The sequence below is a fragment of the Gasterosteus aculeatus genome, chromosome 10, assembly GCF_964276395.1.
Source record: "Gasterosteus aculeatus chromosome 10, fGasAcu3.hap1.1, whole genome shotgun sequence".
NCBI lineage: Eukaryota > Metazoa > Chordata > Actinopteri > Perciformes > Gasterosteidae > Gasterosteus > Gasterosteus aculeatus.
The window spans coordinates 16,190,206-16,473,706 of record NC_135697.1 but is presented as its reverse complement, the minus strand read 5'-3'; the positions used below and the strand labels follow the sequence as shown (position 1 = coordinate 16,473,706).

Here is a 283,501-nt window from a genome sequence, read left to right as displayed (position 1 = left end):
TTTCTCGCCTGCAAACTCGGATCATCAAGTAGGATGGAAAACTCAGCCCGGACCTTTTGCAACCTCACGTCTCGCCCGAAGCGTTGCTGACGGTGCGTTTTGCCAGCGCATATGTGAGTGAGTTATTCCTCCTCCGGATTCTATTAGCGGGTCTTAACTTAGAAAAAGGTCAGGCTTAATTTCCACAGGGAGCGATAATTACACGGGATTCCAGCTTCTCCTGTGGCCTCCTCCCCACAACCCACCGCCTCAACGGGGGTTAGCTTCACGCCGCGCTAATCAGCGCCGCTTCGAGTCAATCCGAGTCGTCTCTCTCGCCACAGTCGCATTGTTGCAGGAGCGATGGCGAGGATGATTGGAACCGCGACGGCGCGATGATCGGCCGATGATTGAGAGCCCGGCGTTTGCATTCGGCAGCTCGCCGCTCAAAGACGCCTTCGCAAACCTCGATCACCGGGGGGCCGCGCGTCAGGCCGCTGGGACGGTCTCGCCGTTTGCATACCAAACACGTCCAGGGGACGGAGGGAAGAGTTGAGGCAGTTCGGGGAGCTCGCTGTGTAACTCAACTCTCTTCGCTCATCCACAGGGAAATTAACTGTGGCGAAGCAGCATCACATGTATTTACCGGGGTAATCCTGTCCAAATCTGCGGAGGGACATACGGGATCGAATGGCGGCGTGCGCTGTCTGTTCCAACGCGTACGATCAGGGAAACGGCGAAGCAATGTGAAGGAGATACAGTGCGGCGCCACTCTGAGCTAAATGCTAAATGCTAACGCGCCACGGCGATTCTACCGCGACCGCAGTCTCGGTTTAGCTGAGCGGAAAAACCCCTCGCAGCGTCCAAGAGGCAATGATGTGCGAATCCTTTTTTCATTAGTTTAGTTCTCCTTCTTTTTCTCAGCCCCACATTCATTCCTGTGCGACCGGGCTGATTAATTTCACAGGAAACACGATCAACTCATGTGACGGCAAAACATCGACCCACCTCTGCAAGTTATTCCATCAAAAATGATTAATAAATGAAAAATGTGAAGTGAATGAAAAAAATACCAAATGGATTTATCATGAAAGTCTATTAATAATATTACAGTGTACATGTGTTTCTTTATTGCACTTTTTTTTTTATTGATCACAAATAACAGCGCTAAATGCTAACGTCTGCATGCGCGAAGGCCGTCAATGGCAATGAACGCTGAATGTTAGCTGGCACAATGTTTACTATGTTAGTAAGTATGTTATTTAGCAAAAAAAACCCACAAAGCACAGCCGAGGCTGATTGGAGCGAGCGAATGAAAACTTTTGAACCAATGAATAGTCCTCAAGAGAGCAGTCAGGGATTCGCTGCATCCAGTTGGATTTATTTCCTGGAAACCACGACTATGTGGGTCAAAATATCTGCACAAGCAATAGTTTAACAAACTGCATCGTGATCCATCCAATAGTTGTTAGAGACATTTCACCAAAGAAGGAGTCGTAAGAGGAAAATGGCCAAACGTATTAAAATTTCATCCTCAGGGGACCCCGAATGAGGTCCAACAATTCAGGAGTTATTGTTGCATTCTGGTCCAAAAAGTAATTTGCCTCAAAATGTCCTGGAAACTTTGATGATCCAACGCGATAAAAGCATTGCTTTGGGCCAGCAGCGCAGATGGACGTGCAAACAATGGGCCAATCCCAGCCCCCCTCCCCTCCCCGGCGCCGAGTCGACGCGGGAAATCCCCCCTTCCTCCTCCCGCCTCTCTGCCGGCGGGCGCCATTGAACGGAATCGGGAAAAAATGCTAACGTTTAGCCGCCGGCCGCCTGCTGCAGAGCAAGGATCTGAAGGGTGTGTTTCCATTGTGCAGTAAAGACACTGATGGAGCGGAATCGAGAAGAGAGACTTGTGGGGAGATTATCTCATCTTACCACCGATGGACTGATGCTGATTCCGACCCACACGTGGCGAGGGAAGGATTAGCTTGGGCTCTCGGAACAATTCTCCAGAGAAAAGCTCTTGAAAGAAGGTATTATACTAAACATCCAGCAACATGCTCTTTGTAAGAGTCTTACCGGCGCTTTCCTCCTCGCGTCCCTCGCTCTCTGCCAGTTCCCCGCGGAGGCGCTTAACAGGAATGCGTGAAGGACATTTCCTAATTGGCATTCCGAGGCACGGAAGCAAAGCAGAGGTGAGGAAGCCAGAGAGTCCGCGTGAGACAGACGCTGGAGGGAGGTGTGTGGGGGGGGGGGGGGGGGGGACGCCGGCGAGGCCTTATCGCGACTGTCTCCTCCGCGGCCGCGTGGTTAATGGTGAATGATTTCCTCGCCGTCTAAACGCTTGTTGCAACATCGCTGTCAGCGGCGCGGCGAGTTGCAGCCTCGTGGGCGTAATGGCGTTGTGGCGTTGGCTCCAGATAGAGGATCTGTGGAGATGAGAACTGGTTTAACAGTGACACTCCCCAACATGCCGACACCCACCAGCCTCCCTGCATCCAGAAATGTGATAATTACTGATGTACGAAGAGTGTTTTCCTCAACTTGACCAGTAATTCCAAGCAAAGAAAATGTTACACATACAATACAGAGTAACAGAGTAATGTGGTTGAACTGACCTCTACTTTGTTTTTTGATGATCAAGAGTTCACATGGGACATTTCTGTCTATGTGTTCATGTGTTTGCTGTTCTGAACTGTTTTAAGTGGGCGTGTGACATGTGATGTCACTTCTTCCCCGACCAATCAGAATGTGCAAATCAAATTGTCGCGACAGCTCTGGCTTTAGTTTCTTGTGTCGGAAGGCCGCTGTCAATCAAATCTAATGGGGACACACAGTCCTGATGAAGAGTAAAGGCTTTCGTGTCTTCAGGGAACTACTTCTTGTTAAACTTTCAATTTGGATTGTGACTCATGAAGTCGTGAATATTTAATATGAAGAGAAGAAAAATATTTTAAGTTTTAAGGGGCATTGAAATTCTTATTACACGTTTGTTAATTTAATAATATAATATATTATATCATAAAACCATTTTACTGAATACTATTTTTTTTTACTCATAATGGAATATTTTAAGTAAATTCCTATGCCTGTGTTGAAATATAGGACCTGAATATTGCTCCATCCTTATACACTCGATTTCCACTGCAAATAACTGAGATAAAGGTACCAGTACTGTCGGGGGAGAATTTGTTGAGGTGCATATTGTGAGAGTCTCAAGAACTCGTATGTGACCTTTCTTGGGAAACTCGTGACCTGACCTAGTCTACGATGAAATCCATATGTGGCTTGGACAGACCATATCATGTTCTTCTATTTGCCGTTCTCCTCTGTTATCCTGTCTGTCAAAATGATTGACTTGGTCCACTAAGAGAGGGTCGCGGAGGTTCCCGAAACAACATCTGGTTACCATTCCTCGAACCTTCAGAGCTGTATAAAAGCTCCTGGTTCCCCCCAGAAACTTGGTCAGATCTTCCTGCTCCTTTTGGGAGAAGGAACTTTCTGCCCCTTTTCAGCTGAATTGTAGTCATTTGACTTCTGTCTGTGCTTACGGCTTGTGCTGATGATCTCTGTATTCTTTATCATTTTTCTATATTCTAGTTAGTAATAAATACTTAATCACAAAGCGAGCTCAAGATACTTTTGATTTCTCACATGGGCTAAATCCACAAATTTCCACCACAAGTACCAGTGTGTGTCAACGAGCAGTGCTGGCGTGAATCTCATCTGCCTGGATTAGGCAGGTTATGGGCCGTGATTGGCAAAGTAAAAAGAACAAAGGGAAGAAGAGGCGAGAAAAGAAGACGCAATAAAGCTACAAATGAGGCGGACGAGCTTCGTTAGGCGGGTTAAGCGTCATTGCGGTTTTAATATCGCATGGAAAAGGTGTGATACCTCTCATTTTCTTTCTCTCAGTTGGTTTATTGAGCTGCCATATATAGACCAAACCTTCTGGTTAAATACGTTTCCCTGCATTTCCTCGCATGTGGACAGAGACTCTTTAACTGGCTGGAAGCGGGACGTTACATCTCAAGTTTCATCGCGAGCCGATTGGCCGCAGCGATTGTCCAGATGTCTGCAGGTGATCACCGTGCAGTCCATCGACTTCTGAGTGACGCCCTTGCATAAGAACTACTCCCAGATAATGAATAACACAGGGCAGCGAGGACAAAGAATAAGTCACGAAAGCCGCACTGTAGCTTCGGTCCGTCCCCATGCAGGAACAACAACTGGCGCGCGCACGCGGCAACATGAAAGGTAAACAAAACATTCATTATTATGCAAGGTTATATTTCAATGTCCCTCTCTGCGGCATCCCAAGTTGAATATTATCATGAGGAATAATAATGCAAAAAAAGGGGGGTTGGAGTGCCAGGGTGAAAATGTGACACACCCTCTCTGTTACACAACAACAAGGGCGCACACCAACAACACACACACACACACACAGAACGATCCTTAAAGGAAATATAACCGTAACCCTCTCCACCCGAGAAAAAAATGAATGAATCTCAGGGTTCTTGGTGCAGAGTCACCTTGAGCCTAGTGTGTGTGTGCGTGCGTGTGTGTGTGTGTGTGTGTGTGTGTGTGTGTGTGTGTGTGTGTGTGTGTGTGTGTGTCTGTGACCAGACACTTGAGACAAATGGCATCAAGTGGGACCTTGAAGAGAACCCTGTTGGACACCTTTTGGTGCTGAAGGGGGGGGGGTGGAAACTCCTCCACCTCCCCGGCGGCTCTCTGCGTCTTTAACGAGGAGCATAAAAAAATAACGAGGCGTTTTAACCTTGAGGCCAAATCAGAGAAGTGAACACTGTGAGTACGCCGAGCTGATCAAGGTGATTTTTTTATTTCTTAACCCCCCCCACCCTCCTCCCTCCTTTTATTACTGGGAAATGTTTCTGCAGTTAAAAAGACACCAGTTCTTTTAACAGAGGACGCAGGTCGGCGTTCCCTGTCTCAGGTGTCTCTGGTTTCGATGGTGATGGCCGGTAGCCGGCATGCAGGAACGTTACAATTAGCGCGCTACGTATCGAGCTCGCCGCTGACCCCGTGTCGGCTGCCTGCAGCGCCATCATTAAGCCCGGCAGCTTGTCCTGCATTGTTCTCCATTTTTGTTCCCCCCTCAACCTCTCTCCCTCTCTCCCTCTCTCTCTCTCTCCCGGCCTTGTCTCTGCGTTCTTGTTTTCATTCCTCTCAAGTTAATGATCAGCATACCGGCACACAGAGAGAGTCACGCCGAGCAGCCGAACAGCCTCCGCCTGTCCTTTCAAGACGAATGACGAGCGGCGTAAACAGAAATATGTAGTTCAATTTCCCAGATTCTCTCAGGGATCCACATTTAACATCTGAACTTGATACGGAATATTTCATCAGGCCGAGCGGTTTAATTATTAATAACAAAGAATTGATTATGGCTTCTGGCTCCCTCGAGTTAATCTCGGCGCTGATGTGATTAGAAAATAAAAGCGGTTTGCGGGGAGCTGAGAATTTGACAGATCGACAGTGAGCTGTAAGATTAAGCTTTGAGTGAAGGAAGAGAATAAACCCTAGCGGGCATCTTCAAATCTTTCTTTAACAACTTCAAAACAAAAGCAGCTGAATGCATGAAGCTTCTGTTGTATGTGCATTCGGAGCGGATTGTTTGTGCGATGTTTGTCGAGGCCGATGCGCGTGCTTTTTCATCCTTTTCTCACTTTGTTCAGCGCTGCTCTGCGTCTGCATCTGACTCACAAAAGCACTTTTAGCGTCTGCATTGTAGGGTGAACACAAGAAGTGGACGTTGTCATAGTGACGTCGTTTATTTGTGTTGTCATCTTTGGAATTTGGCAGTCGCAATGTTGTTGGTTTTTTAAACCGTGAACAAAAGTTTCCATGTTTGGAATATGGAGGAGTACGATGGCGAGCAGCCAGCTGTCAATCACAGTAAGCCCCGCCCCAAAGCATACCCTGCTTTACGGTCTATATGGCTCTGAATTGACCATAATTCACTAAATCGGCAACATGCCTTTTTGCAGTTGACTATATCAGAGGTACTGAGGGAATGAATCCAATGAGAAGTAGAGTCCTCAATGAGAGTAGTCGCCCCCCGATGGCCGGCAGAGGGGACGCTCGCGTTGTCTATTCGTCCTTCGGCCTCCTCCGAGACAAGTAAATAAGATTAAAAAAAGATTTAAAAAAAGATGAAAGCCAAAATCAAAGTCCACCAGCTCCCGGGCCCCTGGCAAACACATGCATATTCATGAAGCAGCACACACACACTCACACACACACCGGCTGTAGGCCGGACATGTCCATCGCCACCGTCTCAGGAGTCACACTGATGTGTTTTAAGTGGAGCTTGTGAGGGTTTTTGGACCTTTCAGCTTGCACAACAACACGCGTCTCAGAGGATGAGCGCGCGGATGATTCCCTCTGAAGCTCCGTTATTAAACATTTTCTAATGATTTTCTTTTTCGCTTCAAGTCGGTGTCAAACGTGTTTTGAATTAGATCCAACAGGAATCAGGCCTCTGCAACGAGCGACGTGTCTCCAAGCGTTCCTCTGAACTGGGGGGTAATTTGGAGGCTCAGACACGAACAGAAAGTAGTCTGAGTCAACAGAACGTTACGGGTTGGTTGTTTTTTGCAGATACATCAAATACTTCTTCAAGACTTTTATTTCTGTGTGTCACAATAACTAATAATTACATTTAGAAGAAAAACGAGAAGAAATTGAAGAAATTGTCAAGTAACAAGTCACCCCAATTTTCTAGTTTTTGTTGAACTAGTTAGTGAAGTAAAACACTTGCAGCCTTTAACTAAACGTTTGTAGTTGCACTTGTGTGCAACTCCTCACTAAAAACAAACGGTTTGGAATATTTAGACCCAACTTGTCAGTCACTGCTTTACACACAATATTTGAAAAATACAGACCAGAATATACGTAAAACTAGCATTCGATTCACTTGGCAAAACATTTCTGTCTATTCAAAAGTACCTAATAATCATGTTACGTCATGCAGTATTTTCACCCACGTTTATACGTAAAGCACCAGAGACAAACTGGGAGTCAGATGATGCGGTGAAGGACGCCCGAGACAGAGACAGAGACAGAGGCAGAGACAGAGGCAGAGACAGAGACAGAGACAGAGGCAGAGACAGAGACAGAGACAGAGACAGAGACAGAGACAGAGGCAGAGACAGAGACAGAGATGTAGCTCAGCGCTGAAAGTGATGAGGCGGCCATCTTGGAGCGAGTCCAAAGCCTCTTTTTTCTTCATCCAGTTAAGGCGTCTGTCCTCCGTATTTCTATTTTGCTTTGTTGGTCACACACACACACACCTCGGCGTGTGAGAGGTGCCCACAGCGCCTCTCAAGCGGCTCGGAGTCGCGTCCTCCAGGCTTTCCGTTGTGCGCGAGGCGAGAAGTGGCTTCGTGCTCGCGGATTTAGCGTCCCTCATTTCCCAGAGAGCAAAGAGGCCATTCATGTCCTCCCTGCAATGGTGAGGGATAAGCTGCTGCTGGAGACTAGTAATAGGCTTTTCACACCACAACGTTCGCAGGGCTGAGGGTGACTGTGTGTGTCTGTTGGGGGGGGGGGGGCATGCATTCATTTTGTTGTGGATGCTCAGTGAATAACGTCTGGCTAATTAACCAGCTTGCACTTGCAATTTTAGCCTTGAGCGTTGATGAAGGGCATGATGGCCGCCTGTGAATAGTGGGATATCTTATTTTAAAAAATCCGTGTGACTCGAGATGAATGACGTTGCCCCCCCCCCCCCTCCCCCTCCCCCCAATCCGCCACAGCCTCAATCTTCCATTCCGGAGATCCCGGTCTCATCACCTGAATCCCTTTCTGCTTGTGTAATTGCATCTCTTCTGCCATCCACCCAGCTGCCATTGCTCGTGTGTGCTGCTCCCCACCCCCTCCCTCCCGCTCACATAACACCACCACCTCCGAGTGCGCCCCCTCCACCCCCCCAAATCCCCGCCGCCCAAGCCCCCGAAACCCTCCTCCGTGAGATTACATTGCAAAATCCGAAACCCTGCAAACAGAGACCTCCCCTCTTGCAATCTCCCCCTTCAATTTCTGCAACAATCCCCCCCCCCCACCTCTTTTTCAGTTTTAGGTGCACACACAAAAACTACTATCGCTGTAATGAAACTGCCCCACCCCCCCCCCCAGAATTGTTCCACTCCTGTTGCCGTCTTTCTCCCCCTTCCTTACGCATGCACCCTCAGCCCCTCCACCCGCACCCCCCACCCATCGCTTTTACCCCCCCCTTAATTTCCCTCCTTCGTTCCCGCCCAGATCTTCATTTCCTCCACCTGTCACCTCCAACCTGAACCCGTCGCTTTAACTACTTCTCCATCCCAATTACCAGGTAACCCCCCCCCTGCTGCAACCAGGCCCACATCCCTGACCTGAAACCCCCCCCCACCCCTTTCAGCCCCCCCCCCTTCCATCTCCCTACATCATTTTTATTAAGCTGCGCCTCGTGGCGGCTCAGGGAGCCTGATGCTTGACAGTTTGTTAACGTGCATCCAAAGGAGACTAATTCAGTCTGGCATTTCAAAAGGGTATTATTTTGTATTTCCCTTCATGTCGGGTCCACACAATCACCCCTGCCCACCCCCCCCCCCCCCCCTCCCCTCTCCTCCCCGGGGTGTCTTGCAAGGGAATAAGAAGCCCTTGATGATAATATGAGGAAGAGCGATGTTGGTTTTGCAACTTGGGCAATCGGAGTGGGCGCGGAGAGCGTCGGCGCCGCTCTTCAGGCAGAGATCAGTCGGACTCGAGGATGTCTTCTCTCCTCCTCCAGAGGCCGCGGTTGGAATATGAAAGACCGCAAGGACAAAAGCCGGGAATTAGATGCGAGGCGCCGGCGCGTTCGCGCGCACCTTGCGATTTTTATTAAAAAAAAAGCTTCATCATCACTCTTTTAATTTCGCGGCAGCATTGGATGCATCCGCAGTTCCTTCTTCTTGCTCTGTGATTAGACACGGAACTTGTCGGGAAGTCGGTGTTGGCTGAAGAAAAGCAACAACTAAAAACCCCTCTCTTCTTAGCGTTATTAAGCCTCATGATTCACACGGCCGCCTCGGTTTTCATCATCCTTCCGCGTCTCCAACATCCACCGAGGTCTCTTCATCATTGTTTCATCTTTGGTCGACGCCGCGGTTGAAGTGGCGCTTCAGAAGCCTCGTGGATAATATGTGTGCTGAACTAATTAGCGGCAGCCATGCTGCGAGGATACACAGGGGCTCTGATGGAGAGAGAAAGACATGGCACAAAACTCCTCGGCGAAGGGGAGGCAGGCTCGGCGCTCCGCTTTTTGAAATCGGGATCTGAGCGGCGCTTGAACTACAGAAAGCGCCTCGCTGTTAACTCTCTCCCGCCGTCGCTTTAAAATGAAACAAACAAACAAACCGCTGTGTTCTCGCGTCATCCTATTTGGATCCTGGGAACACGGCGCGAGGAAAAGGCTCCCAAACTTTTAATGACTGCTGCCGCGCTGGCCGGGGGGGGTGGTGCCGTCTCCCAGCTCGCTCTCTGCCTCCGTCGGTGAGCCGCCATCGCGCTGTTGCAGCTCACATGCGATGCCGCGGCTTCCTGAGAGGTCACGGGCTTTTAAGGGACGCAAGCGGAGCAGCTACAGTGGCACCGAAGGCTGTGAGGTGTTTTTATTTCATCTGGATTTTATGTCGCTACTGTGAAGCCTTGTGTGACACAGGACTCAAACCTCGGGCCTCGATGGTTGGTCCCCTGGTTGGTTCCCTCCACGTCGTCCGACCTAATTGGGACAACTGGGACTCTTGTTATTTATCAGCTGTTGTTTCCACCTCCACCTGCTCCCGGCGCTGTTTGCATTCGCCTTATGGCTTTCCGTTTGAATGAGGGCCAGAGGACCTCCTGGCTTGTTTTTCAGGTGCGTTCGTTAGCATCTACGAGTCATGTGGTTTTCGTTGTTGATATGAAAATGAAGTCATTTCATTACCATAACGTGATGCATCACACACATTAGTGACTCGGATCCTCTGAATCTCAACTGAGGGGGGGGGTGTTTCCCTGAGCTTTTCCCTCTCAGCGTTTGTAGACGGATGCATTTACCACCACACAGCAGCAGGTACATTACCTAGCGCCCTCATTAGTGGCATTAATAAGTAATTCAGCTCTCTAACTTCCATCTCCCCTTTTCTCCTTGTTATATTGCTGCCTTTGAATCTCCATCTTTTTCCGGGCCCGCTAATTGCTTTCCTTCCTGCACAATTCCCCCCCCCGCAGCCGGGCGACGTCGCCGGACACATTGTCACTGGTGGACCCGTCTGACGCGCGGCCGGTTTGGAAGTTAAATGGGGAGGCTAAATGACGCTTCGTGGCCCGGGTGATGATTCGGATGATAATGACCGCCGTGATAAAGGACGCTTCTCCGGGCTAATAGCATTTGATTTCCCCGCAGGCCGGCGAGGGAAAAAAAGAGAAAGGAGGTATCAGGGTTGCTCATCCAGTGAGAATGACCTTTAATTTCACAACAAGGCCCCGCAGATAGCGGACGCATCTCTCTCTCTCTCTCTCTTCATATCCTCATTAGATTGCAGAGCTGCGAGCAGAAGCAAAACTTTACTTGGCTGCAAGATGGAAAAAGTTAACAAGGTCAAACCGCCGTCACTGCGGGAGCAAGTGTGTACATTTTGGAGGATGTCTGTCTGACAAACGTGTTGTGTCGATCATCCCGAGTGAGGACGGTATATCTGAACAATCTGAACAAAAGAATCATCTGAGCAATTCGCAAACCAAAAGCGCCCACTCGGCTGTCCTCAGATCATGGAACGATCCCACGTGGAGCTCATCGAAGCCGTGCACACGCCTGCTCGCCTCGGAGAAGGTGTGCGGTTGATCCTCGCCCTCTGAGAGCCGCGTCGGGGCGACTTTAACCGCCGGCGACGTGCCAGTCGGCGTGTCGTTCATGTGGGTTTTGGTTTTTTTGCTTTTCTCTGCAGCAGAGAACGAGGGCACGCCGCTTTGTCCCCCCCCCCCGTCTCCCCCGCTCTCCTCTCCCCTCTTGACAAAACCCAATAACCCGCCCTGTGTTCCAACAATAGGCTTCAGATAAGCGAACTGCAAGCGAGAACAGTGATGCTCGAGTGCCACGGAGGGGTATCCGCTTCTGTCGAGCCGGCGGTCCGGAGGACGGGCCTTAAAAAACATTCGCGGCGAGCCTTTGTGTGAACGCGGCCAATTCGATGGCAGTGAAAAAATACTCTTTTTTTTTTTTTTTTATCTGCTTCCCACAGCTTCCCCCCCCGGTGACCCTCGCCGCAGCGGAGGAACAGCGAAAATACGCACTGATAAGAGAGGCCCGCGAGGGGAGAGTGAATTTTAATCACTTAAGAACATGTGTTGTGGCGATACTGTCGTGTTCCCCCGGCCGAGGTAGTTAGTGTAACAGCACCGCGGTGGAAGGGCTCCGCGGGGAAGCCCGTATAAACATGACACTGTTGTTTATGCATGAGCTCCTCCTGGTAGGGAAGTGAATAGCCGACGCTCCGGTTTCCACGACGCCGCCGGCTCTGACAGATACGCTTGGACAAACGCTTTTTCCCGCCTCGGATGTTGCTGTCGTTTTCCTGATTGTGTTGGTTGTGTTGTGCTGTCCGCCGCCGTGTCTCCAACAACAGGGATCTCCCTTTATTAATCGGCGGGGAGGCCAGTCAGTCGTCTCTCTCTGCCTCTCTTTGTTTCCAGTGCATGCAAACGAAAGCATCCGGCGGCAGCGAGCTCCTCCGTCCGTTCGATGGAGGCGGCGGCTTCTCGGCCCCCTAAACGGGGCAACGCTGACAGAAGAAAATCGACGGCGGGGGGCAGCTTTCGACGCGCTACTCAGCTCCTGCCGAAAGGCCCGTCAGTCACCGCGAGAGACGGGAAGCAGATAGAAACCGGGACGGCGGAGACGATTGACGGACGAGCCCGTCGGGTGATCTGACACTGCCTGATTGGACCGTTCGCCCTCTGCCCCCCCCGCTCGTGTCCCGCCGCTCGATATCAGCGCGGATCCACCTCATCGCTTGAAAATGCCGTAATCAGGATCTATTTGTCCCTCCATTAGGGGGAAACTCTCGGGGGGCACGGCGGGAAAAAACAGAGACTGGATAATGAGAGCAGACCCTTAAAAAGCTCGAGACTCCTTACGCGATAAATTATACAGGACATACAAGACACACTTAAATTCTGCTGGGCTGCCCGCTCGTCCCAGCCATTACACTACAGGCCTGTAATGCACGCTTAATGGGAGGACTGGGAATATCTTGAGAGGCAAGAAGTTACTTTGAAAGTTTGGTGCACTTTGCGAAAGCATGTGGCTGGAAATACGGCGAGAAAGGGGTCACCGACCTTATTCATCGCCCGGAATACAGGGCGGGACGTCGATGGAGCACCTTTTTCTCACGTTGTTCTCACACCGTGGGACAAATTAAGAAAAATGAGCATCTGGTGTCAAATAGTATCGGGGGCTTTATTGCTAAACGCACCAATTTGCGGGTGGAACACCACAGGGCGCACCTCACTGTGCCTGAGTCCAATTCAATATCTCATTACTTTTGGTGTGAATAGGTTGAGCGGAGGCGACGGTCGGTGCGTCTCGACGAAACGCCAGAGTACATACGGCGAAAGGCCAGCGCTTCTTTCTGATATTAACTATTGATTGGGAGAGAGATTGATCTAAACAGTCTTAAAAGAGCACTGAGAGAGAACCAGTCGAGCCGATAGTGTAGAAGAAAAAAAGAGACGGAAAAAAAAGCACCAGCAGAGACGAAAAAAGCCAGAGATACCTGTGTGTGTGTGTGTGTGTGTCTGTGTGTGTGTGTGTGCGAGTGCGAGTGCGCCGAGGGCTAAAAATATGTGAATTAAAGGCTGAGAACAAAGCGAGAAATGGAAGGAGATAGTGAGCCATGCAGAGAAGCGCTCCAGACTCCAGGAGGTGACACTAATTGGGGTGTTGGCAGCGTAAACTTGAGAGGGATCCTCATCTTTCTGTTTTGAGGATTGAGGAAAACGCTCACGCGGTTGTGGCAGATGTCAGAAACGCGCTTGTTTCAGTGTCAAGTCTTCGCCGCTCTGGTGTCGGAGACAGAAGCTGTTTCGCTGTTAACAAGAAGCGCGCGGTGGAAGAAGTAGAGGCCGGGGGGAGAGGCAGCAAGAGTTAGGGGGTAATTTGTCAATGCTGCCGCTGTTATTTCCAAATTTGAATTAGCTCTGTGCTCTTCTTCTCTGCACTATTGCACATTCCTCTGGCTCCAAACAAACACGGTGTTGTTTGTTCAATGCACACCTCCTCTGCGGTGGGGAGGCCGTCCTCACCTGGAGAACAACAGCATCGGTGTTTTATCCAAACACCTAAGAGCCTCCGGAGGAGGAAGAGCAAAACTTTCTGTCTCTGTGGCGACGTATCAACGCTGTGACTGTGCCCCAAACACCCCAAGAACCCGCAATTAATATAGTATTACATTGAAACGTGACCACATTAAAAGTTTAAACTGGTCAGTTTGTTCAAGTTGATGATGCAGCTGATAATAAATAAATGATAAATGACGGCTGCTTTGTGGGAGTCACTTTGATCCGAACTCAAAGAAGCTTCTCTTCTCATACTTTTGGTATTAGAATAATTAAGAAATTAATCATAGTTTGGTTGTAATATTTACCTGTAAAATAACTTATATGTGTAATTATAATATGAGTCTGTAAAAGACGGACATTTTTAGCACACAGGCAAAATGCACCTTCCTGCAATAAGCCGGCTTGGAGTTGGTACCTGCCCACATGCCCGAGGGACTGTGTGATAATATCTATTCCTGTAGAAGATCCATGGGGGGGCTTCGTATGTGTGTGTGTGTGAGCAGCATGCGTCCACGCCGTCCTCCAGGAGTCCACCCGGCTGTGCGGGTCAGCGTGGCTGTGATCTGAATGGAGAGCTTTAATATTTAAACACGGGCTCCTGCGGGAAAGAGACTTTAAATGATGATTTATTTATACTGTGGGCTCCGAGCAGCAGAGGCTGGGGCTCCGTAAAGATTCCCTGATTCCTCCCCGCGTACGTGTCCTGCTCTGTCCTCCTACACGGGGTGTCTTTCATCTCGCGTTCCCTCTCCAAGGGTAATGTCTTCTTCACTGGCCTCTCTTGGTTATTATTAATCATCGTTCTCACTGACTTTCCAGCGTACCGGCTCGCTTCCCGAAAACAGAAACGTTCTTCATCATAGTTATAGACGTAGACTTTAAACTGTGGGCCCTTGGGTGTCGTGTTTGTGGGGAGCAACAATCACATGCGCAGCATCACAGTCAATTGAAGCTTTATGGACGTTACCGATGACCTAACAAAGAGCATATAACTGCTCTATTTCTCTTTTTGTGTAGACTTCAATCAGTGGTTTGGGTGGGCGTTCCCACGGCAACAGTTGACTGACATTTGAGGGGCCGGCTTTGTTTCGGCATGAGTGTGGCTTCGACGTGGTGCTTCCCCACAAAGAGCCCTGCAGCCGGTTTTCCCGATGCCGCCCACATTTTGTCGTTTTTTGTACACTATTCGTGTTGAAACGTCTATAACTTTGTATTCCCCCTTCAAACCGGCAAGCTAAGCTAGCTAGCTAGCCTCCGCTCTGAAAGTGGAGGTGATTGAGAAACGCTTGCTGGCATTAAAGGTTCAGACCAGACATTATTTTCGTGTCCTGACGTGGGAGTGAGCGACAGCTGGGAAGCACTGGCTAACTGCCTCATTGTCCATCCGAGTGACATATACGACACCAATCAATCAGTCACCGCTTTGAAAACGCCAATATAAGCTGCTGTTATGAGCAAAACGCAAAACGCATGATGTCTTCCGCATCAACGTGTCCATTTCCTCTCATCCCAGGCGCACTGTCTTTTCAAAATAAAATCCGTTCAGGTTTAGTCGATAAAAGTAGCCAGTAAGGTTCAACAATAGATGGTTGTTTGGGTTTAACGTGAACAAACAGCGGCCTCGTGGCTGGCAGGTTTGTCGCGCTGCACTCTGGTTTACTTTCTACTTCCTCCGTTCACGTGGAGAACGTACGACATACGATGCTTTATTCTGTTAGCCACAGACGCTGGACCTTTCCTCTAATCGTCGACAGATGTAGAAAACGTGTCCCGTATGTACAATGTATAAAATATGTCTCCCTGAAATAAAACAATATTATCAGCTTGCATGTAGACACACACACAGACACACACTGATCACCGCTGCTGGTGACAGTGTCTCTTCTGCAGGAGGGAGATGGATCGGGGGCGACAGCGGGAACTGTGTGCTGGAATAGGAGAGGGAGGGGGGGGGGAAGAGGAAAGAGATGCACCGACAGGTCTGAAGTGGCAGCAGTCGGCCCTGATGGAGACCGATGGGAGGGCGAGGAGACAAGAGCGGAGAAGGTGGAGGACGCTTTGCTGGGGAGGAAAGCCTCACGAGACGGACGCTGCATGCGGGAGAGTGAATCGGGCCTCGGGCGGGAAAATGACGAGCGCCGAGCACGCCGCCGGTACAAAATGGAGGCGAGGAAAGGGAGGAGCGAAAGGGGAGGTCGGCGTTCAGCGCGTCCAGTCCGAGGAGCGGGGGAACTGGAGGTGGCTCAAGGTTCCACGTAAGCCTCCACAAGCGCTTTACCGATCCGCCACAGCCACTTAAGTCCGGAGGAGCTCAGCGCCACTCCGACCGCTTCGTCGCGTCCGCGACGATCACCGTCCGACACCTCTCGCTCGATGCTGCGGCCTCACGGGAGAACGACCTCGCCGCCGTGCCGCAAATCCAGGTCAACGCGGCGACGACCGAGTGTCTGATCTCGGTGAGGCGTCCCGAGATGTCAGCCGTGACAACCTCAGATGTGCCACGGCGCTGTCACTCCCACGCCGAAGACACGGGGCGTCGTATCGGCAGCGTTTGCCCCTCAGACAACGTTTGATCTCGCTTCAGCTGAGATGTGACAAATCGACTCCTGATTTGTCGCATCTTTTTTTTTTTTCTTTACATCCATTATTTATCTTCCTTCTGTCGTTGCGTTAAGATGACGATGATTTCATGTAACCACCATAATTAATTGCAGATTGGTGTCAGTTAATCGACTCGTGACCTGTTTTAAAAAGCAGATCAAAATCTTTCTTTCCGTTTCACCAGTGTCACATTCAAACATTTTACAGACGACATAAATGTGCACCAGAAATATGTTTTAGTCCTATTTCTCGGCGTGTTAATCATCCTGGAACTCACAGCTGCTCGGAGGTGGGGATTAGGATCCGCTGCCTTCCTCGGTAATTCTGTAAGCATGATGCAAACGTGTTCTCACTGTGTGAATATATGCTAAACCTGATTAAGGTGCTTAATTCGACCGTAGTCACTGTGCACGGTGGACGTCCGAGACTAACTTCTTAATGATATAAAGACGAAGGCAAAAGAAGAAGTAAACGCATTAAACTCGCGGCCAAAGTTACACCGCGTCACTTTTGATGGAATCCCTTAAAATGATCAATGATCAGGACTATTTTTCTTTTCATTGAGAGAATAAATCCTTGATGAATGGGGCGAATGCATTCGTTCACAAAGGATTTTAGTCACTGAGTGTTAAAGAGAAGAAACTGAGTGATGTTCATTCCTTGGAGAGGAGAAACCTTGTAACACATGAATTTAATCAACTTCACGAACTTAATCTTTGTGCTGCTTTAATAGTGTTTTGTGGAGGGAGGACGCGTGTTTGATTTCCTTCTCCTGAGTCAATTCATGAACTTAATCCAGAAATACACACAGACTCTGTTCTGAAGGTTAACGTCTACCTTTTGTTAAGATCCACGTGCACAGGTAAGGAGCTCAAGTTTCACGTTTTGGGGAGAAGTGGTGCACCAGCAGGCGTGTTTCATCTTTAGAGATTGTACAGGTGGTGTCAGGTGGATTCTACAGGTTCATTTGGTTTGTTTGTGCCGTCACCAGATCCAGGCCCACCTCTGTGTGTGTGTGTGTGTGTGTGTGTGTGTGTGTGCGTGTGTGATGTTGTGCTGTGTAGAGCAGTCGCTCTCTGGCACCTGGTTCCATCAATAATTGATGGGCAGAGCCAGAGGACACGTCGAAACCACGGCACACGCCAGAGAGTGACGAGGCCACACAGAGTGACGGAGCAACACGTCGCCTCCTCACCCCACAGCCTCCTCACCCCACAGCCTCCTCACCCCGTCCCCTCCTCACCCCGCAGCCTCCTCACCCCACAGCCTCCTCACCCCGCAGCCTCCTCACCCCACAGCCTCCTCACCCCGCAGCCTCCTCACCCCACAGCCTCCTCACCCCGTCTACATTTGACACACACCTCACTCCTTCCTGTTCATCAATGGGAATATATTGTATTTAACGCTCAGGTCTCTTTAAGTCTTATGGAAAAGAACATTGAAATTGCTTCAATGCCAAATGCACACACACGCACACACACACACACGCAAAGACGCAGAGCTTTGCAGATGCACGGATGGGCGAGATGAACCGTGCATAAACATGTGCAGGTACGCACACACACTACACACCAAAGAGTCCATGCAGTGATGCCGATGACGAGGCTGCAGCTGTTATGAGTGTGATAACGAGAACGTGGCACCTTCTCGACATTAAGAAGCACATCACTCTGTCTGCCGTGTCTCCCGCTGACCCTCTGGCGGCCATTTGCACGATGCCCCTCGACAGAGCAGAAGACAGACGGTCTTTTAAACTCTGCGTTGCCCCCCCGCTCCACCCTCCCGGTATGCGGAGCAGTAGAGCGTTCGGAGACAGAAGGATCTCTGAGGCATGAATTAACTTTACCCAAAATGCTTCCTGTCATCAGAGGACGCCAGCTCTGATGGATGGATGGGGAGATAGGAGGCACACACGTAACTGCAGACTGAGGGTTCAATGGGGGCTGTTTAACCCGCACCCACATAGCTTCTGTTGGAGGTTTTGCGTTTTGCATTTTAGATAATTTGCTGTGCTAAGGCTTCATCGCACAAAGGGAGCATGGTTAAGACAGTCGACGTCACAATGATCACGCACGCCAGTCGTGCATTTGTGATTTCCAACAGCGTGAAGGTCCAGAGCCGCTGAGGTAGATTTCTCCTCTGCTGTTTAAGATTAAAGAGCAGATGGGAGCGGCAAACAGACGGGCGCGTTCAGAGGCGACGCCATTCGCTTTGTCCGCCACCTGTTTGCTGTTTTCAGCCCAAATCTCATAGATGCAAATATACTAACACACCAGGTTCTTCAAAGGGAAATGAACTCGTGCAGTAAGTTGTTTTTTTTTTCAGGTTCTGTCATGTTTTAAATTGAACTTGCAAGAAACGTGAAGCGAGATGATAGACGTGTTCATTCGGAGGGTACAATGCTCGTTTAAAATGTTGGATATTATTTGAAAGGATGTAAATCTACAGTTTCAATAACCTTCTACTCAATACACAACTTAGACAACGTATTCAGAAAAAAAAAAATCCTCCTCACTTTCCATTCCACCGAACACCCAGATGTCCCGATTTCCCACCAGCACCCAAACGCAGCACGTGGACATCTGAGGAGCTGAGTAATCAGACTCACAACGCGTGTAAATGTCCTTTTCATACATTTCTTTTTCTACACTGGATGCTTTTTGAATGAGAAAAATAATCCGTTCTGTAAAGTAAAAGTATCTGCGCGTAAAATAATGAATCTTTTCTATTTATGTTGTGATCAACGGTTTGACAAAAAAAAAAAAGTTGCATATTATACAATATTTGACCATTTCTACTGAAATTGAAACTATAGCCCGCGACATGCTCCCATCTGCTCTTCAATCTCAACGCAGCAGAGAAAAACCTTTTATCACGTTAATCTCTCATAAGTGGAAGACTTTTGCGCCCAATCCCCACTTCCTCAAGCCGTGGGCCGCGGTATCGCCCATGGAGCGGTTTAGTGGCGGTTTTAATGCTTCTGTCTATATTCTTCCCTCAGCTGGAGACAGCGGAAAAGTTAAGAGCTTCATTCTTTGGCTCCATTTGCTCAGTTGAATAATTGATGGGAGTCAGAAATCTCGGCTTGTTAGGCGGCTCGAGCTGTTTGACACGCGGCCTTTCGATTCCTACTTGGGGGGGGGGGGCCCGGCTTTGCTTGTGGGCGTCCCGAGGGGTCGCTTCCCTCCTCTCAAAGGCGGATTCACCTCTCCTGGCTCGGGGTCGTTCTCTCATCCGTCTTGTTTTCCTCACCCCCCTCACCCGCCCGCCGCCCGCCCCCCGCTGCTCCGGCGTAATCTAACCGTCCCGGGGCTCTTTTGGTGCAGCAGCACTGCACATGCATTTCACACAGGTTCGCCCGCCCCCCCCGGCCTCCTTTCCCCCCAAGTTCACCCTCCTCGGCGCGCGTTGGTGCAAACACACACCGCCCGGCGTGACCCCGTCAGTCCACAACCGCGCAAATACAGACTACGCGCACACGCCAACGCACAATTCTCCCCTTTGGGGAATATTGGAGCGCGCGGCATATTTAGAACACAGATGAAATGCCTCAGATCAAAGACGCTGCGATGGCTGCTTGATGTTTTATTGATCATAGGACATGTTAAGTGTTTTTGAGGGGCGAATTTTTAGCTGCAAACATTATTTATTGCTTCTGGAGTTTGGGATGTTTTTGCACTCGGTATCGGTGGGTCTGAGGGAGAAGACGATCGCTCCTAATGTGACACATTCAAAGGAAAATCCACCCCGAAGCACAAGTCCTGCATGGTTCTCTTATGGTTTGGGAGGGTTTGTTCTATGGTTCATGGGCGTAAACAAGCCATCAAAGGCAGGAAAGGGAAAAGCAAAGCTCTGTAAGGCTTTTTCATTAAGAAACAAGTCTAAGAGCTCTCACACTAAGTTGAGAGTAGGAATATCGTATTCTCCAACACGTTTTCTCCACCGCTTGTCACTTGCAAAACCCACGACGTCAGAACGAGTCACTTTCGCAAAAAAACAGCGGGCTGGAACGTCGACCTCGAGGTCCAAAGTCATGTGACTGGCGATATGAGTGGATGAACCTGACTGCAAACTGAAATTCCAGGCTGCTCTGCACCTCGCCGTCTTCTGTACAAAATGTGATGTCAAACATCTACACACGTGCAGCCCTGCAGTCGGCCAATGGGTGGAAGTCTTGTTCTCTCTGTAAGTGTCTATTTTATCTCGGCTTGCAGAAGCTCATCTTTTAATTGCAGAGGAGGAGACAACTCGCAGACGGAGGATGTGCTAAAGGTTAATGTCGCTGACCTGGAAACTGTAACAGGCTCGGGAGGTTTTTTTCCGTCTTCTTCCAACGTGGACATACGCTGCCGTGCAGCTAAAGTCGAGACGAGTTCCCGGAGAATTAAGTCTTCGAGGTGGAGATCCCTGAAATGTGACCGAAATGTTATGTTCAGCGAGCCCGGAGAGAAAAGAACGTGGCTTCATTACTTTAACTACTTGTTGAAGGTTCACGGGGGACGTTTTCCTCCAGCATGGAGTGGTCTGGTGAAACACACGAGCCACACAGTCTCTGCTAGCACGTTAGCGCCGTTAGCTGCCGTGAAATGCTCACAACTTGTATTATGCACCTTTAAAAGGTGAGAATGTCAGTTGTGCTCTTAAAGGTTTAACTTCCCTATTCCCTAAAAGGTCTAAATTCTAAAAGCTGGTTTAGAAAAAGAGTTGACTATTTTATATTTCTGTTAGAGATCATGATCTAGTTAACATTAGCATTTATTTTCATTCATATTGAGCACAAATCATTTTTTATTGTACATTGTCGACACATTATTTCATATTTTCACACAGTAGGTGCAATTACGTTGTTTGTCTTTTTTATTAACTAAGTATGTTTGGATGCTTTGACTCCCACACACTTATATATCAACGCACAGCCATGGCTGCCACCCGTCCCTTAAAATACGGAATGGTCCCGTGTTTGAGGATAGAATAGCGCCCCCGTTGGCCGTACCGTCCCTCCGCATTGAAGGCGGCAACCCTACGTACTCGTGCAACCTGTCGCACCGACAGGAAAATAAGCGCGAGCAGAACGAAGCGATTTCACTGCTTTATTGCCGCTTGTCTCCCTGATTGTCCTTTTAGAGACACGTGAGGCCTCCCAGGAGATTGCAGTCATATTTATGAGAATAAAAAGCTGTCCAATGCCTTATCTCTGCCTTTCGTTTTCTCAGATCTCCCTCATTCTAGCGTCCCCCCCCCCCCCCGTGGTCTTTTCTTCTATATTGCACCTGTCTCTCACGCGCTTTAGTTATCTCCGGAGTCCTCTTTATCCTCCAAACCCGCACCGCCGCGCCCCTCTCGCCGCTTTCTGTCTAACCGCTATCTTTCATTTTTTATTTGCGTGCCTGTCTCCTCCTGACGGAAGGTGCGTCGCAGCCCAGGCGTCTCCCAATCTGGGCCGCGTCACGTTGTTTGGCAGCGGTCGGCTGGAGGAAGGCTGCGTCGAACGCGCGCACCCTCAACCGCAGGCGCCTCAACAGGCCCCCCCCCCCCCCCCCCGACGCCGCGGACGTTCACAACACGGGGCCACAGAAGCTTTACAGCGATGCTACGGAATTTGAAAGGTGTCATGCAGTCCTGTTGTAATGTTGTAATGAGCGTCCTTTCCTCCGTGCCTGTAATCGGCCGTAAGTGGAAGATGATTGGCTATAAAGGACCGCCAGAAAGTCCATTCCGCTCAACCACAGAACACACGTGGCGCCCTGCCGCCCCCCCCCCACCCCCCCTCGCCATCCCACATGCAGGAAACCTCTCCGTCTCATTGGTAACATCTCCCCCCTCGCATCCTCCTGAAGAAAGAGCGAGATTGCTGTACACACGCGGCCCGGCACTACATCCCAAAGCTATTAGTTGCTGACAGCGTCCTCCATTCAGGCCCGTCTGCCCCCCCCCTGCCCCCCTCCTCCCCCCCGCACGCACACAACTCTCGGGGCTCGCCTCTCTCCGCACGCCGCGGCGCTCCCCCTTTAATAGCTTTCCGGCGCTGCAATCTAGCCGCCCGGCCCGTCGAGTCAATTGAGTGTATTATGTTGGTAATTGGAGGCCGTTGATTGACAGACGAAATGCGTCGCAGGACAGAAGTGCTACTTGCACCAAAAGCGAATCACAAAAGGGTTTTCTTCCTTTTCTTTTTTTGCTTTCCCGGGAATCACGAGAGTACGGCGAAAGGACGCAGGAGGAACCCGAGGTCATTCCTTCAGGAGAGACGAGGACCTGAGGGATCCCTTCCACCTCACACAAACTGCACCGCGTACTGTGGTTGCCCGTTTTTCCAAGCGGGCTTCATAAGCGTGTCATAACTTTCCGTTAAAACGACTCTGACGTGTCGTCTTCCGTCCTCCGCCCCCGCGCTGCCTATCGTTGCCCACACTTAATCAAGATCCATCGTTCCCAGCAGTCTGTGTGTGTGTGTGTGTGTGTGTGTGTCTATATTCGTGGGATTTTCAGTTTGAATTACGGCCTGTCGCATCATTAATATCCTGTCTTCAAATATATGCTCTTTTCATTCACACTCAACGGTGCTTTTATTTCTGTAATTTCTGCCCAAGGTCAAGCCCGTCTGGAGGTCGTGCGGATGGATGAGTGCGTCTGAGAAAGAGGAGGAATTATGGGCCTGCTGATGTAGAACTGTGAGGAAAATAGCTTCGGGTTGAGGTAGATGAGTATTTTGTTGATACACGGAATTGGATGTTTTTCGGCGGTACCTCGTTGGTCCATTGTTGACCCGAGTGGTAAATGGAAGGCTGAGAGTCTCGAAAGAGCGATCGCACAAGCCGGTGCGATCTGAAGCAAAGTTGTTCAAGGGAGTTGGAACTGTTGTTATGGCAAAAAGTGTTGAACCTGAATGACTGACAAAAAAATTCAGACATTCGGAAATATTCCTAATAATAATAATGATAATGATTATTGTTAATAGCAAGCGCAAACCCTACAAATAAATGTACATAAATAAATGTCCGACTCTTCGTAGAGGTCCACGCGATCAAAGTGACGGCGCGAAACTTTGAGGAGCTTCGAGAATTGTTGGATTTCCACGAGTGTAAACGATCTAAACATCTCCTCGTCGCTATCCAGCGTTAGCTAACGTCCGCGCCGCTGTCCTTGCGGGAAGCACAAGCGAGTCTCGGGGGGGGGGGCCGAGATCGCGTGGCCTCCAATTAGCGCACCACCTCAGTCAGATAAAGGATCAATGAGTCAGGCACAATTTTAGCTAAACAATCCCTCGGGACCTGCAATCTGCTGGAAGGGAATGTATTTTGGTCATTTCGCGAAGAAGTGGGATCGCGTTCCTCCTCATTCCCTCTCAAATTGCCTACCGAGTGGAGCTAATGAGTCGCTACGGACTCTCGACGGGTATTATGTGTTTGTCCAATGGGCAATTTGTGGCGAACGAACATTCACATCTGTACAAAATGGGTAGAAATTTGCTTCCGATTCTATCAGCATATTTTAAAGCACCTTTTTAATCTGAAAGGCATTTTTTACATTACTGATATTTGATGGAACAGATGTGTTTTCACGCTGTATGTGTGCACTTGCCCCCTGTGTCCCTGAAACACCCTTGTGTTGCCTCTGAATTGCTGACGCTGCTGTAACCGAACCCCGCCCCCCCCCCCCCCCCCTGGTAGCTTCTGCCATCGCAGTCCTCCTCTTTATATTCAGAATGGCGTCCTGAGGTCACAATCCAACGGGGCAACAGACCGAACCAAGGAAAACCCGAAGAGACGAAAAGGAAGGTGAGGTGGAAGAAATTGCTGCCAACTGTCCCCACAGTCGCAGGGTCGGCCAGAGGTCACGGGTGAGGGGCAGGAGCCGCCTGCTGTCTTATTAGCGGTGGGGCCAAATCAGCCGTAGGCCCCGTAGAGGTGGCCTGGCTTGTCCGGCCCCAGTTGATCCCGCCCCCCCCCCCCCCCCCCCCTCTTGGGGCCGACACCTGGCTGGCTGCCCCTGTTAGCGATTCAGCGGCGGGGAAAAGGTCGGTGGTTAACGGCTCTGGGGGACGAGACAGAGACTTCACAGAGCACAAGCTTGTTTTTTATTATAATTCACAACTCTTAATCACATTGTGACAAACCCATAAGGATGCAATTGGGTTTACATTCATCATTCAACTCAATGATGGTACAAGTCATTTTTTTAAGACACTGTGATACTTACAAAACATCTTTATTTAACACAATTGTTTCAAAGTGAAAACATTTCAAACATTTTGTCAATTAAGCTTGTTAGTTATCTAAATGAAGCAGCGTGAGTGAAATGAGGGATAATTTTAGGAGCGGCATTTGCATGTGTTTTGATTTGCTCATGCGTGTTTTGATGTTCCAGTTCCCTCAAAGAGTAATTCATTCAATCCCCGAATGCCAAATAGCAAATTGCTTGGTAAGCGTGCTTTCAACAGAAGGTTTTCACATCATAACTAGAATGTAGTTTGCAGGCTGAATTAACGTTGCCGCTGCGTTTCCAGTGCGGGATGGGTGAGACGCGAAGGCCTTCCATGTGACGAGGCGGCTCCTTTCAAGCCTCCCGCCAGCCGTCCCGCGCCGTTGCGCGCCGGCCCGTCGGGGGCGGGAGTGATGCATTTCATCGACGACCGCTCACCGCACACTTCAAACCTTCCCGATGAGCCCAAGAGTCTCACCTTTCGCCCGTCTGCCCGTCCATCACTCCGAGGGCTTACGGGCCGCGTTACTCGAACCCGCTCAAGCGCACTCGCGGGGCCGAGCGGCTCGGCCAGCCAAGGCGCCGGCCTCTCGCCGCTTCCCCCGAACTGGCTTTAAATTGAAGCGGTCTGTCGTCCTTGTGGCAGCGGACGTGGAGAGGAATGTTCAGCCCGGGAAGTGCAACACTGCAGGGAGAATCAAACCCACGGACTTGAATGTTATCCATTAAAGAGGCTTTCTTCCTTTACTTGAGTGTTGGAGAAGGTTTTTTTTCGACCCACTGAGTCATTCCTCAGGAGTCCCTCTGGGTTCATCAGGTCTCATTGCTATTCTGGATCCGGACCTGACATTTCTCTCATTCGTTCCAAATGTGAGCGTATCTGTTCCGGCCTATATATCAATATATATATATATATATATAGAGAGAGAGATATACAAAGACGATATAAATTGCTTGATAACCTTCACTCTCACATTTAAATGTTCCGCCATCAGTCGTCCAAATCAGTGAGCACTTACTTGTAGGAGAAAGTTTGGTGTTAAAAGTGCATCTTTCGTTTAGAGGAGGCTCGGTAATCGTTTGCATCGTGACCTTTCCGTCTAGTTGAAATGACAACCGACACGAGATCGTCCAGATTGTTGCACATCCGTTGGCATTTAAATCGACAAAAAACACGCCAAAGACCAGGCGTGTTTATCGTGCTTCAAGAGATCCACCTTCATCCGTTTACTCCTTAATCCTTTCATAGTTATTATGGACCAGAATCTTCTATTTAAACACTTTATTGAGAGACAAAAAAAAATACACGCAATACTTCAACCTTAAAAACAAACCATATATATATAAATATATCACATTTGTGTTGAAGACCAGTTTTACCAAAGCTGTTAAACTGTCCTGTTACCTGACATTATTCTCACTGTGTTTATCTGTACTCAGGATGAGAGACGGTTGGGATCTTCCAGCAGAGCCTTCGGTGTGAATGATGTTCTGTGCAGCTTGAAGACGAGCAGAGGGAGAGGCGTGCGTCTACACAATATCCAGATAATTAAGCTCTGACATAACGGTAGCTTGACAAACGTTCCTCTGATCAGATGAAAATCATGATTTGTGTGTGTGAAACCCAGCCAGATGCCCGAACACTGGATGTAACAGAACCATTTAAATGTGTGATGAATGTAGATCGTAGATTATCTTCTGTCATCAGCATTTATTGGATTGTGCGACGCCTGGAGCCGATTGTGCACAGGCCACATATGATAGATAAGATAAGAGCGAGTGGCTTATAAACACGTTCTCATGGCCTTTATTTGTGCTGTTGGGTTACAAACCTCAACGGAACCCGAACAACACCTTTTTCATCTATTGTGACACCACTTTTCTTTCTCTTTCGGGGCAACAGGAGCGCGACGGATTCACCGGGAAGCCGGAACGGACGGACGAGCAGACTTTCATTTTTTTTTTTTGCTACGAGTGTGTGATGTGCTTTTGATTGACTTGAGAATTACTGCCAAACATATACGGGGGGTAAACAGAGGGCAAAAGCAGTTTGTTTGTTTGTTTGTTGTTGTTGTTGTGTAGACATCGGGGGTCCAGGGGTCAGACCGCTGAGGGTGACTTTGACAGCACGCCACAGGGCTCTGGCACAAGACCGAGAGAAGAAAGAAGAAAACGCCACGAGGGAGGGGAAAAGAGAGAAAAGCCGTGAAAATAAACGCAGACGAGAACATTTGTGACAAAACAACAAAAAATAAATTCAAACAGCTTTTCCTCCAAGGCTCTTTTCTCCAATCGCCCCTGTCGTATTCTGCAAAGCTTCGCTGGCCTGTCACAAAAACAAGGTTAGCAGTCTTTTCCCCCCCCGGCTTAGTGGCCCCCTTTCTGTGGCAGATACAAAATGTTTTATCAAACCCTGTTTATGGAAATGTCATGTCTCGCTGCATAATAGAGGAGCTAGAGACGGATGAAAAACAACACCAGAGGCTGACAGGCCGCCAGCGAGGGGAAGTTCCTGCGTTAAAAATGAGTTCTCAACAAGGGGCTCGGGCAGAAATGACCGCTCACCTCGGCGTCCCCTCGCGCTTTCACCTTCACCCGCGAGGCCCTGTTTGGGGTTTGGATCCATCCAAAAAATCATCCAAAAAATGTGCCCCATTTCCATGAGAGAACCAGAAAAAAAGAAATGACAGAAAGAAATGAGATCTGATGGCGGATGTGGGGAACGGGGAGATGAAACTGTCAAATATCTGTGTGAAAAAGCTCTTTAGTTCACTTGCACTATTTGTAGCGGCAGCCGGCTCGTGCTAGATTGGATGCTAACACTGAATTACACAAGCGAATTCCTGCAAGTGCTCCGAATTAACCCAGTTAGCTTTCACAGACTCAACAGTTGCCGTCCCAATTTCCGAATGCACCAGATGTTTGGATGCTTCGCACCGGGGGACCGGCGAGGACGAGATCAAACCGGGAAGTTGTCAATTATTTGTTGATTTTCTGAGAAAATAATCCATCTGTCAAAGAATAAAAGTTTGCTTTTGGAATACATGATGTGCCTCTGTACAAAAAAACTAAAAACTAAACCCTTGGGCAGCAATCCTGTAATATTTCAGCGAGCGAGGTCTCCTCAGGGGCCACATGCATATGTATGTGGAGGTCTTTTTCGGTACGGCCGCCCACCAGACCGTCCGCCATCTCTGGAGAGAGGCAGCCGAGCGCCCACACACAGTCGCCGCCATCGCCGCCGTCCGTCCGTCCGTCCACACGAGAAACGAGCCCAAGTCGGCATCACACTCGCACGTACTAACGGAGGCGATGCCCCCCACTCCCCCCCCCCCCCCCCAAAGTGTAACGTGCCAGGCGTGACTGTTGAAATGTCACCCGGATCACAGCGGACACGGCGGGATGGGAGGAGATTTAGGGAAATGAGATGAGGATTGCTGCTGGGGGCGGGGTCGATGCTCTGTAATCCACATGCATAATAATTGGCTAAACAAGTCAATGCATTCATATCATGCATGTGCATGTCTTAGTGTGAGAAACACGGCGCTCCTTTCCTCCCTCCTACTAGTTCCTACCCTGCAGAAATGGACTCCTATAAGATAAAAATAGTGGCGTTTCCGGCTTATCTCATTTTTTTCCTTTTGTCTCAGCGCTCTCCAGCAGGCAGAGTGTCTGGAGGCTCGATACCCCGTGTTTGGACTTCATTGTGTGTCTGCAAGTGGTGTGTTTTGCCCCGCTGTTCAGAGACAATGTGCTACTGTCTGTGCATGAGAGTGAGAGAGAGAGAGAGAGAGAGAGTCTCTCTGCAGGCTTTGTTAGGTTAATTGCTAAAAATGTAATGTTTTATTATGTTTAATATTTCAAATCGGAAAAATAATCACTCAAATAATTACCTTGCTCAACATTCAACAGAAGACTCTCATCCGATTAAGACGTTGACGATAACAGTCTTACATAAAGACATAAATAGAACAACTCGAGAATCCTGCGGGGAAATATTTCTGAAAGTTCTACTTCAAGGCACGTCGAGGCTTCTGCGACATGCCGAAACGTAGCGGAATTACACAAGAAACCAGCGTTAGCTTAACATTAGTCTCTGATCCCAGTTATCGCGTGAGTGTGTGTGCGTGTGTGTGCGTGTGCGTGCCTGTGTGTGACACGCTGAGCGATCGCATCCTTCCACTGACAGCAGCAGTTTGTCCCACCGGCCTGTTGCACTCCGTCCTGCTGAGACCAACTAGAGACACCCTCCCTGCACAGCTGTGCAGCCGCGGTCCGACAGCACTAACACACAGCAGAGGAGCAGACCCGCTCGCACAAACAAGGGATCACGGTACTAAATAAAAGTTGTTGTCTGCCTTCCTTTACCTTCTCCGGTCCCGCGTGAGTGGGGCCGCAGCTTTGAGGTAGTTTACGTCCCTGCGGAGTGGAGAGACGGAGTATTGTTCTCACGCGTCGCAAACCAACCTCTCTCGCTGTGCCGCGACGCATTTGAAGTCAGCGTTTTTAACAAATGCGCGAGGGAGGCCTCGAAGGCGCCGTCTTGGAAGGAGAGCACTTCAGTGTTGAGTGATGCACACAGATGTTCAGTGTGTGTAAAGTGCACAGAAATAAATGATCTGCTCGAGTATCGCGTTAACTTTACTTTAATGACACCGTGTTTGCGGATATTCAATAGCGACAGATGCCGAGCTCCAAACACGGAATCCTGAGAGAGCGACGCAAATGATCTTAACCAGCTTTGTTTCAACCCACAGAAATGCATTTTACACTCCTAAAGATATGCAGATGGTTTTCCAGACTGTGCTGGACTGATGCGGCGAGAAGAGGAATGGAAAAGCGAACTCTTTCTCTAAGCGCGTGTGACTTTGATGAAGCAGAGAAAACAGCGAACGGGAGTTCGTTCTGATACGAGGTCAAACTAAAGGGCAACACTTGTGAACATTTGAGTTAAATTGATTTAAAGAGATCACGTTGGCCCGTATGATCTTTCCGCTGCGGTTCGATCTGATTGGGACAAGCCGTGGATTCCTCATTTTAACCTCAGCTCAGCCGCCTCAAGGTTATCGGCTCCTTTCTTACACATCTGAATTTACATTAATGTCGGTAGGAGGTTTGATCCGAATGATATTCACCGTTGTATCTGACCACAGTGGAGCTTGCAGCTTAATTACACATCAGTTGGCAGACTCATTTGACATGTTGCAAGAAAGAAGCATTATGGGATACGTATTAGCGTTTGCTCTTTGACGCAGAGAAACAGGTAAACATGTCGTGCGTTTCCCACAGAGAACTGAACAGCCCTTCGTGGGAAGTGCACAACATGGAGTCGACGTCTGTAGAAAGCGTTGTTCTTTGACAGCGGCGGGAAAAGATGGGGGAGTCCTTTTCATAGACGGGTTGGAAAGGTGATTCATGAAGGGTGCGTGTTTTAAATAGATCTTTGCATTTCTGCTCTAAACGTTGTGTCTTCACGTCGACTGTCGAGGTTTTCTTTCATTTATTTGCAATACTTGACAGCCATTTTATCCCCTTTATAGACTCTTTCCACACTGGGATAAATGTGAAGCGTGGTAACGGTAATCCCGTTTATTCGTCTCTAACTGTCTTTACCTTTAGACACCTAGTAAAGAAGGCAGAGTTGTTTTTATTGACCACGCTAACATAGGAATGATCTGCTTTTCTAAACAGATACATCACATTTTTAAATGTCTTTTCACTCAGGCCCGGGAGGACTATTGATCTCGCTGTTTCTTGGCTTAGCCCCGAGCACAGACGCTGCATGCTGTGACTCACGCCGTGTCGGCCGAAGCAATTCAACACACTCAGCGTGGTTACATGGATACGAATAACTGGCTTAGTCGGACTGAAATCTAGTGATCGGTTTCATGTAAACACCTTTGTCCGACTATGAGCGGTCCGACTACGATCCGACTAACACCCCTGGATAACTCCATCCGATCTAACTGATAGTTCGACTATTGCTGCATGTAACGGTGAATCGGATGAGGAACTGGACTTTGCGTCTTTGCGCGTGCTCGAGATCCCGACGGCGTCTTCTCTCCGTTATCAAATCAGCCGATAGCGCCATTCGCGTTCGCTGTGCTCCTATTAGCATCATGCACGGATAGTAGAGGGACGTAGCTTCACCTTGCTCTCCGCTCGCCATCTTTCTCCTAATGTTGATGTTGTTGTTGTTGGTTGTTGTTGGTAGTGGTGAAGAGGTCAAGCGGAAATGGCTGCATCACAACTAGTTGTAATGAAAACAGCGCCACCTATCGTATCGAATATGACGATATGCTTTCTGCCAATGATTCGATTTATTCACTGCCATGTATATTGGGGTAATAGCACCTCCCCCCGAAAGACAGCATAGTCCGACTAAGCAAAGATTCCATTTATACCATCATGTAAACACACTGACTGAGGTATAATTACAATGCCTCCATGATCAATCCAGCCGAAGTGTCTCGGAGCTCATCAGCAATAAATTCTCTCTATGATTCGACTGGAAGACTTTTAACCTTTGGTCAAAGGTCATGGTCACTGTGTGCATTTCAGAAAGGCCTTGGGGGAATTTCTTCCACTTGCAGCCCTCAGAGGGTTTAAAATCTGTACACATGCGATACCCTCGGCCACTGGGACCCTCACTCATCGGTGAAGGGAAAAGGTAAACTAGTAGAAAAAAAGAAGAAGAAACCTCAGGTAGATCGGGGGAGGGTTTCCCCTCCCAGGATGGACAGAGGTGTGTCCAGAATGAACACATACGTCAACGTTTCACAATTAAATTGAATCTGTTTTTGACCAGAGATGCCTTTCTCAGCCCGTGTAGACTTACTTCCTCAGTCGGGCCTCGCTGACTTTAACAGGGTGAAAGAGTCTCTACGGTCCAGACCGACAGCAGTACTCACCGACTCCTTCATCTCAAAGGTCACATCGTCATTGACTTTCTCAATGTAATGTCGCCCTGAATTTGCAACGAAGTTCATTCTTCTAATATCCCGTGAAACAACCTTGCGCTACCACCTCATTATGGACTTATTTCAGGGGGGGTTGCAGCTCTACCTGGGGAAGGTACGCCATTTGAATGAGCTTTGCATCATTTGACCTTGCAGGCGGTGCCGGAGCTCGGCCGTATAACCGCGCCATGTTGGTCCGTGCCTCGCGAAGCCATATGGCTGTGAATGATCAAAGATCCTGTATTTGACTTTGAGATTTCTCCAGAGGAAAGCGCCGCAGCGATGGAGAGGAATTCACATTAAAAAGTCTCCAGCTGAATCTAATTGCTCCCCAGCCCGCCTCATTTCTTTAAGATGGAACTCCTGCCATGATGTGTGTGTGTGTGTGTGTGTGTGTGTGTGTGTGTGTGTATGTAAAGAAAGGGAATGGGGGGAGGGAGAGGGGGGGGGCTATGGTGTGGTGGATATTACATCCAGTAATAAATGGGAGAGGAAACAGAGGAGGACGCTGGAAAATATTCTTCGCTGATAAGAGGACTTTGTGTGCATCATCGAGAAGACAGAACCGAACCCGCTTAATGAAATTAAAGCGACGTCAGGCTTCAAACTGAAGCCTCTGATGAAAAAATGTTGAATGAATTGATTGTGGATCAAACCGGTCAGTAGATAAGATGGAGAATTTCTAATGAAAGGGAAAGCTGTTATTCATCCCACCAAGGAGTATCTCAAACATGATTCTCAATCACAACAGATACTGACAAATTGAGATAATGAATTCAATGATCCCGGCAAATGAAATGGTATCGGACCCTACTTCAAACTTTAGACAAAGTGGGATAGTTTTCTCTTCTCTTTTTTTGCACTGACACAACTGTTATTCCAAAACAAGAGAACATCTGAGGCTGAGATGATTCGGAGGAGCACAGAAGCACGTCGGCCTGCAGATGCAGGGGCGTTTGATCAGGTTTTCAAATCTAATGGCTTGCATCTGTTTCTCTTCTAATGAACAAATAGGTGTTGCAGGTAGTTTTCCACAGAAACATTTAAGCTGGAAAATGACTGAAGATTTATTGTCTCTCAGATATGTGACCCTTCGGTAGCTTGTACCTCCTCAAACAGCTTGAAGACCAATATCATCCCAATCAATCTCGGCGGTACTTTGAGTTGCTTTTCAACATTTTCTTTTAGATTCACCTTTTATTTTAAAAGCTAAAGCCCTTTGAATTGAATTGTTCATGAAATTTGCAACCAAAAGGCTTGAACTTTGTGTCAAATGAACAGTACCATTTGCATTTGCATTACCGAGTCTGTAATGAGGCAGAACTGCAGGTAACAAGTGCTGGCCGGATGCACACAGACAGACACACAAACACGGCGCGGATAAAAGACGACGAGGATCCGTGAGCCGAGCCTGCCAAGTGCTCTCCCGTAATTAGGTGGTGATGTAGTGGCTTTTGTTCTCTCTGATTAATTATCAGTAGCTTTCAGGATGCGAGGAAGCAGCCAATTAACTTTTTACAGGTTCTCGTTCGGTTTCTCTCCGATGCGACACGCGAAAGGTCAGCCGAGGTTGGGTTGGGTTTGGATTGGTGGGAGGTAAAAGGTGCCGAACAGGGAAGGCGGTGTTCCGGGAGGATCACACCGCTGTCAGGGTCAGCGGCGCCGTTATTTACCACGGAACATGCCTGCGTCTTGTGGGTGTGCGTGTGGCCGTGAAGCAAACCGGGCCGCTCATTACCTCGTCTCTCCAATCACAGGCCGGATTTACGGGCGCCGCAGGGAGGCTGTGAAAGCCCTGCAGTGAGGTGGTTCGCTGCCATGCACATCACCTTTATGACCACTCCTGTCCTATTCCCGCATCTCAAAAGGCTCGAGAGCAAACATCAAACGGCTTTAATTTAAAGTCCCCCCCCCAGCTGCAGCCGCGGCTGAATCATTTGAAGACTATTTCTGAATTCTTTTCTGCATTTTGTGCCGTGGCAGCATGACGGGAAGTCGAGTTGCGGGAGCTGCAGAGCTGAATGTGCTGTGTTGTAAATGCTGTGGTGAAAGAAGGAGCCGACACGTTGGAATCTCACCTCGATAGAGACAAACGTCCTCTGATGTGGACGACGAGGCCTAAATAAAAGCACTTTGAGTTAATAGGCCTTAATGAGCCGGTTCGATTGGCCTGTAAGTTCACACGTTCATTAATTGCAGTGTGTAAAATGACTGTGCCATATTGATGTCTTTTGCTTGGTAAATTAAATTAAAAAAATATTGTAAATGAAGAAAAATGTTTCCCACTGTGTAAAAGTGTTGAGTCTCTAGTCTCTAGATCCCAAATGTCCAAGAGACGGCGCTCCACTGAAGACATTTGCATAATAATAGTGGAAGCAACAGCACACTCCTGCGTGTACAGAAGAGTAAGCAAAAATATTGATTAATCAACTTAATATTAGATGTGCTTTTGTGTATTGTACTTTTTTTGATTATAATCAAAATATTGGGATGCATGAATACACTTTTTGAACAGTACCTATGCGTCCTTGCACATAGTGAAAGGGGGTAAAAACCATGCTACAAATATGATATTACAATCATTTGGCAGACAATTTCACCCTGAGCGATTTCCTGAAAAAAGGAAATCAAGTGGATACAACTTACAGAACATACGCTGGACTGCTTCGAATGGTACATTAGCAGATTTAATCTAACGGGCCACGGTGCAGTCTGAACAGATGTGTTTTCCTCATGTCACAACTGTGGAGAGGAGAGCTGAGATGCAAGCCGATCGACAGCTGCAGAGCTTCGTTGATGGGCTGAGGTGTTTGGTTCGATCCGGTTCTTGCATCACGTCGAAGCAGCTGAACATCAGCTCCATCACCAAGAAGGCTCAGCAGAGGCTGTTCTTCCTGAGGCAGCTGAAGAAATTCAACCTGCCAAAGACGATGATGGTGCACTTCTACATCCTGTGCTCCTCCATCGCTGTCTGGTACGCTGCAGCCACAGCCAAGGACAAGGGCAGCATGCAGCGCGTCATCCGCTCTGCAGAGAGGGCGATCGGCTGCAATCTGCCGTCCCTGCAGGACTTGTTCGCCTCCAGGACTCTGAGGAGGGAAGGAAAGATCGTAGCCGACCCCTCTCACCCCGGACGCAGGATCTTTGAGCCCCTTCCCTCGGGCAGGAGGCTGCGGCCCATCAGGACCAAGAGCTCCGGAGAGCAGTCGGTCTCATGAACCAAGTCCAAGTCCCCCATTGACCCAAATAATCCATCCTGGAAACATTTTGCACAGTGTTTGTTATTTGTTTTATTTTATTCTCATATTTGTTCTTACATTGCACCAAACTCCTCAATGTGTAACATATGGGCAATAAATGGCTTCTGATTGTGATTGTAGTCGGGTGCAGAAGACCGGGGCAGTGTGGGAGAACCTTACCTGCTCATCAATTTTTACACCTTTACGGGGTAAGATGCAAAGTGAGATCCCGTGAGATCCCCTCCAGTTGTCATATAAAAAGTGGCTTCCATATTTGCTCAATGGCAAAGTCATTTTTAGACTGTGCTTTTATTCCGATCTGCTGCCGACTTGTCTCTCCCAGTTTTTTACCCCGTGAGGTAAAAATCATACATTGCTATTCAAACGGTTCCCACAAATCTCCCTCTCACTCACGCTGAATGATCGAATGATCCGCAAGAATATTCCAAAAACACCTACTCAGCATCCCACTTATCGGCCCCGCCACCTGGTAGATGTCAGAAGGCGAGAGCGAGACGGAGAGAGACGGAGGCCCCAAGTCCTCAGATTGAAAAACGGAAAAGGCGAGGAACGGACAGCGCTGATTTTTTTTCAATACCATATTACGAAAACATATCTCCTCTTTTTCATTGACGCTCCAACACACGGTTCTCTACGCTCACTTTCCTCCTCGTGGTGTTATCTCGCTCACCCTTTATTACCCACAAAGCGTTCAGCGCCGAGCCCTGCAGATGTTCTCTCTCCCGCAGGCAGCCCAGACGCTTTCTCACATTTTGGCAAACGAGCGCAATTATTATTATACTTGGTGTAATTGAATTAAGGATGAGTTTAAACTGGGCACACCTTTTGATGCTTTGTTTTGGAGTTTTTCCTTCACAATTATGGTTCTTGATGTAATTTCATGATATGCTATGTTTCTTTTTCTTTCTTGTCCACCTGCACAGATTTTTGTCCCGCTGAATGCTTTATCGTGGATTTACTGCCGGGAGCATTATGCAAAACAGAGAAGACCTTTGCCTACGAAACCCCTCCAATGGATTAAGTAGAGTTTCCTTACGAATGGAAGGGATTCACGTCTATGAAAAGCCTTCAGAGATGTCCGGATGTATGGATGTTAAAGCGTTTTTGAAAAGGGCTGTATGAGTATGATGTATTATCACTGTTATTATTATCAACCTCTTTTATACATGCAACGTTTGACAAAAGGTGGCCCAAATAAAGCTAATGCTGAAGAGGTCCATCAGCAACACCCTGTATTATCTTCTTAGAAACGACTTAAAACTCATTTTGATGAACAAACCTCAACTGGATGAACATAGTTGGTGGTCTCGTGGTAATTTGCTTTTTGAACATGCTGTGAGTTATTTTTCAATATTGCTGACTCAGCCCTAGACGGGCTACTGCCACTAATGAGGTTGGCAAGAGAGGTCTTCTTGTTTGTTAATTTAGTCCTTTCCCTTTTTTTAATGTACAGCCTTTTGAATTTGGATGAAAAAGAGGGTATTGATTGTAGTGTGTATTATATCTACATTAGAGGGCTGATGGTGAGTGGGAGGCCACGGCAAAATTGACCATGCCTTCCACTTTACTGTAGTTTTAAAACCCCTCAGTTATGTGCCTCACTCGGCTCTTATGGTTCCATTACAGAAACAGTCTTTACTCTGTGGCATTGACTAATGGATAGCCTTTGCTTCTCTGCAGAGTGGAGGCTGCTGTGCGGCGTGCTTCAGCAGGTCTAGAAATGAAAAAGGTAAAGAATATAGAAAGGAAGACCTGTGAAATCAGATTGGATGAGCCCTGCAGACTGGGTCTGGTCCTGTGTGTTTGTTGTTTGTTGTTTGAGACCAGCGGCGAGCTGCTATTCAGCGAGTGCTGTCCTTTGATTCATCTCTGCGCCAGCACACCTGCTGAAGGCTGCGGACCCTCAGACCGCAGTGGCTCGGCTGAGTGGAAATCAAGCCGTAGCCTGTGGGTCGAGCATGGACATATGAACAGTATTGGTCCTTGTCTACTAAGAAATAGTAATCATGAGAAAGTATCTCTGTTTTGCTACAGTTGAGTTGACCTCCTGCACCATTTCCAACGGGGGAAAAAGAGACGGCCCGACAGCGGCAAATGCATTACGTTTTATTTGTACAACATTGCCCCCTGAAGTTCTTTCTGGTGTATCTCCCGAGTCCCCCTGGAGGGCCCACGTCAGAGGACAATGCTGTAGCACAACATAGTGCAGTAATTTACCACTACCTGCTCCCAGCAAATTGACCACGGAAGCACCTCACCTGTATTACTCTGTCACATTCACTTTAGGAAAGACACCGGGGGAACCATGGCTGTTCACACACACACACACACACACACACAACTGCACGCACACACGAGCACACGGCACACAGTATTTCAAAAGCAACGTGGTTAAGCAGCTTCATTGCCGAGGGGAATCTGAACCATGCCAGAAGGTATGCGGAATGTAGAGAATGTGAGTCATGTGCTGGCCTCCTCTAACTTGGCATTTTAATGATGGGTGGATGAATGAACCGTTCTGCTTGTTATACAAATAAACAAAACATCAGTGAGTCGAAGAGGCGGGGACAACCACAACGCGTTGATATAATATTGTACTGTAAACATATATTATTTTATATTGAAATATGAAGAAGTGTTTTGTGAGGCTCGTGCGTCCTCTGCTGGCAGGAAGTGGCTGTTATGTTATATGTTGACGTTTCCGTCTCCGGCAGACATATTGCTTACAGGAGCAAATTGTGGAAGGCTAGAAGAGACAGAGAGAGGATTCACATTTGATTTATATCTCCACGGCTCGATACGCTCAAACGACACAGGACGTGATGGGTAAGCTTGTCGGCATGTCGAGGGCACGTATCTGCGTTTGGGTGGTAAAAGATTGTGCCGCGTCAGCGGGAGCGATGGTTGTAAAGCATCCTGTCACTGTTGTTTAGCTAACTGGCGTTACTTAGCTAACGTCTTTAGCATTGCAGCTAGCCACAGATAACGACGTTAAGTTACCTCACTTAGTAGCGTCATTTATTCCTTTACGCTATTTAATAATTTGTAAATTTGAATCATTCTAATCATAGGGCGGGTTCGAGTCACCTTTTGACTGGTTTCAGAGTGAAACACTTCCAACATAATCCTATTTCAACCCGAGCCAACCCAAGGAAACTCGGCTAATAGCTAGCCAGCTAACTACGTAGGCGCCGTAGCACTTCGTGGTGAGACACGCGTAGAGGCTTAACCAGGGAATTGAGTTATTATTATGCCTCCCGATGTTGACCTGCGTATTGGCAAAGTGGCGTGTGGCCTCCCGTGTTTGTCTTACGTTACATTACAGGTGTTGCTAGCGGCAACGGCACCACGCTAATGGAACGGTGGTAGAAACGTCAACGTAGCTAACGCTAGATAACGTTGTCTCAGTGTCGTGTAGCCAAGCGTCAGCTGTGTGCTCGGTGTTATTTCGCTGGCTTGGTTCGATTGTAGCTTGACGATAAACTTCCAACAACTCGTACTCCGCAATAAGTAATCGCCTTATAAGATGGACTGTTTAGCGGTCACATTTTATTAGGCGCAGTTGTGTGTGTGCGTAGCGGCTAACGTTAGCTTAAGCTAGCTGTGTTAGCTCTGTCACCCAACCCTATTCATCGATCAGTCATTAGCATTTACGTTGCACCGAATTACGTTTCTACTCGGGAGTTGGAGCTGGTGAGAGTGACTTGGAAGGAAAACGTGTCGCATTCATGACAGCGTACAAGCGGCAGCGAGCGGCGGTTTTGACACATGCGTCGGCACACTGCAGGCTAGCGCGTAACGTCACATGTGACTCCGGGGGTCCCCGGGTTTTCCAGACTGTTCCCGAACAGCACGGTGCTTAGTTCTGCGCGTTGGTGTCATCTGTCATGCACAGACACAACTGTTTGTACGTAACGTTATGTGTTCATAAATACGAATGAAATACTAAAAAGACAGGGACAATCTTCCTCAAATGGAAACAATATATGTACATGGACGTGTCAAACTCGTGTGTATTGAGACAAAAGTCGTGTTCAACCAATCCTTATGCTCCTTTTGTGTGTCCTTTGCTTTAGTCACCCTCAGTGTTTGTTATCTGTCACTACACCTGGCTGTTGTACCTTGGCCAGAGAGACATCATTAGTCAGTTAATTAGTCACTCACGAGGTTTTTGAAGCCATGCAAATGTTTTGGGATTTTCACATATCATGGGTTGAGATTTCTGCCACCACTCTCCAAGAGAGCGTTTCATTTCCACTGTTGTTGTTTTTGGGGTTCTTTCCCAAATTTCAGTATCACCAGGATTTTTTTTCTCCCCCTCAGATTTTAGTCAAAAGACAGCGTGGCTTAAGGACTTTCACTGTTCTGTTTGCGGCCAGTGCAGGCATGTCCCCTGCAGGGCCTTTTCTCTGCTTTCCAGCCTAAACAGTCATTGCAGTTTGCGTAAAGCAACATTACATAAATCTGAGCATCCAGCAGCAGCAGCAGCAGCCAGTGCTTCCATGCGGCTTTACCATCTGGACAAACTACACACACACACACACACACACACACACACATTCGTGAACGTTTTATGAGGCTGGTGGTGCTAATGCCCTCAAACAATATCATGCCCTGAATTTGCGCAACTTGTTCAAATATTTAACCTTGGGAACTCCCGCCGTTACAATCTGGACTTTTGACAGACAAGGTTTCCACCACCTTGTGCTGGTGACAGGTTTCCATGTTGTCCCCTCGCTCACTTTCTGTCTCCCGTTGCCCCGGGTGACTCGGGGATCTGCCCAGTGCCCAGCTGTGGTGGCATGACTGCACAAATACTGAGAACGGGACAGACAGGACAGTTTGTCCTGTCTGGGCTCCAATTAATGCAAACTCTGCAATTTGACTCTACTGAATAAATGCGTTTGTTCGGCCTGCCAGCTGACTGGTTGATGAACAGCTTAGCGGCGTGTGTCTGTGTGTGTATTTTTAGGGTTCCTATGAGCTCATTTGTACAGGGCCTTTTTATATATATATAGACCAGTGTTCATGCTGTGTCACCATCATGGCTTATAATTAGAGATGTCACGGGGAAACAAACGCCGACAGTCACTCGTTCGATTACACTTCCCTCCATGTGGTGTTGACTTTGGCTCAGCTGTTTCCTGCTCGTTCTTGTTGTGTCTTCATTGTGATGTCTACTTGTGTCTGCGGCCCATTAGAGCCGTCAGCCAGTCCGGCCAAAGACAACTACAGGATGAACCGCTACAAGAACAAAGCGCTGAACCCTGAGGAGATGAGACGCAGGAGGGAAGAGGAGGGCGTCCAACTCAGGAAACAGAAACGAGAACAACAGGTTTGATCCTTTTTATATGTGTGTCTGTGTGTATTTATTGTTGGTTTATTGAACATAGTCTGACATTTAATTTAATCACAGCTTTTCAAGAGGAGGAATGTTGATGTTCTCAATGAAGAGGAGGCCATGTTTGAGAGTCCGCTGGTGGACCCGTTTCTCAGCTCTCCGACAACAGTGAGTGTCCCGCTTTATTCCTGCCTGAAAGGGGGCGTGGCTTATCTCCACAGCGTGTCTACGTGAAGCCCGTTATAATAATCTCCGCTATCCACCATGGAAATAAATAACTACTATTTCTGCTCTTTATTTGTTGTGTGAATTACACAAACGTCGGAACGGTGTTGTGTTTGGGTTCATGACATCATCCGTCGCCGCACACAGCTTGAATTTCACCGACTCCTCCAGGAAGCGCGTCTGGATGACTGCGGCTTCCAGCGCTGCTTCAGGCGGACCAGCATCCGGTCTGATGACCTGTTGTGCCGGCGTTTTATTTTAGCGATGTAATCGCTTCACTTTTCGCGTCCTCTGCACCGCCCGTTTAAAATCTCTGCACTGACATGGAATCTGCTCGCGCAAATTATTCACTTTGCTTTTGGTGTGAACGCAGCATAACCGTACACGCAACATCAACGTTATTGGTGTCGTCTGGTCTCGAGACAACAAGTGTTGTGAGTGCTTGTGAATGTGTGTTGCAGGAAGGAGTCATTACCAGAGACATGGTTGAGATGCTTTTCTCGGAGGACCCAGAGCTTCAGCTCGCCACAACACAAAAGTTCAGAAAACTACTTTCTAAAGGTAAACATATTTGACTTACAGTCACACATGTTTCACCAGTCATGAAATCACCAAGGACCAAACGAAAGTATTCACATCCAGCGTTGCCTCATTTCAGAGCCCAACCCCCCGATTGATGAAGTCATAAACACGCTTGGAGTAGTTGAGAGGTTTGTGGAGTTCTTGAAGAAGAGCGTCAACTGCACGCTACAGGTCAGTTTGTACACACAATATGCGTGTGATGTGTACATGAGGTGCATATAAATATCTACACAAATACACATAGAATGTGTCACCTGGCTTGTTGGGTTGAAGACCGTAGCTTCTTCTACTTCTAATCTTCTTTCTGATTACAGTTTTTATAGTAATGTAAAAGTGGTATTACTGTATAAATCAGTATCTCCCCTCGAATCTACGTTTTGCAACAGTGTCCAGTGTAAAATGCTTTGTCGCCGTGACGTTTTTGTGCCCGCGCAGTTCGAAGCAGCTTGGGCGCTGACCAACATCGCATCGGGCACGTCCTCGCAGACAAAGACGGTGATTGTGGCCGGAGCAGTGCCGATCTTCATCGAGCTGCTCAACTCCGACTTTGAAGACGTCCAAGAGCAGGTAACGCGGCGTGGTTGGCGTGATGTGTATTGTGTCCATCGTGACCGTTGTCTCTGTTTGGCACACTTTGCTCCATATTCTCGTGCGCGTTGCCTATTGCTCACGGCGGTTTTGGTGTGTTGGTTCTTTCTGCAGGCGGTGTGGGCCTTGGGTAATATCGCAGGGGATAGTGCCGTGTGCAGGGACTACGTGCTGAACTGCGAAATCCTTCCGCCGTTGTTAATGTAAGCCCATCTTCACACTGAATATGGCCACCAGCTTTCCTACCTGTGATACTGTCTTTGTGGTCTTATCTCATCTGGTAAGCTTTTCTTTTCTTTGCCATTTCAGGCTTTTGACGAAATCCACTAGATTGACCATGACTAGGAATGCAGTGTGGGCTTTGTCTAATCTCTGTAGAGGAAAAAACCCTCCGCCGGCTTTTGAAAAGGTACAGCTTTCTCGCTCCCTGTTTATTTTTTGGTTACCTCGGAACAAGAATGTAGCCGAGCTGCTTTTCCTGCAACTGCTGCTCGACGTGTGTGTGTTTCTGGTCATAAATGTGCATTGTGTCTGCTGTGCAGGTGTCCCCCTGTCTGCCAGTGCTGTCCAGGCTTCTATTTAGCAGTGACCCAGACCTGCTGGCGGATGCCTGCTGGGCTTTGTCGTATCTCTCAGACGGCCCCAATGACAAGATCCAGGCTGTCATCGACTCCGGCGTCTGCAGGCGCCTCGTAGAGCTGCTCATGTAAGTCGAGTCACACGCTCGGCTCTCTTTTTCCCTCTAAATATGACCCGTAAATACCATTTCTCTGCTACACCCCACTGTCCTGCAGGCACACGGACTATAAGGTGGCCTCCCCTGCGTTGAGAGCTGTGGGAAACATCGTAACTGGAGACGACATCCAAACACAGGTGAGAGGGTATTCGCTGAAGTTAGTTTCTGTTGTCCTGGTACACATACGTCATTGCAGACTTCATCCTCCAAAGGGATCGTCGAGAGGGGCTTTCGCTGTCTGATTTAAATGTGACCCCCTTTTTTCTTTTTTTCTTTTCTAAACGAATGACTTGCTCCCACCCTCCCGCGTGTAGGTGGTGTTGAACTGCTCTGCTCTGCCCTGTCTGCTGCACCTCCTCAGCAGTGCTAAAGAGTCCATTCGCAAAGAGGCGTGCTGGACCATCTCAAACATCACGGCAGGAAACCGAGCTCAAATCCAGGTGATGCACGCTGACAAAGCCCAGAAGGTCCCCCACCTGATCCTTTCCTCCAGGAATAACTTGTTACTTAAATGTCAAGACTAATTACATTGTAATGAGAACACGCATGTTGGGGATTGTTTTGTTGAAATGAAATATGTCGAGGTGTCAAAGCTCTACAGTGTTTCTAATATATAATCACAGCGGGTGTAATTTGACCGTCAGTTTTGTCCACTTCTTATATTCTGTGCTCTATTCCATCATTTAATCTGAACACGAGCACAGCCTGCAATAACTCCCATATGATTGACAGGCCTTTGATTACAATGGCAACCGCTTAACGGCTGGCTTAATGTTTTTGTTTTTTTTCTTTTCATGGCAATGAAGAGCAGTCGAAGTGTTTACTCAGCCATGTGACGTTTAAAACTCTTTCTGAAATCAATTAGTCACTTTTTCATAATTAAATCTCAACCAGAACTTGTTTCATTCTGCACCAGCGTCACTAATCTTGTCTTCACTTTTGAAGATAATTTAATGCTAAACACTTTGAAAGGGGACGTTTCCACGGTAACTGATGAAGCTGGAGACCTCACCCCTGATTTAAAAAAATATATATATATATTTTTCATCTCCTGCTGCCCCACAGACTGTCATCGACGCCAACATCTTCCCGGTTCTGATCGACATTCTGCAGAAAGCAGAGTTCAGGACCAGGAAAGAGGCGGCCTGGGCCATCACCAACGCCACCTCTGGAGGAACGCCAGAGCAGATCAGGTTAGGGGGACACGAGGTCAGGTTGACCCAGTCGGGGTCATCCTGATACGCAGTTGAAAGGGTTCCATGGGCCTGCATCAGGTGATGACTGTGGAAGTTGTAAATAATGAGAAGAAATATAATGTGATGCTTTACTTGTGAGAAAGAAATTTTCATTTTGCACGGTTTTAATAATTCATGGGGTAATCGGAATGTAACCGGAATTATTCATATACAATTGATTCAAATCTTTTTAATTAATAGATCAATAAATGCAAACAATCTATTTCAAATAGATTAGATATTACTCCACCATTAAAAAAAATCAGCCTTTGGCAGATCCTATGGACGATTATGACTATATTATTATAACTGTCTGATTTTAAACACTCTCGAGTAACTTCTTGAGTCACAAGAAGGCCTTTTTTTTTTTAGAAGTTGATAGTTGGAGGCTTATTCTCTGTCCGCTGTGTGTTGGAACCCAGATACCTGGTGAACCTGGGCTGCATTAAGCCGCTGTGTGACCTGCTGACGGTGATGGACTCTAAGATCGTCCAGGTGGCCCTGAACGGGCTGGAGAACATCCTGAGGCTGGGCGAGCAGGAGGCCAAGCAGGAGAACAGCGCCACCGGAGTCAACCCTTACTGCAGCCTCATCGAGGAAGCCTACGGTACGAACTCCGTCACAGCGCACTGGTGCTTTAGTCTTTAGGAAATCAACATTATAGGAAATAACATTTTTGATACCAAAGCAATAGTTTTTTAGGGAGAAGTGATTGTCAGCTTACTATTACGACCACATAAAGTAGTGATGTTTGACCCGTCGCTGCCTCTATCCAGTTATTTCTATTACCTTTTTTAGAATAAAAAAACCGTCAATTCTTCTGAAAAAGTCCTCGTTCTAACATTACTCGTCTTTCCAGGTCTCGACAAGATCGAGTTCCTCCAGAGCCACGACAACCAGGAGATCTACCAGAAGGCCTTCGATCTGATCGAGCACTACTTCGGGGTGGAGGACGAGGAGCACAGCCTCGCCCCCCAGGTGGACCAGGCCAACCAGCAGTTCCTTTTTCCCCAGCAGGAGGCTCCCATGGAGGGCTTCCAGCTTTAAGCCCCCTCCCCCCCCCCGAACACCCACCTCACCTTTAAAATGCACCACTTTGCCCCCCTCTGTACCTCCTCGTCTCACGGAGGACCCCTGGTAGCCGGAGCCTCTCAGCCCCCCCCCCCCCACCTCCCCCGATCGGCCACTGACTCCCAAACCTCCACACACCCGTAGGTAAAACTGTCCCGCCCTCCAGCTCTCCTCATCCAGTGGGCCGACTCCTCGCGGGGGGAGGGAGGGGGGGGACCCACGTGTTACCGGTCGAGGGGGGAGCTGCATTACACTTTCCTTGAAGAGGCCGTGATGGCCACATGAAGTCGGCTCTGGCTTCAAGAACGCTCTCACACACACACACGCATATCGTCCTGCCGACGGTTGGGTTGGTTGATATCTTTATATAGACTCTTTTGGGTTGTTTCCCAGGGGGACCTTTGCTTTTTTTTTCCGGGTTGCCCGTGCAAAGTCCCACGAGTGCGAGGTGAAGGCGAGCGCTTGATGTCAGTGTGACCGGGTGGCAGGAAAAACACACAGTAAAGATCCCTTGTCGTTTATGATCACTTATTTATATGCGTGTGATTTTCTTTTTTTCTTTGGTTTGCTGAATCACGAGGCTCGGCTAAAAAGTGTCTTTTTCCACTGTTAACATGTCTTCTATTCTTTTGGGACACATTTCAGGGGAGGAGACTGGAGACTGGGTGTCGGATGGGGTTTTGAAGGGATAGTGGAAAATAGATGGGTTTATAGAGGATATGTTTAAAGATCTAGGAACATCAATTTTTTTCGAGGGTGGTGTAGTTATAGATCCAATGTTCGTTGTGTGCGGTGTTATTAATAACAATACATTTGAATTCTGGAATGATCTAACTATTAAACGAGGCATAGCTGGGGCTTCAGGGCGACGGGGGGGTACCAGCCGCACCAAACCCAACTTCCTTTTATATTTAAACAAACTGGATGTATTGCAGATGTTTAAAATGGGGGGGAACTGACGCTTGTGGTGCAGACTCAACTTTTAAAGTCTGATTCCATTGATGCTCGGTGAAAACAGGTGGCTGCTGGTTCTGCGAGGCCCTCGTGCCCCCGCCTCCCCGGCCGTGAGTGTGTGTGTGTGTGGGGGGGGGGGGGGGTTCTGCATGGCGTTATATTACCCTGCGTACAGTCACTGAGGGTCCCGGTCAAACGCTGCCCACCCTTTTTCTTTTACCGTGGCAGCATTTGCAGGTAAAGAAACAGGAAGTGGGCCACGGCGCCGGTTTGGTGGCGGTGTTGCCGTGCAGTGGCAGATTTGACCCACGGCGTTCTGGGCGGCGGGCTTGATGACTGTTGATGACTCCGCCCGGGTCCGTTGTGTAAATAGCTTCTCCTCGAGGCTCACGGCGAGCCGGGTCTGTCCGGGGGAACCGCTCAGACCACCAATTCAAGTATAAACATACATTTGAGTTTTGTATTTGCATTGTATTTGCGCACACTTCATGCACACTTGCATACAACACCAGCAGACACCTTACACACACACACACACACACACACACCTCCTCACAGATGAGTGGCTAGACGCAAGAAAAATCAGTTTCCATGGTCCTTTTTGGAAAAAAAGTTATTTTTATTTTTAAATTGGCTTTTCTCCGGAGAAAATTGCCGTTTTTGGCTGTTATTTCATTTCAGACCACTTACTATGGTTTTTGTTTTATTTAAAAAGAAATGTTGCCGGTGATTCAATTTTTATTTAAGACTTCTTTTGTTTTAGTAGAAACAAAGAAGGGTTTTTTTTTTGCATATTTAAATGTTTCACTGCACAAAGACGTCTCATGGAAACTTTTTTTTTCGTCCTTGTTTCTAGCCACATGACTTACGATGGTTTAAATGATCCCTGTGAGCCCACGGCTCAGAAGCTGATCCGGGATCAGGCTTCCGGCCTTGTGGGCGGAGCAGAACTGTGGTTGTGTGATGTTTTGACTGACGGCACCGTGAGGACGAGCTTGATCGACCCCGACGACCTCTGGGAGCTCCTGTTGTGTGGATCACAGAACCCGCCTTAACATTGAATCATGATACTGTGACCAGAACTCTGGTGGATTCCACCGCATCTAAGAAGAGACACTTTACCGTGACGCCCCTTTTAGATTCATTTGGTTTCTTTCAGTATTACATTTTTACACAAGCCATAAACTTCCACCAACTGCTGTTGGGTTCAAGTTTGCTTTGCTAGCGAGATGTTATCCACAGAACACGTGTGCTCCCAGTGGACACGAGAGTTGAAATCATGAATAATTGAGCATCAAGAACTTGCCTCTACAGGACTGACGTGTAGAGCGGCATTTGTAACGGAAGTCTTCGATTTCACTCTGAGCTCGGCCGACAAATAACGCCAGAATTGCAACGTTTGAAAACGGAGAAGAAGAAAAAAAAAAGAAAATAGTGCATCGACCAGGAAAAACAAATATTTATATTTCTTGAAAATGAAAATGCACTCCTATTCACAAAAGTGCCAATCCGACCAACAGAGACTGGAGGTTCTTATGTCTTTGACTTTTGTTTTTCTTTATCTTTTATTTACTTGAATGTGCACACATTTTGTGCAGAACATTGCTGCTCTATTTTCCTTCTCTTTAAAGTTACGTTATTTGCCATTGATTCTTTGGGGGGGGGGAGAGTGGCCCCAGCGAAGCCGTGGTCACATGACGCGGGCCCCTCCGGCCGCCTGTCGTCCGTCGGTGTGACGATCCCCGGCGCCGCGGCCTAGAGTGATTTCACGCGGTGGAAACGGCCGAGTTTAATATTTGGCGTTTCTCACGGCTCAAAGCCGGCGCCTCCGTGTGCTGACGGAAAACTATGAGAGATTTTAGATGTGGCAAATTGTGTAAATTTAAGCTACTATCATAGCGGACGATTGCAGGTACTCACCGTGTTGTCGTAGTTTACCAAAGTTGCGTCATCCTGAAGGCTGGTGGGAATGATTTACTTGATGTCTTCAATACTCACTGAGAATCTGCTTCTTTTTATTAGAAGCTGCAATAGCTCAGTCCTCACTCTCCTCAGCTCCTTTTTTTTGGCTTTTCCTCAAGTTTAAGTACTGTTTTAGGGAGTGAAAAGATCTGCAAAATTATCCAGACGGCTGCAATAAACATATTGTCCAAAATCAGGCGCCGTAGAGGCAACAACTCCCCTGCAGGTGGCGCTCCGCCGCTGGGTGAGGCCGACCGAGGCCACTGGACAAACTCTGTCATTCAGAAATTGTGCAGTGATTTACATTAAAAAGTATTATTAAAGTTAAACTATATGTATATTCTGATACATTGACGGGGGATTTAGCAATTCTAATCACTTCTGAGAAGTGGAGAAAAGGCCTCATTGGAGCACAAGACAAGAGAGAAAACAGGATCAGGTTTTTCTGGGTTATATTTTTGGATAATGTGTTTAGCATCAAACGTTCGTCCCAGTCAGGCTGCACGATCAGGAACCTCGTTATCCACGGGGGGGGGGAAATGAGCAGACATCACTAAATATCTCAAATCTGACTTGTCTTCCGTCCTAGAAGCTGTTCACGTCTTTATCAGAATCTAAAGCCACGCTTGGCTTGGTCAGGTGATGTCCTCTATGCTACAGATGTTTACAATGCTACATGTTTGTAAAAATACTTTTTCATACGCCACCACTGACCAGTCCCGATGTTTTCTCTGCTCTGGTCCTTCTCATTTCTTTTACATGTATTTATTTTCTCTACTCTTGTTTATGATTATTTTTTTTCCCCCATTTGCTCAATTACCCATCTTAAACTGTGACTTGACTTGACTTTACCGACGGTATGAATGAGTGACGAGAAACTTCTACACAACTTCAACTAAACATGTCACACAAACATGAAGATGGAAAAAATGCATACAGGAAATAGCAACAATATAAAATGTTAAAGTGTAAAGGAAATTACATTGAATTTGAAATTGTTCAGTGAAAATACTGTACAAAACAAATAAAGTTACGTTACAACCCTTTAATGTGAATGTTTTGTCTTTGTTCACTGCTGTCAATGAGAATGAATTCAGCAGCACACTAGCAAAGTTGTGTTGTATGTCCAAGTGCAAACTTACTTTTGTAGAAGTGGAAAGAAACCTCTGTAGAATTTAGCTACAGTACCGGGGATGTGAGCCCTAATATGAAATAATTATTACATTTCAGATAGTAGGCTCCATGTCTTCATTTGAAGCTCAAATAGAAACATGCAACCTGGTTAGTATTTTCTTTATTTTTCCATTGGAGAAGAATACTACGTTTCCAAAACCCGCCAAGTCAAATTCCTACGACAATGGACGACAAGACAACACTGCACAAGGAATAAAATAAAATTGAATGCTATGGGTTTAAAAACATTTTTACATGTATTTATTTTCTCTACTCTTGTTTATGATTATTTTTTTTACCCCCATATTTAAAAAATAAAAATAAAGGAATAAAGCTAAAAGTTAAAAAAATAAAGTGTTTATATGTATTATTATTTGATCATTTGTATTTATAGACAATGAGGTGGTTCCCCATTATTATAAAAAAATATAAAATTTCGATTAAATTATTTGTATGCATATATATTATCTAAACAAAGCTTAGATTTATAGGAATCAACATATGTATTATTAATAACCAGTAAAGATAATTTCATGTATTTCTCTGTAGGTGGCAGCAAAGCACAACGTAGTGACGTAAACCGCCAAACTACCAGGAAACAGAAGAAGAATCCAAAGTTATCACCGGAAGTGGGTTTTTTTTCTGGCTCACGCTGTTGTGGAAACCCGCAGTTCGCAGTCAAACACTAACGTTAGCTATTTCCTCCTTGAGTCTGAAGGTAAATGACTCCTTAATATCAGAGAACTCGGGATTCACGGACTAGCACCCGTGTAGTCCGTGTATGTTGTTAGAAGTTATACATAAACCAGCACTGTGCAAGCTAGTTTAGCCGCATCTGGAGGCTAACGAGCGTTAGCAGGTGCTAGCTAACAAGACGTGAATGCTAACGTTAGAGAGCGAGTGTTAAAGCGAAAGCTAGCGAGGACATGCACATGCACTGTTGACAGGACATTTGTGTTACAATTTGTCATGACGTATGTTCGTTAACATGACAAACTATACTCCGTATCATGAACATGTGTAACGTAAAACACAAGTTAATGAAGATGACCGCCTAATGTTAGTAAACCTGGTGGTTAAAGGTTTCTAAACACGATCTAACGTTAGCTACGTCACACGCGATTAGTCTTATTTTGTGGCTTTAAGTTAGGCCTAAGTTGAGCTGTGACCAACACTTACAAAGCAGCTATTACATGTTAATACGTAGAAACAGATCCGTAGACAGATTTAAAGCTCAGTTTGGTGAGTCATTTATTTTCACCTTTTCCTTGCAGGTGGTCCAGTATTAAAAAAAGACCTTCATAGTGTCACTGAGTTATATGTATGAGTGAAAAGTGCTTTAATTTGCACCTTGTGTCATTACCAGAGAGTCAGGTATCATCTTTTTTTCCTTCTATTTGTAACCGATACCAGAGATGAAAAAACACGACACAGAAGTGTCCGCCACCCCGAGCAGTGAGGACGCCATCCAGAGCAGTGAGGACGCCATCCAGAGCAGTGAGGACGCCACCCAGAGCAGTGAGGACGCCACCCAGAGCAGTGAGGACGCCACCCAGAGCAGTGAGGACGCCCCTTCAGCCGAAGTGATGGAGTCACTCACAGCTGCAAAAGAAAGCTCGGAGAGCACCAGCCTCGAAGACTCCGAACCCCCGCCGCCGCCGCAGACAGACACGCCTCCGCAGACAGACACGCCGCCGCTGACAGACACGCCGCCGCAGACAGACACGCCGCCGCTGACAGACACGCCGCCGCAGACAGACACGCCGCCGCAGACAGACACGCAGCCGCAGACAGACACGCAGCCACAGACAGACACGCAGCCACAGACAGACACCCCGACGCCGCCGCTCACAGACACCCCGACGCGCACAGACACTCCGACGCAGACGGGGACGCCGACGCCCACAGACACGCCTCCACAAGGCGACGAGGCAGGAAGTGAAGGTAAAGCTGGAGTTTCTTTGTGACGTGAGAACTGGTTGTAGCTCCGTCAGTGTTTTTTGTAATAGATCACAATCTAATAACGGCGTGGATTGATACAATGCAGTATTGCATATTAAAATGGCCTACACCGAATCCTGCTTAAAACCTGCCCCTTTTTATGTGTTTCTCACCTATATTTTACCTGTCTAGAACACTTCTTATGGGAAACATTTAAGGCTGTTGATATTATCGATTGGTTGGTTTACTTCTCCCACTAGGTTTGCATACAACTTTAAGTTATTCAAATGCCTTTCTGAAACATGTTTGTGTGTAATTTCATACTGTGTTTTTTTTGGGCCGGTGATTAGTGGCTCCTCTGGTTGTTAGTGTGAATGATGATAACCGCATGTGGTGCATAATCGGTGACATGGAAACAGTTTCTAACCAAATGCCCCCCCTCCCGCTCCTGGCCTAGTTGCAGAGGCAGCTCTTTCCCAATGTGAATTGGCCGAGGAGCTTAGCCGGCAGCTGGAGGACATCCTCAGCACGTACTGTCGGCGAACCCGCTCGGACGACGCCAGCCCCGTCCCCAACGGCCAGTCGCACAGCCCCGAGCTCAACGGCCTCAGCGGCGAGAGGGGGGGCGGCAAGACGCAAGGCAAAGCACACGGAGGTGGCAGCGGGGGGCAGAAGAAGACTCACGATAAGAAGAAAGTGAAGGGTCTGGGTGAGGAGTATTGCTCATCCGTATGGATCGGTGGTCTAGTCAGAGTGTGTAGTAGATTTTGCGTAATGAAGAATCAAAGAGATGCCTTGAAAACCGCCTAGAGGCCAGTTTGCTAAATTCAATATTCACTGGTTCTCTCTGTCTCTGTTGTGCTCGTTTATGCAGGCAAAGAGATTACTCTTCTCATGCAGACGCTGAACACACTGAGCACTCCAGAGGAAAAGCTTGGAGGCCTTTGTAAGAAGTATGCCGAACTGGTGAGTGTTCTTTTTATCCAAACGTGTAGCCCGAAGCACCACTCTTGATCTCTAAAACATTTCTAGAGTGGATGTAAAATGAAACGCTCTCTTTCCCTTCTGCTCTGAAGGTGATGTTTTTATTAGTGCTTACATTTTAGTCCGTACAAGTTTTTGAATTCAGAATGAATAGTTGGCAAATTATCTGTGGATATACAGTTCACAGGAATGTCCACACTTGGTGAATAAATAGTAACTGAAAAGAAGAGTTGCAGTCCCTCTGTTAAAGGAGTCTTAAAGGAAAATAGATTTCATGCTGCAAATCGCTTTAAAGACTCATTTAATTGCTTTTCCTGCTCAGTAGTCTGTGTAGAAATGACCGGAAAATCAGTGTGTGTGTGTGTGTGGCAGCTGGAGGAGCACCGTAACACCCAGAAGCAGATGCGAGTGCTGCAGAAGAAGCAGGACCAGGTGGTCCAGGAGAAAGACAACCTGAGGAACGAGCACAGCAAGGCCGTGCTGGCTCGCAGCAAGCTGGAGAGTCTGTGCCGGGAGCTGCAGAGACACAACCGCACACTGAAGGTAAGAAGCGAACCGAGCCGAACCGCCGCATTGACCCAACTCAATGACCTCCTGCAACGATGGCCTGTCTACGGTCATTCACAAGTGAGCAGCGCTGTCCTCTTCACACTCGTTTTATTGTTCCAACGTCGCTCCACCCGCAGGAGGAGGGAATGCAAAGAACGCGTCTGGAGGAGGAGAAAAGGAAGGAGGTGACCTCCCACTTCCAGGTGACGCTGAACGACATCCAGGCTCAGATGGAGCAGCACAACGAGAGGAACGCCAGCCTGCGGCAGGAGAACTCCGAGCTGGCCGAGAAACTGAAGAAGCTGTATGAACAGTACAAACTACGGGAGGAGGTCTGTGCCTCCTTCACTGCGAGTCCCAATAATGTGCGTTTCACCACGCTCTTTTGCCGGCTGTGTGACGGGCGTTTTGATTTCCCCCCCACAGCACATCGACAAGGTGGTGAAGCACAAAGACCTGCAGCAGCAGCTGGTGGACGCCAAGCTGCAGCAGGCGCAGGAGCTGCTGAAGGAGTCCGAGGAACGCCACGACAGAGAGAAGCACTTTGTAAGCCTCCTCTCTCAATCCAGAACAAGCACTGGCGTTCCCTTCTGGTTTTCTTTCAATGGGGAGTTGTCACTACGGTTTGACCTTTGCCCTCGCCTCCCCCAGTTGCTGAAAGAAGCAGTGGAGTCTCAGAGGATGTGTGAGCTGATGAAGCAGCAGGAGGTCCACCTCAAACAGCAGGTCCCTGATACGGCTTCACATTCCTGACAGTTGGACTGTGATTGAAAATGTTTGCACTGAACTTGTTGTTGTTGTTTTTCAGCTCTCACTGTACACAGAGAAGTTTGAAGAGTTCCAGACCACCCTGTCGAAGAGCAACGAGGTCTTCACCACGTTCAAACAGGAGATGGAGAAGGTGAGGCGTCCGCGTGTGACGGGCTGTTGATCCGTGCGGGCGAGTGACGGAGGAAGGGAGCTGCCTCTCTGTGACCGTCTGGTTTCCCTTCCAGATGACTAAAAAGATCAAGAAGCTGGAGAAGGAGACGGCCATGTACCGGTCCAGGTGGGAGAGCAGCAACAAGGCTCTGCTGGAGATGTCAGAAGAGGTAGAGCACAGTTTTGGGGGAGATTTCTGATCCACCGTGTGTTCGATTGATATACGCTGCATGTTATTATAATGATGGTGGCCACTCAGTGTGAGGGAAAGTCTGTAGCGATGAATACGTCGTATGATTGACGGCCCAGCGGCTGACGCGCGTCTCCCTCGTGTGCAGAAGTCCGTGCGGGACCACGACTTCGAGGCGCTGCAGGGGAAGGTCCAGCGGCTGGAGAAGCTGCGACGGGCCCTGAAGGTCGAACGCAACGAGCTCAACAAGAAGGTGCAGAACCTCAGCGGGCAGGACGCCGTCCCGGCGGGGGGCCCCGACTCCCCCTCCCCCCCGCCCACGGACCCTCACCCCGACCCCGACTCCGCCCCCTGCTCCAAGTCCTGCCACTGTGACCCACAACTGGACACCGACGGCGTGCTAGAGGAGGCGAGGGCGCCGCTCGTCAGATAGAGAGGTTAACCGGTGTCCTCCCAGCATGCACTGCAGGCGCCAAAACAGGTGATGTGAAGATCGAGGCCCGCCTGTCGGTCCATTCACATGCACACCAGACGGCGTCACGCTGCCTCACACATCAGGCAGGCGAAGATTGAGTGAGTGAGTGAGTGAGGGAGTGTGTGTGTGCACGTGTGCGTGCGTGTGCGTGCGTGTGCGTGCGTGTGCGTGCGTGCGTGCGTGCGTGCGTGCGTGCGTGCGTGCGTGTGCGTGTGTGTGTGTGTGTGTGTGTGTATTGAAAGCCACTCCTAGTAAAGGTTTTTCAGGTGAAGTCTTAACGGGATGTGAAGACCGATTCTTAGTCACATAGAAATATTATAGAATGCTACAAAAGTTGTTTGTCGCACTGAAAGATTCCTCCTCTGGTTTCAGCGTTTTCATCTTCTTTCTTGTGGACCATTTTAGGGAAATGGTTCTTTTTTTTTTCTTCTTGTTAGCGTCTCGCTGCTTCTTTTGAGCAGTTTTCCTGTTCTGTATTTATTGTTTGAATTATAATCTCTGATATTGAAATATATGTATCGTACGGAGCACCACTATAAGATCATTCTCTATTTTACACATTTAAAAAGGCGTTTGTTTTTATGACTTTTCATTCCTAACCTCCCTGAGTTCAGATGTTGTTTGCTACGTTATATTTGACATGTTTTTGAGTCCGCTTAAAACGTTCTAATGACGACCACTTGAAACTCGTTGTGTGCGTGTGTGTGATTGTGTGTGTGTGTGTGCGGGGTTCACACAGCTACGGTTGTCTCCCCCTCTTTGCAGTAGCTTGTAATCAGGTTTTAACGAGAGAATGTTCAACGACTTCTATGCAACGCTTGCTTCTTGTTTTGTTTTGTGTGGCGGTCTCAACTGACGAGCACTTGGGGAGACAACGAATAAACATTCTCAGCCATCGTGCATGGACGCATTGTGTAAACCGACCACATGTCTGGCATCAGAACTTAATTTTTGCTTCGCTGTGAACCTTATTACTTTCCTCTGGATAATTGTCTGACGTCGAGTCTAAGGTGCATCTTTCTGGTTCTCTTACAAGGTGCAGCGACGGATATAAACTGAATGCAGGGAGTTTGACTCCCTTCAGTCCTTCTTATGTACAACTTAATATGTAGCATTGGCAGACAATATTTCTTCCGTTGTCCCACAGGACAGAATCATTGTTCCTCTGGTCCCGTGGGCAGATGTCAAGGCTCGTTGAGAAGGAACCAAAGATGTCTCCTCTTTTGTCTTTTGCAGTACTTTTATCTGGCCCTGTATTTTTTTGTTTCCTGTTAAATAAAAGTTGTAAAATATGTAGCCGTTTGTGTTTATTTAGAAAGGATTCAATAATTAGACCACACAACTTTGTATGGATTTGAAATGTAGTTTTCACTGTTAAATGCACACGTGATGTGTTGTGAGTGCATTCAGTCATTTGCAAGGAGTCATTCACAGCCAACATCTGGCGAGGGACGAGGAACAGCCTCCACGAACAAGCATTCACACACCTACAGGCAAATTAGAGTCACCAATCCCCCAAAGAATGTCTTTACACGCAGAGAACATACAAACTCCACACACAAAGGTGTGTATTACATACAAACTCCACACACAAAGGTGTGTATTACATACAAACTCCACACACAAAGGTGTGTATTACATACAAACTCCACACACAAAGGTGTGTATTACATACAAACTCCACACACAAAGGTGTGTATCACAGTAACACCGCTAGATGGCGCTCTAACTTGATTCCGCCTTTCTTCCCCGGAAATACGTCATCTTCCTTTTCCGCCGCTGCTCCGGCGCCCTGAAACACGAGTGCCGATCTTTTCTCTTGTTTTTTTTTAACCGGAGTCTGTGTGAACACGCTGGATCGACTGGTTACGTTTAGCTCATCAAAATGGTTCGTAGGCGTATTTGTAAATATCTACCGTACGCCGTGGTACCCGGGACAACGCGCGTGCTCGTGCTGCGGTAGTTAGCTCCGGTCAAGCTAGCATATGTCGCCCGGCTAACGTTAGCCGAGGAATTAGCCGATGTTAACGTGAATGCTAGCTAGCGTATCCGTTAGCGAACCGATGCGAGATGATTCACCTGCCACCGATAATGAAACCCAACATTACTTGTCTGAGCTGTTGTCGCTCAGAACATTCAGTAATTTCTCCTGACGTTTCTTCTCCAGAGACCCATCCTGCTTCAGGGCCACGAGAGGTCCATCACCCAAATCAAGTACAACCGAGAGGGGGACCTGCTCTTCTCTGTCGCCAAAGACACGGTGAGATGACGGCGACGTGGTCCGGCGTCACGGTGCGATCCCGCCGTCCCGTTTGGTGTTAAACTCGTCCGTTGTCGTGTCTGTAGGTGACCAACGTGTGGTACTCCGTCAACGGGGAGAGGCTCGGCACCTACAATGGACACACGGGGGCCGTGTGGTGTGTGGACTGCGACTGTATCCCTTTTCAACAAATACACCCGTTTGTGTTCTATTCAAAGCAAATGCACACACGCGGATGCTGGTGTTGTTGTGATACATGTCAGGTTCCTTAACGTGCACTTTCTCAGGGGACACTAAAAACGTATTGACGGGGTCTGCAGACAACAGCTGTCGACTGTGGGACTGTCAGACTGGTACGTGCAGCTGCAAAGAACAACGTGTGTGTGTGTGTGTGTGTGTGTGTGTTTTCTTGCTTTTGCACGCACACGTTCCCGGTTGTTTCATCCCTTCGTCCACCGACGTTCTCCTGTCATATTTCCCCTCCAAGCAGGGACGTTGACCCCTGTCAGGTTGGTTCCTGGTGCACGGGGACCAGCGTGCTCCACTAACCTGTGTGTCTCGGTGCCGCCACACAGGTAAACAGCTGGCTCTGCTCGACACCAACTCTGCTGTCAGAACGTGCGGCTTCGACTTCAGCGGCAACATCATCATGTTCTCCACAGACAAGCAGATGGGTTACCAGTGCTTCCTGAACTTCTTTGACCTGAGGGATCCACAGCAGATCGGTAAGCACCTCACACTGTCACACTGGGGGTCTGTGATCATATTGGCAGCATAGTAATTGATCCATGATTGACCCATCAGCAGAGATATGTGTTCTCTGCGAGCTCCAATGAGAGATTTTTTCCCCCCTCTGCAGAAGACAACCAGCCCTACCTGTCGATTCCATGCAGCGACCACAAGATAACCAGCGCCGTGTGGGGGCCTCTGGGGGAGTACGTCATCGCCGGCCACGAGAACGGAGAGTTCAACCAGTTCAGCGCCAAGGTTGGTAAAGCACGTAATGAATGGTGTTGAGGTCAGAGCGAGGAGCAGTGCACGGTCGCAGGAGCGGTTTAAAGTCTTTACATGTGATAGTACGGCTAAAGAAACCTGTCATATTCCATAGTCTCTAAAGTTAAATGTTGTGAATTTGTTATTTGTTTCGCAGTCTGGAGAGATCGTGAAGAAGGCCAAGGAGCACACCAAGCAGATCAATGACATCCAGTCATCAGTGGATCTCACCATGATCATCAGCGCCTCCAAGGACAACACTGCCAAGGTACGACCGGCCGCGAGTGCACGGGACACCCAATTCACCATATGAAAAACGACTAATTATTTGGGAACCCATTTGCATCTTAACTCGCCGGTTGCTGGACATCACACTTTGTTATTGAGCGTCTGGCGTCTCCTGTGTCTCCTCTCAGCTGTTTGACTCCGCCTCTCTGGAACACATCAAGACCTTCAAGACGGAGAGACCCGTCAACTCTGCCGCCATCTCCCCCAACATGGATCACGTAAGTGGCGACTCCACGGGGAGGACGGGGGGCGTCACCGTGCAAACGTTAAATGAAAGCTTCCTCTGGTCACTGGTGTTCAGGTGGTGATGGGAGGTGGACAGGAGGCCATGGAGGTCACCACTACCTCCACCAGGATCGGCAAGTTTGAGGCCAGGTGAGTCATAGAACATTCTCTTCCACGTGAACGGGCCCGATGGTAAAAAAGCCAACGGCACCTTATCTTGGTCCCGTGATGCTCTGACCGAGCCGCTCACCCCGCCCTCAGGTTCTTCCATGCGGCCTACGAAGAGGAGTTCGGCAGGGTCAAGGGTCATTTCGGCCCCATCAACTGCGTGGCATTCCACCCCGATGGCAAGAGGTAAGACGCCAGGCGTGTGCGTGCGTGCGTGCGTGTGTGTGTGTGTACGTACTGACCTTTCCCTTGTGCTCGTTGTTCACAGCTACAGCAGCGGAGGAGAGGACGGATACACGAGGATTCATTACTTTGACCCACAGTACTTTGACTTTGAACTGGAGGCGTAAATGGTCGGCGCCTTCGACCCAGTCAGACCGCCGCCCCCCCCGCCTCGTTCCCTACATCTGAACTGATGTGTAATCAGCGTATTTCTCACCAGTTGCTTCTAATAAAGGTAGAGGGGGTCTGGACGGCATCTCAGAGACCAGAGTTTCTGCTGTTTTTTTTTTCTAACATCTCTGAAAGTCTCGGTGGCATCAGAAGCGACTTTTGAACCCCGGATCTGTGGATCGATACTGACTGGACCTCAAAACACACACACTCCCAAGTGTTACAATTAACTTTGAGTCAATACTTTGTTTTGACATTCCACACAATAAAATTACTGAATTCAAGTCGTGACTGTGATCTATGAAACCTAAGAACCACCTGGCAGCTCCAGTCAAGATGTTAACATAGAAATTGTAGCTTGTAAATGGTGAATTTCTCAAATTTTTTATTTTAAAGTGGGTAATATGTAATAAAGGTTAAGTCAGTTTAGTAGATTTCAGTAACTAATTTCTTTATTCCAGTCAAAATCAAAATTTGGATGACACTTGAAGGGGAAATACAACAAACTGCACGCAATTGAGGAGACTTCCCTCAGTGGATGCAAAGATTTGAGTGCAGTACTGAAATCACTTTTAGAAATTATAGATATAAAAGCATTACTGTGTGATGGTGAGTTAGTGACTCAAATGCATTGTTTGGTCTTTATCGTATCAAAAACTGAGTATGACATTATTGTGGCAGATGTTTATTTTGTTAAACCATAAGTCAGAATGGTACATAAAAAAAACCCCACTACAGGTCAAAGGTCATATTGGCTGCATCCTGATGGCTAAAGAAACCAACACATGGACCACGAATGTAGAGAAGCTTCTTCACTTTGGATCCAGAAATTAAACCAAAATAGAAACGCAGGATTATTTGTCGAAAGTATAAAAAAAAAATCAGGAGGAAAAACAATGACTTCAGCTTTTATTAAAAAGTTATGAATGCACATTTTACAAGGATAAAACTAGACAACATGTAGAGGGTCCATTTAACCAGCTCACTCTGCCTTTATGTATCATGGTACAAAACAAGTCGCTCACTTCCACCTCTGGAGCGGTTCAACATTCCACATACTGAACGATGCAGGAAGAAGCTAAAGGGGCCGGTGATGAATCAATAAGTTAGAACATAGATCACAGCCTGTCCGCCCAACACGAGCAAAATGTACATGCTAAAGGCGACATTATTCTAAACATGCATTTATTGATGAGTTGACGACAACAAGATAAACAGTTTGTCAAATGCTGGTTATTCTACAGTATCATAAATAGATGTTTAAAAGAGAAAAGCCTTTTTGCACACGAGCGTGATGCTTATTAATCATCTACTTCGCTGCAGGCCCCCGCAAACTGGCTTAAATGGGTAACAGCGTGACGGGAGCTTTTCTTCACGTGGAAGCCGACCGGTTCGTATAAAAAGCCTACGGAGTTGTGCGTTGCTCGTTTTGCACAAGGCGAAGCTGTGGCTTGGCCACGCCCACTCAACCGGCGGGTCACCGAGGTCGGTGACGGATGTAAAGAACGCAGTGTAAACCGGGCTCGCCCATAAACACACATAATAAAACAGGAATACAAAAAAAGGCTCTTGTTGTCACAGAAGGAGAGCACAGGAATCCCAACGCATCGACGACGCCTCCTCCTGGTGTCGCACTTCAGGTCGTCTTCACCTCCTCTTTTGGTCTGGAACAAACAAGAGTTGATGCAGCAAACCGCCGGCACACTGAGGGTTTCACAGGACCCCCCACTGAGGGGGGCGCATGTGATCTGTACAGCGAAATAATAGACGAGTACACAGATCTCTTACCCTGATGTGTCCATCTTCTCTTCCTCTTTCTCCTCCTCTTTCACTTCTAAGTGTCGGAACAATCAGATGATCAGCACGTTGCCTTTACACATTTGTGATTACATTCGTCGAGCAACTGGATCCGTCTCACCTTTCTTCTCCTCCCCTTCCTTCTCCTCCTCCTTCTTCACTCGTTTCACCTTCTTGTGGTTGGCTGCGTTCCTGCGGCCGCCCCCCTGCCCCTCCGCCTCGTCCTCCGAGTCAGAGAACTCTTCCTCGCAGGCGATCCTTTTGTCGTGTGCCCGGACTGAAAACCACACAGAGGCGCACAATTTCATACGCAGACTACGACTCGACCGGGTCCTTTAACTCAAGGCCCGGGAACCCGTCTACGTACTGGACCGCGGCCACTCACTGGAGACGCGTTTGTCGGGCTCCTCCTCGTCCTCCTCGCCGCTGTCCGGGTGGGGGGCGTCCTCGGGGATGGCCTGCATCTGGACGCCCGGCGCGTGCGGCAGCATGCGGAGGTTCTCGAACAGGCGCTGCTTGATCTTCTCCAGGTACTCGTTGGTGTTCTGGTTGGTCATGTTGGACGGGCTGATGTGCAGCTTGAAGTCGGGCCCGAAGTACTCGAAGTAGTCGTTGTAGGGCAGCTCGTTGGGGATGGACGAGTCCAGGGCCACGGCCGTCTCGTATGTCCAGCAGCGGGCCACGTTGCGGATGGTGTAGCCCCCGCCGCCCAGCATCAGCAGGGGCAGGTTGAAGCTTTTGATGTACTCCACACATTTGGCGTGGCCTGGTGGGAGGACACGCGCTCATTGAGCTCTGCAGCACTAAGGCACTTGTACGTGGGGTCTCGGGGGGGGGGCTGTGTTCATACCTTTGATGGTGAGGTTGAAGCAGCCCAGTCGGTCTCCAGAGAGAGAATCGGCTCCACACTGGAGGACCACCGCGCTGGGCTGGTACATCTCCATGACTTTAGCCATGATCTAACACACGCAGACATACACATCAGCCGCCTGGGAGGGAAAATGGGGATTGTGGCGACTAGATCGAACTCAAACGAGAGCCTTACGGGTTTGAAGATGGCTTCGTAGGACTCGTCGTCGATGCCGTCCCTCAGCGGGTAGTTCACCGCGTAGTATTTGCCCTTTCCGGCGCCGATGTCCTGCAGACAGCGCAGACAATCGATTACAGCACACGCACAGAAGTCACGCAGGGGGGTCTTAGTAAAGTAAAATAAGGACAAACAAACGGACCCTCAGGTCTCCGGTGCCGGGGAAGTACTCCCCGTACTTGTGGAAGGAGACGGTCATGACCCTGTCCGTCGTGTAGAAGGCCTCCTCCACGCCATCCCCGTGGTGGATGTCAATGTCGATGTACAACACCCTCTGGTGGTACCTGGGGAGGAGAGCGCGCCCGGTTAACAACACGAGAGGAAGACGTCCTCTCGTAGCCATTAAGATCGACAAACTTCACCCTCAACTTTCTACCAGGCCGCCGTGTGCAGATGAGACAAAGGACGACAGCAGCTTACTTTAGCAGCTCCAGGATGGCCAGGACGATGTCGTTGACGTAGCAGAAACCCGAGGCCTCGGACTTCTTGGCGTGGTGGAGTCCGCCGGCCCAGTTGATGGCGATATCCGTCTGCTGCTTGTTCAACTTCAACGCCCCAGCTGGAACAGGAGATACAGTGATGCTGGAATTGACCTCAATGTGTGGATCCAGAGGACAGAGTGTGGACTGTGCTCCCCAAGCCTTTACTTGGGATTCATTCTGAGCTCGTGTCATAAATGTCCCACTTGCGTGCGAGTTGCTCACAAGGGGAATTACGGGATGTGCCGTTGGGATAACTCACCAACAGATCCACCTGCTGAGAGCTGGCAAAACTCAAACAGACCGTCAAACACCGGACAGTCCTCTCCAACGTTGACTGCAAGAAAAAACTAAAACTCAACACACGTGAAGAGTGAGGATACTCGGGCGTCCATGGGAGGAAAAGGTAAAAGCGCTCACATCGCTGCATCTGTTTGCTGTACTCAGACATGTTGTCTGGTCGTATGGACCTCAGGAACTTAATGTAGTCGTCGCTGTGGTATTTCGTCATCTCTTCGCCGCTGGCTTTGTGTGGTCTCTGGACGCAGAAACGCAGACGGCGAGGAGGAAAGTTACAGCGGACACATTTCGGTATCGGACAGCAGCCGTCGGGTTTGACACGTTTGAGGTTCAGTATCACTTACAGGTCATCCAAATATTACAAGCACAAAGTACTGGACTAGGACGGCCAACCAAATTAGGATTGTGACGGGTCGGTTTGGAGGGAAAAGAACTCACGTAAATCTCCATTTTCCTGTACAGCCCGTAGTTGAGGAGGAGGTTGTGCGTCATGCGGATCCTGTGGGGCTTCATGGGATGGCCTTGGCCGTAGTAGTAGTTCCCAACGTCCCCTGGGACACAAGAAAGGATCCAGACGTGTTTACACAACAAAATATGTGCAAAAAAGAAGAAGCTACCATGCATTTTCTATTACTAGATTGACTCAATAAAATCAGGAATCAGGAAACATTTATTAGCCAAAATATGTCAAACATACAAGGAATTTGTCTTGGCGGTTAGTGCGCGACAGTAGACAGACAAGACAACAGTGCACAAGTAATAAAATAAAGTGGAATGAAATGCTAATGCAATGGGTTAGTAGAATAAGGCTAAGGTAGAATAAGGGTAAGATTAACCGGTCTCCAATACGCTGGTTTCTTTTTACTGTTTGGACAATATTCCACTGACGTGACCTGATGTTAAAATCGGAGATTTATATGAATAAAACACGTGCTGGACTGTAGATGCAATTATTCATGTGCCAACGTTACTTAAACTAAGCGAACTGCCAGGACGTCGGAGTCAATGATCATGCGTGTCGGTAAAATAAGGAATTAGATTTATATTTTGTTTAAACATACGACAAGTACATGTGACCGTGAGAACATCCATCACTTTAAGCAGCGTACTTTCTTCATTTAACGTTACGGTGCATACAACGTTAGCATCGGCGTGAAAGTGTTAATGCATATAAAACAGAGGGAAATGTATTATCATTATTTTAATGGAACGCAACGTTTCGCTTTCATATTAGCGTTAGGAAAAAAAACGGTAAAGCAGACCGTACTTCTCGGAAGTTCTTGGCAATTTTGGAGAACAATGACAAAATGAACATCGGGTAAGGGCAGGTTTGTGGCTTCTCTGCTAACCAGATATAATAAAATACCGAACATATCCACAAAGCCCAGTCACAAATCAATAAAGCCTTCAACGAAAATACATACATTTCTCTGCTTATTGAATAACTAGACGCTCACGCGAACACCTAGCTAGCTAGCGTTTAGATGCTATGACTAGCTTAGCGAGCTAGCGAATGTTAGCTCGCTGCACCGGCTAGCTAGCATGGCCGCACCGCACGCTTATTCTTTTTTTTAAATACATGTACAATTTCCTGAACATCTACACACACCCGCGGCCGCCTCGACGGGAGGAAAACAACGCGTGCACGTTGAATATTTACCGTCATAGTAATAGCAAACTTTTTTCTTTGTTCCTTGAGACAGCGCCATTTTAGCCCCCAATTACTGCACCGTTTAATGCCCACCGGCTCCGCTCTCCTGCACCGAGGGAAACCAGCGTTGAGCTCTCGTCGACCAATCACAGACGCCCGCCCGCCCGACTGGGAGGCGCCGGCGTGACAAACCGAGGACCGCCGAGGTTTTGCGGCCACAACCAGACAGCGTCTAGACTGGAACCGAACACAGAGGCGCGAGACCCCCGAAGGCGTTTCATTATCGGTGGTTGTCAGCAACCCTCTATTTGTTTGCCATGTTTAAGTTATTGTATTATTTATTGGGCAACTTAAAATTAGTATTACAATTCTAAAGCTATTTTCAAACTGCTTCCTTGTTGTGACCTTTCAAAACTGAAAATACTATACGCTTTCTTTCATATCTTTCTCAACAACATATTTTCTTATTTATTGTACTTGGTTAATTTATTTCGCAGGAAAGGATAAAGAAAAAAAAACTATAAAATGTTAATTTTCATCAGTTGTCCCTGGCCAGATTTCAGGAATTTGCAAGCAGATGTATCTGATGTAGGTCATGGCACTTGGCACGTAATATAAGATGCACGCAGCACAAATGCATGCACAAATGCATGTTTCTTGCCAATATATGTGCACCTCGAATCCAAGCGAAATACAGACTTTTAATGAAAATGATTCTAAAAGCCCTCACGTTCCTGTTGCACAACGCGTGCAGTATTGCCTCATTGATGCCGGCTATCGCTGGGACAGACTGGGGAAACCAGACAATAGGCCACCAGCCTCCTGTCGTTGCCCGTAACAACCAGCGGGAGGCAGCGGGAGGCAGCGGGAGCTCACGCGTGTTTCACTGTCTCTTCCAAATCTCTGCAGACTCCGTCGTTGCCGAATGACAAATGCAGCATCTCTGAGCGGATCCGTCAGAGAATATCATGTGTAGTAAACAGTGTAAACAATTTAGAGGACCAACGTAACCCTGGAGAGATGCACGGCTCAGTGTACCTGCACAATATTACGGCATGAGAATGAATGGTTTTTTTGCTCTGAAGTCACTTATGGTAAAATAAATCGACCCTTTGAGCTTGAGAAATCGCCTGCTTCAAGAGGCAGAAGGCCGCGTCCATGTGGAGGCCCCCAGCTTCCTTTCAATAATTCATAATCGTTTGAAGACCGGCTCCAAACGCGCCTCAGATCTCAACTCATCCCATCAGCATGTGAACTAGGTCAGACCTTCCTGTGTTCAGTCGGCCGTGTTCAGAAGGCCACTCGCCTGCTTCAGATGCAGGAAATATTGTAGATGTGATGGAGGAGGAGGAGGAGAAGGAGCAGGAGGAGGGGCGAGCGGCGGCAGAGGTAATGGTGTTGATCTCAGGGCCACACCACTAATGGAGGGCCGGGGGGGGTCATCGGAGCGAACGCGCTGTTCAATTGGTCGGCTACCAACACGCTTGTTTCTCATTTGAGGTCTAGTTTTTTTGTCTTTGCCGGATGCTTTGCGTTTCTTTATGCTCGGGACATGAAAGCTCCTGCAGCGGGTTTGTGGTATTGGACCACACAAATACGATTGACCCGAGTTGACGTGTTGGTTTAAATCCGGGGCAGAGCGAGTGACGATCCGATGAAGGCTAATATCACGACGATGAGGCTTGAAAACAAACGACGTAACAAAGCTGAGCTGCATGTGCTGACTAACAGCCGCCGAGGCCACAGGTGACCACCGGATAGCGACGTGGCTTTAAGAAGTTTTGGTGAATAAAGGAATAAAATAAGGATTTTTATTGTTTGGTTTGCAAAAAGGAGAATGTGTTTATTCATCCGTCAAAAGTTGCTTTTAAGTTGGAGTTTAGGGTAAAATATGGAAGGAAGCTGCTGCTGTGAAGCCCTTTATTCTTTTGATGTAGGATGTCAGTCACTGAAGCGTGTGCTACTTTGTAACACGTGTGTGGCGTGATGTAACCATGGAGACACGCACACAAAACGGGCAGGTAACCAACATTTATTTACCATTAGCAACTTTACAATAAAACCAGAAACATCTGTCAACATTAGCAAAATAAAGAACAGAAATCAATCCAATGTATTTACAGAGACAAAGCAGATTCAGGCTCACATACGACAGGTAAACAACTCTGCTTCATATCAAACCGCAACAGTGAACATAGCAAGCTTAAGTGTTCTTTTTTTTTTTTCATAGTAAGGTAAAAATCAAAGTTGTCTATTTTTTTTTTCTTTAAACAAACGAGTAATAGCTTCTCTGAATCTTTAAGATGCTTCTCTATAATACACCACAAAATACTTCAAATTTGGGTTAAAATATAGGAATGTAAAAAGTTGGCGAGTCTCTTCATTTTCTGATTTCATTTTTTTTTTTTTTGCTCCATCAACAGTCATTTCAAGTGGTGGTGTCCTAGTATCTAGCTTCTTTCCTTCAGCAAGGAGGCATCTTCATTTGCAGATTTTTTTTTTTTTTTCAGGGAGGGGGGGTGGGATGCTTTGACTCCATCCATCCTTCATCCATCTTTGCTTCATGGTGTCATCGGCTCGCGTTCTAGCCATTTAAAAATCCAATTCGGCACCCAGCGACCGGCCCACTCAGTCCGGGTCCGGATGTGGAGCAGAAACCGGGGAAGTGATCTAGTGAATCTAGTCTGCCGTCTGGTTATCACGACGACAAGTGGCACGTCGAAGGAGTCTCTCACATACATGTGTATATATTTACATATACATATATCCATATACATATGTATACATATACATATACACATATATATATAAATATATATATATGCTCTTAAATTCTTTCTCTCTCTCTCTCTCTCTCTCTCTCTTGAAAAAAGGTTCACCCAGTTCATTGTGAGCTTCAGGTACAATCACTCCTTCTTTTCAGAGGGGGCCGGGGTCGAGCTGCTCTCCTCTGCTGGTTTCGTGGCCTCGGGGGCCGGGGCAGCTGCCTCCTTGGCCTCCTCCTTGGGGGCCTCCTCTTTAGCCGGCCCCTCCTCCGCCTTCGGGGCCTCTGCTGCCGCGGCAGCGGCGGCGGCGGGGGCAGGGGCAGCCTCCTCCTTCACCACCTCCTCCTTCTTCTCTTCCTTCTTCTCCTCGGCCGGAGCAGCAGCTCCGTTCTCGGCGGGCTTCTCCTCGGAGGGGGAGGCGGTTGTGGTGGCGGCGGCGGCGGCGTCTGGGGTGGCAGCAGCGGCGGCGGCTGGCGCTTCCTCCTTGACGGCCTCGCTCTTCTTGGTCTTCTTCAGATTGAGTTTGAAGTTGAAGGACTTCTTCAGGGAGAACTTCTTCTTCTTCTTCTTGGGGGTCTCCTTGGCCGCGGCCTCGCCTTCGGGTTTGGCCGCCTCTCCGTCCGCGGCGGGCGCCGGCTCGATGGCGTCCCCGGCGGCGCTGGCCTCGGGCTCTTTGGCGGCATCGGCCGAGCCGTTGGTGGCGGCAGCATCCCCGTCGGGCTTTGTGGAGACATCCCCGTTGGTTTTCACATGTCCATTCTCCTGAAGAAAAAAAAAAAGGTTCACACCATAAGTCACCTGTTTCCAAACCTCTTGCCTAAATTGTACCCCCCCCCCCCCCAAAAAAAGCTCTGCTGATGCATGAAAAACGAAATGAGACTGTTTGGAGGAGTATTTGCCATTTATTCTCAGTGCAGCGTCGTGCTCATCAATTAACCACCGTGTCGCGCGGCTCCGAGGCGACGCCTTGCAGTACCCGGATGAAGCGATAGGCGGCGGTGGCGCCTCGCAGACCGGCCGCGGTGCCAGACGGACACACATCGGCTCAACAAAGACCGGAGCTCATCGATAGAGGCATGAACCCCCCCCCCCAAAAAAAAAAAAAATCAGGAATAAAAAAAAAAAACCGTCTGAAAATGAATAATGCTCCACTGTTGAGCCACATCGCATAATAAACCGTAGTAATAACGTGTGATATTAAACCGTCATAACGATGTAATTAATTAGTGGTCCAATTAAACCGATATTGCTCATATGACATTTTTTGGAAAGCGACATGTTTTCCCAGACGACAGCCAGGCTGGTGTTTTAAACAGGGAGGGGTAGTGCCTACGTGCGCTCGAGCCCCCCCCGCCCCCCTTCATTGCCACTATCAACCACGTTTGGCGGATTTGGGGTTAAAGCTCGCGCACAAATAGACGACAAGTCAATGAACTTCATCTCAATTTTTCATTTACGATAAATAACAACGGTTATATTTTCTTTTTTTCCCCGCAGATAGAAATAGAAATAAAGACACCTGCCTTGCCCCCCCCCCCCTACACACACACACACACACACACATTCAAGTTGTATCGATTCCCCGCCACGTCTTTATGAAATAACAAGTATCCCCATTGATAAAGACGGAAGGTGTGTTACCTGTCCGTTGGTCTTGACAGCTGCAGCCCCCCCGGCGGCGGCGCCCGCCTCCGCGGCCACGTCTCCCTTGGATGCCTGGGATCCCATTGTCTTCTTCTGTGGTGTGTTTGCTGGGAGTCTTCCAAAGAAAAGCAAAAAGCAAAACTAAAAAAAAAGAGCGGCCGTGAGTAAATCCGAGCCCGGGGCGAGTTACGTATCCAGCGGTGAAACGGAGAAACGCGTCGCGGTGGGATTGGGCTGTTTTTCTCGTGGTTTTGTTCTCGCGGTCCTTCCTCTCGGTGGCTCCTGTGGTCAGACTTGTCACCCCGCTGGAGAGAGACCCTCTAAGCTCATCGCTGGTTGAGCGCAACGCTTCAACATACAGCGGGTCCGAGGCACCGCCCGTGGGCGGGGCCTGCTGAGCTCTGGCCAATCCGAGGGCGGTCTAGCCGGCTCTGGCCAATCAAGCCTTTACTATCTAATTGTCCCCGCCCCGTAGAAAACCCCCAGCAATGAAATCGATTTATTTCTGCTCAATACTCTGTTTTTTGGGGTTAAAAGTATGTTTTCTTTTAACGTAGCATTATTTTTTTGCTTTATCAGTGTGCTGTTACTGTGCGTCTGCTCGTTTACCGTTTTTTTTATCTACTAGGTTACATGGCGCTGAGGATTAATTAAACAATGCCTTGTTGTGAACTTATTAATTACTTACTTATTATTATTACTTTTTATAGGAATGACAGAATGAGTTTTGAAACTTTACCACCTTTAGCAATTTACCTCATCCAGGTCGATGGATGCGCCATGAATAAATGGCAATGGTTTCCATTAAGCCTATTTATTTATTATTCTACTAATTGCTTATTTTTTGTCTATAAAATGCCTGAGAGAATGCTTCTGTGACTCACAGTCCAACACACAAAATATATTCAATATAGTCAAATTCCAAATTAAGACAAACAGCTACTTCTTATTTTCTAAAAAAAAAAAACACAAATGTGTGTGTAATCATCTGATTGTTACCGTAATCCTCTCAATTCATTGAATGAAGTAATGCAATAGTTTAACTTTTGAGTATTTCTTAACAAAGTTTCAGAGTGTGTCACTTTTGGTTTCAATAACACTGCAATGTTGAAATATCCCAAATCCCTCTCTTATTCAGCATTTTGTCACAGTCTTAGTCAAACCAAATACAACACGTGTTTCCAGAAGAAAATCTTTGGATTTTTTCCCCCCAGAATTCTGATTCTGGTTATGTATGTGTGTAATGTTACCAATACAACATATCCAGAAACAGGACTTCCTCTGGCTGTGGCCGTCCAGCTAGCAGCTCGATTAGTTGAATAAGTAAGTTATGATGGTCATGAGCTCGTGGTCACAGTCTTTCAGAAATAAGGGCAGAAATATGTCCCCAACAAATGACACCACACAGGACAGGAATCTTTGCGATGTACGGCCGAAACATTCAGCAGGAAGAGAAACAAATGAGAGTTTATCGCGTCTACTTTCGCCTTCTGCCCCGGCTCACCCTTCTCTTCTCCATCCACCCGTCTCCGCCAGCAGCAGCTGAGAGGTAAAACGGACTTACTTTCGCCAGACAATGGTGAATAAAAGGTTGAACCCATTGTGGGCATGAGGACACGGGGTTCAGGATCGCGTGTCCCTCACGGCTCCATGACTGGATGTGTTGTTCACTTGTCCGCTTGTCAACAACATACCAGCAGCAAAAAATGTCAACGTGACCATCACGCACATTCCACCTGATCGCGTTCCTCGCTGCGACCGCTGAAGCTGCGCGTCTCCGGTCGTGAGAGTTCGATGTCACAAACGGCCGCTGCTGGGACCAATCGGCCTAATGGGTTCCGCGAGACCCGGGGAACGCTAAAAGCCTCCAGCTCTCCGAGTCACATGGACGTCAACGCAAGCGTTGGCCGACGTTGGAAACGATGCATTCGTTGTCAGGTTGATCGGAGCGCTTCCCATGCAAGCGTTCGTGCAATATGGTGAATAGCATATTGTAAATACGGCGTCACCGGAGGAGTCAGTCAAAGGGCCGTTTGTGCAATAAATGGCCTCAAATATCATGTTAAACCTTCAAACTCTAAAGGAATAATTCAGATTTCTTGTTTTGCTGGTTGCTATTCCTACAAACACCTCACTCTCGACACGGGAGCGATTATCCCGCCAAATATTCCTGAACGGGGCGAAAGGTGTGCATCTGTTTCCCTCCCTTTGCATTATGAAGTGTCGTCATTTTAAAAAAGCAGCAGCACGCCAGCGATGTATCAAGGGCAGTCGTGAGTTTGCAGCACTGGATTTGTGTTTCTGTGCCTCGTCCCGCTCCGAGGCTCCATCACTGGGAGCCGACCTCCCTTCCTTACACACACACACACACACACACACACACACACACACACACACACACACAGATCACGCTGCATCCGTCGAGCTGGCCTTGTAAATGTCATAATAATGTGTCCACTGTGTGCTGCTGTGGAATGCCTGGCACGCCGGCCCTCCCCTCTCCTCCAGCCATCTTCTCCTGTGAATGGGCTTCTTCAGCCTGCTTGAGGTAACTAAGAGAGAGAGAGAAAGAGAGAGAGAGAGACAGAGAGAGAGACAGCCATGGTCAACTTCTGCACATGGAACCACATTAAGGGCTCCTTTCTTCTCCTTCCATGTAAAACCCGCTTCCTGTGTGACGGCGGTGACGCCGGCGGCTGAGGCCTCATCGTCTCCCGGCCCGCTCGCTCGCTCTGCCCTTTTCCCCCCTGCGCAAAAAGCGTGTCTGCGTGTGCGTTTTTTTTCTTCTTCGTCGCCCCGTGTTTGCGTCTGTGTGCTGTGTGCTTATGCGCACATAAGGGAGGCATTGTCGAGGGACCAGCGAGCGTCAGGGGGGGGGAGAAAGGCACAGAGAAGCAATCATTCACACATAGACACACATTACGCGACGCAAACACAAAGCCAAGCAGGGCATCAGCTGTGACAGAGTTCATATGCAGAGAGAACTGTGTGTGTGGGTGTGGGGGGGGGGGGTTCTGATCTGTATGATAGAGCCGGGGCCCAGAGGTACTGTAGACGCAGCCACATCATTGTTTGGACAAATGACATGCTGATGGCAGAGCGATAGCATCAGGTGTGGCCAAGGTATGTGATGAGAATACCTTGCGATAAGAAGGGAGGGGCGGCGGGGGGGCATTCTGGGATTTGGAGGAGGAGGGCGAGATGTAGATAAAGATGGAGCCAGACGAGGGAGGACGCCTAAAGACAGCTGGGAGCAGAAAGGTCACGTTGGAGGATTGACGCCTGAGAATCCTGACTCACCGGGTCACGCCCGGGATCCTCGAAGCACACGGTGCTTTTCTCACGCCGCTTAATGATGGACGGGGAATCAAAACGCGTTTCCGTATGGGTCTGTGGTATTTAAGATGCCAGAAAGGCAAAAGCGGGACTTCTTTGATGCCCCACAGGTTGGGCTCGGTTCACTTCAATTCATCAACATTTGTCTTTGACGCCGTGGAAGCATAAAAACAATTTACTTCCATAAATAAATCTAAAACACGCTCAGTTAGTGAAACACCAATCAGATGCCTGAAATAAGGTCTGTGGTTTTTGAATTTGAATGTTTTATTCTATGACAAATAGGTAAATAAGTACCACCTGTTGTACTTTTTGAAGCCCAGGATTAAAAGTTAAACATTTTTCTTACCCAAACGTTGCTATAATTATTAATTATTTTTATGAACGCCGTGACATCATCATTTTTGATGAATCATTGTTCTCCTGCTAACCAGGTCAACCATAAATGGCTTTTAACTTTGCTCTGAGGAAGTCACCTAACTCTCACACACACTCCCGTGTGTGTTTTACTGACTCGAGGTGCGGCGGAGGCAGCGAGGTGCTTTCCAATCACTCAACCGGTGGTTTTATGGTGATATGGGAAGGTGGGGAAACCAAAAGTATGGTGTCATGTTTGGTCTCCATAGCAACCGTCTGAAACAACAACTAACTGAGGGTTCCGGTTCAAATAATCGAGAAACGTTATTGTCCAAGAAGGCCTCGACGGCACCTCCATCACAGCTTCAAAGGGCAGGTATCACATTTTTATCTTCACTCCCAAACACCTCACAAGGCTGTAAAACGATCACATGACGTCTAAATGAGCCAATCAGGGCCGTCGGCGTTCTCTACGGCTCGCTGTCACTTTGTCACACCACGTTAAACCTCAAGGAAACATCCAAGTCTTTTCCTCGCCCTTTGACCTTGAATTATAATCAGCAATTTTAATCAAAGCCGGCGGAGCCGCGGCCAACACCAGACCTCGTGCAGGGACAATAGACAGCATATGGCTCAGATATCAGACAAATGCCGAGCAGGAAAGAGAAATAATCACGGCCCTAATGGCCCGAGGTCAAAGGGGGTCACGTCTAGGGGCCAAACAAACAATGGTGCGAGGGAATGGCGAGGTGGGGCTCTGCAGCTCACCCGTCTTGTTCAACGACAGCTCGCCGTTAACGCGTCGTATTGAGCGGCAGAGAAGCGGCTTGATGTTACAGTCACGGTGGTTTAGTGTCCTCGCGCCTGTGACGCCGAGAGGGGAAATCGTAGTAAAAAGTCCAAAGAGACTCGCGGTGCTTTCCCCTCGCCGCTGAAATACTCCTGTCGACCCAGTTGGACCCACGGAGCACGTTTCACTTTCACTTTCTGCCCACCTCGCCTGGGCCATGGTCAGAGACGGGGAATCCCTGCGGGGGATTTCGAGAAAAGGTAAATGTAAATACCATAGTGAGAGAGAAGACATTAGATCTACCCCCCTCCCCTCCCCTCCGCACGCCTCCGTGGTTTTTTTACAGTTACATAAGACTTGATTTTGGTTCTACATTTTCAGGATGCAAAGCCGATTTTGTAGTAAATGTGGAATTTCAGCCTTGACGTTGCCCAACAATGTAGAAATAACTTGACTCAGACTTCCAGCCGGTCTTTGTCTAACATAGTGTACACACGCACACACACACACACACACACACACACACACACACACACACACGCACGCACACACACACACACACACACACACACACACACACGCACACACACACGCGCGCGCCCGGCACACGGAGCTGTGGAAATGGTGTCAGCCCAGTGTAAATCCTTTTTGACATGTGAGCGTGCCAGTGACCTTATTACCATGACAACAGTTTCTAGGGGATAATAACGTTGTGGCAATGCTGACACAATATGACACAACAGCGACACTCGTTGTGCGACGTGTTGCTGAGGGTTTTTTTTCTTTTTACTTTCCCCTTTTTCTTCCCCTTCGCGTTTGCAAAATGCAGTTTTCTTTCTGGTTGTCGTTTCTCCTCCGTGTCGTCTTGTTGTCTCGTGGAATTTGGAGGAGAATTCGTCCTTCCAGCTGCTCTCGAGACATGATTGAGGTAAAGGTAGGTCAGGCCCATCTCCGAGCTCGTGAGCGCTCACTTCCTGTGTGTGTGGGTGTGTGGGTGTAAAATCTGCGTGCACCCACGCCAGAGTCCGAAAATAAACGCTTCTTCTTTCCTACATGTGAGCGCATTCAGCAGAACGGAACGGCGCGCCCACCCTCCCCCCACCTCCCACTTTCCCTCTTCTGCCTCCTTCGCTTCCCTCCGTCCGTCCTGAGTGGGAGAGACAGAGAATGTCAGAGGAAAGGAGGAGAGAACGTGGAGCTTGTTTGCGTGCTGTTTGGACCAAACGCGGGACGTTTGAGTGACAAAAGGAGCCTGTAGAGGAAGAGCGTGTTCAGAGAGGATGCTCAGCTGAATTCACGTGATGTTATTGAAGTGGAACTCTTATTTCTACGTGTTTCCTCCGAGACGCATTCTGTGAATGTGGTGATTCTTCGTCCTCCTCTGATTGCTGGCGAACCAGCTGGTGAACGTTTATTCCACCGAGCGGACTGGAATGTGGAACAAAGCTACGGCGCTCGCGTAGAATCCACGAGTTTACGCAGAGAGTAAGAATCCCTCGTGACTACTCAGGCCTCATGAAGCCGTCTATTATTCACTACACCCAGTGTATGTGTATAGAATCGTGGTAACGAAACTGACTGAAAGAGCAATCGGTGGACTTTCCCTTTAGGCGACATTGGTGACCAACGCCGCATCCACGTGCTGCTTCCCTACTCGTGACCTACTCCAACTTTATTTGGCTGAATTTACATGAAGGGTTTCCGCCACGCGTCCACCCACTCTGAAAGCTGAGCTTGTTTATTTTTAAAGAAAGTCAGAATCGTGCAGATTGCATCATTAAATTGTAAAATGCTGAGAGTGTAAACAGGCGTCCGGGCCTCCAGGACGTCAGACCCCTTTTATTGTGAAAAGTCAAAAGATTGAAAGCTCTTCGGACTCTTCGGACTTTCAGAACTGCGGAACTTTATCGCCGTACTGCACGTTTCCGCCGGTCAGAGCCTCGCCTGGACACATGGGCACGCTTCAGTGGGCGGGGGAGGAGCGAGAGGTTCTGCGCCGGGGGGAGGAGGGGGAGGAGGAGGAGGGGGGGGGGATGCACGGTTGATGAGTCAGAGATGGAATGCAGAAAGGAGAGAGGGAGAAGTGCTGATGAATGGCTCCATGGCACACTGACCCACTAATGTGAAACGCACACGTCCTCATCAGGCTCCTTTGACTTGGAGCTCCTCGGCATCACACCGCGTCACGTGTTGCACGCGCGTTTCCTTCTTTATTTCACCCAGTTTTTTTAGTTAAGCGCTGAAATAACACACTGGCCCGACTTCTGCTAATGTGAAGGCGACGAGGAGGAAGTAGTGAACACGCCACAGCTTTCACCACTTCTGCCCCCGCTGAATTTCAGAGGGAGGCCTTCTACTTATAAGTGGGCAGCGTGTCAGGTGGTCTGAGGATGATCGTCATGTGACTTTAACACTTTAACCTACAGCCCCGGGCCAAAGTGGTGACTGGACCTGCAGCTAAGTGTTAGAATGCATAAAGGGTGTAGGGGGGGGGGAGGTGGATGCAGATGGAGGCCCTTATTTAATTGTGTTGAACCATTCTGTTCCTCTTTTTAACTAGTTTCTCCTCCTTCGATTTGATCCTTTCTTGCAGTACAATTATGAAGGAACCCAACAACAACGCCACCATTGACTCTGGTGAGCTCATCACTGCTGCTGTCTGTACAGTCAACTAATTAAGTAGATCCGAGACATTATATTTGAAAGGTCTCGCTTCTAGGGACCTCAGTGCCGCCAGTGATGGTCCCTGAAATCATCCTCTACACGCAGAAAAGCCACGACACACATCTGCGGGGGGAAAGGAATCACACGCACATGCACACGGAATTAGGATGTGGTGAGACTGACAGGTGACGGCGAGGAGGCGCGGCTGAATGTGAGCTCTTCCTGCCGCTTTGAAGGGACTGAAATACATGTTTGTCGTCCCACCTGTTTCCTACTTATCAGCGTGCGTGGCTTCGATGTGAGATCTTCTCAAGCCGTCGCCGCGACGTGGAGCTTCTCTCCCCCCCCCGCGGCCTTTGGGTTATTCTGAGTAACCCGAGGACTCGATGAACGGAGGGTCTTTGTTGTTGGCGGCATAAAGCATTCTGGCCCTTCATTCGCAGGGGAATAAACAGAGGAGGAAGGTGAGGCGGGTTCCCCGATGGCCACGAGGCGCTTGAGCCTACAGTGGTGTTCACACAAGGCCCCGGCAGTCAGCTGGCGAACCCAAGACACGGAAACCACATCCGGCGGCCTGAAACCGACACGGGGCTGCAGAGACCGCCGGCAGGTCACGTCGTTCCCAAAGAATTCAGAGAATCTGCGTCGTTCCGTGAACCCGGTGAATTGGTTCATCATGTGGTCGGCGTGACGTGAGGAGGTCGAGCGCGGGTGACGGAGGAAGCAGAGAGGGCGGCGCGCTGAAAAGCCTGAAAAGCCACAGTGGAATCGCTGCCCTTGACATCAACACACACACACACACACACACACACACACACACATGGACTTTGCCCTCCCCCTCCCCTCCCCCCCCCCCAGGCTGGCACATGGAGCGGTGGGGGGAGGGAGGCTGCATGCCCAAGGATGAGACTGAAAAGAGAGAGAGAGAGAGAGAGCAATCCACGGATAGCAAGATGGCCGCCTGCCTCTCGCACACTCCCACTAAATTAAAAGACGGTCGAAGCAGACGGAACCACGAGGAACAATTCCCTCTTCCCGCTCGGACCGGAGCGTCTGCGGCGTCGCCATCGTCGATCACAGGTCGCCCCCCCCCCCTGAACAATCCCGTGTCAATCGAGGGTCCCGCTGCACATGCTGGAAAACCGCAAAACGATTCCTGGCGAGGGGTTTTTCACTGGAAATGCTTTCAAAGCTCAACACAGATTCTGCACATAAAAGACATCTAGAATTTGACCTCTAGGCACGATATGTGCACTGCATAGCATTTTTTTTTGTGGGGGGGGGGGGTTGCGACAAAGGCTAATGATCACATGAACATACATGGACTACGGGGAAGCTGGACGAGAGGAATGAGTTGGTAATCATTAGAGACAGAGGAAGGGAAAAGGAGGGGCGTATAGCGTGGAGAAGTGTTGACCTAATTCTGTGCAAATGGCTTCTCCTGTGACAGAATTGATGGCGTTCTACATTGCAATGCCTAAGACTGAGTGTGTGTGTGTGTGTGTGTGCTGAGGTTGTGCAGACTCATGAAATCTACGACAGGCAACATGGTGCATAGATGTTCTCTCTCTTATTGTGATTGTCGCCGTACCGCTGAGAAGCGTGCGGTCTTTATGTGTCGGGGGGAGCAGTGCTGAAAAAAGCAGTAAATGGAGAAACTGAAACGAAAATTCGCACATTTGGCTGAACATATTGAGCGTTTAAAGTCTGAATGGAGACCAAACGGTTGCAGATGTTTTGCAGACTACTTTGTAGTAAACCCTGGAACGACTAAAAACAATGGTCCTTCGTCTCCCCTCTGTCTCTCTCTCTCTCTGTCTCTCTCGCTCCCCGTCTCTTGTTACCTGTCCCCCAAGTTGACAGAATCATACGTGGCACCAATTACCCCGGTCTGGGCCTGTCAGCTGGAGGAGAGCAGAGCCGGAGGAAGTCAAAAGGACGGCTGAGCGTCTCCTCTGTGGGGTCGGAGGCTGATGCGCTGACGGGGACACACATCTCTGATCCGGAGAGTCACTGTGCGTGTGCGTGTGTGTGTGTGTGTGTGTGTGTGTGTGTGTGTGTCGCTGACATTAAGCCGATACGGAGGTCGACGTTACCACGTTAGCATTGCCAATTTTAGCTTTTAGCGTTGCCGTTCACATATACCCGTAACATGTCAGACAGAACCTACGAGAAAACGAGAGCAGATTTGAAGTGTTGGAGATTTATGGAAATGTCTAAACTCAAACTGATCAAAGTGCAATGTTTGAATTGGATTCCGCCCTAACGTCCATAAACACGATGTTTTATTACTGCTGCTGAGCTGAACTTTGGAGCGCCATTACAGACCTCCCATTGTCCACTACAGTGCTCCCATCAATTGTTTGCCAACAAAGCCAATAAAAGATTCAGTTTGCGGTTTCAGTCCAACCGCCTCCGTCATTTCCCCTCAACGCCACGGCCTTTTGCCTCCGCTCGTGTGAGCGAGGCCTTATCTGCGTCCTTCGCTCAGGCGGTTAAAAACACGACACAGCAAAACCAAACAAAATGCTTTTGCTTTCCAGTGGAGGGTCTATTTTTGAAGCGCAGCCACCAGAAGTGAAGAAAGGGTCTTGATCCGCTGCCGGCGATCAACAGATGGCCGATTAGCATTTGCAAATCTGCCGTCAAACTCTGTAATGAAATGGGGAATGATTGGAATTCAGCAAGAGACTTTATCAGCTCACACTCTCTCCCTCTCTCTCTCTTTCTGTTGCCTTTCCTCCTTTTGATTAGCAAGTAAAACATCCGTCTGATGGCTCATTGATCGCCTGCTGGTTTTAAACAGAGCGTATTTATGGCTGCGTGCCCGTGGAAAGACGCACACGAGAGCAGTGCAATTTACTTCTCCTTTCACGCCGCCACGTCCTCCTCTATAACACTCTCTCCCTCTGTCCCTCTCTCCCTGTCTCCCCGTCTCCCCGTCTCCCTCTCTCACGCCTTCTGTCTCTCCATCTCGCTCTTCCATATCCATTTCCAATCAGCTAAATTCCCCTGGCACGGCGGAATAATCTGTCATCATTCACTATATCAAGTGCATGTGGACTCACACACACACACACACACACACACACACACACACACACACACACACACACACACACAGGTCCTATCCTGTAATGTCATTATGGCACCCACTGAGTCAAATTACACTGAATCAATAGGTCTTGTTTATCTGTTGGGGGCCTCCTTGCTCTCAATTACAGCCCAGGGGAACGTCTATGGAGGGGAGCACGTGTGCGCATGTGTGTGTGTGTGTGTGTGTGTGTGTGTGAGGTTTAAGATGGCCTTGGCTGTATCAGCGGCCGTTGTGCGTTCTGCCGCCTCCGCATCGGGACGAGGGCTTCGGCGCGGAGGGCCGATAAGCTAATTGACCCCCCCTGACTGTGTGAGCGAGGAGCCCATTGAGATGCAGCCCGGCGTCTGAGGCGCGCCACACAACAATGAGGAGAATGTTAACGAGTGGCTTCTCTCTGACGGCGAGGTAAACAGCCCCCGACGTCTCTCGGCATTCATTCGGCCAAATTATCACATGCAGCCGGGAGCCGATTCTGTGACAAACATTCCTGGAATCCCCGGCAGTTTTTTACATCACAGGGTGAGGCGGGGGCTCGGCCGCGGTTTTCGACGTTCTCTCCTTTTGTTTTATGCAAAATGTTGATTTTGGCTGCTTCAGCCAACCTGTGGTTAAGAGACGACCTGCCTGCAAACCGAGCGGCGCCGCCCCTCCTCGGAGCCTGGTCAAACCAAATGGGGCCGGCGGATGAGTGTTGATGTGAAACAGTGGAGCGGCCCGGGGCCTCTTCAACCAACGTATCCATCCTTTCTCATGCTAATCTGTGATTGGCCGAGACAAATACAATGAAGCTCAGGGAGGCCGTTTACCTTCCGGGTTTCCGGGTTTCCAGTCAAGTGATACCTGTGACCGACAGGAATCTGGTCCAGATCTTCTGGGGGTCCAGAGGCTTCGCCAGCAGACCAAGAATCGCCACACGGCAGCTTTTTGACCTTTTTTCTTCGACCAGCAGACGCCAACGGAGAGCGATGTGTCATTTTCCCCTGCAATGTGGGCGGGACTTCATCACACCTTTCCCGTGTGCTCTGGGCGGGGCCGCGGTGATTGACAGCTAAGGCGGTAAACTCCTTCCACTATAATAGACAAGCAATTAGCACACACAGACCAGATTAGAGCGCCACTGTTAAACCCCCCCTGTGTGCAGGAGACGCAGAAAGCGTCAATAAAATGAATGTCGCTGTAATTGGGCGGAATATATACGTGCGTTGAGAAGAGACTCCAGGTTCTGGGAGCGTGACGGAAGCAGGGTGATAACGGAAGGTCTCGCTTGGGAGACGAAAACAAAACAAAGAGGCAGGGCGGAGGACGGGAGGACGGGAGGACGGGAGGGTGAGGGGGTGTAAACAGAGCAGAAGAAGGAGAAGAAGAGGAGGAGAGAGAGCGAGCGCGTCCACATGAATGTTTCATAGATATAGTGAAGCAGCCTTCCAGTCACCCTGCGTACAGACGCTGTGTGTATTTATAGTGCGTCTTTGAGTGTGGGACTGTATGCAGGTGCAGACTCTAGGCAGTCGCTTTGATCGTACAGATGGGAATGTGTGCGTGTGTGTGCGTGTGTGTGTGCGCGCGTGTGTGCGCGTGTGTGCACAGGGAGGATAAGTTCAGCCGCAGAGACTTGATGAAGACTTTGCCTTGCGGTGAATCCTGAGCTCACATCACACTTGATCACTTGAAAGAAGTGTCATGGCACAGCGTGACATATCCATCACACACACACACACACACACACACACACACACACACACACACACACGCACCTATCTTCCTTCTTCCCTTGGGTTTCATCACGCTTCATTCATTGAACTCACACATGTCCTGTAGGCCCCATTTGCTGCAAACAGGGGTGTGTTATTTGATGCTTTTCTGGGGTTTGGCTTCATGCGTTTAGCCGCTCATCACATTTATTCATGTTGGGTAATCTCAGCGTGTCGCACTCGGCTGCTTGACGGGAGCCGTGGCTCAGCAGAGACTGAGAGTATTTGAGGTAACGGGATCGGGCTCATGATGGGGAATCCAGTCACATACGTGGTGTTTCCTCCGTTTTATTTTTCAGTCACGAGTGGAACATTTTTCCAAGCGATCGATAAACTGGTTGTTTAATTCTAGTGTTTTAGTTTAATTATTTCTAAAATAAACAATATTATTAATGAATTACTCTATTTTGCACATCTTGTGCACAGGTCTTATAGCTTAACTAGAGGAATATTTCAATTTTGAATCTGTCCGTTTAATATACAGCCAATCTATGTCCAATTACCTCCAAGAGGCTCTAAAGCTCACGAGTCAAATAATATAACACTTTTTAAACCTGTTATTGAGGTTTTCATACACTACAGCGTATTAAAGGTAGAGCTGGTAGCTGTTTTGTGTTTCCTTCGGAAAGAGTTTTTTTCCAGTGTCCATATTGAGATTTATACCCTCATAGAGTTCAGGGAACGAGGAGAATCAATCTGCTTCTTTTGACTCTTGGTAAGAAAGTTAAAGAAGGTATTTCCCGACAATGTTGACTTGCTGCCTTCAAGGAAATCACAAGAGAAGATGCTTCTCTTTGGCTTCCGTAAAATGTCTCCCCTTTCTCCATTCCTGGGGAGACTTCCTTGAGACTTTCAAGATACGTATTGTTGAGGATTCCCTTTCTCTTTCTTATCCTTTGTTTACGTCTGGTCTCATATCTTCCCTCCATCCGTCTTCCATCCCGTGTGTTGACTCGCTGCAAGGTCTGTCTGTTTACCCAGAATGTAAACAGTGGAATGAACGCACAGGGGTCACTGTCAGGGTCACTTTCTCTGCCCCCCCCCCCCCCCCCGCCCCCCCCGGTGCTAATGACAGGTCTAGACATGCTTGATCGGGATTAAGGCCCGGGAAGGCCTGCAGAGCCGGGGTCAAGCTGGGAGAAAGGCGGCTTTAGCCCGGACGCGTACACCCCCGAGGGGGCCCTGGCATGGGCACCAGAAGGGCCACACGGGGGCTTCTGGAGGGACGGTTGAGGGTCACGGCGAGGGGGAGCAATAAGGACGGAGGCGAGGGGAAAAACAAACACCCGTCATCGGAGTCCTGCGCGAGCTCCGTGTACAGATGCTCCGACGTTGTCGAGGGAGATGCTTTCAAATGACGAGGGTGCGAACGAAAATGTGCATGAAGATAGTTTATTGGAACCTTAATAATACCTAAAAACAAGCAGGACAAAGTGTGACAAAAAATGTTCTGTTACATTTTGACTGAATCACTATTCTAATTGTATAATTATTATGAGTGTTTTCCTGAATGAGAATTAAACAACCAATACGAAGGTGAAGGACTGAACACAGTGATACTCTCATCCGCTTTTCATTTTTGCAAAGCCATGACCTTTTAACCCTTCCGTCTGCCTGTCTATTGACTCTTTTCCATTCAGGTGCATGCAAATCACGCACGTGAGCGCGTTGGAGGTGGAGGACACCAGCTGCTGCTCAGGCCGCTGGGCATAATAAAGAGGGGACGACACCACCTAGCCGGCATCCAATTCCCCTCCTCGCGGCCTCCAGATGGATCTAATTCATGATCATTTGTAAACATCCGGGAGAGGAAAGGCGAAATATATATATGGAGTAACTCTGGAAAAACAGCATCCAGCAGGGGGGAGCATTCAGAGTTGGATCCCCGGGTGGATTCGGGACGTGTGGCCCCGCGGCTGTCTAGCAGGGGACACTGGGCCGTCCCCGCTGGCCTTGAGGGGGATGTGTGTGGCACCTCAGATACCGAGGGGGAAGGTCAAACGGAGGAGTAATATCGACCGTTATCAGTGACATGCAGACAAAAAGGCACACGGTAATAAACACAAACAAAGTTCGGAAGAAACGTCTCTCATTCTGATGGAAGTTTTAAGATGCGGTTGTGTTCGCGCGCCGACATTAGACGTTTAGAGAGAACGGTTGGGCTTCAAATAAGTACGGAAACAACGTAGCAGGAAAAGACGGTCAACAGTTTTCTAAACGTCTTTCAGGAAAATTCGTTCAGTCTCCTTTTTCAGTAACAACTTCTTTTTGTTTTTGTGTACGTGAATCCAAAACGATCTTTCTATCCGGCATATTTTTATTCATCCCCTTCTTCTTCACAACGCGTGAGTCTCAACTGTCGCCTGCAGCTCCAACGCCATCGCGCCACAACCACATGCGCGTGTTTGGTTGGGTGAGAGCGTAATGTGTGAACGTGTAAATGTAACACAACGCGTGTACCTCCGTGACGCACACTCACGGGTTCCTCCCCGTTCACAGCCCCTTTCTCCCCGACATGTAAACGCCTGCTAATGATGTCATTACATCCCGACGAGTGACAAATGGGGGCGACAGATTAACACGGACGGGGGAAGGAGGTGTGGCTTCAGCGGCACACGCAGGTGTGTGCGCGGGTCGCTCCTCGAACTCCGACCTCGCCCTCGGGCCTGCTGAGCCCCCCCACCCCCCGGGATGAGTGTCTCTGCGGACATGTGTGACTGTTACTGAATTTCACGGGGCTCTCTGACGTGCATTTGACTCCACAAATGTTGCGCGTCGCCTGCTCGCTTTCATCCTTCCGCTCATGCAGCCGCGTGCTTTTCGCCAGCTTGCATCATGAGCCCCCACGCGTGCAGGCCTGTACGCGCCTCCCTCCGCTCCAAATGAAGACTCAACTGTCTTTGAGTGTTTTAAAGGAACACGGCAGTTCACTTGGCCTTTTAACTGAGCTGCAGGGTCACCAGAGTCACAGGTGAGTTTTGTCAAATGAACAAAGCTTCAGGTGAGACCTGCACACCGTCGGCTCCTTGGGTGTGCTTCACGCTACTGGGTTAGCATGCGTGCTAACCTTAACCCAGCCACTGCGTGCTCATGCACGGGCCAACTTCACTGGACTTTCACCGTGACTTTGTTTATGTTCTCTATAAATATTTGGGATGCTTGAATTATGCGTCAGGCGGAACTGAGTAATTGTTCCAAATAATTATTTCCGTCTGCATTTCCTGCTATGACATGCAGTGAAACCTTGAAAACAGTGGACTGTTTCACTGTTTATTTCATTGTCAGTTGCTCAGAGCATCTAATAATAACACGGGGGGGGGGGGGGGGTTATATGTGGGTCTCATCTAGATGCACTGACCAAGCGTTGATTCTTCCAATATCAAGCAATGCTCCTGTGGGGAGCGCGTGTCACAGGAAGCGGACCCCCACGAAGGGCTGTAGAACTGGTCCGCTCTTGTTTCCACAGGAGGCGGATGCTGTGGCAGCTACGTCACAGCGAACCAACGCATGGTCGTTCATCTGAAAGACCCTCGGTGGGTCGGCTGCTTCCACGCGTCATCGTTTAACCGCGCGGTTGACCAGAATAACGAACGGGGCGTAGACAAGACATCAGAATGCAGAGCCGCCCCTCCACCCTGACGTCTATATTTCCCTCCACCCTCTCCTCCCATCCTGCCTGATGAACTTCCAGTCCGTCAGACCGGTCCTCCTCCTCCCTCCCCTCCCTCCATCATTCATGGCCTACTCCGGAGCGGCTGCCGGGCCCCTGCTGAGTGCCGGTCGGTGTGGCGGCGGCGGTGGGGGGGGGGGGGGGGGGCATGGGAGCTGGATGCTTTGCACGTTTTCGAGCAAACTGAAATATTCATGTACGTGTGCCCGTGTCCCTTCACGTGCGCCCCTCCCTCGGCCTTCAGCGTGCGCGCGCACCAAAGAGACAGCTGCTTGTAAAGGCGTCCACGTGTTGCTTGCGTTGTGCACTCTTGTGTGCGCGCGCTGCGTTGTGTTGGGGTTTTTTTTTTGCCAGGTGATGCGTAAAGCCCAGTCGATGGATTTAGCTCCCAAAATAAAACCCCGGCACATCAATTACCCATGAGCTGCTCTGCACGCGCTCACACAAGCGGCGGCGGCGGAGGAGGAAGTAGCAGAACATGCCTCCCTTGTTCTGCATAATAAAAAGCAGTGCGCCGCGCTTAAAAATATCCACGTTCTCAGCAGCGCATTCAGCCTTGTTCTAAATTTAAAACCAGCAGTCGAAGGAGCTGTGGAAACACGTGACTGCATGGCTTCAGCGCGGCGCACGTTTCAAGTCCTTTTCAGTGATTGCAATTAAAAAGGCAGCAGCAGTGAGGCGGTGCATCGGTGTTTTATTTATTAAGTCGGTGTAGTTTGCAGAAAACACACTTCTTGTACTGCCTCTCCATCTCTCCATGATCCAAAGAGCGAACCGGCTGATACTTTCTTTCACTTGTCACTTTCTGTTCACTGGTGCACTTTATTTTTACTTATAATTTTAACTGTTCCTTATTCCTTTATTTTTAAACTAACCCATATCATTATATTTTATTATATTGTGTTTGATTCCTCTTGGACAATGTTGTCTTATTGTCGTACTGTCTGCTGTTACGCACCAACCGGCACAACGTGATCTCCAAAACCTGTTTGTAAAAATGTAACATGGAGGACCATGTCGGATTCTTGAGTGAACGTCTCTCCGCCATGTTGGATTTTTGGAGGGGGTTGGGTTAGTATTGTATTCTTACAATTTAACATTGATTTCTTGTTAAAAATGCAATAATAACGCGTTTATTTTACATCGTTAGACTTCACGAAGTGTGTTTACGGGGCGCAGGTCCCCGTTCACTGTGAATAGGGAGACGTCATCAGTTGCAGTCCGTATTTATTTAGTATGTATCACTACGAATTTGTATACACATTTTTACGAACAGGTTTTGGAGATCAGGCTGATCACCAAGTCAAATTCCCTGGATGTCTGACATATTATGGTAATAAATGTTTCCTTATTCCTGATTCCTTCTTTCTCCGTCTCTGATTCTCCTTCTCCACCTCGGCCGGTTCAGATCTCATTCTCTCTTCCTTTCTAACTCGCATAACACACACACACAAACACACACACACACACACACACACACACACACACACACACACACACACACACACACACACACACAAAACCCCACAAAACGCCCCCCAATTTCCCAGCCCATCTATCCTCCTCTGTTTCCTTCAACCTCCCACCCCTCAACCGCCCTCACCCCCCCCCATCAGGAGACGACCGGAGGCAGCAGCCGGTACATGTATAGCCCGTTGCTATGTGGGCGCCATGACAACCGTCATCAATTGGACATGGCGCTCACGTATCCAGGCGGATGTGAGCCTGTGTGGATGCGGCGCTTCAAATGGCGCTCACGTATCTGGGGGATGCAACTCTCAGGGGGGGGGTTGGTGTAGATTTAGACTCCTCTTCCTCTTTGATACACTGAGTGTGTGTGTGTGTGTGTGTGTGTACAATGTGTGTGAGCGTGTGTTTGCACATTTGTGTGTCTTTGTCACGCTGTGAAAGATCAATGAAACTGACCAGTTGATCGCTGATTTGTTTTTACTCGACTTGGTGTTTGCACTGATCACATGAGCACATCCGTGTGGCAAGTAAAGACTGATTAACTTAGATGTGATCTCAAATCACGAGGATTTAGCAAAGGTTCCTGTGGGAAACGCAGCGGGGGGTTAATTTAACCGTTTCAAGATGTGCTCAAGGCTTTTTACGATTAAAATGTGCAACCCAGAACATCTGACTGCGAAAGCTGTGAAATATTCTGGCACCTCGTCATCATTTATCATTCATCCGTCTACCTTCCGCTTGGTGCAAATGATCTACAGACAGAAGGCGTGCTATTAAGTAAAAGTTAAAGCCCACAGAGGTGCAGCTGTGCTGCTTTCTAACCAGTCGGCCGGATCCTGAATTTTATCCCCCCTGAAGTCATTACAGCATCTGTACAAAACAACATATTGTTACGCAATGTGTCCTGCACTTCTTCCTAAATGCACTTGAAGACACTGCAAGTCTAACCTTGATTAAAAAGAACACTGGGTTTTAGCATCAGCCCTTCAGGCCCAAAACAGAACGGGTAAACTCCGAATGCTAGTTGCCAAACCGAACCAGACCATTAAACACCAGCAGCCTGGACTTGAGACCAGTACCAGTCTCCACAGAGCTGACTGACGGCTGCGCTGCTGTAATCTGTCTTTACGCTTTCCTGCCAACCGGGGCAACTTTGTGTGCCTCGCCGTGCACACGACTAATAGGTCTGGCAAGGATTACCCCCCCCTTAATACCCCAACCGCCCCAAAAAACACACAGTCAAGATAATGTTTGCACCGATACACCAACAACGCTTACATGCCTGTTTTCACAAGCTCACACATGACTGTACACAAACACCCTCCCACACACATTCACACACACTGGTTTTCCACACTGGGGGTCCGAGGAATTCGCGGATGCAGATGGGGGGCCGCAAGGCTGGTGGTTTGAGTCCCGGCTGCCCCGTGTCTCAAGTCGAAGTGTCCCTGAGCAAGACGCCTAACCCCCAATTGCTCCCCGGACAAAAATGTGTAATGTAAGTCGCTTTGGGCGAAAGCGTCTGCTAAATGACCTGTAATGTAAAAAAAAAAAGAACAACGCAAACTGGTTTGCCAAGTGGGTGCAAGTTAGACGTCGTGCACATCTGTGCACATCTGCCTCATAACCCTCCTGGCGACAAAAGAGAGGTTTTAACACATTTGCATGTGTGTGTGTGTGTGTGTGGATGTGCTTTCTCAGCGCACACGCCGTACACGCTGCCTCCGTGCGACTCGAGTATCTGATCACATCTACAAACAAGCCTCCGAGCTCACAAGGACGCCGCCCCCCCCCCCCCCCCCCCCACCTCCTAAACATGCACGCGTCTGACAGTGAGACGCTTTTGGATTCGCTTCGTCATTACCAAGTGACAAATGACCTTGTGTGAGGCGGCTGCATTCAAATGGAATGTGTTTTTCAAAGCTGGAGGGGAAAGACTCTGCCAGCGTCAGTCAAGGCTGAGGGAGTTTGGACAAAGTAGAGAAAAACACACACACAGACACACACACACACAGTGGCCTATACTTGGCATTTAACTCCGCATTAATGCAGTGCAGTAGGTCAGTCAATCACATTTACAGACAAATCACCGAAGGGCCACATTTTGGAGGCTGAGTGGAGCAATGAAACAGAGAGGGGGGCCGAGACCCCTTCAAAACCTTCACGCTGACGCCTCACCCACGTGCTCTCAGGCAACACCTCCTGGTCTGCAGAATTGTTTTCACTCTGCGACGAGTGTTGGAACTTAGCAGAAAACGCTCAGTGACAAAACGCTCTTGAGACAAATGCGTTTCGTGAACGAGGCAGCTGCTCGATATCAAACCATCTCGCGGCTCGTGACTCTCTTCACTTGTTTGTGTCCCAACGCTTCAGCGCACAAAAAGCCCCCCCCCGTTGTACTGTTTTCAACACGGGTCCGGGATCAGCGCACAGAGGGATCGGCACCTCTGATAGTGCCAAATGCTGGATGAACATGAATTAGACTTCTAGGAGGAGACGTTGCAACTCCAGCTAAAATTTCTCGGCTGTGTGCAACAACCGTCTGAGAAAGAGCTGCGATGACGGACCTGCCAGCTGATCGACCGAATCATTCGAATCACATCCGAACACCCGTCTCAGTTTCATTACTCTTATCAATCTCCTCCGGTTATCGCGCTTGATTTGCGATCCCATTTCCACTTGTCGCCTCTATTTCCATGTGCTGTTGTGCCGAAGGACGGAGGTAACCGGCTAATAGTCCGTTCCCTGCTACTCAAAGCAAAAACCATTGCAGCAGGACGGGGAAAAGCAAACTCACGCTCCATTTGCGTTGCGACCAGTAGACGGCGTTTACAGGTTACCACGTGTTCAACCGTCCATATTCGCATGTGAATCATACACTGCCACTTGTTGACTGATTGGAATCCACTGTGCTTGTCTAAGAAATGAGTGAAGGAAAGTGGACTGAAAGGCAGAAGAACAATGGAAGAGCCCCTCGGGCAGCGATAGCCGGAGGCCCTGCGTGCCATCTGTGAGAGGAAAGATGCCCGCAGCGTCTGTCTTTCTGTCTTTCCGTGTGTCTTTTACCTCGAGTCTTCAGTGTGGAGGGCTGGTTTTTTTGCGCTATGGAGATGCACGTGAGTGTTGGTTATTTGCCTCACGTGACGGGAGCGTCGCGTTACCGGATCACGCGGCGACGCAGGCGGTAATGAAGGAGCGCCATCAAAGACACAGCTAACAGCCTTACGCCGGTGAGGGCGTCCTGTGTCCCACTGAACCCGTCTGCATGCAGGTCACCGCCTGTGTTCCTACTGCAAGGACATCTGATTTCAAGGAGATGCAATCTGAATCGTGTTGTTTTTGTCTTTTACTTGCTACCACGAGAAGGCCACACAAAAGAAAAGGCAGGGAGATTGCATATAAAACCCCCACAGAAAACAGCGTCTGTCCAGTGGTTTCTGCTGCCAAACCCGACTCCACCGCGACCGCTGTGCGTGTGTGTGTTTGTATTGTGTGTGTGTGTGTGTGCGATCGAAGGTCAGAGGGAGTGACACATTTTGATTTCTGGTAAAACTGACCATCGGGTTCGGCGAAAACATGTCAAGAATTTCCCCCGAATACCAAAAAAGAAGAAGAAAAAGAAACCTATTTTTTTTACAGAGACACTTTTTTCTGCTGACGATGGCAGATATTCTGAATAAGAGTGTTTGTGTTGAGTCGACCGTTTGCCGTGGAATCTATTTAAACTGTTTCTTGGCCTAAATTCTCCGCGGTTGTCTGGCAACATCGCGTTTACGACAAGAATCCAGGGGGTCACCGCTCCCTGCCAGGAAATAGTCTGTCCCACAGCCCTCTTCTCATTTTCCCCTTTGGTTTTTGCATAAATGCAAATGGTGTTTGCAGGCGGGCCTGTAGCTGCTGCAGGCTGCAGGGTTGATGCATTTCTTTGAGGCAATATTACTCAACTAAGAGAGGAAAGAAAGAATCTAACAGCGTAATCACACTTGAGCCCCGTGAGCATTGAAAGCCACAATAGCCTGCAGTTACTATTTCACGCCTGCCTTTCATTCAAGGACTTGGGAGGTGAAAAACATCTCTTTAACGTGTCTCTTCACTCTCGGTCTGATCCAGCGTGTAAGCGTTGAAGCAGAACGTCTCTGAAAATGTGTCGAGGCTTCTCCTCATTTAGTGAATAACTCGGAATTGTATTTAGGTCCATTTTCAAAACCAGTCTTCGTGGTTTTGCCGTCCAGAGTAAGGTAAGAAGAGACTAATTTGATCCATTGCTTTCTATCATAAATACATATATACATATATATATGTATATGATCTACAAGTATGAAATCCAGCACGATTACACTGAATTTGGAACAGCCAGTTTGGTCAGTGTACATTTGTTTATGTCTCACATTTTCATTGTCTATTGAATCTACTTCAGTTTGAATTCAGCAGGAGTTTTGCTGCAAATGACATCCCATTAAACGCAACGCTCGGCCTCTTCCATCTTTCCTGTCGCTTTCAAATATAAGAAATGACCTCGAGGGCCGAGAAGAGGAAATCACCTTTGAACACGAAGCGCAGTGGGAATAAATAGTCAAAGCAAATCTCTTTCTGCTGGAGTGATTCAGTTTTGAATGTGTTTTTTTTTTCTCCCCCACACATTTACAAGCTCACCTTCCCTACTAGTCGACAAAGAATTCACACAAGGCCTGTAGTAAGTTGTTGCCCCCGAGGTCTCGACTTCCCCGTCAGCAATGAGCATGAACGCGTCCTCGCCTCGCAGCTCACCCGCGGGCCGGATTCCGCGGCGAGGCGAGAGGCGGAGGAGGAGTGGAGGGCTCTCGCAGGGCTCCGGTGCCACGGCAGCAGGCACAAACTGGGTCACCGGGAAAGAGAGAGAGAGAGAGTGCGCCTATGGAAACCCGGCTGTCTCCATGGCAACCGCGGTGTTGACAAGCCATTACCTCCTCGCCTCGGCAAATACGGCACCGCGAGAAAGCGGCGCGTTCTATTGTGCGCAGGGTGGATAATAAAATCCGAGCGTGGCTGATTCCCCCGTTACGGCCTCCCTGCAGCGGCACATCTTCCTCCCTCCTCATCTTCCTCCCATTCTGGTTGAGAAACATGGATGAGTTTTTCCTCTGAATGCATTTCTGTGAAGTGGGATGAGCTCCGATGTGTAAAAGCGATTCATCTTCTGTTTAAGCCTTTCAGGAAGTCTGCACGTCTCGATTGGTTTGCACGTTTGTTGGCTGATGAAAAAACTTCCTCCCAGGCTGCTTTTCCACGGATGAACCACAGCAACGGTAACAGAAGCGACGCATGATGGGGGGAGAATTTGGCATAAACATCACCCCCCCCGAGACCAAAGGCAACATGGGGTCCAAGCCAGGAAAGAGAGGGGGGGAGGGGGGGGGTTGGGGGTGCAGAGGGGGAGACGTGTCCTTTACTGTGTCTATGGGTGTTATCAGTGCAGTTCACTCTGCTGGACTCCACGCACGCCTATCAGTTAATTGATCTCCAGGAGGGAGAGTCACACACACACAGTAAAGGAAAAGGAATACACACTTACTTGTATGCAAGCTTGTGCACACACACACACACACACACACACACACACACACACACATTCAGGATTAAAATGCGATTTGTCCCTTCATTAGTGTCAGAAGGATGTGTGAAAGCAACAACGGCGCCGCGCGCTGACGTTCACCTCTTGACCTCTTACCAAGCGGCAGTGGGATTGCTGTGTACCGTGTGTGTGTGTGTGTGTGTGTGTGTGTGATGTCCAGATCACTGACCACAGACATGGTGAATCTGGATGGGCTTGATTGAAACCGGCGGTTTATTCCAGGGCTTCCCACTGAGATCAGAGGAGAGAGAGAGAGAGAGAGAGAGAGAGAGAGGATGGCGGGCTAAAGGTCAAAGCCGAGAGACGAGACGGATTGAATTGGCAAAAGGCCGCCCGTCTCTGTGGACGTTAACAGGAGACAGAGACAAAGTGCGGATCGCTGTGTCCCGCGTGTAACGGAGGACGTTTTCTCCCACCGCTGACAAACGAGTGTCTCGTTCGTCGGTCGATTCATCCCCACGTTTAACTTTTCATGGGACTTTCCGCCTGGTGGCAGTTAAAAAATAAGTTAAAGGAGGCATCGCTTCAAATGCGACAGTCTCTCTTCATCAAACTCCAACTCCGGGAGAGGAGGCGATGGCTGAAATGTCATTAAAGGAACACAAAAGTCGGATAGAAGTGACGCGTTCGGCTGTTGACGTAGAACTTTTCGTTCAGTCGACGTGTTTTATTCCGTATGTATGACATGGTCACGAGTTTGCTCTCTGATGAGTTTGCATGCATAAAGTGGATGATATGGAGGCAAAGAATGTGCAAAAACATCAAATATCGAGCTGCACCTCATTGCTCGTGAGAGCGTTCTCTCTCGTGGTGTGCGTCCGTCTGTTGCTGCTTCGACTCGTCTGTAGAAAAGGGGCTGAGGAGTATCTCTGGTCTGACTGTACTCAGCTGCTGGTTGGAAAAAGAAGAACTACCATAAGAGGTTTGAAGTGGAAAGGAGCCGCGGCCTCTTCCAGGTGCCGAGGTTCCTCCTCGTTGGACGGCTCTTTACCAGCGTGTCCTTGTGTGTGCTGAAGATGCATTGTCCATTCACTCTAAACTAATATCCCAGCGCAGACTCGGTCAATATGTCCTATTATGTCGCCGAGGACAATACATCGAGTGTGTGGGTGCCACCACTGTGTGCGTGTGTGTGTGTGTCTGCGACGAAGTGAATGTGTGTCCATGCACGTTGTGTGTAAGTAGGCGTGCAAGTGACTGGAATATATTTGTGCATTAAGCCCACAAAATAAATGCACGTTACTTATCTCGTGGTTGCGTGTTTGTACAGGTGCGTACGTGCACACAAGCACGACCACATGTTTGCACATAGAGAGCATGCGTGCTTTCCACCCGCCTGCAACATGTGAGCTCTCGGTGCAGTGATGGAGGTGGTTGTGAGCAGGACCCGGCTCAGCTGTTTGTGCGAGTGGCGTGGAGTGATATGGTGACAGCTGTTTTTTTCTGATGCGAGCACATCGCTCACGGCGACGTCACGCCGAATAACAAAACTCTTTTTCTTTAACAGAGAGTGGAGCTGCAGATCTGATCTGTGCAGCCGCAGAAACAGAGAATTCAGGCAAAGATGAGACCAGCAGCTGCTTTAAGCCCGACTGGGACGCGTTTGCTAAACTCAGCGGTGTGTTTGTTTCCTTGTCTCGTTCTGTGAGTCCACGTTGGTTCACTTGTATCCATCTGCCTGTTTTTAGCCATCAGCCTCCTTTCATCCACGATGTGAAAGATTCATGCATCGTCTCAGCGAAGAGCTGGGAATGATTAAACATTCAGATTCCAACTTGGAAAACGGAGGCCGAAGTGGTCTGTGTGTGTGTGCGTGTGCGTGTGTGTGTGTGTGTGTGTGTGTGTGCGTGTGCGCATGTGAACGGTCCAAATAGATGAGATTCAAAGCTGCTCCCTCGTCTCTACTTCGATTGAGATTCATCCTGCTTTCTTTTCTCGGCGTAATGAAGAAACAGAGAGAGAGGGAAAAAAAAAAAGAGAGCGGCCCTGATTTGAAGCTGTGGTTGACGAGCAGCGAAGCAGGAGGGGGAAACGGGTCGCACGCTTCACACACTCCATCAGCTCCGTCGTAGCTGATTTTCATTCATTTTGTTCAGACGCAGATGATCCGCCACCCTTCTGCTGTGCAGAACTAACTAGTCCACCAAGTGGAGGAGTCGGAGCTGTGGGAGCGAAACACTTCCGGCAGATCAAGTATTAATCCCGCGAAAGAACAACAAGCTGCGATGAGCGACAGACCTCCGACACGCACTGCCGGGTATTTGATTATTGCAGCGCTGAAAGGTCAGTGCAGCCCGGCTCAATGGAAGGAATTGAACTAATATCACAGACAAGCAAAAGCAGGCAGAGCTTATGTATTTGTGGATTGTGGGATTTGATTTAGCATGAGAGAATTGGGTAATCTATCAGCGGGCCGGTGCTTTTTACCGGCAAAGTATTAAATCCTGACGTCAGATCGTGACGTCTGCAGAATAGTCTCAGATTAAAACGGAATTAAGATTAGCCACCAGATTTAATCTCACACAGGTGTAAAGGAGGGGATAAACATTTGCTGTGAAAAGGGTTGTGATGAGTGACATCCAGATGAGATGATCCCACACACACACACACACACACACACATGAAGCCATGGTCTGCGGACACACACACTTAAACAAACCCACAGTGTTTGTCTCTGTGTGTGTGTGTGTTGGCTGTCATTCGACGGGGTTGTCGTAACCCGTCGGCGTCATGTAGCCGTGTGACCTCAGCACGCCGCCCGGGATTTAAACTACAACACGGAGTAAATAAAGTAGAGACTCAAAGTAGATGCTCAACTAATCCCTGCTGGAAGTCATGAACTCACTTAGACTCTTCACTAACAGCGAACGCTTCCTCTTGTCCCGAATGGTTAAACATGTCGACTAATCATCGTCACCATCATCGCATCCGATATCGGACTGAATGGGACATGAATTAGAATTAGATTTGTGCTGGAAACAAAAGCGTTTCTCGTTGCTTTTGCTCGTCATTAATGAAGGTCTATTTCTAAGCCACTTGAAGCCTTCACAAACAGTACGTTTTACTTTTAGGATTTCAGGTTGTGACGTTTTCCCGCCAAACATGCTCTCGTCACGCAAAAGCAGATAGGAGATGTCAGGCCGGTTGATATAAAACCAAAGGCTTTGAACACGGTCGCCACCCACGTCCTCACAAATCCCACGTGGGCCACATGGCCCGGCGAGCGCTCATCCCCGTCCCCTGACAGAGTGGTGACCGGCGGCTGAAACCGGGGGGGTTGGGCGGGGGGTTCGACCACTGTGTGCGCTCACACAAGGCCTCATTGTTCGCCGGCGATGGCAACAGTGGGACCTCTGTCAGAGGGGATCATCTGTTTTCTTGGCAAGTCGTCACGTTAATCGGGCTACTTATGCCCTGTGAATGGGCTGCAGGCAGGTCGCAAACAAACACACACACCACAGATAAACAAAAGGGAGGGTGGGGGGGGGGCATGGATGAGCACACACACACACACACACGCTTATCAGCAGAGAGAGAATAAGGACTTTTAACTGTCCGACAGACACCCTAGAAGTCTATTGACATGGAAAGGTGAGGGACAGAGATGAAGTGATGGAATAAAATTGGGACGGAGAGAGAGAGAGAGAGAGAGAGGAAACGAGCACACGCCCAACGATTTCCAGGTCAGTCCAATCGCTGCGGGCTAATCTCGCCGTTCTGTTACTGTTTCTCGTCTCCCTTTTTTTCCCTCCCTCCCTCTCTCTCCCTCCCTCTCTCTCTCGCTCTCTCTCTCGCCCGGGGGGCAAAGTCGAGCTGCAACAGGATTCAGCCGTTCCCACGGAGACCGGAGAGACGGTGCTGCCATGGCAACGAGGCATCGCTTGCTCGAGCGGAGAGCTACTCTCTCCTTCTCCTCATTTTTTTTTCCTCTTCTTTATTTGTCTCTCCTTTCTCTCCACCTGTGCCCCCTCCCCCCGTCATTCCCGCCCGTGACGCCACCCGTCAAACTGCCACCATTAAACAGCTCGGGCAGGCAGCAGCGCTTGTGAGCGGAGAGACGAGCGCACACTTCACGACTCGGACCGTCGTACCTCCACTGAGTGGCTGTGAAGAGGAAACACACATGGGTCGATTCCCAAAGCTCAATAACGCTTTCCAATAATCGAAGAGTCCAAGGAACCGGCGGCGGCAAAGAGGCGTGCTGTTTGTGAGGCTTTTACACTCAGTGGGCTCGGTGTTGTAGTGGGTCACACCTCGCGGGGTCAGTTCATGACAGTTCACAGTCCCAAAGCATTAATTAGCTCACGTTAATATATTCCATTTACTTTTTCAACCAATCAAATTTAATGGTGTGCAATTAGTCGCAAAACCTGCTGGTGTTTCGAGTGTTGAGGGGGACAAAAAGCTCTTCATCCCTAATTACCGTTAAATCGAATTTATTACATTTTAATCTATCACGTGCTTCTGCACAGGCTGAATAAGATGAATGGACGGGGCGCCGCCCACTGGTTCGTCGACTGCCGCGTGGAGGCCTCCAGTTCAAACGTGAGCGTGGATTAAAGTGTGTAGAGCGTCTGTGGGCCTTGCGTCGGAATGGACGAATAGGAATTCACCACGATGCCGACGTCGGGCTCTGACATTCACTTCAGCCCTTTGAGAGGGTGCTGTTTGTCTTTTGTTACGCGCGCCGTGAATTAAGACCCTCCTGCGTCACTTCACCCACCACCGGCCATCGGAGGCCTGCTGGGCGTGACGGAGGCGCGTGCGTGGATTCACGCTGCCATGCACGCGCATCAACGTGACGACGGAGGGTCTCTCGGAAGGAGGTTTTCGGTGGAAATGCGCGCCGCAGCAGGAGTCTCAAGCTATAGATTATTTATATGGCTGTCAGTGACTGTCAGCGTCACGCACAGCGGGGTGTGTTTGCGTGTTTGTGTGTTTGCCTGTGAGGGCCTGGGCGAGGAGAACAAAAGAGAATAAGATGGCGGTCAGCGGAGAGAACCCACGTTTTTACCTTCACCGGCAGTAAACACCGTCTCAAGCTCAACATTAAGGGAAACGAGGACTGACAAGCGCCGTAGACACACACACACACACACACACACTCAGGAGTTTCTGAAAAGGTCGTCTTTCTCTTTCGTCGGTTGCCGTCCATCAACCCAGAAGCATTTTGTCTACTCGCTCTCTCTTCCTATAGCCGATGGTCACTCACCTCTGTGTACATCACTAATGGACCGCATGGATTTTTACGTGAACACAGCGATTATCGACTGGGTCCCATGTCGGAGCCATTAACGGGAACACAGTGACACATTTACAGACGCGCCCGAGGGCCGAGTGGCAGAAACGTGTGTGATTCCCCATCAGATACTCATTAAATTAGTGAGTTAGCATTTCAGTTTAAAGTTGGGTAACCGTCGCAGGGCGCTGATCAATGCGGCCAAAGGTGGAGATTTGTTGCCATCGGCAGAATATTCCAGATGTACAATGTCGCGTTCCACTAAATCTCGGCGCAATACGAGATGAATGAATGAATGAATGTGTCATGTTCTCCGTGATTTGAGACCGTGTAGAAGGAGGAGAGGGAGACGAACCTCCCTGCGCTCCACAGACTGCACTTAGAAACAAAAGAAAACTGTCGTAATGTGTGTTGTCCTGGTTTTAACTATTGTACAATTTAATTTTATTCTCTACAAGCCTCGCCTCTGAATTATTATTTGTAACATCTCAGTGGAAATATTTGACGTGCACGTGATCAAACCTGTAATCTCGGATTCATGGCAGGTGGAACGACACACTTTATAGGACTAGTCTTCTCCCTGTAGCTAACAACACCTTCACGCCTTCGCCTCCCATCTACAAAGTACGACAACACACGTGGAAACAAAAACTGTGGAGCATTTGCATTTGTGCTGCATTCATCGCACACACACACACACACACACACACCATCCAGCCTGCAGCGTCGAGCTAAAGGCCCCATGCAAAACGAATAAGAATGACTGGAGTCCTGAATGATGCACACTAACAATACTGCGCACATGCAAATGCTACACAGTCACACAGCACTCGCACTGTTACATGCAACTACACACACACACACACACACACACATAGGCACACAAATGCCGGTACACGCACCGCGGCCCCCTGCTATAGGCGTCTAAATAAAAATCCACCGACCACACCGGATGTGAATCACTGGTTGTCATGGCCACCAAGGAAGATTCTCCATGGTTGCCAAGGCAACAGCTTGGGGAACTCTTTGCCCGGTCCGTCACCCGTCAGGGGGGGATGAATGCCGGTGACATATGTGTGTGTTTTTATGGAGCGTGTGTGAAGGCGTTTGGGTGAAAGTGGGAGAGCTGTGCTGATTTATAAGGAAGGAGTCTGGGGATGAACGGATGTGTTGTTTCGGAGAAGCAAATAGTTTATCACAATCCTTCTTTTATTCACCCATCTCAAGTATGTCTTCATGTATGCAGGAATGTGTCACGCGTCCGTGTGAACACGTGTGTGTTTTTGTGTTGCCCATTCGGACCGGGGACAGCGGGAAAGAGTGAAGTAGGACCCAGTTGCCATGGCGACGCGATCGGCTTTCTGTCGAAGGCGCTCGCCTCCGCCAGCGCGTGAGCTCCCCAGCGTAACAAACGCACGTATGTAACACACGTGCGCACAAACATTGAAAGTAGCTTCAGTGTAAATGTGCAGACGTCCAACGCACTGTTGTTGAATGTCGCTGACGTTCGTGCAAACTGATTCCAATAATCTAAATGGAGCCACGCTGCCGCTTTCCCCTCCCATTTCACTCCCCCCGCCGTTTGTTTTCTGCTTTTATTCCCCGCTCTTCATCCTCCTCTCCCTCTCTCTTTCTCCTGCCCTATATTCAAGCTCTAATCTGGTTCCAGTTGGACTTCTTGTCTGACTCCAGTAATCTTGTCACGACAGATGGTCCACACACACACACACACACACACACACACACACACACACACACACACACACGCTGATGCACACTCGCTCTCTCTGTGACCCAGATTGGCCAGAAACTGGGATCAGGTCAGATACTTGGATCTCGAATCCCCCATCCCGCCCCAGCACACACCCGGCTGTTGACCCGCAGTCTGACCGAGGAGGAGGAGGAAGAGGAGGAGGAGGAGGGGGAGGAGGAGGAGGAGGAGGAGGAGGAGCTGCCATCGACAAGTCGGCAGATCGATGTGAATGTTTCCTTCCTTCGGATGTCAGATGCAACGAGCAGCGTTTTCAGTGTCTTTAGGTCTCTCTGGATATTTAAGTGCGTGACGAGTTCATGTTGGTTTTGCAATCTAAATAATAGTGATTTCAGAGCACAATTTCCGTGGTCAAAGATCATCCGACCAACGCAAGCGCACAGCTCCTTAGGAACACCTTTTACCTTTTATTAAGAATGTACTGTTTCTATCGGTTTCCTGCAGGTTTTGGGAGCAGTAAAATAAAACTCCCTCACGTACGTTCACGTGGTATAAAGTGTGAGATGGTCCACACATACGGCTGGACGGAGAGAGCTCGATCATCCAGATGACTAAAAGTAATATTTCACCTCAATGGTTTCGATGGTAATCAAAATATTGAGTTGAAAGAAGCCGTGTGGAAGGTTGCTGCTTCCACGGTTTGTTGCGGTCGTACTAAAACGAACCGGATCACCGCGAGGATCATTTGTGTGTCCACTGACGGCCCGTCACGCATTCATTATGAACTCATCCATTCAAAAAGCGCCAGGAGCCTGTGACACACAACGGCCATGTTGGAAGAACCACGAGGGACTTGATGAATTGGTCGTCTTCGCGTGACAGACACACAACGAACACGCAGAACAACCCTTCTGTCTGTGCGTGATGTGAATAAAGACATCGGCAAAAAGTACCTTGTGTTTTCCCTTGAACTTTCGCGACGATCATCCCTCCATCAAGCGTCTCTCCACGGGGGCGGGGGGTGGTGTGGAGTGTGATGGAGAGAGAGAGAAGGTGAAAACGCGGATGAAAGTGGAGGCCGGAGGGCAGCGCCGGCCTTTGTGGTGACTTGTGATGGATCAGGGAGCTCGGACCTGGCCGCTGTAGATGGGCAGGTGGGATAAGGAGGGGAGCGGGTCGGCCCCTCGTAGTGACCACCCCCCCCCCTCCTTGGCAGTACTTTAATCCGTGTAGCTTCACTCCACAGGATGATAATATCAGCAATAACATGTTTTAAAAGAGGGGGTTAATGAGAGGAGATGTGCTAAGATTCAGCCGAATTAAGGTCAGCGTGGTTGTGTGGTGCTCTTTCAGTAACAATCAATAATCCCGTATCAATGTTTACTGATTCATGCGACATTTAAAGCTGCCTGACAACAGAGAGAGTTTCATTAGCGAGACACAACTGGTGCTTGTGCAGAAGTATCTGTGCAACAGATGGACACATTGGAAGTGTTAACAAGCAGAAACTGGTGGTAGTTGTAACAATGCATTACGTTAAGTCACATTACACCGATGCAGCTTAAGTTTTTGTCCATTTCTGAATCACCAAGATGGATATTACAATGGGTTTCAGCAATATGTAATCATGACTGAAGAATATTTTCATTTTTATTCCATTCACTTCTCAAATAAGCTTCTCTGTCGTGACAGTAGGATGGAAAAAGTGAGCCTCAACAAGTGAACAGCGCAGGGGAAGTAATGTTGCAGGATGTGCAGGAATCAGGACTTGTTTATGGTCGAAGGTCAGCAGTTAATATGAATAAAGACACCGTGAGCACCGCAGCACATCACTTAACACACAGTCACTGTCAATGATTGCGGTGTCGTCTTAGTCCAAAAGGTACAGTGTGCCAATAGATGGAAACACGTTCTGTTCCTTTGACATGCAGCGCGCATCCATTAGTGCACGGGGTGCGGTGACATCAGCTCCACACAACATCAATTACAGCGGTCAAACCGGCAGAACTATCAAGAACACCAACGTGGGAACTTTCAGTTGCAGTCTGGCTCGCACGTTACCAGCATGTTAGTGAGTGAACCGCCTGTGCTGTTTCTGCTGCTGGGACCGCGACGCTTCACGTTGTTGCATGAAATCAGCCTCATTCAACGTGCCCATGGAAGGGCCCTCGTTTTTTTTAAGGAACGTCTCGACTAAAGCGGGACGATCTCAGGTGTTCCACAGCGTCGTGCACACTGGTTCCCATGCGTGTTTCAACTGGGCACCCGGGGTGGGACAGAGCTTTCATTGTACCCTCCCACATCTCACCACTATGAGCACAGGTGTTGGTACGGACAGATGCATTGTGATACTGAATGTTATTTCCGGCTACAATCGTTGACCTGCATGTAAAGTAAAGCTCTCATTTGACTGGTCCGTCTTCGCATGGTTAGCAACTGAAAAACACAATACAGTTGGAAAGGAGCTTTTTGAGGACTTCACTTCGAGGTCACATCGGATTGTCCCACATCAATATAGTTTAATTATAACACACATGCACAGATGGAATGGGTTGATTATTTCAAAATGGTCCTTTACTGCTTGTGGTTCTCCCAAATCCTCTTTTGCAAAAATGTGTGTTTTTTTGGGAAAGGTTCAACTCACGCTCCAGTCGAGCCTGCAAACCTGGAGGTCCAGCTTGATGGAGGCGATGGAGAAGCAGGACCAGGACTTGGAGACCCCTGATGCAGTAGAAGGGGAACCCCTTTTGTCTAACAGGTTTAAACTGGCCTTCGCCGGGCCACATTGTCCAAATCCCCACAGGACCAAGTCGCATGCAAATCTGTCCTGTAGCTTCTCTACTTTAAGAAAACCACGTTATGTTTTAATGCACGGTTCCATTTGTCAGGAAACATCAATGAAGTCAATATAACGAGGAAGAGGCCATTTCTTCTCTGGTGGATGTGTGGTGCATTTTGGGTTCATCTTAGCGTGCTTTGGAAACCCATCCCCCATCCTCGCCTTCGCTCGGGAATTTTAACTCTCATTTTCTGCCGTTTACTGACACACACACACACACACACACACACACACACACACACACACAGAAGGGCTGATCCTCGATTGTAAAAAGATAGAACATGGCATAATATATAATAGATAGATTTGGTGAAATTGTATGTATAAAAAAAGAGAAAGAGAAAGAGAAAGAGGAGAGAGGGAGAGGGAGAGAGAGGGAGGGAGAGAGAGGGAGTGGGGTATTTTGGGTGGAAGATGGATGATGTTTGGAATGTGAAGCAGAGCAGGAGAAACGGAGAAGCATGTAGACAGGCATTAACAGCACAAGGGGGAGAGACAGAGAGAAACAGGGAGAGAGAAATGGGGGTGAGTTCATATTGGGGAGGGGGTGGTGATGGTGGATGTTGGGAGACAAGGCTACATGACGTTTGTTTCCATGGTGACGGTCTCTATGTCTCCCACACGTAGGGAGATGGTGCTTTAATGTGTGTGTGTGTCTACGTGTGTTTGTGTGTGTGTATGTGTGTGTGTGTGTGTGCAATGGCATGTTTGTCAATAAATAAGCGAGCCCTTGTTGCAGCCGTTACTGGTGAAACCAGTGACTCATCCCAGTTTGTAATCCGCCCCTCTTGTTTCCTTTGGTGGAGCGAAAGATGCCTTTTGGTTTGCAGACGAGCTCACTGACACAGAATAAGGAGCTTTTGTCGTCTCGAGGTCTTGACGTCTCGTCGTGTTTTTCAGCGAACTGGCATGAATGTTTACATTTTGGCCAATTGAGAAAAATACATATTCTCCATCTCGCGTGTTGACCTTTGATATACTGTGGAAGCCCTCGATGAGGAATGCTACGCCTGGGGAAACTGAATTATCAATCAACACGCATGCATTTCGATAGAGCAAAGATAGTGTATCTCGTGCACACACTCAGTTTCAATTGGCAGATCATTTACAATGAATCAGTCTGTTTTACACCTGAGCTCTGCGCTGCCGCCATCAAGCCTCCCACTCGCTGATGACAGTAATAACGGTCGCAAATAGAACTGAGTGGGCTGATGTCTTTCCAATTTGGCTTGAAAAGGTTACGATTTGACGGGAGGCTTTTAACTTCTTTCTTTTTTTTTTAAAAGGTGTAGCTGGAGCTCGGCGTGTAACGCTGGGGTTTGAATGGAATTTGTGTGTGTGTGTGTGTGTGTCTGTGTGTGTTGGAGGTAGAGGCTGATATCTGTGTGGGGCGTGACCGGCATGGCGAGAGGATCCGACTGTGGCGCCGATTCCACCGAGCTGGAGGAGGAGGAGGAGGAGGAGGAGGAGGAGGAGGAGGAGGAGGAGGAGGAGGGGACCATGGTTTCAATGGTCGTGCATCTTGAAGGCAACATCGCCATCTGCTGTGTGATTATAATTAGGAGTGCATATCATAAATGTGTATCAAGAATATACATTATTTTACTGCAGAAGTACACAATTAGAACGAACCGTTCAACCTAATGAGTGTGTGTCTGTGTGCGCGTGTGTGTTTGTACTGTAGCTGGAAACAGAAATAAAGACAAATGTAACCACTCCAAATCTCTCATTGGTCGACTTTTATGCCAACATTGGAGCAGAGGACGCATTATTTTTATATGAGAGTTATTGTAGTGATATCTTCATATTTTAGTACAATATCTGAACAATTATCGTCGTGAATGTGCAAAAAAACTGCTCTGTTTTAAATTGTACAGGTCTGCATGCTGGGAAATGATGCCGGATAGTCTCCAATGTGAACGTAACAAACGTTTTCCTACATCGCAGGACTGCATCTGGTTTCTTTCCAGCAGGCTTCATCCCAGCTGAAGTCCTTGTCGGTGGCGTTTGGTCCGGTCGTTCTTTGGCACGTGGGACAACACCTGCCCTCATCCACCGCTCAGGTGTCAGCTAATGATAAACAATATGCCCCTTGTGCACACACGGAACTGCGGGGTGTCTCCGGTGTAATTAGTAACATTAATCATGGCCCTGGTATTCAGCACGCGGGCTCGCGGGAGTGACAGCGACACACTAAAAAGGACGGAGTCATAATGTGATCCATTACACCTGTTTACCCTCCAACGGCAGTGAAACAGGCCGTGGAAACGGTCCATTGGCCTCACCTCTTCAACTCAGCAGCATCACTCAGCACACATTGGGAAGTCCTCTAAGAAACTAAATTAAGAAAATTACAATATTATTCAAATAGTGTTGCAGCATTACGGACATTTTTCATTTGTTTCATTTGTTTTATTTGCTAAACAACTTTATATATCAAGATCAAACCCTTTATTGCGGATCAAAACAAACCACTAGGGGGCGCTCCAAGTCGTTTAATCAGTTTAAACACCTCCGTCTCCTCAGAGACAGACTTGTCCGTCTGTTCCGTTACTGGGAGCTGTCAGCTTTAACGCGGCTGGGGGGGGGGGGTCACGTGGGGTCGAAAGGTCAATTAAGTTCACCATCTGCACAGGTCCCGTCTGTGTGATGCACGGCAGATAAATATCACCAAAGATGCTTCAACTATGCAGAGGATTCTAATGACTGTTGGTTATCTTTAGTTTACCCACAAATGAGTATGTGTTCGACCCAATTCACAAACCGGATGGTAGACATCAAACGTTTAGGGAAGAAGGAAATCTGAGGAATGTGTATAGTATGTCCTTTTTAATCACGTGAGTGACCCCGGAGCAGAAGGTCGAATGCTTCATTTCACCACCTGATAGTAAATGAAAATTTGAGTTCAAGCTTTGCTAATAAATCTCCACTGAGAGGAAGACTTTGGTTTTACATATTTACTTAAGTGTTTCCTAAACCACTTAAAGCAAATGTGTGTCCCGGCCAACGTTACCAGATGGCTCTCTGTTAAACAGAAGTAATAGATTCTTAAAAGGAGAAAATTATTTAATTAATCCCAGATATACTGCTTTAAAATAAAAAAGATTCATACTTGATCTGTTCTTTATTTTAAGTATACTTTAGTCTACATAGCTTTTTAAGACTTGAATTCGGTTTTGAATGCACAGCTTTCACTTGTACTGTTAAATGATCATGTAATGTTGCTTATTTTAAAATAAATCAATTCTAATGTTCATAACAAGTGCTTTGCTTTCACGCCTGTTGGGTCATAATGTTCTTCAAGACAGAATCACGCTCAATTTCACTCCCTCATTTGTATGTTCCTACATCCTGCAGGGAGGATCAAATCAATAACATTGCTTTGCATAATCACCGTGGTGACGGAGGGACCAAAGGGGATAAAAGTGAGTGAATGTGAACTAAAAGTTCAAGGTGAGAAGAAGAGAAGCAACAGCTGGTTCCTCCGAGGTAGGAGTAATGATCCTCTGGCTTCTGAGACGCTTTCGCTCAGAAGCCAGAGGAGTTTTATACGCACAATAATTACACCTGTCACGTGTACGGGAGATATAGAAGATTTAAAACGTTCACTTCCCAAAAGTGCTCATCACTCGAACCGTTTGAATGGATTCGTTTTTTATGATGGATTTAAAAGCACAACTCCAAAGAATCATCATTATGCAAAATCAAATAGGTTTGCTCTTGACACGTTTGTTCTAAAAATGCCCTTTGTCTGTGCACATTAAGAGTTTTAGGCATTTTAACTTGTGAAAACAACCTTTATTCGCAGCGTGATGAAGACGCTGCTGTTGGTGCTCGCTGTCTCAGGTGAGTCATTCGCACGTGTTCGACGCGGTGCGATGAAGTGACCCGAACCCTTTACTCAATGCAACAACACGACAATAACACACATCTAACGGTGGTCGTCCTTTGACGCAACGAGTGAACGCATGTCGTCCCTCCGTGCATCAGGGCTGTCCGCTCAGTCCGCGGTCTTCAGAGAGTACCACCACGTAGACATGGTGAAGACCTGGGCTGAAGCTCAGACCCACTGCCGGGAGGCCTTCACTGACCTCGCCACCGTCGCAAGTCCGGAGGAAAACGCGCGAATGAAGAGCGCAGTGCAGGACGCCGGAAGCCACGCCTGGATCGGCCTCCTCGACGACCTGAAGGGATGGAAGTGGTCGCTGGGGGGCGAAGACTTGAGCGACGAGTTTACCCACTGGAATGAAGGCCGGCCGGACCTCAAGAGCTCCAACGAGACGTGCGCGGTGATCAGGGCCGACGGGCTGTGGGCCGACAGAGAGTGTTCGGATACATACCCGGCCGTCTGCTACGATGGTAACAAAGAGTTCTGCTGAGTCAAGTTAGGAGTCACAACACAAAGAAAGCAGGTCGGCCGGATTAAAAGCTTTTGTTAGTTGGATATGAAGGTGTTAAACAGACCACTTATGGGGTCTTCATCAGTAAAATATAGAGGCAAAGTAAAATAAAGGTCAAAAAGGAAATTGTTGCCGTTTTGTTTTGAAGTAAACAAGTGGCCGTGCACCACAAAGTCCGACCCATCGTCCTACTTTATTTCTCTCTCAGAGAAACATCCCTCCAAGTTCGTCTTGGCGGCAGCGCGGACGACGTGGCACGAGGCCAGGACGCACTGCCGATCCGAGCACACCGACCTCGCCAGCGCGAGGAACATGCCCGAGAACCGGGACATCCACTCGCTGGTGACCGATTACACCTGGATCGGCCTCCGCAGGAACACCTGGGCTCGCTGGTCCGACCAGAGCCCCAGGACCTTCACCAACTGGGACGAGAGCCAGCCCAGCCGAACGAGGCAGGCGGGGGACTCGTGCGCCGCGGTCGGCTCGGCAGCGGGGACCTGGTGGGACGTGGGCTGCGGCGCTACCAACCATTTCGTCTGCGAAAAGGTCTACACGAGGAAGCAGCAGACCTTCAAGATGAAGATGCGCTCCGAGGCCGACGTGAACGACCCGGCCGTTCAGCGGCAGCTTCTGGAGCAGGTGCATTGACGTTCGAGCCACTTCACCTCTTGACGGGTGATGACGCGACGTTTGACAAGTTTTGGCCTTTGTTTGTTTCCCTGCAGCTGCACGCCAAGCTGGAGAAACATGGTTTGTCAGACTTTAAACTCCGCTGGACCGTCTCGCCTCATAAGGAACCGGAGAAGAAGACATGAGAAGGTATTCCAGACGGTAGAGCCAATAATTGTTCAGAATAATCCTTAAACCACATGTATGACCTATTTTTTTCCTCCATTTCTTAAGGTTCTCCGGCTGAAGGACCATCGTAGAGCCGACATTATTTTATCATTGTGATCTTTTAGTTCCATATTTACATTTTCCATTTCATCAGTGATGAAATGGAAAATGGATGGATTTTGTGTGTTAATATGTTGCATGCTGTGTAACACAATGGATCATTTTACCGTGTTTGATTTCATCGCCTTCAATCCGCTCAAAATATTATCTGGCTGCTTGTAACTTTAGAGCTCGTACGGCCTGTTTTCATATATATAGTTAGTGTTTTGTTGGTGGTGGTGCTGGTATTGTAACTCTATCTGGATAAATTAAAGATAAAATGTTTGCCTTTGCTACCTTTTCCTCGTGTGTATCGAACGAACGTTTCTGTGTTGGGGAGCTTTATTTTGTGGGGAGGATTTTTATAAATTTGAAGCAATTACTCATCTTGTGGTGTGAGATGAATAAAACAAACATACTCTTTTCAAAACAGGTGATATGAAAAAAAAACATTGCACGCAGATGGTTAAGAATAAAAAGTCCAATGAACTATATTACTATGAAAGTGTTATTTCATTCTAAAGGTAAACGCGCAATAAATCACGTGTATGTTTCAGTCAAACATCATTCGACTAATTGATGACAATATCAACTATACTATATTCTTTCACGTATTTTGAAGGTGTTTGAACACACATTGAATCACTGTTGGTTATTCCTCATAATAAAAGTGCTTCTAAACATCATGATAGAAACACACTCGAACAAGGACGACCAATCAGAGCAGAGAAGTCAGCATGCGAGTAGAACACCAACATGTAAAACATGAGCTGAACATGTGCTGAATTTGTCCTCTTTGATTAAATGAATGACCTCGGAGCGGAAGGGTGCGTGCTTCATTTCACCACCTGATGGTTGATGGAAATTTGAGTTCAAGCTTTGCTAATAAATCCCCAATGAGTCGTGTTTTACATGATTGCTTCAGCAGCACACACACACACACACACACACACACACACACACACACACACACACAAGCACAATGAAACACATCCACACACCGTGTCATAATTGCAGTGTAATTATCCATTGCGTTAAAACTCCCCCCAAAACTCCAGGATGCAGATTCTGCTTCTCATTACCAGCACTTTGACTTGCAGGCGCGCCCACTTGCTCGTGACCGTCTCTGGCAACACCCTGAATGAGTTCTTCATCGAGCACGTTAGGGGGATCTAGAGTGTACAGCAGCGTCAGGATCTGGTTCAAAACATATTTGTAGTTGTGTCCTTATTATTCACTCTTCAAAGGTTAATTTTTGCTCAGAATGATGGCGTACTCCTGTGGCGTTTACGTTTGGCCAGAGATCCTCTATGGAGCTCGTGACAGACAAACGTCTGCCTCCGATACGTTACCGTAGACGTTACGTTTTACCGAAAGACGAATTTGGCTTCTATACATTATAGACACATGACTGCATCCGATGAGGGGCGATGCATTCCGTTGCCACGGAAACCGTTGCATCAAAAGACAACAACACTGCTTGTAGTTCTTGTTCTTGTTCTTTTTAATAATATTTTAATACTATTTCCTAAAATCTTGGATGGAGGTTAAATTCTAAAACAATATATCTGATTTTCTATAATGATACAAATCATCACTTTGCAATGATTCTAAAGTAACGACGTGGGAACACGAGTCACTGCTCGTGGCTCACTCGCCGGCCACATGGGGCCGAGAAGATTGACCTTTGACCTCTAAAGACACACCAATATCTCTCCCCTTGCCGTCAGGTTTGCATTTGTGGTCCTTGCTGGTACGCAGGTAGTTAGCAAGTACCCTCGATTACTGTACTTAGTTGAGGACCCCGTCCTGTGTGAGATGTTCACAGTTCACAAAGAGTTTATAATATTTAACATTCATTTCAAACAGGGAGAAAGGATCATTTTCGGTTGATGTGTGCCTCTTTTTCCCACTGTGCCATTAACATTCACACTTTTTTACGGAAAATAATGTGTAACCGTATTTGAAGTACTGTAACTAGATTGACGGTTGAATGCATCTATATAATAATGATTATGAAGTTATATTTTATGTATATTTCATTATCTTCTGTGTCACAATGGTGAATGAACCAAACAGAAAGTAATGTGGACGTGTTTAATTTGTGCAGAAGGATCCACCTGCATTGTTTTTCAATGAAAAACATAGACAATTCGCTTTTTGGAGTTCACAGATATTCAGGTGTCATTTTGGTGGATTTGAATATACGCTTTACAGGTTTTTTTGTGGTTTTTGGGAAGGACGAACCCGCCCAGAGGTTTGCCTCTCCGCGGTCCGTCATCGCTGGCTCTCTGGCTTCCCTGTACTTCTACACTAAAGTACTGCTGTCGACAAAACTGACATAGTTTTCGGTGTTTTGATGTACAGAGAGGGAGAGTATGGGAGAGCAGACCTGGGACAGCTGTGCTTTGATGAGGACACGCGGTTCACTCGGCCGTTGTTGTGAATAAGTCATGCCTCTGGACGCCGAGCTAAACCTTTCTGATAACTTGCTGCCGAATATAGAGGCCGTGTGCGGAAGCGCAGTAAGAAGAGGATCGTTGCATCGCCACAGAGAGCTGAACCTCACTCATTTTCATCCATTTCTGCCTGTTTATCACCCACAAGCACAAGACTTTGTCTTCCCATAATGCTCCGTTGCAACGAGTGATTTCCTTCAATTCAAGCACGCGCTGGCTTCAAGTGCAGCTTTGTACCAGAAACGAGGGGGTGACTTTTTACCGCCTTTATATTTAATTGCTGAGACACCGGCAATGAAACACAACCTGATGATTTGATGGGGATGATTTGGACTCCTGAGCACACTAAAAATCACTCCGACTGCCCGTTAATATGATGCATTAGTCATTTATATCCATACAGTTTTGCACTGCTGCTGCTGCGCCAACGAAATGATCGCACAGTGAACAGAAGGATCATTAAACTGTGTGTAGGAGAAAGAACGAAGGAGAGATGGTGATGATGAGGATTCTGTTTGGATGTTTGTTGGGGGCACGTTGACACTGATGTGTGTGTGTGTTTCTCTGGGGAATAAGTGGCGCCTTGTGAAGCGGCCTGCGTGTAGAACACATCAGGCGACAGACGACCACGTTCTCCTTCGCTCGTTGTCGGCTGGTGTCTCTCAGCAGAGAAATACAGACACAGAGACGATGAAATGAGAGCGAGGACCCCGGCAGACGCTCATCCATCCAGATCTTAAGAGATGAATCCAGATCGACAAATCGAGCCCAGACAGACACTGTGTTCACGTGTGACAGAGATAGAGACACACACACACACACGCACACTTCAGTGTGTGCTGTCAGCATCAGTACTGCGGTTATTCATCAAAGCCTCCCTCCCTCCTTCCCTCCACCCTTGCTTTCGTCTCCCTCCTCAGCTCTTTATTCCTGTGGTCACATTTCCAGGAGACCTATTTTGATTTGGTCGTTTTAGAATATGGGGTTCTGCTCGGTCGCGCTTTGACATTTGCTTCATCCGTCGTCTCCAAATCCAAAGAAATCCAAAGCCTGACAGGCCGGCGGGGGCCCGGTTGACTTTAACACGGGCTAAACCGCAGACCGGCCCGTGGAAGAACCGACGGGATGAGCGGACGCTGAAGAGGGATTGCGGCGCCGCGGTCGGGCCTCGTGGGGTTTCCCTCCGGAATGAGACTATTTCAATTCTCGCCGTAAATTGATTCGCGGGGATCCGTCCCAGCGGAGCACGAATCAGGGAGGATGATTTAATAATAGCCATTGACTCCCCCTCGTACATAGCAAACAGATCTAAAATGCAGGAGCGTAACAGCCCCGGCGATGAGGTGCCGGGGGGCTCAGGGACTAATCTGATCCAATGAGTCCATCGGGTCTGATCTTACCGGGGGGGACACAGACTCGCCGGTAGTTTCAGCTGCCAGTGCGCCGGGATGAAAGCGACTCTCACGCGGCTGAAACGTCACCTGTGCACCTGAGGCGGCGCCGACTCCCTCCACCTGCGCATGTCCTTGTCCTCGTCCTTGAGGGACGAGAGCGTGCTAAGAAAAGACGTTTGACGTCAGAGCAGCATCCTTTTACTTTAACGTCTCTCACCTGCTCACACACACACACACACACACACACACACACACACACACACACACACCTTGTGTGTCCCTCTTTACCCTCCCATGTCCCTCCTAGGACGGACCCTCTACCCGATGCCAACACTTATATATCGGGGACCACTTAAGGGAATCAGCTGCAGGGACGCAAGAACATGCACCTTGGAGGAAGACGGCATCCTTTCCATATACGCCGCCGCTTCCCGGCAACGCCAGATGCTCGGCTGTTTGTAGACGCCGTTTGTGACCTCAAGAGTCAAAAAGCAGCACTACCTGGTAACAGATGGATGAGTCAACCGAACGCCACACTCAGATACAGGAGACCGGTGTCTGTCTCCGATCCCCGAGGGGACCTTTCCCTAACCTTGACCAATGCCAGAAGAGATCAAATGTGTCTTCCTAGGGACCAACAGAGCAACATGAAGTAAATTGTGTTTTTTTTCAAGGGGTTTTTCAAAATGAACGGACACAAAGATGCAAAAGATAAATCGCTTCAGCCCCCTGAGATCGGCCTTAAAAGTGAATTGGGCTGCCAAAGACGAGAGGGCGGGACGTCCACGAAAGAGAGGAGATTCAATGACATCCGCGGCTCCTCGGCGGTGCCATCCTCCAGCATGCCGGCGCTGGCGTTGGCGTGCACGTGTCACTGTGTGTGACATTGCGCAGGGGGCACTCTGCCTCTTCTCATTGAAAACAATGAGACATTTAGAGGCATCGATCCGCACGATCGCTTCCTGTCCGTTTGTCCCTATTTGTGTGGGATATGAACAGTATTCGTCTGTCTTACTTCAATAAAGGTGCACGTACGTCCTCTGTACTGACTGGACAGTTTGAGTGTCCCTTAAAGGACCCCTGATTGGACCTGTTCAATAATTCCGAATACGACTCCTGCGTTATTCTAACGGGTCACACTCGTGATTTCCTGTTCACGTAGTTTTTTTGTCGATATGTAGCAGAGGGTTCATGTTTTATGGAACACATGGCCAATGATTCATACATATATACATCAGGAATCCTATTTCCTGGTTATGTTCCACACTCAAGGGAACCTGATTCAATATGTTGGTCAAGGCAGAATGTGCTGAAAGTTAGAAATTGACTATACGCTGCTGCAGGGCTTTTCTTGACCGACCAATCGTTGCTCTCTGCAAACAAGATGCTAAATGCTGCAGAGTGAACAATTTGGCGGTAAAATGTGCTGAGGTTTGCAGATTGTAACCTCAGCACAAAAGTGTGTGTGTGTGTGTGTGTGTGTGTGTGTGTGTGTGTGTGTGTGTGTGCCAAGCAGGGAGGCTTTCTCCAGAGCCAGAGCTCCGTGGTGAGGACTTCCAAAATGATCTTTCAAATGGACCAACGGAGAGTTATTCTGATTATCGTACTTCTTTTTACACGACGGAAGGTCACAAAAGACCAGAAGTATGCAAGCAAGCCGGGGTGTGTGTGTGTGTGTGTGTGTGTGTGTGTGTGTGTGTGTGCGTGCGCGTGCTCAAACACACGTTGCAAGGGTCTAACAGAGGAGGTCAATGCATCTGATCCACCCATTCATTTCAATTCAAAAAGCACACACATTTAAATGGAAATGACCCAAATGTATTTGGTGTGTTCAGATGCTCCGTGTGGACAAAGAGATGGAGCCACGAGAGAGAGAGACAGAGAGAGGGAGGGAGAGAGAGAAGAGGGGGAGGGAGGGAGAGGGAGGGAGGGAGAGACAGTCGGTCATTAGGTGTTGAGGCGCGTTGCTCTGCAGCACGTCTGTTGCGCCCCCCTCACCTCTCCCGGTAGTAGAAGCCTCCCCGTCTCCCCCCTCTCCTCCCCCTCCCTCTCTCCCTCCCGAGCCCATCATCATCCCCACGCCGCCGCCCCGACACCAGCAGCCGAACCGGGTCCGGCTCGAGGCTCCGCCGGCACCGAGACGCACCGCGCGCGGCTCCGCGAAGCAGAACGCGCGATCCGGCCGTCCGCGCGGCGGAGCGGCGGAGGCGTCGGAGGCGTCGGGCTCCGCGGGGATGCTGACGCCTTCCCCCGGATGCGGGATGGCGATCGCCGGGCCGCGCGGGATGTGAAGCCTCGCCAGAGGACGATGGCCGGACCGGGATCCTCTGCGGCGGTGCCGCTGCTCCTGCTGGGCTTCCTGTCGGTGTCCTCCGTTACCGCCGGTGAGTAGGACCACAGGTTGGGGGAGGGTGTGGGGGGGGGGGGGGGGGGGGGGGGGCTCGTGATGTGTGTGTTTGTGTCGAGACTAATGTGGCGCTTTATGTAAGTTTCCCTCCCCAGTTCAGAAGACACATCACAATAAGTCCTTTTGAATCCCAGAGCGCATCTTTATTGTACAATTTATAATTGTTCAAGATGAAAAACGGTCAAACAATTACTTGATAGACAATTCATCTTTGAGAAATGCTAAACATTTGCTCATAACAGCTATTCTTCTAAAGCTATTCGACGATCTCACCTTTTGATCAATTAATCAATGGATTTCTGTGATCACTGCTTGAGAACCTTCAGCTTCCACGTCCATCAGTGCCGTGGAGGGTTGTGAAACAGAATGGGCTCAGATTGGATGAGCTTGAATCCAATAAGAACCTTCATCTCGTAACGTTCCACCGCGTCCCGATGGCAAGCTGAGGGATGACAGATGAGGAGCTGGAATCCTGGCTGATGAGATCATCGTGGGATTCATCTCCATTTGATATTTTAGCTTCCAGAGACTCCCTCTCTAATGTTGTGTGTGTGTGTGTGAGCGTGTGTGATACAACATGCATCGCACACCAGCCACGATGCATCATCTCAGCCCACTAGGATATTCGGCCACACGATGTAACAGTCGGGTTTTCGGGGGGGATCTGCGAGCGCCTTCATCTGACGCTGGCATTTGACTCCGCAAACAAGTCGGAGGCCCGGCGTTTAACATTTGCTTGGGTGGGACAGCGCGGGAGTGAGAGGGGGGAGGTGGCGGCGCGTCGCCATCGGGTCACACGGACGCACACTTCTAAATGGGACCCAAAACGCTGAAGGACGGGAGACGTCTGGTGATGATTATTGGTGACGTGATGTGATACGAGGGACACCCGCAGGGGGGAGGCTACGACTGGAAAAACGGGTCTGCTCATTAAAACGCACACACACTTTCTCATTCGATGTGTCCCCGAGTCACACTTCAATGAGATGTGTGCGTGGGAGAAAGAAGACGAGGAGAGAGACAAAGTGACGTGTGTTCATTATGTTGTAACAACAGACTGTTCATGACCCGTCTCTATATTCCTCTGGCCATGCCACATGTGTGTGTGTGTGTGTGTGTCAGACGCCGCGCTGTCAGCTCCGCTCAACGTGACCATCAGAGAGATCGAGGTAAACTCTGCCGTGGTCACCTGGGAAATCCTGGAGGGGGACCCCGTCATTGGATTCGCCATCACCCAACAGGTATTTCTATGCTGCCGTGTCCCTTACAGGGGGAAACCCGAGGGGGGGGGGGGGGGGGGGGTACAGGTGCACGCTGGTAGACCTAACAGGAAGTCATGCAGCAGTTTGGCGGAACGTGAAGACGAGTCACGGCTCCGTTAATGACATAACGTGTGGTTGTGATCAGTGCATTCATTGCGGGGCCCGTGTGCGCTTTCGTCTACGCGGCCGCTTAGAAAGGTCAGTAAACGATCCCGTGTGTTCGTCGGGGGTAAATGAAAAAGCCCCTAAAGAGATTTATTCTCGCTCTAACAGGAACCAATTGACCTGAGCGAGCAGCCCGGCCCCGTAGAGACGTACATTTCATTCAGGGCGGCACTCTGTTTCTTCCAGCTTGATTGCATTGCAGAGAAAAACCCACTCAAAGACTCAAAGTGTAACTGGTTTGCATTTGCACCACGTCGCCCCCCCCCCGACATTGTTAAATGTTCCCGTGGTTTAATCAACAGGGAAACTGCATCTGATGGATCCGAGCCTTTGGTGTTTCCTATTTGTTGCCTTGAAGTCGCCTGATTCTGGTTGCAGATATCGCGTCTTTGTCCGTTCACATCAAATAACTTACAAGTCGTCACTGGATTCTGCAGCTGGGACCAAACATGTAGAACACATGCATAGTACATGGAGCCTCGTGGGCCCTGACCCCTTACTTTGCCCCTCGCCCCCCCCCCCCCCCCCCCCCTGCAGAAGAAGGACGCCCGCATGCTGCGGTTCATCCAGGAGGTGAACACCACCACGCGCTCCTGCACACTGTGGGACTTGGACGAGGACACCGAGTACATCGTTCACGTGCAGAGCGTCAGCATGGCGGGCAGCGGCCCCCTCAGCGAGCCGGTCCTCTTCAGGACGCCCAAGGAGTCGGAGAAGATGGCGTCCAAGAGCCCAGGTGAGGGGCGTTTGATGTTACCTGCTCAGCAGGGCATGTATCCCTTTGCAAAACGCTTGTTTTGCAAAGGCCGAACTCGAGCGACGAGGCTTCAGCGCGCAGCACATCCACACACCACCTGCACAAACACACACGGGCATTTTGATAGCAGCTTCTAACCAGAGGCAATAAGGGAAGACGTTTATTTGACAATCTGAAGAAAAAAAAGGCAGGCTTTCTTTGTGTCCCCACCTCCCCCTCCATCCCCTCCCCTCCACCCCCTCCCGCCTCGTACAAACGCAATTCCCAAACGCAGAGGCTGCTGTTATCTGGAGCGGCTCGCTGTACCAATCTCATCATGTCCGACCCAGTAACGGCGCCGAGAGCCGGAGGGACGGCGGAAAAAAACGGCTAAACGCTCATCAGAAGGAGACGAGGAAACAGGGGACATCAGGGACCGTTGTGGGAGACGGGGGAGACGGGGGGGGGGACGAGAACTTGAGAACAATGCAGTGTGATTTGTTACGGGTGCGCTGTGCAGTAACATAGGAGGGGGAGGAAGGGGGTGAGTGAAGGTGGGAGTTGATTTCCCTCTTGAGGGGGAGAAAGAGATTTAATAACAAGTCAAAATATTTGTCACATCAGCATTATTTGGAGTTTCAGCGGTGGAATTGGTCCTGACGTTGAGGGGGCGGGCTCGCTTTGTCTGCTCGGCCTCTGACTGAAGATCCCTGTGAGCAAACAGTGCGTTTGTGTGTGTTTAGGTGCGCGTGTGTGTGTGTGTGTGTGTGTGTGTTTTAATGGAAGCGTTCATTAGCAGCTGATTAAATCTCCTGCTCTCCTCCCCCTTCCAAGCGGATATCAATCAGCCAGACACCCTTTGGTTCCCGCAGACGGGACGAAGCAGGACGCTCGCCTGCCTGTCGCTGTCTGTCTGTCCAACTCGTGCACCAAACCTGTTTGTCACCTGTTTGATTCCTGGAGAAGAATCTGGAGCGTGATTATATACTTCAAAATGAAAGCAAACATTTAGAATCTTTTCTTTACGGTTTACTGGTGTTGTTCATCATCTGCAGCTCGGATGTTGACTTAATGTTTAAATCTGCTGCCCTGGTGAAATACGTGAGAATCACATTCACGGTTTCATCAAGTAAACTGTGCCAAGTCATAATTAATGCACAATGCATCCATAAAAAAATACATTCACAGTGTTTTACTCCTGTTTCTTTACTTAAGAACACAATTACATTTATTACCAAATGTGTAATTCATGGAACAGGGATTTTATTGGCTGCAATTCCGTAAATCGGTAAGCTGTTCTAGTAAAACAACGCTGTGTTTACTGTTTAGTAGATTCAAGCGAAGCCCCTTAAACTTCCTCTGGAGACTCTTCTCAAAAAGCAAAGCAGCGACATCTCAGTGACGGAGGATCATGTGGCTGAAAGCAGCAGTTTGCCATTTTTACATCCTCTCCTTGGGACAATGAATCGCTGCGTGTTGACTCACACTGTGTGTGTGCGTGTGTGTGTGTGTGTGTGTGTGTGTGTGTGTGTGTGTGTGTGTGTCCTCTCCCCAGACGAGGTGACGATGGAGGAGTTCGGTCAGTCTGCTCAGCTGAGGGCCGGGGAGCTCATCATCATCGTGGTGGTGCTCGTCATGTGGGCAGGTAATCCTCCTCTCCATCCCCGCAGACCCCCCCCCCCCCCCCCCCCCGTCTCTGGGGCAAAGACGCTCTCTGACCCACTTTGGGTGTAATGAGATAAAAAAAACGTGGTCCACATTCGGCGTATTCGGCTTATACATTAACAGCGAGCGGCCTTGATCTCCCTCGGCAGTCACCCGTGAGAGGACGATTCGCTGAGGTCCAAAGAGACTTGGAGAGGGAGGGGAAACTGAAAAAGTCTTTCGGCGGTGAATTGTGTTGTTCAGCTTATAATTGGGCCTGGTGGGGGGATTTCACTGGAGATCCCCCCCCACCAGGCCTTTGGTATCGCTCTGATCCGATGAGTCTGACACAAGCAGTCTGAAGCCCGTCGAGTCCTCCCTTTATTATTCCCTTTCTTCTGTCTCTGTGTTCGTCCACCTCGCTCCTCTGCTGCGTTTTTTAATCTCCCTGACTGAAGGCCGGCTTCACACGCTCAGCTTCACGTCTTTGTCTGCACATCTCACCGTGTTCTCTGTTCGGCAGCACCCGCCCGCCGGCGGGAGCCGGCATCATCGGAGCAAATAATGATCCCGTGCATTTGCCCCCCCCCTCCCCCCCCCGCAGGGGTGATCGCGCTGTTTTGCCGTCAGTACGACATCATCAAAGACAACGAGCCCAACAACAACAAGGACAAAGCCAAGAACTCCTCGGAGTGCAGCACCCCGGAGCACCCACAGGGGGGGCTACTGCGCAGCAACGTCTGAGACCAGCCCCCCCCCAAAGCCGGGTGCAATAACTCCTCGACCCTCAGGACAGGTGAGGAACAGGACATCAACTGTCAACTTCATGTGACACAATAATACTTGTTTTTTTGTTCATTTTGAGGCTCTTTTTGTCTCCTTCTCGTGTTGTTATTGTGCGTCTGCCACAGTCTAAAGGTCCTCACGACATCCGAACGCCAACTTTCATTAACTGCAGGAACTGTGCATCCTGCAGACGCTGAGACCAACAGAAAGCCATCACCTGACCCCGTCACAGCGACGAAGCCATGATCCATTACCAAGACTCTCCTCCGCACCGGGAGCGGCTCTTCTAGAATCCAAGGCCGCAAAACAGGAAACCTGAGGAGAACTTCCTGACCTTCTTCGAAGTGGGCGGTCGGTGTGCAGACGCTAAAACGGCTGTCAGTCAAAGCACGGCAGGGGACATCCGCTCCTCTCGACAAGAACCCGCTCGATTCCCACGTTGTGGGTACCCGCCGTCAGTGGCATCGGATCCCGGCAGCACATCACCAATCAAACACCCGGTCCTTCAGGTCCAGCTATCAGGCAGCACACAACTACACTAAGGACCTCATCTTTTTCTACCCCTCCGTCCACATTCCCTCCTCTCTGTCTCACCGCGGGGACATTTCTGTTTTTGGGTTAGAAATTGAGCGCCGTGAGCGCCACTTGCATGGACATGTAATCTAGACCCTCGTGTGTCCAGTCCTTGTGTCCTCTTGACGTGGGCGTGTGTGGCGACTGGTGGCATTTGTCATTATCTTTTGCCGTTTCATCGGGGAAATCAATCAATTCACGGGGAACAAATCAAATTTCCCTTCTTGTCAAAAATCTGATGAAAAGACCCCAAAATCCAAACTGAATCAATCCCTCTGCCACAAGTAGGTTGTTGCTCCGCGGCGTGGATGATTCTTTCTCTCGTTTACTGCCAAGATTGTTCACTCTACACCAGTTAATGGAGAAACAACACATTTGACATTTCAATATTTGCTCGACGATCTAATGAAAACACGTCTAGTGACACGTTTGTTCATTACAATGAATCAGCATCCCACTACAGACGCACCGGATGTGTATAACTACGCCGCTGAAAGTAGTCCCTATTTTCTCCTGTTTGAGCAGCATTAGGTCCAAACCACGGTGTTTAAAGAGTCACATCTTTGTTAGCAACCAATGGGCCCGTGGGGAAGTGGGAGAGGTTTGAGGGACGGACTCACAAGTTGTCGGTTTTGGTCTTTTCGTGATATTTGTTGACGTGAAGAAAAACAGAACAACGGCACCTGTTGGAACTTCTTCATCAGAACGATCCAGATAAAGATAAAAAGTCATTATCGTCTTCTGCTAATTGTGATGCACATAATTACAAATGTCGGACCCCGGTGACGCCAGGAAATGCTTCCCCCGTGCTGAGAGAGGCAGCCGTCACTGTCTGTCATCCGTCAGCCTCCACCTCTCCGCTCTCCTCCACCTTCTTCTCCGGTTTCTCTCCTCGTTGTCCCTCCTCTCACCCGCCAGCTTCCCTCTCTGCTGCTACTCGTTATTTCCACCCCCAAGCTGCCCTCCTCCCCCTCCTCCCCCCCCTCCTCCCCTCCCCCAGCACACCTCCACGCATCGGCTCTTCGCTCTCACTGGGGAACCCGGCTGGCTGCTCATCGCTCGTTCCTCCGCTCGCTCATCACCGCTTTCTTTCTGGATGGACGCTTCCATGTGAGCAGACTGAGGGGAAGACAATGGGTGAATGAGGAGAGATGGACGGACAGGTGGAGCTACGATGAGAATAGAAAAACAAAGCGCTTCATTAGCAATGTTAATGAGCAAAAGGTGGAGTTCATAAGAGGGCAGTGGAACAATGCGCGAGCAGGAGACTAAACTGGCCGTTCTCGCCCCCGCATGTGGTCGGTAAGGTCGATATTCAGCCGACGGTTAAGCCGATGTTACGATGAACCCAAGTAACCTTTTGCTGCGCTTTCTTTAGAACAAATGCATCCAGAATGAAGAAGCGACTCCGGTGGAGGTCTATTAACTCTGAGGCCTTGAGGCCTGAAGCGAGAGACCTTTCTACGGAGCCAGAACCAGAAGTGGGACACGGCGGCCGGCTGGTGGGACACGGCTTGCTGAAAGACCAAGAACGTCCCACAAAGGAGACACTTGGGATTTCAATGTCGAAGGTTTTTTTTTCAAGGGGAGCGTGGCCGATGGCGTCCTCGTGGCGTCCTCTTCTCCTGTCATGCATTTGGTCTCTTTCTGTCATGATGGAGGAAACGAGGACCTGATTGTTCACATGTGCACATGCTTCTACGTGTCGAGCGCGCCGCGGCGTGATTGGCCGACCGCGTGGAGGTGACGACCCACGACTCTTCAACTAGTCGGCAGCAGAGAGAAACTCGGAACTTGAGCTTTTAAAAGCCAGTGTGAAAGCCAACGAGCCCGTCGCTCAAACGTTTTGGTTCCTTTAACTCTCGTCACACTGCGGTGATTTTACAAAACACAATCTCTCTTTTGAAATCGATGAAAGGAACATCTCGCAAAACTCGACACGGTGAACTTCTACATTTCTCATTAAACCGGGTCGAACCGTAACTGGATCACTGAGCATTCATTTGACGCAGTGCATGATAAAAGCAGGAACGCTTTTGAACCCCGGTTTCCGGTACATGTACCCGTCCCCCCCTCCTGACCTCTCAGCGGTCCCCTCTGTGGACAGCTGGCCGCCATCCGATCAGGCGCAGACTGTCCGTCTGTCCGAGGCTGCAGGAGGCCGCTGGACAGCTGCTCAAGGTGAACGCCCAACGGGCACGCGAGGTCACGAAGGCCTGAAGACAGGAAGGACGGAGTCAGAAGAACCTGCAACCACAAGCAACCTGTCCATCACTATTATACGTTTCAGTGAATTCACACCCCAGGGTTTTATCTCAAGTGCTCACTTCATTTTCTCCTTTTAAAAGTACAATTATTTCCCTCGATTGGATGTTTAAGGTCCTAGTTTAAGAAAAGTAACGGATAATCCAGCAGTTAAATTTGTCAAACTGCAGTGAGCTGTAAACCAAATCCCTGCTAACCCAATCGTCATGTGCCAACGGAGGACCACGGAGACGGTCAAAGTCATCCATTCACCCCGGTTTGCCTGTAATGTCCGTGACTGGATGAATGAGATCGCTGAGCACTCACCTGGAAATCCTCCACATAGTAAAGAACAAGGCCGGTTACTTATGGCGTATATTTATACTTGTTGTCGATGCAAATAACCAAGAAGCATGGATTTACAGCAGAATACTGGAGTCTGTGTTTAACGTGCACCACGACGTCTGTGTTTGAGGCATTTTGATGTTCATGGGATGAATCCTGTTCATGAGGGCTAGCATGACTCTGCTATCGTTCACACCCATGGTATACACGCTATTTCTATGGAAATATAAATGTCTAATTATGTATTAACTAATTATGAAATAAAATATTTTCAATGCACCGTTGGCGCGTCTTGGTGTTCACGCTTCACTCTGTCGGTACCAAGGTGGGAAGCTGAAAATGCTCAAACGGATGCAGGGTGCGGGTGGCCAAAGGTGCCCCCCCCTCGGCATCAGGGGCTCGACACGGTCAGATTGGGATTAAAGTGGCACCGAGCCTTCGAACGATGCTGACTCAGCAGCTGCTGTGCATCAATAGACAAACCCTAACACGCACACACACACACACACACACACACACACACACACGCACATCCTATGGAACCAAACACATAAGTTCACACAACCGCAGGCGCTCACACACTCTATCACACACGCGAGCCGATGGCGCTGTGTCAAATGAAATGGTCATATTTGCTTTGTAGTGAATGGAAACGCATCAGACGATGACTCATTATGTTGCTGGAGGAGGCTGATGATGCAAACACTTCCCTCTTCCAGCCAAAAGAAAATGAAGTCAAGGACACGCCCAGAGCACACAAAGGACACACCAGGCGTCCTCCTGGAAACTCTTCCAAGTCCCCTCGATCTCGCTGCCGGTCTCCCGGCCTGCACTTACTTACCGTCATCTCAGTATCCGTGCAAATCGAATGTCATCACTTCAGCTGCACGGTTCATTGTCATTTAAGACGGGGGTCAATGAGTGTAAATGTGCCTCATATTGTATTGCTGCTCGCCACAGGAAGGAATCTTAAGCCTGTATTGCAATTTAAGTGTGTATCTGCTCCAGTACACCCCCCCATCCCCCATCCTCCATCCTCCATCCCCCATCCCCCATCCTCCATCCTCCATCCCCCATCCTCCACCCGCCTGCTGTAACTGACTGAGCTCCCTTTGAGGAAAAACTGTTAAATAATGCAGGTGGTTAAGTAAGCTTGTCGGAACGAAACAAAAAAAATAAAGAGCCCCAGCTTCAGTGAGGCAGAGCCTGTTAGAGGGTTAGAGGGGGGGGGGGGTCCGATGCACACACACATATGGCTTGAATACACAACAGGGAACGTGTGTGTGTGTGTGTGTGTGTGTGTGTGTAGGGGAGTCAGACAGACTGAGGGCCCCCGCCATCGTCCTCCCGCTGGTGGTTTAAAGATCAGTCGGACACAAGGTCGGTTCCCCCCCGGGACATCTTCATTGACCCACTCTGTCCCATGTGTGTGTGTGTGTGTGTGTGTGTGTGTCAGTTGGTGGGATGGTGCAGGTCTGCCCCCTGTTGCTGGTAAAAACAAAGTGTAGCCAAGGAAAATACGGCCATTCAAAATGTCATTTAAGTAAACAGAATGTCAACAACGCTCACAAATGCAACAACTACAGCGTGGAAACTCCTATTTGTGATGTCATTCATTATAAAGTCTGCAACATTAAGAAAGATGTTAAAGATCACGCAGGAATGTTGGGAGCGGGCACCTTTTCCTTCTGTTGCCATGGTAACAGCTCTGGTCCAGATTCCCTCGCGTGATCACACACAGCACGTTAGAAAACACACAAACCCAACGCTTAGAAACGGGTTTCAGGTTTTCAGTTTTAAGATTTCCTCTTTTGGTTGCTGGTTTCTAGTTGTTTTAAAAACGACAAACAAAAACTGACAAACGAAATTCTAAAATGTGAAAAATTAAAACCGGACTACTAAAATGAACAGCTGAAATATGGAGAAGAAATATAAACATCTGCTGCTAAACATAAGGGTTTTCGAACCGCTCTCTAGGCTGAGACCCCCCCCAAGGATGCTCCTCCAGGAGTTTCTTCTCCTCCTCCAGCCACCTGCTCCTGGTCCAGGCTGGTGGACTTGAGGAGATCTGCGTCCCTGCTATTCAGACGCTTTGCTTCAGAGAGATTCTGAGATTCCTCCTCATGATGTTCAACCGGCTCCCTCAGACTGGAGATATCTGACCATCACATTACTAGAGCAGAAAAGTGGATTTCTTTTATTCAAGAGTTCTTTACAAAGCCGGCAGGTTACAATGTACACAATGGACTCAATTAGCCGTGAGCACGTGAATGGGGTTCTTTACATTTATACAGCTAGATTTTCACTTTGGACACAGAATTCAGTCAAATCCTAATGTGATCCACATCCACTCAAACATACAGTGTGGCTTCTGTCATTAAGGCCCATTCATCTGTACCTACGACAGAATTACGTTCTAACTTCCCTCCATAAAAAAATAATTATCTCTAAAATTATAAAAACACAATGCTGCAAAAACTACTGGAAAAGGATATAGATGTCAACAAAAGGGGACATAAGACAGTGAGGATGTTTGCAGTCTAATAACAGGATGATACTATGGCTTCGGGGTGGGGGGGGCAGCAGTCTGTGCCGTGCTCTGGGGGGGGCCCGTCCCCCCCGCCCCCCCCAACACCAGCTGTTGTTTCCATCGGCGTTGTCTTAGTCGGGTTCGGTGAGCCAGTCTTGGGGGGTCACCCCAATGTCCAAGACCTGGGGGTTAGTACGCGACACTGCCAGTCTGAGGACACACAGTGAAAACCGCAATAACTCAAAAGATGCCGTTAGCCTTCAGAAGCCCCCCCCAACACACACACAGGTTTTATCAGGTTACTGTAACGCAAAGCGGATGGTGGACTCATTAAAGACCCAACGGAGGCGTCGGTGTGCGCCCTCCGATCACGCTCGCCAGTGATCAGAGATGGGAGGAGACGATACTACGGCCGATCAGCCCAGTCGACAAAGATTCCATCTGCGAGGACTCGAGGGACACGGGCCGCGATGGAAGGGGACGGGTTATGTTGAGGTTAGTGATTAGGACTATTACACTAAGTAAGGCTTGTAACAGCTGGCAGGCTCTACTTTACCTGGACATGAACCATAGCTATCCCGAGCACAGCTGGAGACACAAACACACAGTAGATTTACAGGTGAGGAGATTCGTACTCTGCAGTACGCAGGAATCAGCACTGAGTGGCGCCGTAGAGCAACGCAGAGCGATCCAACGGGGAGGACGTGAGGAGGACGAGTATACGAGAAGTAGGATCGCTTCGTTCTACGAGGACAGGTCAGGACACACGGCTCACCTGGAGAAGGCTTCATCCAAAGCGTCCTCGGTCTCCTGGAAGAAGGAGAAGAACCTCGGTTTGATATTTAGCGAGAAAAGAGAACTCATTTCAATCGTTTTCATTTAACCTGGAAAAAGAGGAAAGTTCACCCCCCAAAAAATGAGAATTATATTTTTTTGTGATTAACTGTTCCTTTGAGATATTTCAAGACAACTTGTCCGGGTGCTACACGGAGCCAGAGGATGGGGGTCTTACACAGCGGGGGTTATCGTCGGTCTCAGAGGGCCTCTGATCCCCCTCTACGTTCCCGTTGGACTCCACGTTCACGCCGTCACCAAAGTCCAACAGCTGGTCTGTGGCCACATCTGCGTGAGAGGCGGAGGAAGGAGGACACGTCAGTGTCCCGTGCTCTGCGGCTGGCGCGGGACGGTATAGCGAGTCTTTTGGGCGCCTTCCGTTCACCTGTCCCCCTGAGGCTCCCCAAGCTGTCCGACTTCTCCGAGCGGGAACTGCTGCCGGCTTCTCCCGATGAACCCGACTTCGCTCTTCTCCCTTTTTCTCCGAGAGAGTGAAAGACAAAAGAAACCGTGTCTGGCGTGCGACGCGGCAGCAGATGTCTGCGCCCCGCGGAGCCTCGCCGCCGAAGTGATGTGAGTGATGCGCGTCTGGGCCTCACCTTCTTTGGCCACTTGCCAGAGTTCAAAGGCCAGCGTGAAGGCCTGGGCCACCGTCAGGGCCACCGCCTGGGCCTGGACATCGGGACCGTACAGGACAAACACGTCACCGGCGACTTTTATCAAGAGACCTTTTTGTCCCATTCGCTCAAACTGTCCCTCGACCCTCACAGCGAGACGGAGGAAATGTGTGAATAAGTTCTTCTTCGCTCGGTTTCGGCTTTCTGAGTAACGTTGGTGGATTGATTATCTGGCTCGCTGTCAGGGGTTCAATAGTCACAGTTGGAAGAGAATGGGACAAAGTCCATCAGCGAAGGTCTACAGGTGGCTCCGAAGTAGAGATGATCTTCTCAGGGATGATTTAAATAGATAATGCTTTTCATCCATTAAGGCCACAGACAGATGCTTCTAAATCAGAACGCAAAAGCACATCGAGGTATGTCATGTCTACGCCTATAGACCAGGAGTCCGTCCTCGCGGTGTCCATCAGCAGGACGAGACAGAAGACAAAGCAAACCGATGCCGGTCAAAGTAAAATCTCCATCCACTGCACTGGAAGTTGACTCACATTAATGCTGCACGAAGCGACTCACCACTTTCCTCTTGGGGCAGAGGAACGCGTGGCACTCCAGCGTCCCGCTGAGGGCGTTTTGGGCGATATAAGCAAAGACTCTGTCATGCAGCGCGTCCACCGTGCAGTAGGAAATCCTGCAGGCCAGAGGCGACGGGTTAGAGCAGCGGGTCGAAGGCTCTCGGGAAGAGCATGTGATGATGGGTGGTGCTCCTCACACACACACACACACCTGTATATGGAGACGTTTTCCAGGAGCTGGTTGGTGGCGCTGTCGTGCAGCACGATTCCCTGAGGGGAAACCTTCAGCGCCACCTTCGGGGGCTTCTTCCCACTGGCTTTAGCCTGCCGGAGGAGTCAAACAGAGGCGTTTGTTCAGCTGATCAGAACATAGAAGACGCTTTAAAACTGTTTGAATGAGGTTTCACGCAGGATTGTTTTAATGAGAAAATGGACCAAATACACCATATCTTAGTGATAGAAGCTGCTGTATTCATTTCCCTTGTTTCATGCATATTTATCTTTTCTTTTTCTTTTGAGGGAAAAAAGAAAAGACATTTGCACTTGACAGGAGAAAATCTAAATGCAGAAGAAAAGGACTGTGGGTAAATGGTGACGGGGTTTTAATGAATCAGGGCAGACAGAGATATTCGATCCGTCTCTTCGCTTTTCTAATCAGGTAATCTCACGAGTTCTCTTCTCCAGCTCACTGGCAGCCGGCCGGAGGATTAGAACCAACAACCGGGTTCTTTTTAGCCAACAACCCAGAACGGTGGTCAAAACTAAAAGAAACGTTCAATCTGACGACAACGTCAGGGGGAAATTATTTTACTTTCACCTGAAAAATGTCACAACTTCTCAACTTGAGAGGCCGATGCGTATTCAACAACAGTAAATATACAGACTAACTTGCTGGTATTGACGTATAAAAGTGTCGACTGACAGGGTTCATTCAGCAAAAGCTGCTCTGGAGAAGCGTCACAGCGGCCTTTGTTCATCCTGCCGACTGAGTGATGACGTCACCGCCGCGGCGCTCACCGTGGCCACGATCCTCTTCACCGCCGCCGCCGACAGCTCCTCTCCCTTGGGCCGCTCCACTAGGGTCATGCCCAGGTGACGGAGGTTAAAGGTCACGCCCTCCACGATGGTCTCCCTGGTGTCGGTCCAGTTCTCTGGGAGCTCTGGAGATCGAAAGAAAGAAAGAGAAGGAAACTTTCACTGAAGCTGCGACTCGCCTGCTTTCCGCTTCACATTCCAAAGTTTATCACCCCCGAGTTTTACCCCCCCCCCCCCGCCCCCCCTCCATGAGGAGAGGCGAGACAGGGTATCTAGGTCACGTCGATGTAAAGTAAACACTTCCACTCCAACACAACTAATGGAGCTCGACAAAAGGCAACAAGTCCGTACGGACTCTGACACACTGCGATAAGAGGAAAGTGTGTGTTTCCTTTTCTGCAAGAATAACGGATGTATCCCGAGGCCACACGCACACGCACACACACACACGCACACACACACACACACACGAGGCGATCAGCTGAATCTGACGGACGGAGAAGACGTGTTTACAGTGCGAGAACTGCGACATGCGGAGGAACCGCTGCTATCGGCCTTGAACCGCTGGAAGCCCGTCCTGCCAGTGCTCAGGCCCCGCCCACACACGCGCAGGCGCATGCTCCCCAACTGCGAACACGAAAGGACTGCAGCTGGAAGAGGATTCTTTGTGAAATTTAATAAAATATGAGAATCATTTTCATACCAAAAGACGAGGTGAAGCATTTACAGCAGCAGGTGAAAACAAGCGTTTAAAAGTTCCATCCTGATAATGATTCACAGATATAAGATGTCCATGTGCAGCGTGATGTTAAAATACAAGAGTCCACAGAACTGGAGCAAATGTCATGACCATCCAATGCAAACGTTCAGGCGAGCACCTGTAAAGCTGCTGTTGATGTGAACAAAGGTTCACGTGTACCAATTGCAGAGTTGACATTTCCTGGCAAAACCACAAATAGACACAAACCAGATTTCATATAATACAGTTGGGTTTTTAAAGGTCACCAACGCGTTTGGCCTTTAAGGCCGATAACGCCACGTGTTTAGTTTGAAGTTCGATCCCGACCTCCAAAAGAGAAGAAAAAGAAAAATGAAATCATTTAAAATCCAGAACAACTACTTGAAACTTGTTGAAATGAGTCCATCCCAACCGGGTCGCACCGCTTTTAACCGACGCAGCTGCGTGCACGAGGCCCAGCAGCGAGCTCGCGGGAACACGCGTCGCCCTTCGGGGGGGGGGGGCGAGCGGCGGGCGGATGAAACGAGCATCCGCTTCACGTATCAAAGCCCGAAAAAAAGGCCCCGAAAAGGGGTTCACGCCCCCCACCCCCGTCCCTCAGGGTGATCGGTGCCTCCAAACAGTGAATCGCCGTGGAAACCGCCAACCGTCAGCATCTGCTCCCGTTGCTAGAGATTCTTCTGAGCTCATGTGCTGGTTTCTACGGGACGCAGAGGGGCAGGAAAAGGGGGGGCAGTCGGTCTGCAGGTCTCTGCAGCTGCACAGTTCCACCGCGTTCAGCCTCAACACCAGCGACGGACTCACCAAAATAAAAGGCCTGAAACAACTACTTCACGAATCACGTAATGAAAATGTTCCTGGCACCGATTTGCCCAACTGACCCTGACCGTGTGTTGGCATGAGCGCGATGGTTCCGTTTGAGGTCCCTATAGAGGGGGAGAAAGGCTCTTCTGGCAGCGGGCCGGTGTGGGTCGTCTAGGGCGACCAAACCGGGGCAATACGGACATAGAAGTGGGGGAGAAGCAGGGAGGCCTTGTGCCATTAAAAAAAAAAGAAAAAAGGTGCCTTCCCCATAGATTTGAATGGGCTTCTGTTTAATGCAGTGCCTGTTCATTTGAGTGGCTCATCCTATTGACGTGCATTAATGGCAAAAAAATCGCTGCTCTGCTGGTTTTCCCTTTGGACGGTTAACTGCGCTCACCTTACGTCCTGCGAGTCCCACGGAAAAAGACAAAAATGTGGTCTGACCCGCAGGTGAGGGTGGGACCCGAGCGATACGGGTCAGCGCCGGGGAGGAATGTGGGCTCTGCAGTCTAGAGACGACCTGGTAATCTACACCACGACGCCCCCCCCCCCGCCGCCGCCGCTGTGCACGAGTGGGTCACTGGCTGCAATCACAGGAAGCTTTCGCTTTCATTCAGTGTGCGATTAACGATTAACGGTTTCCTCGTAATGTTTGGGAAATATCATCCAGGAAGTGACCGACAGTGAATACATTAACATCAGGGTCCCGCCCCCTGACACAGAAGCGTGCTGACGGACATCGTCCGCATGGATGACCGCGTCTCAAACTCCTGGGGCATCGCTGCTTCTCCCAGGTGAGATTTCCTATAACCGCCCACGTGCCCCCCACCCAATACGTTCTTGTCACGGACTCCACCGCGTCCTCTCCGGGCGGGGGGGGGGGGGTTAACATAGAGCAGCTTGAACTCGAGCCAACCAGGAGCCTTGCACTGACCGACTCGTGGCATTCCTGGCCCGTCGCCTCGGTTACCCCCCCCCCTCATAGCTTTACAGCCAGGATCAAGTGAGATTTAGCTTACAAAGTGGCCCTCGAGAGCCACAATGGCCCCCAGAGCGCCTCGTTAATGCGGCCAGCGGCTGACCTGCTGAAGGGCCCTTGAGCAAACCCTGCAGTCGGGCGTGCCTTCCGTGTGACCCTGACCCCGGGGGGGCCCGGGATGGAGATTGGAGATCGGGATTATCTGCAAACGCAAAAGCCTGATGAAATGAGAACACAGGGGATTCTTCTGAGAACACGAGAGAAAATAAAGTTTAGTTTTCCTGACTTTTTTCTGCCTGGCGGCCAAAATAACATTTTATTTCCGGGAAATTCCTCAAACCAGATTAAATCGCAGTGCACTCAAAGACTTAAATCTCCATTCCAGAACATGTTCTTTTCCCCTCTTAAACGGAACAAAACAGCAGGAAAATGAAATGAAAGAAAAATGCTTCTTTAAGTACATATTTGTTTGCAGCTTTTATATAAAAAGCAGCGTTAAAATATATTGTTAAAAATAACAGGTTAAAAATGATGAAAAGGCGTTTTGCTTGTTAAAAGTACTAAACTTTGCCGGAGTTAGAACACAAATATCCCGTTAAACATCCCTCGTTTTTGTCGGTGCGCGATCAAAACAAAACGTCAACTTTCACCGGCGGCGAAACCGGGAAAACGTCACTCAACCGTTAAAAAAAAAAACAACAACCGTTATTTTTATTCCTGCTTCTTATTCTCACTTCTGTGTCGGCCGGCGGTCCACGACTGCTTCGCCAAACCGGGGCTCCGGACGAGGGCTCTGCCCGCCGACCTCAGGGCATCCATGCCGGGCCGTCGGAGAAGTGTTCCTTCGCGCAGCGGACAGCGGACAGCGGGGGACGGAGGGGCTGCTGGTGCGTTCAGGGGACCGGCCCGCCGCGGACAAGCAGTGGCGCGGCGTTCAGGGGGCGAACGGGACGTGGCGCGGAGAAGATTCACGCGAGATTATGATTATTATTAGCTTGATTTTATTCTGTTGGTTTGTTTTTCTGAATCAGTGTATTGAAGTCAACTGCCCTTAAGGAAGTCTGTTCACCTTTATTTGGTACTGACTTTTCATTTTGATATTGTATTTGAGCACATTTCATTAAAGACTTGTTGAAATGTGGCTGTAGCAGCAACAAAGGGTCTCTCTCTCTAATTCAAAGTAAAAACGAATAATCCCCTGATATATATATATATATAAACTATGTGCACAAAATACTTGAGTAATGCTCAATTTGGTTCAGCTGAATGTAACTTTCCGTTGAACTTCCTACTGAGAAACGGGTAATTCCAAGGAGCACCTGAATGTATCACGAGAGCACGACTTTCTAATCTTTTTTAAAACAGAGAATGGAATTAATATTAGTCTAGCGTAACTAGGTGCCTGAGACGTGTATGATTTATTGGCATTGCGGAGATACATTACATTTCTGAAATGTCGCAATTGTCTGTCACCACAAGTTCATTTGAATTTGTCTACTGTTGATTTCTCACAAGGGCAAAATCCACGGATTTCCAGCACACTGACTTGTTGGTGTTTTGACATCCGAGATGTTCTGAGCCACACTGCATCCACCTACTACATCTATTTGTGGGTGAATGATGGTCAGAAGTTTGTCCTCTTCTACGGCACACAAAGGGAAAGATGCACAGACACGCGCTGATCTTCTTGTATTGCCACCAGCAAGACTTTCTTTAATAGTGATGGCCAAAGTGAGAAGAAGTGACACGGCCACCTTCACTGAGTAAAGAAAACAAACATGGCGGAACAATGAAAAGATAAAACAAAGCACTTTTTTCTTCTTCTTCTTCTTTTTTTTTTTAAACTTCCATCTCGTCCTTCCACAGAAACTTATAAAAGCAACTTCAGAACCGACTTCACAACACCAGAGCGATCCACCACAAATAATACTTTTCCCAGGTAGGCAACATGACAGCACGACATGGTCAAAATGGTTCAGGGGGTAAACAACCCCCCCCCCCCCCCACACACACACACACGCACATCACACACACACACACAATCCTTCCTGGTAGAAAATACAGGAAATCAACTGAATATGAAGGGAAATATCACGGAGGTGACACTTAATAAAAGGTCTCTAACAAATAAATTAACGGGAGTAACACAACCGGCCCATCTGACCACCTCAGACCTTGTAAACACAACACCATCTGAATATGCTCCAATGACAACAAAAATAATAACGGCAACAGCACTCTTCTGCAAACGTTATGCTAGCTACATCGATCAAAGTATGGATGGGCAACCGAACATCAACACTCGGCACTTAAGCACCCGAATGAACAAAGAAAACATTCCTCAGTAAGTCAATGTACATTGTTGTAAACAACTAGATGCCAACTCAAGGGCATGAAAAGACAATCGGGGTGGCTGCCTGTCACTGCGCCACGTCCAGTGTTGTGTCGTCCCTTTTTTTTTTTTTTTTTAGGTCAGTAACGTCGAGATCGAAAAAGATTGCCTCGTTTTAGCCTTTGATTGATTGTGGAATTAAAAAAGGAACCGAATGTGAGAACTTCTGGATGGAAACAAATCAGAGCGAGCGAGAGAGACGGAGAACTCTGGAGCTCGATGCTTTTTGATCGCTGGATTGCAAAGTAGGATGTTTCGGAATCTGAAAAAAAAGAGAAAAAGGCAAAAGGCACTGTAAAAATCTGCAAATAACGGCAACAAGCAGTTGCCTCGACATCATTAAGTCCGGTGGACAACGCGGCCTATCGGGCCCTAATTTGGTCCAGCGGGAGCAGAAGTGTGAAAACAGGGCAACGTTAACATTTTGGCAGTGCCTGGTCAAATGTAGCTCAAGAGATTTTATGATTTTCGCATCTTCTTCATCAACCGACCGATAATCCCGTCGTTAACAGGACGAATCGTATGCAAAGGTTTATGATTCCAGCGTGGCCATTTGAGCAGAAACGTACGATGTCGTGAACTCAAACCTAAACATGAATACTTTTACATTCATGATCTCTCTGCTTCACTTCAAAAAGGCAAGTTTCACTCAAACCCAAAACGTGCCTCCGTCCGTGCGTGAAGTCTTTTTTATTAAGTGTGTGCGTGTGTGTGTGTGTGTGTGTGGGGGGGGGGGGGGGGGGTGAAAGAAGACGGACATGAAGCGATGCAGGACGGCTCCTCAGCAGACACTTGACGGATCGGCGGTTCTTCCTTCCTCTCCCGACAGACGGACGCCGCCGTGTGACCAAAACAAAGATTGTACACAACCCTCTCAAATCCATCTATGAGTTCTCACAATAGAACCCCCCCCCCCACAAAAAAACCCACGCATGTGCAGAGGGGCTCGTGTCCGTATGCTCAACTCAAAATAAATAAAAAAACGACCCGAACGGCGGCGGCGAGCTTGGCCAACGTAAAGGGGGCGACAGAGTCGTGTGGCGCCCGTGGGCGGAGTCACTTTTTGAGGGGCTGGTAGACGGAGGCGTTGGGGTCCAGGGAGGAGGGACTGTTGTCCATGAACTTGGAGGAGTAGTGCGGGGCCACGGGGCTGAGGTTGCTGCCGTCGGAGGAGTAGGACAGGCTGGGCATCACCGCCATCACCTCGGCGATCTTCTGCTTCAGCTCGGCGATCTCCTGCTCCCTCTGGTGGATCTGACCTGGGGGGGGCGGCACGATTTCGGACGTTAAACGTGGCCTACAGTGGGCTAAGAAACCCAGAGGCTGGTTCAGTTGTTTTCTCAAATGCACTTAAACACTGGCGCCGCCTACCTTGGGCTATCTCCAGCTGCCTCTTGGCGTCGCCCAGCGCGGAGAACAGGTCCAGTTTGATGCGGGTCTCGGCGCTCAGGCTGTTCTCCAGGTGCTGCGTCTTGTCCTGCATGGCCGACAGCGCCGACATCAACACCTCCGTGTCCTTCTCGTTCTCTTTGTACTTCCGCAGCTCCTGGACGTGGCAACGAGGAAGAGGAAGAGCATCGGAAATGAGGCGGCGGGGAGAACGAAAACATTTTATTTGTTGACACCAGAGCCACAAACCCGAGTTCACTCTCGCTCAGAAGGAATCTGGTTGCACCCTATTTTACACTCATTCATTTAAAACAACTCAAATGTCTCACTTTGCAATCAAAGCTGGGCAGCGGGAGCCACAGGGGAGCGATTTATTTAATTACATCAATTAGCGGAGCTAGAATGGCATTTCATTCAGCCTGCTGAGGAGATCTTATTCCAGATTAACTTTTAAATCACTTATAATGCTTTGATGACGTAAGAAGCGCAACTTCATTAAGCCTCCCATAATCGTCTTTTCCTCCTCACCTGACACTTGCCCTCCAGATCCCGTATCTGCTCCTCCTTAAGTTTCACGTCCATGCCGAGCTTCTTGCACTCGTTCTCCAGCTCTCTGATGCGGCCGCGCAGGGAGTCAGTCGACTCCACTCTGAACACGAGGCAAAAGAAAGCAGCACTTTAAAACAACGGCAGCAGGCGACTGCCTCCACGAGTCACCGGAGCGCTTCCTTTCCAGTGAAAAGCGCCCGTCGGCGACGCACCTGGTGGCAGCGGCCAACGCCACGGCCCGCGCAGCGGAGGCCTCCTCCATCTTCTTCCGCTTCCGCTCGTCGGCCAGCTGTTTCTCGGCCAGGGCGCGCGCCTCCTGCTCGGCCTTCAGCCTCTTCTCCAGCTGGGAGATGGTCTGCTTGTCCTTCTGCTTGGCCTGGACGGCGCTGTGGAGCCTGCGGCGGGGGGGGAGGAGACGCGGTCAGTCGGCTTGTGGGCCCCCCCCTCCCCCGGGAAAACGTTTTCCCCGGAGGGAGTGAGGCTGACAAACAGCGATGTCGGTTACAGTCAGCCGAGTCTCATCTCAGATTATAACGCGGGTAGATGAAATCCAGCCTTCTGATTGGTTGAGAGCGAGTCACAGGGTCTACTTTATGGGGCCTTTATGGAGTTTACATTGAGTGTAAATAATAGATACATCTTGCGTGGGGGAAACGAAAGCTTTTGCAACCGGACAATGCAGGTGGACGCCGTGAGCGACGTGAATGAATGAGATTCTGCGACAGCAAGGTGACCTCGGATGTTTCGCGGCTACAACTATTTACTTCCTATTCATAGTGTCGCTGGTAAGCGTATTATAAAAGCAGTAAGGTACCCGAGGCAGCACTTTGTCGTCGCGACGCGCACGTACGCACTTGTTCTGCAGCAGCTCGTTGTCCTGGCGGAGCTGGCCCAGTTCGGAGCGCAGGCTGCGGTCCTGGCTGCTCAGAGAGGAGAGCTGACTCCGCAGATCGGACTCCAGCTGCCTGTTGGCCTGAAGGTCGGCTTTCAGACGCTTCACATCCTGCTCCAGCCTTTCGGAACAAAACAAGGGGTGGGGGGGGCACGAGATCATCAAAAAGGAAAGAGAAGTCTCCTGTAACTAGTGGGTGTTTGTGCGCGAGGTGGAGTGGAGCGAACGGGCTTCCATCCCTCGGGCTCCTACCGTACGAGGGCGTCCGGTTTGCCCAGCTGGTTGTTGGGGATGCAGTTCTCCAGCGGGTCCTTCTGCTGCCCCTTCCCCGCCCCCTTCTGCTTCTTCTCGTTCCTCCCCGCGGAGGAACCGGGCGGGACGCTTCCGTTTGAAGCGCTGTGATTCCGCGGGGACGAGTTGGAAATGTTCCCCCCGCCTCCGCTGGCGTTTTTGTAGTTCTTCCCGGCGCCCGGCGCGTCCTCTTTGGACGCAGAGTGGGCGTCGGCGTGCGACGCGTTCTCTCCCGCCAGGTCGTTGTTCAGTCTCTTTCCCCCGACGTAGTTCTCGATATACTCCGCCTCCTGTAGTTTGGAGTCCAGTGTGTGTATAATGCTGTTGTTATTGATTCCTATGGAGTTTTGTTTTTTGCCCTCGCGCTCTTTAGTGGTACTGTCCTTCCCCTTTTCCCGGTACTCCAGCTCCGGCAGCAGGACGGGGGGGCTTTTCTTTCCGGGAGGTGCTCCGTTTTGGGACACAGCGGCGGGTTCTACCTCGGAGATCCCTTTGGCTAAAGCAGCTGGAGGAGAGAACAAGTGGGCAGCAGCGTTAGTTCGGACACAGAGCGATTTAACCACGAAATACAAAGAAGTACCGTTGAACATGGTTGGAGTTTCGGGGGCCGAGACCTCCCGATAAGTGGAGGTGTGGTTCTGTGGTAGCACACACCTGCCCTCTTTGTTTCCCCTCTGCACGAGTGTGCTGCCGACGTCATAATACGTTGTGTGTGTGTGTGTGTGTCTCACCCTCCTCTGCCTCCCTCTCCTGTCTCTGCAGCATCTGTTGCTCCGGCGGTAAGGCCTGCATTAGGAGCTGCATGTAGAACTCGTTCTCCTTCTGCACCTCCTTCTGTTTCCTCAGTCGCATCTTGTAGCTCACGTAGCTCTTAAAGCCGAAGCCCAGGGTGACCACCGGATAGCCGATACTGGGAGGCGGAGAGAGACACACACAACGTCACCTTTGAACACAAGGGGATCCTTGTGTTTTCAGAGCGCGAAATATTGAAGCACGTGCTATTTAATCACGACGGTCTTTACTATCGGGGCTCTGACAGAAGCCTCTCTGATGACGTTTACCAGTGAGCAGCAAAGGGTCGACACAAGTCCACGTGAAAGTTCTTCAGATCTTTGAACCGTATGGCAGCTTCGATGTACACAAAGAGGATCCACAGCGACACGGTGGGTAGACAGACTCCTCGTTCTGCGTGAGAGGAAGGGGCGAGATTTAAAATTTAAAAACGACACAACTGCGGGTTTCCTGTGAGTCTTCGAGGTGCAAGCGGCGGCCCGCTGAGATGCAACTTGGGACTGACCCGTGTGCCAGACATACTGGACCCATACGTAGGTGCTGGCAGCGAAGAACAGCCATTGGACGGGGATGAAGAGGAGGCAGATGATGTCGGACGTAAACGCCACGCATACGAAGAAAACAGAGAAGGCCTGGGTGGGGGAGAAAGACACGATATTAGATGTGGCATAACAAACCTCACATGTATGCAGTAACATAGGAGCACGTGCACACTGGAGGGGGGGGAGGTGGAGGTATGAAAGAGCTCTCACCAGTCCCTGATATCTGAAGGAGTCGTAGACGCTTCGAATGAAAAGCCAGAAGGGCCACAGGTACTCAAACCTGAACTCCAGCACAAAGTCGGCCAGCAGAACCAGCACCCACACCACCAGGAACTTCAGGTACAGGAAGGTGCTGCGAGGACGGGACGGAGAAAGAATCAACCCGTGTATCCGGTGGGATTGCAGTGTGTTCAGATAAAAGTCAGGGTTTCAAACAAGAGTTTCTATGATCAAAGAGGTTGGAGTGGATGAGAGAAGGTCAGAGCTCTAGAAAGTGAGCGCCAGCATCATCCAGCGTCACGTCTGGACATGATGCCTAGAAGCACAGCTGGTTCCGTTCACCTGGCTTGACCCCCCCCCCCCGCAGTGACAGCGGGGCTCCTTGAATCACACACGCGCTCTGTTCCGGTTTGGTTCCTCCAGATTTAAGGCAGACAAAGCACAGGTGAGAGCCCCGCCGTCGGCGTACACCCCGGTCTACAAATCGAGCGCGCCTGACATTGCTGCTGTCATCGCCGATCCGCGAGCGTTTTTATTCACTCAAACTCACGCGTTTCGTTCAAAGACTGAACGTACATTCGGTTTGAGCGAAATCATTCACACTTAAATCCCGCGGAGTCAGTCTCGTCGCTGCCTTTTTAAATTGTGATTTTACGCCAGGATTTGAATTTAACGGTCGAGTGTGTGAGAGAAATAAAAAAAAAAGCACACAAATACCACACTAGGCCCGTTTTCTCAACACAACGCGAGCGCGTTCATTCAGCCCGCGGCGGCCGACGGTCGTCGAAACACAGCGCAGCCTCGTCTTGACATATGCACGGAGGCGCCATTGTTATACAATAACGTCCCAGCCCCCCAGCCCCCTTTGCCCCCCTACCTGCTATATATACCCTCGGTGATTCGGTTCCGTTTTAACGGCCGTCGGAGTTTGCTGCAGTCCGCATTGCGCCGCTTCATCCTCCCCCGGTTAATTCACTGGTGATATCGGTCTGGTGGCTGTGACTGGAAATGTCCTCCGCTCATTCTAATAATCCCCTCTCCCTCAATTAGCCACCATTGTTGTTGTTTTATGCACATGAAACAAAGAAATAAATAAAAACAGTCCGCTGGAGGACCTCCCCCTTTCACGACAACGCCTGCGTCCCCGTCGCGGCGTGTGACGTCACGCCGACGTCGGAAGCGTGCCAAAAAAAAAAAAGATGGCGGCCCCCGACGAGTCGATACGTCTCGCTCACTTTTAACTTCGCAACTGTTTAATAGTCGCCTCCGGTGAGTGTGTAAACGACGGTGTACCTGGGTGTTTTTTTAAGCTAACGTCCCGTGTGCTGTTGAGTTAACGTTAAAATGAGCCTTTGTAACTGTGACGTTACGCGGTAAACGTCATCCACGCTGCCTCAACCACGTTTAGCTTCGACCGTCTCTGCTGCCTCGGGACGTTTAAAGTCTTATTCAAATGTTTGGATGTAGTAATTCGGACAAAAGCTCGTAATGTGGATGTGTCGTTTGGAGTTTATTTCCTGCTTATTCAGTGATGAAACAACAGCACATGTTTTTAAATTAAGTCTGCTGATTGTATGTTTAACGTAATATCTACACATTCTTTTCTTTTACTGTTTTTACTTTTATTTATAAATTACCTCACTGCTGTTGCCTTTGAGAACAAGTTAGCAATCTAAGATGACCAATGTTTCAACAGATCGTATTAACCATGGACAAGATAGAGGAGAGCCTGCCATCTGCCCAGGAAAAAGACAAGGAGGAAGATCTAAAGGAGGAAGATCTTGAAGAAGATGATGCTGCAGACGAGGAAGAACTGGGGGATGATAATGAACACAAAGGTGGGGGTGAACAGGAAGACAAGGAGATCCCAAAGGCTGCAGGAAAAAATAAAAAAAGGATTCCATTTCCTGCTAAACCCAGCGGGAAAAAGCGGGATGGGGGTCTGAACCTCAACAACGAGGTGGTGTTGATGAGGAAGGAGGTGAAGAGGGTGAGGGCTTTGGTCATCAGAAAGGTGACACGGCAGATGGGCGCGCTGAAGAAGAAGAAAGGCAAAGAGATGGAAGTTGAGAAGAATCAGAGGAGAGTGACTAGACTGCTGGAGGAGATCCGCGCCATGAAGATCCTCTCCCCGGACCTGGTGGGTTTCTTCTGCATAACTTCTGTTAAAAGTTACTTAAATTGTATTTTATGATTCCTCTACAAGTACACATTTAAATCAATAACACAACTTAGAAGTTGGTGACTCTTTTACAAACCATTGATACTTTGTGAAATTAATAATTTGAATATTTCCCCCCTGTTGCCAGGTGACAAAGACAGCCTTGCAGAAGGATCTAGACTTCGAACAAGTGTGCAAAAACCCCAAGTCTACCATCTCCGACCGAGCCATAGCACGAATCGCCACTCACCCGCAGTTCAAAAAGAAGATCGAGATCATCAAAGCCGCCGTGAAATCCTTCAAAGATGAGTGGATGACGGGTGGAAAGCCGGGAGGGAGGGAAAAGGTGCAAAACAAAGCTGGGAATGTGGCTCCATATTCCCAAGAAGAAAAGGGAGAGGGAAAGAGTGAGAGAACAGAGGAGAACATTAAAGTGGAGCAAAAGGAAATCTTCGACAAAGAGGAAGGGGGAGAAATCCTTGAAGACACTGAAGAAGCGACTGTTGCTGAACCTGAAAAGGAAACGGTGGAAGCACGTCCTTCAGTTGACACTGCAAGTGATCAAAAGAAAACAACACCAGCAGCTAAAAATGTACGATTGAATACAATAAAAAGTAGTGAAGTTAAGGACATTGTGAGGAATAAACCTCAAGCTAATCATGCAGAAAAGAAACCAGAGCTTAAGTCTGCACCCAAATTGCTTCAGAAAAAGGAGGATGATGATGATGATGAGGAAGCGAGTGATCTGGAGGCTTCGGATGTTGAAGAGAAAGAGTACTTTGACGACAGCACGGAGGAACGGTTCAACAAGCAGTCGTCCCAGTCCGAGGAGAGCGACGACGACGACAACGGCTTCTTTGTTGGAAAAGTGAGCAAATTCAAGAAGAAGAAGAAGAAAAAGAAGCAGAAAAGTGTAGGAGGGGACGAGGCCCATGGAAGGTGTGAAGAGAACCCACCAGACCAATTCCAGAGCGAACTGGACGAACTTGAGACCAGGCTGAAGTCTAAAGCGACTGGTCTTCAGTCCGTCTTTTGTCCCTCGCTCTCTTCTTCCAGGCTTGGCAGGGGCAGAGGAGCAGGTAGAGGGAGGGGCGGCGATAGATTCAGGGGCCACGCTGGTCTCGAAAGGGATTTCAGTACACCTCCCAGGTTCCAAAAGCAGGACAAGGAGGCAGAACCAGGGTCCAAGTACAGCAATCCGTCCTCTGAGTCTTTTCCCTCTGTCGGCAGAGGACGGGGGCGAGGCAGGGGTGGAGGTGGAGGTAGAGGTAGAGGTGCAGGTGTCTTCACCCATCAGGAACCACAGCAGGCACTGCATCCATCCTGGGAGGCTAGTAAGAAAAGAAAGGAGCAGCAAGGACAAATCCTGGCTTTCCAGGGGAAGAAGATCAAGTTTGATGACTGAAAATGTTTGTTTGTTTGTTTGAGAGTGGAACCATACCTGGGGGGGTCCTTTTTGTCTGGCACACTAGTGACACGTAAACATGGTCACTCAGTATGCTGGATCCTCAACCCCAGTGGAGATGACCTCGATACAGTTAAGTGACACATGTGTTGCACAGTGTAAACTACAAATAACCGGAACTTGCTTTCTTTTTTTGTATTAAACATCAAGATATTCTTTCAGAATTCTTATTTTAAAACAGGATTTGTACTAAACTTTAAAGTTAAGAACAGTATTATTTACTTTTTTTTATTTTTATATACAAACCGTTTAAGATTGGGGGAAGACATTTAGGGAGTGATATTTTTTTATTTTTTTTATGGAAGATTTGTGTAAAACCGGTACAATTTCATTGGTTTGTGCTAAATAATGTGCAGTTATTTTAAAGTACACAACATCTCTAATGGGTTATAGATAATCACAAACCGAATAACGCTGTTTTTGTCACTTGTCCTCACCAAGAAATTGTTACACAACATGAGGTTTGTGTGACAACAGTTTTAATGTGCTTAGCTGTTATTTCAAATTAAATGCAATATTACTGAATTGACAGCCGTGAAACACGCGAGCCACTTTGTTGCCGAGCCTTGTAGCCATTGGTTGGTTATCGCTGCGTCGGCCGGTGACGTCACTGCGTACACAGGCCGTCAGCCAATAGCAGTGGACATGCCAATTTGGTTTGAAACGGCCGCGGGGAGTCTCGCTTTTGCGCGAAGGATATTTTGAGCTTTTTTAGCTTATCACATTGAATACACTATATATTAGTTAGTAAAAATATATAACGTTATGTATATAGATATTACAAGTAAGACGGAAGCAGCCAATGGGGGCCAAAATGAGAGTCCGTGTTTTTCGACGTCGCCGCGTGTTGTTCCGAGAAAACCTCCCCCGTAACGTCGCTCTGCCTCGGCAGCACCGCCGGGGTGACGCCCCGGTTCCACCGGCCGACCGACGGCGCCCAATACGCCGCATCCCGTCATCACCGAACGGACGAGTTTAGGTACGGAGGGGGGCTGTAAATTAGATTACCCGAATGTTCTTTAGGGCCGGGACGACGGGAGAGAAAGGTAACCTAATGCTATGCTAACATGCTAGTTGCTGTCTTGAGTAAAATCATATTCGACACATCGCATTGTCCGTGTTAACGTTAGCGGGTTGACGCTGCCGTTGATTTACAAATACCACACATATTTTCCATCTGGGATTTGATGGAAGGGAACTTAAGGCGTTGACCCGCGTCGCACATGTGGACATTTTTATTGTGTAACCGTTCCAAGCGGTTCGTTTTTCATAGGTCTATGTTTTCTAATGTTATAAGCTTGTGTACTAACTAGCTGCCTGGGTGGTTGATCACATTAGCCACCGGATCACAAGTACAGTACGTTATCTGCGTGTTACATTAGCACCATTTGCAACTCGAAATACAACTTTACTCAGTCAAATACACGAAGATAACTGTCGTCGTTAGCGGAAGTTCGTAGGCGTTCTTCAGAATAAAAGTACATTATAAAATTGATCAAGTAAAATGGGAGGGAAAACGGGTTTACTGCTTCAAAGGTATAGCCCATAGAACATATTAATGTATATGTAACACCAACGCTTCACGCAAGGGTAGCGGACATATTAGTGACATATTTAGTGCTCCTTCAGAGTAATGCCTTGCTAACGTTCCTCGGAGGTTTTTCAGAGAAAGCCTGTAGTGATGTTACACATACATGTACACGCCGATGTCTTTGCTTTTCATGCTACATACATGTCCTGCCTCACTTCCCTATCGCGCGCCGGTGTGAATAATGGTAACCACGCTGTTAGTCCCGTACTTTTATTTCGAAGGTTAATTCGTGACGCCTCGGCCACCGCGATGTATTTCCGGTAACTTTACGCTTTACCGCGGGGCTGAAGCATCACACGGCGGCTCGTCGGGACGTACTTGTTTCGCACACTTTGGTCTTTTCGAGTGTCACACACGCGGACAGCCGTCCGTAACCGCCGAGTTTCCGCGGGGACACATCGGTAAGGAGGTGAACTGCGAAGCGTCCCCGTGTCCATTAGAGCCGGGAGTCAACTCACGTTACTGGTAGGCCGTGGGTGAGCGTGGGAGGGGGATGGGGAGATGTTGTTCCAACTAGCTAAACGCACTGCTGAGGGAAGCTAGCTGGTGTCCCCAATCCCCCGGGGTGGTGACAGTCCTCGTCTACGAGGAGATCAAACCCCCTCCAGGTGACCAGAGGAGCACGTCATGTGATGCACAGGCGTGTTCCTTTATTGTACTTGCACACAGGTCAAGTCACAAGTGAGCACAATGGACTCACAACACGTTTATAATGTACTGTAAGCCAAAATGGCTGCCCCGTGACCCACTTGCTGAGACGGTTGTCAATCACAAGTTTAAGATGTATGATATTTTAACTTGATGCATTGCGCGTTATGTTTTTCTCAGGCAAAGGGAAGGCTGGAGCTGGAAGCCACTGCCCCCCAGGACCTCCAGGATGGTGACTGGACCCCCAAAAAGGAGATGGCCTCTCGGTCCCACACAGCAGCAACGGGTAGGCTGCGTAGTTTAGCTTTTCATGAGCTCACCAGTTCATATGTTTGGTTCCATCTGTAAGCGCATAGACACATGCGATGTGTCTCTCACGTGCTCTCTAAAAAAGGACTTTTCCTAAAGTCTGTCCACCCCTCGAAGTAGAACAGACTCCATTGAGTCACTCAACAGTTAAAAATAACATTAGAGAATTTATGATGACCAAAACGTCCCTCATGTTGTATGGGGAAAAAAAAAAAAAGTAAATGAATCAATAAGGAATTTCCACACATGCATAAAAACCCTCGCTCATTTTTATTTTTCAGCTCCCACCCCCAATCCCATAGCGCGCAAGTCCCTGTTCGAGAGGTCGCGCTGTGACACCTCCCTCGGTTTGTTGACGCAGAGGTTCGCGGAGATGCTGAGTCGCTCCGCCGACGGCGTGCTGGACCTGAACCTCGTCGCCCAGCAGCTCAACGCCCCCAAGAGGCGCGTCTACGACGTCACCAACGTCCTGGAAGGGATCCATCTCATCAAGAAGAAGTCCAAGAACTTCATCGAGTGGTTGTAAGTGTGTTTGTAACAAAACAAACATTCATGTCTATATATTATTCTGACCTTTTTAAGACCGACTACGTTTTAAAGATGTGTGTGTGTGTGTGTGTGTGTGTGTGTGTGCGCGTGCACAGAGGTGGCGACTCGAACGTCCGTATAGATGAGGAGCTGAAGGCCCTCGTTGAGGAGGAGAGGAGGCTGGACGAGTTGATCCAGAGCTGCACAAAGCAAGTTCACCAGCTGTGCGACAACCAGAACACTCGGAGATATCCTTTCTTTGATGTGTAATTTCTGCTTCATTTGGAAGTCGCAACCCAGATTCTGTTGGAGCGACCAGGTCTCCCTCAAGCATGGCGTGGAAAGCGCCATTTGTGATGTTTCCAAACGCCAATCCGAACCCAGAGCGGTTTTGGTTAAGGGGGGAATTGGAGGGACCAATGCGCACGGCCCACCCAGGTTGATTTATGTCCCTTAACCCCCAAGCGTCACGTTTGCCTATCTGACCTACGAGGACGTCCAACGGATCCCCAGCCTAAAGGAGCAGACTGTGATTGTGATCAAAGCGCCCGCAGAGACGAAGCTGGAGGTGCCGCACCCGGAAGAGGTACATGTTTCAGCCGTCCGTCCCGTCGTCGTCGTCCTTTCCGTCGAAACTGGAACTCAGTCCACTGCGCTGCGTCTCACTCCGATCCCCTTCCGCTCAGAGCCTCCAGGTCCACCTCAGCAGCACGCAGGGGCCCATCGAGGCCTTCCTCTGCTCCGACGACCCCGTGCCGATGGAAGCGGTGGACGGCTCCGCCAACGGGAACCACGGCAACCCGCTCGTGCCTTACTCGTCCTTCGTCCAGGTGTCTTCCAAAGGTGAGTCCTGCACTCAAAACGTCCCGCCCGCGGCCCGTCTGCTTGCGGAGCGGCACTTTGTTGCCACGGAAACGGAGGCAAATACCCGCGGGGGGAACCTCTCTACAAGAAACTTTGCATACTTCTCATCCTACTTTTAGAGTGTCAGCTCACATTTGCTTTGGGTATTTTTCAACTCCCGCCGCTCTTCTCCAACCCTCCCCTCCCCTCCCCCCAACTCCCATTATCTTTCCAGACTATGCGATCCATACTTGTGGAGTTGATATTATCTCCAGCCTGCCGTCCGAGCCGCCACAACACTCGTCACCGGTCACTGTCTCCCCCGTCGCACACATGCACACCTCCCTCCAGCCCCCTCCTGGAGCCCAGCAGAGCTTTATCACCCTCAATCCCCCTCTAGCTTTCTCTCTCGGTGGGGAGGAGTACTCCCTGAGCCTGACCGACAAGGAGGGCATCAGTAACCACTTCTCTTGTTTTGACCCGGACCAGACCACCCCAGATATGCCCCTTCTCTGAACAGCCGCTTTTGGGAATTCAATCATTTTGGAGGCACTTGCCCCCCCCCCCCCCCCCCCCCCCCCCTTCTCACAAACCGGATATCAAGGGGACACGATGCAAGAACAGGGCGCTGTTTTTTCCCTTCTTTTTAAATTCCCGTTTTCCCTGTGGGACAATGTGCCTGGGACTTACTGATGCTCAGGTATGTGGAGGACTGAGAGCTTTTTAATGGCTTCCTTGCTGTTTTCTTTAGAACTCGGACTGCTGTTTTTATTTTAATCTGCTGTGTAGTCGGCCGTGTGTCCTCCTCCCAGGTTCTGAGCATGGCTGTCTCAACGCACGACTTATTCTGGAAAGAGGACGTTTTGTATGATCATGTAGGAGCCTTCGTAACAAAGCCCGGTGATTTCGACACTCATTTAGTGTCGATTAACAGCATTAAAAATGCAAAAGAACCCCTGTGTCTCGTCTCGACTCAATGGCCGCACCTCGTTTGTTGTAACGTAGCGCTAAAAAGTGACTTTCTGCCATCAACGCCTGAGTGAAGCTAAAGGAGTTTTAGAACGTCACTGGGATCACTGGAGATCTTCACGGACGCCTCATCATCCCTTTGAAATACTGGTGGCTTGTAAATTAAGATGTTCTTCACTTGCGTTCTTCACTCTCTTCCATATTATTTTATCATGGTAGTGTGTTTGGTAACTGAGGGAGGTGTTTTCTTTAGCTGATGTGTTCCTTCGTCACTGCAGAACTGCTACATGCATTTGAATATTCCAGCTAGAACAGATGAGTGGACGTCCCGCCTGTGACCTCAGTGACGTCCAGCTGACTGTTGCGACATACGAGGAGCCACCAGGAGGCGCTGTGCTCCCACAGAAGCCCTGCGCCCCCGTCACACGGTGGAGGTGTTTTGTGACTAAAGTGTTCCCGTCTCTTTCTTTCTGGATATAAATGGACTTGAGACTTAACAGCGCTGCACTCGGTGGTACTTTCTTTGACCTCCACGTCGAAGGAGGACGAACTAAAATGTTTACGTTTTCAAAATCCACGTGTGGGGCTTCGTTTCCCAAACAAACCCTCCCGTGAGAGTGAAGTCTGAACGTTTCTTGGTGTTGCCTCTGGGGGAGCGATGCGTTGAGACGGAAGGTCACGTCCGCCCGCCGAAGGGAAGAATCTGAAATTGGGTCGTTGTGTGAAGCCGCAATGTAGAACATTTAGAGAAATAAACGGTTTGACTGACACCTGCTGACCTGATTACCAATCCAATCTGCATTTTTAATAGATCAATGTATCTAGTAGGGTTTAGAAAGAAATGGTGGTTCTATCCGTTAGGCTGCTGTCATGAGGGCAAGTTGGATTGAAATGTATCATGTTGCTATAATCTGGTTGTTTGGGAACTATTCCAGATGTCATTTATTGATTAAATCGTCTTAAGTCATCTGGGTGTGTGATTTAAAACTCGCCCACGTGAACGTCTTCCTTCCTGTATATTTATGTATCTTTTCTCGCTCCATCTCTGCTTCTCTTTGTCTGAGCCTCAGCATCCTTCAGGAAAACACACCAGTGCCCTCAACATGATGATGTAATCGCTTAGGGGGGGGGGCAGCATTATCCGCACCAGCCCTTAGATGGCAGTGTTGCACCTCAAACACCCCCGAAGAACCCATTCAACCCAGTTCCCCACACCCGGAGGTCACGGGGAGTCACTGGATCACCGCTGCCGTTGATTCATGTGTTTCTTTTTTTTTCTGCCACCAAGATCTGCGCCTGGTGGGGGGGGGGGGGGGGGGGCGAAAAAACAACAACGACCAACAGCCGCAAAGTGAATATTGAACGGGGCCATATTGAATTAGGCCTGACGTCAGCCGCCTCCCGTCTCAGGAGGGCTCTGTTAAAGATCAGTCATGTTGGCTGTCAATCAGCCAATCGATGTGTCGATTAAAGTTCCGTCCGTTGAGTGCTCGTCCCCCCCCGGCGGCTGCGAGCGAGCGGCGTGCAGAGGGAGGTGGAGAAGCGCCGGACGAAACGCACAGATGGCCGGGCTTAAAGGGCGAGACGGGACTAAGTCATCGCTTAAGACTCTGCCCCGGGGGGGGGGGGGTACTTGGAGCGAGTGCAGGTGTATGTCGAGGGTCTCGTCCAGCTTCGCTCCCTGAAACCCTGTTTCTCCGCTGCGCTCTGCAGCCGGGCTGCTGTTTAGACTGCTGCAATGGGAGAGTGAGTGAGCGAGGGTTAAAGAGGACGCGTGCTGGAGCGAGCGAGAGAGTACTACTCGCTTCTCATTGGCCACCGAAAGCACGCCGTCTTATTGCGCGCCGGCGCTCCCAGCCAATCGGCTGCCTCCAGCGATTTGTTTTGGGTTTCTGAATGAAGGGAGTAGTGAGAGGAGAGCAGGACAGCAGGCGGTTTGATTCGTCGCTCCCCCCCCCCCCCCCCCCCCGCGGGCTCGCAACGGCGCCGCCTTCCCATTGCCCGCCCCCCTTCCCGGGGACCCGCGGACGCACCTCCACCTGTGTGCGGAACGTTCTGGCGCCGGCAGGAAGAAGAGCGGCTTGGGTTCAGCCGTTTTATTATGCTCTCAGCAGAGCGTGCAAGTGAGTCGGCTTCCGTCGTCTGGAAGTCAATGTCTCTTTATTTCTGAATGGGATGACGGTTTTGTTCTCTCGTCGTCGGGTCGTTCGCGGCGTCCTCGGGGTTCGCTTCGTAGGATTGTTCACCTTTTTGTTTGGTGAAGCCAGAGTTCACTCAGGACTCGTGAATGTGTGTTCATTCTCTGACACCCAGGGCTGAATAAAAGTGGAACTCGTCCACAAATACGCCGTTTCAAAAGAAAGTGTCACATTCTTTCTTCTCCTCAGTAATTACTCTTATCCTTCTCGCCATCTGCCGCGCACCGGTAGCACGAGTCAACAATGCTCAGACTGATCTCAGGTAACCTCCGTGTGACTCACGGAGACGTGGACCTCTGCAGGACAAGAGGCCGCCCGGGCGGCTTAGAAACGTTTGACGCGTGAGATCTGAACCCGCAACACAAAAGTGCGCGCTGCAGAAGCCGCCGACCTTTTGCGGAGGGCGGCGAGGGAAGAATTAACGGCCTGCGGCGTGCTTTTCCCCCGGAGCTTCTCCGTGCGAAGGTCTGACCTCGTCGCCGGGGGGCGTCGTCCTCGGCGTCGCCCTTCTCGTTGCTGCGACTGCGAACAGATGCCGTATTTATTTATGTGCTTCCCGAGGCCTCCACGTCCCCCCAACCGAACCCCTGTTTACTCACTTATGTTCCACTCGGATACGCTGGATATTTGCATGGACAAAAACTGGACCCTGATCCCCGTCGGCTGTTAACCCCCGGCCCCCTTACCCCCCGCAGCCAATGGAGGCCGAAACCGTCAGTTGTCATTTGCATATAATTTGCATTGGACTCCCCTACCCCCCCCCCCCCCCCCCCCCCACCCACCACCCCCCACCCTCACCCTCAATGACTGTTTGCAATGTCAGGAGGCCAAATTAACCAGTGTTCCGTTTGAGCCCGATTTGCATCTCATTTGCATCAGAGTTGCTTAATGAGGGTTACTTACTCGAGTGCCCCCCCCCCCCCCCCCCCCACCACACACGGGGCAGATCGCGCGCTGGGTCTAATTTCATTAAGGGGAAAACAGCCGTTGGACTGCGAGGTGCCTTACGCAAGCTGTTTGCAACGCGGCGTCGTATCTACTGTGAGGATGAGGGATTCTCAGCGTGTCGGGGCGGCGCATTAATCATCCCGTCCTCGGAGCCGGATCACCGGACAGAAGAGGTTCGAGGCCCGCTGAGCACTTCAGTGAGGGAGGGGGGAGGGGCGGGGCGTCGCTAATGTGTTCATATGGAAACACGCACGCAGGCCAAATGTTTGTTTGCCCTGGGATGGGCTCCTGTGTTCACCCCCGGTCCTTTTCATTAAGGGGAGGGCAAGAGAGCGACACGGAGTCCCTCTGATGTTATTGGGTGCATTTCAATAAGGAGAATATCTGGCTGTGTTTGGGGAAGCAGCCCACGCCCGTTTCACCGCTGTGTGTGTGTGTGTGTGTGTGTGTGTGTGTGTGTGTGTGTGTGTGCTCGCTTTCCGACGGGGCAGAGAGGTTTTCTGTGTGCACCTCCTCCGCTTCCACTTGGAGCAGTGAGGTTCTCTCGTCTCCAGCACGTGACTCCATACGCGGCGTGTGCGGCCCGTGGCGCCTCCTGCTGAGCGCTTTTATTGGGAAAATGTGACTCCTGATTTCTGCACGTGCACTAATCCCGTCCAGAGAGGGGAAGAAAATGCCCCCGTTGGCCGAATGTGCGATTGTTCTGCGTGTAAGCGGACTAGCCAGCCCTCTCACACTCATTACCAGTGTTTTAAGTGTGAGTGTGAGGTGCTTAGCCCTGTGTGCGCGCGCACACACACACACACTCACACACAGGCTGGGGGTCAGTTTAATGGGGCAGAAGGCCTTGAATGGTTCCGGTGCTGTGATGCATTAAAGCTTAATAAGCCGGCTCTTAAGAACATGCTCCGGAGCTGATAAGTGGAAAGATATTTCCCTCTTCCTCCTGCTTCTTCAGTCTAATGGCTGCTTCCACTTCACTCGGGTCCATTATTAGTCCTTGAAAGATTATTCATTTTTTTTGTTTGTTTTTTTATCTTCTGTACCTAATATTTTCTCTCTAGTTCATGGAAGAGGTGGATGTTGGCTGCCCACATTCAGATGAACTGTGGTGACGAATGAATGGAAGGCATTCAGGAGTAGTCAGTTGCGCCATTTTAAAAGGTTTCCTTTGGATTAATCGCATTAACTCGTCAGTAAAAAGCACTTTGTTGGATAAAAGCAGCCCGCATCATAACAAAGAAAGAATGTCGACCTTTCTGCTGGAGTTTTTTTACCCAAATGTATTTTCAGTTTAAATAAACATGATTCCAGGGTGAATTTACTTTGTTTTACCTAACAACAAGCAGGCATCCGTCTCCATGACAACGCAGCAAAGTCCATCGCCGGTAAAGACTGTGATACGTGGAAGAGGAAGACGTGGAGTTGGATCCGTTTAGTTGAACCGCTGATGCTGAACTACGAGTCAACGTGGACTCGATGTGATAAAAAGGGCTTTGAATGAAAACGACCACTGAGCATTCCTGTCATCAAAAGATAACCAGATCAATCCTCTGGAGGCCGGATTTAGCTTCTATCTTTATCTTTTTAAACTGATTTCGCTGCTGAATCACTTCCACTTGCTGGACACGTCCTTCAGGGAGCAGCATGGGGGGGCAGCAGAGGGTCAATTGAATACTCGATGGCATCCGAGCTTAAACCACACGGAGGTCGTGACCTCTCTCGCCTAACATCTTGACCCGTCCTACTTTATGACAAAACTCAATCTGTGGAATATTCTTTTAAATCAGCAGCAGCAGCTTTTAGCAGTTCATAGGGAATCATCCCCCCCCCGCCCCCCCTCCCCGGGCGAGTCGGGGCTAAATTTAACTTCTCCGACCAGTCGCAGGAATGTGACATGAAAATAAAGCGCTTCCTGCGTTGCGCCTCGCTGACCACGCCCACTTAAGGTCTCTGGCATGGTACGCGGCCCACACCACGTCCGGTGTGTGATGCCCCCCCCGCCCCCCCACTGTTCCTGGGACCCTTACTGATGGGACACACACACACACGCATCCCTGCTGATGGCTGCCGGCTTCCCAGATGCATTTCTGTGTTTGTCCCTTTTTTATGCTGCGGATTAGAATAAAGGGCAACTCTTATGTGTTGACGCCCTGAGCGCCGGCCGCGTGGCTCTCACTGAGCGCCTAATGTGGGGTCACAGTTGGTGGAGGCCTGTCCACGTTGCTGCGTCGCCACGGGGACGGCGGCTCAGGGCGCCCGCTTGCGTAATGCGCTCTGACCCAGAAACCAGCAGTCTGACCTCTTTAGCTTCTGCTTATAGAAGACGCCCCCCCCCCCCTCTGTGCTGTAACACCTCCTCATCTCTCGTCCTCTGTTGGCCCTCCTGTCCTCCCGAGACCCCTCCCACGTTAAGTGTCTTTCTAAATCAGTCTCGGACTTTCCAGAGCCAGATCTGAGGTTCTAAAGTCACGCTGAGATTTTAAAGGTCTTGTCTGTCAATCAAATTCAGCTTCAACTGAAATGTCATTACTTCATTTTCAATTTCTTTCTTTTTTTTGTTGATTTATCAAGACATTTAACCTGCAGATGAAATTCCTGCGTTTGAAGTGTTAAACTTTCTACTGGCCAGCAGGTGGCGTCCCTCTGGTTGCTCATGGAAGTCTATGTGGAAATGACTCCACTTCTCTTCATTTTATTCCCTCAGTAAACATTGTAAAGTTCATGGTCTCGATCTCGAGTTTCAAGTCTTCTTGAATGCAGCACCATGTTCATTTAGTGAATGATGGTCCACCTGTAGCCCATAACGCTGAGGGGGGATAAAGGGGATCTACCCATTTTTTTTGCCTCCCTAGTTTGCAGTAGGGGCATTTTTCGAAATAAAATATTTTATCGGTGGTTGGGGACGCACTTCGTCCCTCCTCCACAGTCCAAAGATGGTGCCGTGTTCTGGTGGTTTTGACAGCCGAGTCGCCTCGGCGGACGTTTGCACGACCCGATCACGGGTGAGATCCCACTCGGCGCCGGCCTCTTGGAGCCCAGTCTGATTGTTTCCAGCAGGTAAATACGGTGCGACCACCTAAAGGTAGATCTCCACCTGCGGGGGTGGAGCTGCTCCCATGTGTTGACGCTGCATCTCGATGGCTTGTTGAATCGCATGTTTCTTACCCAGATGCCGTCTGAAGGTCCATAACGCTGGAAACGCGAGGATTCATTTTTTGAACTTTAAATTTAACACCACAGAAGGAAACGTGTCGCCCAACAACCACGACACCTCTGGATCTCAGGCGCTGTTATCTCCTTTATTTCTTCTTTGCACAAAAGGGAAGGAGGAGGTGTGATTTTCTTTTTCATTTTTTGTTGATATAAAACAAAATGCAATTCAAATCTGTAAGAGAGGTGTAAAAAAACAAAAAAGCTTTGTGGGATTATTGAGATAATTACTAGCAAACCTCCCAATAATAACACACTCACCCCCCCCCCCCCCCCCCCCTCCTCCGCTTATTGTGACTTATAGAAGCTTTGTTACTGTTAGTTTGACCTCTCTGTGTGTGACAGTTAGCGCTGTGAGAGCGCCGCGCTCCCATTCCATCAACAACACAAACAGTACGTGTGCGTTGTGCCGCTGCTTCTGTCTGTTGTTGTTTTCTTTCGTGTTCCCGTGGTGCCAAACAGTAAAATTATCCTGGTAATGCTTCTATTGTCGCTTAGCCTTATGTACGAGGGGGCGGGGCAGGGGGGGGCGGCGCCTGTCACTCAAATGAGATGAGCCGGTCCGCTAAAGGTCACAGCAGCTTAAGAGCGCCAACTTCTTCCGATCAGCAGCAGGTGGCGAGCAGGACGCCGCGGTTGAGCTGAACCCGGGAACCGCTCCAGAGCTTCCATCCGGGGGGTCCGAGGGGAGTAATGAGTGAAACGTATGCGCCTCATCAAGGAAACGCAAGGAAAGTTTGTAAGAAACTCTCCGAGTCAATACGGTTAAACAAGGGAAGTTTTACCCGTCGCCTGGTGGGGGGTCTGCGGGAGCACGAGCACACGGGCCTCAGAGCCTGAATAGGAAACGGAGCGTGTGCAAAAGTTATCGACGCCGCCGGTTTATCGGCTGACGGCGCCGTGGCCTATATGGAGGACTTGTGTACATGCGGAGGCGTGTGTGTCACCCCGCGTTTGTCGCCACTCCGGACCCCCCCCCCCCCGTCTGGCCAATCCTAAATGTCAACGCTACCCGCAGAACCAAACCCCCCCCCCCCCACCCCCCGTCCCTTTTTGCACGGCAAGGGAGATGTTACGCAACTTCACCCTGACGGTCGTCAACAAAGCCCACGGCGGAAGATCTTTTCCCCTCCTTCACTCCCTGCGTGTGTGCGTGTGTGCGCGTGTGTGTGTGTGTGTGTGTGTGTGTGTGTGTGTGTGTGATTACGACTACGTTGGCGAGTTAATGACATGACGTATAGCGCGTGGTGATAATTACATCGGGCACTTGGTAGCTGACTAGAGGCCCATCTTGAGCGGCAACTAAGAACATGTGGAAAAGGGGGGGGAAAAAAAGAAGACGGTCACCTGTCTGTCCGTGTGTGTGCGCATGTGTGTGTCTGTGTGTGATTTGTCCTCGTTGAGCTGTACCGGATTGCACTCCTTGATGACTTTCAAGGCCCGGTTCTTTTAGCTCTCTGTGCTCGTGGCTACGTAACCGGTGGCCTGGTTGTTGGGTTCCTGTGCACTGATTTCACCTCTCTCTCCCTGACCCCCCTCCCCTCCCACCCTCCCCCCCCTCCCCCTTGATGAGTCATCGCAGGATAATCAAGCCCAGAGCTTTACGAGGATAACTCAGCCCGACAGCATGGAGGCGCTCTGACCGCCGCCACCGTCCCTTCAGTCTCACACACACACACACACACACACACACACACACACACACACACACTCTGTGTGTGTGTATTAAGAAGTCCGGCCGAGGCGGGTGACTTTATTTTGTCTGGGTACTTAAGACTTCCTTTCTCCTCTGCTGACTTTCTGTCGGTATGCATGTCTTTGCATAATTAAGTGTGTGTGTGTGTGTGTGTGTTCCTCTCCTGCTGGTTTTCGGTAGGTCACCGGGTGCAGTGAGTTGGCACATCAGGGTTTTCCCCAGGTTGGTGCCAAGGCCAGTGCCTCGGATAATTATGGGATTATTGTGTGTGTGTGTGTGTGTGTGTGTTTGCGCATGTGTTTATTTTACCAGAACATTCTCCTCTTCCCTTCATTCCCCTCACATTCCCGCTCTGCACTGCGTCTGAAGCCAGTGGTGCCATCTGTCAGCTGTGTGTGTGTGTGTGTGTGTGTGTGTCTTCAGAGGGAGAGAGAATATTATGCAAATTAGCAAAAGGACGAGTGAGGGAAAAAAGCAGAGGGTGGTAGTGTGGGTGGGGGGGTGGAATGGAAATGATTGTGCGCGTGTGTGTGTGTGTGTGTGTGTGTGTGTGTGTGTCTCTCTCTGCCTGCCCAAGCGCTTGTCTGTTTGTCTGCCCAATAGCTGCAAAGTCAGCCATTAATTTGACCCCTTCCTGGCAACGCGAGTGTGTTGTGGTTTCTGTGTGTGGGCGAGAGAGAGAGAACTGGAAGCGGCTGGTACCACTGGTCCCTTTACTGGAAGCACACTGGGAAGCCAGAGCCGTCCAGTTGGAGGTGCAGAGGTGGAACCGGCACATCGGCATCGGCTGCGAAATGTGCAAGAAACGTGTCAAATTGGTGGTTTGCTTTTAAATTGATCAAAGCATTTTTTTTTTGACTGAAGACTTTTGTTCAGTTGCCTCCATCACAACACGCTGCACTGTCACTCCTAAAGATCTGAATAGATTTCATTTTGTAAAAGTCGCCCAATCAAGGCAGCAGCCTGAGGTTCAAAGAGCCGACCCTTAATAAAAAGCACAAACCCAATAAATGACCAAATCTGGAACCGACACAATCAACTCAATGCCATTACAGCCAGTAAGTGACGTGTATGAAAAGCCTGCGAGCAATTTGAAAAGCAGTAAAGCAACGTGGGTCAAAATATACCTTTGGGCCAGATTACAAACAGCTTCAGTAAAACAACAACAGCCACTTGGTTTTCGGCGGAGGAGAGTAATTGAAATTTACGACTTCCACCCGTTTTTTTTTTTTTTTTTTTAAGCTCCAATGTGGTTAAAAAATCCGCCCCCCCGCTGTTCGGACCCAAACCACCGGGACTCTTGTGGCTTCGTCTTCATCACAGGAGAGGAAACGGGCCGCCGTGCTCCACGGGGACGGCCGGGGGTTCCTTCCTCCTCCGGGTCGTGGCCGCTCTACGTCCCGGCGGATTAAAAGAGCAAATAGATACACGGAGGAGGCTTCAGGGTGACACGACCTTCACCGCTAGCCGATCCAAGCCCGCCGCTACGATCCATGAAGGGCCGAAGACGCCGAGCAGCAGCGCAGCCCGACAAAGACCAACCGCCGCTGTGTAGCTACTTCTGCTTCTTCTGCAGCACAAACAAAAGTGAGAAAAGTCCGCAGTGGTGATGTAGCTCATGATCGGAGTATTGAAAGCAAGGTCAAAGATAATTAAAAAGATAATTATACCAGATCTACTGTGCAGAAACTTCAGGCAAAGCAAGTGGAGTCTCACCGCGGTGGTTTTCAGCGGGGGAAGGAGATCCTTTTATAAGTTGTTGGAGAACTGACCTCTGACCTCTGCAGTCTCCTGCGGCACAGAATGTGTGTGTGTATATATGTATATATATTTATATATATAAAATCGCTTCCAGCAGAGGAATAAATTGCACAAAAACAAAAGCTTTAGCTGAACATTTCGCCGTTTAGTCTCCGTCATCGGCGTGGAGATCACGTCAGTCAAGGGAGAAAACGCTTCAGACCAGTTTGAGCCTCGATGGTATTTTCTCCATTGTTTGGAAGAGTTGAGGTGCCTGCAGTACACCGATTAGGATCGCTCTAACCACTTAGGTGTGTGTGTGTCAGTCCTGCGCCCACAGGAGGGTCTCTCCTCCCTTCTTGCCCTGTCGGAGGTGAGCCGGTCTGTAATTGCGGTAAACACGGAAATGCAATATTCTCACCGCCGCCTCTCCGCTTAATGGACAACTTCTGTCCTCCGTCTCACACTCCCTCGCATCTTTTCTTTCTCGTTTTTGGGCCGACGTGTCAACACTTCCATCTCCATGGGGTGACAAATAAATGGGGAAAAGTCACTACCGGACTTTTAACCGACCCTTTTAAAAGATGCCCGCGTCCTTTTTAAAGATCAGCATCTCATTGGAAATGAGAAATGAGTCCCACGTTGTTTCTTTTCCTCTCCTTTCCAACATTCGCTTTGTCCGCGTATTGTTTCTTCATCTCATCAGACCACGTTCCCCCCCCCGAATCTCGATTGGCGCTTGTTGCTGATGCTTTCCCCACTTTGTTCAAATTAAAAACGACACAGAAGTTCTGTTAAACTTCAGGAACCCCTGAAGACGTGTTGATGAGAACTCGACTGACTGATATATTCCCTCAGTAAACATTGTAAAAACAGGCCGTAAAGCAGGGTAAGCTTTAGGGCGGGGCTAGATTGTGATTGACAGGCTGTCACCAGACGCCGTCTGTTCTGCGAGTTGTCCATAATTCTAGAACGTGAACCCTTTCTCGTTGTTTGCCTAAAACCGTCTCTTGAAGTGCACTCGTCTTTACCTGAAGACGAGACGGCCACGGACGGGACAGCTGACAAAATGACATTTGTACCTCAACGCGAGGAGACGCATTCCAGAGAATGTTCACGCACCCGGACGCCGCCGTTTGTCCTCCAACTAAAAAAACCCCTCGCTGCGTCTTCCTCTACGCGCCTGCAGCTCAGCAAACTCTCGCCGCCGCTCATCTCTTCTTTCCTCGAGCAATTAAAACCCGTTAGCTTAGCGAGGAGGCTGTTAAGCGGCAGTTTGCATTTTGTACGTCTCGCCAAACAATGGGCGCCGCCGGCGTGTTTGCCGCCTGTCGCCCCCCCCCCCCCCCCCCCCCCGCCCGACAAAGGAGGAAAGACAAAGTCTCCATCAACAGTCGTCTGCCGCTTGTGTAGCGCTCATCGTATCTGATGCAGACAGAATCACACCCGTCTGAGATGTGGGGCGTTTGTGTGTCCCCCCCCCCAACTCTAATAACTGATTCTGATCACCGCCCCAGCATTGTCTTGTAGTTGCCTCTCGAGAAATAAAGCGGGAAAGAGGAAAAAAAACTGACGGCAGAGCTGAATCCTAATTAATTGTGATGAATATGCAGATTGGGTTGAATCCTCTGGATAGCCGGCGCTTTTCACCGCGGTCTGCTCCAATATTTAGACAGAGCCCGGGGACAAAGACGAGAAGACAACCAGCCGCCGTTCAACCGACTCGCGTGTCGTGTCTTCGGGCCTTTTTTTTTTAGCCTCAACGGGTTCCTGGAATGTCCCGCGTGAGGACGGCGCTCCCGTCGCGTCCCACGAGCGGATCGCTGGGATTATACGGGTCCGTCCTCCGGGGAGCTCGGAAGCTTACGGGGTGTTTTCGTCCGGAGGTCGAACGGATCACCGAGCTCACAATTTGGGCCGCGTCGCGGTTGTGAGTCGCCCATCGGATTAGCGTTACGTAACAGAATCACCTCATCGTGATGTTTCATTTTACAACATCACGCATTGCCGATGAGCCACATCGGCCCGAACCGAAGTCTTTTATTCATTTCATCAACCGCATGAAAAATCCATTTACTTTTTATTAGATCTTCACCATTGTAACTTGTTCATGATTCACCACTGTTTGGTCTCGATGAGTCCGGCGTGCTGTGAGAACCTTTCCGATGGAAACTGCTCCTCAGACTTCAGCAAAGGCAACAACAAGAACCACACGATGCTCAGTGCGACGCTGCGTCGACCTTCACGTTTCTTACCGTGTTTCTGAGACGAGCGTCTGCTCCCTGCTGGAGTTTCGGGTTCGGCGCGCGTTCGCGTTGTGCTTTTCTTTTCTTTTTTTTTGCCAAAGGAAATCTTTCCGTCGGTACCTTGTGACCACTTTGATGGTCGTTTGATGCGTCCGTGAATCAAAAGCTCGTCTAGCCAACAGGCAACACTGAGAGCAGAGCGGCTCTGTGATCCGTTAAAGGAAATGTAAATTAAAGCATTTTGTGAAATGACTCTTGATTTGTGTGTTTTTATAACATTAGGTTCCAGCAGGTTTTTCTTTTTTTTGTCTTTAATAAAAACCCTCTTTAAAAGGAAGCGTTTCAAGTATAACGAGCAGAGAGACTATTAAAAGTAATTTAAAGGAAGTCAAAACGAACAAAAATTGGAAAAGTCCTCCAGCTCGATACGGGGATGGAAAGTGGTGAAAAGCAGATGATGTAACCGGGTAAAAGTCTTTGAGGTCAGGAATGAGCCGGACTCCACGGCTCCCCCTCCTCTCATCGTCCATTTCACACACACTCATTTCAATTCTCTCCTTTTTCACCCGTTTATCTGGACTGACTTCATCCCTATAAGCATGATGATGACGTGCGTGTCTGTGTGTGTCTGTGTGCGTGAGGATGGACCCCAGTGAAGGTCTGAGTCACGTTGGTATCTGATCTCTGAACCACAGGCTGGTCGTCTTCTGAGGGCCGAGATATCGCAGCCTGGGTGTAAAACTGTGTGCGACCGCGTGGCCGAGACACACGCGCGGAGCCACGACGTGAGACGACACGCCGCCACCGGCGCCGCTCCCGCTCTGGGTTCCCGTCCAGGGTTGATGCTAAAACCACACGCAAAGGTTTGCAGAAGACCCCGTTCAGAGGCAGCGTTTGGTCCGTCTGTCCGCGTCCTGGGCTCCGGCAGGCTCCGCCCACTTCAGCGCGCGTCCATCAACGCTCCCGCAGGTCACGGCAGGCATCGCGCTCCAAAAGCGCGCCCCCGGACCCTCTGAGGATAAGCAGTCCAGAAGATGACTGAGGTTGAGATGATTGCGCTTCTTTCGCTGAACGGACGCTGCTTGTTTAATGGTACTTTACGCGCTGCGGCGTGTAAAACGCCCGCCGCTCGCTTTCGCTGACTCGTGCTGTCCACGTGCAGCGGCTGAAGGTCTCACTGCTGATGATTAGACTCCTTCTTTGCATCTATTGCATTCGGCTTAGTTTTAGCCAAATCAGTATTCTTATAATCTCAGTGAAAGGTCATGAGGAACATGATTGGGTCCATTGCTTTTCTTTAATCTTCGGGGTCAAAGTGGGCGGGATCTGACCCCGGCTGGCATTGTCAGAGGGACCAATTCCCCGGGGTGCAGCAGGGGGGGGGGGGGGGGCAGTGGGTTCTATCCTGGGAATCGAACCCACGCCTTGAAACTTCTTTAAAAGCCCTTTCTGAGCTGGAGGATTTGTGTCGATTTAAACTGTCCTTTGTGAGAAACGTTACTCTAAATATTTGGATTATAAAGGCAGCTGGAGGAAAGAATATGTGGAAGTGTTCGGCCGGCCAGCTGGACCAGTGCCGTTGGTCTCACGGCCTCGCGTGCCTGCATGCCTCTGCACATTCTGCTGACTTTTAGAATCCATCAGAGTTCTAGTTAATCGCTAGAATTCAACAAACGTCTTATTGTGATTTATACTTTTAGCAGTCGATGAAACCTGCGCGGGCGATGTGAGCGACGAACGCTCAGAGCCTCATCGCCAGCTCCTCAGACCCCGTGCAGACGGACTCTTAGTTTGCCTGAACCCGGTGAACCCCGTCTCCGTCGTGATTGCCCCACGTGATTTGGGTGGGGGGCTCCTACCAATGTGATACCATCAAATCAGGGTTTTCTCACAAGTCTATAAATGCACACTATTACTGAATAGATGCTGATTATTAGGTGCATTTTTTTGTCTTTGAAGCTTTTGATGTAATTATGTCTTCTCTCTAACGCCCCAATCGGTTTTTCATCGTCATTATGCTTTTCAGTAATGAGCACTTTATTTCCTTTGAATAAAAGAAAACATGCGATTCCACACAATGGAATATTTAGTAGTGTTATGTGTCCTTGGATGGGCTCGTCCTCCTTGGCGGCGCGTGTGTGTGTGTGTGTGTGTGTGAGATGAGGCCCGGCAGGGGGGGGGGGGAGGGGGGTTAAGACCTGAGATGGGGTGAGCCTTGTTGTCCTCCTTGAATTATTTAGCACTCGGGGGAATATGGGAGTGAACGCTAACCCCGGCTGTCACGCCGAGTAGACCGAAGAGTTTTCTTTTTTCATACGAGCGTAACATGTTTATGTCCCCACACACACACACACACACACACACACACACACACACACACACACTCTCTGTTCAGCAGGACCGTCTTTGAGTCACGTTCTCTTTTTCTACGGGACGGATGACCTCCGCTCGGATCATCACAAGGACTTGCCAGATGAGATTGACCAAAAGCTCATTTAATCCTGTTGTCGGTTTCTCTGAATTTGACAGAAGGAGCAAACAAACAAATAGAAAATAAGTAGGTGGGGGCAGAGGGATGCTGGGGGGGGGGGGGGGGTATATTAAAGTGTGATCTCTCTCTGGTAAAGCCTCTTAGGGCGCTGTGGGTTTACACTCTTCTGTCAAGTGATTTGGGGTTGTGGTGTTTTTGTGTTTTGCTTGAAACGTCACAAAGATGCACAAACGGGGGGGGGGGGTTTTAGAGGTGCTGAAAGGCTTTATGAAAGGGTTGTTTTGGATTTGAAGTGATGGATTTGATCATAAGCCAAGGTCGCTGGAATGTCCCCTCAGGCGTAGTGATGCCGTTTTATTTACTTCAGTCCCCGTCCCTGTGAACTCAGACTGACCTCTGACCCCTAAAGCTGCCCGCAGGTACCCCCCCCCCCCCCTCCCCGGAGCTGCGTGTGTGTGCACCTTCTATTTATCCTCATTACACCAACACCACCTAAACTAAACCACCTTTTTTCACCTCCACCAAGGGTTTTTGCTTGAGGGGCGACGCCCCGATTTAAGGTTTGAAAAGTTCACGTGTCATTTCCCCTCTTCTCGTTTTCTGTTCATCCCCCGGTCCTCTCCTCCCGCCTGTCTACTGCTAACCCTCCCTCCCTCTCTCCCTCCCTCCCCGCAAACATGTTGGCACACAAACACTGTTTTTCGAAAGCAAAACAACCCGGCGGAGAATGACTGGAATATGGAAGCGCTTAATCTCTCTGGGCGGATGAGTGTCACGTCCCCCAGCGAGCGATGGAGGTGGAGAGAGGCTGCGGACCGACACTGTTCACTTTGCCAGGGCCAGATGGTGAGGGCAGCTTTAGTGCTGAACTCCTCTGTGCCGTCAGGCCACACACACACACACACACACGCAATTACCTCAACATGTTTGTACAGCAGTGGTCATCTGGTGACCCAAGCAAGTCAGATTTATTAGTTTAATCTTTGATTTGTCTCGCCGCCGTTGAGTTTTTCCATCTCCATGTGTTGCTGGGATTAAGAGGCAGTTTCTCCTTTGCATTCTCCTCCTTTGGACAGTTTGTGTAATCTGTTTCTGTGTGTTTCCCGGAATGCGGAGAGTACAAACATGGCCTGAAGCACTTGTGTGTGTGTGGAAACTTTTCTCGCTGTAGTGTGCAAATAAGTAAAAAGGCGAGTTCTCATCCTCCGGTTCAGATCACAGCTTTTTCAAACTGTTTGACTCTCTTGTTTTTTTCCTCTTGGATGTTTAAAAAAAGAAGTCTGATCCGTGATCGGACTGTTCTGGGATATTTATTTCTTCCTGCAGCATCACGATCTGCGTGAGGAACTCAAATGTCATTCAAATCGGTGTCAAAGAAATAACTGATTACAAAAGTACAACAAAGGCTTGTTGTGATGAGTAACAGGTAGAGACGGGACGCTACTAAAGCCCCCACCTGACGACAGGCGTGTGAATGTGCCATGCAGTCTCTTTAATGGACCTAATGAACTGCATGGAGCTGGAGACGAGCGCTGTGGTATTAACAGCCTTTGACCTTTTTAGTCATGTGTTGATTTGGATGAAAACGTCATGATACATACGAGCGGATTTCACGAATCAATTTGTCAGTAGCTTTTAAATCACGCTGCAATCTGCGAACATGAAATCCTGTGGTTGATCAGTTCGTAAACAAACCGAGTGGGTGGGGGGGGGGGGGTCACAACTTCTTCTTTGGTGATGGGATGTCATGTGACCGGGATGTGGTTTGTTCTATAGCCAGTCGCTTATCTCCATTGGCCGTTTCATTGAGTCATGAGAGCGGTGTTCACGTGTTGCTTGCTGAATCTTAAGCGTGTGTTTGCCTCCGAGCGCTTTCTCTGCAATAACCCAAAGTCCAGTGGGAAAATCCCATCAGCGTCCAGGGAACCAGTGCGGCCTTGTGATAATGCGTCCTTTCCGCCGCGCTCCATTACCGCCGCTTCTGCGTCTGGTTCAAGAGCGGCTCGGCTGTGCGGATCACTTACGTCTAAAGGTGGCAACAAGCCGCCGTCGGGTCCGAAATGGCCTCCTCTGACCTTTTTTCGTTTAGAGCGCCAAACTGATTTCCTCGCCCGGCTACCGACACGCTGCGGCGGAGACGAGGCTCCCCCGCTGACTCCCAACAATAAAATGAATAGAGCGAAGGCCTGTCGCCGGGTCGACTCCTGTGCAATGCTGCACCTTTTTTTTTTTTTTTTTTTACCTGAGGAAGCGGCGTCTCGCGTGAAGCGCTTCAGGGCACGCGAGGCGAGGAGCGCTCACCGGCGCGGCGCGGGCCCGGCTTTGTTGGAGCCGTCCTCGTGGATTCTGGAATGTGGACCGAATTCAGTCTTTGAATTCTTCCAAAGATTGACGGACCCTCCTGAGGCCCCCCGCTCACCTCCCGGCTGATGTGCATCTCCGCGTGCTCTCGGCTTTGTTGTCCGAATTCCTTTTTCTCTGTGAGTGAAGGCGACGGAGGAAAGGCGGCGTCCTTGTGGGGGTGAAGCTGTTGGGGAATAATCAGCCCTGCATTTAGTCTGAACTAGACAAAGACTCCGTGGCCCTGAGCGTTAAATACAATCATTTGTATACACAGAACCTCTTGGCATGTTAGTGCTGCGCTATATTGTCTGCTCTGCCGATGTCCTTGTGTGAAGCACTGTGTGTGTGTGTGTGTGTGTGTGTGTTGTACTTGGAAGCCTCGTATCTGTTCCGTCTCTTATTCCCGCTGTGTTTCATCAACACTTGGCCGTTCTCTCATTGGAGCAGCCGCTGCAAAAAAACCCACTTCAGCGCTCCGTCTATCGCTCCGACTGACTCACCCCTTTCACAGCAGATACAAACGCTTCTCATCCCACCCGAGGTCTCGTTTGGATCCAACGGTCCTCCCCCCAGGAGGGACAGGACCAGGTCCAGACACACCGGAGGGCACAGAGCAGAGGCCCGCTCAGGATACCTCGCGGTGACCCCGAGAGTTTTACAGCCGGATGGGGCGCCGCGTGTGTGACGCGTGTTGCACGGGCGTGTCGGAGAGAGTTTCTCTGTGTTTTCTCAGCGAGGGTGAACTCCGCACACAGATGGATCCAAACCATCGGGAGTCCCGGTGCTTAAGGTCACCGTGCAAAGAAGCCAAAACAAAGGATGAGGCTGGAAGATTTCACAACATTAATGGAGTTTAAACTGCTCTTAAATGAAGCACACAGACCGTATTAGTCTCTGATGTACTGAAGATACGTTTGTATCAAATACCCACAAACTCCTCCTGTACTGAATAAAGATACAATGATGCTGTTCATCGTAAGTAAGTAACTGTAGCTCCTCTAAAACAAACGCTTTCACACTAAATAGGCTATTACACGTTCATTGAATTGATGCTACTGACAGTTTAACCAAGGCTAACGTTAGCCGGCTAACTGAATCGTCCCGTGAGTGGAAACTACCAGACGCCGAAGTCTAAAAGGGCGCACTTTGTTTTACATTTATTTCCATAATCAATTCAGTGCTAATCACACTCCACAAAACACCTCGCTGGGTCTTCCACAATACATCAACCAAGTGTGAAGACGGCGTCAAATTTGACTTGACATTCCTTAAAGTGGAATTTAATTACATTTTGACGCGTTCGGGAAACATACTTTTCCCCACTGAAATCATTTAATGATGATTCGTCAAAAACAGCTTAATATCACTTAATCTCTTAAGAAAATCATGCTGGATCACTTAATATCACCCTAAGTCTTTATTCTGCATTTCTAACGCTCCTGATCTCTATTCAACGAGGCCAGGTGGAGACCATGTGCATCCTGTGAATCCTGTCAGTTGTAAGATGGGATGTGAACATTGTGACGTCTCCTGAGTCCAACGTGTTAATGAATCACTTACCAGCGCCGCCGCTTGCACACTGGGCTGCACGTTCAAAAACATTCTCCGTAAGCCTGGCAGTCTGTCCCCTATAATGTCGGCGGCGCTTCAGCACGCTGGTCACAAACATCCTCGTGTCGACTTCTACTTCCTGACGGGAAGAAATCCGCGCGGTGACTTTCCTCTGCCGTCCAACCAGCAAAGCCTCAGGGCGCGTCCGGCCTCGGCATGAACCGATCCAGCGTAGGTTATGTTTAATTCAGAGCCCCCCCCCCCACACCAGACTGATCAGGACTTGTTTACCCTCTCCCCGGCCCCGGCGAGCCCCGGCCTACTTTCAACAACTTCAGGGCCCTTCAAGTGGAGTTAAGTGCGCGCGTTTAGTTCGACTGCGCTCACCACGTGTGTGTGCGCTGCAACAACACACGTGCATGTATAATGCAGGACTCCTCGGCCATAGATCCACGTAGCATCCGGGTTACGGGAGTGAGATGTCTTCAGCTACATGGAGACACTGTGTGTGAGACTAGTTGCTTCTGCTCGGCCACGTAGAGGATGTACACGCTCGCCGCATGACCCCTTTTGGTTCCCAGAGGTCCGTCACTGGAGCAGATAAGAGGCACTTTGATGGCTCCTAAAATAGGCCGATAAGAAGCCCGCGCTCACTCAAGACGATCAGCTTTAATGCTTCAACATTACGGGACTTTACTTTATGAAATGATGGCAGCCGTGCTGTATGTTAAAGGTACAATTATATAACTAAACGCACTTATATGCTGCAGGAAAATCAGACGCCCATCTGGTGCCTTAGAACGTCTTCGTCTATCAGTCAAGCAGTGACACACATGCACAGCCATTTAACCACAGATTTAATGTGTAGACTTCAGGACACAATCTGCGGTTGTGTGTGTGCGTGTGTGTGTGTGTCTCTGACAGCCCTCTGTACTAACAGCCCCTGTAGCAGAGACGATACCAGCCAAAGATTAGGATGTAATTACACGCCACTTTCTGCTCCATCTCTCTGCCCAGGAGAGGAAGAGAAGGCGATGGAGGGAGAGAGGCAAGGTGTAGATAAGGTGGGGGGGGGGGGGCTCTGTGGATCCGACTGGTGTGTGTGTGTGTGTGTGTAACAAAAAATAAAAACCTTTCACCCACCTTACCTCGCTCCACACACGTCAAATGTTTTCAACACGAGATTTGTCGCCCGTCTGTCGCCATGGTGACGCACACACACACACCAGTGTCCCATCCGTGCACCACATTTGTGCCCTGAGCGTCAGACATTAGGATAATCCCTTCTCTCATTTAAATGTAAAGTCAGCAAAAGAAAAAAGTGTGTGTTTGGAGGGGAGGGGGAGGGGGGGGTCTCGTAGTAAGGAGGGAGGAGCGGGTGTAAGGAAATGTCTCCCTCATCCAGCCTCCCAGTGTGCGCACTAATTTGCACAAAAAAAAGCTTTTAATGGCGTCAAATTTAGCTCCTACTATTTTCCTCCTCCTTATTTAAACGCCGCGTCGCTCGCCTGCTTCTTCTCCTGCGGTGACGTTTTTAGGTCACTGCTCACTCACTTTCATCACCGGCTTCATGCACGCACATCTGCATGCATGAAGCCGGCGGGAATGGGATGCATGAGGACTTCCCTCCGGGGGAAACCGCCATTCCCGTTCCCGCTGGATCCCCGTTGAAAAGGGGAACGCCGGGGAAGAGAAGGCGTGAGAGGAGACGGCTGTCACCAACACGCCTGCAGGGCAGCACCTTTTACACGAACGTGCACACAGCCGATATCCTACTCACGCCTTCCTGGAAGGTTTTGGGACTGTCAAGGTTTTTTTTTCCTGTGGCGTAGGAAAGTGGGGAATGCTCCCCAATCAGGACAGCGTGGATGGGAGAGTTTTAATCTTACTTCTGACACAGAGGTGGGGGAGTAAGAGGAGGAGAGAGAAAAGGGGGAGTTGCACATTTCTGCAGGATCAAAAGCTTTCAGGGGATTTTGGAGCCTAGAGCTGGTATCTGTGCTTGTGTTTGTGTGTGTGTGTGTGTGTGTGTGAAGGAGGTCCAGGGGGCTTTGACACAGATGTGAATATAGAAAAACAAAAACAGCCCCCCCCACCCAACCCCCACGCATGAACACATCACATTCAATTCACATGATCAGACGGATGCAGTAGAAATACAGTTTTTCTGGTAACAAGTAACACCCCCCGCCAACACCCTCCCCACATACTGCACACACATACTGCGCACACACACACACACACACACACCTCCAACACCCGGGTCTGGTCTTATTCACTCTGCATGGTAAAAGAAATGCAGCACGATTAACTCTGATCAAGCGTATTCAGACACACACACAAAAAAACCCTTCAAGGAGTCTCTGGCTTCTAGACACCAGAATCAGAGAAGTTGAATTAACTTGCACAGAAAACATTTCCTTTCATGTTCTTCTCCGGCGCAGCGGAGGCCTGAAACGCTCTTTAAAACAAACGATCAAGTCACGGCTCTGCAGGAGCAGGTAGCTGAAACGGTGAGATGCTGCAAGCTAGCAGCTAGCAGTGTGAGCGGGCTAGTTAGCCGCGCGACAGCGTTCTGATGGATCCACCACCACGAGCTGCACGCCGTTTAAAGGCTTTAGTGTAACCAACCTAATTGTGTTCTGCCTTTAAAAATAAATGTCACTTCAAGGCTTAGTTGGCTAATCCTCAGCTAGCAAATTAGTTAAACTAATTAGCTGCCTTCTTGTAACATCATTTAAAAAAACCTGCGCTGTTTGGAAGGAGGAGATGGTTTTAAGTGGCTGTGCTAATGTTTAATGTCAGCTAACCCATCCAGCTGGAGGCGACGTGTGTTATCCCTCATTACCAACGCTACCTGCGCTGTGCTGCCCTCTCCATTAAAATTAATAATCTTTGAGCATTAATTCTAGCAAATATCAGAGATGTTGTCGCCATGTTGATCATCTCTAATCGTACCATTGCTTTATTCTTTTACTTTTTCTTATGCTACATTAGCTATATGACATCACTCAGTTATTTCATTCAACGTTTAATTAACCCCTAAATATTGTTTTCATGTCATCGGATAAATTGTGAAAGTTACTTAAATATTTAACCATGAAAATACGTTTGCATGATAAATGCAGCATATTGACATCAAGGCGTGTAGCGCGGCGGTAACGGACCAGGGTTCAATGTACAACCACGTGTTTTTGAGAGTGATATTTACACACGCGTGTTCAGACATCAATCACTTACACAAACACACCAATTTGACAGCATGTTAAAATCCTGAGTGGATTACCAAAGAGTTTCTAAATCATACCAAAATCATGGATTACCCCCATGTGACATCAGCTCGTCTGCGGCTCCTAAGCCATATTTAGTTGACGATGAAATAGCTTAACCTGGCCAGTTAATCCCCTCCTAATATTCCAGTAATCTGTCCCCAATCCAAACTATAACAGAATCAGCATCGGGCGCTTGTTGTTTAAGTTTTTTTTTTTTTTTTTTTTTCATCTACGCTCAAATTTTGCACACAAATATAGTTTGAGTTGGGACACCGGTTTCTATTTCTCAATATGAGTGTGTGTTTTCCTGTAAATATCCTGCGTATTCGGGCACATTGACTCGCTGCGGCAGACTCGTACCACCGCGACCCGATCGAAGCCCACGTAACTAAACGGAGGATTAGCGGCGTATCCGCACAAAGTCCCCCGAGGTCTGAAGTTAGCGAGGTTATGTTTCCTGGTAAGGTTCTTATGCTTTACAATAAGCACACAACTGAATATTATTAATTCTACTTTAGAGAGCACTTTGCGTGATGAAAAGTGTGTAAAACCTCCCCGCTGTGGTTGTTTATTTGGAGTTGATCAAATGCCGTAATCAGATCAACATTTTCCACTAATAATAAAAAGGGGGGGGGGTTGACGAAGGGGTCTGTGATGAAGACGGCTATAGTTGATGAGGGTTCGGCTTTGGGGTGGGAGGGGGTTGGATTTTGAGCAGAGTGATGGAGCGGTGGGTGGAGACGATGAAAGGGGGCAGCAGAGCTTCAGAATTGGGGGAAATGATTGGTGGATGGGGGGGTGGAAGCTAGTCGTGGACCAATGAGTTTGCCTCCGATACTGTTGGTCTGTTATTAAAAGTCATTCATCAGCGTGCCAGTAACGTGACGTGTTTGTATGTCGCCGTTTGATTGAGCTCCTGTTTGTTGGAGAATTGATCTGTTTCACAGTCGGCCCTTTTGTCCTTTAAAGACACAGACTTCTCTTTCACTTGATGATAGAAATGGTGCACAATATAAAAATGGTGATGTTACCTGTTTTGTATATACGCACACAAAAAGATACTTAGTTACCTTTCAACCTTTTACGTTGCTTTCATGCAGACACATTTAGAAATAAGGGGCACAAATCGAGCGCATCGCTTCATTTACATTCTGCATTGAGAGGATACCCTGCTTTTCCCTTTCACTGTCGCCAGCACAGCCTGCAGTGACTATGAGGACCTTGTAGTTCTTCTCCGGTTTACAGGGGTCAAATTGGCAGCTCAGGGGTATCGTAACAGGGTGTCAGTATTTGAAAACCCAATCTGGTGGAACCCCGGCAGATGGCACCGCGGTGGGGGAGGGGTATTTGGGTAGGATGGTAAACGGCCCGGGCGATGGGGCGTGACCGATGGGGCCGGTTCCAGTGCGAGCGAGGCGAAGGGGCTCCAGAGACCGCCTCCCTCCGAGCCCACATGCAGTCTGCAGCGTGATTAACAGCCTGCCACGACCGACTTCCTATAGTAATAGCTAAAAGTTGTGTTGCCACTTTTGGACTCGCTCGTTTCAAATGACATATTACTGTGGGGGGGGGGGGGCACAGCAGGATTTTTCATCAGCCACAAAATGATTTATTGAACGTTGAAAAAATACATCCCCAATGTGCAAAATAGTTCTGTTTTTAATCACTGTAATAAGAGTTTAGCTGTCAGGTAATGAGTATTTGCTGCCTCTAGGCTCCCTCCTATAATTAAAAAAGTAAAACTGCCTGTCAAGGGAGAATGAAATTTGACATTTGGTGTCGAGGTTTACCGTTGCTATCTAAACACCTGCATCTGCGCTTGCTCGGAGCGAAGGTATAGGCGGGATTTGTTTTTGCGCTGCTGTTACCACGCTGTGATGTTTGGTGCCAGGAGACCTCCAAGCGTACAAATCCCACAAAATGACTGATGTCACATGCATTTGGACTTTAATCTATTCTGCCGTGGTAAACGATCCAATGATCTTGTCTTCTTGTGACTCTTGTCGGCTGGGAAAAAAAACAACCAATCAGATATTTGGAAATGAGCAGTATTGAACCCTTCTTGACAGTTTCTCCTGTCAGTTTCCTGTATGACTAAATGGTCGGCGCCGCCGATCGATATCCCACGATGCCTCCCATTACGGTTCCTACTTCAGGGCCCGGTTGGCTCGCGGCATCAGGGGGGAGGGGTGAGGGGGGGTACCCCTTTTGCACCATCTGCGACAGATCCCATGACCCCATTAACCATCCAGCGCCCAATGAGGAGGCCCCTGAAGCAGAGTCAGTGGGCCGTGTCCCACTTCATAACGTGTCACGGCGATGAGTCGCCTGGAAATCACCGGGATGCTCATTTCACCTTAATGAAATGCTGCCATTTGGTTGACTCTCAGGCGGTTTGTCTTCACAAAAGTCCAGATATATTACAATTATATTTATTTATTTTATTTATTCTCATTGCGCAAGCTTTACCGTGTTACTTCTTCCCATCAAGCCCCACCGCCATCTTTCAAATCTGTTGCTTTTGCTAAATCTCTGACGTGGGTTTGCTCGTGCCAACGCAAATTGCCGGCGCACAGTGAACTCGGCGTGTTTATGGGCTGAGATGTATACGATCGAGTCGTATAAGACCGGGGATTTTCTCAATCACTGTTTTTGCTCAGAACCGGCCACCGCTGTGATGTAGGCTAACACTGCGCAGATAGATGTAGATTGAGCCGAGCCCCCCCCTCTGCCCCCGGGGTTAGAGGATCTAGGGAAACAACAATGTTGTTCAGCGGTAATGTGATGGCCGGGATTAGAATGAAAGGTTTCATTATATCATACGGAGAAAAACTCTTGTGTATAGTTTGTGTGTATCCGCACATGTTTCGTTCCTTGGCGATTCAGTGGTTTGCAATATCAATCAATCAATCAATCACTCGTTTTATTGACCCCCCCTCTCCTGTCAATATCGCTCCGAGTATGACTCGGGGAAATAGTGTGGGAGTGATTTATGATTTATTTGGGTGCGACAGATGCGTTCACAATGCCCCGGTCAGTCCTGCGTGAGGGATTTGTCACATTGGACACCTCTCTTAATTCTGCATGCGTGTGATTTGAGTGGGGGGGGGCGGCATGTGAGGCTCTAGAAGTGTGTGTTTGTGTGTTTTGAGGCCAGCGAGGTAATCCCAGCGAGCAGCTGGGCTTCGGGCTAAAGAGCATCTGGTCAGGTTGGCAGTGTGCTTATATAACATGCTGGTAAACCTCATTATTGACAGTCAATAATGATGATTAGGTGTGTCTTAATGACGGTCATTGGATAGAGCATCATTGCTACAATTATCCCAATAACATCCATATCTTAAATCAACTTTGGCATCCCGGTGATGAAGCTTGCGTTGCTAATTGTGAGCTTCAGTGAATTAGTCTGGTTTTAAATACACTTGAATATTGACGCTATTTTAGCAATTGAAATACAAACGTTCACCTTTACTGACTATATTCCATTAAGGAATAAAAAAAAAAAAAAATGTAAGTAGTTGTAAATTCATAAGTTGTCTAATTTGTCTAATATCAATTGTCATACTTGTAATAACCCTTTGTGGATGTGCAGTTTTTATGTTATTCTTCCCGTTTCAAATGGAGCATTAGACACACTAGAAAAGCCCAAATGGGCTCATTTGGAAATATCCAAGACGATCTTTAATCACACACTGAGCGTCTGCGTGTGTTTGAACTTAGATAATGTATGCATCCAAAGCAGCACAGGGAGTAAGTGTACTATTCTCTCTCTTTGGGAACCTGGTGTCTTTGAAGTGTTTTGTTTAGTGTGTGTGTGTGTGTGTGTGCGCGTCTGCTCACAAATACGTGAGTGTCGGATGTACCCTAAAGTAGTATATGTTCTCTTCTAGGTAATTGGATTACTGAATTCCTCAAACACAACGGCTGAGACCCCCCCCGAGTACTATTTCATGCCTCCTCAGCAACCCCCGCTGCTCCCTGCTTCATCCTTAGCGCTCGTTTTAACTTTCCCCGAGACATTCTCAATACAGACCCTGTCGATTTACAAGAAACATCCAGAAGCGCTGACGAGAAGCTGCAGCAGAGCCCGGGAGTTTAACTCTGGTTCTTTGACCCATTTCCTCAGAACCCCCCGCCCCCCCACCCACTGCGCTCTCGGTGTGATTGCATCAGAATTGACTGAAATGTGAAGAGCGGTGTTGTTTCACTCCGGACCGGCTTCCCGTGGGTCATTGTTGTCTGTCTTGGGCAAACGGAGAACTCCAATAACACGTCCAATTTTGTTAATACATTAATTTGTTTATTTGATGGATGTAGAACCTAAAATTTCCTCAAAGAATCCTGCAAAGTGTTTCCCGGAGATGAGTTATTCAGCGCAGGAAAAATCTCAAAGAACAACAAGAGATCCTGGTGGACTAAGATCAAAACAAGCGATTAGTCAACCAATCCACTATGAGAGAAACCCAAAAGACACAGAGCTCCTGGAACTGGACTCGTTCTGGACTCGTCTGGTATCACCCCCCCACCCTTGGTCTTGACTTGGTCTCTACCCTCCTAGAGTCTCGATCTCGATACACTCTGGTCTTGGTCTTGACTCGGTCTCAGCCACTTACAGTCTTGGTCTTGTCTCGGTCTCAGCCCCTTACGGTCTTGGTCTTGACTCGATCTCAGCCCCTTACGGTCTTGGTCTTGACTCGATCTCAGCCCCTTACGGTCTTGGTCTCGTCTCGGTCTCAGCCCCTTACGGTCTTGGTCTTGACTCGATCTCAGCCCCTTACGGTCTTGGTCTCGTCTCGATCTCAGCCCCTTACGGTCTTGGTCTCGTCTCGATCTCAGCCCCTTACGGTCTTGGTCTCGTCTCGATCTCAGCCCCTTACGGTCTTGGTCTTGTCTCGATCTCAGCCCCTTACGGTCTTGGTCTTGACTCGATCTCAGCCCCTTACGGTCTTGGTCTTGTCTCGGTCTCAGCCCCTTACGGTCTTGGTCTTGACTCGATCTCAGCCCCTTACGGTCTTGGTCTTGACTCGATCTCAGCCCCTTACGGTCTTGGTCTTGACTCGATCTCAGCCCCTTACGGTCTTGGTCTTGACTCGATCTCAGCCCCTTACGGTCTTGGTCTTGACTCGATCTCAGCCCCTTACGGTCTTGGTCTCGTCTCGGTCTCAGCCCCTTACGGTCTTGGTCTTGACTCGATCTCAGCCCCTTACGGTCTTGGTCTCGTCTCGATCTCAGCCCCTTACGGTCTTGGTCTCGTCTCGATCTCAGCCCCTTACGGTCTTGGTCTCGTCTCGATCTCAGCCCCTTACGGTCTTGGTCTTGACTCGATCTCAGCCCCTTACGGTCTTGGTCTTGTCTCGGTCTCAGCCCCTTACGGTCTTGGTCTTGACTCGATCTCAGCCCCTTACGGTCTTGGTCTTGACTCGATCTCAGCCCCTTACGGTCTTGGTCTCGTCTCGGTCTCAGCCCCTTACGGTCTTGGTCTCGACTCGATCTCAGCCCCTTACGGTCTTGGTCTCGTCTCGATCTCAGCCCCTTACGGTCTTGGTCTCGTCTCGATCTCAGCCCCTTACGGTCTTGGTCTCGTCTCGATCTCAGCCCCTTACGGGCTTGGTCTTGACTCGGTCTCAGCCCCTTACGGTCTTGGTCTTGACTCGATCTCAGCCCCTTACGGTCTTGGTCTTGACTCGATCTCAGCCCCTTACGGTCTTGGTCTCGTCTCGGTCTCAGCCCCTTACGGTCTTGGTCTCGACTCGATCTCAGCCCCTTACGGTCTTGGTCTCGTCTCGATCTCAGCCCCTTACGGTCTTGGTCTCGTCTCGATCTCAGCCCCTTACGGTCTTGGTCTCGTCTCGATCTCAGCCCCTTACGGTCTTGGTCTCGTCTCGATCTCAGCCCCTTACGGTCTTGGTCTTGTCTCGATCTCAGCCCCTTACGGGCTTGGTCTTGACTCGATCTCAGCCCCTTACGGTCTTGGTCTGGTCTCGGTTCGCTCGGTTCTCCTTGGCTTGGCTTCCTTTGAGGGTGTCGTGGAACACGCTTTCCTTTGGCCAACTCTACTCTCATACATGCTCTTAATTCATCTCCACGAAAGAGGGACGCACTGTATGCACAAATATGTGTGTGTGCGCCTCAGTCGGGGGGGGGGAGACTAATACCGTGGATAAATCCCGCTGAAATAGAAGGAGTGATTTAATAAGGCGAGAGGAATAGAGGGAGGGAGGAGGGGAAGGACGGGATGGATGAATGTTTTGATCAGAGCAATAAAGAAAGACGCTTCTCCTTGCCCCTTTTTCTTTGCCCCGAGGCGCTCTCTATATATACATATATATATATATAAGTATGACTGTGTGCGTGTTACCCGGGCACCTCTGCTCTGACGCTGCGATGAGAATGAAGAGAGACAGCCGGGGGAATAGTGGAGGAAACAGAGAGACGGCTCCGGTGGACTCCATTCAATCAGCGGACCCGGCTCATCTGCTCCCTAACAATGGAGGGGTCACTATGAATTAGAGGCACGGGGAGATTTGGGAGATGGAAGTACGCCAGGCACACACACACACACACACACATACACACACAGCTAGACAATTCAGACAGGCATACACACTCACACTCTGTCGCTCTCCCCGGTGTCTTATCCGTCCTTCCATCTCCCGCCCTTATTTCCCACTTTTGCCGCCTCTGTCGGCCCGCTTCGGCTCTAAACAGGTCCGGCATTGTGCCGCGCCCCCCCCCCCCCCCCCCCAGGGACGGGGTTTGACATTACGGTGGGCTCGGTTTCCATTTCCCCCCGTCATTATCGGCCGTCCACGACACCGGGGTTCCACGACAAAGGCCGCCGCCTCGCTCCCAAACAAGCGCAGCTGCTGCCGAGGCTTCGGTTTCGTTTTTTTCCGTGTGGCTCGCGTTTTCCCAGTGAGATGAATCGACTGGGCGCCTTCGTCCGGGTGGAGGGGTAGTGATTGACGGAGGGGGGTGGTGTCTGGTGCCATGCAGAGTCTCCATTAGGTGACATTGTGTTTTTCAAATCCAGTCTGGGCTTCGCTTAATGAGGACGTAGCATGCTAGCTCTCCTACTTGCGCTTAAGTCCTTCAATAAAAATAAAATAAAGAATCGTGTTGCCTGCAGATGGACCTCTTTCCTCTCTCCCTGCACCACGAGAGCACGACTTTCATCAGATTTACTCCTCGGCTCTGCACATTCCAGCTCCTGCACCTGGTCGCGTGTGTGATGAAACCACGGCGTTTAACTCTCTGACTGTAGTGGGTTAAATATCTCCGCTCGGCGGATGACGCTTGTTTATGTAAGAACTTGCAATGCTGCGCTGGCAAATGTTCGGGTCCATCCTGCGTTGAGAGCGTGAAAATCTCCATTACAGATAAACGGCGGGTCCTGAAACGCCAGTGGAACAGGACACAGCGACAGCTAACAAAGTGCGTTTTATAGTCTTTTCTCAGATTCATATCAATCCTGTCAACTAAATTCTTAGAATATCTCCTAAAGTGAAGGATTCGGGTGGAATTCTGTCTGTTCTTTTACTTACAGTCAATAAAAACCACCTTTGCGTTACGTTATTAGACGTCATGCCTTTGTTGCTGTTTTTGACATTGTAGGTCCCAGTTCGTCGCATCGTGTCTCTGTTTCTCTGCACACACATGAACCCTTTGACCTTTGAAGTGTCTTTGGGAGCACAGCAGACACGGCGCTTTGGTAAAGCTCAAGGTAATAAAAAGAGAATAGGATATCATTCGTTTAACCAGTGGGAAACCTTTGCTTGACATTAAAATGCGTTGTTCAATGTACACAAAGAGAAAGTCCAGATGATGAGATTTTTGTGCGGGAGAGTTTTATGTACAACACAAATGTTACCAAAGGTCGTGCAGCAGGGGGTCTCTGCCTTATTCGAGGCAACAGGGGAGAACAGAGACACAACGCAGCCCCGGCCAGCTTTGTGTTGCATCATTTATGTTTTGTCCCTCACAAAAAAAAAAAACCCCACTATAGCCACAGCTATATGTTAGCATACTAGCTTAACATGTGCCCTGAGCGTGAAGCTCAACACAGAGCCACTATGGTTTAATCTGTTTTACGGACTTTTATATCACCAATGGGGGTCGCGGCTGTAAAAGGGGATGGAGGTCAGTTTGTTCTCTCCCTTGTTTACCATCTTTCACTATCTCCAGCTAGCACTGCTAAATGTACACATAGACAACCGTGTGTGTGTGTGTGTGTGTGTGTGTGTGCGCGCAGGCCTGTTAAGCCGTTAAACACATTGTATATATTTATCCTGGGGGATGAATCCGGGGCATCGAACTGATCAGTCTGGCTCTGAGCGAGAGGGGGAGGAGGGGGGGCGAGGGGGTGAGTCACTGTTATTCAGCCGGTGGCTCGTGCTTGAATGGATATATAAGCATGCAGCCTGACCCGTTGACACGGTTTAATCTGGAAAAGTGAACCGGTGCACGCGTGAGAACTGGGGAGGGAGAGTTAATCAAGTAAAATGCAGCCTCATCAACACGTAGAGGGAAAACAACAACAAAACAAAACACGCTGAAAAGCTCTGCAGATAAAACCTTCCCACCGGCCCGGGGGGGGGGGGGTATTACAGCAGGTAAGCTGAAGCTGTGGAGGATTCCCTCTTATTAGTTGCTCGTAATGTGCTGTTCTGTCCTGCTTTAATATTAGATTCCCTCGTTGTGACATCACCGCAGCCTTGAACAAACTCTCCGACCCCCCCCCCCCCCCCCCCCCCCTCTCTCTCCATGGAAAATAGGACATTCTAAAACTCAAACAAAATCATCAGTATCCTTTCCGGCAGGGATCTTTTTAAATCTTACACAACGTGTTTTAAGTACAACATTCATGTCCTCACAAGTTCCTCCGTCGGACACCTTCGGTAATAAATCTTTTTTTTTTGCCATAAACAAGTCGTCTGCTTTAGTTTATTTAGGGTTTATTTTTACCGTCTGTCTCTGGATCTGACTCATTGCCCCCCCCCCCTCCCTCTCCCTCTCCCCCCCTCCCGCTCCTCTTCTCTCACCCACGCTCCCCCTTGAGCTGTCCGATGCTGTTTGTTTGTGTTTGCCTCTCCAGGAAGCCCGAACAAAATACTGGCATGCCTCTCTTTCCTCCCCCACCTCCACCTTGCTGGTCCCAGCTGTTTCCCCTAACCCCCCCCCCTCCCTCTCCACCCCTCCCACATCCATCAGCCCAAATCCCTAACCTGCGTTTCTCGGCAGGGGGCGGGGGCGGCACGGGGCTCCGGCAACTCTCCACCCTGCCAGAACATCTATCGTACAATGCTCCTCATTTGGCGCCCCCCCCCCCCCCCCCCCCCCCCCTCACACACACACACACACACACACACACACCCAACCAGCACCCTGGCGCTGCTGCCCGTGTGCTGGTTTCTCATCGGCCTGCATCAAAAAGGAACCCAAGCGGCTATTTCCCTCCAACAAGCAGCCTGCAGAGTAACTACCAAGCCCCCCCCGCAAAGCACACTGGCTCTTTAGAAGTTTTCATAGCTGCCGAGTCACCGGGTGTCGTGTCGCCAGCTGTTCAACGCATGTTTACATCTGTGACAGCGCGCGTGTGTGTGTGTGTGTGTGTGTGTGTGTGTGTGTGAGAGAGAGAGAATTCCAGGATGTTGGCGCAGCCCTGCCAACAACCTCAGATACAGGAAGCCTAAACCCTTTCCCGCTTGGTACTTTGCCGCCGCAGAGACGGATAGAACAAGGCCACGCTCGCTGTGTGTGTGAGAGTGTCTCAGGATGAGGTAACGTGTGAGTGCTATACACTGAGAAATATGAGAAAAGGCTAATCATTTTCATGAATACACATCAGGAGGGCTTCGCAGGGGCCCTTGGTTATTGACCAAGCACTTGGTTATAATTAAATTCTCCTCGCCTCAAAATGTAGATGATGATCGTACCTGGACGAATTATTAAACTGGTTCAGTTCATCATTAGCAGGCCAGCGTGAGGCGGGCGAAGCCTGGGTGACTGTACAGAATGAGAATAAGTGGGGGGGCATTAATGAATTCCAGGAAGTCTTTATGTAAACAGGGTGATTTCCTGCACACAAGCTGTTGAACAGGCGGTGGGATGATTGACATGCAGGGACTAGCACGCTGCTCCTGTCTGCTACCTCAGGTGACCTGGTGGGAGCGCGCACGCACACACACACACACACACACCTGCATTCACCAGGTACACAAACTGCCACAGGAATGTGCAGGAACGCACGCTCATAAGGTCTCCTCTGGCTGGAACACACCCACCGACTGCACCCAAAACCCATCAACATGTCTCATATACGAATGCACGAACCCTCTGGCACCCGCACACAAGGAGAAAAATACACGTAACCCGGGGCTGGATCCCGGGTGGTGAAAGCAGGATCACTGAAGTATCACCTCGGCGGCTGCTGCATTATTAGCTGATGTTGTTGTATCAATACGAGTTATTATTTTCCAGCGTGAGACGCGTCTCGAGCTTATAAAGGCAGCTCGGCAGTGAGGATTCTGCTGTGGCCTCAATGACCCACCTGCACGAATGTGATTGGATGTCACTCGCCAAGCAGCAAGGTATCTTCACAAGTTAGTTCCCATCAAAGCCGGCGGCGCGTGTCGATTTCTGCTTTTCAAAATAACCTTCTGTCTTCACAGGAAACTACCCGGTTAAGTTTAGCCGATAGAAATACTGAAAAAGAGTCTGAAACATAATAAGAAAGTGCTTGTTTTCTCAGGCGCGGCATGAGAGTTGATGAACGAGGAGCTCGCGTTGAGGCACTAGGGGAGCAGCTATTGAAAGCTACTTGTTACCACGTCGTTTTTACAGGGTTTCACAAGTCTGGCCTCCCCAGTGGTCTCGTCTGTAATGGAGGGGGGCCGGGCGCCGTCGGGGCCCCGGGGTCTCATCAAACACGCCGGTGCTTGCTCTCAGCATCGCTCAACACGCGCGGGAGTACGTCGGCAGAGCTCACGCATAAGCCACCCGTTCCCCGAGGCTAATAATCCCTTTTCATGCACAACCCGATGTTGTTCTTTCCACGACTCCCTCTTCTGTCTCTCTCACATTCTGTTGTTTCTCGGAAAACACGCACTGTTGTTTTTGGATGAAAATATGTGGTGGAGACAGATGGGGTCTGAGATGATAGAAAACGACGGTCAGGCGAAAGTCTTTTTCCTTTTTTGATAGAATGCTCCCCGGTTCCCGGCTCGCTGGAAAGTTGCTCTCCGAGCCAGAGTCTTGCCTCATTTTGTTATTTCCCTTTTAATTTAGCTTTCCATTTGCAAGCACAACAAAAACAGGATATCCCGTCCTGTCCCCGGGTTTAGCCCTGCGTGTGTTTATCTTTTTTCTCTCCATCGGTGATGTAACGGTACACGGCAGCGACGGTTTGGCCTACTTTCTCCCTATCTGCTCTCATCATCTGGGAGTGGGGAGGAGAACGCCACGGTTCCCTGTGTGTGTGTGTGTGTGTGTGTGTGTGAGGGCGGGGGAAGAGGAGTGTCACACCTGAGCCGGATGATTAGATGCAGTAACCCCCCCTAACCGCTCTTACACAGCCAGCCAATTCTGGGTTAATGACAATGACATGAAGGATATTTGCCCTCTCCCTCCCTCCCTCCCCCACTTCCCCACGCCCATACCGCCAGAGATCATTAGGCGGGATGTGCGACCTGATTCATCTTCCCCTTTGCCAACACGTGTCCACTGGCACACAGTTCCACCAGATGTATGCCCTGCAGCTACTGCTATCTCTCACTCTCTGTGTGTGTGTGTGTGTGTGTGTGTGTGTGTGTTTTCTGGCACAAACCCCACCTTTTCCTGGCTGTTCAGGGGATAAGGAAACAGGGTCACGGTTACAGCGGTGTGCAGGGGATTACAGCCTCCACCCATCCCTACCTCCATCTTTCCATCCATGGTTCCAACCAATCAGCCCTCGCCCCTGCTATCCACTCCCAACCCCTCTGTGTGCTCCCAGCTACTATCGGGGGTCCGAGAAAGAGAGGATCATGTCAGGAATGGAGAGAGAGAGAGATGGGACTTGGGGGGGGGTAAATGGGGTGACAGGAATTGGGAATGGGGTTTGGGTGGGGGTCGGGCAGTTTCGAGGCAAGAGGTTTAACCGAAGTGGGGATGAGGATGGGGTGGCTGTTGTCATGGAGACGGGTCGCCGTGGAAACAGCTCATTTTCCAGACAGACCATTAGACAGACAGACGGGCACGCAGGGGCCGACCGCTGAGTGTGTGAATATGAGAGGGGGCATGTGGTGTGAGGCGGCCACGCCCCCCCACACACACACACACACACACACACATTATGGTACTATAGTGCTGTGCCTAAAAACTGCAGCTTTTCAGGTAAGAAATTAAAGAAAGGGATGAAAAGGGAAGGTTTGGCTTCGGAGAAAATTTTTTCACTAGAACACAAGGGAAAGAATTCTAACACTCTAAGCTGTGTTTTCATCTTTACATCATTTCCCTTGAAATTATAAATAATTAAATAAAAACAAGACACACACACACACATGTGCCCCCGTGCTGGTGGTGCAATCACAGTGGTGCTTTGAGCTCACTGCTAACCTGCTCACGGTGATGGATTCATCATATATTCATCATATTGTTTTTATTTAGCATGCTACACGCTAACATGCTAATGAGCGGAACACACAAGTATGGCAGATGTGACTATTATACGTTTTGATGATATTTGTTCCTCGTCAAACAAAAGATGCAACATAAAAAAAGGGATCGTTAAAGTTATAATAGATTAACCTGTTGCACTAAATTTCATTTTATTTCATCCAAAGGTTGAAGAGACGTTCACTCACAGATGCTAACATCATAGTAGCGGTAATAGAAAATCAAACTTCCTCTAAAGTCATATTTTTCCAAACCATCAAATGTCCTTTCTATCCTTCCCCGTCTGCCGGGTTCATCCTCTGCATATCATGAATGACTGTACAAGATGTTATATATTTTTCTGCCTGAGCTCGACCATTTGATTGACAGGCCCCTGCTCCCATAAAAGGGCGTTAGTCATTGTGCAGTCCTGTTTGCTTGTTTCTAGCCTGTGTGGTCGGTGCCAAATAAATCTGATGAAATGCCCACATTCCCTCTGTACCATTGTTGATATGTGGCTCCATCCACAGCCTCTCTTGCGTCGCTCCCAGTTATAGAACCCCGCTGGTGGTTGTGCCTGTCGCTGTGTTGAGGACTTAATGACTCTGTTGTTCTCTCTGAACAGTGTAACATGTGACCAGCTAATTAAGGCTTTGGAGGCTTCTCATGCAATTGGAATTTGGAGAAACCTACTTGACTTTTAAACCTATTTTTGTCTTGCTTCTTTGACGCCGGTTCATTGTTCAATCTCTGCAACGCAGACGCATGCTGCCCTCCAGATGCATTATGGGCCTCGAGCATGTGCCGCTGGCATCGTCGGTAGCCGAGAGAGAACAGCGATGACGCTGCAGGCCAGGTCACACCACTCCCACTCGCCGGAATGTGAGTCGCTGAATCAACATTTCACAAGGAGGCTAAATGAAGAGAAGGAGCCGCGTGGCGTTAGACGCACGACAACATCAATACGAGGGAAGAGCAAAGCAGAAGAACTAGTTTCTCTGTTTAAGTGTTGACCTCTCAGTCAGGACAACGCGTAACCCCCAACAAGGAAGCCCTCCGCGGCGCCGTTTGCTCCCTCGGCTGCCTGCTTCCACAGAAGTGTGAAGGTGTCACTTTGTGTTTTTTTTTCTAACGTAACAAAGGATTGTGTGCGTTATGTGAGTCTTTACAAACGGCAACCACCACGAGAAGCCACAACAGCCATAATAAGATGGCTTCTACACAACGACAGCACCAGGAACTATTATTGCTGCTATAAGAAGGTCACTAACAACTTCACATGCATCATAACACTGATAAGTCAAGCGTCATTCCTCGAAGCCACGGCTGCTCATGGCCACGTATCGCCTTTCATCTCTCCTCTGGCTCTGCTCACATGATCCCTTTGACATGCACGAGCACAATAACTTGTGTTCGTGTTGCATGAGACCAAAGGAGGAAATGCAATGAGGGTAGAAGAAGGGCTGCAGGGATAAACCTGTCAAAGCATAACTGCTACATGTGCGCTCCCTGCACTGCGAGTTCACGTGCGAGTGAGCTGAGGAAGCGCACCAACAGCTTGTTGATGGATGTCGGAGTTTACTTTGTTCCTCCCCTCCCCCTCGCTTCCTGTCTTAATGTCAAACCAGGGTAAAGAAATCCAGTTCTGCACTTAGAGCAAAGACGTGACTTTGATAATAATCTCATCTCGTTCTCGTGCTCTGTGTGTGTTGCGTTTACAGATCGGCCATTTGAGCCCAGCGTTACGACTCGTTCTTCATCTGTGAGATGAAGAAAGAAAAACCCCGTTTGATAAAACTCCCACACAGAAGCCCACCTTGGCAGACGATTCGAGACAAATCCGCCCAAAATAAGGGCCGACTCTGTTTGTTGTCGCGTCCTCGGAGCAGGCAGCCTGCGAGCCGAATCCCGGGAAGAGGCTCCGCCTCCATCCTTCCACCACAGTGACTCACTCGGGGCGTTCTGCACAGAGACCGGCCTGCAGCAGTGCAGGGAGCGCGAGGCCACAGAGTGTGTGTGTCCTCAGATCACCCCCCCAGTCAGGCAGTCACTTCACTTCAGTCCCCGCAGCGCCGCCCGGCCCGGGATCTGTTTACACGTCTCCTCTCTTTCCTCCCCTTCTATTCCATTTTCCATCGCCGACTTTGCACGAAAGCGTCGAAACTCAATCGCATCGAACAGTCGTTTCCTGGTGTGCGTGTGCGCCAAACGTCTTTATTTCTATTTTCATTCCCTCTCGGTTTGCTCCGGACTGATTTGAACTCTGCTGTCCCCGTTTCCCTTCTCTCCCTTCTCTCCTCCCACCATCCCACCTCACATGCCCTCGTCTTCTCTCTTCCCCCCCGTCTGCTGTACTCATCCACCTCCATTTCTCCTCCCCTCACATCGACCTTTTTAATGTGCTTCCTCCTCCCCTCCCGGTTCTCTTCCTCCTCTCCCCCTTGCATGTATTTACTGTACTCCTTTCCCTTCCCCCTTCCTCCCTCCTCCTCCTCCTCCTCCTGCATCAAACGTCCAGAGTTGGCAGGGGGAGCGTGGGCTGAACGGAGGTGAGATAGAGGGACTGGATGCAGTGGGATGGGGGTCTGAAACGAGGGAGGGAGAAGCCAACCCGGGTGAGAGACACTCAATGAACCGTATGTACGCGAGAGCACCAAGTGGGGGAGGAACAGACAAAGTTTCCACTCGCTGTGCAGAAGCAGCCTGGATCCACTCAGAGCCGCTCCCAGGGGGGGGCGAGCGGGGCTGCTTTCCCTCCGCCTCACTCCTTCTCCTTAATGTTTAGTGCTGATAAACTGTTTGCGTCCAAAACAAAACCCGCGGAGAGATAAGGCTCCTGCTGGAGGCCTGAGCCCCCCCTTCCCTCCCCCCTTCTCTTATTTTCATATCTTTGTTTTCCCGCTCCGCACTCCCTCGCCGGACGATAGGGATTAAGTGGCTGGTGAAACTGTGCAAACAGGAGCTCCCTTATCGCAGCCGTCTCTGCATTAACTGTGTGTGTGTGTGTGTGTGTGTGTGTGTGTGTGTGTGTGTGTGTGTGAAGGCCTGACAGAGCTGCACTTGCAGGGTTTGAAGTCATTATGAGTCAGAGACGCCGGGGTCGAGGTTCCTCTGCACACTCAGCACATTTACATCATTGTGCCTCCACAACGATGTCTGTGTTAGTCGCCGCCCGTGTGCATGTATTTATGTGTATTTATGCATTTGCATACATTGTGTGTGCTGTGCGTCTTTGATTGTGGATCCGTGTCTTTGTGCGTGGGTATATATCTTCCGCCTGTATTTACATAGTGTAGCTGCTTTAAATCTCCAGGGTTTTGAACACCAGACGGAGCTTCCTCGCTTTATTGGGACGATAACAACATGTTTGGAATGAAAGAATAGAAAAGATGAGGAGCATCTAGATCCTTCTACCTCACAGTCTCATATCTTCACATATCACCGAAGCCCTTTGCAGCGGCAGGCACGTATTAACGTTCATTACTTGAGTCAAAGCAAAGTCTTTTTTTTGTATAAAATATATGTTAGCTTATATATCACTCCTGCAAGAAGCACCTAAAGGTTGTAGCTTTTCTTCATTTTAACTACTTAATATAATGCTTTAGTAGTGTATTATTTATCATTACGAGAGCTGACGGTATTTTTGTTAATGTCCAAAGTACACAGAACCTGCAGCTGTCGGATAAACACAGCGCAGTGAGAAGCACAATGTTTTTATGGAAATACTCCAAAGACAACATTGTAACAAAGCGCGTATGATTCGTATAATTAAGTTAACTTGTAATGTGTGCCTGCGTTGCCTCTGCACATCTGGAAGCTCAAATTGTCCCCGTTCTCTCTGGAAGGACTCCCCAGCCTGCAGTTGCATTGTGGTCCGGACTCCCTCTCCGCTGAGGGACAACAACATTGTTGTTTTGAGCCGTAGGCTTTTGTGTTTGAGGTCACCGTCAAGCTGGGGAATCAATCTTCCCCCAGGATGCAGTGCTTTCGCGCACGGCAGCAGCTTTTCTGCAGGATGAATGGGAATCCTGCAGCGGCGTCCGCCGAGAGGCAGCGCCCGGCTCTGATTCGTCAGACGGGTTCTTGAACCCCCGCGACAGCTGGGACACCACCGAGTTGTGTCTGGCGGATAGTTTGCATTGGAACGCCGACGCCGAGCGTCACGGAGACAAATGATGCTCTGGAAACCCCCCCCCCCCCCCAAATTCGGGCATAAAAATCCGCTGTGAATGGGACCCAGTGGTGGAGAAGAGCGGGGACGTTACTCTCTACCACTCTGATCTCTAGGTTAACATCCACACCGACGGAGAGAAGCTAAGTGAGCGCAGCTTCTCTGAGCCCGACTTGATCTCCCGTGGCTTATTGGATTACTCGTCCCAGTGTGCATCTGCTTGTGAGCGTCTGCGATAAGTGTGCGCTCGATACGAGTTGCTTCATATTTTTACCCCGGGTAGAAGAGTCCGTGTGCGCGTGTGTCATCCGCGCATGTTGTTTGAATAGAGGAGGGACTGTCTGGTCACTGTTTGCCGACATGCGTCTCCGTCTGTGAGTTTCCCCTCGACGAATAAAGGATTAACTTATCTGATCTCGTCTTATCGCTCTCCCTGCGTGTCTGACTATTATATTGATAAGCCGGATGGATAATATAGATGTGATGATACCTGACTAAATCTACTAATTGGTTGTCAGAGAAGTCAGATAACTGAATTCATCAACAGATAATAGTTGATTTAAAAGTATGTATAGAGCTTTTCCTTCCTGCTTTGGTATAAAACCAAGCAGTGTGTTTCCATTATTTTCATGTTTATTGACTATCGTACCTTCGGGATGTTGCGGGAAGCTTCCTTTTGAGGTGAGGATCAATGATGGAGATCTGTCTGCTTTTTCCCAAAACCTCGAGGTCCTCCCTCTTCCTCCCGCCCAGGACTCGCTCACCTCTCACCTCCCGGATCCCGTTCTTCTCCACACGTGCAGGTTTACCACTAAAGACCTGCGTCCCCGAGGAGCAATTAGCTGCTGCCAGCACGGCGACCAACCCCTGAACCGAGGCCTAATAAAGGCCCTCGCACCTCTTAAGCATCTCTCCAACCCTGTAACAAGCTCTCTTCAGTACCAGACGCCCATGGCAACATGACACAATGCTAAATAGGCTGTATGAGAGCGTGTATGAGTCTTTGTCTCCCCATGTCTTCCACCGCTTTGCGAAGGACATTCCTATAGGTACGTATGCACGACTGTGTGTTCGTCTTTCACACGACCAAATGGGCTTTGGTCTTCAAACACGTACAAGGGGAAACCCTTCATCCGAAAGCCAGCAGGTGGCACAAACAAAGCCTGCTGTCTGTGTGTTGTTGGTTGGCGTCCTTTAAACAACCGCGAGCGGCGCGACATGATCTGCTCCAGCCTCACGACCCCCCCAGGTAAAGACGCCGCGCTCCGGAATCTAACAGTAAATCCCATCATCGTATTCCATCATATTCCCGAACATCCCAACATGTCAATGTTAATGTCAATTTTATTTATACAGCACTTTTAAAGGCCAGTGGCCAGCCAAAGTGCTTCACAGGATAAAAACAATACAAGCAAACGTAAAACAAACAAACAAGCAAGCAAAAAATAAATAAACAGTAAAAGGCAAGCACATAAAAGATCGATGCAGGTGACTTAACTAACTTAAGCGAAGATATAAAAGCATGCATGACCAAAAAGGCAAGGCAAGGCAATTAAAAAAATAGCACAATCTGTTTTATTTTCATTTAGTTTTAAGAAGTTTAGGTCCATCCATGTTTTAATGTCAGTCATACAATTAAACACAGCATGAAGGGATTCCTTGGAGGGGGGCTTTTAGTGGCAAGTACACCTGCACACCATCAGCAAAGCAATGGAAAGGGATTCCATGCTTCGTAAATATCGATCCCAGGGGTAGCATATACAAGGAGAACAGTAGAGGGCCTAGGACTGACCCCTGGGGGACTCCGCAGGTCAGAGGAGCCACTGAGGAGAAACGCGCTGCGACTCTGTGTTTCCCAACGCTGTTTGTCACGCTGGAAACATCCTGTGAGCATTTAGAGCGAGGTGGCGGACTCCTCTCTCTCTCACGTTGTTACATTCCTGCCGTCTCCCACCATCATCTGATCTCCAGCCTCTCTCGCCTGCGTCGATCCCCTCACCGGGTTCTGAGCGGCCTAGGTGGCGCCGCCTTTGACATACTAATCTGATAAATGCTAATCACATTCCAACTAATGATATTAAGTGGCTCTCCAGGGAATAAATATGATTGCTGTTTGTGTTTGAGGTGGGTTCAGACTGATCCGGCGCTTTGTGGATTTGTCAAGCTGAGACGTCGTCCACCTTTGATGCGATTAGGCTTGAAGTTAAAAAGCGTTTTTTATCAAACGCTTCGATTCGTCACGGAATCCAGTGACGAATCTGCTCTTTTGATCAAAAACCCTTTGAACCTCTCACGAAATCTATTTAGATACAGTTAAAACAAACTAAGACTCAACGATTCAGCCGGGATCAACTTTTGTTCACAGGGAAGCTGAGACAGTGAAGTTTTCAATAGTAGCCTGATGAATATTCATAACCTGTAGATGAAGCCTCATAACGATAAATCACACCGATCAAATATGTGCAGTTAAACCAAAAGTCTATTCGACTGTTTTACGTGCGCACACCTCATTTCTTCCATGGCGCTGGCTCCAGGTATCGGCGCACCGTTGGGTTGGTCAAATATTAACTTGATGATGCATCACAGTGGTGGATCTGCGCCGGTGAAACAGTCTGTTGGCGGGTTGCAAAGCAGACTTCTCGACGCGGCGCGACTGCTGACCGAGCCAAAGGAAAGACGCGATCGCCACAAATCCACTCCAGGCGGTGAAAGTCGGAATTTGATGTTATTTGAACTCGAGCGAGAACAACTTGTGCCGAGGCTGAATGGGTCCACCGCGCGAACGTTCAGAGCCACAAGGACTCTGGTGATGTCGATACACAGCGCAGCACTTTCAGCTCCTTTCGCCGTGTTTGTCGTTGACGCGCCGGAGGATTGTTGTCCGCCGCCGGCAGTCATAACAGGAGGAAATGGTCCCCCGCTCTCTCTCTGGGCCTTCAACAAACTCTCCTCCACCGGTGAAAACAAGACACAAACAAGTTTATTTGTGCATTCGTGTGTCAGCCTGTGTGTGCGCATCTCTAACTGCTGTCCCTTTCCCTTATATGTCCGCCTGCCAATGCGTTTGTCCACTCGTGTCTGGGCAGGCGTGTATACGCGTGTGCGTGTGTGTGTGTGTGTGTGTGTGTAATGCAAAGGGACAGCTCAATCTGCTCCCTCTAATCGTGGGGATACTGCTGCTCCGGGAGAAAGACACATCCTATTTCCCGTGACATGGCTGTAACTTCCTGTCGCCCAGTTTTCATGGACGCCGTCCGCGTCCCCGTCTTGATTAGTTGGTGTGTGTGTGTGTGAGAGAGAGAGACGGACAGAGTTCATCGGCTCGCCGGTAGCTCTGCTGCCGCCGCGCTGACGGGTTGATTACCAAGACAAGGCTGAAATAGTATCTCCCTCCGCTCGGTGAGGGATTGGGAGCCGTGTGTGTGTTTTCTTTTCCTAATGAAGACCAAATGTTGTGTAAGTGATGGAAAGATGTGGGAAGGAGGGCATTCGCTCAGACCGCCGTCTGCACAGGTCGGTTCAGGGTTGAGGCTCGGAATAAGAGACACGATTGGATGAGGGATTACCTCACGTGAAGCATTCTGCCAAGAATACATACAGTACATTTGTACAATTTAGTTCTAAACAACATCGTCAGGTTTAAGAGGGATCACATGATTCCCTGTGATGTGTTGCGTCACCTTTGTTTTATACCTTTTTCCCATCGTGAACAAAGCGGGAAAACTGCGGCAAACAAAACTAGCTCCAAACTCATCCTTCGGTAACATCCACATCGCGCTGGGACTTCCTAACAATTGTCGCTTGAGCTTTTAACTTGAGAGCCATAATATGTTTTCGTTCCCGCTGCATTGACTTGTTGCTTTGTGCCTCACTATTGTAAAATGGCAATCTGGGGCATGAAAACCAGCTGGAACATAATCAACCGTGCTGTGAAGGTGTGTGATAAATATTGGGTGTTATTATTGGCAAAAGAAACAATAAAGCGCCGCCAAGAAATAGAAATGAAAAACCCGTTTTAAATGTCAGCGGCTCACAAGTGAACCATTTTAAAGTCGATTCCTTCATGGAGCTTTTCTTTTGTTCGAGGCTCTCTGGGGTTTAAAGCACTTTGGGAGCAGCATTTTGGGTTCTACCTCTCCCCTCCCTCTGTGCACTACCACCCCCCCCCCCCCCCTCTTTAATCACGTCCCCACCTTGTTATCGCCCCGCAAAGCCCCCCCAAAAAAAAGCTGCGTCGCCATGGCGACCGCTTCCCCCTTTGCAGACAGAAATGTGTGACTTGGAGGTGCCACATCCATTTTCACAGCCGCTCACTGCTCCCGTACCGCCCCCCGAGTCCCGCGCCAACCACGCAGTTTGGTCCCTGCATCCACACCGAGACAACGCGGGCCTCGGGTCATTGGACACGGGCCGAGCATTCAGGGAGGGGCGATCAAAGCGTTTTTTTGGGGGGGGGGGGCCTGTAGCACGAAGGTGCCGCCGTCGGGGAGCTTTGGTTTGTACCTTAGAACAACAGCTACTGCAAGCTGCTGTATTGCATCCTCACAGCAGCAAGGTGCCACATTAACATTTTGGTTGTAATCCCGGTTTGAGTCTTGGGGGGGGGGGGGGGGGGGGGCAGTTCACTACACACCGGAAGCCCTGGGAGGTGAGGGGGAAACTCTACGGTGCGCCGCGGGAGTGAGAATGAACGTGTTTGTCACCTATTTGTTGGCTCGGGGATGGAGTGGCAACTTGTCCGGGCTGCGGGGGTCATCACAACCGGCCTCTGACCCTGAATGTGGGGGGGGGGGGGGTCCTGGTTAAAAAAAGGCTTCAGGAAGAGAGAAGCATTCACACAAGTTCATTGCAAAAATCTGCCCAGCGATGATCTCATCTTATTAAAGATCCCTCAGTGATGAAAGAAGTGAGGATTACCGCTTAAAACACCAATTATGATGTTACGATTTGCATTTGTGTTATCATCCTGAAACCGCGGAGCAACTGCACTTCAGGCAAGGTTTGTGCTCGCTGGTGTTTTCATTCATTAAAAATACGTTTGCCTCGAAGTTCAGCGAGAAACGGTAAAACCTGATGAAAATGTAACATGTAACTATAAGATCCAATAAGACTGAAGCAGTTGTTAGTTTGCATCTGTACAACGTACAGTAAGAGCTGTGGCTTTTTAAAGTGAAATCTTCATTTTGATCAACTAACATTCGTACTGTGGTTGTGCAGACAAGTGCTCCGGGCTCTCCAGACACACACACACACACACACACACACACACACACACACGCTCACTTCTCAGTTTCTTTATCAGCACCATGTGAATAAAAATGTAAATGATTTGTCGATGGGTTCATAGGCGTTGTAGTTATTTCTGCTCGTACCTCACCTACCTGGCGCACCTTTTAGCACCACAGACAGCGCCGCACCACAGACTAGAAGAACGGGTCGCCTTCCAAAATCCACCCCGACCTTTTTGATTTTATTGGTGTCATATCGTTATTGTTTGTCAGATCCTTTTTTTAAACGCCACACAAGTATTTGTGAAATTGTTTTTTTTTCAAAACCGGTACATCTGAGAGGTTTACAGATATTTGTCGGGACTCTGGACAGCCGGCTTTAAACAAACAATTTGGACAAACCTGGACGTCTTGTCGTCGTAGACCGATTCCAAAGCATTGATCAGCAGCTGATTCTGGTTCCAGGGCTTACTTTTGTGTGCACTGTGAGACAATCACATGATTCATGTAAAGTTTGAAGCACGGAATATGGGTTGATTTGCAGGTAGTTCCGTGAGCTGGTATTTTCCCCGAAAGTAAATCCTAATGCAGTTAGTGTCAATAGCTAATCCGGTGGACTTGGAGAAGATCCTTGTAACTTCATTTGGAGATCATAAGAGGCTCACGATAACGTGTTGTTTTGCAGTAGTTGCGGTCACAGTTGTCAAAATAATGGCTTTGAGCCGGCTAAGCTAGGCTAAGCTAGGCTAACACCGGCGGCCGCTTCCTTCAAACCCAGAGTTAAACCCGTGACTGTTTATCACTCGTGCCACCAAATGACTGCAATCAACCACCAGACAGGACAGACAGGAAGCGGCCGGCGCCGTCGGCCGTGATCGGTGATCACAACCCCCCCGAAGCATCAGGCCGCGCAACACTTACTACCGTCATGTTTTATTTTCCATGCACTTAGAAACACGACTCTTTTTCTGACTGATGGCGTATACGGAGGCTTACAAACACCATCTGCTCACGGCCCAGCCAACACACCCTGTATACATGAATAGTCAATGTCGATTAACTTGTCTCTCAAGTGTTCTCACTAGCGACGTGATGCTCGGAAATCACACCACCTCTCCCAGGAAGTACGTGTGCGCGCGTACATCTGTGTACAGTACGCATGTGGGTAGACGGGGCCTTAATTAGAGCTGCTTAATATGCATGTGGGTGTGCTTTTTTAGGGGCGAAAGCAAATTTGTGGGGAGCATATGGTGCCCGAGACATGACAAACACCCACGTAATACACAGACAGCAGCAAGCAAACACACAAACACACACACACATACACACAAACCACGTTCTATCTTCAAAGTGAGAGATGCACATAGACACACACACACTGGCACGCCGGGGCTCCTGCAGGAAGCAGAGCGATGGATTCCGGCTGATTGTGTGTGAGTGTTGGAATATCATTAATGCTTTCGCTTCGTATTTAGAAAGGTGTGCGTGTGTGTGTGTGTGTGTGTGTGTGTTTGCTGGAGATTATTTCAGGCAGATGGAGGGAGCCGTGGCCCCTTCTGCAGGGTCAACGGGGAGAAGTTAACCAGCACAGATTGTTGCCTCCCCCTCCTCTCCTCTCCTTACCCCCTTTTCTCTGCTCCAAATCAGCCTAAACGCTTCAATTTATCGCTTTATCTTTTACATCTTGTGTAGCCGAGTCAAACGGAGAGATGAGGGTAACAGCGAGTCGGGTTATTCAATGTTTTTTATAGTCTGGCATCACACAAATACAATTCCTAAAAAATACCTTTTTGTTCTACTGTTGACGTGTGAAGGTCTGCGGTTTCAAAATCCTTGAGCGCCTTTAAATGCTATTCCAGCTTGTTAAAAAGAAGACAAACATCAATTGAATTCAATTCTAATCCTTTGCATTCAACAAGTGGAAACATACTTTTAGCTATAGCAGTTTTATCTGTAGAACTTAACAATTCTCTTATTTCACTATAATGAGAATTAAGAAACTCAAACTCTTTTTCTGAAAAGAGCCTTTCTAGTGGAAGTGAGATGAGGGTGCTGCAGACGTTCTCCTTTCGACGGTATTATGAGTAATTGCACAGCTTACAGGAGAGTAGAGTGGCCAAATGCCTGAGGCGAGATGGTGAGAGCCCACACAATAACGGTCTTAAGACATCCACGGGCCTTATCGCGCCGGCCCATACGTCCCAGCGTGTGTGCTTACACCAACTCCACCTACACGTTCCAACCTGAGACGTCCAGAGACGGAGGGAGCCGCGCAGCGGATTAGGAATCGGTATTCCCAAATCCCAGACACGGGGCTCCTCCACCAATCGCACGGCAGGCAGCGCTCGCCTGCTGGCGAGCCACGCCGGGGATTCCTGGAACAATGCTAGCCGAGGCGAAGCCCGAAGCGGAAGGAATCCTGGAAGCCGCGTTTCTCTTTTCCTCACGCGTCCAAAGCCGGCGGAAAAATAAAATAAAACCGGATTTTATTCTCAGAAACCGGTGTTTTCATTGGAGACCTCCCGCTGTCACCTCAACTCAACCTCCCTTTGCCCACCCACGTGGAAAAATCATCCGCCCACAAAGGTGGGGGGGTGAAGAGAAGGAATAAGCCTAAGCCTGCGCGGCGTTTTATGGAAATGATCGATTGTGAGGCGCAGCATTGATGAGCTGAGGCGAGGCGGCGTTGTGAATGAAGCAGGATATTGTGGTGACCCAGGGGGAATCACAACACGCCGCAGCCTGATCTCTTGCAAAGCCGCTTGGAACGCGATGCCGTCCTCCCTGATGAATGTACTCTCTCCTCCTCGGCTCTCCCTCTCACTCGCTTTTCTGGGGCCTGATGAATGCAAAGCGAATCAATAAATCTATTCCCCTGCTGGAAACCTGATAAAATTTACAAGGACAAGCTTAATAAATTACTAATGGGGTGGCCAATTAGTTTGTGTGCTTGTCTGTGCAGGAGTGTGTGTATGTGTGCGTGCCTGTGTTTGAGTTTAAATTCCTGCCTGATCATTTGTATGCATGTGTGTGAGTCCTCGGCCCTTTGCTAACTCAACACAGCGGGGTTGGCAGTGAGCAGGCGCCACCTTCACCCATGCTCTGTTTCTCCGAGTACTTCTTCACCGTAACCTTACAGCCGCTGTACAGCCACACTTTGCTTCGGGATCTGTCAATCGGTCGGCTCTATTCCCCCAGTTCACTTATGTTTTCTGATTACATTTTAATTTACACAGAATTCACATCGTAATTAAAGCTGCTCTGGACATAATTCAGAGCATTTGTTTTTGTTCGCATTTGTCATTTGTTTCCCTTTACACGACTCTTAACATGCAGCCTGCTAAGCCGTCGCTAGCATCTAACAATGCTAACAAAATTGAAGTCTAGGAGAAAAGGACCCTACATTTCACCTGGGTAATTACCTGACTTTTGTTAAAAATCTTAAAGACTTCAAGACGTAGTTCATTTTTTTAGACTTCCTTTTCTATGATAAAATATTTTGACATTTTTTTTTCAAAACATTTTTTAACCTAATATTCCTTGAGGGTATTTTTTGACTTTTTTTTACCATTTACATTTTTCGACCCAACATGTTTTTACTTTTTCTTAAATATTTTTTACTTTTTTTTCTAAATATTTTTTGACCTAACTTTTTTTCAAAATGTTTTTTGAGCCAATATTTTTAAAACTTTTTTTTCCATTGCATTTTTCGACCCAACATATTTTGACTTTCCTAAAAAATATTTTAGGACCTAATATTTTTGTAGTTTTTTTTTCTAAATATTTTTTGACCCAATATTTTTTTTCCTTTTTTTCAAAATGTTTTTTGAGCAAATATTTTTTTAAAGTTTTTTTTCCATTGCATTTTTCGACCCGACATTTTGACTTTTTTTACAAAATATTTTTTGACTTTTTTAAGATGTTTTTTTTTTATCTTTTTTGATTTCATATTTTTCATATTACTTTTTTCCATTACATTTTTCGACCAAGCAAACATATTACAAAATATTTCAGGACCTATATTTTATATATATTTTGACCTTTTTTTATTTTTCAAAATAAAAATTTGACCCAATATTTTTTTTTGTCCATGACATTTTACACCACAACATATTTTGACTATTTCTTTTTTTTCAAAATATAAATTTGACCCAATTGTTTTTTTTGTCCATGACATTTTTTACCACAACATATTTTGACTATATTTTTCTTTTCTTTTTTTCAAAATAAAAATTTGACCTAATATTCACATTTTTGGACATCACAGAGTGATTTCATTCATCATTACTCCACTCTAAAAACACCAAAAGAAAACATTTTTCACTCTCCTATCGGCAGGTTAAAATACACTTCATCGTCCACAGAAGGTTTGGATTTTGAGAGAGCCAGAGAATGAGAGAGACCAGTTCTGAGCCTGTTAATGTCTCTCCTCCATTACCCAGCGTAACATCAATGAATCTTTTGAGCATCGCTATCTTCAAAAGCCAACCCAGCTTTCTCCCCTCAGACGAGACTGTAATTATTCTACATTTGCATGATAAGTGTGTCTGCCTGTGTACGCATTTACGTATGTATGTATGAGCGCTTAAACGCACATTAGGTGCAGCCGGGCACGAGTTCCCGTCTTTTATCTCTGGTGTGAAAGGCGGGAAGAGGCCTTTTTTTTTTTAACTGTGGAGTCTGGATCGCTGTCTCCTTGCTCTTCATCTGAGTGTTCATCATTAGCCAGTGTCAGCCGGGTGGCTTTGAAGAGGAGTCAGGGCCTCTCTCGCCATGCGGAATAGCTCCGACACTCGGGCTCTTCCTTTCTGCGTGTCTGCGTGTGCTTCCGCTAGCGTTTTTCTATATCCCAATCACGCTGTCCTTCCTGTTTAGTATTTGTCAAATGTTTTAAACACTTGCATGTGAAGTGCAGCAATAGCACTGCTTTGAAAAGACGCTCCACACCGGTTTAACATGCCTTGACATTCGCAGTGATGCTGCGTGCGCTTTACAAGAGAGGAGTGTCTTTTGTGAAGAGTAGAAACAACCACGGCATCTTTGGAATGTTTTAATAACGCCCCACGCTTCGCCGACCCTGTTGATGGGAAGATGCACAGAGAGTAATGGGAGAAAGCAGGAGAAAACCTAAATGGGGTAAACGCGCGTACAGCATCTATACGACGCCTCACGGGCCGATGAACGCGTGTACGGAGTCAAGCAGACAGAGGAAGGTTTTTAGATGTGTACCATCTCCCAAGGCCTCATTAGGTCCTGAATAAGTGCGCGTGCGCCCGGGCGTGACTGCATACTGACTGCTGGCTCCTCTCGGCGGGCAGCCAAGAGGCCTCGTCCAGCTTATTGACTATGCGTGCTGTGCTGCTTCACTCATAGTCCACAACAATATGGAAATAATAGTATAACATAGACACAGTGACGCAGACTCACAATCCAAGGCTCCTCTCGATGTTCAGGTCGTCAGGGGCAACGATTGTTGATGAATGACCCGTTGCCGAGCATCATAATGTGCATCATTTGGGAACATTATCTCCAACTGGAGGATGTTTATTTTGAATAATTGATGATGTTATTCAGACAATGAGCCTTGGCTGGTTAGAATAGAGGAAAAGATGTACAATTGATCAAAGTGGCCGTCACTCAACTGCTTTCAGACGCGCTTTTACTCAGGAATGTTTTCGCACAGCTGGATTCCACCACGTTCTTGAAGCGAATGAGAATTTATCTCGACTCACTGAAAGACTCTGCCGTCTTTATTATTAGACTCCTCATCTTGACCAAAACCACAAACATTTGTGTGGGGTAAGGAGTAGAGAATAAAATATATTGCCTATTTTCAGCAGCTTCCCTGTGATTTAAAAGCATGTTTTTTGTAGGTATTCTGGTTATACAGTTGAGATGAAATAAGATATGTCCAAAATCAAAGCACCAAGGAGGCAGAAACTGACTGACTATTTTTCTCTAATGTGGCTCAACTCGTCACACATCCAGCCCAGTATTCCTGTTCATTCCATTCGGCCATTGTCCGATGATTCGTTGACCCTCCCCATGAATAAACCGAGGGCATTGTTTTTTTTCTGTTGAGCTACGGCTACGTCCTCACTCCAAACCGTCACGTTTTCTCATCCGGGCTTTTTGTTCTGAATGTGAAGCCTCCAAGCTCAAGCTGAGATTGCATCTGACGACGTCATCAGGGTTCTTTTCTCACCTCGAGCTTGACAAAGCTCTTCTGCCGAGCCAGTGACCTGACGGGGGCCGAGTGGGGCGGCTAAACTGACATTTAGAACCAGCAGGGAACCTTTACAGAGGGGGCTCGAGGAGTGTGTCCCTCCGTGCAAAGGGTTCACTCCACTGGCGTCTGCAGGTTACACAAGACGCACGCGTCAGCGTCGGTATCGGCAGTCAGCGTTGGGAGGGATGTGAGCGAGACATTACATCAGGTCAATAGTAAAGATCCTAGCGGTCCAAATGAGAGCGCCCCGCCCATCACGCCAGCGCTGACAGCCTTAATAACTGCCCTGATGACAGCAGGCCAGATTAATAAAGCATACTGTAAATGATTGCCTCCGTCGTGAATCCATCCCGTGGCTATTTGAGGCTGCTCGTATTAACTATTAGGACAGGAGGTCAGATTGAACACACATGGAAGTGCGTTGGACGACCCTATGAGCTGATTAATGTCATTCTCAGGAATAGAAACAAATTACGCCGGCAGATCAACGTCGGGCATCTGACGAGAGACGGAAAAGAAAGAAAAAAAATAATATTGAACCCGAGAAATGAAATATTTGCACAGTGGAACCGACGTAATCCCCTCGCTGCAGGTTTGATATGAAGCCCGGGCCTCTCATTAGCTGCATTTGGACCAGATTGCATCGGGTCCACCGATTCAACTGGGAAATCCATCTCTATATTGCGTGCCCCCCCCCCCCCACCAACCCCGACCACCCCCCCCCCCCCCCCCCCCCATGGCCACGCTGGGAGCTCAGCCGGTTAGAGAGCGGATGATGACAGAGCGGATTCAGACTTAATAAATAATAGAGCGTTACTGGAGGTATCATCGATGAAGAGAGTCTGCCTGTCTGTCTGTGTGTGTGTCTGTGTGTGTGTGTGTGTGTGTGTGTGTGTGTATATGCCTGTCTGTCTGTGTCTTCCTGTCTGTGCCTGCCTGCCTGCCTGTCTGTCTGCCTGTCTGTGTCTGCCTGCCTGTGTCTGTCTGCCTGTCTGTGTCTGCCTGCCTGTGTCTTTCTGTCTGCCTCCCTGTCTGTCTGTGTCTACTTGCCTCCCTGTCTGTCTGTCTGTCTGCCTGTCTGTATGCCTGTCTGTCTGTCTGTGTCTTCCTGTCTGTACCTGCCTGCCTGCCTGTCTCTGTCTGCCTGCCTGTCTGTCTGTCTGTCTGTGTCTTTCTGTCTGCCTCCCTGTCTGTCTGTCTGTCTGTGTCTACTTGCCTCCCTGTCTGTCTGTCTGTGTCTGTCTGGTCTGCCTGTCTGTCTGTGTCTTCCTGTCTGTGTCTGTCTGCCTGCCTGTGTCTTTCTGTCTGCCTCCCTGTCTGTCTGTCTGTGTCTACTTGCCTCCCTGTCTGTCTGTCTGTCTGCCTGTCTGTATGCCTGTCTGTCTGTCTGTGTCTTCCTGTCTGTACCTGCCTGCCTGCCTGTCTCTGTCTGCCTGCCTGTCTGTCTGTCTGTCTGTGTCTTTCTGTCTGCCTCCCTGTCTGTCTGTCTGTCTGTCTGTGTCTACTTGCCTCCCTGTCTGTCTGTCTGTGTCTGTCTGGTCTGCCTGTCTGTCTGTGTCTTCCTGTCTGTGCCTGCCTGCCTGCCTGTCTCTGTCTGCCTGCCTGTCTGTCTGTCTGTGTCTGTCTGGTCTGCCTGTCTGTTTGTGTCTGCCTGCCTGTGTCTGTCTGCCTGCCTCCCTGTCTGTCTGTCTGTGTCTACTTGCCTCCCTGTCTGTCTGCCTGTCTGTCTGTCTGCCTGTCTGTCTGTCTGTGTCTGTCTGGTCTTCCTGTCTGTGCCTGCCTGCCTGCCTGTCTCTGTCTGCCTGCCTGTCTGTCTGTCTGTGTCTTCCTGCCTGCCTGCCTGTCTCTGTCTGCCTGCCTGTCTGTCTGTGTCTGCCTCCCTGTCTGTCTGTCTGTCTGCCTGTCTGTCTGTGTCTTCCTGCCTGCCTGTCTGTCTGTGTCTGTCTGGTCTGCCTGTCTGTTTGTGTCTGCCTGCCTGTGTCTGTCTGCCTGCCTCCCTGTCTGTCTGTCTGTCTGTGTCTACTTGCCTCCCTGTCTGTCTGTCTGTCTGCCTGTCTGTCTGTCTGTCTGTCTGTGTCTGTCTGGTCTGCCTGTCTGTCTGTGTCTTCCTGTCTGTGCCTGCCTGCCTGCCTGCCTGTCTCTGTCTGCCTGCCTGTCTGTCTCTGTCTGCCTGCCTGTCTGTCTGTGTCTGCCTCCCTGTCTGTCTGTCTGTCTGCCTGTCTGTCTGTGTCTTCCTGCCTGCCTGTCTGTCTGTGTCTGCCTGCCTGTGTCTGCCTGCCTGTCTCTGTCTGCCTGTCTGTCTGTCTGTCTGCCTGTCTGTCTGCTCCCTGTCTGCCTGTCTGTCTGTGTCTGCCTGCCTGTGTCTGCCTGCCTGTCTCTGTCTGCCTGTCTGCCTGTCTGTATGCCTGCCTGCCTGTCTGTCTGCTTGTCCACCTGTCCAGACGGCAGCTCGTCTGTGTTTCCCTGCTGGTCTCCAGTGGAAACGTGCGTCCGGCTCCATGTGGCCGTTGGAGTCGCTCTGCGTCTGAAAAAACACCCACAAAGTCGGCGGCAAAACGCGAGACAATTACTCCTCAACCGCTTCACTGAAACGTGTTCCAAAAACACACCAAAAAAAATTTCGCCCCGCCCATCTGACACGCAACACGGTGGATTCCGTGCCAGCCGGAGTACGGGGAGAAGCGAGGATGGAGGGGGAGGCAGGGGTTGGTGGGTTTGCGGGGGGGAGAATAAATTATCACCCCCGACAGATCATTACTGCGGAAGGTGTTCGGTGTGTCAGCGCGCTCTGAGGAGCATGTGTGGGCTCGCACCTCTTTATATTTCTCTCTGACTTTACAATCGGGAAGTGATATAAGTTCTGGCGTCGACAAAGCGGATGGTAAACAGCGCGAGTCGCTGTTAGTGCTTCTTCCTACAGCAACAGAAAGCTAATTCTCTGTAATCTGGGAGCCCAAATAAACCCGCTGCAGTTTTTAAGAGTTTCGTCTCTATCATTTTTTTCATGTCTGGTGTGACATGTCACCATCTGTCAATCTGTTCTTAAGATAAAAACAAGAGAAGATATGTGACAAGGTGATGCATCTTCTCATGTCGCCAAGGCAACCATTGATATCAGTCGCAAACCACACAAATAACACAACTCTTTCCTGCTTTAACTAATATTTACTTTAACAGAACAAAAGGAGCCGATCCGATGACTATTTCTACCAATCAAAAGTTGTGGAAAATGAATCATCCAAACGATATTATAAGAAATGTTGCTGTTGGGGAAAAGGTCTGAAACGGTTTCACTGATTTAATTGGTTATTTGAGTATTTCTCAAGTCGTCAGTTTTGTGTTTTTGTCACACGGCGTTGAATATAACATGTCACCATCTGTCAAATGCTTTTGCATCTTAACAGGCTGGTTTGGCAGCAGGAATAGGAGATATATATATATAATATATATATATATATATATATATATATATATATAATCAACAATTTACACATCTTTTTGGTGCATACAGACTTTCTTACTGTCATGTGCTTTTATTAACTCCATATTATTCAGTATCACAGAATGAGATGATTGAGTCCCTCTAAACTTTTATAGACGAATAGAGAACTAATTGACTCTCTTGGCTCCTTTCCGCGTCCATCACTGCGTGTGCAAATCGCTGATTCACTGCGACGCGTCCGGCAGGTGCACGGCAGTGACGTGAAGAAGAAAAGCTAAACACCAATTCTACCCATTAGTTCTGCCCAACCGCGTGCTGGTCCTCAGCCCCACAAAGGTTTCAGATGATTAAACGGTGCGAGCTGGTGTGAGAACGCAGAATGTAAACTCCAGATGTGACCGTTCGAATACAACAACATAGTCAGCAAAGGATGTCGATGTATTCTCTCCACATTGTTTTAAATGCTACTTAGATTTAGCATTGGCCCTCCGTATTACTCATTGTGAAATCTGTTATATAATAATATGCTATGATTTCAGTTTTAAAGTTCTACCTTATTGTGAGGATCTGAAAGAAAAACACACCCTACATTTGTATATTTCACCGTGGTGTGTGTGTGTGTGTGTGCGCAAGTTTTGATAAACAATGCTGTTATCTGTATTCACAGCTCGTCTCCTCTGCTTTCTTATTATCTGGGTGCCAATCAAGTTTGATTGTGCCAGCATGTGTCAACACTGCACCAGCCGGTGTGTGTGTGTGTGTGTGTGTGTGTGTGTGTGTGTGTGAGAGAGAAGGTAGAGGCAGAGAGAGGAAAGAGTGAGGAACCCAATCAGCCAATCAGGGAGCGGATTGGCAGGCGGGGTGGTCTGCGGGGGGGGCGAGGTGGAGCTGTTACTGCAGGAGAAAGGACTTTCTTTTTTTCTTTTCTTTTTTCGGGGCTAGCAACACAGCAACCAATCCCGATCCCCCAAAACCGACCAAAACAACTTCATACGCCAACGACCCTGTCTGGGTGTGTGTGTCTGTGTGCTTGTGTGGGTGTCTGGGTGTGCGTCTGTGTGGGTGTGGGGAGAGGGTGGAAAATAAGACCAGGCAAAAACTGCCAGCTCCAGGGCTTTTTGGCAGCTGCCCAAAATGTGTGTGTGTGTGTGTGTGTGCGTGTGTGTGTGCGCTAAAGAAGATGGGCAGAGGGGCGCGCAAACTTCTCTTTTAATTTGACATGGTCCACTGTTTTGGCATGCGCTAGCCGCCTCTCAGAGAGTGTGTGTGTGTGCACAGACTTTGGTCGTGTGTGTGTGTGTGTGCGTGCGTGCGTGTTTGGGTGAGTGACAGCTCTGACCTTTTCATATGCCTGTTAAACCTGAGCTCTTGTCCCGGTGCAGACGTGCTTGTGTCAACTCCAGCACTGACTACATGAAGGTCAAACTCTCTCCTGTTGGAGTATTGGCACACACACACACACACACACACACACACACACACCTACATACATAGCGCTTCCTGTCATCTTGTTCCCATCTTCTCTATAAATAATGTGCGCCAAGCCTCCACTAGCATGTCCAGGCAATTATCACATCATACTGATGCGTGTTCTCCGCTGCCCACCAGGCAATAATTGTACATTTAGTCACTCCTTTTTTTCCCTTCTCCCCTTCATTGTTTCCCTTTTTGGCGGCCGCCGGTCTTTGCTGGTCTTGTTACCGTGGTCACCACGATGGCTGCTGCCGTGGGTTGGATCCCCCGGGCAGGGGAGCGGCTCTGATTGGTGGGATTACTGCGCTCGTTAGGGAGGTAAATGCATGTTGTCTGATGGACAGGGGGTGGGGGGGGGGGGGGGCAGGTCTTTGGAGTCCCCGTGGCTGACGAGACTAAATGAGATCATTTACCCGTCAGGCCGAATGACGGCGAAGGAACGGCCAGTTGTGAAACAATCAATCGAGAGGAAGTATGTAAAAAAAAAAAAAAGAATAAGCGTGACATTATTTCATAAGGTTACAAGTTGCCAATAGTGGAAAGTTTTACTCAAAGCAATCTTCAATCTGTTTTTTAAGAGTTTCGATATGTTTGGGAACGTGCTTTCGCCTCCTTGCAGACAATTAGTGGAGGATCGATAGCTCTCTCCCAATGCTGATGCATCGTGAGCCGCAAGGAAGCTCGCGGTAGAAAAATAATTATGGGCTAACCAGCTCCTCTAAAGTCTCTAATCGACGAGTTGAATCGGGTTAGTTTAATGGGTGCACAGTGGTTTTGTGTGGAATATGCTTTCGCTGTACACACGCTCACAAACAGGGCAGGAAGGCCAGAATGCATTCAAAAACTGACTAATGGGTTTATCACTGAAAGATCCAGGCAAATGTAAAAACATCTTATCAAAAGGATGTTTTCACAGAACACAACAAAGAGGAAGCAGGAGCGAGATTGAAACGAACGAGGTTAAAGACGGAAGAAGAACACAGAAGCATCAGGATGAAACTTTAGAACAACGGAACGTGCTTTTTCCGACTCGCTCGACCCTGCGTGAACACAACCGCTGGCATTAACTGTCTGCATGCAAACGTGTGCGTCTTTGCATCAAGTGTGTGTGTGTGTTGGGGGGGGTCGGGGGGTCTTACAGTCCATTTGTCTGCGAGCACACTGACCATTAGCCGGCCACCATACATAATGCATAGCTGTGACCTTTCTGCACGCCGCAGCCTGAGGCCCATAAGCCATTGTTTGGTGTTGTATTGATTTTTGCCCCCCCCCACCCCCCCCCCTCCCCTCATAGATGGAGATGGTGATTTGAGGGGGGGGGGGGCTGAGTGCCGTTGTGTCCGCTGAAAGGAGAGGGGCAGGCAGGAGCAACGGAGTGTGAACAATTGAAAAGGCTCAGCGTGGAGAAGGACACATACCTGTAACACCACCCCCCCTCCACCCCCCACCGCGGAGAGATTGCTTGGAGCCCCCCCCCCCCCCCTCGCCTGAAACACAGGGTCACGTCTAATAGTGTTGACTGTTGTGCAATTGCCACCTCCACACAGCCCATTAGACAGAGTGACGGGCGCGCGGCCGCATGACCGACGATTGAGTCCCTGAAAGATTTTCAGCATTCATCCACCTCCACCCGTGTTGGGGGGTCGGGGGGGGATTCCATCTGCACAACTTCCCTATAATCCGCCTGCAAAGTTCTTTCTATCTCTCGCGCTGCAGCTGACAGCTAAAGTGGAGGTACAGCCGGGAGCAGAGCGAGAGAAATGGCGTCCGGCGGGACCCAAGCTGGACCTCCAGAGACGTATTGCAACCTGACGCGTGTTTCACAGCGTTCACTCTTCTTTCGCTAAATGTTGCGTTGTGATTAGATATATTCGCCAACCTTCAGATTTGGCTAAATTGCCCCTATTGCCCCCCTCCAGCTCCTGGAGTCACAATCTGCCCGTATTATTCCCGATATATTCCTGAACTTTTTCCTCTTTCGTTATCGTTCTGAAGCGCGTTGTGGATGTAAAACAGAAGGTCACAAGCTGGGAACACATGACCACCTCCACAGCAGCGACGATGACAGAAAAGTGACAATGGCCTTTTTTTAAAAAAAGTAATTTTCATCCGTTTGGATAAATGGATCAGAAATCCGGCTGAACTTCAAACTGCTAAAAAAAAACCCACAGAAACAAACGTCGTCCATGATAATAAACGTGACGTGACAGCAGCGGCTAGTAAAGCGATCGAAGGGAGAGAAGCGTGAGGCGGTGAAGCCGACAATGCAGCGCTGATCGCTCCGTTAACAGAGGGGGGGCGGGGGGGGGGGGGGGCGCTGGGGGGAGAAAATAAGTGGCGTCCCGCAGAGCTTTCTAATTCCTCCAGGAGATTGACACCTGAATGTGCTTTCATGCAGAAACACCCCGTCTGCCCCCCCCCCCCCCCCCCCCCCCCCCCCCGTCCTCTCCATCCATTCCTTCCCTCGCTCCTGGCCGTGGCATATCTAACCTAATGACACGTTGCCTCTGATGGCCACTTTTAAAAATGTTTACTTGCACCCCAGCGTTTACGTTCCAGCGCGTCGCAAACACATTACAAGCCCATTAGAAGCGCGGAGAAACTGACAGGGGAAATTACATTTCAGTTAATTGTATGTCATTAATTATCCAACTTGCCCCATCAAGTGTTCAACCCTCTGATTTTTAGAACGTTTAATAAATCATGGAGTGATTGTGGTGATCCTCAGGAAATCGCTGTGGTTGTTCTGCCCTTCACTTCGCTGAAGACGGTTTTTGGCGTCAGAAAGGACCAGGGTCTCTTCTTCCAGGACCCCCAGTGGTCCTGCGGCGGTCCAGCTCCTCTTCGGGCCCAGCAGCATCAGGTCCGGCGGTGGCGATCGCCACTTCGGTGGCACGGGAGATGATTCCAGTCGGCGAAGTTGGTCTTTTTTTCTCTGATTCGCGTCCCGGTTGATCGCTGCCCAGACGAGGTGTCTGGCTTCATGGTGAAGAGCACTCGCATGATGAATAACATGTTTCCATTCATCCTGAACGTATAGAATACTTGTTACATTGAAACGTGCCTCAACCCCCCCCTGACGTTCCTACCACACACGTTACCTGTCATCTTTCCCCCCTTGAAACATTTTTGATCATTCCCGTCGTCTCGCCGGTTTGTTCTCATTCATCTTGTGTCTCCATTGAAGGTGGGCGAGGAGGAAAAGGGGGGGCCGGGTGAGGGAGGGGGGGGGGGGGGGGCCGAAGAGCTTCACAGCAGGCCTCCGCTGCACTTCTCAACATCAGGATTTCACAGCGCGGAGCCTTAAAAGCCGACGCGGAAAAACCTCTCGGCTCCGCCGGCGAACAAAAGCAGAGAGAACACCACTCTGATGCGAGACGGTTCCTTTCCTGTTCACGCTGAGTTCACCTTTTCACCAGCGGGTACTTGGTGGCCGACCACATGAGGTTATTTTCCTTTCAGAAAAGATGGCGGATGGAAATGAATGAGTGGAGCGTTTCCCGCGCCGCTCTCCGCGGCCTTGTCGCTTTGCTACTTCGGAGAACATGTACTAATTGTGTTCGCTTTCCTTTCTGCCGTTTCCCCCTTTTGTCTCGACGTGGCTTTCACGGTGTTTTCGCCGTGACCGGCTGCATCAAGGCTGCGGCGCCGAACGCCGCCGTGTGACATCTATTCAGGCAGCTCCGAGGAGCCGCGATGCTCGGCTCTGTGAAGAGGGTGCAGATGGAGGCGGCCGAGGGTTTCCATCGACCTTCCTCGATGAACGCAGAACCATTGTTTGTGTGTGTGTGTGTGTGTGTGTGTGTGTGCATATCGTCATTACTGGGTCCCTTCCACATTTAGCCCTCCATATGGCTTATGGAGATAGCCTTCTTTGGGTCATGTCTTGGCTCGGCTTTAATTAGTGGATTTGCTGCTAATAGATGGAGCTAATTAACAGGGATTGGGACTCCAGCACGTTTGCCACTGTTCATATCGGTGTGTGTGTGTGTGTGTGTGTGTGTGTGTGTGTGTGTGTGTGTGTGTGTGTGTGTGTGTGTGTGTGTGTGTGTGTGTGTGTGTGCGGAGCGCACGCCCATACGTGTGCGAGCTGACATGCTTCTGTCTGCCCGACGATGGAGACAACGGATGCTGTCACCTTGGTAACCATGTAAAATGGATTCCAGGGGTGGAATCATCCTGAGCCAATTAGACACGGACATGCTATGGAGACGGCAGGGCGCACACAGATACACACAGCCCTCCTCTCTCTCCCCGCACACACACACACACACACACACACACACACGTAGGCAGTCAGACAGCGCCTTGCCCCAGGCAGTGTGGATATGACCATCGTAATCACATCATCCCCCCCGTGATAACAATAACTCTGCTCAGGGATGCAAATAATCTCTGTGTCCACATATCTTATTATTGCAATCAATAATAACGAAGCATCTCAACACACACTCATACAAATAACACCCTGTCACCCTAATGAGAAGGTATAGCCTATTACCGCGCCCCGTGTGTTGTTGTGTGTGTGTGTGTTTCAGCAGCTGTGTCCCCCTTCTTTAAAAAGCGAGATCAAAACGGAGCAAAAAGGGCTCACGGGGCATAAAAACTCATTTACTTTAAAAAAAAAAAAAGTAATTTCGCGGGCTGAGTTCCCCCCCCTGACAAGGTGGCCCCGCTCAGGGATTGAGAAGCGAGGAATGAACACATGCAAACCACTGACCCGAACGCGTCCCGATAGAAATGACCACCACGTTACTGCTGACCGCCACGACGCCGCGTTACCGTATGTCAAACACACGCGCTCCTTTGTGTCAGGATGAGTGTGCGTGTGTGTGTGTGTGCGTGCGTGCACACATAAGTCTTGATAAGTGGGAGTGTGCGTGGGGGTGATTGCTGATTTGTGGCAGGGTGTCTATTGTTAATGAAATCCTTTGTGCGCCTCTGATTGGCTCATCAATCAAACAGCAGTTCGCATATTACCCATAACCCCTTTCTCCTCTCTCCAGGTGGCGGATTACAGCGTGACACACGCACATGTGTACACACACGGACACAAACATGCCATGGAGGGAACAAACCTAGCCATTTCACACACACACACATACATTATATATATATATAAAATCAAAAACTCAGAGTGCAGATCTCTGCAACAACCTCCACCGATTTGTGTGATGGAATAAATACGTTACATGTCAACCCAGTTGGCGCTGTGTGTCATTTGTTGGTTCTGTTAGCCGTTAGCGGGCGGCTAAAGAATAACAGTGAGCCTACTGACCAACGTAAATCGCCATGAAGCCTCATTCAAACTCCAAAACAAGCGTCAGCGTATGCAGCCGCTCGTCTCCAGGATCTCGTTTTCTACCCTGCAAACTGTTTTGAGGAACCGCACATCCGTGCAGGTTGAGAGGCAGTAAGCAGCATGCACCAGGGGGGTTAAGACGGCTTCAGAGCGGCGAAAAGGTCCCCGAGCAGGCGGTCGAAACCGAGCGCCCTAAATGCTATGCAGTTTATGCTGTGGACAGACGCAGAGACACTCACTCACTCCCAGATGCAAACAGGCATGTGCCAAAAGGCAACTTAGCTTATATTGTCTTTCTCCCACACACACACACACACTGTTGTATTTACACGTTGTGGACACAATCACCCTCCAGTCTTGCTAAAAGCTTTACTTCAGTAGTTTCCCCCCAATGTTGCTGTCATCTTAATATCCATCCGCAGAAGGAAGGAGACAATGAGACAGTCGGTGCATCATCTGCATTAATTTCTGCTTGATTCAAAGTGTCGTGGCTAAAGAGGGCAAGAGGAGGGGCCAGCGGGGGGGGGGGGGGGGGGGGGGGGGGGTAGATAGACGGGAATGATTGAGGGGGAGGGATGGAGGCCTTGGGGGGACACCCCGCCACGGCTGGCCCCGGGGCAGGAAGAGAAACACACACACACACACACACATCCTCCGAGATTAGCAAGAACAGACACACGCGAGTGCGCACAATCCCGTTCACGCACATGCACGCTCATGCAGAAAAGTCCCGGACACATAACGAGGTAAACGTCCCAAACCGTGGCCGGGGACTCCGATGGGGGCGGATGGAGCGAAGGCGGAGCCGTGCGCAGCTCACACGTGTCCAGCTTGTATCCCAGCAGACCGGCAGGCAGAAAGAATTAGAAGCTCGTTCCAATCAGACTCTCCGGACTATGTAAACACGAACACGGTCAAAAGGACCCCTGGATTTAAAAAAACATAACTCCCATTTTTGAGAACACCCCCTTATGTGGGACGACTGCAACAGTGCGAGTTCACTTCTTTCTTTCTTTTGATGTGATTGACGGTGACGAGACGCAGTGTCGGGGCGGCGTGCGGCTTTCGCCCTGTGACACGCGGCTACTTGCATCGACGCGCGTCAGTTAACGCGTGAGCCTCGATCACGGAAGAAAAAAACGAAGAAAAGTTTAGTCATTCATTTGGTCGTTGATGTCCATGTGGATTCAGAGCCTTTTATTGCGTACATGTGTAATTGTCGTAAGCTTTTTATGTGCATATTTAACACCTGAGGAGCCGTTTTCACTCGTGATATTGATCATTTTACTTAAATAAGATGAGTACCTCTTCCCCTCTCAGTATGTCTACAAGGGAAGAAGTCCACAGCGTCTTCACGTCTGTGGAGGAGAAAATGACAGTGAGGAAAAGGTGAAATATTTTGTGTTGCATTTGATGTCACACTGCAGTGAAATTGTACTTTTTAGAGGACTGCAGGGACAGAAAGGGATTATTCAGAAACCTCATGGTGTTATTGGTTTGAATTTTCCAGTACATCCACTGATATGTGATGCAACAACTCCAAGAAGCATCCAGTCTTCCAAGCAGCGAGGCAAAGTATTGGAGTTTCAAGGCACAAACGTGGAGGAAAATGTGATTTTTTAGCGTGAAATGTTCAGCGTTGCGATCCGAAAATGAGACGACAGGGTGCAAAATTAATTTTCACTTCACTTTCTCTCCGACCCGTCTGCAGCGAGAGGCAGCGAAAGGCGTCTTCCTCCTCTCGTCCAACCTCTTGTTCCACATCTCCACTCAACAGCCTGTCAGCTCCGGGACGCGGCTGTGACTCATCTGTCTGTCACATTGACGACGCCAGACAAAAAGACAGCCAGCGAGTCCGTCTCCATCTCCGGGGAGTGAATCACCGTTCTGATGCCGGCCGCCTCGTCCCAAACCAGCCAATCTGTGCCGTCCGCGCCGCGTCCCCTGACAGGTGGCACTTGGCTGATTGCAGATAAGATATTGCAGATATTTCCATGAGTTTTATCGATGTGCGGCTGATTGGCAGCGAACAAGACAGAAGTCATCGAAACTAGAGATTAAGAACATAACCTCACGTTTACAATGTTCACACAGACTTCAATAGGACCAGAGGTGTCGCCCCCCTGGTGGCCATTAGAGAGAATGCAGCTTTGAGCCGCGCTCTTTCCAGCCGAGTCAAGCGACGATGTTGGCACAGTGATGATTGAATGCGTTGTGATACGGCGCGAGTTCCAAGTCATACACAAACCAAACACACACAAACCACACAAACCGAAAGGCGATTCATGTTTCCATTGGCTCGCAGGGTGGCCGACGCAGTGGACAGATTTTAAATGGCAGCCCGTTTGAATTCTAGCCCATCTTAAATTTAGTACGTGCGCAGACCTACAAGCATGTTGATATTGGTGAAAATGGTGCACCTAAAATTATGCAAACGCTATTTTTCCGTCGCCACAGCACAAGGTTCATGCTCTTTAAAGGAACGGCGAGCGCGCGTCTTGACATTGGCCGCAGCGCGGCGGCGGTTGAGGTCGAAGGGTTACGCATAATCCATCTCCTCTTGTCTCACCAGTGCGGTTTCAAACGTCATTTCTGGAAAAAAAAAAAAACGCATCTCCCATGATCCTTTGCCAAAACATCGCGGTGACGAGCGGCAGCTGTCGGGGGGGTGGGGGGGGGGGGGGGGGCGCAGCCCGCCCCTTTGAAGCTGTGTTGTGAAAACACCGAGCGTGTGGATCTGTGTCAAGGCTGCATGACTGGACTCGCTGTGCTTTGTGTGTGTGTGTGTGTGTGTGTGTGTGTGCTTTGTGTGTGTGTGTGTGTGTGTGTGTCTGTGCGTGCGTGATGGCCTTCGGCGAACACAGTGAGGTTTTCCAGCCCACGCTGAGGCGACTCTGGTTGGGCCGGCGAGGCTCAGTGTGACCTGCCAAAACACACAGCAGCAACACGCCGACGGTGAACTCTGGATGGTCGGGGATGGAGGGACGGGGGGGACGGGGGGGGGGGGACGACAGGAGGAGGGCCAGAGGAATCCATCATGGTCACAAAATGTGCACACACAGTCAGCTGTGACGTGCGCGTGAGCTCCGTAATGACAGAGTGCCTGATGTAGTTCTGGTCATAACCCTGCACTTAGGAACCCATTTAAACCTGTGAAACCAGTCACCCGCAAACCTTCTTGGCACTGGATGTTTGTGCGCGCTCGAGTGTGCGCGCGCGCTCACTGTTTGTCCTCTGATTGCGGGAGACGGCGGCTGTGACTTTGCTCGCTAGCTGTGGTTGCAACAGGTTGGCTGCGTCGCGAACTAACCTGAAGAGGGGAGGGGGTGAATGACTGGCTCTCAGCCTCCGGTGAGCGAGGGGGGGCGCTGACAGCTCCGAGGGTCCGGCGGCTAAACGAGACGAGCAGGGGGGGGGGGGGGGGGAAACAAAGCGTGTGAAATCAGCCGTGTGACTGTTTCCATCGGCGGCCACAATGACTGTCATTGTGTTGATTTAACACAAAGACGCTACAAGAAGAAAATCCACTTTTAAGCACTGAGCTCAGCTGTTTTGGACACGCAGATGGTTTGAATTATTACCCTCCTGGCGTCCCAACGATATGACAACTTTGCTTTAATGTCCAACCAGGGGCTTTTTCCCTCCTTCACAGGAGCCGGCGGGGCTTCGCTAGCTTCGCCTCCACGTCTCCATGACTGGCGGTCAGAGCAGTGGCCGGAAAACGGGATAACACCTTTCATTTCCTGTATCCTTCCCAGTAAGTTTTTTAGCACTTGTACTTTCCCTCCCTGCAGTATTAACAGAGTTATTTTTATTAAAGAAGATGCTAAGAAAAGCGCCAATGATTTGGTGATGTTCCATTTTTACTACGTTTGCACATCCACTATGTTCGGATATTATTTGCAAGACAACAACAGCACAGGTTGAAAGTACAAATATCCCATAAACAAGTTACAGCTACCGTTAGCGGCCAAGCTACCAGGGAGAGTTGGGCCCAGCGTGTGACACGCAGCATGCTCCCAGCTGGCTAGCATGTTAGCGGTTAGCTCTGCGACTTTCTAGCTTCTAGAAACACTCACTGACTCGTGTCTATTCATGAGATTGTACGTGAGTGTGCATTTCAGTGTCTGTCCACGACTAATTTCACATTTGGAAGTTTTTGGGAGGCCAGTTTTGGCCCCCGCGGACTCGTACTTTCTCAAAACAGATTTTGGGTGGGTGGATTATTTTCATAAGCGGCGGTTGTTGGTGATCTGCCGCGTGCACCTTTCTGCCTTCACACAGAACTCTTTATTAGATGAAACATGTCCCTCTCCTCTTTAAGACGCTGTTATTGAGAGTTCCATACATTCCATTCACGAAAAAGCCTTTTTGTGTGTGTATTATGTGTGTGTCCTGTGTGCTGCATCAAGGCCAGAGGGCCTTCAGTCCTTTTCACATCCATCCACAGACAGTGAGAAGACATCCTATTCAGTGCGACTTCACAGATAATAATTCTAATGTTCAATTGAAGGAACTTTCAATGTACTGTTTGAGAGTTTGAGAGAGTCTGCGATGAAGAGATACGTGTTGTTTCTATAACTACGTCCTCAGACGTACTCGTAACCTTTTCATCCACACCTGACAGACAGAGAAGGATTCTGTGTGTGTGTGTGTGTGTGTTGCGGGGGCCTCTAGGTGTGAGACCTTCGTCTCACACTTTGAGCCACATCCATAACTTTTTATTTCCAACAGTCTGCACTTCTCCCCACTGTCATAATTCACTGCTGTTTTATGCAGCGTGTCCTGCAGTTCGTCCAGAGTTTAACACCTCTGTTTGATCGGAATGCCTCCGAGATGCAGCGGTGGGAACTTGGCCGAGCTCAAAGAAATCTCTATTTTTCTGACGTTCTCTTTTCCTTTTGAGTCACCTCAGACGAAGCAACACGTTTGACTGATTTTCACATCTTTCAAATCCCTCTTCTTGCAAAGTGAGTGTTTAATTTTCACTTTATGCGAGTAATCTTTAGAGATCATCTCGTGTATTTCTATCATTTCAACCCTTTGGCGCGAACATTGACAACGTTAGAAATGATGTTGTCAATAGCCGGGATTTGCTCCTTTTCTGAGGTCTTGAAGCAGACGGACTGAATGGAAACTGTAGCTCTTTTTTTTTTTACATTTGCCGATGGGAAACCCATTGCCTAATAATGAATATATATATATATAATCGGTTGGACTTGAACCAGAACAAAGATCCGTCTCCTTTCAGAAATGTGCTGTTGCTTACAATCCCTGCAGCGTTTACAGTGATGCACAACCTTTATCACTGCCATGAAATATGACAAACATTATGACCGTAAAAAAGAAAGAATAACTTTCCCTTTCTTTGGACCATTTCTTTTCAACCACAACTTTTATACACTGGAAGCGTTGGACTCAAGTAGGCGACACTGAGCCTAAGACCTGTGAAGCTATTGATCTGCACAGACCAGACCTACCAAGCACAGATATGAACGCCCCCCCAGAGATGAACGGAGGGAAATGCATCTCTTAGCTGATTCCAGGACGGCCCGACGTGGTGTCGCCGTGTCCCGGCGGGGGCCTGATTTGGTGCCCTGCTGGAGCACGTTCCTTCTTTCTTTTCACCTCCCCTCCAATTACACCCGAGTGTCGCGGCAACATGCTGTCACCTCAATAAAAAGAGCGCGTGCGCGTCACGGCGCATTGTGCTGTGTACAAAAGCTCAAACGGGGGGAGGGGGGGGGGGTTATTTACCGCTCGTAGCCGTGAGCCAAGTTTTCTCGGCGCGGCACGCACGTCAGCCAGACGTAACTTTGCTCTGCTGCGCCTTTCATTCTTTTCACTCCTTGCCCCCCCCCCCCCCCCCCACCCCAAGGCAGAGCAAGGCGATGAGGGCTCCCGGTGAAAGCAATGATCAAAAGTAGCACTCGGATGCCTATAGGTTTCCCTGACATGAGAGGAGATTGTGTGGTGGAGGTGAGAGGAGGAGGAGAGACACACACCCTTCACTTGACAAGCAGAGAGATGGGATACCTCAAGATTTGGAAGGATGGAAAGGGTGGGGTTAGTGGTGGGGTTCACGGGAGAGGATGAAAGGTTTGAGGGATGAAAGGAAGGCAGACAAGGGGGGGGGGGGGTGTGTGAAAGAGGCGGAAAACAGAAGTGAAGGGGGGGGGGGGAAAAGGACGCGAGAGAAAGTCGGGGCTGAGCAAAGCGCGACACGAGGGAGGAGAGGTGGGAGGAGGGGGAGGAGGGGGAGGGGGGGAGAGCCGGAGAACGTCTGGAGTTGAAAAGCCGTCACAGGTGAATAATTGAAGGGAGGCGTCGCCGCCTTCTCCCATCCAGCGCAGGACGAGGTAATGAGGGAACTCTTGACTCAGGATAATAACATTCCTGCTGGATGTGATGTGGCCTCACAGCAGTGCTGCGTTAACCCAAAGCAGGCCGATGACTCCCATGATGCACCGCGGAGGATCACAGCGGCACTCGTCCCGGCCTCTTATCTGGGCCTCGCATAAATGACTTGAGGGCGGCGCTGGGTAAATGATTTACCTCCTCGCTGTTGTTTACTCTCTGTTATGTGTGTGAGTGCACTCCTAGACCCGCGTAACATGATTTCTTGCTCACGCAACATGTATAATGCACGTATTGAATTATGTGCCAGACGCGAGTTCTTCTCGCCCTACGTGACCCGGCGCAAACCGAGATCCAGCAGACGTCGTAACGCGGCGCCGCTCGAATGGTGTATTTGGCTGCGCGTAAGACCAATCTCATCCCGATTTATGACTGGTGCATAAGGAGGCCGCTCCGCCGCTCCCCCGGCGGGACGCATGCCCGGTTTCTAGACGTGAGAGGCGCGGCGTTGCAGGCGAGCCGTTTGGAGAAGCCCTCCGTGTTCTTACGCAGCCCTTTTCACATCCCTAAGCAAAAACAGCAAAAATAAAAAAGCCCCGGGCTACTTTTACTACACCCGCCCTCAATTACACCGCTGTCATAAAACAACACGCATTTAATCACAGCCTCTGTGCCGACGCGATGAAGTAGTTCATCACTGCGAAACAACAGAGCCGACGGATATTAGATACGTATCAATGAAAGAAGAAAGAAGACACGCAGCCCTTAACGAGGAAGGGGATTCATGACGCCGATAGTTCATCCTCTCTGGAGTTCCCTTCTCTCCTTGACCTCAGTAGAAGAAGAACGATATCGTCCTGCACGGATCTTCCTCTCGTCTTGCCTGTCTGAACGTTTTGATATTTGATGCGAAGCTGCAAGGCAACGCGAGCTTCTCACCAGATTCACCAACTGGTCACAACGCCGGTCAAAGCCAAACGCAAAGTAGGGGAAGGGCCCCCGGTTGATGGGATGTCCTCCCACTGTGAGATATCACTGAGCGCTAACCCTTCTGCAGTCCTTTTAACCCAAAGCATTGCTGCCTCATTCTAACAAGTTGTTTCCCGCCAAGACAAAAGCTCGAGTGTTGCTTGACCTTTGCAGGAAAAAAAAAAAAGGTGTAAGAGGTATAAACACACGAACGGTATATAACTTTAACAACGAATGAGATTTCTTTTGACACACATTACCAGGCAACCGGCAATGTTGATTTAGAAGACAACGGCATTCGATCCATTTCAGCAATTAAGTGTGAGAACAAGTCGAAACAACAATCAAGACTAACGAAGAGTTGTCATAGAAACAGAACACAGACGAGCTGTAGAAATATATATATATATATATATATATATATATATATATATATATATGTGTGTGTGTATCTGCGTTTGTGTTCAGATTTTATGTTTCCAGATATTAACCGTGTGTTTTCCATCAAGAAATATACATAGTATTTGTCTTCTTTTAGTAATAATACACCAGACTTTTGGACAGAAATCCTACTCGAGATAAAAGACGAGAGGCGTAGAAGCCTGGAACGTGGAAGCAGCCGGTTCTTAGTTTAAAGCAGCGCTTCACAAGGCGACGGGCGACCAGACAGCAACACACGCATCTCAAAGCACAACAACACAGAAACAAAGACACCCGCAGACGGGCGTTCGATTGAGAGAAAGACGCTGGGAGAGGGGGGGAGAGGGGGGAGAGAGGGGGGGGGGGGGGGGGCTTCCAGCCGGGGGGACGGGAGCGACGCAGAGGGAAAGAAGTGCGTCCAGAGGGCGAGGAAGACGAGGCGCAGGTAGCGAGGAAGTGGGCGAGAGCGCTTAAGGAACGTTATGAGAGAGAGAGGGAGAGGGGGGAGGGGGTGGAGGGGGTCCGATTGCATTCCTGTTGCATCAGTTCAGTGTAACAAGATTTGGAGATGGAGGCTCAGACATACTAATAGATTTTGCACTGACGCCCCCCCCCAACGCTCCCTACCCCCCGCACACACACACACACACACACACACGCACATAATAGACAGTTCTGCTCAGCAACATGGTTTTGCTCACTGCTCACATTCAGCCTTTGTAACAGTGTGCGTGTGTGTGTTTGTGTGAGAGGCCGGAGAAGATGAGCGCCGCCCCCCCGAAGTAATCCCCCCGCGATAGAGCCGCATGGCGACGGTGACCTTGAGCCGCGGTGAACTGAACCAATCGGTGGAGGGAATAAACACAAGAGAGGCCGCGACAACAAGAGGCGAAACGTCAGCCCGATGGAATCTGATTAAGTCGTCTTCTTCTTCTTCTTTCGCGGCGGCGTTCCAGCCCGGTGACAACGTGGGCCCGCCATTGTTTCCGTCCCACAATCCGAGGAGGTTTTTTGCACTTTGTTAACGGCGAGCGGCGGCAAAAAAGAAACAAGCCGTCCCACACGTCTTTAATCCCGCCGTTAAAAAGAGAGCAAGCGATTGTCGAGCAGTTTGTTGTTCCTTTTTTGGATCGGCGCTGTCGAGCGCTTTAAGCTCCTCGCCGGGCTGCTTTCACCACAAACAACCGAGCGGCTGACGTCTGGTCACTTTTAAATTCCCAGGATTGAGATGTTTGCTTTCAGGGGGAAAGCGGATCCCGGCTGTACTGCCGGGCGGCTTAAACCGTTGTGTTGCCGTCATGTTGCCGTCGTGTTGCGACATCCTGTGTGTTTTTAGCCCTGACGGCGAACAAGAAAAACAGCACATTTCTTCCTCATCTTTTGGCAAAACACATTATGTAAATCCACAAAACATAACGTCAGGGAAAAAACAGACTTTTACCACCTCTTCAAAGATATGAAAGAGGAAGGAGATAAAATTACCCTGTAACATTCATGGGCTTTTAACAAAAACCGAATTACTCAAATTTGAAGAAATGAATAATCATTTTTTAAATCTATAGAACAGCTTTAAGTTGTTCTGTTCTTTCCCTTTTCTTCATCTCGTACTCCACCGTTTGATTTCTTTTCAGCTCGGGTTTAACTCCCCCAACACGTTTCCCTCCGAGGACTCACCCCGTTTCTCCTATTCTCTCTCTTCTCTTTTCAAGCCTGCAAGTTCTTTCAGGTCGAAATGGTACCTCGTGTGTAAAGAAGAGAGACGGTGAATCAATAATCAAAGCTGCGTCTTTACGCCCGAAGGCAAGCGGATCCTGTGCCGAGGATCGTTGGTAGTGCACAAGAAGCTGCGAGAGAAGCCCCGAACGCGCTCGCTTCCTTCCCCGCTTTGTGAAGAGAAACCCAGCGCTACAAGAAAGGCGGCCCGTTAGCGGGACGGTGGCGCGTCGTGGGTTTTGTTAATTTGCCGTACGGATCAGGGACGGCCCCGGGTGAAACAGGCAGCGCCTCAGATCTCTTTAAAGCGTAATCTGATCGTGTTTTTGCGACGATACGAGCGCTGAGTGTTTGCGAGCGTTCACTGTGGTTCTCGACGCACACAGGAACACACACACACAGGAACACACACACACGGAGGCCGAGGCCTCCATCGCTAATTAAAGAACGATTAGCACCAATGGCACATATTGACTGTTGGAGGCTGACGTGATGGCAGAAGGTAATGTGGTTAGGATGGTGGCGCCGAGGCCGGCGAGCTGAACTTAAAGTGGTTAAAGGCTCCCTGGGTTGGTTGTTTGTTTGTGGTATTTATGCCGGAACCAAATTGACCAGACATGAAACCCGCCGAAAGCTTCAATGGATAAAACTTTACTGAGAAACCGAGTATCCACGACGATTATCTCCAACAACAAGTGCACGTTGTTCTGTTCTGCACACTGCAAGAGCACCTTCACCTACTTTTAACATGACGATAGCAAAGAGTTAAGACGCTGGGAGAAGCTCCTGGTATATTATTAAACGCTCCGATGCAATCTGTGTTTTGGGAGATTTTTTTCATGCAGGTGGATGATGGCGGACTTTTGTCTGAAAGGGGCGCGGTTCGCAGTCTCGGCAGCTGCGCTCTTCGGGGTTGCTAAGCAACCGTCCTCCATCGTGATAAAAAGGCCTCGGCGACGTGGCCGCGCGGCGCACTTGGTGGTTCTCTGGGCGAAATATAATAATAACGACCGCCATGCACAAGTCAATTTACTATCTACGTTAGCCAAACAAAAGGCCGTTTAAGAGAGAAAACACTGTGTCATAAGAACGAAAAGGCCCACATCTGATTATGACTATTATGTTGGAATGAATAACCTTTCATGTTGCCTTCTTCATACTTGGACCTCTATGAGTAATTCATGTGAACAGCTACGGAATGTCTTTAACCTAAAGAGCACTGAGCTCAAGCTGTTCCCGGCAGCTGTTGACACAACAGCACGTGTGCTCTAAGGGGAGTTTGGTAACATTTTTCCACGAAAACAACGTCTCTTTGAAGAAATACGTCCGCCCGGACCGCTCGATGCTGCTGAACTCGCCCACAGACGGCTGAGTGAGCCGTGACCTTTCACAGCATCCAGGTCAGAGGTCGCTCATAATCTGCCTATCACCATTCCCGTCATAACCCGTCTGACATTTCGCCGGCACCCGACTACAAATGTCACGCCGTAATCTGCGAGGGCGAGCGGTGCCTGGCCGCCTCTCGCCGACACGTCTCCCCCGTCCGCTGCTCGTCTCCCCCGTCCGCTGCTCGTCTCCCGCTCGTCCTCCTCAGTACCTGAGCGAGTCTCTGAATTTGTGCCGGGTCAGGGCGTGGTGGGGGGGTCGGGGGGGTCAACGGGCGCCGTGCAGCTTTGTTTGCACGAGATAGACGGAAGGCAAATGAGTATTGTCGCCGGTGTCCACTTCTATTGCGATCCGGTGGAAAGACGGGGGGGGGGGGAGATGGCTCGGTGCCCCTGTCCCCACTAATGGGGAAGTGGGTTGTGAGAGGGAGGAGTGTGGAGACTAATTTGTTCCCCCGATTCTTCCACCTCTCTGTTTATTTTTCCTCACGCGGCGTCCTGCCAAATCCCTGCAGGTGTTTGATGGCTGCATGATTCGCAGGCTCATTTGACTCTAATACAGAACACTGTAGCACGTAAATAGGTGCAGGAACGGTCGCTGCATTTCCAGTGAGATTCAGATCTAGATGGCAGAGGTGTGTTTACCCTTTGACCTTTCGTATCAGTATTCATACGGCTGGTTCCCCCCCCACCGCTTTTATTTGAAAACTCTCATGAGCTGTAGATCATCTTCAGTCATCAGGACTTTGTTCCCTTTCATTTGGTTTGTTTACGATCTCAAATGTTTGACCTCCAGCTCTGCTTTGTACTTGTATTGTGTCTTTTGACCATAACGTTCGGAGCGGGATTTGAATCTGATCAATCTGATGAATCTTTGATCTGGTTGTTTCAGCGTGTCGTACAGTACTCGCCCTCATCTGTCTGCTCTAGATGATGATACCTGAAAGGTCTCTGGCCTTGATCATCCTCACATTCTCTAACCAACGCACTGCTTTTGCTCCCTGCGGTCTTTGTAGACTTGTTTTCATGAAGAATTTCCACTAACAAAGCTCTGCTAATTCAACAGAAATAACAATAATAGTTGTTTGTTATTTCTTTATTTAAAAGCTTTCATTGTGAAGCGATAAAATCATGAAACGTTTCAATCAATAAAATGTTAATTGAAAGGACCCCGCTTATCCTCGGCGCTTCCTCTGTGCCGACCTCAAACTTCTGTGTGTGTGTGTGTGTGTGTGTGTGCATGTTGTGTACACCTGCCAGAGATACAAACTCAATGCGCCAGTTTAGACTCGACTAACAAAACACTTCTAGTGCTTATCAACTAAATAAAGGAGCAAAAGACCGTGATGGAACATTCTTTGCTGGAGCCGCGATGCATCTTTCATTTAAGAAGGTCTTTAAAATGCAAATAACGCACACAAAGAATTACAGAGGTGGGACGAACAGACCTGGAGATCCTAAATGACAAAACAAGCACTTATAGCCAACTGACCTCGTCACCCAAACCTCCACATCCAGATTCCACCCAATTGGATGGATTAGGTGAAATGAACCAATGTAGAAAGCTGTAACAAGCCATCATTATGTTTTCCCATAGAAAATGATTCATTTAGGCCTCCAGCCCATCTTCATGTGACATGCATGTGATACTGACTTCTCACTTTGATGTGTTGCATGAATTTAGGTCACGTTTCATGGCAACACTTTAAAGGTTGGTAAAATCTACCCCTGCAAATAAAAAAAGTAAGTAAACCCAGTTATTTTTCTGGGTTTATCCTCCCTCCACATCCCGGTTCCATTCTGTCATCTATCAGCCAAGCGCACGTCACGGCTGTTGACGCCAAATCCGCCGTCATTCAGATACCTGAAGCGCTCCACGAAGCGCCGCATCCCCCCACCACGAGACGAGTGGCGCCCCGTCCTCACCCGAGGCTTCCGTGTCATCTCCAGGGGACGGGGGGGGGGGGGGAGGCCCGGGCACCTCGGCTGCACCCGTCGATCCACGGCCACCCCCCTCTGCAGATGCACGCCGCACGCGGCCTGCACGGCGACCGGCTGGCTTCAGATCCCACGCGCCTTTGTTCTCTCCCGTGTGTGCTGGAGGTGCACGCACGCTGCATGTCGGCTGAGCGCTGTGTGCTTAATGGGGTGCGCGTGGGTAAGAAGCGGCGCGGGCTCGGCGGTGGCATTTAAATGCGTTGGTGTCAATCATGGAGACACACGTAGATTACGATCACTTCCCCTCAATTACACTTTAAGAAAAGAGAGGAGGAGAGTTGAGAAGGAACGAACGGGAGGGAAAAGGGGAAGGAAAGATCTCAATTCTAAAAAGAAACTCCTCTCAGAGCTTCAAAGGCGCGACACATTTCTCCCATTTCATTTTCAGATTACTGCCACATATCTCATGTGTGATTCCACACAGACAGCTGCTAATACTCTCTTCACACAGAAGAAAGCGATATCCGCCTGCATGGCCTACATTTATTACTCTCATCCATAATATGACTTTATTGCGTCATCTGTCCGTCGAGCCCTAAGGCACTCGTAACTGAAGTGACAGACGGTGACTGTGTGTGTGTGTGTGTGTGTGTGTGTGTGCGTGCACATATGTGTGCGCAGGCCCCTGTGTACTGGTTGGACGCGTTGCACAGGTTGTGTTTGAGTTGATGGCCAATCGCTGCGACTTTGCATCTCCATATGTTTCAACCCGCAGCTACGCGCACCATCTGTCCCAGCGCGACGCTAATTCAGCTCCCCGCCACGACGGACTCGTTCTGCCGCCGCCGCCGCCGCTCCCCGGCTCCTGCGAGCGGAGCTGGTGGTCAGGACCAAGAGCCCCCCGAGGGTGGCGTGCGTGTAGGTATACTGGGAGAGTGGGGGGGGCGTGGCTCGTCTGGAGCGTACCCTGGGGAGGCATGTCAGGATGTTCTCCGGATAATCACTCAAAGACGGGTTGTTTACCCGTTGCTCAGAGCGGGGGAAGGGCGGCGAACCTACGGAGGGGTTTGCTCAGGAGGTCAAGAGGGTGAGAGAATGCGTGTGTGTTCGTACTAGATGTTCGTACTGGATGTTCGTACTGGATGTTTGTGCCATTCCGGTACAGATGAGGGAGCGTAGGATTGTTCCCCGTGTGCAGCTGGACGGGCGTGCGAACCCGTCGCCGGTGAGACGAGTTGCTTGTTTTCTAAACCCACTTAGTGTATTATTGAGTTAAAGAAATGTCTTGCTACACACATAAAGTCCGGTACCTAAATAGAATGTCATTTAGAGCAAGTCCACGTAAAAACGGCACATACAAGACGGTAACTGTTGCTAATAGTTATTGCTGCAGTTAGTGACATTTGTTAAGAAGAATAGATTATGAATATACAATAACAAACAGGTCGTATTGGTGAAAGCCCTTCATTTGAATAGAGATGAGTTTGATGCCTTTTAACTCATTTTTTTTAATTAAATAAGTTTCATAGTGTGGATTTGGGTCTTCACGGACAACAAGGGGACAATCACGTATTTTATGCGCCACCGATTTGACTTCTGCGTTTCGCCCCAGAAAGCCACAAACGCCTGAAACTCTCAACTAGAACGAACGGGACACACAATCACCGTCGTCTTCACGGTACTTCTTACTACAAGTCCACCATCTGTGCGGCGCTGTCGGGACGTTGTGACGTGCCTGAGGGGACAGATATTGGCGTGATGCATCAAAGCTGGGCGGGGTGGGGGGGGGGGGACAGATCTACAAAGCTCTCACGCAACCAGAGCTGCGTCGGACATGAACGCACATCCTGCTAGTTTGTGTTTGAAGGTGAAGGTGAAGACGTTCCTCTTATACGCCAACCAGAGGGACACATTCAAAGAGAGACGCACTCTGTGTGTGTGTGTGTGTGTGTGTGTGTGTGTGTGTGTGTGTGTGGACGATGACAGAATGCAGAGGATCAGGTGGTTGAGACCGAAGCAGTGCGTCCTGTCTGATAAACGGGGACATGGCTCATGGTTACAGGGAGCGCCGGGGGAGCGCTGAGGCCCGTCTGCCAGCTAATACGTACTAATGCTCTCGCCGTCCCGGCCGCTCTACGTCGCCGTCGTTGAAACGGAGCGGCGGGTTCCGCGGGCCGACGCCGGTCGCGCTGCGAAAAACGCTCGAGGGTCCGATTTATTGTCCCGGTGCAACTCGGGCTCGACGCGCCCAGCGGACCGCGGCGGTATAGTCCGTGTCCTTCAGCGGGTCAGTGACAACAGAGGCAGCCGCGTGTTCCCGAAGGCCTCCGAGGACCACGTGGGCGGTGGAGACGCTTCGGGTTCCGACCTCGCATCCATCATCGCCGTGCGCCGGCGAACAGTAAATCCATGCAAACAGGTGGACAAAATGAAGGTTGGAGTCTGCAGGAGTCCGTGCTGCCTGCAGCTGCGCGTCCTGGTGTTATAAAAACCTTTTAGCTTCAAATCCGTCTCAGCTGTGCAAACATCACACGGACCTAATTGGTTGGGACGTGGTCACATTCATGACCAGCCTGCTGCCGTCCGTCAAACGCGGGCCGGGCTTTTCTTCCTCCTCTTCTTCTTTTTGTTCCTCGCCGTGACGTGCACACTTTGCCGGCACCAAAATAACGTTTTGGCTCGCCCGCCGTTGCCCCGTTTTACTCGCTCTTTTCTCCTCATTAACGCGGAAAACGCACAAGTGTAAAAGACGGCCCCGTCCCGCGGTGCAGTTCACTGTGTCGGGGTGATTTCAAACAGGTTTAAATCCCCGAGCGCTTGGGTTTGACACCCACTCAGGCGTGCTATTGCCTTTGATTTTGTGTTTAGTTTGTTGTTTTTCCGTGTGTGTGTGTGTGTGTGTGTGTGTGTGTGTGTGAGTGGTGTCAGCGGTGTAAACAGTGAATGTCCCCGGTGTCTGGAGGTATTACACTGAAGCGCAGCCATGCATACGAGCCTGGGAGGGACTTTCTGAATCAGTGGACACGAGCGGAGCGACCTTTTCAACACGCATTAAAACGGGGTCACCTCACTGCGATGCAGGTCCGTGGGAGAGCGACATGCTGAGGGGAGGAAGAGGAGTAGGGAGATGAAGATAAGGAGGCGGGGGGGTAGATTGTGAGTGCCCTCTTCACTATACCTTGTGAGAATGTGCCCTTTCATCACTGTATTCCGGTGCGCATCTGTCCATATGTATTTGTGTTCCCCGGCTGGGGAGAAAACGCACACACACACACACACACACACACACACGTGGTCGCGGCGTGCCGTCATGCACGTTGGGTTGATTTGTTCGGAGAGTGTTTCAAAGCCGCGCTGCCAGACGGGTAATCAGAACTGAAACCTCCGCGGCGGAGGCGGCGCTGGACGGGCGACGCATCGATCAGAGTCCTGCGGTCGGCCGCGTTGTCGTTTTTGATTTCGACTCGTGTGTCCAATCGCAATCGCGGGGCCCGTGCACCCCCCCCTTACAGGCCCAAATAAAACACATGCATGGGTGCACTTCTCCTACCTCAGCAACAATCTGGACCAAAACGTCTCCACATGTCAAACTTGTTTGCGTGTCCCATATGTGTGTGTGTGTGTGTGTGTGTGTGTGTGCGCACACACGTGCGTGTGTGTCTCAGTGCATCAGACCGGTGAGGAGAAGAATAACCCAATTATAGAGACAGTCTGCCTCACAGACATACAGTATGTACACGGGTAGAAAGAGTGTGTGTGTGTGTGTGTGTGTGAGAGAGACAAACATAGACGAGCAAAGCAGACTGATTCTTGATGAAAACAACACAGCAGGAAAAGGGGGAGAACTAGAGGGGAGGACGCGATGCTGGAAGGAGCGAATGCAGAGCGTAAAGGAACAAAGGTGAGCTGGTAAAGAAACAACCGGCGCCGGGAGGTTTTCACTCGGCAGGAGAACTCCGACGTTGAAATATCGGGGATTTATTCAAATGAGAGATTCCCGCACGCCTCGGTTGGTGCACAAAGTACCTTCCCCTCTGCAATTTGTTTCTTCAGGAAAGGGGGAGGATGGGGAGGGGAATGTGGCCCTGAACCTGGCGATTTGGAGGATGCGGTTGCATAGCAACAGACAGCAGCCGAGTACCTAAAGCGCGAGGCTATTTGGCTTGTTAGATATTCTCTGCCTGCCAGGACGGCGCTCAAAGCAACCACATGCAGCGGAAAAAACATGCACGGCTTCATCCGTTTTCTGGTGATTGTATTGAGATGCTGAACATTAAACTTGGACACGAGTAACAGCGCATCCTTTATTTATAGAAAAGTACAGTGATTTCCTCTTTAGAAGCTGGCCATTTGTTTTTAACATGTAAGATAAAGTCATTGTCCACACGGGAAGCACATGTTGCGTTCACGCGCTACCTAATAAGCCCTCACGCAATAGGGAATTAGCATCTGAAACGCCACATTTGTGAGCTTATAACGTGCGCCGGGGGATCAAAGCCGAGGTTTTTCTTCATATTACAGATAAAACATGAAGCATGAACGGAATCCTCCATCCTCCGGCACACGCGTACGCACATGTCGCGCACGCCTCCGTGTGCCCCGCGGGCCGGGAGATTTCAATGAAGCAACAAGCTGCAGAAGTGAAGACCGCTGTAGATTATGGACGACAACAATCCCCCAAAAGGACCCGTACGTTACCTGCTTGTGAACAACACACGTGATGACTTGTTAAATTCATTTTTTCCCTAATTGCCCTGAGTATCAAAGGTGTGTTTGCCCCCCGCCGGCTCCTCGCGGGTTGCTGAGGCTCCTCCTGCGTCGCTCGGGGGTCGTATTGAAAGCGACTGCTGTTGATCTCGCCAGCAGTGATTCTCACTCTGCTGCGAATGACGGGGAGGAAAGCTGACCGGAGATGATGCGTCCCTCAGTGAGGACGTAGCTCCCAGCGCGGGAGGCGTCTGCAGGAGCGCTAACGAGCTGAGGTTTTGTTTTTTTCTTCTTCTTTCATTTCTGTTTTTTGACCTCCATCTCTTTTTATTTTTGCCGAGCCGCAGAATGTTCCCTTTTTCTCCGTTGGCTCTCATGCATTTATTAATACCAGCGCTCCTTTCAAAACATCTCCTCTGGATAAGATGGATAACACACTCCTTTTATCATACACACACACACACACACACAGGAGCGGCATATCGTCCTGACAGTGATGAGCTGTGGAATCGGATGGGAGGGCTGCAGTGCGGTTTTGTAGCCTTTCGACACATACATTTGGGTCACAGAACAGATTATCGCCCCCCCACACGTCACCCTGACACTGATGGATACGCTCGGCCGCTCACCACTCATAAATGACATGTTTCATGGAAACGAATGCAGCATTTAAACCGATAAGTGATCAGTGTTTCTCTTTCTGCTGCTTTTATTCACTAACACGTGTTTTAGGGTGCGAGCGAGAGGGCGGCTCCTTTTTCTATTTAGAGTACGCTTCCAGACTGAAAGCTCATTTGCTTCCCCGTTTACCGTCTGTAGAGGATCCTGCAGAAGTGTGTGTGTGTGTGTGTGTGTGTGTGTGTGTGTGTGTGTGTGTGTGTGTGTCTGAAAGTGATCAAGACTTAAAGTGCATTTCAGTTCAGATGGCTTTTTTTCAAAAAAAACATTTTTCCAATCAATATAATACCTGAAAAACAAAAGGTTAATTAATAATTAACCAGTACATTGGTAAAAAAAAGCAGCTGAATGTCTTTTTTTTTGACACAAGAGAGGCACTTTTTCTTTGTTCTGACAACCGGCCTTTGGAAAGATGGAGGAAATAAACCCTTTTGCTTCCTAATACTCGCTGTGTGCTGCTGAACATCGAGTTTGCGATCAGAAATATTATGATTTCAATTTCAATTTGAACTACCCAAACGCTGAAGCGCACCCGGCCCCCCCCGTGGCTCAGACCCCGCCGGCCAAATGGTCACTTCTGTCCCCAGAAAACCAAGACGGCGCCGGCTCGAGGCTTCAAGAACAACGGTCCACAAACTAACTGGTTTTTGGTTCATTTTGAGCGTGCATCTTCTGTTTGAGGTGCTGGCAAACTTCCTGGGAAGAAAAGCAGCTTCCCAGAGACCCTTTGCTCTGTTTTGAACGTAGAAATGACCCTAAAGTTGCAGGCCGCCGCTCCCCAGTGACGCTCCTGCGCTGCTATGTATTCCCGCCATAACGCACGCGCCTTTTAAAGCTCTTTTGGCTCCATCACTTGTGATATTCCGAGTGGATTCAGCGGGGACGAACCGGCTTCCTCGGCAGCAGCAGAGGCAGCTTTGTTTGGTCTGGCGTGGAGGTGACAGACGGGAGGTCCGTATCGCCTCCTCTCCGTTCGCGGCACATCAAGGGGATCAGCCTCTTTCTGCTCAGGTGAAACAGGCGACATCAATGGAGTCCTGTAGAATACTGAGCCGGTGGGCCTTTGTGAGTTAAACCCTTTGACATCCATCGATCAGGCCGGGGAGCCGGCTAAGCGCTTCCCCGCTCACCTTCCCCTCCCCGCGCTAAGAGGGGATCCTGCCTCCCCTTTGATGGGTTTAATTATGTGGAGGAAAAGATGCAGGGAAGGTGGAAGAGAGGAACGAGGAAAGGAGGGAAAGTGAGAATGACGGCTTCCTCCCACTGGGTTTGTCGGCAGCTGGTGGGAGGAAGAAAAATAAGGGGAAAAAACGCATCTCTCTTTATTCCTTCCTCACTTTGCTTCTTCCTATTACCTGTCCTCCATCCTTCCTTCCTTGTACACTCCTTCCTTTCCTACTTCTATTCTTTGTTGTCTCATTGTTTCCTCCTCAGATTCCTTCCTGCCATCTCCTTGTGTCCTTCCCCCTTTCCACTTCTTTGCTGCTTTCTTTCTTGTCCTCCGCCTCTTTCTCACCGTTCTTATCTCATTCCCTCCTTTGCTTTCTGTAAACACGGTTGTGCAGTTGAGGTCAATAAACGTCACCCTGTTCGTTAGCATCCAACTGTCACGACCACTAGAAGTGCAGAAAGAAGCTTTATCAGTGTTTACCCCTGTTCCTGCTGATGTCAGCTCCCCCCCCATATAACACACACACACACACACGCACACACATGCACCTACACACCTACTGTTATCTCTGCTATCTGGTGTTTAGCCAACTCGGAGCTAATCCGGTATGAAGCCCGTCCCTGGCTTGGACTCAGCAGTTTGCAAACGGATTTGGTGCACACACACACACACACACACACACACACAAACAGAGACACACACCCAGTGTCAGAGAGTTTGGCCCCGGAGCAGAGAACATCACGCTCCAGTAATGTGAATCTGAGCCAACACGGGTACAGTAGTGTCGCATTAACACAAATGTGCATCTCAGCGTGTGTGCGTCTGGTTATTGCTGCAGTGCGACCGCTGTCCTCGCGCACACACACACACACACACACACACACACTGATGGCCTCACTCTGCGTGAAATAATCTGGCCTTTACTCCCCGTCCTTGACGCTTGCGGGATCAAACCGCCACGGAGCGCCAGGGTGACTCTGCGCGGTGTCACCGGGCCGTGGTAGAAGCGCCAGTGGAGCACGCGGCGGCGTTTCATGGAGAACAGCGGTTACTGGGACGAAACAACCGAGCGCGCCGGCGTGTTTTTTTTTCCGGGTGACCGATGCAGACGAAGCAGTTTGAAGCACGGTGACACTTAATTGGCCGGAGAGCCTCCTGCTAGCGCTCCTCACGCATTAAAGCCACTCGTGTGTTGGGGAACGTTGAGCATATTTACTGGTGTCAACGTGGTAAATGAGGCGGATCCGTCTGGAACTGGTTAGAAAGGGGAAGGTTTTGCTCGCGTGATGCACAAGTTGTCTCAAGAAGTTGATGTTTAGAGCAGATGTTACCAAAACCGTGAAACATAATGTAGTGTGAAGAAGTATAATTTGCATTTCGGGGCATAACTGCGATATTATTCTGCGCTACATTTGACGGGGTCGCCAGAGGTCACCAACCTCCAAGATTACCAATCACATCACGTCTTTAATTTGGTAATTTAACAAAAGGCTTCCACAGTAGATCTGACAGCAACCGCATCTGCAGCGCAGTGGATCCCCGCCGGAGTCGCCCCCGCGGCCCCCCTTCTCACCTGTGTGCAAAAAAAACAAAAAGAGGCCGTTTTGCATGAGCAGCTTTTCTTAATGGGCTTGGAGGCCACGGGGGCGGTGGGTTGGGGGGGGGCGACCGGGTCGAGGCCGACCGGGACTAATCTCAGGTAAATGTCGTCATAAGATTCCCTCAAACAGAAGCAGTTAGTGGTAGTAGTTAACCTGCAGAGGAGCTTCCCCGTCTGACCCCCCCCCGGTGCGTCAGGCCCACGACGGGCTCTGATGGAAACGTGTTGCAAGTCCACGTGCGCAGCGGCTTCCTCTTTGACATCGCAGAATTTCCCCTCCATTGAAATACACGGCGGTCGCCTCACTCGACCTCTGAACCTGCTTCCACTTGTTATAAAAGCGGGTTTCGCTTCCTCCCTCGATGTTCTCCAACAAGCGGTTGAAAGATGAATAATAAATGTGGCCTTTAAGCGGCTTCGCCGGCTGAGTTGTTGCTTCCTCAAAGAACGAAATGATATTGTGGGACTGACGGCAGACGACCTGACTCATTAGGATGGATGTGTCTGCTGCTCCGCGTTCTCTCTCTCTCTCCCTCTCTCCCTCCCTCTCTCCCCCTCTGTCTCTCCGTCTCTTCTCATGAGACGTGGTTAGATAAGACCCCCGAGCTATAAAAGCAACAAAGAGCTCGGGGAGACGAGTCTGACACGCAGAAACATTCAGCGAGGTGTAAAGTATGAAGACTCGAAAACACAATGTGCTGTTGTGAGGCGCACACAGACACACACACACACACACACACAGACACGTGGGTGACAAACGCAGACGACACGTTTTCTCTCTCGCGTCTAACCCATCTTCCCGCTGCCGCCTCCTCTTCCTGCCTTCTTGAAGGTTTCTATTCGTGGAATCCCCCCGAGGCCTCTGCGTCGTTATTATTATTACGATCTGTGGGGTCAGTCTGGGCCGACGTGAACCGCTCGCTCCCTCTCCTCCACACACACACACACACACACACACACACACACACACACACACACACACACACACACACACGCGCGCTGTGAGCTCCACCTGTTGTGTCCGTGGGCCGGCACGCTGCTATTGTCGTCCACACCGCTGGCTGCGTGTTGCGTAACAAACAGGCCGACTCGTGTTCCTCGCCGCCGCTTCGTTTCAGCATCGTGAGTTAGCGAGCAGCTGCATGTAGCTCCACCTTTACGACAGCAGCGGCAATGAGGTGACGGCCTTAACGCATTAGTTATGTAAAATAATGTATAATCATATATATATATGTAATAATTAGTACCCTAACGTTATTTCAATGCTTCTGCTTCTGCGTGAGTCTGAGTGCTTCACTTGAGTAAATACGCACACTGTATTGTTGCTACTGAGCAGGTTATCACTTCCAGCGTGTGTAGTTGTGTAGATATTATCCCGTCTGAGCTCCACTTACCACGGGGGGGTGTGTAAGTGGAGGCGTGTAGGTAGTTTCAAGTTGAAAGGCTCTTTATTGGATATTCTTATGCGTCAGCTACAACGCGTTGTGTTTCTTTGCGATCAACTTGGCGAGTTATCACAGACTACACTGCACTGATACTGTATGACAGGGAAGACCGACAAATATGTCGGTGAACGCACAAACACACGCTCGGGGGCGGGGGGGTTGACCGCAACTGGTCCGTCCCTGTGAGGGTTCCCTCCTCGTGGCAGTAACGCCGTCTCAAGACGGGTCCAACACGCAGACACTAATCGATGCAATGCACCCTGGGGACAGTGTGTGTGTGTGTGTGTGTGTGTGTGTGACATGCAGACACACACACACACACCTCCAAAGACAGCCGACCGACTACGCATCATAACACAGCTGATCTGCCCGCTGGGTCGACACTGGCTGTCCAGTCGGATCATAGGGGGGGGGCGGGGGGCTTCTGTCTGTCTGCGTGCTCGAGCTTCGTCGAGACGCCGCCGCTGTTCCTGTTGTGTAAAGTGAAAGTAAAGTGTTAAGCAATGAAAAAATAAATGTAAATGCTGAGGACAGCAGAAAAAAAAGGGGCGTCATTGATTCTGAGCGTTTATTTTCCGAGGAAAAGGTCACCGTGGGAACAGAACCTCTTGGCCTTCAATGCATTGATGCTCAGAAATAGCGCTCCGCCTGAGGCGGTTTGAGCCGCTCGGCTGAGGCACCGCGGCTCGATTTTCAAGCCTTTCACAATCTGCAAACCCCCCCCCCCCCCCCCCCCCCCCCGCGCCAGAAATGGAGCTGGACGCATCCCAGCAGATTCCTCGTGACCTCTGCAGTACAGAATAAAGTCCAGAAAACAACAACTGCTTATTGGCTCTGCTTAAAAAGATCCAAGGGCCGAAGCTCCCTCCTCCTCCTCCTCCTCCGCTGTCCGGTTCCTGCCGTCTGTGACGGCGGACGGGGCATAAAAAGGGGTGGAGGGGTTCAACGCAGCTACTAGTTTGGATGTCATATGAGAAAGACATTAAGACAAAAGGCCGCGGGGAAATTGAAAAGCTTGAAGGATGTGAAACACACCCGGTACTTATGATCAAATGGCGAGATTTAGTGTCGGGGAGTCGTGCATTCAGGCCCAGATTTATGTGCAGATGTGAGATAGAAGCCAGATGGAAGCAGACAGACACGCACAAACGCACTCAGGCCGCTCGCTGCTATTTCGGGAGACGGGGAAGAAAAACGGTCTGACTTGGCAAGAGTACGTACGTGCACGAGTGTCAGCCGCGGGTCCCCGTGCGCGTGGGGGAGTAGAGGCTCTGGCGCGTGTTGAGTGTGGCGACCCACTTTACTTTGCATCTGGACCTGGTGACGTCCCCCTCCGCTCGGCTCCGTCTCCACTGACTTCGGACGGGGGTTTTGGTCCCTAATCGGGCAGCAGGCAGCGGGTGCATGAGGAACAGGCTCCTCACCAACCCGGGTAGACGCGTGCACACACGCCGCGCTGCGGACCGACGCTTTCGAAGCTGCTCTGTGTGTGATTTAAGTGGATGTTTTACGCCTCATGTGGAGGGATCCGGGAGCTCTCTCAGGGTCATCAGCAAAGAAATCTCACCATTGTTTGGTCTCGAGTGGGTCGAGGCGACACGTGGCCATTGGCTTTTTTTATTATCTAATTCCTCTTAAAGGGGCAGTACGTTCTCCGATAACGTCACTATTCTGTACTGAAAAGCCTCGTTTCCACCAAGCGGTTCAGTTCAGTAAGTTACACGTTATTAAACCTTGTGGAGGACACTAACGTGTTAAATGTTGTGTTCTTCTATTCCTCCAGAGACATCAATGTAAAGGACACTGATTTCCCATGAAACTTCCCAGTTTACCTTCCCATGAAAGGCCTGCGGAGCCTCTGTGAATCATCCACCGACGGTCGCGATTCCAGTTAGCTTAGCACAAGGAATGCTAAGCATCCTCCATCTTTAGCGAGAAATTAGGCTAACGCTACCCGCAAGCATATCTCTTCTGTTTAATCCTGACAGGAGCAAGTTTTATTTTCAGGAGTTATTTGCCGTATCTACTTCCTGCCGTGTTTGATGTGATTTAGGACCGATAAAAGCCACAAATAGCTTCTTATTTTCCCCGTTGAAAGAGGTTTATTTGAAGAAAAGCTATGTGGAGGATTCTCGTGTGGCTGACTGTTAGAGGCGAACAGTTTAGAGGATTTTCACCAACAAAGTTGGGCTTGATTGCCTCTGATCTTTTCAATCTTGGCCAACCAATTTTCCCCGATACCTCCACAGCCACAACACACAGAGGTTAGTCCTTCATAGACTGACAGCTCCAAATGAATCAGAAAGGCTTCAGAGGAAACCGCAATGAGCGGCCTCTTTGTGCGCGTGTGACCTCACCGGGTTCTGACCCAGCTGGACTTCTGAACGCTCGCATTCTTTTTCTTCCAGCTCCGCGGGGCCCATGTTCACCTCGGGATGAGGACTTCGTCAGTGGGCCCGAGCTGTGTTGCTTTGGAGACCGACTCCCTGCCAACGCCGGCCCGATCCGTCTGCCTCAGTGCCGGTATTGATCCGCGTTCAGTGTCGATGTGTGTGTGTGTGTGTGTCCAGGACTGCTGTGTGCTGAACACACACTCTACTCCTGCCGCACTGCAGAGACTCCAGTAATAAACACACACACAATAAGCTGAGACGAGCTGATACAGCCGCAACAACTGAGCAAGCGATGCCAGACCCTCCCCTCCACGCGCACACACACACACACACACACACACGCGCAGACCACCGCCTCCTCTCGCTCTGGCTGCGGGCTGCAGAGCGGACCGATGAGCAGGCAGCCAGCGACGGACGAATCCTCCCGCAGAGAGCGGCGTTTTTCGGATGCTTCATGATGAGCGTCGCGCTGAGCCGGAGGAGAGGAGGAGGGAGGCTGAGGACGCAGATTAGCATGATGATGATGATGATGATGAGGACATGACAGGATTTTTAAGCGCTCTTAGTTTAAAAGGATGAGAGTTTGTTTTAATCCCCTTCCACCTCCCCCTCTCCCCCATCCTCGCCTCTCCACGCAGCTCACGGGTCTTTAAACCACTCTCTCCCATCCTCCCTCTCTCTGTCTCTGCACCCCCCACCCCGCCTCATCCCTCCCTCCCTCTCTCTCTCTCTCCCAGTCTGACTGAGGCTGATGTAGGTCAGTGCGTCTGGAGCCTGTCTGGAGTTGCAGAGAGCCTCAGAGCTCCTGATCCTCGTCGACCCCTCCAGCTGCCGCCGCCGCCGCGCCCGAGCTGAGGACGGCGCTCCCTGGGCTACGTGAGGACATCACCACCACCCGCCTGCCTGCCTCACCTGCCCGGAGGAGGATGTGGCAGCAACACAGGAGGGGGAGGGAGGGAGGAAGGGCGTACGGGGTGATATGAGGCGTCTGTGTAGCACGGCGAGCTTAGCATGCGTGTCGAGACGTAGACGCAGGCGGGAAAGGCAGAGCGAAGGGAAGAAGGAGATGGAGGGGAGATAGGCGGTGCGGTTGTCTTGTCTCCTTGGTGATACGGGGGTGGGGGGACATTTTAATGCAATGTTGCCTCCGCATTCCCCTTCCTGCACACACACACACACACACACACACACACACACACACACACACTCTCCATACTCGGCGTGGCTCTTTCTCCACTCGCTACCTAACTTGGTCCTGACGCTTTGTGTCTCTTTTCCCAGATCCGACTCTTCTGCGGCTGCAGCCGTCGACCCGCCTGCAGCAAAACGCGGCCGCTCAGCAAACTCCAAACTGATGCGACGTCCCCTAAAAAAAACAAATCACCCAAATCTTCCGTTGCAGTAAATCCGATTCCCGCGCCACCGCCAAAGGATCCGCAAATGCTACCGAAAGCGTCCGTCCTCTGACTCCGCCGCGACGCCCCCTCTGACGCGAACCGCCGCGTGCAAGGACGAGGACGAGGACGACGACTTTTGACGACTCGTGTGTGTCTCCCGATTCCGCTTTCCCTCCCTTTCCTCCCCCCCCCGCTCATCCTTCTCTCCTGCTCCCGCTCTCGCCTCCTTCTCACTCCTCTCGCTTTTAGACAATGCCCCCGAAAAACGATCGTTGTATCAGAGAGTCGGAGCGTAGTAGAGTGAAGCTGTGAGAGCGCCTGAGTGTGTGTGTGTGTGTGTGTGTGTGTGTGCGCTCTGGTTTTGACTCGTCTGGTCCTGCAGCGGTCCTCTGGTGCTCAGCTGGCTCCGTCTCTCTGGTACTGCTTGTGCACTTGTGTGCGCGTGTGTTTAACCGTGTGTGTGTGTGTTTGCGTGAGCGGTGGCTGCATCATCGCGGCAATCATCATCTGACCGGCCTCGTCATCGCTATTCGGGGGGGGCGAGGGATGTTTCTGAGTTCCTTGGGCGTGGCGTTGGCGGCCCTGGACCCCTCCCCGCGCTCATTCATTCGTCTGTTTCCGTCCATCCGACTCCCATCGGCTTTTTTTCTCACCTCGAGCGAAGCCTCCGGATTACAGCGGCGATGGAGGGACGACGGCGGGCCGCGTGCAAGGAACCCCCCCAACCACTCATTCTCCACACGACCAGACATTTCTTTTATTTTCCGTCCCCGTTCTTTTTCTTTTCATTCGTTTCGCCGGTGGTTTCGTTCACCCGCCGAGGTCGCCGCCGCCGCCGCCCGGGGTCGTCGCATCCCTCTTCCTCTCTCCCGCCCTCTGTGCGTCTCCATGCAGCATTTTCAAATACGACGGAGAGGAGGGAGACCGAAAGAGAAACTAAAAAATGACTTTTTGGGAAAAATGTGTTCATGTGCAAACTTAAGCTTCGTCAATCCAGCGTGAAGTTCAGGCCTCAAAGTTTTGAAAGGAGCGAACCTGAAGCTTGATTTCCAAATTAAATTGGATCGCAATATGTAGTAATGTGTTCCTGTTATTTTGTCCACTCACCCATCTTTCATCCCCCTCCGTTCATCTGTTCTTCGCTCTGACAGTCGGATTGTCGTAAGGTGACAGCAGCAGGTGGGTGACACGCTGAGACGGCCACCTGCACTGTCTGCCACGTGCACACAACACACCGAGAGGACAAACTGTCTGCTGATGAGTCACACCGAGGGAGGAAGAGCGTGTGGGGGGGGGGGGGGGGGGGGGGGGGGGTATGCAAATGAATGCTTAGTCTTCAGTTTTTCGGTGTGACTCCAGAGAAGAGGGGACTTCCCACCGCTTTTTTCAAACTTTTAGTCCCTGGAAGAGATCCAGTTCAGTTAGCGCTGCACGTACGTACACACACAGAGACACGTGCACACAGAGCCCCCCCCCCCCCCCCCCCCCCAAAGAACCGTTAATGAGTACGACTGTTTGAAGCACGCACACTTCCTGTGCACTGCTTCCATTTCCATCTCGTTTCTGCTATCGGGTTCTCGATGCCCCCCCTTCCCCCCCCCCCTGTTTACGACACACTGGGAGTGTTTCTCTTCAGCCCCGTTTCCAATGAATCCATCTACTTGCAAACACATGAGCTCATTTAACCTGCAGTTTGCTCCTTGGTAAGACGGACTAATGTTTTATTTACACGTCGTAATAAACAGCGTCAGTGAGCTCTGAATTAAGGCTTCTGATGTTATTATTCTGCCACTGAAATGATTTCACAAGCATCGCTTCTGGTGGAACGTTTGAGTGTCCAGAGGTTTCTCACAATGCTGCTTTACAGCTACGACGATACAAGTACGTCAAAATAATCCAAGGAAACGCTCCAGTTTCATTTCCAGCAACACGTCCCCGTCCCCCTGCATAGAATCTGTCCCCCTTCATCCAACCCGCCCCGCTGCATCCAACCCGTCCCCCTGCATAGAATCTGTCCCCCTTCATCCAACCCGCCCCGCTGCATCCAACCCGTCCCCCTGCATAGAATCTGTCCCCCTTCATCCAACCCGCCCCGCTGCATACAATCTGTCCCCCTTCATCCAACCCGCCCCCCTGCATACAATCTGTCCCCCTTCATCCAACCCGCCCCCCTTCATCCAACCCGCCCCGCTGCAAACAATCTGTCCCCCTGCATACAATCTGTCCCCCTGCATCCAACCTGCCCCCCTTCATCCAACCCGCCCCGCTGCATACAATCTGTCCCCCTGCATCCAACCTGCCCCCCTTCATCCAACCCGCCCCGCTGCATACAATCTGTCCCCCTTCATCCAACCCGCCCCGCTGCAAACAATCTGTCCCCCTGCATACAATCTGTCCCCCTGCATCCAACCTGCCCCCCTGCATACAACCCGTCCCCCTGCATACAATCTGTCCCCCTGCATACAATCTGTCCCCCTGCATCCAACCTGCCCCCCTTCATCCAACCCGCCCCGCTGCATACAATCTGTCCCCCTGCATCCAACCTGCCCCCCTTCATCCAACCCGCCCCCCTGCATACAATCTGTCCCCCTGCATCCAACCTGCCCCCCTTCATACAACCCGCCCCGCTGCATACAATCTGTCCCCCTTCATCCAACCCGCCCCGCTGCAAACAATCTGTCCCCCTGCATACAATCTGTCCCCCTGCATCCAACCTGCCCCCCTGCATACAACCCGTCCCCCTGCATACAATCTGTCCCCCTGCATACAATCTGTCCCCCTGCATTCAACCCGTCTCCCTGCATACGACCCGTCCCCCTGCATACAATCTGTCCCCCTGCATTCAACCCGTCCCCCTGCATACGACCCGTCCCCCTGGAATACAATCCGTCCCCCTGCATCCAACCCGTCCCCCTGCATCCAATCCGTCCCCCTGGAATACAATCCGTCCCCCTGCATACAACCAACCCAGTGGTCCCACTGCGAGAGTCCCATTCTCCCACATCACTCCTCATAACGACACCGTCCCCCCAGGCGTCAACAGCGCGCCATATTTGGGGTAAACAGGCGGCTCCGGCTGCTCCGGCTGCTCTGAAGATGACAGAGCGATAGGCCGGCGCTGCCACAGCCGCACATCTGCCGGTGACAGAGTGGAAAGCTACCGACAGCTGCTCGTCACACATCAGATAAGATTACAGGTCTACCTGCATCACCTGTGCAAACAAACCGGCGTGCGCGGGGAGACAGAGAGAGGCGGCAGCGTAATCCAGTGGCAGGTGTACACTTATAATTAGTTCTAAGGGTACAGAGCGGTGAAGGAGCTCATTATTATTTATGTGTTTGATTTATGTAAGCACCGAGGGGGGTAAATGGGCCGGGTTGTGAAATTTTAAAGAGTTTATTCCTTTTTTTACCCTGACATAGATCATAGGTCATGAATTAGGAACACACACCCATTAGTGCGCGGAAACCTAATCACACAACGCGAATGCACATTTTGCTTAACTGCTGGAATCCGAGTTGTGATCAGCGTCTCCTGAAGGGCACAAAGTTCAGCCCCTCAGCGCCGTTGCGGGACTAAGACGATGACGTCACCGGCGCGATTTAACGACCGCAGCTCAAAGCGGCCGATTACAGGACGGAGATAAAGCTGCGCGCGCGCGCACGCACACACACACACACACACACGTCATCAGCTCACGTTGGCTCTAGCCTGACACCTAGCGACACCGGCTGTAACGTGATCCTACACGACATGTGCATGTTACCACAATGGAGCTGCTGTGGAGTCACCGGGACTTTTGTTTGTTTTGTGTTTGTTTGTTTGTTTGTTTGTTTGTGACACGCACAATCCTCTCCGGGTTTGAGACGCGTGCAGAACCTCCGTCGTTGACACTTCCAGCTGTGACGTAATTCCGCGAGCCGCCGCCGTGACGACCCGTGGGCGTCAGCTCGGAGGAGCCGCGTCCGGGCGCGTGCACTGCGGGTTAGGGTGTCCTCAGCATTTTTCCTTGACCCCCCCCCCCCCCCCCTCCTCCCCCACCTCCCCCCCCACACCCAAACACCACCTGCAACCTAAATGAAGCCGATACTCATCCACACAAGTAATGCAGTTCTAGGTGTAACCTTGACAGCTTCCCTGTGCAGCAGGAAAGGACAACGTGCCCCTTCAACAGACACGCGCACACACACGCACACGCACATGCACACACGCGCGCGCGCGCGTATAACGAGTTCGTCTTTCCTTCAGTGAAGTCTGACAGGAATGAGGTCAGACACAACGATCCTCCTTGCACATTATTATTATTATTACCCGTTTTTTCTTATTCGGCCAATGGGAGGCCGGGAGGGGGGCGGGGCCCGGGTGACAAAGTCGGTATGGAGACAGACGCCGATTGGCTCTGGCGTCTCGCGCTGAAGGTATAAAGGGGCGAAGTTCTCGTTGTTGTGTTTACAGTAATATTACGCAGCGCGCAGCAAACAGGGAGACTATGAGCACGCGCAGCCGCTCCATTCCACCACATGGTTCCTCAACCGCGCCGACGAGCTGCGCTGCACACCGCCGGGTTCGCATAAGGGACTTGAACCGCTGTGGCCCCCGGCGCCGCGTTCCGAGGCTCGCAGGGCGCGTTTTCAGCCGCACGGGCGGTTGAAACTTGCTGTTGGGTATAGTTTCGGGATACATATGTTCTTTTTTCGGTTGTTGTGTTTCCGCGAAGCGCACTGGTACGAGTTGAAAAAAAAAAAAGCAGGCGCGTGAAGAAAAGAGGAGACTCGGATGAACTTTTCAGACCAGTGTGGTTCTTAAAGCGCCCTAAATAAGACCAGCGAGGAGTTTTCTTTCTTTCTTTTTTTTTTCCTTTTTCGGTTAAAGCCTTTTGAGAACTCGGTCGCTGAAACTGTGTCTGGAGGACAGGATGGTGCAGCACATGAGCCAGACCGAGAGCGCCCACGCGCATTCTCCCGGCGGGGACTCCACGGACACGGGAGAAATGGACTTGGAGATGGACGTGTCTCCGTCCCTCTCCTCCGGGGTCCGGAGAGACTTGGCGTGGTGTAAAACTCCGACGGGGCACATCAAGCGACCCATGAACGCGTTCATGGTGTGGTCGCAGATCGAGAGGAGGAAGATCATGGAGCAGGCGCCGGACATGCACAACGCGGAGATCTCCAAGCGGCTGGGGAAGCGCTGGAAGCTGCTGAAAGACACCGACAAGATCCCGTTCATCCGCGAGGCGGAGCGGCTCCGGCTCAAACACATGGCCGACTACCCAGACTACAAGTACCGGCCCAGGAAGAAGGTCAAGTCGGGAAGCGGAGCGAGTAAGCCGGCGGAGCGCGGGGAGAAGAGCGGCGAGCGCAGCGCCAAACCCGGCGTGAAAAGGAGCCCCGCGGCGAAAGGAGCGAGCCGGACGCACAAACAGGGGGTCACCAAGAGCGCCGCGGGGCAGGACTACGCGTCTCCCGGCGACCACCAGGCCCTCTTCAAATCCAGGTCAGTGTCCGCGGCGAGGCAGATCCCGGAGAAGCGCGCCGGGGAGGCGAGGCGCGGCCACATGTTCGGCGGGGCCGGCAGCCTGGAGAGCGGGCCTCCCTCCGTGGGGGTCCCGGCCAGTCCCACCCTGAGCAGCTCGGCGGATTCCAGCGACCACGCCAGCCTGTACGACGAGCCGAGCCCCGCGGCCAGCGAGTCCTCGCGCACCGCGCGCCTCAGGTACGCTCGCGCCTCCTCCCCGACGCCCTCCGCCTCGCACTCCTCCTCGTCGGTGTCATCCTCGTCGTCGGATGAGGAGTTCGAAGACGAGCGAGTCGAACCGAACCCGAGCCCCGGGTTTGAGACCATGTCCCTCGGCGGCATGGGCTTCTCCGACCCGGAGCTGGACCGGGACTTGGACTGGAGCTTCGGGGAGTGCGGGGCGGGATCTCACTTCGACTTCCCCGACTACTGCACCCCGGAGGTCAGCGAGATGATCTCGGGAGACTGGCTGGAGTCCACCATCTCCAACCTGGTGTTCACCTACTGAAGAGGACCGCGGTGGCGAGAAGACACGACGTCACCACCCCCCCACCACCCTCCCCCACGTTTTGAACTGTTCTAATACCCAGGACAGGCGCGTGCGTCCACACCAGAATATTTCCGCCTTCCTTTCACCAGATGAGGGGGAGTGAAAACGGGAGAGAAAAGGTGGCCTGTGCGCGCGTCGGAGCCCCAGGTACGTTCAGACGGCGCTCCGCGCGCCCGACGGGAACGCGCAGAGGGGGGAGAAATGCTGAGTTTGCGTTCGGACGCGGAGGAGCAGTGAATGTAAGCGGAGCGCCGCGAGACACACGTGACAAACCAGCCCGCAGAGGACGAGGACCGAGACACGACTTTTGAATATCTGTGTTGATTTGGGCCGGAAAACGGGGGACATTTACTGGACCGCTCGTTTTTTTTTGGGGGGGGGGCTTTGTCCAAGAAACAGCCAACTCACATTGTCCATCAAGTTGCTATTCAGGTGTAGTTTTTTCCCCCCCAAACTCAAGATAGTTTTGAATATCAACACGCATGCCCTCTGCGATAAGGAGGATTTTGTTGTCGTTTAATGCGTAAAAATTAAAAAAAAGTTCATTGCTGCGTAATTACGCAATTTGTGTGACCGTAGGACACAATTCACTATCACCAGCTTCTCTTTCAACGGCAGGACTTGTAAACAAAGACTGACTCCAAACTTCAGAAGCCCTTTTTCTGAACCTTTTTAAACACTCAGTGCACAATTCAGGACCAACGTCCCCCGACGCGCGTCCTTTCCGCCTAGTGCTTCAAACTTTGTAGTTCCTGTGTCAGATGACGTTTTTTTTTTATATCGATGTATTTATACCGGCCAAACTTTTTTATACATAGAAGTATTGTTCTCGTACAGGTCTCGTTTGTGTTTGTGCACATACACCTGTCTGTATCCAGCGCGGAAGGGCTAGAAGTGTATCTTATTTAAAATGTCCGACTTCTCTCACTTTTAAGGAGACTTGAGTGTGTCATGATTTTCTACTTGTATTTTTGTATAAAATCTATAGAAAGGGGCTTTCCAGCGTGTTGGGTAGCCTCCAACATTGTTGTTTGGATCTACATCGGTGTTTAGACGTGCAGAGGGGGGGTTGGGGGGGGGGGGGGGGTTGTTTGGCACAATCTGACCTCACACAGTGTTTACAGTATTTACCCACATGCTTCTTAACGGCACAGTGGCTCCAGTTTCACCAGCCAAGTAAACAAAGCGCCACCGGTCTGAGTGGTGACTGTTTCCAGGACACATTAGACCTGAAGTAGATGCGTGTCAGATCCCAGAGAGTCACTGTTTGGATAAAGCTGATACCTCTGTGTGCTTTTTTTTTTTTTTTTTTTTTTTTTTTTATCATGATAAGTTTTATTTGAACCACTGGATGGAATTTCACACTCATTCCACTTTGCCTAGACTTTGGAGGGAGGGAGGGAGATGTATGAAGTGCTTCATCTGTTATTGCGCAAATTGCATCAAAAAATAGTATTTAACCTTTCTGTACCTGTTGGCTAAGTATAGCAGGCTAATTGTTTTCCTATATTATGGCATGGCAAATAGCATTTGTATTTCAGATTCAGGTATATGTAGCTATAGCTGTTGTGTTTAAGATTTTTAAAAGAATAATAACATGAAGATATTTATGTAAACTGACTGTACTATAAGCAAAGATTGTGTGTTTTATGTATGATACTGATCAACGACAGGCACTAGGACAGCCATCTTTGGACATCCTTATGTTGAAGATGATTGTGGTCCAGGAGTTTCTTTTTTTTTTTTTTTTTTTACCTTTGAGACATCTTGTCTATTGTCCTTTTTCTTTTTTCATTTGTGCAATAGGCTGTGTATGATCATGTTTTGTCCAATCATGCCAATATCATTTGATGTTTATAGCTCAAAACCAGCCAACGTTTGGGTCAATCACTGCCTCTCAGACCTCTGTACAGATTGTCGTTTTTTTTATTTGTTTTTCTTTTCTTCCAAGAAGGAAATAAAATCAGCTGGAACTGAAAAGTACAAAGTCTTTATTTCTTGTGTTTTTCACCATTTGTAAGAGCTGAACCATAACTAACATCCACAGTTTCATCTCGGACTGAATTGGAGCCATCGCACATATTGGAGCTCCGTGCATGCGGGGGGGGGGGAGGAATATCAGCCTTAATTCAGCATCGCACTCCACCGCTGACCCTCATTCACAAGATCCAACCCGGCGTCTGATGTTTACACTCTGCGCACGCGAGTGTGTGTTTGCCGGTGGGTCAGCGTGCGGCCGCAGACGCGTCGGCGAATCAATATCCGGCCGTTCTATCGATAGGAGGGGTCTCTCTCTCTCTCTCTCACTCCGTCTGATTCCACACGTGGCTGCCATGGAAACACTGTATCCAAGAGCGAGGCTGCGGTCCGATCTGTCTGTGTGTGTGTGTGTGTGAGACACAGACTGATCCATCGGGGCGAGGTAGGTGGGGGTAGGTGGGGTAGATGCAGGAGGGCGGCAGACGTCTCTGCGAGGCATGACTGGAATAAAGGAGGAGGAGTGTCTGTCTGTCTGGTGAGTGTGCCACTGGGAGGCTGAGGGTGGGGGGCTGAGGGTGGGGGGGAGGGAGGGGGGGGGTGTTTGTCTGCCCTGGTGGAATCGTGCAGGAGAGGCTGCTCCCAAATCCAATTAATTCCTTCTGGATGCCTTCATTTGTCTGGTGCATCTGAGGAGAAAGAGGGACCCCCGAGGTACAGTATTTAGTGTGTATCAATTTACGCCCTATTCCACAGGAGACGTTGGTAATTATTTCCATCGCTCCCTCTGTCAGGAGAGCGTGCTCGTGCCCAGCTTTCCTCTGACGTGTCGGGTTGGGTAATGAGAAAGATAAGGCATGGTCATTACACACTCGCCGCCCCCAAAGACGTCTGCAGTAAGGTCGACATCACGCAGGAAGAACCGCGTGATGTGTCCCTGTTTCTGATGGATGAATGAAAAGACGCACATTCACACGCTGACCCACATGAGCGCAAACAGATGAGACGCCGCACTCTTGACCCTCACGGCTGATCGCAGCAGCCTGTTTGTTTCCTCCATAAAGTCGACACGTCTGCTTGGAAGACAGAGCCAAACACCCAGGTACACTTCTATGTCATTGATGTTCTCCCATTCAGAGAAAGAGATCTACCCTACCTCAGAAAAATGAATATACTTTATACATTCGTGTTTGTTATTAAACACACAACGAGCTCATGACATCAAATGCATTTTTTCCAAAGATTAAACAAACCTTTTGGACAAATGAAGCAACGCATTTCTATGAGCTGTAACCAGAGACACGTTTAATTTAAACTATAGACCCAAAGAGGTTGAATGATCCGATATTTCACCAAATAAGAAAAGATTATAGGAAACCTCCTTTTTCTACCTCATTAATCATCTCACGACCCCCCATTTATCCTGCTGTGACCCTTTGGAGGGGCCCAACCTCTAGTTTGGGAACCCCCGGACGAAACAGGATTTTAACTTGTTAGTATTTGGTACATTTACTAAAGGGAATACTCTGAGTCACATATATATCACTGTTATATATTTGTGTATTCCCACTATGTGGGAGCTGCAGCATGTTTAATTTACACATATGAGTCTGCGGGACTATTACAGCAGCAACACACAAGATAAACACACTAAAAGTGCACTTTCAGTCCCAGGGGACGTTTTACGGGAATAATATGGAGCGCGGAGTTGATGTAGAGGAGCTAGAAACACCATTAAGTCCACATAAAGAACATCGCAGACGCCCTCACGGCCCCTCAAGGGACAACGCAGGAGCCTCGCTGTGACGTTTCGGCTGAAGCTGAAGACACAAAGTCATGAGGAGCGCAGACAAAGACACGCAAACAGCCCGACTTTGCTTCTTTAGTCTATTGACCTGCAGCCGGTGGCGCTTCTGCCGTCTGAATCGGACGAGTTTTGCGACGATGGAGGAGGAGGAGGAGAAGAAGAAGAAGTTTGCGCACTGAGGATGAACTTGAGGAGGAAGACGAGACGAGTTGCTGCGTAAAAACGGGGAACGTGGATTCGGCCGCATTTGGAAGACGTTGTCAGGTAAAGTATTAACAACCTCGATGACACGAATAACGTTCTTCACTACCTTTGTTTTTGAAGCCATGTCTACTGTCTGGAGAGACGCGTGCGTAAAAACCGCAACGGTCACGGTTTGTTTGCTTAACCTACTTGATGGGTGGGGACTTAATTGGACACTAATGCACATTGCTGCACAATCCAATATAGTGGACATAGGACAGGGATAAATGACGTCTGGCAGTGGGGGGGGGCAGGAGTTTGCCCCGGGGCTCCTGTCCAGATAAATAGGGTAGTGCCCCCATTAAACCTCCATCAGTAGATAAACTGTCACACAAATTGGAAAAGCTCCGCAACAGTTGTAAACAAGTGACGCGGCTGAGCTTTAAATAGAGCCACATGTGCTCAGCGATTGATGGATACCGTCACAAAGAGGCTTTGGGTAGGGGAGGGGCGTGCCGGTCCTTTTTTTGTTTTTTGTTTCGGCACGGGACACCCCAGGCCAAAACCCGGCCCTACTGGAGTTGTGGATTTTGAGATATTCTGGGGCTACTTTGCCTTCGTTTTGGCGACTGACCCTCGTTGTCACCCTCCTTTACCTCGGTGGGCTCTGCTCGCTTCTTCTTGTACCGGTCAGTCATCTTCTACACCACTTATCCTCAGGGGGCCGGGGAGCAGAGGGGGGGGGTACCAGTCCATCACAGGCCGACGCAGACAGACACTCACTCACTCTCCCATTCATGCGCCTTTGGGAAGTTTCCCCCCAATTAACCTTTCTGCATGTGCTTGGACTGTGCGAGTAGCAGGAAGGGAGGGGAGGGGGGTCTGGGGGGGGTTTGCCGCCACTAAATGAGTGGAAGCGTACACGACACGTGTTGGTGATCTTTCACTCTACATTTGGCACAACTGTACGTTCTTTAAACACGTTATCTTTCCCCTTTAGTGGATCATTAACGGAGGCCGAATCACTCTGTTGGCGGGTTTTTTGTTGCGCTCGGGAGACGTGCAGCATCACTCCGCCAATACGTCCCGGCTCGGGGGCCCCACTGTGCAGTCAGACTACCGCGGCACACGGTGTGCTGCACGCCGAGATCTCGTTGTTGAGCAACGTGCCAAAGGCAGTTTGTCAGGACGAGAGCAGCCGTGAGTCACCGCGTGTTGTGCTTGAACAGAGAGAACACGCCGGCTCCGATCCGCCTCCTCTTGAGGGCTCACATTTCAGAGTGGGAAGTCTGGTTTTGCACAGTGAAGGACGCGTCGTGTCAGGTGACGCTGCAGTTGTTGTTACGGATGTTGTGTTGAAGTTGTGATCTGCGTCTGACAGATGTGAGACATCCCGAAAGCAGACGACCTACACGCCGCGTGAATTTAAATGCCCCAATAGGAGTGTGTCACCGCTACTCTGACCCCCTAAACGACATCATCTCCTTGGACGGTCGTCGTCATCAATCTTCTTTTCTTCTGGAAGGACAGGCCCACGCATGTGATCGGGACCAGAGCAGAATAAACTGTGAACTGCTCCTGTGGTCAGTTCAGCAATCCACAAGGAAATCATGTTGTCAGTTTCAGGCTGAAGTAAAACCTGAAAACCTCTCACGGACAGAAGGACGGGGGCGGTCTTTAAAAAGCAAAACTTGATATTTGAATCCAAGGAAACCGCAGGTATGTGGTTTTCTCTGCAGAATGTTACCTATTGGAGATTCGTTCGGTCTTAAACTCAAGTCGCTGCAAGACGATTCACGCCCTGAAAGAGAGAAATATAGGCAGCAATTAAGCACGAAGCCGCAGGGTGCGAAAGCACACTACTAGGAAATATGCTAAACAGCTCCCGTGGTCGGATTCCAGCTCCTCTGGGGGGCCGGAGGTGGTCGGAAAGGATGTTGATACCAGACGGAGGCAGACGGACCGACACCTGAGCCAACTGTTCAGGTGTTGTGGTGTGTTTCGCTCTCGTCTGTCACATGGGAGTTTTTCCTCCATGAAACACGGCGGTGGGAGAACTGGCAACGACCTCCCTTTGATTACTAAACTCTTAGGAATTGGTTTTGAGGCTCTGAGCTCCCTGCCGGGTCCTCGGGAAGACAAAGCCTTTGGTGGGCTTTGGGAGATGTTCTCGTGCTATTTGGGGGATGACGGTGGGCTACGGAAACATTAAAGACCAGGCCGGGTTCACTGTTGAGCCAGGCGGTTTTCTTTCAAGTCAGTCCTCCATGTTTCCTGCAGGTTTAGCGTCCTGAGCTGCTTTTCTTCCCCTAAAGCGAGAGGCCGCCCACCTCCGGATGAGTAGAACCGCACAAACGACACTTTTAGCAAAGAGGAGCATCTCGCATGCATGATATTCTTTTTATACTCTCGTCTGCGGCTTGATGCGATGGTGGCAGAAGGTTGGGTTGGATGTTGCATCAGCAGAGGACGGGAAAGAGCAGACGAGGCCTAAAAAAACATACCGGACACGAGTCAGGAAGAACTCCTCAACCTCAAGGCTCAAGCGCATATTTCTGTCCTACGGAATGTGAATTCTTATCTACCATTTCTGTAAACAGAGACTCTAATAAAGGGAAACATGGGATATTCATCATTTCTTATGTTATATAATCGGAACTTCAAAGGAAAATATCACCGTTAATTCCAAGATCCATGAGACTGGAATTCGTCACATTTATGATGCTATTTTAAAGATTATCTTTACTGTTCACTGGGAGTTTTGCTTTAACAGACTCTTTATTGCTCAGTATTCATACATATCTGATCATATTCTCTACACGAGGCTCATCCATCAACGAAGTAACGTAACGTCTTGGGGAAATATTTCGTCGAGGCCCCATTTGTGTCCGTGTGACTACTTTGTAACCCCAACAAAACCATCTGGACAGCTGCATACACATTATGTATTTATGATCATGTGAACCTAAACGCAGCAGTGGCTCCGTTGTTTAACTCGCCATCGCTGAAAAAACAGTTTTTCCAACCGTGAGAGCAGCGTGAAGAGCAGCTAAAGGTCGCTTTTGCAAGGTCGAGGGTCAAAGGGTTGTGTATGTACAGCATCTCGACGCTGATCTACGGCGACCTCTGAGAGGAATGAGCTGTTTGGATTTGCTGCAACGTCCTGAAGAGCAATTTGAAGTGAACATGTGGACGTTTGAAGCTACGTGGCTACGAGGCCACGCAGGAACGAGTCTGCTCGAGAGAAAAACAGAAGCAGAGCCTCTTTCTGGTGACTCACAGTATCGGGTCTTATCTCCACTTCCTTCGTTTCTTCTGGGGGTTTTTTTTTTTCCAGAGTGACCGCAGCACATTATCTGCAGTCAGTGGTTGTTGGCCTCCCGACTCCTCAAACAACACGAGAGCGCTCGGCTCTCGTCAACGCCTTCATTTAGAACCGGCAAGCAAATCAGCAGATGTGTACAGGAGAGAGAAATTGTGTTCATGATCTTTCCGTTTCCTCATTTTTGTCGCGCCAAAGCCTGTCGGCAGCGCTGAGGTGCAGCGTAATGACCTGTTCCCTCGCCGCCGTTGGCTTGAGCGCCTACTCTGTTCCCGAGGTGAACGGAGGACGAACATCTGAGCAGGGAAACGTGGTCTTTTGTGGACGCGTGCAACGCCGGGGCCTTAAGCGCGCCACGCCGCCCGCTGTGTGCTGCTGCTCGTCTGGGGGGGAGATGCGTTGTTGTGACATGCCTCGTCTTCCGTTCCCTTTGGAAAACAAAGACGGTCCCGCTGCCGGATCCAGACAGCATAACTAATTAGTCACAAACACACACACACACAGCATGGCGGCGTGTGCGGGAGGCAGCCTGCACGATATGATGTCACCTCCACAACGGTAATTACCCGTCATAAATCATGTGGCGTGACACCCTGTCACGGAGTGAATGGGTGTCCGATGTGCCAGCCGGGGATGGCTGCGCCGTGCTGCCGGGTGCCACAGTGCCGCCGTGTCACGTGCCACCGTGCCGCCGCGTCACCGTGCCGCCGACCCGAGTGGTTTCACGTTCAGCTCTTCTTCATTGTGCCTCCTGAACGTTACAAAGTGCTCTCGCATGGTTCCCTCGCTATCGTTTAGTAGCAGGCAGCGTGGATCCGACTGGCCGCTTGTGTCTAACGGATTTAAACGTTTTTAAAATGTTCGCTTCATGCCGACTGATTTGATTCCTTCCCTTTTAAAAAGGAAACACAGTAGCAGCAGTTTATTGATTTTTAAATTGTTTTTTAATTGGACAATTCGATTGCAGTCACTAATCTCAGTAATATTCGACTTGACGGTTTGACTTGATTGCTGTCGGATGGAGGTTTTTTTATCACGTCGCACTCAGAGCATCGCCTGCGGCGCCGCGATTAATCACAAAGGTTTGAGACGGTCCTTCACGCGTGTACTCATGGTCTGAGTTCTTTGGTTACTTGTGAACTCTCCGGGGCTCCCATGGCGCTGATGATGACGTTCACGCACCTACATGCACTTTATTCTGTGATGATCTGTTTCTTTTTAGGGTTCAAAAGGCCCCGTGAAGATACAATTTACCTGTTTTTCTTCAGGTTCCAATGAGTAATGAGTAATCTGAAATAAAGTGACAGAAAATAATTGTAATACGTATTGATGCATATTCATGTGGAATCCAATCAAAATGTCAGATGAGAATTAACTAAATCTGAGTGCGTTCTTCATCAAATGCTAAATTAAATCTATTAAATCATGTCCACTAAAAGGTGGATGAGAATGTGACTGGTAGCGTGATTCTGACACGAGGCCCGTCTGCACATCGCTAATGTATCGAATAGCGCGTGCGCTCGTCCTCCTGCGCCCATGAAGGAAAGTGTCCTCGCTTTAATGAACAACAACACCAGGAGTTTTTATTCCCTGTGGACCGGCACCACGCACACACACGCACGCACACGCACACGCACACGCACACACACACACACACACACACACACACACACACACACACACGCACACGCGTGAACAAAACCTGCTGACGGGGCTGAACGGAGCAGCTTCCCTGTCACCGAAGCCCTTGAAGTGTGGAAGCGGTTCCAGCAGTCCTTCCACTTCCCACACCTCCTCCTCCCCTCCTGCAGCCTCCCCCCTCCTCCCCCCCCCCGACTCCCCTTCCGTTCTCACACAAATATTCAATTCATTAACACGACCGCTTCGCCTTCCCTCCAGACGATGCTGCCCGGAGCACGTGTATGAAACGCGTTGAAGCCGGGCCGGGATGATTAATCGCTCTCTTCCCTCCCCCCCAAAACCCCCTGCCTCCCCCTCTCCATCTCTGCCCCGTGTGCCCCCCCCCCCGACACCTTGACTCATGCACATCCCTCTTTTCCTTCGAAGCCACTCCACGAGCTCTCAGGTCTGGTCGCCGTGTCACGGACTCGTCTAGACGCCGATCGGGGTCCAACATCGGCGCGTTCATGAGACGCTTCTTTCTGTCTCCTCGGGATTCGGGCTGCTGTGGTGAAGCAGAAAAGGCTCGTGAAGAAAAACGCCAGCGTGCAAAAACCATCAGTGTGATCGCATGTTTGACGCTTTGTGCTTCCGCGGCATCATTTGGTCCTTCTGCGACGTGTGCGACCATGAAACGTGGCCTCGGGTGCGTCTGTGGTCACTCGGCCCTCCCGGTGGGTCACGTGTAGAAAACAACAAAACAGCCGATTAACAGATTTAAAATAAAAGCGCATCAACCGCCGATGCGATACTGTGACAACGTTCGGCTCAATGCGCAACAGAGTTAAAAGGAGATTATTCTTTGAGAGTCTGAGGTCAAGAAAGGTCACACGTGTCCAAGTCAGTGAGCTCGAACCGTTGATTGTACTCGATTAGAGGAAACGGGTGGAAGTATTTGACCTCTTTACTTATCGCTCTTACCGTCTCATTATTTTGAGATTCTCGGGTTGATATCATTTGGTAGCACATTAGGACACTTTGAAGACACCAACGTGCATGCTGGGATATGACTTTTTCAGTAAGATGCCACGTTTAAATAAATTGTCCAAAATAACTTACTAGAATCATCAAACATTCAAAAGATTCTTGGCTTTTCATTTGTATATAATAATGTTTGCTGAACACCTCTTCATAGGTTATCCGTTGATAATTCCTTTCTTTAAGTATTCTTCTTTAACTGTTGCTCCTGCTGTTGGATATCCGTCGATGAGCCACAGATGTTTTCAGAATAAAAAAGTTCTTGGCAGGACTACGAGTTGTTAATGGAGCCAATTTACTTTAATTCCACATAATAATAAACAGTTTTACAAAAGTATTAATTACGTATGAATGTTAGTTCATGTTTATTGGTACAATAGTCTCCAGTTACACATATATTCACACTAAATGTATCCATGTCGTCATAAATCTGCCAAATTCAAATGCTGCTGAATATCCTTTAGTCTGTTTCTCCTTCCGTACATCTGAACAGCTGGAGAGAAGCAGGCGAGGAGCGAATGGAGTCCTGTTCCTCATGTGCTTCATAGTGGAGTGAAGGATACATATTCCAGATGGAAAGCTCTGCACACAAGGCACAGTGCGAGCGGCAAGGCAGAGAACCACGTAAGTAAAGTCGGGAGGAAGAGCGCACATCCGCAAAAGCTATTTCTCTGTACGGCACGGAGAGGAAGACGGGAATAAAGATAAACGTCCTGTGACATTCTGTGTTTTAAACCGATCCACATGGGCTTTAGCGTCTTAATACAGTTTGATATACAGCAGTACAGCGTCGACTGATGCACGTTGGCCTCTTTCAAATGCTTTAGTGCTTCTGATCAATTCAATCGATGCCATATGTAATGTATCCAGACTAAAGGAGCTTTTCTGTTAATAAAACACCATGAATGCAAGTTCACAATTGGGATTAAGGGAACTCGTGTTGGGCCCAGTGTGTTAAAGATCCAGAGGGAGCAGCTCCTCCTCTATGAACACCAAGGAAGTCCATCGACGGAGGAGGGCGGGGTCGAAGGTCGGGGGGGGGAAGTAGCTTCCTGCGTGAAACCAAGCGAGCGTCGTCTTGTTTTGACCCTCATTTTGTTGCACACAAGTGAGGCTGCGTGTGTCAGTAACACGGCGAACCGACCGTTCCTCTCACTGAAACGTAGAAGCGCCGACGAGGAGGCGCAGAGAAGCGTGCCGAGACATGTGGCTGTTCCCTTTCGTCACGCTGACCCGCCGTGGCCAACACGCGTGTAGAGTTTGACCCGCGAGTCTCCAAAGTTTTCCGGAGCTCCAAACCTCCCGGGAGGAATCGTTGTGGTTCGCTCTCCTCCTCCTACCTTCTACCCGCCGCTGCTCCACCACGCTTTACGGTTCCTTTTCATCTGAAGCTCTGATGAATCGAATTAGAGCTTTCTGCCGTACCGGGGAGGCCGGCGGCGCGGTTTGAGCTTTTCGTTGGTAATGAAATGTGAAGTGGGTGGACTCAGGTTTTGCCGTGCATGTGTGAGAGTTAATGTAAACCAGCTATACTGTAGAGGGGAAATGTGATTTTTGGCAGCCTGAGATGTAGTTTGCAGACTCCCTCTTCTTCTCTCTCACACGCCAGCCGGCGTCAGACGGGTACGAGTGTTTTTGAAGGCCAATGCTGATGTGTTTTGTTCGATATTTAGTCAGTACAGCTACTCTGATGCAGTTGGAAGGTTAATACTTCCACGCTACAAATTATTGTAGACTTAGTTTAACAAGTTTATCCAGAAATAAATATCAAATATGGCCAAAATATACAAACCAAGGTCAGAGATGATCTTGATCTGTGTCTCTTTTTCAGCTAGTTTTTATTCCTTTTATTCCCGTTATCGCTCAACGTAATTACACCTCTGCGAGCGCTTCTGTCATCAATCTTCATGAAGAAGGAGCTGGAACTCCACCAAGCATGTTCATTTTCCTTTTTATTTCCGTTAGTCTTGACTCCATTCATATAAAAACCACAACGTGGAGCAGCGCCGTTATTGGAATGCCGCTCTGTATCGACACACACACAGACGTGTTGGTGGGCCGGGAGCCGCCCTGCTGAGCGCGGGTAATGAGAGGCGCAATGTGGAAGCAAACCAAAAGGTATTTTGGAGCCGGAATAAATGGGCAGCGTCCTGGAACACATTATCCAGTCCTCCACATTGCGTCCGCGCAGAGCATAAAAACGCTGGCTGGCACCGGCTACCCCTCACATTCCCGTGTGATTCAGTTAATTTATAATCAGTTAAAGTTGTCAAACAGGATCAAAATAGACGTTCTAGCGTGTGCGCGATGGGCCGCTTTCTCCTCCTCACTTCCTCCGTTTCTTCCTCTGGTATTTAGCTTTAACCTGCAGTACTTGCAGCTTGTTTAAACTCGGCATTACGGCGTGAGCCGCAGGTGGAGACCACCCTCACAGAGGCACACAAGGACAGACCTACCTGCACACAAACACGTGGACGTATAATGAATATGCACACGCACAAAAGGCACACACACACACACGCTGTGCACGGACGTGGAGGAACACACACCGGGGAGAAAGGATTCCTTGTTCTTTCATGGCAGCGAGGCCTCCCTGGATTGAGATGACATGGCAAGTTTTGCAAATGTCAGAGAGGTTCAACACACACACGCACACACACAGACACACACACAGACACACACAGACCCTGAATGCCAGCAGCTGGCTCATCGCGCGGACCACACGCACTCGCTCGCACACCGCAAACTGAGTCACAATCAAGACGCCTGATCCCTTATCGCACGTTCAGCCTCCGCGCTGCCATACGGGGAGCGCCGTCGGCGGCTGCGTGTGGGATCAACAGGAACACCGGCGGCACCGGCAGTGAGCTCAGGAGACACACCATTAACCTTGAGAGAGAGAGAGAGAGAGACTGGGAGAGACTGGGAGAGAGACGGCGCCCGATGGTTTCAGTCCAGTGGAGGGGAGAGTTGTCACACAATCTCCTCTAACACACTTTTCTCATGGGGCTTTTCTTCCCCTCCTTCGGTTTCACGGCGTGAGGCCTCCCCAACACAATGTGCACCGACGACCGGGTCGTTCCCACTGTGGGAAACACAAACCAGCCCGTACACAACCCGTCCATTTTCCCTCCTCCTGTATTTGTTCATGTCGTCTCCCACTGTCTGCTTCCTCTCGCCTTCCTTTCTCTGGGATCCTGGGGAAAGTCCGGTCTCTCTCTCCCTCTCCCTCCCGGTCTCCCTCCCTCTCTCCCCCTCTCTCTCTCTCTCCCTGCTTGCATTCCTGTACTGAGCCGAAGGAAAAGGGGCCCTTTGCGTTGCGGGAATTCTCTCTTAGTTTCTGTGCGAACGTAAGAAAGCGTTCTGTCCATTTCTAACTGCGGCGTTGAACGTGGTGCCTGAGAGCCGCGTCACAGAATCTAACAATAGACGGTTAAGGGCAGGAAGCTGCAGATATGTTGGGGTTTCGCATTGTGTGTGTGTGTGTGTGTGTGTGTGTGTGTGTGTTGTGCTCAATTGCTTCTGCAGCTGCGAGCCCCTCGCAGGCCCAGTGTAATCAGTACACTTCAGCTGCACGGTTCTCCCGCTCGGATCTAAAGCCATTCGCCGTCCTACTCTCCTTGCTGACTTTTGAGTTAAAGCAACACGCAACATGTGGCGCACAACATGTTTGTTACACATACATTACACAGCTAAGTGAGTGTAACACGACTACAATGAGCTTTAAGCGTTCGTGTAGACGCAGCAGAGGTCAAAGCATCTTGTAGGAATCAGGTTTTAGCATTAAAAGTCAGTGGAATGAGTGTGAATTAGTGTCCAGGTCCCCCCCCCCCCCCCCCCCACCACCACCGCATCACCCGCGGCGTGTTTCCCTTTTGTTGTCATCAGACGGTTAGACAGCAGACAATCCTCCACTCCTCCTGCGCTTCAGTGATTGATATTAAATCTGTTCTGTTTGATCAATAATTAAAGGCGCAGTGCCCAGTGTTCCCGGACTAGACTGAGCATTGTGAATTATTGATTGTTTTTCCTGCTGGTCTGATCAAAGAAAATCAACAACAACAACAACAGCCTTCCCCCGGGTTGGAACGCTACCAGAACTAAATGGAACACACGGGGTTGTTACTTCATCTCTGTAACAGTGCTCCTTGATCAGGGCTTTTTGTTGCAATGGTCCAAGTCTCTGTTGAGGAAGAACCCGGAGAGACGGCGAGGGGGGGGGAGACCAGTTAAAATCAAGGTCGATTGGATTCAAACCTGCCGCGTCGGTGCCAATGTCGGCCCGCCGTGTACAAACAATTGAGTGTTGTCCCGCGTGGACGATGTGCTTCTGGACTCGGTGATCAAAGTCAGACGATAAAATGAACACTTGCTCGCGGGCTTTTGTTTTCTCTCTCGTCCGAATGCAGGAAGTTGTGCTTCCTGGTCGCGTTATTTAGCGTCGCGGCCGCCTTCAGACATCCGGATTGCTCTTCACAATCACAAGTTTGACATTTGTCGCTCTCTTGATAAAAATGTATGTACGAAAAGCTCTGACATCAGTCGACTGTGAAGCTACGACAGAAGCCAGTTAGCTTAGCTTAGCACGAAGACTCTAAACGGTTGGACCTCTGGTCTTCTTCCTCTGCTGTACATCATTTTATCATGTTTTCTAGGGACAGTTGTGTCACGCGTGTGTGTAAAAGTAGAGCTAGCTGCGATGCTACCAAGCGTTTACGCCCACTGGCAGATATTTATTTCTCCGGCCGCAAAGAAAATGTCCGCTATGTGAACGTAGCGGACGTAGCGGAACGTAGCGGACGGAAAAAGGGAATCATCTTAGCTCATCTTAGCTCTTTATGCTTCACAGCGGTTCAAACGCGCGAGATACGGTGTGTCAATGCGTGTTAACCGGACAGAGACGTTTCATCAGTTTCCCGCCCTTATGCTAAGCTAAGTGGCTACTTCGTATTGAACAGATAGATTCTTCTCGGTTCCCTCTCGGCAGAAAGGCACATTAGCATGTTTTGATTAGTTAGTATTTCACACCGAATCTAGCTGGTTGTATCGTGACGTAAAGTATTTTTCCTTCACAGTAAATAACCTGTAAATAAGCAGAAGGGAATTATGACGGTGACGCCATCATTTTGACCATGAGCAGCATTCTGTGTGTGTGTGTGTGTAAAACTCAGACAGCAGCAGTCAAAACAGGAAAGACCTCACCAGCCAGCTGCCTTTGTCCGTCAACCCCGCTCACCTCTGGCTGAGGTTAATCTTATGAGTGGATGTGTGTGTGTGTGTGTGTGTGTGTGTGTGTGTGTGTGTGTGAGGCATTAACACCTGGCTGTCTTGTCCAGTCATTAATAGAGTGGCGGAATGGGGCTGACGCTGTCTGTAGCGAGAGGGACATTGTGTTAGAGACAATGATAACACCATTACGCTGTGGGAAACCACACACACACACACACACACACACACACTCTCTCTCTCCGGGGCCGATTCATTCATGCAGGAAATGCAGAAATATACGAAAAGAATCCGCACATTTCCACACACACATCGCAGCCGTTGCACAACATTTCCTTTGTTCACACAGTGCACCAGGAATTGGTTTATTCGATGATAGGCACGCAGAGCAATGGGATGTATCACGGCCTAATGTGGCTAATTCAATAAGTTAATTCTGAATCCGGAGCCTGTATATTTATATCCGCGCTGCCTTCTGGCACATTTTCATTTCATGTGGCGGCTCTCCAGATCTCATGCCTTGTTTTCAACTTTTGCCAAAAACCTCCAAACCACCTTCCACTTTTCTAATTCCCTCTCTCCTCGGTTACACACACACACGCACACACACACACACGCACACACACACATGCCTGCACACAGACCCATGCTGAGCCTTGGCTGAGGTAATTAGATACAGTCTGTCTAACTGTCAGACATCAACCGGTACCAGACACCAGACTCCAGCCCCATTGGCTAATCCTCCAGACGCCGCTACGCATTTCGATTGGCCCGCCCGCTCCCTCCGCCGCTCTGACTCCGACCCAGTAAACTGGCGTCTGAACCAAATCCCCGCATTTCCATTGGCTGTCTCCGAGACACATGACCGGTGTCTCAAAGACGCTGTGCGGCTGCTCCCATGCGGAGGATGCAGTTATCCTCCGTGCAGTGAAAAACAACACCATTCATCAACTCTGTCTCTCTCTGCGCGTCTCCCCCCCTCCCCCCCCCTCTCCCCCCTGTGTTCAGGCTGTGTGGTTTTCTTTCTGTCTTTGTCCCTCTGAAGCGTTTTGAATCCACTCCAAGTCCTCTAGATGTCCGGTTCAAACCCAATAACCTCTCGGGCTATTTATTAGCTCAAGTTGACTCCACCCGATCCGGCGCTGGCGTGGAATAATCCCGTGGGGGGGGGGGTCATTTATCTGGATTGCCTCTCCCATACGGTCTCCAGCTTTTTTGACGGGGAGCTCTTATTATCTTTTGCCTCCTATTTCCACCCACGGTAGTCTCTCACACCCCCGTCAGGCGACGGCGCTGAGCCGGATGGGCCCGGTCACGGAGCCGCGTGCGTTCATCCAGCTCGCTCGTCTGGCTCTCGCTGTGTGCGATGGTGCGGGACCCGGTTTCCCTCATCGGGTTCGCGTCGTCACATCCCGACAACAAACGGTGGGAAGGATGTCTGAGTTGGTGCTTTGTTTTTCTCCACCCTGACCTTGTTTTTCCCAGTTCTCGTGGTATTGGGACTTTAGTTGCTAGTTGGACTTTCCCAAACCTTCACAAAGCGGAGCCCTGCTTAAATGACGGGTCCGACAAAGCGCCACCATGTGACGGGGACGGACGAGGATGTGACGCGCCGCTCGCCATTGATCCGATCCGTGTTTTGGCATCTGAGCGCTTGCTGTCACCACGTCTGGGTTCATGGAAGCGAGGCCGGCTGGATGACGTCCCCCCCCCGGGGGGGGGGACACACGTCCCCCTATCAATGTTTGCAGGCTGGACGACACATGAAGTGCTCCGCTCATAAAGCGCACAATGAAAGTTACCAGCTTTTAAAGATAAAACAATCATCTGAGTGTCTCTGGAACAATGTGCAAAATGTTCATACACAGAAATGTACACTTTGGTTCAGCTGCTTTAAACACTCAAAGATAAATCTAGTTCTTTTGAGCAGCTCTGTTAGAAAAACTGTAATTTTACAGTGCAGCCAATCTGATTCAAGTGGAAAAGGAAATAAAGAACCTACATATTAATCCGCTTCAGATGCAGATGCCAGAACACACTGATGTACGAGGGTCAATCGACTTCATGGTGCCCTCGTCCACGTGCTCGCACTCAATCAGGCTTGTGCACGCGATTGGTAACACGCAAAATAGTCTGATCACATTTTCTTTTTTTAAGTAAATTGCCATGATGGAGATTTTCTCGCACGTTCAAACCCGGCACTTCATCTCGCGAGCTGCACATTTACTCACGAGTGTGTGTTGAGAGAGCGGCGCGGGGATCCTTGTGGACCTCCTGACAGGGTTCCTCAGCCGGTCTGGAATGTCAAGCGACAGACACGGTGAAAACCACCTCAGCGGCGTCAAACTTTGACATTTAAACGACAAAAATGAACGTGTGTTTGCTGAGGAATTGACGTGAATTTTCTCTCATTTTGGTTGCGTTCGTTCTTTGGCAATGACAGCAGTGTGAACTCCTCGTACTCACGTGTCACGTGTCATCACTGGCGTGACGCAGAAGCCTCCGGGCTCACGGGAACATCTCGTAACGTCATTCCACTAGCTGTGTGGGCCCCCGATTTCATGCTTTCTGCCTTTTACACCCAAATAACGCGCAAATCCCCCCCCCCCCCCCCGGGAACATGAGTCACCAACATGGATGTGGCAACAGCACACATGTCATCCACCGTATGCATTGCAATGCCCCTCCGGGCCAATCAGTACGTCGCCTCGGGTTGACCCGGAGTCGTATGCGGCCCTTTCGGGCCGATTAGCATATAGAAGAAAAGCCTTGATTGCCGTGCAGCAATGCATCATGGTCCGTTGCAGATATCGTATGACAGATGGATGAGAAAGCGAGTGGAGGGAGAAGACAAACCCCCCGTAGGAGTGATTCACCGCCTCAGCCCCACATAATTTAATTGGTCAGGAACGCGTCATACTTGTGTTTATCGGGGTATTTTCCATTATTTTACTTATTTTACTTATTGGAATCAAACCAGTCTTTCTTTTCTCACTTTGCTCTTGTGTGACAGTAAAATCAGATTTTCTCTTGGGGAACATCACCGCAGAACCTGAACTTTTTGTTTTCTCGTAACTTTTTGTTTTCTGGAGAGCCTTTTCTGCAGCTTTGCACATTTTCCGTGACCCCAGACGAGCGCATCAGCTAAACACTCAAATGCGAACGGAAAACGACAAGATGAAGAAGAAACAGCAGAGCATCTCTGAAGGCTTTCCGTCCGCCGTGATCTCACCACATAAACCGTCCTGGGATTCTGCTTGAAGCTGAAGCACACGCCTCCGACTCCTCGCTGACACCTCGGGGTCGATCTAACAGAAGAGATGCTTTAGACTCGTGCGCACAATGAGAGTGCAGATTAGGCCATGAGAGATTAGAGAATCAGCAGAATTATAAAGCTGATACGGCGTTTTTTTTCAGACCAAAGGAGGAAAACGGGCGAATCTCTGACCAGACGCCTTCAACACATCTGTCAGGGGAGGATTTACACCCACGGGGCTGTCTGGGCAGAACGGACGTGTGTGCGTGTGCGTGTGTGTGTCCGTGCGTGTGCGCGTGTGCGTGTTGTGCGTGTCAGTCAGCTTCAGCGTGTGGCTGCCAGCATCGTTCTGGAAGCATGACGGCTTCTTTAACCGGCAGCCGGGCTGATGATTAAGTGACACACGAGCTCATTAACTTCCCTCCGTCGTCCATCCAGTAAACATGAACCACAAGCAGAGAGCAGGAAGTCCTGTGCGGGAGGGCGGGGGTGAGGAGGGGGTGAGGAGGGGGGGGGGGTATTTGTTGACGGTGAATGATTGCGCCTGCGTGTGTCCACTATTCCTTTTCTTTTCTCTCTCTGAGGTTTCCTCTGTGTTCCTTTGCTTCTTTCCTCCTTTTCTTCTCCCCTCCTCCCCCTTTCCTCCCTTAACATCTGTCCCGTTGGCTCGTGACCATTTCTGTCCCTTCTCTCACTTGTTTGCCTCCTCATACTTCCTCTCTCCCCCTCTCTTTCTCTTCTCCTCTCCCTCCTCTCCCCCTCTCTTTCTGCCCCCGTCTTTCCTTTCTGTTGCCTCCCCGTCCTCTTCTCTCTCTCCAATTTCTGTTCCTGTGGCCCCGTTTTCCCTCCCCTCTCATTTCCTCCCCTCTTTTCTCATTTCCTCCCCTCTTCTCTCCCCCCTGTAACAGCTCACGGAGGCATGCCTGACTCCCGGCCACCCTCGTTAACCTTATCGTTTCGCTGACCCCCCCATCCCCCCTTACCTGGACGGCGCTGCCCTCTCACCGCTGTGAGTCTGAGGGGTTGTGTCAATACATACACACTGGGGCATTAAGCTGGAGCCGGGAGGGAGGGAGGGAGGGAGGATGCGCGGTACATCTATAGAGCAGCCGAGGCAGCGAGGGAGGAGAGTGTGGAGGGCGGTGAACGCATCCAGGTGGATCTGAACTCTCCTTTCCTTCCGACGTGCATTATGAAAGCGGCGATTAGCCCCAAGGGAAACACGTATTCATCAACAAACCCACGGAGCTCTTGTCTTGCGGGTGGCGAGACGTTTCCTCCTTCGCCTCCTTCATTCTGTGTCGCAAATGTGTTTTCTGATTAATGTTTTGCGGTTTCGGACCTTCAGAAAGGGTCGCGTGTTTGGACCCGAGGATCTCATTCAGTAGTGCCCACATACGAGCTGTTACAGAGGGAGGCCTGCTAGCCTTTTTCGTACAGTCAGCACCTCCTTCCTCCTCTAGACCCCCCCCCGCCCCCCCGGGTTTGGACGAGGACATTGGTGGTAATGAGCAGTTGGGATTCCGCCTAGAAATGCATTGGTTGTCTCTCCGTCCTCCATAGTGAGCGGGCTATTTAAAGGGGTCGCTTTCATCGTAATGATCTGCGAGAGATCCCACTGTGCTTCACACATTGTTATGGTGATGACGGGGGGTGGGGGAGGGAGGGAGGGAGGGAGGGAGGACTGACTCACAGCGGCTCCTCATCTCCATCAACACTGTAAACCCGAACGTCCAAAGTAATTAAATAGATTAAGTAGTGTATACTCAAATTTTTGAAAAAGTTCTACTAACTTAATTATGTCATGTTGGTGTAACATGTTCTTCTTTTTGAGTAATTTTAACTAATACCTTTTGATTTAATGGAACTATTTAACAATAACTTAAAAATATAACTTACGTACAACTTAATAGAATTAAGAAATGTCATACTAAGAATGATAAAGTCCTGTTATTTCTATTTTTTCAAATACGGATGATTTAAAAATAAACCTAATGTATATAGCACATGCTAAAATACAATCAAATCTCACAAAGTGCTTCACCAAATAATTAACATCGATCATTAAAAAATACATTTCAATCATAGCTTATTAAAACAGTAACAATTTGATTGCGGCAAATGGTCTGAAATGCATTAGACATTAATGGAAGACAAAATGTATTCATTTTTATTGTCATCAGTTTAATGTAGCCTATATATTCATTTTGCTTGCGGGGATCATTTTAAAGCTCAAACTGACTTCCTACACTAGTCCATGTTCTCTCTAGTTAAGCTCGTTTTAAATTCTGAGCAGTGAGCCCGCTGTAAAATGTGCTTTTACTTGTTTGTTATTTTAGGATATTATTCTGTCAGTATAACAAAGTATTCAAGTTGTCATGATAACACAACATTACTAGTTAGTAACATATCTACGACAAATAAAACGCTAATCTGAAAATTAATTCAATTGAATTAACACGCTAGTAGTGTATTTTAAGTCAACTTGATTAAGGAAGTAGTCGCGACCGTTATCAAAGTGCATTATGGGGTTGGCGGGCGAAGTTGACTTCCTTTCCGTCCTTGAGCCTTTTCGGACCAGGCTTCGGTAGCATCATCGGCTCAGACTGGTTTCAAGGTGAGTGAAATCATAGGTGTTTATATATATAAGTTGATATATGTAATGTGTGAAGTTAAATTATGTTACAATCAGCCAGTTGCCAATCCTCAAACGTAAAACAATTTAATTTAAATAATTTTCCAGACTTTGTCGTACGAGTGACATTACTAACGTTAGTTACTTCTGCTCCATTCACTGGGACTTAGTCTTCTCTGCCTGTGTGTGTCTCTACTTCAGCGGTTGCTGGTTTGAACTCGCCAACGTGTGCGCTAACGTACGTGCTAACGCACTTTAGCTAACGAACATACTACGCTAACTAACGTTACTTGATTGTGCATCTCGGACCAGCCGAGGAGCACGGGGATAGTATTCCACTAGCTAGCTAGCTTGTTCAACTGAGAAAAGGGCGGCTAACGAACCTAGGCTAGCTAACATAAGTTAACGGTGCGTGCTTGAAACCGCGATTGTCTTTTCAGTCAAACAATCTAGCTAGCTAGTTAAAAAAAACGGCCTCCCGTGCTTCTCGGCTGGTCCAGGAACAGCGCCAGGTGTTTCTGCATCGAGCTTGTCGTGACTCGCAGTTCTGTGGCATTTCTATTAATTTTTTGCAAGTCATTCTGTTCATTCATTTTTGTGTAAAGCTGGAACTTTCCATCTATAAACGTTGTATAAAACTAATTGAAAACATGTCATTTTAAGGCAGTGTTAGCTGTAGTCATTGACCATGTTTTGGTAAGCTACTAGTAACTAACTTGTTGTTATATTCCGTTTTTAAAGTTTTAGATGGTGGTCTGAACTTTGTCATTTCTTTTCTTTGCCTTTTAGGTTGCTGGTTCCAAAATGATCTGGAAGTGTAAGTTGTGCGCAGCTTCTTTCACCTCCAGAATACAGTTATTTAGACACTATAGGCTGCAACAAGATGAGACGGGCTGGATGTCAGGAGGTCAATGTTAATGCTGGAAAAAGAAGTAGAAGTAATCCTGAAAATGAATCTTCACATTCCAACATTAAAAGACCCAAGCGAGCCGAAGTCAACTTCCTACCCAACTTTCCCCAAGGAAAGGATCCTTCAATCCTTGAGCAGTTGAGGCAGACAATTGTTAAAGAAGTCACGAAGACTAAGAAGAGCCTGCCCTGATTAGAAAGATGATGGAGACCACATTTCCCCTACGCCGACAGACTATAGTGATGTCCTGCCCACCAGTGAACGAGCTCATGAACCTCTGGCCTGCTCTCAAAATAGAGAATGAGGTAATATGGATCAGCTTTCTTAAGTGAAAATTATTGTGATTCTTACTTATTTGGCCCCTATTTTCTGCTTTATGAATGTGTGCTAGAGTCTTCAAATGTTACAGTTTTTGTATAAGTGTTGCTGTATTCTCATCCTACTGTTATTTCAATGTAGTTGTATGCAGAGTTCCAGCGGATTACGAATCAGAACCTCTCCAACACATTCTATGCTGAGCTTGACCGCCATCTTCCTCGACTGATGACCTTATTTAGACAGAAGGCATCAAAAACTGGGAAGACAGCAGATGCTCTAGTTGAAATTTTAAAAATCTACGATGAACAGGTAAATAAATTATTACACACTTCATAGGTTCAATGACTTATGAGTTTTGTGTATTTTGCAATGAGTCCACTTTGTGTTTGCCATTTGTTTGATTGCATTAATAATGTGAATAGATTATTTGTGGACATATGTTCTGTTTGGACTGTTTAAAATCAGTAGGTACAATTCTGTTTTTATCTGAATAGGAAATCCATGACATCCACACCAAGCGCACTACTGTTCTCCACGCCCTTCCTGTATATCTGTGCGAGGATGCTTCTGGATTTTTCAGAACCTGCACAGTGAGTCTCCTTAAGTCACTAACAAAGTTTATCAAAAATACTATTATCTTTTAGGACTTCTTTGTTTAGTACAGTTTGTGTATGATGTTTTCTTTCTCTTCACTACAAAGGAACTGTATTGGCAAGTGATAAGATGTTCAGTAAAACCGCTTCCTGTAAATGTCCTTTTAACTTGGTTTCAGTCTCTCACACCACTTAGATTGTCTGGTAATTTGGCAGATTTGTGTGTGCACAATATGGATCTTATGCTTTTCACCTCTTGAAATAAGACCCAGATCTCCCTTGTAAAAGGGGTATAGGTCGTCAATGGGACTTGGTTAAAGGAAGATACATTATATGTAATCTGTTCTGTTCCATGTGTTAGTTTGTGATTAGTATATCTTTTTCATTCATTCAGGACAAGTATGATGAGCCAGAGCTTGACGGTGTTGCAGTGGGCCTCCTTACTGTCATCAGTGACCATGACACAAGTCCAGTTCACTACAACCCTGTGAGAATCTCTGTCATCATTGAAAGTGATGGTCAGCCTCCCCCGACTTGGCGATGCCTTCCTGGTAATCTTTGGACTGATCTATGCACTACACCTCAGCACTGACCAACACTTTTGAATTCACTGAAAAGATTCTACTTGGTCTAGAAAGTGGTAAACTGTCACCCAAGTTGCAGACCCTCAAGAATGACTTGATGCAGAAACTCATCTGAAAGAAGGCTGCAGGGAAAGCTTTATAAAAGGCTAGTTCAAAGTTTAAGGGGAAATGTTCTATAGAGTTTTTGTAATTTCATCCAAATTGCTGCCCTGTTGCCTTATGCATGCATTTTGCATGTAATCTTGTCGCGCAAATAATTTGCGTCACGTTTGGTGTGACCACGGCATTACTCAGGAATTAGCCAAAAGCACAGTTTTCTTTTTTAGCTGTAACGAAAAATAATTTAATTTTGGTATTATTTATTTGTTTTGATTACTTTGATTACAATTTATTTGAGCTCTTTATATTGAACAGACCAGTGCATATGTCTCGGTTGATTTTATAAATTTTGATTTATTTTTCTATTTCATTTTAATACCGCTGTGTGCTAAAAGGGAGTGGGTAAGAAAATACGGTTCAATAGCAAGTGTTCATGAGTTTGTGGAACTCAATGTATTTGAGGCAATCGATTGCCTCAAAAATATTAAGTTTCGAGTGACATGTTTTTAAGTAAACACATGCAACATTTTTGACTAATGTGTACTTAAAACAATGACAACACAAACTAATAAAAATTGAGTTTGGTTAACATGAAATGGTGTGGTTGTGTACTTATTCTTTTAAGTTCTGTGAACTTATTCGTATTAGTTTGAAAACTGGACATTTTAAGTAATAATAACTGAAAATAATTGAGTTGCCTTAACAGAAAACTGTAAGTCATATTAACTGCAAATATTTGAGTTGAGCTAAATGGAACACTTTAATTAAACTGTTATCAAAAGGTACAAGTATCAAGTAATCCAACCTTTTAAGTTCTGGAAAATGTTGACTTTTAAGTTGATCAACTCAAAAAAATTGAGGCAATCGATTGCCTCAATTTTTTTGAGTTCTGGTAACTTATTCGGGTTTACAGTGAAGGTGAGAAGTTGCTGTCGTTGAGCTAAAACCCTCAATGAGTAAGATGCAAAGGATGGCGATGATGTCTGAACCACCACTAGGTCTCCTCCCTCCCCTCCAGCGGCCCACAAAGACCACATGTCCACAGTCAGACGGAGGGACGAATGTCAGTGTGTCACGTATGTGCCGCTCATGTAAATGAGTCCATAATGTATTCAGATCGGCCCTTTGTCTCCGTGTTTGAAGCTCCTATAGGTGATTCTTGCCGGGGGGCAGAACAATCATTCAATGTGTTAATGGGTCGCACGCTGGGCTCGTTAGCTGTGCGCAGCCCTCATTAACATACAAATTCAATTAACTTTCACGGAAAAAAAAAAAAAAAAGGAAAAAGGGAGGACGAACGCAAACAAATCTTTTGTGTGACGTCGCCTCTTCCAGCGTTTTGTCTTCATCTTGGTCCCAGTGAGCGGAGGAGAACCTTCTCTGTTTGGGGCTTTCGGACGAACGCTTCGTGCTTCGGCGGGAACGACAAGGCCACGCCCCCCCTTTGCACTGGAGGAGACCGTCAGGTGTCTGTCCCCCCCCGGTGGCGGCGTGGCGGCCGTGGTGGGCGTCGCAGGTGACTAACGAGTCCTCAGCGTGTTGATTGAAAGTGGCGTGCAGTCAGAACGCTCGCGGGCCGAAGGGCCAAAGCTCTTTGGTAATTAGTGGCCTGCATCGTGTCAGAGGACGGAGCGCCGATCGCCGACGACATTAAAGGGCCGATGAGATAAGAGGCGGGTGTGCTCGTGTGCGCTTCTCGCAATGCACGACTTCGATTCACACGTTTGCATATTCGACAGTTAACCAAATTGATTTCCTGCGTCTGTCGAGCGGCAGCATCAGATCAGTCGGTTTTCCCAAAGATTTTCAACCGCGCGTCCGTCCGCATATCAAACGGGTCCGGGGATGCCAGCGCCTCATTTGCATACCATTAATTAGACATTCATATTAAACGGCTGATTAGCATACAAAGCGCTCCGTGTTTTGTCACGGAGAAAGCTATAGCGGCAATAACCTCTCCTTTCATATCACGAGCTTTTGCTATCTATGCAAATGTGAGTAGTTTGTGTTGGTTTTAATCAGTCGGCGAGTGCGTTTGCGCAGCAGCTCACCAAAGCTGCCTAAAGAAAGAGGAACTAATGGTTGTTGTGAAAGAAAAGAGACTAATGATGCTTTTTGGGGGTTTCTAGTTCTCTGATAATGAATCTCAGAAAAGGTGCAACCGCCAACCAAGCACCAAGCAACTTTTCTTACCACGTCGTCACAGATTTGAACCCAAAGGATAAACCCACCTCCGTGAACCACTTATCGGTGTTCAAAGTTTCAATAATTCCAATAAAAATTTGAACCGAGGCACAAAAGTTAGAACAGAGTCCTCAGAATCGGACTCTCCGGCTCTCTGCTCGTTAATATCAAACCGCTTCGGGGCAAAGTTCACCAGAGTGAATCAGGAGTTACTTTGGCGCGTGACCAAAGTCCATCAAGTCCATCGGTTGCGTTGATTCCAATTGATTCCAATGTGAAGACGCTGACCAGCCGCTATGGATGATCACGGCCCTGATGATGAAGGTCAGAGGTCATCCTGCCTTATGAACCACGGCGTCGCTCCCATCAACCGTGGAACCAAGACCTCTGCCGCAGTGGGGCGAATGGCAATGGCCTGCAAAAGGAAGAAAAAAGGAGCAGTATAAATAAAGAAAGACAGCGAGGGAGGTGGGGGAGGTGGAGGGGGGGAGGGGGTGGAAGGCAACGGAAAGAAGAATGAGGTAAGTCCTGTGGGAGAGGTCTGCACCGACCTGCTTAACCCCTCCAACCTCCTCCGTCGCTCCTCCTTCCAGGGCGAGACGACGAAGAGGAGAGATTAAGCAAGAGGAACTCAAAGGGGGGGGGGGGGGGGGGGTGTGACATCAGCGGTGACATCAGGTGGGAGAGAGGTCAGGGGTCACACAGATGCTACTTTGTTTTCCAGAGGTCGATGCCTTTGTAATTTATCGGCGCCGATGACCCGATAGGCGAAGGAGCTCTGCGTCGTTTGCGTTGACTTGTGATCGGGGGGGTTCTTGGGGAATTCTGCACCCCCCCCCCCTCCAGGGGTGAGGCAATTTTTAGATGATCTTTAGCCCTCCCGTCACTCCCCTTTGCTCCGGCTGAGCTTAAACACTCCCGGGCCTCTCGAGTCCCATGGCGTGTGTGCTTTTTGGGGATGGAGTCGGGCCGTCTGTAAACTGTGTCTGACCTTGTGTGTCTGGATACGCACACGCACACATGAGTGGTCCCGTACACACTGCTTCAAGCGTGATGACTCGCTGCTCATTGAACGGCCTCTTTGATGGGGGGGTTAAGGGGGGGGGGGGGGGGGTGGGGGTCGCCCCATCATCTCATGCAACGCCAGGCGAGGGAGGTGGCGTGGAGAAAAAGGCGAGCGCGCTTTTTGATCCACATGAACCGACTCAGCGACGAGACTTTGTTGTGGATCCGCCAGGAAACCTCATTTTTTTTCTTTTCTTTTGAGGGAAAGAAAAAAGACGCAGTTAAAGTGATTGAATTACCGGCTGCGACAATTTTCTTTATCGAGGAAAACTCCAATGAAAGAATGTTTAAATAAGCTCGACAGGAGTTTGCTTTTCGATATTTCGTGTTTGCAAAGCGCTGCTTTGAGGCGGCGTATATTTTGCTGCAGCTAATCACTGTGTTTGTTAATGGTCTCCTAAGAGAAAGGCGCATTTCCCTCCCGCTCCCTAATGTAATAAAAGGCTTTTAGCAACTGCTTTGAATGCATCAGGACTGTGCTTTTCACCACTTCCTTTGTATCACATTCATTTCCATATTTAATTAGGTTGGCTCATTAAACGCCATGCGCACCGGAATGTGTGCAGGAATAATTGCATGCGATGTTATGGACACAAATTATCCATAATGTTCCTGTGTGAGTTGTGACAGCACATGCAGGCCTTGTTGATTAGTCCACTCTAATGGACACGGCACTCGATTTGTTAGTGTGCGGGTGTTTTCCTCTGGGGAGTGTCTGTGCATGTGCACATGCTATCTGTGCATGTATGTGCCTTGTGTGAGAAAGTCCATCTGTCAACTCAAGACCACGTTAAAGAATGAAATTACCCATCAGCTCTGGTAAGAGCGTGGCTGACAACCTGTAATCAATGTCACGAAAGGAGGAGGGAAAGACACACACACACACACTCGTGGTGGGAGCAGAAAGGTGACAATCGATGACCCCGACTGATGCTCGGCTCTGCTGAGTGAGGCGAATGCCAAGAGAGCAACTTTGTCCCGATTGCTTCACCGGACATTGACGCGGGATTCTTCCGAGGCCGTCTCGCACATTTGAATGGGCCTACAGGTGTTTTTTTAATCATGTAGCATGGTGAGACACACATTCACAATTAGCCGTTGTCAGCAGTCAAAGGCAGTACTGCAATTTACTGGGTGCACATTACTGTCGTAAGTGGAAGTGACAACACTTTGATGTGTCGTCAGAAAGCGGCGTGATTGCGAATTGCATTTGACCCTGTTTAAGTGCGCTCGCTCTCGATAGGCGAGCACCCTTTATTCAAAAGAGATAATTGGTTTTGAAAAAAACGTTGTTTACCCGCGGCCCCCTGAAACGTTTTTTGGAGAGAAAGTGGCGGGCGTTGATTGACCTTGTCATAGTTCCACACATCTCACCACCGCGCGGCGCTCACGTTCGCTCCGGAGCCGGCGTCAGATAAACGCGTCCTCCGTTGTCGTCGTCCTCTCCGTCTGGTTGGCGTTCCGAAAAAGCAGAACTTCTGAGGCGGTGACGGTTCATGACTCGGGAGGCTGGGTTCGGGTGAGGGTGGTGGGAGGGTTTCGGGTTCGCTCTCCGCTCCCTTTGGTCTCCTCGCCGCGGCCTCCCCACATTTAACTGGCAGGCAGGCGCATCGTGCACGAGTTGTCTCTGATGTGGCGTGATGAGTAAGCACACGTATGACGGGGTGCGCGTGCGTGTGGGATCCACAGCTCTGCCCGACACGTGACCGCGAGGAAATGGGGGAGGCGGCGTCCGTGGGGGGGGGGGACGTTGAAACGCACATTACGCAGAGTTTTACAGGCCAAACTTTGGCCCGTGTCTAATTAGAGGACCGGCCGCGGGTTCCGCCGGTTGCGCAACCTCCGAGGACTCCGAGGGGAAGAAGCGGTACGTTCCACACAGCACATCTGAGAACATTATTCATCGGTCGGGTTGCAGCCCGAGGAGTAAAAGGGAGGATAAACCTGTGCGAGCTTCCCCGCGGTTTTCCCGTTCTTTTCATCTGCATCAAATTAGATGTGGGACACACTCGAGATGCAGGCCGCTGATTGTAGCCTCCAACCTCCCAGGTCCAAGCCTTTGAGGTGCAAGAAAAAGCGATTTCAGAGGGACGTTCCCTTCTGAGATCGCTTCGTTTTAATATCGCGCCATCAAAGAGGAATAATTACGGAAAATAAAAAGCACCGTCCAAGTCGAGCCGCAGAGGTTGAGCTCCAGCCCACTGCGAGGCACCGCTGAAGGGCCGCGGGCTGCGTTCTTTGGCCAGACGGAACTCACTCGAGCCCGAAAACAAACGACACGCGGCATTCAAATGAGATTTCTGTCACTGCACAGAACAAAGATGCAGGAATACGACACACGGGCGTGAACTCTCGGGCACCCCGACAAACTCTTTTTAATCAGTTTCAGTCAAAGATGAGGCACAAATTACATTACAGTATGTAAGTAAGTATCAATCAGCGAAACATTTTATTTTGACCAAGCGATATTTCTGCATGAAAAGTCGTTTTGAATCCATCTTAAAGGGAACGTTGGTGCGTGTAGCCACAGTTATTCAGTATTCCATTCGAGTACCACTGGAGACGTTTCCATCCCCTGCATGCTGGGGGGGGGGGGGCGCAGCCTTAGTTTTTTTTATTGATTTCCTCCTAATCCCACTCTAAGGTTTGAGGCTCGAAGCATCGTGCTGTGCTGCGACCCCCCGTTTGACCCCTCGGAGGTCTGGAGCAGCTTCGGTCGAGGCGAAGCGAAGTGTGAGGGGGGCCTACGTTCATCACCACCGGCTCCCAATGACGCTGTCATCACCGCCTCCCCCCCGTGGGTGGTGTGTGCGTGTGTGTGTTCTTTTAGAAGTGGGATTCAATAGAGCAACTGCCCTTGATCCCCCTCTCTCCCCCTCTCTCTCTCTCTCCCCCTCTCCCTCTGCCTTTTCCCCGTGTCAGCGAACTCCCACAGAACTCCCAAGCAGCTCGGATTCAGAGGAAGTCCTTCCTGGGATAAACACACACACACACACACGCACGCACACTCGTCCTCCCTCAGACATCCTGTTTGTCTCCTGCAGCTCCTCTGCTGCCTCAGATGAACACGAGCCGGCGAGGCGCGGCGAAAACACGACAGAGCAGCTCCACGACTCCTACGGACGACCGCAATTCCCGTCAGTCGGGTCTCTCTTTTTTATTGTCTCCTTTTTCTCGTCTCTGCTGATTTTTTCCTCCTCCTGCATTTGAAACGCGGGCGTCAATCAGTCTGAGTCTGAGTCAGTCTGATCCTCGCCGAGTCTCATTACTGCCACGTCTTTGAGCAGTTGCCTCTGGAATGAGAGAAACCTTGTTGAATTTTTTCTGTAATCAGCTTCCATTGCCGCTCGCCGCCGCGGTAGGCGTCGGCTGCGCGTCCTGCCTTCCCATCCGTAGAGCGGTCGATCAAATCCATTTTACACATCTGCCAATCTCCATCATTTCCATCTGGGTTCGTCTCCTCTTCCCTCTTCCCTCCGTCCCCCTTCACTCTATCCGCGGCTAATCCATTACATCTTCTAATGACTGTCGCTGCGCTCTATGAAGAGGCGTGTGGGCATTTCTGACGTGTGTGTGTGTGTGTGTGTGAATCACCTCCCCATCTCCACGGAGCGCCGTCCTCGCATCTACTGGAGCTTCACAAATTCATTTAAGCAATGTGCAGGTTTTCAATGGCACAAGCCAAATAATTCCAGACACAACAACAGTCTCTGGTCACTGTTTCAATAAAGAATCTGCAGATATTCTCATTTTGTTGTTTTTATCTGAACTAAGGGACATTGATTGTTTTCAGCTTCCCTGAAGCTCTTGTCTTAGTCACGGCATGTATTTCGGTCTCCTCTCCACACATTTCCTCCCACATTTGTTTGAAGATAATCAAAATGCTGGATGATATCGAGTAATCTGAATTAACGTGGAGTGATTCTGCAGTGGGTGAAGTTCACTTTGGGTTGGTACATAAGTCTGTGTCTCAGTTATTTTCAGCACGGCTGAAAGGTGACCGAGATTCGGGCTTGAAAAAGAACAGCATCACTCTTTTCACTCACTCATTCTGAGGTGATTCGTGTCTTCAAGTCTAACTAGTGAGGCCCAAACACCTCCAGAAGTTACAACAAAAGCCTGAAAACAGAAGACTTCCCATAAACTCTCCCTGGGAAACAGACGTCTATGAATCAACGGACGGTTCCTTTCATAAATAAACTTCCCAGAGCAAAAAACAGTGAACAACGTTGAGGTTCCCAAACCTCCTTAAAGACGAGTAAATTGCAGCCAAACGCACAATTATTTCACTTGCTCTGCTCTCGTGAGGGAGTCTGACATGAGGCTGGGCCCGGAGGTGGGGGGGCGGGGGGGATACTGGTTACCGATTACCAGTACTGAAGTGGCCAACAAGGTTGTAGGCAGGATCAATAACCCAGTATCAAGCCTTTAGATTATTTCTTCCATCAATACGTTTCAACTGACAGTCATTCTCTTATTTCATACACGGCGAAAAGGGTGTAGGTTGACGGCGGACGACGGTCCTCCACAAGGACACCTGGAGTATAATTCATCTCTTCTATACACGACTCCATTAAACTGGCTTTTACGTTAACTTTTCAGTTTCAAGATATGACATTCAAAGATCTTTCCTTCCGCCGTCTCTCAATACCAAGCACACCGCATGCTGCCGGGATACGATCGGCAAACATCTCTTCATCCAACAGTTAGGGCGCCCTTGAAATCGTAAAGGTTCCATTCTGAGAGAAATTAGCAGTCGAAGTCGCCCGGCAGGGACCCACACCCCCCCCGCCCCGCCGCCGTGCCAGCCGCCGGCGCTGCCCTCTGATTTAAGATCATGAGCCTTCGGCGTTCAGCCACATCCACGCGACGCCTCTCTCCATTCCTGTGTTTTATGGAATCGTCGCTGTCGCCACGCCGCCGAATGACCGCGGCAATATTTGGCGCGACGAATGCCGCCGTCGCGAGCCGCCCCGGCGAAACAGTGCTTTTGAATATTTCATCACTTTGGAAAAAAACCACCGGCCGCAGAAAACCGATTAACCAGAGTTATTATTAATCCAAACATCTCCTTTCCTCCCCGCCCCGGTGTGCGACTTGCCATCAAAGCGGCGGCGCGTCGGGCCGGGCGGCTCCAGGTAATGGCGTGTGAAATGACTGGGCTTTTGTTGGGTGGGAGGCTCGCCGGAGGCCCGGCCAGCTTATTTATGGAGCTGCTGTGGTCTTTCTCCTGGCCTCGACGCCTATAAATACACGGGGAAGGTTAGCCTGCTAAAGCAAACAATGATGTGAGTCTGAAATAGAAAACGCAATTCTGCAGCTCGGCCTCCAATAAAAAGGGCCGGCGTCTTTCTCTAGGTGGGCGGGAGATTAGATTTAGGGCTGCGGTGTGAGCGCTGGTTTAGATCTGGGCGTAATAAGACGCTATTAGAGTTTATTGACCTGAACTATAAAGGGTGCTGACCGTCCTGCTCTCCATGCACAGTGTTCACAGTGGCTTTTGAAGGCAGCGGCGATCTGTCACGATGACGCCGTCCAGTCAAACATCTTCTTTTTTTTTTTTCTTCTCTTGACAATCAATGAAGCACAGCTGGAAAATGTGCTTCTCGTTCGTCTCATATTAATGTTTTTTTTCCCCCAAACAAGTTGTCAGTGAAATAGGTGTTTGGCAGGCACAGGTTTCCACACGCTGCGGTGTGGCCGTCCCTAACAGACGGTCTGGTTTTAGTGGAGCGCAGCAGACAGGACTGGAGAGCAGCCCGGTCCTGGAGATGGCAAACGTGGTTAAACTGATAAAACTGTCATCGCCGTGTTGGAGGCAGCTGGCGAGGTGTGAGGCAGGAGAGAGAGAGAGAGAGAGACGCGAGCGAGAGAGCACATCCTGTCAGCGCCGCCGGCCTCCAGTCTTATTGTTTAGACCAATAACCTGAGCCTCACAGATGCTGGTTTGTCGTGGTTCTGATATCAGAGGTTCCCGAAAGACCAAGTCACGCTTTTTCTGTTTTAGATCTTGACCAAAGAAATGAGCCCAGCCTTTAAACTTTAAATGTGTTTAGTTTAGGCTTTTTAGGCGAGAAGGAAAAGTGAATAAATGGTTGATGCAATTTGTTATTTTGTCTCTTTTATGTATATCTTACAATCAAGAGGCCACTATTTCCGGATGCATGTGTAGCACTGAAGTGGCTAACATTAGCTCGTGGCATGTTCTCATCTCGACTATTACTATTGCACGGTTCATTTTTCAAATCAGAGATATCGTAGAAAGATTTTACGAAGGAATAAGTCTTATTTCGCCTAACTTGGACAGAAATGATGGACAGATGGGCGGCAGTTCCGAATGAACGACACAACATTTCATTAGTTTTAACGGAGCATTTTGTCTCTCTGAAGTTGTTTCACCGGGTTTCTTCACTCTGAAGGAGTGACTGAAAACCAGAAAAAGTTTTTGCCGTCAGCGAGAACACCAAAACCTAGCAGAGTTAGCTGGTGTAAAATCCAACCCGCCGCGAGAGGAAGAGGGGGAGCGGCGCCCGGCAGGAGAGTTTGGGAGGTGTGATGTTGCAGCGTGGTGCCAGGGGAGCTGTGAGGCTTTGGCAAAGAGGTGTGCGTTCGCCTCGCGCGGCCTCCCCACTGCTGCTGGAGGAGGAGGAGGAGGAGGAGGGGCGCGAGGGGGAAGGGCGGTGCGACGGGCGGGAAGACGAGGAGAGGCGGGGCTCCTGGCCGAGACCCACGCCAGGGACAATTTACCCATCCATCACTCTCTGCAGAGTTACTCAAAAAGCCGAACGCGTGCCGCGCGGTTTGCGTACCTGGGCTTCATCGCGTGACTGCACGCGCACGTCTCCCCCAAAATGACAAGCCCGCAAAACATTTTCATCCCAGGTGTGAATATTCCCCCCCCCAGCTGGGTCTGACACCGTACGGCTGCAGGATGTGATCATGTAACAAGCAGTCGCTTGGAAACAACCACATGGGTGTTCAGACAGAAAGAAAGAGACTTTCCACCAACTCGCTTTTTAGACACTGCTTATTTTCGCGAGACGCATTTAAAGATTTGCACAAGCGCTGCCGTGATTTTAGTGCAGCGTGAACTTTGGCCCCGGTGCACCCACCAACCACAGGTTCAGATCCGCTGGTTGTGTTCGCGGGGCACAGAGCGGTGACACCATACCGGGCTTATGGTGTTGATCTGACGTGTGAGATGCCGCAGAACATTTCACCTCCACCAGCTGTGAGCAAATTCTATTAACATCTCCACACCGGTGAAAACCACGATTCTGCACCATACAGGAACAAACCTTCTTCAGAGGGTTTTTCGCCAAACAGTTGTGTCAAGAATAAAAGACAAGCAAAGTGCAGTTGAAGCAAAGCAATTTATATTTATTTATTTGAATGCAAAACATGTTAAGAATACAGCTACGATATGAAACACACAATTATCAGAGGTAATGATGAATTTCCTCCTATTTTCTACTAATAATATCGCTCAGTTTGAATTCTTTTACGGCGATAATCTCTTACCGTGACCACCCTTTGCACACGTGCACAACAAACACACACAGCCTCGGGCTCCCGTCACCGCCGTGTGAAGTCGGCCGAGGTCACCGGGGGACTTCATGAATGCGGACCGTCTCAGATGAAGTATTCATGGCAAGAGGCTGCAGCCAGGCTGGTGATTAGTCAAATCGCTCTTCTTTGTAACCTTTAATTGGTCTCCCGGTCAATGCAAATAACTAATACTGCTTTTTTTGAACACAAAAGAAATAAAAGCCATTGATCGTGAGCGATCAATAGAAAGTTTCCCCCCGGGGTGGGGAGGGGGGGGTCTTATGGTTTGAACTTCCATGAGCATTTGAACGCGGCTGTTTTACACTTCCATCCTTCTTGAATGCGCCGCTCCCCCCTCTCGTGTGTGCGTGTGTGTGTGTGTGTGTGTGTTGTGCCTGGCTTGGGAGGGGTGCACGGTGAGGGGGGGGGGGGTTGAGGTGAGGACAGGAGAGCGGGTGATGACACCGCAGTGAAACTGAAGGTGTTTGGGGTGCAGAGGTCTGGGACTGCTGCTGCTGCTAAGTGTGATCCGTCTGTCGCTTAGACTGAGTGTCAACAGTGTTCGCCCCCCTCACCCCTCCTCCCCCCCCCGGCCCCCCACCCGGTACACGCCTCACCTGGTGGTGGTGGGAAGGGGCACAGACAGTCGGTTGTGTCACGTTGTCCACAGCGCGACCAGTTGGCTACGCCGTGGCGACTCTGGCCACGCCCACTGCTGCACGTGCACGCCACATTTTTCTCTCCGTCCTCGTGCGCGGTAACGGATGTTTTCCAATTTAAATGCTAATTCTCCTCATGGCTCGACAATGTAGAGTAATATACAGGTCATTTGACGATACATTATTTGCAAGTAAAAGAAAGTACGTATATTATTGTTTTCGTAGTGCAGTAAGTATCAGTAGGAATAGTTTGCACACAATCAGGAACTTATCATTAAAATGAAAGAAACAAACATAACAGAATGGCAATATTAATAATAATACTAATGATGCACCTTATTTTTATAGCAATGAAAATGCAGGACAAAGTGATATAAGGGGACCAGGATCAAACATGGACCCTCCGAGGTCTCCATCACACTCAGATTGGATGCTTTCAGCCCAGATCGTCTTCACGGGTTTAAACCTTATCTCTGCTGGTTAAAAACCACACAACCGACCTGGAAAAACCACACAGTCATTTTGTATTCATGTACTCTACTAACTACAGTGGAGCATTAATCACAAACTCCAACGCTCTGTTGAAGCTTCCTTGTGTGAAGACTTATTTAAGCCTTTAGGGGAATAATTCACCAGTGAAGGAGAAACCAAAGTGCAAGTTTGAGACGCTCCATCAGTTTAGTGAACGTGGTCTTCTGCGTTCTGGTAGCCCCCCCTGCGGACGGGGGGGGGTCGCCTTCCCTCGTTCACCTTCCCACAAACTACCTGCGACTTCGGTTCCAGTTGAGACGCGACGCTCATTCAGGAGCGCACGTTTAAAGAAGTGAAATAAAAGGGAGCCAGACAGCAGAAGTTTGTTATTTGATTGATTTTGGCATCGTGTTCCTCTCCGAATGATGCTGTTTTATTAAGAAATAAAAAATAAACAAAATGCGCGGATGCCTTCTCTCTCTCGCCTTGGCAACTGTTCTCTTTGGCAAAGGCCGCTGCGTTTAGAGCGAGCGCCTCCTCGGCCAAATCGACATTTATGATAGACCGCCCCAGATGGGATGTTGCAGATGGTCGCCTGATCCGGCCTCTGCTGGGACGGTTTCAGTCTCACCCAAACCGCCGCGCAATAATCATTTGTGAACAATATAATTTATTTTCACCTCCTCTGCAATCGCTAAAGATAACTGAACTGGAGTCCCTGAGACGATCGCGTGTTCTTACTCGACGGCGTGACGAGAATCCGATCCACGCCTCCTGTGTTCACGTAACGCACGCACGGCGAGAGAAAATCACTCATATCCGCTCAGACGTTTACTGCAGCTGTTATGTTTGTGGCGCGGCCTAACTGCGGCGTTAATCATTTCTGCATGGCGGGGAGATCCCGCCCGTCCCTCCCTCCCGCCTCGCAATTAATCCACATCCTCCACGCTTGGAAGGGTTAACACCGCGAGACGACAAATTATTCCCCACCGTCCAGGAACCCGTGTAAGTGCCTCTCCGGCTACGCGCCGATTGATCGATGGCTTTGTTTATCAGTCATAAAACTATTAACCATCAATCTTTTTTACCCCCTTTTTTTCTTTCCACCTCCTCCGCGGATGATTATACGTTCGTTAATGCACGGGTGGTTGTGCGTTTGTCAAATGATCCGCGTGCGACTGGGACGCAGCGAGCACAGATTACTGCGCAGATGCCCATTGAGGGAGCCTTTGATTAACAGCAGGGCTTCACGTCTCAGCGAGGACCTCGTGGGGGCAGTGAAGGATGGAGATGGCGGGACGAGGGAGTGACCCAGTTCTCCAGGGAGCTGATTGAAGTGAAGCGTATGCGAGATAACGGGACGTATTCAGCAGAACTTCCGTGGGACCTTCTCGGGTGGGACGCCATCTTCTGCAGGGGGGGACTGCAGCTCTGTCGATTGTCTCGATCTGCTGCGTGACGTCTCGCTGCAGAGAAAAACCCAGTTGTTGTTTTTGTCCGTGTAGTTCTACATCTTTGAAGGACGTCCTCTTGGATTGTTTGTCTTTTTTTGCTGCCTGAACCTCCACCGCCGCTGAATAATACATCCGGACATGCTGTCAGAGATCAGTTGACCCTGAAACTATTGGATTTCGCATTAAAAGCCGCTGTACCGCAGATGAGCAGGGTTTTGTTAATCCGTGCCCAGACCTTGCCCGAGGGCAGGCGGCGGTGAGGTAAACGTGGCCCGCGTTACGGTGCACACGCTCATCCAATTACCCAACCTCGGTGTTTCGACCGTGTGAATGAAGGATGAGGGGGGGGTCCTGAAAAAACCCAAAACACGGCGTTCTGCGGCCGCGTGTTGTCGACCAAAGCAGCACACGTGCCGGCGCTGAGCTGGAAGTAGCCTTGATTTAAATAAATATAATAATAAAAAAATGGTTTAAAAAAAAAAAAAAAAAAAACGCGCGGCGCTGACTAATCGTTTTCACCGGGTAATTCCTCCGCTCGGCCTGCGGGCTCTCGTAACCGCGTCCTCATTGGAGACTGCGCTCCTCTTGGATTGCATCAATTATTGACGCTAATGCTCGAGTCTTTGCTTCAGCCACAGTGTCATAATCATCGGCTGCAGATGGAAATAAAAGATTCATCGGTGTGGCGGTGCGCTGATGAAAAGCCCTCTCATCGAAGGTAGCATGCCAGGGCTCTGTTCAGCAAGAGCCAAAGAGGGCCGGACGTGTGCGTCTGCGTGTGTGTGTGTGTGTGTGTGTGTGTGTGTGTGTTCCAGTCAGGATTAGATAACATGGGTTCATCGGGTTTACTGTTATGTTTCCTCCCCGAGGCGGATGTGCTGGCATTTGTGTCCGTGGATGACTCTCTCTCTCTCTTTCTCTCTCTCACCACACTTAACCATATGACCCCCCCTCTCTCTCTCTCTCTCTGGCATGTAATGCCAATTGCGCTCCACCCTTCCTCCACCCTCCCTACCGTTTTATTTTAAGGGTGTGAATTCAGCGGGAAGTTGCAGCTTTTTGTAGTTTGTTTTCTCGCGCCAACCTCGTTGCTGCGCGGCTCCGCTTGGGAAGTGATGGAGACGAAGAGCAGAAGGAGGCGGGAGACGGCGGGTTCGCTGAGAATCACAAGAGCGTGCAGCGAAAGCTGGAGCGATGGTTGAACAGCGTGATGTTCCTCATGGCAGCAGACGAGCTGGTGGTTAAAAGTGAAGGGGAAACTCCAGCGAGGGAAACGCACGATGCAGAGGGAGGGATCAGCGAGCGTTATCGGGCCCGCATGCAGCATCCGGCCCGCTCAGCTGCTTCTGCTTCTGATTAAATCATCTTCTCCTTTTTTGCTTTTATTTCACTTTGATTCGATTCTTGATTCTTCCCTTTTGAAAAAAAGCTTTTCCTGCACGTCTCCTCGCTCCTCAGAACCTGACCGTTAACTCCGAGGCCCTCCTCCGCCGTTTGGCGCCCCGTGACTTGTGACCCGCGTGAGGCCGCAGCAAGTCGCGGTGAGCGGAGGCGCAGGGCTTAGCCCGGCAGTAAGACACAAACTCCTCACACCAGCGAGATTTCAGCCCCGGCTTAAGGGCTTTTGGGGGAATGGATTTGGACTGAACATCACATGAAATTGCTTCTTCAAAGTCTCCTTATCAAGGCACGGGGGGGAAAATCTCCAAATGGTTTTGCAAGTGGTTTTACCGCTAAAAAACATGCAATCGCATTTTACACTTTAAAATGACGTACTTAGCTATTTTCTTCAGCAGGGCAGAAGGTCAAGTGCTTCAAGATTTGTTTCCCTTTCAGACTTTTTCATAAAGGTGCAGTATTCGTGTTATCTTACTTTTACAGCCACGCGACCGGCCGTTGAACAGAATGCATATTCCCGGGGCGGATGAATATTGATGAGCGTTGCAGATACACGCGGACATACGTGCACGCGCACGGTGGTTCCCATCTGAGAGACTTAGACGTGACTAATCTGATAAGTTCGTCCGCTCAAACCGGCAACGTGAGCTGTCTGTTGCTCGTTCACTTGAAATTTGGGACATCGGCAGTATTTGTAGAAAAAAAAAACGGTCGCTTGATTCAAGACAAATTGAGTCACTCTTTAAGCGATGAAATCCAGAAATGGAGTCATGCATCATTATTGCGGCGAGACCCACGGGGGGATTTTTTTACTCTGATTAAAGTTCAATAACTGTTGAATAACCGTGGCGATTGGCGCCGCGTTTAACGGCGGCGTGGGGGTTTGGACGCCCCGAACGTCTGTCAAGCCTCCCGTTGACGAGAGTCTTTTTACAGAAATGTTCAGTAAAGGCTTTAACTGGAGCGGCCATTTCTTAAAGAAGGAAAAATGCTTTACCGATTTACCGTTGCATTTTTAACCACGTCTTAACCAACCGTGTGATTTGAAACAAAGAAAACAGAAAATTAGTTCAGTTTAGCGTTTCGAACGGGACACAAACCGCCGTCTCCGAGTGGGGAAAGTCCTGTTTGTTTGTGCTGTCCTGAAGACCAGTCTGGCCTCCGTAAAGTAGAAAATAATAATATTCAAACCCCAAAATAGTGATTCATTGGCGGTCTGGAAGTAGAGCGATCCCTCTGGTCCATCGACTATAGAATATTGACTAAACCTCAGAAGCCCTGTAAGCATGTCCACCGATATGCATCGCAACCCGTGCAGCTCTCTGTCGCTTTAACTATTAGTGAGGATACATTTATAGATCAGGTCACACTGAAGCTCATCGGCGGGAGCTGCATCGAACTGCACTGACATGTTTCACAGTCAATGGCATCACATCACTGACTTTTGTTTTGAGATTCCTATCGGAGAACCGGCTGTCGCTGCTTGTGCACATATACAGACTAACCTAATTCTATTGTACATTCCAGGAAAGACCTGCTACAACTAGCAGAGGCCCACTTTGATAATCCTTATTGTGAAATAGGAACGTGTTGAACTGATATCTGATATGAGATATCATCTGAATGCGAAGCAGCGCTTATGTTCCTGCAGCGCGTGCGTGTGTGTGTTTTCACGGAGGACGTTATCACAGAGAGAAAGAGGCGAATCCTCCACGCAGGCCCTGCTCACTCTCACCCAGTCTCCCTCTCGTTATATATGTATCACAGATTGAGGACATGACTCACCACTCCTCCGCTGTCCTCTGCTGTGCACTTTGGATACTAACCTGGGAAGCAAAAAACGCTCATTTTCGATAATCGCACACGAGCAATCAAGCGCGACCGTGACGCACAGACGCGGAGGACGTAACCGGCCTCGGCGGCCTGCAGCGCGTTGAAGGACCTGTGGTGCACACCGAGGTCAGATATAAAAAGAGGCACATCATGCTGCAACACACACACACACACACTCGTTCATTTCGCGCTCTATGTGGGTCACAGAGTGCAAGAGGAGTAATAACGCACAAGTCATGTCAGATTACACAGCTGAGATCAATAGCCCTCACTGTCTGGGCATGAAAGCTTCATTCTGCCCCGGCCTTCACATGAAAAGAGACGATTGTTGCCCCGACCGACTGTTTCATTGGATGATGACGGCCGCGGTGATGACGAGGGTGATGATGACGAGGGCGGTGATGATAGTTGGTCCCCCCCCACACACACACACACACACACACACACACACACACACGCGAGGCCTACGTCACGAGGACGAGGAGTCACCGAATGTGAGATTCAGACTGATCCCCCTTTTTTCAGCGCTTGGGACCGGTGAGTGGCGGCGGAGTCGCTGGTTTCGTGTGCGCCGTCCTCTCGGGGGAAGAGTGTTGGTGACGTGAGGATGATGCACATTGAAGGGGCCGAGCGAGCGCTCCACTTGTGCTCATGTAATGAGGGCAACATGGAGAATGTGGGGGATAAATCACTTATTTGACACAACATTGAAGTTTCCTTCCTTTGAAACAAGCTTAAAAAACTTTTTTTTTGTATTTGTTGGTACCTGTTCTGTTTTCTCCGCTGTTTGTTTCATTTCATTGTTCTTTATTAGATACGAAACAGTTTCCAAGAATGGATCAAAAGGTCAGAGAACTTGTGCCAAGAAACAAGTGATTCGATTTTAGAAGTTTCCACTGGTGGACAAATACGTTTTTTAAAGCAATGAACATCAAACAAACTGAGGCAAAAACTTATTATGAAGTTATTTTACGTCGACCACAACTCAGGCAAGTTACAGTCAAGCTTGTGGCCGCCGACCAGGCGTCGGTATTGGATCATTCGGGCAGTGACCGCGTGGCGGTAAAAAGAGGGCGATGGAGAGGAATCCATTTGTTTTCCGTGCGCGCTTTGGTTGCGGTCGAATTTGGGGAGAATTTGAGGAAAAGGGGAAACATCTCAGTTTAAAAGCCGTTCAGATGTTTGTGCTTTCTGATTTCCGTCTGGCTCAAAGCAGCGTCGCTCTCCCCCACATCCAGGGGAGGAAGATCTGCTGGCAGTCATCACACCCTGTGTCTTTGCCTCTCATCTAATGCGTCTCTCACACACACACACAAACAGTCCTGCTTTGATACAAACCCCTACGGTGAGCTTCTATCATCTCCAGCAGTAATGAGCTGTCATCGGCCCTCAGCGACTGCGTCTGTCTGAGCGCGTCAGCGAGCAGGCAGGCTGACTGAACGTCGGGCTAAAGCGCTTCTCCGCTTCCAAGGCCTGCCAGTCAACGCTGGGGGCACCTGAGACGGCGGCGCGGCGGTGAGGGATCGCTTCTGAAGGCTGACGCCGGATCAGAGACAAGGGGGGGGGGAAAAACAAAAGAACCAGCCATGTCGACGTTTGACCCCACCCCCACTTTGGGTTAATTTTTTAAATTTTTTTAAAGAAGTCGGGTCAGACAGCCGAGTTCGGTGATGAGGAGCCGAGAGGTAAATGCCGAAGAGGACGTGCATTCGTGCATTTACATGGTGAAATTAGTTTTAATGTCACCGCGATGTAAGAGAAACCTAAATAACAGATTCAGCCATCACAACACCCCCTCCGCGTAATGCATCCCCTTCGCCTTCCTTATTGCGTCGGTGATGAACGCGGCACACATCAGCTCCGCCAAATCTATTTTTTCCTATTTGCACAATAAAGCGGGCCCTGCTTCCTGCTGACCTTCAGCGGGCTGCAAAGCCAGCACAAAATATGCATTTAGAAGAAGCAGCAGGAGTGTGTGTGTGTGAGGCTTGCAGGAGATTGCTTTCTTTTGTACGGCGTCATGCAGCAACATGCATCACTGTCCGCCTCCGACAAACAGCCGGTGATATGCAGAAATATCGAGTAGGATCAGCAAATAAATACATGCGCCGTGGAGCTGGCGCCGTGACAGATGTAGCTCCTCGCGTCACGTCGTTAGCGGGCTCTCTCGGCCGGGCCGGGCAGAGGGAACCGACGGGGCCCGGATCTCCAGCGAGGGCCGGAGGGGAATTTTCCGGCGCGCCTGGCTGTAACCGTAACTTTCTCTGGTGCGGTTGCGTCTCGACCTTTTGAACCTGCCATCAAACGGCATGCTTTAACAGTGCATCGTGTCATTCATTTGCACCCCGTCCCTGCATGTGGACACACACACACACACACATGGTGTGTTTCTTGGACTCGTTTTTAGAAGCGGCGCGTTATTAAAGATGGAAACACACACCCTGCGCTACGGCTTCAGGGACACTACGTCTGACCTCCAGCCAGCTGAACGTAAATGAAGTGAAGAAAAAGTACAACACGGAACAATCACCTTTATTAACCCCCCCCGGGTGCATGGAGGCTCTTACAATCAGCCCCAGCATTGTTCGCGGCGCTCAGCGTATTGAGTGCGTTGCTAGAGTGCCTCACAGTCTGCTCTAATAGCGCGGGTCATCAAGCACCATTCATGGGGAGGGAGGGAGGGAAGGAGGGGGGGAGGGGGGGAGGGGGGGTACAGGTATTGATTTGAAAATGTCTTGTTCGCTTATTTCTAAAGCATTCATCTGTTTGTGTTTCCTTTTCCCTGAGCTGGCAAAGCGCCTCGGGTCACGGTCGAGGAGTTTACAGAATATTCTGCGACAGGCGTGTTTCTACCCGCGTGTGCGTGTGCGTGTGTGCGTGCGCGCCCTTGCTTGTATCAAATCCCGTCAGCCACAGAACACATGCGAGGAGGCAGGAGAGTCGTATATCTGACGAAGTGCAGCCAATAAAGTATAATTCATGAGTGTTACAGTGGCCGTGGATGGCAGTCATTACTCTTGTGTCGGCGTGCACGTAGTATATCAGGCCTCAAAACAACAGCCCTCATCGCTATATTGATTGCCCGACAGGCTCTTTTTTTTTTCTTCCTTTTTCCTTGAGAGAGCAACGAGCTACAGAAGAAGACGGATGTGGAGCGGCGCCTCTCCGGCCCTCAGTGCAGGTGGTGTCCACAGCACGTGCGGTGGTGCGGCGCTGCAACGCCTCGGCCTAAATATCAGCCACCCCCCCCCCGATGCACGCTGAATGTCCCGCGTGGTTCCCTCCGTCCTGTGCTCTTTAGCGACGGACAGAATGTCTCACGCAGACCGATGTGTTGCAGGCGAAAGAGCGTGTTCATGTGATCGTCATCCATCTCGCTCTTTTCGTGTCGCGTCGAGGAAAAGCAACGCGCCGTCCATTTCCTTTTGTGCGTTTTGGGACAACCAACCCTGCTGATTACGCACCTTTAGGAGCCACATTCACAATTTCACAGGTGAACTTTTTCAAGTCCATTTTTTCTCAGTTGCCGTCGTGTCGACCTTTTTTTTTTCAATGTCAATGCATTTGCTTCGTTTCACCTTCTCGCTCTGATCGACCCCGTGTACACACATTTCCCCCCCCCCCCCTTTCTTCATTTAATCAACTCCCCCCGCCCCTCCTCCCCAACATGGACTTGATGGAACCTCAGATTTTTATACGCCGGCTGATATACGGCCGCATTAAAGATGTGGTGCTTTGCGTTTGACGAGCGTGGTTTAATCTAAATCCAGATGCGGGTCCCCGGAGGGCCCGCCCGCTGTAATCGCGTCAGGGTCGAGGTCGAAACCGGAGATCTTTGAGCGTTTAGAGCAGATAAAAAGAAAGACATAAGTGAACGTGGAGGCGGTGAAGATAATTACTCACTAAATGACTCTCTCTATTACTTAATCAAGCAGTCACGTTAATTGTGTAATAGGCTTGTATGTTCCATGCTGTCTCCTCTCATTTACATATGTACGCCTGTGTTAATGATCAGAGACGGGGGGGGGGGGGCGCGAGTGGCTCCTCCCTCGGTTTTATTTGTACCCATAAACTGGACTGCACTGATCTGCATTCCGATCCGTATCAAGGAAGCGGATTGTACTGAATTTCATGGACACATCCCAGCGAACCGCGCTGACCCCCGGACCACATAAGTAGCTTCTGTGCGCAGTTTAAATGAATGAATTACCGAGACAGATGGAAAATCTGGCTGAGGTACCATTTTTAATTTGGCACAATGGAAGGATGAATGAATTCTTGGAAATTAGGAGTGGACGGGGTGAAGACTCCTTTATGAGGACACCGTTGCCCTCGGGGGCCGCTTGTAGTGGCGAGCCTGTTTCCTCCGGGCTGCAGCAACGATGCAGAATAATGAAAATAAGTGTGTCCATTAGACCAGTTAATCTTATTTGGCCTGCAACATTGGTCTATGTTTTCATCCCACACTAAAGGTCCCTTGTTCTTTGCTCTTTTTATACGCACATGTACTGTATAGAGACACACACACACTCACAGAGATGCACACGCACAATCCCGGCCTTTATGCAGACACGGCGCACACAGACAGTGGCTTCATATCTCTGCTCTCTTGCTCCTCCTCCTCCTCCTCCTTCTTTTCACAGAACAACACAGGACTCTTCTGAGCCCCGAGGAGAAAGAGCAAAATTTACAAGAGGAACACGGGATCAGTGGTGCTGTTGTGTGGTGGTGAACAGCACCCCTTTGACTGGGAACCAGAGGTCAGGGCACGGCTCCCAAGGCCTGCTGACTTTCTTTGGTGCGAGTGTGTATGTGTGTGTGTGTGTGTGTGCATAAGTGTTTGTGCAGCTCGCATTTGTGTTCTTTGAATGTGTGTGTTCGCCTCGGGGGCCGCTAATGACACGGGAGAGTCACCGAAACTGTCACATGACAGCACAGCCGGCGCATAATCCTTTTCATACACACTGTAGACTTTAGTATTTGGCTTGTGTTGGTACGTGTTGGTGTGTGTTGCCGTGTGTTGGCGTAGCATCCATGAACAGTTAAGTGTGGTGAGTGACATTGAGAGATACTCTCACAACAGAGCTTCACTTCATTTTTCATCACTCCATAAGTAGCTTATCCTCTTTAACGGCGGCAAACAGCGGCGACAGTCGGTTTAATAGGATCATGCCGGTCGTTTTCACCAAAGTGCCCCCTGAAGACGGGGTCTTTTGGGGTCTTTTGGGTTTCAACCACCACACGCAGTCTGTCCTCATCCAGGATTTGTTCTTTTTTAGCATGTTATTCAGTCGGCGATGTAGGCTCAAGCAGCTTGGGATGAGGGGCGCAGAATGGATAATATGGACATAGATTTAGATGAAGATATATAAGAAGATCTGTGTGGGACACGTGTAACAGGATAAGATCTACGGTGGAGCTGGTGATTTAAGATGCAAGGCAATGGGATGATGTGTGATGTACAATGCGTGTGATTAGCGATTTACACATCACAGCGAAGCAGCAGATAGGATGTTCAGTTGGAACATGAGATGCAGGATGTGGATTGTATGTCGCATTAAACGTAATAGTGATTTAAACGGCGCGGAAAATGTGACTTCCGAGGGCGTCAAACGCCAACGCTTTGTCCAATATCGACACGCGAGGCCTTCTCATGGTCGAGGTGATTCCTGAATCAAAACTCTCAGCTGGGAGGACTGTTTCCTTCGCCGACACAGATGATTCCACTGCGAGTGATGCGAGGATGGAGGAGCATCAAAACACCATTCGGAGTGAGAGGGAGTGGGGGGGGGGGGGGGGGGGGGGGGAGGCGACAGCCTCCATAACGGCTCGGCGGTTGAACGGATGCACGGAGGAGAAGGAGAAGTGTTTCATCTCCAGCCCGGTACTCCGAAAAGGTGTAAGTAAGTAATGGGTGCGAGCCGCCTTCTAACATCCCCATCACCGCTTTCTCGTCAGCACCTGCACCCGAGATGGCGCGGCGCACACGCTACGACCTCCACACACACACACACACACACACGCGACCTGAAAGCACTTTCACGGCGCGAGGAGCGAGGGGCGTTAAAGGGAAGACCCCGCAGGGGTCAGGAGCCAGCCGCTGAGAGAGGGGCCTGAAATCAGGTCGGGCTGCACTTATCCCACAGCGCCGACGTCACGCACCTCCAGCAGACGAGCAGCCCGCTCCTTTTTTTACCGCCGCCGATGGTGTTCAGGAAGCTGTCGCTGATATGCGCCCGGTGGCAAGGTGATGCTCGCCGTCTCTCCTTAATTCAGTGCTCCCGGGCCGAGCGGTGATGGATGACGCCAGGCTCATTAGGATAAGACAACAAAATCAATAGAGCCGGCGCAGAGGTGTCAGCGGCCTGTAAAAACCACAGCGAGCGTCTACTCGCCGGCAGCGGCGTGTGTGTGTGTGTGTGTGTGTGTGCTGTAGACGGGGAGCGGTTACGGGCTGAGTGATTGATGCTGATGGACACGGGTAATGGATAAACTCAAATGTAAGGGCTCTCGATGGGTGGGAGGGGAGAAGAGACGCATTCGGGGGGGAGGACGAAGGCGGGGTTTGGAGACGCAGTTTTGCCGCACAAAACAACATCCTCTCCTTTTTTAAAAGCGTGATATTAAAAAAGTGAGAGGAGCGACGTCTGAGATCAACAGCCGCTCGCATCGGTGACAGGAGGTCTCCTCCCCTGCGTCTGGGAATCACCTCCGTGCGACAATCTGTATCTTTCCCGAAAAGATAATGAATTAATTCAGATTTTTAGCTTGGATTTATTTGCCTCATGCATGTCAACACCTCGTCTTAAGGTGTCAATCGACTGCATTGGAAAGCGTGTGTTTTACCGCCATGGAAGTGATTGACGGAAACAAATGTTCATTTGGGTTTAACAAGAGTTGTGTCTCCGTCACTTCAGGCCCACGCTGAAGTGGGCTTCTTATCTCCTGATGCTGGTACTTTATGGCTGCACATGGTTAATGCTTATCTGTTGTTCTTGCAGTCAAGGCTGCAAACACATGTGCAGAACTGCACGTGCGCGCACACACACGCGCGGTTGTGGGGACAGATAGTCTTTGACAGTTTGCTGTCTGTGGTCTCTCGTGTAGCAGATGTCTTCCTGTGTGAGGCTCTGCTCCCTTTTCTGTTGAGCCTTAATGATGTCTCCGTGTGACGGCGGCAGGCTTTCGACGTCACGCAGGGAGGCTTGATACCAGCCGCTAACCCGTTTCCCATCCACATTACGGACCGGAATGACTTTCTCAGTAGTAATGGAATTCCCAAGTAAAGTTCATTCAATGGATCCCCACTCCACTGTCCAGTAATCGAATTGAAATCAAACCTAATTGGATTGCAGTTGGAATGGCAGTGAACAGTGTGTGTGTGTGTGTGTGTGTGTGTGTGTGTGTGTGCGGACGTCCCCTCTGAGCCGGTGCACAGCGTGTCCTCTGTTCTGGGATCTGCTGACAGTTGTTGGTACTGGAAGCTCCTCGTGTGGCATTCAATAAATTCTGGTGTATGATGTCATACTTTACTCCAGCGCGCTGAAATACACAATACTCTACTCTACTGTACTCTGCTGTACTCTGCTGTACTCTGCTGTACCCGGTCAGTACTCCACTATTCTACTCTAAACTCTACTGCTTCACACACTCCTCACTGTCCTATTGCTTTTCTCTACTCATCACCCCTCAAGCATGGTGGAGGTGTATCTGTGCTCCTACTCCGCAGCGCGGGTTCGCTCCACCTCGCTCCACCTCGCTCCACCTCGCTCCACGCTGTCCTACTCTGCTCGGAACAAACGTGCTGTACGTGAATCTCATCCGACTCGCTCGGCCCCAAACCTTCTCCTCTTGTCGTCCCCCTCGATGTGAATCACAGCGCCATGTGGATTTTTCGGCAAACTTTCGGTTCGGTTCGGGTTGGAACATCCAGGTAGGCCTCCAGTCTCATTATTTAGAAAGAATACCGTCCAATTTTTAATCAGCGG

The 283,501-nt window shown here is 49.5% G+C and overlaps 12 protein-coding genes, 2 long non-coding RNA genes and 1 other non-coding gene across 24 annotated transcripts; 11 read left to right on the top strand and 4 right to left on the bottom strand.

Moving 5' to 3' along the window:
- Positions 1-25,154: 25,154 nt before the first annotated feature.
- On the top strand, positions 25,155-27,190 carry LOC120826296 (uncharacterized). Its single transcript, XR_005713230.2, has 2 exons — positions 25,155-25,714; positions 26,051-27,190. It is a non-coding gene; the product is annotated as an uncharacterized LOC120826296 (long non-coding RNA).
- A 9,835-nt stretch (positions 27,191-37,025) lies between these two features.
- On the top strand, positions 37,026-48,109 carry kpna6 (karyopherin alpha 6 (importin alpha 7)). Its single transcript, XM_040188449.2, has 14 exons — positions 37,026-37,192; positions 39,568-39,701; positions 39,783-39,875; positions 40,394-40,493; positions 40,591-40,685; positions 40,950-41,081; positions 41,217-41,305; positions 41,412-41,511; positions 41,645-41,808; positions 41,897-41,975; positions 42,153-42,278; positions 42,904-43,031; positions 43,496-43,680; positions 43,933-48,109. Exons 1-14 carry the CDS (start codon positions 37,189-37,191, stop codon positions 44,118-44,120), a joined length of 1,617 nt encoding a protein of 538 aa, XP_040044383.1. The 5' UTR covers positions 37,026-37,188; the 3' UTR covers positions 44,121-48,109.
- Positions 48,110-48,834: 725 nt separating this feature from the next.
- On the top strand, positions 48,835-54,587 carry txlna (taxilin alpha). Of its 2 annotated transcripts, XM_078081295.1 has the most exons (12): positions 48,835-48,951; positions 49,647-50,177; positions 50,632-50,883; positions 51,049-51,140; positions 51,531-51,701; positions 51,845-52,039; positions 52,134-52,253; positions 52,359-52,433; positions 52,516-52,608; positions 52,703-52,798; positions 52,967-53,299; positions 54,441-54,587. In XM_078081295.1, the coding sequence occupies exons 2-11, from the start codon at positions 49,649-49,651 to the stop codon at positions 53,249-53,251; spliced, it is 1,908 nt and encodes a 635-aa protein (XP_077937421.1). In that variant the 5' UTR covers positions 48,835-48,951; positions 49,647-49,648; the 3' UTR covers positions 53,252-53,299; positions 54,441-54,587. The 2 variants fall into 2 exon arrangements, with proteins under 2 accessions (XP_077937421.1, XP_040045049.2); XM_040189115.2 differs by having other exon boundaries at positions 52,967-54,587.
- A 343-nt stretch (positions 54,588-54,930) lies between these two features.
- Positions 54,931-57,904, top strand: eif3i (eukaryotic translation initiation factor 3, subunit I). Its single transcript, XM_040188281.2, has 11 exons — positions 54,931-55,181; positions 55,461-55,553; positions 55,640-55,727; positions 55,841-55,906; positions 56,129-56,278; positions 56,413-56,540; positions 56,704-56,814; positions 56,963-57,052; positions 57,136-57,209; positions 57,321-57,413; positions 57,496-57,904. The coding sequence occupies exons 1-11, from the start codon at positions 55,179-55,181 to the stop codon at positions 57,575-57,577; spliced, it is 978 nt and encodes a 325-aa protein (XP_040044215.2). The 5' UTR covers positions 54,931-55,178; the 3' UTR covers positions 57,578-57,904.
- Positions 57,905-58,515: 611 nt separating this feature from the next.
- Positions 58,516-63,239, bottom strand: LOC120826201 (putative histone deacetylase 1-B). The gene is made up of 12 exons (XM_040188280.2): positions 62,944-63,239; positions 61,722-61,834; positions 61,404-61,521; positions 61,246-61,320; positions 60,925-61,063; positions 60,647-60,788; positions 60,463-60,555; positions 60,268-60,376; positions 59,803-60,183; positions 59,539-59,694; positions 59,409-59,454; positions 58,516-59,284 (listed from the first exon to the last, which is right to left on the bottom strand). The coding sequence occupies exons 1-12, from the start codon at positions 62,990-62,992 to the stop codon at positions 59,257-59,259; spliced, it is 1,449 nt and encodes a 482-aa protein (XP_040044214.1). The 5' UTR covers positions 62,993-63,239; the 3' UTR covers positions 58,516-59,256.
- A 1,711-nt stretch (positions 63,240-64,950) lies between these two features.
- Positions 64,951-71,989, bottom strand: marcksl1b (MARCKS-like 1b). The gene is made up of 3 exons (XM_040188282.2): positions 71,805-71,989; positions 67,341-69,895; positions 64,951-66,461 (listed from the first exon to the last, which is right to left on the bottom strand). The coding sequence occupies exons 2-3, from the start codon at positions 67,425-67,427 to the stop codon at positions 65,841-65,843; spliced, it is 708 nt and encodes a 235-aa protein (XP_040044216.2). The 5' UTR covers positions 67,428-69,895; positions 71,805-71,989; the 3' UTR covers positions 64,951-65,840.
- Positions 71,990-72,538: 549 nt separating this feature from the next.
- Positions 72,539-76,895, top strand: LOC120826199 (uncharacterized). Its single transcript, XR_005713220.2, has 2 exons — positions 72,539-72,760; positions 76,347-76,895. It is a non-coding gene; the product is annotated as an uncharacterized LOC120826199 (long non-coding RNA).
- A 26,397-nt stretch (positions 76,896-103,292) lies between these two features.
- Positions 103,293-105,708, top strand: LOC120827087 (C-type mannose receptor 2). The gene is made up of 6 exons (XM_040189746.2): positions 103,293-103,367; positions 103,687-103,724; positions 103,869-104,237; positions 104,487-104,917; positions 105,004-105,097; positions 105,182-105,708. The coding sequence occupies exons 2-5, from the start codon at positions 103,691-103,693 to the stop codon at positions 105,091-105,093; spliced, it is 924 nt and encodes a 307-aa protein (XP_040045680.2). The 5' UTR covers positions 103,293-103,367; positions 103,687-103,690; the 3' UTR covers positions 105,094-105,097; positions 105,182-105,708.
- A 5,313-nt stretch (positions 105,709-111,021) lies between these two features.
- Positions 111,022-119,509, top strand: fndc5b (fibronectin type III domain containing 5b). 3 transcript variants are annotated; one of them, XM_040189079.2, is made up of 6 exons: positions 111,022-111,451; positions 112,597-112,715; positions 113,439-113,637; positions 115,193-115,282; positions 115,886-116,077; positions 116,240-119,509. In XM_040189079.2, exons 1-5 carry the CDS (start codon positions 111,322-111,324, stop codon positions 116,023-116,025), a joined length of 678 nt encoding a protein of 225 aa, XP_040045013.2. In that variant the 5' UTR covers positions 111,022-111,321; the 3' UTR covers positions 116,026-116,077; positions 116,240-119,509. The 3 variants fall into 3 exon arrangements, with proteins under 3 accessions (XP_040045013.2, XP_040045014.2, XP_040045015.2); XM_040189080.2 differs by having other exon boundaries at positions 111,150-111,451; positions 116,193-119,509; XM_040189081.2 differs by having other exon boundaries at positions 111,184-111,451; positions 116,258-119,509.
- A 1,902-nt stretch (positions 119,510-121,411) lies between these two features.
- On the bottom strand, positions 121,412-128,232 carry ldlrap1a (low density lipoprotein receptor adaptor protein 1a). Its single transcript, XM_040188390.2, has 11 exons — positions 128,074-128,232; positions 127,443-127,541; positions 124,800-124,942; positions 123,994-124,106; positions 123,784-123,898; positions 123,193-123,265; positions 122,979-123,074; positions 122,772-122,881; positions 122,535-122,569; positions 122,316-122,347; positions 121,412-121,969 (listed from the first exon to the last, which is right to left on the bottom strand). The coding sequence occupies exons 1-11, from the start codon at positions 128,156-128,158 to the stop codon at positions 121,923-121,925; spliced, it is 948 nt and encodes a 315-aa protein (XP_040044324.2). The 5' UTR covers positions 128,159-128,232; the 3' UTR covers positions 121,412-121,922.
- Positions 128,233-129,023: 791 nt separating this feature from the next.
- maco1a (macoilin 1a) lies at positions 129,024-135,761 on the bottom strand. Of its 2 annotated transcripts, XM_040188386.2 has the most exons (11): positions 135,283-135,761; positions 134,397-134,538; positions 134,150-134,276; positions 133,914-134,037; positions 133,584-133,762; positions 132,814-133,357; positions 132,524-132,682; positions 131,882-132,064; positions 131,649-131,769; positions 131,103-131,277; positions 129,024-130,990 (listed from the first exon to the last, which is right to left on the bottom strand). In XM_040188386.2, the coding sequence occupies exons 1-11, from the start codon at positions 135,360-135,362 to the stop codon at positions 130,788-130,790; spliced, it is 2,037 nt and encodes a 678-aa protein (XP_040044320.2). In that variant the 5' UTR covers positions 135,363-135,761; the 3' UTR covers positions 129,024-130,787. The 2 variants fall into 2 exon arrangements, with proteins under 2 accessions (XP_040044320.2, XP_077937414.1); XM_078081288.1 differs by having other exon boundaries at positions 134,150-134,538; positions 135,283-135,597.
- On the top strand, positions 135,537-138,571 carry srfbp1 (serum response factor binding protein 1). The gene is made up of 3 exons (XM_040188387.2): positions 135,537-135,674; positions 136,102-136,545; positions 136,715-138,571. The coding sequence occupies exons 2-3, from the start codon at positions 136,114-136,116 to the stop codon at positions 137,969-137,971; spliced, it is 1,689 nt and encodes a 562-aa protein (XP_040044321.2). The 5' UTR covers positions 135,537-135,674; positions 136,102-136,113; the 3' UTR covers positions 137,972-138,571.
- A 94-nt stretch (positions 138,572-138,665) lies between these two features.
- e2f3 (E2F transcription factor 3) lies at positions 138,666-230,344 on the top strand. Of its 6 annotated transcripts, none has more exons than XM_078081294.1 (8): positions 138,666-139,010; positions 140,451-140,556; positions 140,861-141,101; positions 141,224-141,355; positions 141,579-141,693; positions 141,794-141,950; positions 227,887-228,001; positions 228,609-230,344. In XM_078081294.1, the coding sequence occupies exons 2-8, from the start codon at positions 140,526-140,528 to the stop codon at positions 228,724-228,726; spliced, it is 909 nt and encodes a 302-aa protein (XP_077937420.1). In that variant the 5' UTR covers positions 138,666-139,010; positions 140,451-140,525; the 3' UTR covers positions 228,727-230,344. The 6 variants fall into 6 exon arrangements, with proteins under 6 accessions (XP_077937420.1, XP_077937416.1, XP_077937417.1 ...); XM_078081293.1 differs by lacking the exon at positions 138,666-139,010 and adding an exon at positions 139,871-140,023; XM_078081290.1 differs by lacking the exons at positions 227,887-228,001; positions 228,609-230,344 and adding an exon at positions 142,186-142,903.
- A 2,558-nt stretch (positions 230,345-232,902) lies between these two features.
- On the top strand, positions 232,903-237,313 carry sox4a (SRY-box transcription factor 4a). Its single transcript, XM_040189043.2, has one exon. It carries the CDS (start codon positions 234,185-234,187, stop codon positions 235,289-235,291), a length of 1,107 nt encoding a protein of 368 aa, XP_040044977.2. The 5' UTR covers positions 232,903-234,184; the 3' UTR covers positions 235,292-237,313.
- An 18,969-nt stretch (positions 237,314-256,282) lies between these two features.
- Positions 256,283-259,497, top strand: LOC120809707 (uncharacterized). Its single transcript, XR_013450780.1, has 5 exons — positions 256,283-256,379; positions 257,187-257,612; positions 257,767-257,934; positions 258,120-258,215; positions 258,613-259,497. It is a non-coding gene; the product is annotated as an uncharacterized LOC120809707 (transcript).
- Positions 259,498-283,501: the final 24,004 nt, after the last annotated feature.

Excerpts from the sequence above, each read along its gene's own strand:
- fndc5b (XM_040189079.2), top strand. The coding sequence starts at position 111,322 with ATGCGGGATGGCGATCGCCGGGCCGCGCGGGATGTGAAGCCTCGCCAG. Across the intron at positions 112,716-113,438 it reads GATTCGCCATCACCCAACAG|AAGAAGGACGCCCGCATGCT; the intron begins GTATTTCTATGC and ends CCCCCCCTGCAG. Across the intron at positions 113,638-115,192 it reads GATGGCGTCCAAGAGCCCAG|ACGAGGTGACGATGGAGGAG; the intron begins GTGAGGGGCGTT and ends TCCTCTCCCCAG.
- txlna (XM_078081295.1), top strand. The coding sequence starts at position 49,649 with ATGAAAAAACACGACACAGAAGTGTCCGCCACCCCGAGCAGTGAGGAC. Across the intron at positions 50,884-51,048 it reads GAAGAAAGTGAAGGGTCTGG|GCAAAGAGATTACTCTTCTC; the intron begins GTGAGGAGTATT and ends TCGTTTATGCAG. Across the intron at positions 51,141-51,530 it reads GTAAGAAGTATGCCGAACTG|CTGGAGGAGCACCGTAACAC; the intron begins GTGAGTGTTCTT and ends TGTGTGTGGCAG.
- e2f3 (XM_078081290.1), top strand. The coding sequence starts at position 140,526 with ATGGCCTCTCGGTCCCACACAGCAGCAACGG. Across the intron at positions 141,102-141,223 it reads AAGAACTTCATCGAGTGGTT|AGGTGGCGACTCGAACGTCC; the intron begins GTAAGTGTGTTT and ends GCGCGTGCACAG. Across the intron at positions 141,694-141,793 it reads AGGTGCCGCACCCGGAAGAG|AGCCTCCAGGTCCACCTCAG; the intron begins GTACATGTTTCA and ends CCTTCCGCTCAG.
- srfbp1 (XM_040188387.2), top strand. The coding sequence starts at position 136,114 with ATGGACAAGATAGAGGAGAGCCTGCCATCTGCCCAGGAAAAAGACAAG. Across the intron at positions 136,546-136,714 it reads AGATCCTCTCCCCGGACCTG|GTGACAAAGACAGCCTTGCA; the intron begins GTGGGTTTCTTC and ends CCCTGTTGCCAG.
- sox4a (XM_040189043.2), top strand. The coding sequence starts at position 234,185 with ATGGTGCAGCACATGAGCCAGACCGAGAGCGCCCACGCGCATTCTCCC.
- maco1a (XM_078081288.1), bottom strand. The coding sequence starts at position 135,362 with ATGAAGCGGCGCAATGCGGACTGCAGCAAACTCCGACGGCCGTTAAAA. Across the intron at positions 132,683-132,813 it reads AAACCGGACGCCCTCGTACG|GCTGGAGCAGGATGTGAAGC; the intron begins GTAGGAGCCCGA and ends TTGTTCCGAAAG. Across the intron at positions 132,065-132,523 it reads AACGAGCTGCTGCAGAACAA|GCTCCACAGCGCCGTCCAGG; the intron begins GTGCGTACGTGC and ends CCCCCGCCGCAG.
- ldlrap1a (XM_040188390.2), bottom strand. The coding sequence starts at position 128,158 with ATGGATGCCCTGAGGTCGGCGGGCAGAGCCCTCGTCCGGAGCCCCGGT. Across the intron at positions 123,899-123,993 it reads GAAAACGTCTCCATATACAG|GATTTCCTACTGCACGGTGG; the intron begins GTGTGTGTGTGT and ends TCTGGCCTGCAG. Across the intron at positions 123,075-123,192 it reads CTGGCAAGTGGCCAAAGAAG|AAAAAGGGAGAAGAGCGAAG; the intron begins GTGAGGCCCAGA and ends ACTCTCTCGGAG.
- marcksl1b (XM_040188282.2), bottom strand. The coding sequence starts at position 67,427 with ATGGGATCCCAGGCATCCAAGGGAGACGTGGCCGCGGAGGCGGGCGCC. Across the intron at positions 66,462-67,340 it reads CTGTCAAGACCAACGGACAG|GAGAATGGACATGTGAAAAC; the intron begins GTAACACACCTT and ends TTTTTTCTTCAG.
- LOC120827087 (XM_040189746.2), top strand. The coding sequence starts at position 103,691 with ATGAAGACGCTGCTGTTGGTGCTCGCTGTCTCAG. Across the intron at positions 104,238-104,486 it reads CCCGGCCGTCTGCTACGATG|AGAAACATCCCTCCAAGTTC; the intron begins GTAACAAAGAGT and ends TTTCTCTCTCAG. Across the intron at positions 104,918-105,003 it reads AGCGGCAGCTTCTGGAGCAG|CTGCACGCCAAGCTGGAGAA; the intron begins GTGCATTGACGT and ends GTTTCCCTGCAG.
- kpna6 (XM_040188449.2), top strand. Across the intron at positions 39,702-39,782 it reads AACAGAAACGAGAACAACAG|CTTTTCAAGAGGAGGAATGT; the intron begins GTTTGATCCTTT and ends ATTTAATCACAG. Across the intron at positions 41,306-41,411 it reads ATCCTTCCGCCGTTGTTAAT|GCTTTTGACGAAATCCACTA; the intron begins GTAAGCCCATCT and ends TTGCCATTTCAG.
- LOC120826201 (XM_040188280.2), bottom strand. The coding sequence starts at position 62,992 with ATGGCGCTGTCTCAAGGAACAAAGAAAAAAGTTTGCTATTACTATGAC. Across the intron at positions 61,835-62,943 it reads AGTTTGCTATTACTATGACG|GGGACGTTGGGAACTACTAC; the intron begins GTAAATATTCAA and ends CTTGTGTCCCAG. Across the intron at positions 61,064-61,245 it reads CTCAGCAGGTGGATCTGTTG|CTGGGGCGTTGAAGTTGAAC; the intron begins GTGAGTTATCCC and ends CTCCTGTTCCAG.
- eif3i (XM_040188281.2), top strand. Across the intron at positions 56,279-56,412 it reads GAGGGATCCACAGCAGATCG|AAGACAACCAGCCCTACCTG; the intron begins GTAAGCACCTCA and ends CCCCCTCTGCAG. Across the intron at positions 57,414-57,495 it reads TTCCACCCCGATGGCAAGAG|CTACAGCAGCGGAGGAGAGG; the intron begins GTAAGACGCCAG and ends CGTTGTTCACAG.